Raw genomic sequence first — 288358 nt, 5'->3', positions numbered from 1 at the left:
TCAAAAAAGGAAAGATGACACATCTGTGGCTAACAGGAGAAGTCAAAGCCAATATAAAAGCCAAAGAGAGGGCCTATAATAGAGCAAAAATTAGTGGGAAGTTATAGGATTGGGAAGCTTTTAAAAATCAACAGAAAGCAACTAAAAAAGTCATTAATAAGGTAAATCAAATCAGGTTTAATTGTCATTCAAACCATACATGGATACAGCTGAATGAGACAGTGTTTCTCTAGGGCCAAGTGCAAAAACATACAGGTGCATTCAAAATAACGAGAAAGAAAAGAACATAGTCATGTAAGAAAACACATTTTCAGTCCAAGACCTTGAGCGACAAGTCCCGCAAATTGATGGTTCCCAGTAGTCCAGCCTGTAATTCCACTGACCCAACACTAGAGGGCAGCTCAGCTAGGAGAGACCACCCCAAATGAATACGAACACTACAATGGAAACCCAAGGATTGAAACCTAGTCCGCCCTACAACCGAGGCAACACTGCTGCCTTACTGTCTGCCTCACCACCAATTAAGGGAAGCATGCCTGCGACAATCAATGTCCAACAGGGTCTCGTGATTGTAAAAGAAAAAGCCAAGACAGTCACTCATGGTTTCACTACACACCACCTTCATGCTCACTTGAAAGAGCAATTCTGGTGCCTCCAGTAGCAGGCAGTAGCATGATCTCCACACAGGTCAGCTCTTCTGAACCCAATCCATCCGCTCCTGCAGCCCAACAACCTGAGATGAATCTCCTGGCATGATGGCCAGACTTGAATCCCCAGGCCTGATGGCCCTGCTCGAATCTCCAGGCCCACAGCCTGGCTCGAATTCCCCAGCTTGGCAGCTGAACTTGAATTCCCTGGCTCAACAACCTGACTCAAATCCCTTGGCCAGATGACCCACCTCGACCTCCCCAACCTGATAGGCTGACATGATTCTCTCAGCCCAGTGAGGTGACTCACCTTCTCTGAGCTGCTGGCTGGCTCCTTAGGCATCCCAGCTGACTACCCGAACAATGAACAGCTCACCGATGTGGTGGATGTGCGGTAGTTATTGGAGTCATGAATAGTCTAACTAAGTATAGAAACACATTTAACAACTTTTGGTTGGCTCTCAAGATGCCGCTGCACGTATATGTGCTGCTACCTTACCAGAAATAAAGATGGAATACGAAAGTAAGCTGGCCAATAATATTAAAGAGGATACCAAAAGCTTTTTCAGATACGTCGTGTAAAACAGAGGCAGGAGTAGATAGTGGAGAGTGGAAGATGATGCTGGAGTGGTAGTAATGGGGGACAATGAAATAGCAAATGAACTGAATAAGTATTTTACATCAGTCTTCATTGTGGAAGACATTAGCAGTATGGTGGAAGGTCCAGGCATCAAGGGTCATGAAGTGTGTGAAGTTACCATAACTAGAGAGAAGGTTCTAGAGAAACTGAAAGTCTGAAGGTAGATAAGTCACCTGGACTAGATGGTGTACGCCTCAGAGTTGTGAAAGAGGTGGTTGAAGAGATCGTGGAGGCATTAGTAATGATCTTTCAAGAATCGCTAGATTCTGGAATGGTTCTGGAAGACTGGAAAATTGAAAATGTCATTCCACTCTTCAAGAAGAGAGAGAGAGCCTAAAGGAAACTATAGGCCAGTTGGCCTGACCTCAGTGGTTGAGAAGATGTTGGAGTTGATTATTAAGGATGAGGTCTTAGGGTACTTGGAGGCACATGATAAAATAGGCCATAGTCAACATGGTCTCCTCAAGGGAAAATCTTGCCTGACAAATCTGTTGGAATTCTTTGAAGTAACAAGCAGGATAGACAAAGGAGAATCGATTGATGTTGTGTACTTGGATTTTCAGAAGGCCTTTGACAAGCTGCCACGCAAGAGGCTGCTTAACAAGCTATGAGCCCATGGTATTACAGGAAAGATTCTAGCATGGAGAAAGCAGTGTCTGATTGGCAGGAGGCAAAGACTGGGAATAAAGGGAGCCTTTTCTGACTGGCTGCCAGTGACTAATGATGTTTCACAGGGATCTGTTTGGGGACCGATTCTTTTTACATTATATGTCAATGATTTGGATGATGGAATAGATGGCTTTGTTGCAAAGTTTGTAGACAATATGGAGATAGGTGGAGGGGCAGGTAGTTTTGAGGAAGTAAAGAGGCTGCAGAAGGACGTAGACAGATTAAGAGAATGGCCAAAGAAATGGCAGATGGAATACAGTGTTAGGAATTGTGTGGTCATGCACTTTGGTAGAAGAAATGGAAGAGTTAACTATTTTCTAAATGGAAAGAAAATATGAAAAAGTGAAGTGCAGAGGGACTTCAGAGTGCTTGTGCAGAATTCCCTAAACGTTCATTTGTAGGTTGAGTCTGTGGTGAGGAAGGCAAATGCAATGTTAGCATTCATTTCAACATTTAAGAGAAATTTGGATAAGCCACAAGGATGGGGGAAGAATGGAGGGCTTTGGTCCATGTACAGATCAATGTGACGTGCAGCATAACAGTTTGGCATCGACTGGATGAGCTGAAGGGCCTGTTTCTGTGCTCTAGTGCTCTGTACCAAAGTTTCCAACAGGATAGGGGTTCTATTTTGCTCTCATCTCTACCTATCACTTGTCTTCATTGCCAGGGTCGATTTGGATTAATCATTCTAGGGACAAGGAGCACAGGACAAGTTGGAGGGTACAATAGCACAACTAATGGAGCTGCTGTTTCACCGCTCCAGTGATGAGGGCTCAGTCATGACTGCCGCAGTAGCTTGTGTGGAGCTTGCCCATTTCCCCTCTGACTGTGTGGGCTTCCTCCAGGTGCTCTGGTTTCCCCCTACATCCTAAAGATGATTGTTTTGGTATTTTAATTTAGGCCACACTCTCCTCCCACTACTACCAGACATGGGGTACAGGATCCTTAAGTGCTGCACCACCGATTCAGGAGCAATTATTACACTTCAACCATCAGGCTCCTGAACCAGCGTGGATAACTTCACTCACCTCAGATCTGAACTGATTCCACAAGACTCAGACTCACTTTCAAGGACTCTACACCTCATGTTGTCAGTATTATTTGCATGATTTGTCTTTTTTGCACATTGTTTTTTGTCAGTCTTTGTTTATGTATATTTTTTAAATAAATTCTATTGTATTTCTTTAACTTCCTCTCAAATGCCTGTAATAAAATTGACCTCAAGGAAGTAAATGGTGATGTATACGTACTTTGATAGCAAATTTACTTCGAGTTTGATTTAATCGGCCACTGACAATTGCCCTTTGTGTGCAGATGTGGAAGAATCTGGGAGAAGCTGATGGGAATATGGAAAGAATAAAAAGGATTAGCATAAATGGAAGTTTGATGGTTGGTGCAGACAGTATATTAAATCTTTCCATGTTAAGTGAATCTATATAACTCTTCCAATGGGGCTTAGCAGACTGGCTGGCAATAGTCTATACTGTGAATTGGTGAAGACAGCAAACATAATCAGCAGCAAATTGAATATATGTGTTCTACTCAACCTCGTTCATCCTTTTGTGCCAACACAACACACACCTGATTCAGTAACTAAAATGGGGCATGGAATATGCTCCATTTGTGTGGTGAATGTTTATGATTTTACAAAAGGACCTGGGCTTGCTTCTAAGTTTCCCTCAAGAAGGGGCCTCCAACTGTGAAGATAAAGAGATACCCCTGTAACAGCAGGCCTGTGGAACTGGTTATTCATTCTTTATAGTACTGCGTTGAATCAAAGTTTTAAGATTTCTGTCATTTGGAGAACTTCAATGTGGAATATCAGAAGTAATTCAGGTGCAGCTGGGAGCAGAATTAATCTGTGGGAGACCCTAAATTTTACATAGCAGTACAGGTAAACATAGTTTATCTTTATTGGTGTTAAATAAGCATCACTGTGCAAAAAGTACTAATAGATTAGTGGCTCTCTGTCCTTGATACATTCAGTTCTATTCCTAACTCTCAGTGGCATGAGCCCTCGGGTGTTGCTGTAATAAATGATCTTGTGAAATCAGTGAACCTGCGCTTGACAGAACCTTCAGCAAGTTGGTTTTATACGCATCTCATGCTGCTGTAGTGAGCAACAGATCGCTACTAAATTTGGCCTCAGTGCCATTACTGAGGATGAGGGTTTAAGGGAGAATAGTAAAGAGCAAATATTGCTGATCAAGCTCACGTGTGAAGAAATGCTAACTTGGTTAAATGACTGAGTTCTTGGTGTCTGACTAAGGGAAGCCAGCCAGTGAGGGTACAAAGGCTTGGCTATCAGTGTAACACACATACAAAATGCTGGAGGACCTCAGCAGATCAGGCAGCGTCTATAGAAAGGAATAAACCATCAACGCTTTGGGCTGAGACCCTTTTGAAGAGTGTCAGCCTGAAATAGAAACATAGAAACATAGAAAATAGGTGCAGGAGTAGGCCATTCGGCCCTTCGAGCCTGCACCGCCATTTATTATGATCATGGCTGATCATCCAACTCAGAACCCCGCCCCCACTTTCCCTCCATACCCCTGACCCCCGTAGCCACAAGGGCCATATCTAACTCCCTCTTAAATATAGCCAATGAACTGGCCTCAACTGTTTCCCGTGGCAGAGAATTCCACAGATTCACCACTCTCTGTGTGAAGAAGTTTTTCCTAATCTCGGTCCTAAAAGGCTTCCCCTCTATCCTCAAACTGTGGCCCCTCGTTCTGGACTTCCCCAACATCGGGAACAATCTTCCTTCATCTAGCCTGTCCAATCCCTTTAGGATCTTATACGTTTCAATCAGATCCCCCCTCAATCTTCTAAATTCCAACGAGTACAAGCCCAGTTCATCCAGTCTTTCTTCATATGAAAGTCCTGCCATCCCAGGAATCAATCTGGTGAACCTTCTTTGTACTCCCTCTATGGCAAGGATGTCTTTCCTCAGATTAGGGGACCAAAACTGCACACAATACTCCAGGTGTGGTCTCACCAAGGCCTTGTACAACTGCAGTAGTACCTCCCTGCTCCTGTACTCGAATCCTCTCGCTATAAATGCCAGCATACCATTCGCCTTTTTCACCGCCTGCTGTACCTGCATGCCCACTTTCAATGACTGGTGTATAATGACACCCAGGTCTCATTGCACCTCCCCTTTTCCGAATCAGCCACCATTCAGATAATAATCTGTTTTCCTATTTTTGCCACCAAAGTGGATAACTTCACATTTATCCACATTAAATTGCATCTGCCATGAATTTGCCCACTCACCCAACTTATCCAAGTCACCCTGCATCCTCTTAGCATCCTCCTCACTGCTAACACTGCCACCCAGCTTCGTGTCATCCGCAAACTTGGAGATGCTGCATTTAATTCCCTCATCCAAGTCATTAATATATATTGTAAACAACTGGGGTCCCAGCACTGAGCCTTGAGGTACCCCACTAGTCACCGCCCGCCATTCTGAAAAGGTCCCGTTTATTCCCACTCTTTGCTTCCTGTCTGCTAACCAATTCTCCACCCACACCAATACCTTACCCCCAATACCGTATGCTTTAAGTTTGCACACTAATCTCCTGTGTGGGACCTTGTCAAAAGCCTTTTGAAAATCCAAATATACCACATCCACTGGTTCTCCCCTATCCACTCTACTAGTTACATCCTCAAAAAATTCTATGAGATTCGTCAGACATGATTTTCCTTTCACAAATCCATGCTGACTTTGTCCGATCATTTCACCGCTTTCCAAATGTGCTGTTATCACATCCTTGATAACTGACTCCAGCAGTTTCCCCACCACCGACGTTAGGCTAACCAGTCTATAATTCCCCGGTTTCTCTCTCCCTCCTTTTTTAAAAAGTGGAGTTACATTAGCCACCCTCCAATCCTCAGGAACTAGTCCAGAATCTAACGAGTTTTGAAAAATTATCACTAATGCATCCACTATTTCTTGGGCTACTTCCTTAAGCACTCTAGGATGCAGACCATCTGGCCCTGGGGATTTATCTGCCTTCAATCCCTTCAATTTACCTAACACCACTTCCCTACTAACATGTATTTTGCTCAGTTCCTCCATCTCACTGGACCCTCTGTCCCCTACTATTTCTGGAAGATTATTTATGTCCTCCTTAGTGAAGACAGAACCAAAGTAATTATTCAATTGGTCTGCCATGTCCTTGCTCCCCATAATCAATTCACCTGTTTCTGTCTGCAGGGGACCTACATTTGTCTTTACCAGTCTTTTCCTTTTTACATATCTATAAAAGCTTTTACAGTCCGTTTTTATGTTCCCTGCCAGTTTTCTCTCATAATCTTTTTTCCCCTTCCTAATTAAGCCCTTTGTCCTCCTCTGCTGAACTCTGAATTTCTCCCAGTCCTCAGGTGAGCCACTTTCTCTGGCTAATTTGTATGCTTCTTCTTTGGAATTGATACTATCTCTAATTTCTCTTGTCAGCCACGGGTGCACTACCTTCCTTGATTTATTCTTTTGCCAAACTGGGATGAACAATTGTTGTAGTTCATCCATGCAACCTTTAAATGATTGCCATTGCATATCCACCGTCAATCTTTTAAGTGTCATTTGCCAGTCTATTTTAGCTAATTCACGTCTCATACCTTCAAAGTTACCCCTCTTTAAGTTCAGAACCTTTGTTTCTGAATTAACTATGTCACTCTCCATCTTAATGAAGAATTCCACCATATTATGGTCACTCTTACCCAAGGGGCCTCTCACGACAAGATCGCTAATTAACCCTTCCTCATTGCTCAAAACCCAGTCCAGAATAGCCTGCTCTCTAGTTGGTTCCTCGACATGTTGGTTCAAAAAACCATCCCGCATACATTCCAAGAAATCCTCTTCCTCAGCACCTTTACCAATTTGGTTCACCCAATCTACATGTAGATTGAAGTCACCCATTATAACTGCTCTGTCGACTCTTTATTCCTTTCTCTGTTGCTGCTTAAGTGGCGGGGTGGGGACACGTCCCTACCAAAGGAGGTGTAAGGCACTCCTTCCCTCCGCTAGTCTGCAGGTCATTCTTGGGCAAGGTGTTGTACCTGCGTAGACCACAATCAGGGTCTCATGAAGCTATGGGATCAGGTGGTGGATGTTCATATGTGCAGCTGGTACACATCACAAGTCCATGATCACCCATGTGAACATGACATGGCACATAATGATGATGATAGATGCTGACTTCCTCCAGCATCTTGTGTGGGTTACGGCATCTGCAGAATCTTGTGTTTATGGATGTCAGTGTGCCCAGTAAGTTCATTATCATTTTCAATCAGAAAAATATGCTTCCATTGAATAAACATTGCAAATTCATGAAGAGGCGGACAAACCATTGGTGTTAATTGCTCTCTCAGCACCACCCACACTATTTCAAGCCTATTTGTGCGTTAATGCCAGGTGGTGCATCTCAAGACAGTGTAGAATTATAAACAGTGAATAAAGTTACCCTGACAAGAAGAGTTGCTCCTGTCGCGAGAACTCTGCCTGCAGGATCAAGTTATACACTGAAGTAATGTAGGAAAGAGCTGTTCTGCTGCAGTTCAAGAATTTCTGTAGCTCCATGAGCCAAATCAGAAGTGGTGTCAGGCCTGTGGAGAATGCACGCTGGGACTGGATGGAAGTGTGGTAGTGCCCCCAGAAGAAGTGAGGATGTTGAGTGAGCATTGAAGCACAAGTTAAGGTTCAACTAGGACAATGAGTGCAGGATATGAAGGTCTTTCCAACCCCAGCTGCCCATGAGACCAATCTATTACAGATATAGTGGAATTCCAGGGGTTACACAATCTCACTGATACCCCTGGCTGCAGCCCAACACACAGATTCCAGCCATACTGTTGGCAGAGGAAACCAGTAATAAATCCTTATATTGAATATCTTCTTGGGAACCTAGTCCCAGAGGGTCTATTTGTATAGAATTCTATTTTCCTGTTGATGCAAAACATATAATTAACTCGTGATGTGGTAGCAATTTTCCATGTATATTGTTATAATATATATTTTCTACTGAATCATGCAGTATACTTCAGAATCCTTTATGTGCTGCCTTTTCTGGCACCATACAATCTTACGTATACTAAAAAAAAATCTGGTATACAGCAAGCAGGCTATTCTGCACCAAAACTGAAGCTAAGTGAACCTAATCAACTGGTATAAAAACATGCCTCTATTCCAATCATTTCTGTTCTGCTTCCTGCAGGAATCGCTCTCTACCTGACTCTCTTGTCCACTTGTTCCTCCCCATGGATCTCCCTCCTACCACTTCTCCCCGCAAGCAGCCCAAGTGCTACACCAGCTCCAACATCTCCTCCCTCACCCCCACCTAGAGCCCCAAAAAATCCCTACAGGTGAGGCAACACCACTTGCGAGTCTGTTGGGATCACCTCCTATATAGGTGTAGCTGCCTCTACACTAGGAGACCCAACCTAGCTTGGGGGACCATTTCCTCGAGTATCATTGCCCCGTCCACCACAGAAGGTAGCATTTCCCGGTGGCCACCCATACTTCCCATTCCCATTCCAACATGTCCTCTACGGACAAGATGAGGCCACACTCAGGTTGGAGGAGCAACACCTCATACTTTGTCTGGTTAGCCTCCAACTTAATGGCATGATCATCAATTTCTCAGGTGATTTCTACCCCCTCCTCATCTCACTTTAACCACTCCCCATTCTGGTTCCCCTCTTCACTTCTCTTCACCTGCCTACACCTACCTCTGGTGTCCCTTCTCATTCCCTCTCTCCCATGGTCCACTGTCCTCTCCTATCAGATTCCTTCTTCTTCAGCTCTTTGCCTCTTTCACCTATCACCTCCAAGATTCTTACTTCGTTCCTCCTCCCTCACCCACCCACCTTCCCCCTCACCTGGTTTCACTTATCACCTTCTAGCTTGTGACCTCCCTTCATTTTTTAAAAATTCTGGCTTCTTCCCCCTTCTTTTCAGTCCTAATGAAAGGTCTAAGTCTGAAACATCAGCTGTTTATACCTCTCCATAGACATTGCCTGACCTGCAGAGTTCCTCAGCAACGTGTGTGAGAGCTAGTCCTAATTCATTAACCAGTCACGTTTACCAGTGCTCTTGTGAATACTGGTCAACATTGACTCCTCGTTCAGCAACTTCTTTAAAATTCTTTTATGTGTTTCCTGTCCCCTCAATCAGCTCGGCCCTTCTTACCCCTGGAATATCACAAAGCACTAAAGGTACACTCAGTGGCCACTTTATTAGGTACACCCATACACCTATTCGTTAATGCAAATATCTAATCAGCCAATTATGTGGCAGCAACTCAATGCATAAAAGCATGCAGAAGTGGTCAAGTGGTTCGGTTGTTGTTCAGACTAAACATCAGAATGGAGAAGAAATGCGATCTAAGTGACTTTGCCTGTGGAAAGATTGTTTGTGCCATATGGGATGGTTTGCGTCTTAGAAACTGCTGATCTCCTGGGATTTTCATGCACAACATTTCTGAAATTTACAGAGAATGGTGCAAAAAAACCACCCAGTGAGCGGTGGTTCTGTGTGCGAAGATGCCTCGTTAATCAAAGGTCAGAGGAGAATGGCCAGAATGGTTCAAGTTGACAGGATGGTAATAGTAACTGATATTACAACAGAGGTGTGCAGAAGAGCATCTCTGAGGCTTAGCATGTTGAACCTTGAAGTGGATGGACTACAGCAGCAGAAGACAACAAACATACTCTCAGATGGCCTCCGAGTATATCTCCGTTTCTGGCCTTTTCATTTTCCTGGATGTTTTATTTTTTTTTTGGAGATACAGTGCAGAATAGGCCCTTCCATCCCTTCGAACCACACCACCCAGCAAGTCTTGACAACCCATTTAACACTAAGCTAATTGTGGAACAATTTACAATGATCAGTTAACCTACCAAGTACCCTTTGGACTGTGGGAGGAAACCAGAGGACCCAGAAAAACCCATGCACTCCACAGGGAGTATGTAAAGAGACTCCTTACAAAGGGTACTGGGGTAGAACTTCGAACTCTGATGCTCTGAACTGTAATAGTGTCATGCTGAACACTATGCTACTGAGGTGCCCAGAGTTATGTTCAAAGTTCAAAGTAAATTTATTATCGAAGTACATATATGTCACTATATCCAACCCTAAGATTCATTTTCTTGCGGGCAATCACAGTAAATACTAGAAACACAATAGATCAATGAAAAACCATACCCAACAAGACAGACAACAATCAATGAAATGAAAGCACAACCCAGAAAAATGAAGAAATTCTCACTATGTAAGGAAAACTAAGCAATAGAAGAGCATGACCCTCCATGGAAGACATCCCCATGATCAGAGCAGACTAGATGTTGACAATGGAATGTCAATGCTTGGCACAGAGTCGGAGACCTCTTTCCAGAAAGAGAGGGGCTCCTTGTGGCAATACCCCAGCACCGGGTGGTTAAGACAAAAAAATTATCAAAAATACATCATAAAAGGCCAACAAATGCAAGATGATAAACGCAGAAAGTGCCAAGAGAAGCCAGGAACAATCCAACACATAACAGGATCCTGTAGCAGTTTAACTCAATCTGATTACTTACACAGGCACAATCAAGTTGTAAACATCATTCACCAAAGTCTTGCTTTAAAATACAAAATCATAAGAGAAACCATTCCTCAATATGAGTACAAGGCTGATCCAGTTTTAGAGTCAAAGCCCACAAATTATATTATGACTGATCCGTTATTACAGATAGGACACCCCATAATGACTGTCCAGATATAATAATACAATATAAGCAAGCAGGAACAACTCACTTAATAGATATAGCCATTCCAAATACACAAAACATACAGAAATCAATAAATGAAAAACAGCAGAAATATAATTAATTAAAAGAGGGAATTGAAAGACTATGGAACATAAACAGGGTATACAATAGTAATATCTACAACATAGTCATAGTCATACTGTATTGATCCCGAGGGAAATTGGTTTTTGTTATAGTTGCACCATAAATAATTAAATAGTAATAAAACCATAAATAGTTAAATAGTAATATGTAAATTATGCCAGGAAATAAGTCCAGGACCAGCCTATTGGCTCAGGGTGTCTGACCCTCCAAGGGAGGAGTTGTAAAGTTTGATGGGCACAGGAAGGAATGACTTCCTATGACACTTTGTGTTGCATCTCGGTGGAATGAGTCTCTGGCTGAACGTACTCCTGTGCCCACCCAGTACATTATGTAGTGGATGGGAGACATTGTCCAAGATGGCCTGCAACTTAGACAGCATCCTCTTTTCAGACACCACCGTCAGAGAGTCCAGTTCCATCCCCACAGCATCACTGGCCTTACAAATGAGGCCAATACAACTGATATAATCCAAAGTCACTACACAATAGCATTAAACAATTAGGCCCACACAGCAATATTTATGTAAATCACCAGAAGACCACAATACTAAACACCACTAGAATAGTCCAAAGGTTCCTAGTTATTGAGAGATGAGTATATTTGTCTATGCCTATACCTCAGGTTCTACTATCTAGAGCGAGAGAAAGGACTTTAAAAATAAGGGTAATAATCTGAGCAGACTAGATGTCGACAACGAAATGTTGACTCTTGGCTCAGAGTTGGAGACCTCTTTCCGAAAACACAGGGGTTCCTTGTTGCAATACAGGACCAGGTAGTTAACACAAAAAATATCAAAAATACATCATGAAAGACCAACAAATTCAAGATCATAGATGCAGAAAATGCCAGGAGAAACCAGAAACAATCCAGAACATTACAGGATCCTATTGCAATTTAATTTAATCTGATTAGTTACACAGGCACAATCAAGCGGAAAACATCATTCACCAAGATCTGGCTTTAAAAATACAAAACTCATAAAAGAAACCATACCTTGCTGTAAATACAAGTCTTATCCAGTTTTAGAGTCAGAGTGCCTCAAATTAAATTAGGACCGACCCATTATTACAGATTGAAAAATCCATAATAACCATCTGGATATCATAATACAGAATAATCAAGAAAGAACAACTTGCTCAACAGATATAACCATTCCAAACACATGTAAGATCATAAGACATAGAAGCAGAATTAGGCCATTTGGCCCATCGCATCTGCGATGCCATTTCATCATGGCTGATCCAATTTTTCTCTCAGCCCCCATTTCCTGCCTTCTCCCCATATCCCTTCAGGCCCTGACCAATCAAGAATCAATCGACTTCTGCCTTAAATATAGCTAAAGACATGGACTCCATAGTTGCTTGTGGCAAAGAATTCCACAGACTCACCACTCTCTGGCTAAAGACTTTCCTCCTCATCTCTGTACAAAAAAGACACCCCTCTATTCTGAGGCTGTGTCGTCTGGTCTGAGACTCTCCTGCCATAAGAAGCATCCTCTCCACGTGCACTCTATCAAGGCCTTTCACCATTCAATAGGTTTCTATGAGGTTACTTCTCATTCATCTGAATTCCAGTGAATACGTACAGGCCCAGAGCCATCAAACGCTCTTCAAAGCTCCTTTGAACACTCTCCAGTTTCAGCACATCCTTTCTAAGATATGGGGCTCAAACCTGCTCAAAATACTACAAGTGAGGCCTCACCAGTGCTTATAAAGTTTCAGCATTACATCCTTGCTTTTATGTTCTAGTCTTCTTGAAATGAGTGCTAAAATTGCATTTGCCTTTCTCACCTCAGTCTCAACCTGTAAATTAACCTTTACGGAATCCTGCACAAGTACTCCCAAGTCCCTTTGCACCTAATTTTTTTGTATTTTGTCTCCATTTACGAAATAGTCAACCCTTCCATTTCTTCTACCAAAGTGTATAACCTTACATTTAGAACCATAGAAACTACAGCACTTTTCCCAACACTGTATTCCATCTGCCATTTCTTTGACCATTCTCCTAATCTGTCTAAGTCCTTTTGTAAGCCTCTCTACTTCCTCAAAACTACCTGCCCCTCCACCTATCTTCATATCGTCTGTAAACTTTGCATCAAAGCCATCAAAATCCATCTTCCAAATCATTGACATCTAATGTAAAAAGAATTGGTTCCAATACAGATCCTTGTGGAACACTACTAGTCACCAGCAGCCAGCCAGAAAAGGCTGCCTTTATTCCCAGTCTTTGACTCCTGCCAATCGGCCACTGCTTTATCCATGGTAGAATCTTCCTGTAATACCATGGGCTTGTAGCTTATTATGCAGCCTCATGTGTGGCACCTTGTCAAAGGCCTTCAGAAAATTCAAGTACACAACGTCAGCCAATTCTCCTTTGTCTATCCTGCTTTTTACTTCTTCAAAGAATTCCAACAGATGTGTCAGCAGATTTTCCCTTGAGGAAACCATGCTGGCTACAGCCTATTTTGTCATGTGCCTCCAAGTACCCTGAGATTTTATCCTTAACAATCAACTCCAACATCTCCCAACCACTGAAGTCAGACTAACTGGCCTATAGTTTCCTTTCTTCTGCCTCTCTCCCTTCCTGAAGATTGGAGCAACATTTGCAATTTTCCAGTCTTCACACACTTCAGCCCAACACCTGGAATGTCCACTATACCCCTAGTGTCTTCCACAGTGGACTGATGCAAAATTTTCAGTTCGTCCACTATGTCATAGTCTCCCATGACTACCTCTCCAGCATCATTTTCCAGTCGTCCGATATCCACTCTCGTCTTTCTTTTACACTGTATGTACATAGTAAACAGTAAGTGAAAAGCAGTAGAAATATAATGAATTAAAAGAAGAAATTGAAATACTATGGAACATGAACAGGGTATACATTGTCCCAATAGTAATACCTATAACTGGCATAATCCCAAAATCACTACGCAAGAGCATTAAACCATTAGGCCTTCTCAGCAATATTTATATAAATCTCTAGAAATCTAGCCATCTGATCAGCCCGGCTGGGTCACCTGGAGGAGGTTGTATGATGTTGAAAGACCCGAAACACCCGATGATTCCAGGAACGTCACTGAAGGTGTGTCCAGAAGCATTGATAGATGTATGTACACAGCATGAAAATCTCTAGAAAGCCACAATACTAAACACCACTGGAATAGCTTGAGCTGAGAAAAATAAAAATACAGCAATAATAATAATGAATAAATACACAATAAACATTGAGAACATGAGATGAAGAGTCATTGAAAGTGAGTTCATAGGTTATGGGAACATATCAGTAATGGGGTGAGTGTAGTTCCCCACTCTGGTTCAAGAGCCTGATGGTTGTGGGGTAATGACTGTTCCTGAACATGCTGGTGTGTGTCCTGAGGCCCCTGTACCTTCTTCCTGATGGCAACAGTAAGAAGAGAGCATGGGCTGGGTGGTGGGAGTCCTTGAATATGGACACTGCTTTCCTGTGACAGAACTCCGTGTAGATGTGCCCAGTGTGGGGAGGGCTTTTCCTGCGCTGGACTGGGTCATATGCTTTTCCGTGCAAGAACATTGGTGTTTCTTTACCAGACCATGATGCAACCAGTCAATATACTCTCCACCACACATGCTGAATCTTTGCAAAGATCTAAGAAAGTAGAGGCACAGTCATGCTTTCTTTGTAATGGCTCTTATGTGCTGGACCCAGGACAGATCCTCTGAAATGGTAACACTGAAGAATTTAAAGTTTTTGACCCTCTCCACCTCTGATCCTCAATGAGGCCTGGCTCGTAGACCTCTGGTTTCCTCCCCCTGAAGTCAATAATCACCTCCTTGGTCATATTGGCATTGAGTGAGAGATTGTTGTTGTGGCCCCAATAAACCAGATTTTTAATCTCCCTCCTATATGCTGATTCGTCACCAACTTTGATTCAGCCAAAGACAATGGTGCCATCAGCAAACTTAAATATGGCATTGGAGCTGTGCTTGGCCTCACGGTCGTAGGTGCAAAGCGAGTAGAGCAGGGGGCTAAGCACACAGTCTTCTGGTGCATCTGTGCTGATGGAAATTGTGGAGGAGATGTGTTGCCAACCTGAAATGACTGGGGTCTCAAGTGAGGAAATTGAGGATCCAGTTACATGAGGGGGTATTGAGGCCTAGGACTTGAAGCTCATGGATGAGATGTGAGAGGATGAATGCTGAGCTGTAGTCAATGAAGAATATCCTGATGTATGCATCTTCACCATCTAGTTGTTCCAGGACTGAGTGAAGAGCTGCCTGGCATCTGTATTTGACCTGTTGAAGTGCTTCCCAACGGCGCCTTCGTCTGCCAAGGGCTAAAGCTCTGGACTGTGAAGTGCGCAAAGCGTTTTGGTGATTTAATATGTGCTACATAAATAGAAACCGTTGTTTTAACATTTATTTTTCAACTTTCATTTCAGTTTGTTTCTTGCTCTGTTAGTGTATCTGGTTTTAATAGGAAATCAGTAATTGGGTGCCCCTCACCCATTCTGAGGCATGATTAATGCAGCACTTTGGTTGCAGTCGCATGTGGAACGAGCAGGAGGGACACACATTGGAAAAGAGAGATTCAGTGGTTTGCCAAGTGCCATTTCCAAGTTTGCGTAAATCATTTGGGCCTGTCTCTTAACAGACTGTTCTTGGTAGACTTGCCAGTTTTTTATACTGAGAGAGTAAAGCTGTGCCAATGGATCATTTTACATTTCCTAAACTCCGTGCCTTTTATGTGGGTGCCAATTTATCAGCAGGCTAGTGCCGTTGAACTCCAGTCACAACCAGTCGGACCCCAGTCTAAATTAGAACAAGTCTTGCCTTTCACATCCATCACATCCAAACGTATGTTCAGGCCAATAAAGTATACGCTAGCAATGAATGAACCATGCATCCAGAGGCTGCCACAAACCATGACCATAAAGTAAGTTCTAATGGTACATGGAACATAGAACAAACAGTACAGCACAGTAAAGGCCCTTTGACCCACAATGCGGTGCTGACCTTTCAACCTGCTCCAAGATCAATCTAACACTTCCCTCCCACATATGCCTCCGTTTTTCCTTCATCCTGTGGAGCCTAACTTATTGGGTGTATTTAAAGTGTAAATTGATATTAGTAAGGGCGTCAAAGATTATGGAGTGAAAGCAGGAGAATGGGATTGAGGGGATAATAAATCAGCCATGACAGAATAATGGAGCAGACTCGATGGGCCAAATGGTCTGATTCTGCTCCTATGCTTTATGGTCCTATGGCCTCATCCATGTGCCCATCTAAGAGTCTCTTAAATGAACCTAATATATTTGCATCTACCAGCACTCCTGTTCCATGCACCTAACACTGTGTAAAAAAAACTATCTCAAACATCCCCTTTATATTTCACTCATCCTTAAATTATGCACTCTCACATTAGTCATAACTGCTTTGGAAAAAGGTGTTGGTTATCCACATGATAAGCTGCCTCTTATCATCTTACATATCTCTAACCATGTCTCCTCTCAACCTCCTTCATTCCAAAGAGAAACACCCTAGCTTGCTCAATCTTCCCTCGTGATTTTGGTTCAAGGATAAATATTGGCATGGAATTGAGCATAACTTTCCAACTGTATTTTGAAGCAGCATCACTGGATGTTGTTCATGTTCATCTCAAAGAACAGCTGGGGCCTTAGTTTGACGTCTTATCTAAACGACGGCCCTCTGTCAATGCAGCACTCCCTCAGTAGGGAGCTTTTTTCTTTGCGTGATTCTCAGGGACTTTAATCTGTAACCTACTGAAACAAAGGTCGAGAGAGCATCCCACTGAACCATGGCTTATACTTTTTAAAATGAAGAGGAGCTCCACTCTCATGGCTAAGTTCCTGTACACTGTAGGGAAGAAAGATTATGTGTCATAACCCACGCTAATACCGATTCTTTCAAATACTTCTTCATCTTGTCAATACAAAGTGGCATCAGATGTGTCTTTGGAAGCATTGACAGCTAATGAGTGTACTGTAATTAACAGTTCCTGAACCTGCTATGTCTAGAGTGGGTTTATTAAGCAGATTAATTGTCATTCAACCATACATGAATACCTATGAATGTACCCAAACAAGATAGTGTTACTCTGGCGCCAAGAAGCAAAACACAGTACCAACAGTTACACACAGCACAAAGCACACATAAGGCACATACAAGTTAGCAAGCACATCAAGATATCGGTAAGATACAGCCATGTAAAAGACGTAGTCCAGACCCGAGCCATGAATGCCGCAGAAATCTGCAGTCGACTACAATACAACTTGTCGTCTGCACCAAAGAGCAGCACCGATTCTAGCCTGGATATCGCACCGTACCGCCCTCTGTGCAGTGCCCCGGTGCCAGTGCCTCTCTCCTGGCAACTGTAAACAGGCAACACCGTGGCTTGAGGCCCTGTTCTCACTAGGACCAAGGCTGCACAGCTCCCCGGCCAACCGTCCCTGCTCACCATCAATAAATCGGTGAATCGAAGTTGCAGCGTTCCGCATTAACAATGTCCAAAAGGGCCTTGCGATCACAAGAAAAGTGCCAAGACGGTCACTTGCCATTAAACTGTACGTCTCCTTCGAAATAAGCAGCAGCAAGGTGCACAGCTCCTGTGTTTGTTCACCAAGAACAACTCACTGATGGAGTAGACCTGCAGTAATAAGTTCTTAATATCTAACAGGATCTTGCAATCATAAAAAATACATTTGAAAAGGACAACAGTATCTTTTAAAATGCAAACAACAGGAATTCTGCAGATGCTGGAAATTCAAGCAACACACATCAAAGTTGCTGGTGAACGCAGCAGGCCAGGCAGCATCTCTGACTCAAGTCCTGACGAAAGGTCTCGGGCTGAAACGTCGACTGTACCTCTTCCTAGAGATGCTGCCTGGCCTGCTGCGTTCACCAGCAACTTTGATGTGTGTAACAGTATCTTTTGTTGACTCCGTAGAAGCCGCTGCGATAAGAGCCCAAGAACGTAAGAAATAGGAGCAGGAGTCAGCCATCTGGCCTCCTGAGCCGGCTTCACCATTCAATAAGATCATGGCTGATCTGACCATGGACTCATTACACCCATCTGCCTTTTCCCTATAACCCTTAATTCCCCTACTATACAAAAATCTATCCAACCTTGTCTTAAATATATTTACTGAGGTAGCCTCCACTGCTTCACTGGGCAGAGAATTCCACAGATTCGCCACCCTCTGGGAAAAGCAGTTCCTCCTCATCTCCATCCTAAATCTACTCCCCCGAATCCTGAGGCTATATCCCCTAGTTCTAGTCTCACCTACCAGTGGAAACAACTTTTCTGCCTCTATTTAATCTATCCCTTTCATGACTGTATATGTTTCTATAAGATCTCGTCTCATCCTTCTGAATTCCAGTGAGTACAGTCCCAGGCAACTCAATCTCTCCTCATAGTCTAACCCCTTCATCTCTGGAATCAATCTGCTGAACCTCTTCTGCACCATCTCCAAAACCTGTACATCCTTCCTCAAATTAAGAGACCAGGGCTGCACGCAGTACTCCATGCATTGCCTCACCAGTATCCTGTACAGTTGCAGCATAACCTCCCTGCTCTTAAATTCAATACTTTTAGCAATGAAGGCCAACACTCCATTTGCCTTCTTGATAGCCTTCTGCACCTACAAACTAACCTTTTGTGATTCATGCACAAGCACTCCCAAGTCCTTCTGCACAGCAGCATGCTACAATCTTTACCATTTAAATAATAATCTGATCTTCCATTTTTCCTTCCAAAGTGGATGAACTTGCATTCATGCTATTTCTTCTTTAATGCTAGCTTCAAGCATTTTCCCATTACAGATGTTAAACTAACTGGCCTATAGTTACGTGCCTTTTGCCTACATCCTTTTTTGAACAATGGCATGACATCTACCATCTTCCACTCTGCTGGGAACTGTCCAGAGTCCAGAGAATTTTGGCAAATTATCACCAAAGCCTCCGCTATAACTTCTGCCATTTCTTTCATTACCCTGGGACGCATTCCATCAGGACCAGGGGACTTGTCTATCTTTAGACCCACAAGTTTTCTCAGCACTACTTCTTCAGTGATAGCTATTGTATCGAGGACCTCACCTCCCATCGTATCCATATCATCTTGCTTTGGCATGTTAGATGCGTCCTTCACATGATGACCAACACAAAATAGTCATTCAAAGCCTCAGCCATTCCTCATTACCCAATATCAATTCCCCCTTCTCGTCCTCCAAGGGACCTATGTTCACTTTAGTTGAACATATGTTCACTATGTTGACCTTTTCCACTTTATGATTATGAAGACACGTAGTCCTCTTTTATTGTCATTTAGTAACGCATGCATTAAGAAATGGTACAATATTTCTTCCGGTGTGATATCACGAAACACAGGACAGACCAAGACTGAAAAAACTGACAAAACCACATAATTATAACATATAGTTACAACAGTGCAACAATACCATAACTTGATGAAGAAGTCCGTGAGCACAGTAAAGTTCAAATCAAATGTCCCACATCTCACGCAGACGGGAGAAGGAAGAAAAACTCTCCCTGCCATGCCGACCACAGTCCGACTCTGAGTCATCCGAAAACTTCGAGTTCTGATCAGCTCTCCAACACCGAGTACTGAGCGCCATCTCTGTCCGAACGATTCAACCTCCTTCTCGGTCACCAAAAGCAGGCAAGGCCGGGGATTTTGAGGCCTACCCTCCGAAAGATTCCTGACCACACAGTAACGACAGCAGCGGACGGGCATTTCAGAAATTTCTCCAGATGTTCCTCTGTGCTTTCACGTCCATTCTCCATCAAATCAGAATTGTCCACGGCCCCTATTTAACGGATACAATATCATTTTTCACCGGAGGGCTGCGCACACGCAGGCGCACCGCCATCTTCTCCTCCCGCCAAAAAAAAATTTATGATTATAAAAACTTTTACTATCTATTTAAACATTTTGTGTTAGTTTATTTTCATAACCTATCTTCTGTTTCAAATGTGCCACCATTTTACCAGAACTGCTCTTACACTAATCTTAACCAAGCAGAACAGAAGAGAAAAATAATTTGGGAGTAACACATACAAAATGCTGGAGGTACTCAACAGGTCAGGCAGCATCCATGAAAATGAACAAACAGTCTTCATCAGGACTTCGGCCTGAAATGTTGGCTGTTTGTTCATGCTCATGGATGCTGCCTGTCCTGCTGAGCTCCTCCAACATTTTGTAACCTGAAACCTGGTCATCTCTGAGGCTGAGGTATGCAGATGTTACCAAGTGGACAGTCGCTAGGCTGCAGGACTGGACGGCATCCCAGAGTGAGTACTTAGGATGTGCACAGCACAACTGGCAGGTGTGTTTGCAGACATTTTTAATCTCTCCCTCTCCCAGTGTAGGGTGCCCTCCTGTTTCAAATTATCCATCCTTGTCCCTGTACCAAAAAAGACCGAGGTAACATGCCTGAACGACTGGAGTCCTGTTGCACTCACCTCAATAATAAGCAAATGCTTTGAGAGGCTGGTCAAGGACAATTGTAGGGGGTCCAACCTGTTACCACCCAAACTGGACCCCCTACAATTCACCTACCGACCCAAACAGACAACGCAATGGCCACAGCTCTACGTACAGTCCTTACACATCTTGTGTGAGAATGCTGTTCTTGGACTACAGTTCAGCATTCAATACCATAGCTCCATTCAACACCATAGCTCCATTCAGCACCATAGCTCCATTCAGCACCATAGCTCCATTCAGCACCGTAGCTCCATTCAGCACCATAGCTCCATTCAGGCTCGACAAGAAGCTCAGAGACCTCGGCCTTAACCCTGCCTTGTGCAGCTGGATCCTGGACTTCCTGTCAGATTGCCAGCAGGTTGTAAGAGTGGGGTCCCTTAAGTCTGCCCCTCTGACACTCAATACAGGAGCCCCTGACAGCTCTGTACTGAGTCCCCTCCTTTACTCCCTGTATACCCATGACTGTATCACCACCCACAGCTCCAATCTGCTAATTAAATTCGCCAACGACCCTACATTGATTGGCCTTATCTCAAACAATAACGAGGTGGCCTACAGGGAAGAAGTCATCTCTCTGACACAGTGGTGTCAAGAAAACAACTTCTCCCTCAGTGTCGCAAAAACAAAGGAGCTGGTTGTGGATTACAGGAGGAATGGAGACAGACTAACCCCTATTGATATCAATGGATCTGGGGTTGAGAGGGTAGACAGCTTCAAGTTCCTCAGCATCCACATCACCAAGGACCTCACATGGTCTGTACACACCAGCTGAGTGGTGAAAAAGGCACAACAGAACCTCTTTTACCTTAGACAGTTGAGGAAGTTTGGTATGGGCCCCCAAATCCTAAGAACTTTCTACAAGGGCACAGTTGAGATCATCCTGACTGGGTGCATCACTGCCTGGTATGGGCACTGTACCTCCCTTAATCACAGGACTCTACAGACAGCCCAGCACAGGTTGTGAGTCCGGACATTTACAAGGACAGGTGTGTAAAAGGGGCCCGTCGGATCATTGGGGACCCAAGTCATCCCAACCACAATCTATTCCAGCTGCTGCTATCTGGGAAGTGGTATCGCAGCATAAAAGCCAGGAACAACAGACTCCGGGACAGCTTCTTCCACCAGGCCATCAGACTGATGAACTCGCGCTGATTTGAGTGTACTCTATATTACATTGACTGTGTATTTATTATAAATTATTATAAATTACTATGATTGCACGTTGCACATTTAGATAGAGACGTAACGTAAAGATTTTTATTCCTCGTGTACGTGAATGTTGTAAGAAATAAAGTCAATTCAATTCAATGTGTTACTCTGGATTTCCAGCATCTGCAGAATCTCTTGTGTTTAAGAATAACTTGGGACAAACAAGACTGTGGATGCAGGAATCTGCAGCAACTCACATACTCCTGGAGGAACTTAGTGGATCAGGCAGCAACGATGGAGGGAAATATACAGTCAATGTTTTGGGTCAGGACCCTTCATCAGAACTGGAATACTCCCCATCGTGTCCCTGGCGAGGAAGTCGTAGCCATGCAGAATAAACAAGCAGAGTATAAAGTGCTTCTTAAGAGATTCTATTCAAGTAACTTCTAGCAAATGTTAGAACTGTTAGATATTCCTGATCTTTAATCCATGACTTGGCACAGACATCCTGTTTGAGATGTTAAAGCACTTAGTTGATAAGCTTCTACAAGCTATTGGGTAACTAAGGATCACATTTATTGACATCCCATACAATACCTCTGAGGATGATGATCATGTTACTTCTGACCGGGCAGCAAAGCCATGAATCACTGAGCTCTTTCATGGTTATTTCTGTTCCAACTATATAATTTCAAACAAAGTGCTTATCAACTGATTTGTTTTAGATGTTTAATTTTGGGAGTGGGAGAAAGGTCAAACTGCCTCAAAGAGACTTTCAGTGTAACAGTAGAGATGCAGTTTATTCTTAATGTAGTCATTGTTCAAAGTTTTGAGAGAACTTAATAGACAAAACAAGGAGGAACTGTTTATATTGGCAGGAGGGTTGGTTACAAGAGGTCACAGTTTTAAGACTACTGGCAAGAGAGCTAAATGGGAGGAGGGATTTTTTTACGTAGCAAGTTGAAAGGACTGTGGAAATAAATAATACATTTCAAAATGAAAACACAATGAAGGTGAGGGCAATGAGAAAAGGACATAGCGACAAGGCTAATTGGCAAACTCTGTCAAAGAAGTTGTATGGACACAAAACGCTATATATTTTCTTTCTTTATTAGCGTACTTACTTAAGTTCATCACCCCTTCTGGGGCATAGGCTGCTGGTAGCAACTCATCAGAGGCTCTGTCCTAGGCTAGTCTTTCAAGCTGTCCCCAGGTGTAGCCTATCATCCATCTTCAAGATGAAGATCCTTCCTCTCCCAGAGATGCGGTCTTTGGAGCTTCCGTTGGCATTTCTGTAGCTCTGGGTTTTTACAGGACGGGGTTGCTAGCTCCATGCCCAACACTCCTCCTTTCCCAGCCAAGCTTGGGACAGTCCACGGCAGAGTTTTCCTTCTGTCCTTTATGATATTTTTGTACTTTTAACGAAGTTTTGACATTAGCAATGGATATTCTGATCATGTGCTGTTGGGTGCTACCATTACATGTCCTCGATCAGGGCAGGAAAGGAAGGAAAGAATAATAGAGATGGAAACTTGATGGTTGATATGTGGATGGTGGGCTATATTAAACTGAAATGGCTTAACGTTGACCAAACAAAACCTCAATGGTGGATTTGGCGGAAGATAATGCCACATCACAATGGCAGTGAAGACGGAGGAAGGCTGCAGCAGTAAAGGGTCCCCAGTCGTCTTGCATTCCATGTCACTGGACCCTGACCCTGATCTGCAAAAGACAGTGTGATGTCTGTTCATGCATCAGCCTCCCCGTATATTAAACAAAGTCACATAAAGAAGGCATCCTCCATTAAGGGAATAACTCTTTCGGGAGAACATCTTTCTAGACTTGAGTGATGGCACTGCTATTGTTGCCTCAAGTAATGAGGTAGAGTGAAAAGCTTTTCTTTGCACACTGTCTAGTCAGATTATCCCATTACTAAGTACATGAAGGCAGTAAAAAAAAATGCATAATATAGTGTTGCAACTACAGAGAAGGTGCAGTGCAGGTAGACAAATAAAGACCACCATGAGCTGGATTGGGAGAGGAAGAATTCACCATTAGCATCTAAGAGGCCTGTTCAAGAGTCTGCTAACAGCAGGATAGAAGCAGTCCTTGAGGTCGATGGCATATGCTCTCAAGCGTTGTAGCTTTTGACCTAATAGAGAAGAGAGATGGCCAGTGTTAGAGAGGGCCCTTGATTAAGTTGGCTGGTTTTTCTGAGGCAGTGGGAAGTGTAGATTGTGAAGGGGAGGCCGGTTTACGTGATGGACTGGGCTGCATTCACAAGTCTCTGCAATTTGTTGCAGTCTTGGGAAGAGAGAAAGCTTTTTCAGTGCAGTGTTCCTCTGTGAAAGGAATTTCATTTTGATAACAAGGCCATAAAACAGAGGAGCAGAATTAAGTCCACACCACCATTCCATCATGGCTGATTCATTATCTCACTCAACCCCACTCTCCTGCCTTCTCCCCATAACCATGGACATACTGACTAATTAAGAATCTATCAACCACTGCTTAAAATATACTTAATGACATGGCCTGCACAGCTGTCTGTGGCAATAAATTCCACAGATTCACCACCCTATAGTTAAGGAAATTCATCATCCCTGTTCTAAAGGATCATCCTTCTATTCTGAGACCGTGACCTCTGCTCCTAGACTCCCACACTATAGAAAACATCACCTCCATGTCCACTCTATCTAGGCCTTTCATTATTTGATAGATTTCAATGCGATTTCTCCTCTCATTCTTCTAAACTCCAACCTTATAACCAATGAAACATTTTTGAAACATGGTTGTAATATAGCAGAGACATAGCATCAATTTGCATGAGCTACCAAATGCAAGTGAAAATTAACAACTGATTTTCCTAGTTCAGAGATAACTATTGGGCTAAAATTTAAAGATGCTCCCGGGTACTTTTCTTCAAAGTATGTCCTTTGGATCTAATTAGATGATGGTGGCGCGACGCAGCGCGCAGGCCTTTCTGGTGAATGATATCGTATTTGTAAGTAGGACGCTGTGCACAATTCTGATTTGATGGAGACAGACATGAGAAGCATGGAGGAACATCTGGAGAAACTTCTGAAATGCCCGGTTCGCTGCCGCTGCTACTGTGCGATCGAGAATCTCCGGAGGGGAAGGCCCCAAATCCTCGCTTTGCCTGTTGCTGGTGGCCAGGGCTGGGGTCAAAGCGCTCGGCAGAGATGGTGCTCGGTGCTCGGTGTCGGAGGGCTGGTCGGAGGCTCGAAGTTTTCGGACAGACCGAGAATCGGACTGTGGTCGGGTGCTTCCAGGATGCTGCATCGGCAAGTTTGCGGCGCTGGAAGCTCATGGCAGGGAGGGTTTTCTTCCTTCTACCATCTATGTGAGATGATGGCACTTTTGAGAGACTTTGAGACTTTTTTTTGCCGTGCCCATGGTCTGTTCTTCTATCAAATTACGGTATTGCTTGCACTGTTGTAACTATATGTTATAATTATGTGGTTTTTGTCAGTTTTTCAGTCTTTTGTGTTTTTGTGATATCACACTGGAGGAACATTGTATCATTTCTTAATGCATGCATTACTAAATGACAATAAAAGAGGACTGCGTGTCCTCATAATCGAATCTAATCTAATCTTTCATTTCACTTGACAGTGCAGATAGGGCTTTAGTTTAAGAACTCACCTAAAAGACAGCACTTTGGCAGTGTATTGCTCCCTCGGTATTACGTAAAAAGTAACCAGTTCAGGTAACTCTCCCATGGATGGTCCCAAGCCTAGCTGCAAAAGAAGAAGGGCTGGGCATGAGGCTAGCAACCCCATCTGTAAATCCTCAGAGCTACGGAAATGCCACCAGAAGCTCCAGAGACCTCATCCCTGGGAGAGGAAGGATTTTTGCCGAGAAGATGTATGAAGTTGCGTAGTGACAGCAGAAAACACAGGCTGATTGAATATTGGCCGAAGACTCATGTGAGCTGCTTTCGGTGGCCATGCCCCAATAGGGTTGCTGGGCTTAAGAAGAAGAACCAGATGAGGTGATCTAATCAGTGGAATGGTAGGTGTGGGGGTTGTCACGATACACAGAATCAACAATGTCACCAAATCAGAGGTGTATTGGGAGAGGACTTTTTTTTTACTAGGCAGCAGCTGTGATCATTCAACCAAATTTAGTTGTTGCTTGCTGAGGAAGATATTCAAGGATTGAGGGCCTAACAGAATCATAGAAATTTATAACACAGAAGCTTTCTACTTCAACCTTTTGAGTTTTTCCCTTCTAAAGCAGAGCTATCCAAATGATTCCTACTGTTGGGTTCTTGAGCTCCAACCTCATTGCTTACAGCATGTCAACTACATTTTCAAGACTCTAAATGTGCTGAGCCTATCTGTCTCCATCACTTTGCAGGCAGAGTTTCAGATCTTCACCAATCCTCTGGGTGAAAAGAATTCTTGAAGTTCAGAAGTAGGAAGTAAATTTATTATCAAAGTACATACTGTATATGTCACCATATCCAACCCTAAGATTCACATTTTTGGGGATATCACAGTAAATTACAGAAACACAATGGACTGCAACCAACAGGAACGACAACCAATGTGCAAAAAACAACAAACTGTGCAAAAACAAAAAGAAAAAGCGGAAAAGAAATAATAATAATAATTAATAAGTAAGCAATAAATATTGAGAACATGAAATGAAGGGATATTGAAAGTGAGTCCATAGGGTATGGGAAAAGTTCAGTAATGGGATGAGTGAAGTTATCAGTTCTGGTTCAAGAGCCTCATGGTTGAGGCTAATAACTGTTCCTGAACCTGGTGGTGTGGGTCCTGCGGCTCCTGTATATTCTTCCTGATGGCAACAGCGAGAAGACAGCATGGTCTAGATGGTGGTGGCCCCTGATGATGGACGCTGCTTTCCTGTGACAGCATTCTGTGTAGATGTGTTCGGTGGGGAGGGAGGGCTTTATCCATGATGGACTGGGCCATATCCACTACTTCTTTTGTAGGCTTTTCCATACAAGGGCATTGTTGTTTCCATACTAGGCTGTGATGCAACCAGTCGATACAGTTTCCACCCCACATCTATAGTAGTTGGTCAAAGTTTTAGATGACATGCTAAACTTTTGCAACCTTCTAAGAAAGTAGAGGTGCTGCCGAACTTTATTGTAATGGCACTTAAGTGCTGGGTGCAGGACAGATCCTCTGAAATTATAACGCTGAGAAATTTAAAGTTACTGACCCTCTCCACCATTGATTCCCCCATGAGGACTGGCTCATGGGCCTCCAGTTTCCTCCTCCTGAAGTCAATAATCTTCTTGGTTTTGCCGACATTGAGTGAGAGGTTGTTGTTGTGGCACCACTCAGTCTGATTTCCAATCTCCCTCCTGTATGCTGATTCTTCACCACCATTGTTTCAGCCAATAACAGTGGTATCATCAACAATCAAAAATATGGCACTGGAGTTGTGCTTAGCCTCACAGTCATAAGTGTAAAGTGAGTAGAGCAGGGGGCTAGCTCATAGCCTTGTAAATGCACGTGTGCTGAGGGAGATGTTGTTGCCAATCCAATATGTAACTGAGGAACTCCCTAATCATTCTTTTAGTGACGTTATTTAAGATGGATATGGGCCAAATGCAGGTAAATAGGACTAGCTCAGGTAGGCAGCTTGGTTAACATGGATTAGTTAGATAAATCCAAAACTCTATGATTTATAACCTTTGATAGTTGACCTCACTGCCACCCTCCTTAAATTCTTATGCAGCTCAGGTATTGTATATCTGCTCTAAACTTACTTTGTTCCAAACAGCTCCCACAGTCAATCTACCCTCGTTTAAAAATCCACAATCATGGCATGATGTTGTAAATCTTTGCAGCCTCTCTGAACAATCACATTCTATCTACAATATTATGATTGGAACTTAACATAGTACTCTGTTCTTACAGTTCTTCTGATTTCACCAAAATCTTTAGCTATAGTAATTGGGAGGAATTATGGAACATCATCTTCATTCTGGACAACCCACAGAAATTTGGCTCTGTCTTATCCTTGCACTAAAGAAGGGTCAGAGCCATCTCTATTTCCTGAGGAGACTGAGGTCCTTTAATATCTGTCGAACGATGCTGAGGATGTTCTACAAGTCTGTGGTGGCCAGTGCTATCATGTTTGCTGTTGTGTGCTGGGGCAGCAGGCTGAGGGTAGCAGACACCAACAGAATCAACAAACTCATTTGTAAGGCCAGTGATGTTGTGGGGATGGAACTGGACTCTCTGACGGTGGTGTCTGAAATGAGGATGCTGTCTAAGTTGCATGCCATCTTGGACAATGTCTCCCATCCACTGCATAATGTACTGGTTGGGCACAGGAGTACATTCAGCCAGAGACTCATTCCACCGAGATGCAACACAGAGTGTCATAGGAAGTCATTCCTGCCTGTGGCCATCAAACTTTACAACTCCTCCCTTGGAGGGTCAGACCCTGAGCCAATAGGCTGGTCCTGGACTTATTTCCTGGCATAATTTACATATTATTATTTATGGTTTTATATTGCTATATTTATACTCTGTTCTTGTTTGGTGCAACTGTAATGGAACCAAATTTCCCTCGGGATCAATAAAGTATGACTACGACTATGACTATAACTAAAATAGTATGCAAGCCACGATATTAATCAAGAATAACCCAGTCTGCATGAGGGGTCTTAACCTGAAACATTGCTTGTCCATTTCCCACCATCATGACCCACTGAGTTCCTCCAGCTCCTCTATATGCTTCTGCAACTTTCCAGCATCTGCAGTCTTTCGTGTCTCTGAGATGTTAATCATTCTTATTGAAGGCTGATGTCAAACAAGCCTGCTTATTACAACATTTTTCTCAGTCCTTCTTGTCATAGTGTTGCATCTCACTTCCAACAAACTTCTCACAAAGATGACACTGATCTTCAGAACCACTGTGAATCTGTTTAACTAAGAACAAGTAAGATCAAGAATTAAAGTTACCCAATTCTCCACAGCCAAAGGCTGTGTGCAGAGGATGCGTGCGTATCTTCTTCTTATACAATCGTTTACCTCAGTACATAGTTCTTCTCTTCCTCCTCAACTAGTCAGTTTTCAAATTACTTACAAACTTTATAATCATTTACATCAACACAACTATCTGACGGTGGTGTCTGAAAAGAGGATGCTGTCCAAGTTGCATGCCATCTTGGACAATGTCTCCCATCCACTACATAATGTACTGGGTGGGCACAGGAGTACATTCAGCCAGAGACTCATTCCACTGAGATGCAACACAGAGCGTCATAGGAAGTAATTCCTGCCTGTGGCCATCAAACTTTACAACTCCTCCCTTGGAGGGTCAGACACCCTGAGCCAATAGGCTGGTCCTGGACTTATTTCCAGACACAATTTACATATTATTATTTAACTATTTATGGTTTTATTACTATTTAATTATTTATGGTGCTACTGTAACGAAAACCAATTTCCCCCGGGATCAATAAAGTATGAATATAACTATGAACTAGAAGAAAAGAACCCAGTGCTGCCCCCTGTAGGACATAATGGAAACATCTTTCCCTAGTCCAAAGCAATTTTGCCTCTGGCTTGCCATTTCCTTTGGATCCTAAAGCTTGACCAGTCTGCTGTGCAGAATCTTGTCAAAAAACTTGCTTTCATCCATGCAGACAAAAACAAAAATGTAATTTTCACCAGTGTTCTTTGTAACTATCTCTACAAATTAAATCATTAGACACGCTACTACCTTAACAAATTCATGCTGATTTTCTTTATTTATCTGTGCCTTTCCAAATTTTGAATTATATGACAACAGTACTATTTGATGGAATTGCCAATACTCACATTTAGATCAGTAGGATTGTACTTGCATAAACAAATCCTATCTCCCTTTTTAAACAAATGTGTAACTGTAATAAACCTCCAGTCCTCTAAAGTCATTCCTGGTACCACATTCCCACCTCTTACAATTTCTTATCTTTGTCTGGATTTAAACCTAATCTGAAAACTACTTCATTGATCTTTGTGCCAGGATGATTCATTCAGTGCGCCTTGAGCAAAAAATATTGAGACTAAACACAAGAGATTCTGCAGATGCTGGAAATCCAGAGCTTCACACACAAAATGATGGAGGAACTCAGCAACTCAGGCTGCTTGCTTCTTCTCCCTTCCTTACAGTTCCAGTGAAGGAGTTCAGCCCAAAACGTTGACTGTTTATTCATTTCCACAGATGCAGCCTGACTTACTGAGTTCTTGCAGCACTTTGTAGATATTTGATTCTGTTGCTCTGGTGCAGGAACGAGTGCAATAATTGGAGTGAGATATGAAATATCTCTGCCAATTATTTTAAAGATTCAAAATTAGATCATCAGACATAAGTCTTAGGCCATTCGGCCAATTGAGTCAGATTTATCATTACATCATGGTTGACTTATTATACCTCTCCACCCCATTTTCCTGCCTTCTGCCCATGATGTTTGACACCAGATTAGTATTTGTCACATGTGCATCAAAACATATAATGAAATGCGTCATTTGCAACAAATCAAATCAGTGAGAATTGTGCGCATGTAAAACATCTCTGTCAATCATTTTAAAAATTGAAAGATTAGCTTTATTTGGAAGGAAATGTGCACTTGTGGCCCCAACATAGCATGCCCACACTCATTAATGATAATGGTTCACGTTTATAACGTGGAAGGAAACTAGGACATGCTGAGCAAAACCACACATTCATAGAGCGAATGTACAAACTTCTTGTAAACAGTGGCTGGGAATTGAACCCCAATCAGTGATCACTGGCCCCGTAAAGCAATATGCTACCATGCATTTGCAAATTATCCCATGATATTACATCATTGCAGGAAAATGTATCCCCAGTGGGATGGTCTATTTTCATCCCACGATCAACATTATTAGTAATTACACTAATTGCTCACTGTCATTATAGGCAATCCCTTACAATTTAAGATAACTTGTTTCTACTCCAGTTTAAGTGGGTTACAAGATGCCTTTTGAGGCCAATGTGGAAACTAGAGAACAGACACCAAGCACAGGAAGAACTTGGTGGTTCAGGGAGCATCTCTGTAGTGGGAAAATGGTAAATTTGCATTTCAATACTCCTCCTCACTCCCTCACCATCCTGTCTGTCCTGTCTTCAGCACTGCAAACACAAATTGGAAGAGCAACATCTCATATTTCCTCTGTAAACACAAAATACTTTGCAGATGCTGGGGTCAAAGCAACACTCACAACACGCTGGAGGAACTCAGAAGGTCGGGCAGCATCCATGGAAGTGTTTTTCGGGCCGGAACCCTCCATCAGGACGAAGGGTTCCGGCCCGAAACATTGACTGATCGTTTCCACAGATGCTGCCCAACCTGCTGAGTTCCTCCAGCATGTTGTGAGTCATATTTCCTCTGGATGGCTGACAACCCAATGATATATTTATTGAGTTTTCCAATTTCAGGTAACCTTCCCTGTCGGTGCTCTGTTCCCTAATTTCATCCCTTACCTTCACTTCGTTTCATCAGCCCATCATCCCTTCCAGATCCACCCACCATCCTTTAGTTTGCCCCCACCACTCTCCCCCACCATGAATCTGTCAATTATCTCTGTACCCTCCCAGTCTTCATGTAGGGTCCAGACCCGAAGCATAGGCCTCCACCTTCTGCCTCCACAGATGCTGCTTGACCTGCTGAATTTTTCTAGAACTCTTGTTTTTTGCTGTTGTTGTGGATTCCATTATCTTCCATCTCTTTAAGAACGGAGAACAAAAGAACGTTATAGCACTATACAGGTCCTTTGGCCCACAATGTTGTGCCGATCTTTTAACCTGTTTGACAATCAATCTCAAACACAAAATACTCTGCAGATGCTGGGGTCAAAGCAACACTTACAACACGATGGAGGAACTCAGCAGGTCAGGCAACATCTGTGGAAACAATCAGTCAACATTTCGGGCCGGAACCCTTCGTCAGGACTGTAGAGGGAAGGGGCAGAGGCCCTATAAAGAAGGTGGGAAGGAGAAGGCTGGTAGGTTCCAGGTGAAAAACCAGTAAGGGGAAAGACAAAGGGGTGAGGGAGGGGAAGCGGGGAGGGGGTAGGCAGGAAAGGTGAAGAAGGAATAGGAGAAAGCACAATGGGTAGTAGAAGGAGGCGGAACCATGAGGGAGGTGCTAGGCAGCTGGGGGAGGGGGCAGAGTGAAATAGGGATAGAGGAAGGGAGGGGGAGGGAATTACCAGAAGTTGGAGAATTCAATGTTCATACCAAGGGGCTGGAGACTACCTAGACGGTATATGAGGTGTTGCTCCTCCAACCTGAGTTTAGCCTCATCATGGCAGTAGAGGAGGCCATGTATGGACATATCTGAATGGGAATGTGAAGCAGAGTTGAAGTGGGTAATCAATCTCACCCTTCACACATGGCCCTCCATTTTTATATCATCCATGTGCCTAACTAAGAGTATCTTATATGTCCCTAATGTGGTTGTAATGTGGTAACTACTTATGGGTCAGAAGGTGTTTGATGGTGCAGGCGGGGCAGTAGTTGGTGAATGGTTTGCTTTTTACTTTATTTGTGTGAAGCTTTTGTGCCCCAATCACATTGCTTTGTTTCCTACATTATAAAAGTGATCACAATAACCAACAAAACTTAATTGATTGTAAAGTGCTCTTACATTCTGATAGAGATTAGAACAGTGCAATCAACAAATTTCTCTTCTGATGGCAAAGAAGCTAAACCCACAAACCCAAAATAAAATGCTTTGGATCAGTTTCATGTAATAAGTAAGTCTAGTTGCAATTGCTTCATAAGTAAATATGCCTTACAACAGCAATGGGATGATCATGGATTTGCTCCAACAAACAAGCTACTGGAAGAACTCAAACAAGAGAAAATCTGCAGATGCTGGAAATCCAAGCAACACACACAAAATGCTGGAGGAACTCAGCAGGTCAGGCAGCATCTATGGGAAAGAGTACAGTTGATATTTCGGGCCTGATAGATAGCATCTGTGGAAGGAAATGGTGTTCTGGGTCAAGGCCTTTAACCTGGACTGAAATTTGCTCACTGTTTTCACTGGGATGTACAAAAGTACTCCAAAGTGGTGCTACTCAAGACATGATATGCAGTCTTATGGTTTGATTCCACAGTCAGTGAAGTTAAGCACAGATACATGAGACAAAAATAAACCTTGGATAATGAATTCCCCAAAGTACAGGGTAGTTTAGTGTATATTACATGGAAATGTGTTAATTTTGATCTATGACAAAAAGTGACTATTTTCTATAACATAACTGACTAGTTTCCACAAACGACAGTAAAACTGTATTCCATGTTACATCATACAAAAGTAGTGAAAGGTGCTACTTAAGTGCATACCCTGTCTTTAAAAAAGTGCCCATAATGCTCTGCTACTTAAAGGTTAAAGGTAAAGATGATAAAGATTGGTTATTTGTCACACGTACATTGACACATACACTGAAATGCATTGTTTGCAGCAACAACCAACAGAGTCCGAGGTTGTGCCAAAGGCAGCCGCAAGTGTTGCCACCCTTACGGTGCCAACATAGCATGCCCACAGCACACGAAACCTAACCTGGAATGCGGGAGGAAGCGCACGTGGACATGGGAAGAACATACAAACACCTTACAGAGAGCCGCAGGAATTGAATCCGGATCTTTCAATCGCCTTCTCTGTAAAATATTATGCTGACCGTTATGCTGCCATGCCTCCAAACTACTTATTTTCAATCCATCCGGCAGAAAATAAACTTAATTGGCTGTAAAATGCTCTTATATTCTGATAGAGATGAGATTAATGCAAAGAAACTTAACTAATCTTCCCCTCTCCATTTATGTTACAGATTCTGGGGAATCAGGCCAACTTTTAAGATGCTGATGGTGATCTGCTTTCTGGCACCACGACAGATGAAGTCATGAAGACGCTCTCACAATGCTGTTGGGCAGGGTTATGATGAAGGAATGGTGATAGATTTTCATGTTAGCTTCTATGGGACTTGGGAGGGGAACATATAGGTGTGGTGTTTCTATGAGTCTGCTGCTACTGTCCTCCTTGATGGGAGAGATAAGGGAAGAATTATCCTATATACTTTAAGTGGTATATTATTTTCACATTATCAGGTTGAAAATATGTCAATTGAATATATTAAGTAAACATCCTGTGGTCCATTTTTACACTCCTGAAGTCTCAGATCATGCATCATTATAAATAACAAAACATTAAAAGGGCAAACAAGCTCTTTAATTGATAGTACGCTACAAACAGAACTAAAATTACTATACACTTAAAAACACGATGCTTATTAAGATGACATGTGGTGTAACAATTAACTTGAATGCACCCATCACTAAAAAGATGCAATCCTTGCCTTATAAACTAAGCTTATCGTTGGGATAGAGATAATTACTTGTAGAGCTATTTTAAAATCATAATGTCAGGGATTTTGGAACTGGAGGATATAGAATATGGTTATTTTCAAAGGGTGTTCCAAACTGGACATCCGGATGTCAAGGACTTGGAGAGAATCCAGAGGAAATTTACTGGAATGATTCTAGGAATTAGTTGGATGAAAACACTGAAGAATCCAAGGTTTATCAAGCTGTAAAGAATAATGGTGCATTTAATATAGGTATTCAAAATCATGTGATGTTTTTAATAGAGAAAGCATGAAAGATCTACTTCCCCTGCAGGAGAATCAGATGGAAACTAAGTTCAAGGTTATTGACAAAAGATCAAAAGTAATTTATTTCAGTATTTTTACTACAATTTGTGTCAATGACTGACCTAAAATGAAGTGGAATCAATGGATAGTTTACGAAGGTCATTGGGCACCAGGGAACCTTGTCAGAGAAAGGGAACATGATAGAACATTCGCTGCATACTCATGGGCCAAATAGCTTCCTTCTGTGTTAAACCATTCACCTTTTAGGACGAAGGACTACATTTTTTTTTCACGGTACTTGTAGGTCAACTCAGAAGTGTGTAGCTGGGTGTAGATAGGGGTCTTACTGACCTGTGAAAGACTGAAGCCAAGTAAATGATGACAAAAATAAAAGGGTAAGGAACAGTCAGAGTTTAGGAATATTCTGAATACTGGTAATTGTAATGCAAAACATGGAAAATAAGCTGATTTTGACGAAAGACAAATTGCTGGGATTCCAATCATTTACACTCAGTGACCACATTATTAGATATAGGAGGTACCTAATAAAGTGGCCACTGAGTATATCTTTGTGGTCTTCTGCTGCGCTGTAGCCCATCACTTCAAGGTTTGACGTATTATGCATTCAGAGATGCTCTTCTGCATGCCATTGTTATAAGGTGTGGTTATTCAGGTTACTGTCACTTGAACCAGCCTGGCCCTTCTCCTCTGACCTCTCTCATTAACAAGGCACTTTCACTCATAGAACTGTCACTGATTGAATGTTTTATTTGTATTTTACATCATTCTCTGTAAACAACAGAAACTGTTGTGCATGAAAATTCCAGGAGATAATCAATGTCTGCGATACTCAAACCACTCCATTCATCACATTTCTTCCCCATTCTGATGTTCGGTCTGAACAACAACTGACTCTCTTGACCATGTCTGCATTCTTTTATGCACTGAGTTGCTGCCCCATGATTGGCTGTAGAAGATTAAAGATTGTAAATCCTTCAAATTGTTTGTATTTTGCTGTAGTGACCAGAATAAATCTTATCTTCTTTAATTAATAAGATGAATTTTGAGCTTGGTTATAATGCTTATTTTTCAAAGGATGATTGGAAGGCATAGGCATTGAAGTGAGCAATTAACTCAGAATAACAACAGGAATTCTGCAGATGCTGGAAATTCAAGCAACACACATCAAAGTTGCTGGTGAACGCAGCAGGCCAAGCAGCATCTATAGGAAGAGGCGCAGTCGACGTTTCAGGCCGAGACCCTTCGTCAGGTCCTGACGAAGGGTCTCGGCCTGAAACGTCGACTGCGCCTCTTCCTATAGATGCTGCTTGGACAATTAACTCAGAATGATGCAATTGGTCTTCCGAACAATGAAACTACAATGACTTACAGTATAAGAAATCAGCATTGAAATATTTCATTTTAAGTCTGTGAGCTAAATCACTCCTACTCCTTCAGGATATCGGAAATAAGTTCTGATGTGATATGTGCTTCTTTTTTGCTGTTGTTTTGGGGCTGTTGAAATCTGCATGGTGCAGTTTGCACCCAGTTCACATCTGAAACGACCATTAAGGTATCATTTTATAGGAGCACTCTGATTTTGCAATAAAAGTGAGAATTCAAGTCAAATTAGCATGGAATATCATGCTGCAGCCATCTTCAGAAATGAAAATCAACTCCCATGACATCTCTTACTTCACCATGATCACCAGAGTTCTTAGTTTTATTTTTTACTTATGTATTATTATTATTTGCTTCTTAAGCATTTGCACAGTTTCTCTTCATTTGCATATTGCTGCTTGTCAGTTTTTGTGTAGTTTTTCATTAATTCTATTGTATTTCTTTGTTCTACTGTGAATGCCTGCAAGGAAATGAATCTCAGTGTAATATATGCTGACATGCCACTCAGTGGCCACTTTATTAGGTACACTTGTTCAACTGCTCATTAATATAAGTATCTAATCATCCAATCATGTGGCAGGAGCTCAATGCATAAAAGTATGCAGACGTGGTCAAGAGGTTCAGTTATTGTAAAGACCAAACATCAGAATAAGGAAGAAATGTGATCAAAGTGACGTTGACTGTTGAATGATTGTTGTTGCTAGATAGGGTGGTTTGAGTATCTCTAAAATTGCTGATCTCCTGGGGTTTTCACACACAGAAGTCACTAGAATTTACAGAGAATGGTATAAAGAAGATAAAACATCCAGTGAGCAGCAGTTTTGTGGGTAAAAACACCGTGATAATGAGAGAGGTCAGAGGAGAATGCCCAGATTGGTTCAAGCTGACAGGAAGGTGACAGTAACTGAAGCAATCACAAATTAGAACAGTAGCATGGAGAAGAACATTTTTGAATGCACATGTCGAACCTTGAAATGGATGTGCTGCCTTAGCAAGCTCTTTGAGCATGTGTGGGGAGCTAGAGCTCATTGTGCTCCAAGGTTTTTAGATCACCTGAATTGGTTAATTGTTGTTTAACAAGGGTAGTTAATCGCTTAGAGTTCCTTGTGTTTGCCTTTGACTGACTTGCTCTTTGTATTGAGGTCTTCTGGTGCTTTCTGTATAAACCCGTTAAGTTTACTTTGATAGGTTTGGGAATTCTCTGTTACTTGTATTACTTAAGCAGACGCCTGATTGGAGCTAATCGCAGGGTCCTAGTTTTGAGAATGTTGTGTGTCAGCCACGCTGCCAATGTTCAGTTGGAATTCTTATGGTCACTGTCTCTACACTGGAGTCTGTCCTTCCTCCGCATTTGGGCTCCAACATTGCCAGAGCACACCGTGACAGGCTGCAGCAGCAAAAGTCCATGAACATGCACTCATTGGCCACTTTATTAGGTACAGGATGTATCTAATATGTGGCCACTGTATGTACATACTTTGATAACAATTTTACTTTGCTCTTTCAACTTTATCCTACTTGTATTTAAAATATCAATGTGTGGATCTTTCCTCTAAATTTTGAAATGTAATATCAAATTTCATCCCAACATGGATATGATCGATGAGATGTTCCACTATCATTTATCTGCCATCTAATTCCAGGTTACTCATCACTCTGACTCATATGACCAGCTTTCAGGGTCTGGAAGTTGTAATATAATCTGGTAAATTGTGAGACAGTGGTTTAACATTAACCATTTGTAATGCTGGTCTCTGCTTTAGTATTCTGGTGATAAATTTCACTCTCCCGATTCTACAAACATCTATTAAACATGTTCTAGAGATGAATTTTCTATACCTTTCACATGTGTGCTTCTCAAAGTCCAAGTCTAATGGTTTAATGAAAATTAAATTCCTTGTAAGTGGTATCACAGGTGGATAGGGTCATAAAGAGAGTTTCTGGCACATTCATCATCATATGACTTTGGTGATCATGAAAGCGTGACCATGATTGTTCTTGGCAAACTTTTCTACAGAAGTGGTTTGCCATTGCCTTCTTCTGGGCAGTGTCTTTACAAGATGGGTGAGCCCAGCCATTATCAATACTCCTCAGAGATTGTCTGCCTGGCGTCAGTGGTTTCATAATCAGGACTTGTGATATGCACCAGCTACTCATACGGCCATCCACCAGCTGGTCCCCTCGCTTTACGTGATCCTGCTCGGGTGGGGGGGGGGTGGATAAGCAAGTGCTCCATCTTGCCCAGGGGTGACCTGCAAGCTACCGGAGGGAAGGAGCACCTTACTCCTCCTTTGACAGAGACATGGCTCCACCTCACCATCCAATTTCGCATATTGGCCTTCGTAAGGTGGCACAGTAGCATAAAGGTTAGCCCAATGCTTTACAGTACAGGAGTTTTGGGTTCAATTACCACTGCTGCCTGTAAGGAGTTTGTATGTTCTCCCCATGACTGCGTGGGCTTCCCCCGGGTGCTCTGGTTTCCTCCTACAGTCCAAAGGCGTACTGGTTGGTAAGTTAATTAGTCACTGTAAATTGTCCCTGTTTCCATCCAGGGGCTCAGTGTGGACATGGTGGAGGATTACAAATACCTGGGGATACGAATTGACAATAAACTAGACTGGTTAAAGAACACTGAGGCTGTGTACAAGAAGGGTCAGAGCCGTCTCAATTTCCTGAGGAGACTGAGGTCCTTTAACATCTGCCAGACAATGCTGAGGATGTTCTACGAATCTGTGGTGGCCAGTGCTATCATGTTTGCTGTTGTGTGCTGGGGCAGCAGGCTGAGGGTAGCAGACACCAACAGAATCAACAAACTCATTCGTAAGGCCAGTGATGTTGTGGAGATGGAACTGGACTCTCTGACGATGGTGTCTGAAAAGAGGATGCTGTCTAAGTTGCATGCCATCTTGGACAATGTCTCCCATCCACTACATAATGTACTGGTTGGGCACAGGAGTACATTCAGCCAGAGACTCATTCCACCGAGATGCAACACAGAGCGTCATAGGAAGTCATTCCTGCCTGTGGCCATCAAACTTTACAACTCCTCCCTTGGAGGGTCAGACACCCTGAGCCAATAGGCTGGTCCTGGACATATTTCCTGGCATAATTTACATATTACTATTTAACTATTTATGATTTTATTACTATTTATTATTTATGGTGCAACTGTAACAAAAACCAATTTTCCCCAGGATCAATAAAGTATGGCTATGACTATTAGGCTAGGATTAAATTGGGGATTGCTGGGCAGTGTAGCCTGAAGGGCTGGAGGGCCTGTTCCATGCTATATCTCAATGAATATATAAATAGAAAGTATTGAGTACAAGAGTTGAGATACTACATTGGAGATAAGACATTCGTGAGGACAAACTTGGAACTTTGTGTGCAGTTCTGGTCACCACTCACAGGAATGATATCAATAGCATTGAAAGAGTACAGAGAAGGTTCACTGGGATGTTGCCAGAAGTTGAAGGGCACGAGCTGTAGGGAAAGGTTGAATGGATATGAACTTTATTCCCTAGAACATAGAAGAATGGGGGCAGATTTGGTAGAGGTATAAAAAATTGAGGGGTATAGATAGGGTAAATGCAAGCAGGCTTTTTGCATTGTGCTTGGGTGAGACTAGAACTAGGGGTCATAAGTTCAGATTGAAAAGTGAAATATTTATCGCCTCCTCTACTGTAAAGATGAAGCCACGCTCAGGTTGGAGGAACAACACCTTATATTCCGTCTGGGTAGCCTCCAACCTGATGGCATGAACATTGACTTCTCTAACTTCCGCTAATGCCCCACCTCCCCCTCGCACCTCATCCGTTATTTATTTATATACACACATTCTTTCTCTCTCTCTCCTTTTTCTTCCTCTGTCCCTCTGACTATACCCCTTGTCCATCCTCTGGACTTTCCCCCCTCCCCCTTTTCCTTCTCCCTGGACCTCCTGTCCCATGATCCTCTCATATCCCTTTTGCCAATCAACTGTCTAGCTCTTGGCTCCATCCCTCCCCCTCCTGTCTTCTCCTATCATTTTTGATCTCCCCTCCCCCTCCACATTCAAATCTCTTACTAGCTCTTCCTTCAGTTAGTCCTGACAAAGGGTCTCAGCCCGAAACGTCGACTGTACCTCTTCCTAGAGATGCTGCCTGGCCTGTTGTGTTCACCAGCAACTTTGATGTGTGTTGCTTGAATTTCCAGCTTCTGCAGAATTCCTTGTGTTTACATATTTAATGGGAACCTGGAGGCGGGAGAAGGGAGGGTGGGGACGTTTCTTTCCTCGGAGGGTTGTGAGACTGTGGAACGAGCTGCCAGCGATAGTGGGTTTGATTGCAACTTTTAGTAGAGATTTGGTTAAGTATATGGACGTGAGGGGTGTGGAAGACTACGTTCCAGGTGCGGTCGATGAGACTCAGCAGAATAACAGTTCTGAATGTCTCTGTTTCTGTGCCACTGTGCTCTATGACGACGACTCTCAACACCAGCATTTCTACAGTTAAGAAGGAAAAAGACTTGCATTTTATAATATGTCTTTCACAAATTCGTTAGGTGGCAGGGTGGAGATATGTCTCTATCAAAGGAGGTGTACGGCACTCCTTCCCGCCACTAGCCTGCAGGTCACCCTTGGGCAAGGAGTAGCAAGTGCTTAGCCCCCCATTCGGGGTTACGTGAAGCCAGGGAAGCAGGTGGCGGGTGGTTGTACGAGCAGCCGGTGCACATCACAAGTCCTGGTTATGTGACCACTGACGCCAGGCAGGTAATCTTGAAATGTCTAGGGTCACACTTCTTGTAAAATCACTGCCAAGAATGAGGTAATGGCAAACCACTTCTGTCGAAAAATTTGCCAAGAACAATCATGGTGAGAGAATGTGATCGTCCACATCACACAGACACGGTACATAATGATGATGATGATTCACAAAATCCAGGAAATTCCAGACTGCTTAAAGCATGTCGTTTTCAGGATGTCCCAATGTGCTTTATAGCCACTTTTAAAAGGTGGGCTATGCTGTGCTACAATAAAAGGGGCAGCCAACTAGGGAACAGCAAGCTCCCAAAATTAGCAAAGTTTCAGTGAAAGGATGATCAGTTTTGGATGCAGGATTTGCCCCCAAAATGTTGACAATTCCTTTACCCCCTCCTTCCACAACAGATGCTACTCAGCTTGCTGAGTTCCTGCAACAGGTTGTTTGTTGCTCCAGATTTCCACATCTATTGCATACCTCTACTCAATTTTAGTGATGTTGGTTGATGGATAAATACCTCCAAGCACTGGGACGACACCACCAGTGAGCAAGATGATTGCCACAAAATCTACCTGACAAGTCAGAATTTGACATGTCCCCTCGCACCATCCCAATAATGCATGGTCCAGATTTGGACTCCAAACTGCGATTAAACCGTTCTCCCCTGCATTCTTTTACAGAATTGCACGCAATATTTATAGTGATTTTTTCACTTTTTATGTAAATCTTTCAGGTTTTTTTTTGAAATAGTTACGACTTAAACTCGTGGGTTTATACTTTCCAAATACAAATATTTTGATTCTTAACCCGTTTAGCTGTAAAATGAAATTCCCCATTTTTTTGCACATTCAGTGCATACTTGTGTGTTCACAGAGGAATTAGTCCTGGAACGTTTCCATGTGTTAAACCCACACACACACACACACACACACACACACACACACACACACACACACACACACACACACACACACACACACACACACACACACACACACACACAGACAGATATGAAGGACATACTCTAGCATGCTTCACTGAATGACCGCGCTATGAGCAGTGGTGTAGTAAGACACAAAGGAATTATTGAGAGTTCGTGTGTAACGAGATCCAGAAATGGAGTAATTGTCCAGCCTGAACAATTGGCTATCGTGCAAAGGAGACAAAAAGCGGGGTTGCGTGCGAACGTGACTTGAGGGTACGTGAGATGCCAGGAATCTTATGGCAGGTACAGCAACTTGAACTATGCGCACTTAGTCACGCAACAGTCCAAAGCAAGCAGAACCGGAACACGCCTGTTCGCAGCACCCTTTCCTCGCCAGAGGCATCACTCACTCAGGGCACTTAACTCCTGAAACAAGCTGCTCGCTTTCAGTCTTGCGGCAGATTTAATCCAACCCGGCGCGGTCGCCATCTTCTCACCAACCCCCTCCCTCCCGTTTACAGGCAACCAACAGGTAGATGATAGTATCTGCCACATCCTGGTCTGTCAGACTGACGGGCTCCTTGCAGCCAAGCTTTCAGTGAGGTGTTTTATTGCACCGTTCTCGGTCGGGCATGTCTCCGTGCTCCCTGAACTCTGCTATGTACGGTCCTATTTACAGATTGCAGTTGGTCCAACACCCCTGTTCCACTTTCCAGATTCCTAAAGCAAAAAAAAACAAGTTATTGGAGGAGCTCTGAGGGTGAGGCAGCATCTGTAGTGGGAAATGTATGGTCAACATTCCTGGTTGAGTCCCTTCATCCAGACAGGAATTTTCTCACTGTTTTCAGTTGTATACAAAAGTACTCAAGAATAGTTCTACTAAGGGTCATCATATGGACAGTCCATATGACGGGCGAGGATTCAGAATGTCAACTGTCCATTTCCCTCCACAGATAGGCCTGGACTCCTTTCAATTCCTCCTGTGGTTTGTTGTTGCTCCAGATTCCAGCACCTGTAGTCTCTTGTGTCTCCCTTAGCCTGATCTTCAAACATCAGCACGCTCCTGCCTTGCCAAATGCTGATCGCCTTTGACTCCCCCAGCTCAGGGAGAAAGAGCTGTGCAGGCAAGCCCCTTGCTCAGCAAGCTGCTCTCTCTGACGTGGGGCAAAAGAGCAGTGGTCGACGGATTGGCACAGCTGGTGCAGCGGCTGTCTGACTCTTGGCCTGGGTTCAGCCCTGACCTGCCCTCGGCTGCTGTCTGTGTGGAGTTTGCATGTTCTCCCTGTGATCATGTGTGTTTCCTCAGGATTCTCCGGTTTGCTCCCACATCCCAAATACTTGTAAGTCGGTAGTTTAATTGGCCAGACCTTATGTGTAGGTGAACAGTAGAATCTGGAAGCAGCTGATGGGAATATGAGGGGAATAAAATGTTATTTATTGTTGTAAAACTGTGTTTGATGGCTGGCATGTGCTGAAAATCCTGATCCACACTCTGCAGCTCTACAACTCCTTGAGTTCTTCCTGCAGTCATGGACAATATTTATCCTCCTACTAAAACCTACATCACAACCTTTCCACATTTGCTGCCTGGTAGCCCACAGGGCACAAAATCACTTTTTCCTAAATTCAAGCAATTGCACTTCTTTATGAAGCACTTTGGGCAACCCCTTTTGGTTCTAGAAGACAATCAAAAAGTACAATCCACTTTTCAACATAGCTCAGATCCAACTAATTTGGTCTTTTAGACACACACTATTTTAATTTTGGTACCTTCAGCTGCCTAGACCCTCTGTAGTTCCTTTGCCAGACCTCGTGGTCTCTGCTTCTTGCCAACATTTCTTACCTTCTTGACCAAGCACTTGGGATATTTTCAGTTAAAAGAATCAAGTGCTGGAGGGCTTAGTGGTCGAGGCATGTTCTGTGGAGGACAATCGTTGTTTCAGATGATTTATTTGGAATTAAGTACGAAGTCTCTTGTGGCTCAATGAGCCCATGGCACTCAATTATGTCCTTGTGACCAATTAACCTACTAACCCGTATGCCTTTGGAGTGTGGAAGGAAACTGGACTTCCTGGACGAAACCTACATGGTGACAGGGAGAGTGTACAAACTCTGGAGACAGTGGCACAATTGAACAGAAGTTACTGACTCTGCCAACGATACACTACTACACCGCCATACAGATTCCAGTCCCGAGTATGGTTTTGTTGCTATGGCAAGAAACTAGCGGCTCCACCAGAAAATTATCAGCTATCAGCCATTTGTGGACTAGCTTATTTCAGATTTTGACAAACAAACTTCGAAGTCTGGAGCATCTCGAATATCTGGTGAGAAACCCAGTATACAGGTAAGGTTACCTTAATCTAAATGAGCTTATCTCAGTTGTAGAAAAAGGTTAAGTGTGGATGAATGTTTGACTTGGTTTGTTTTTTTTCTGTAGGTTGTGGTGCTTGTAAGTTTATTTTTATTACTTAGTTTATTAAAATGTATTTTTTAATTGCATTATTTAATCTCTAAGTGTAGTTTTTACATACCTTTGACTATTGGAGGCATCTTTCACTGTGGACAGTACCTCCCTGGATGCTCTGCAGGGGTAGCAGGTCAGCTGACCCCCTGCACTCAGACAACGTATATCCGGGCAGGAATTGTGAGCAAGGTATCTTAGCAGAAACCCAAACCACTTCCATCCACTCCACTAATGTTCTGATGCAGTTTCTGATTATGAGTGTATTATACACTCAGTGGTCACTTTATTAGGTACACCTGTACACCTGCTCGTTAATGCAAATGTCTAATCAGCCAACAATGTGGCAGCAAGTCAATGCATAAAAGCATGCAGACATGGTCACGAGGTTCAGTTGCTGTTCAGACCAAACATCAGAACGGGGAAGAAACGTGATCTAAGTGACTCTGACTGTGGAATAAATGGGAATAAATTTTCGACGCTTACGGGGTGGTTTGAGTGTCTCAGAAACTGCTGATCTCCGAGGATTTTCACGGATGACAGTCTCTAGAGTTTACAGAGAATGGTGCAAAAAATGAAAAACATCCAGTGGGTGGTGGTTCTGTGGGTGAAAATGCCTTGTTAATGATAGAGTTCGGAGGAGAACGGCCAGATTGGTTCAAGCTGACAGGAAGGCGACAGTAACTCAAGTAACCACTCGTTACAACAGTGGTTTGCAGAAGAGCGTCTCTGACCACACATCATGTTGAACCTTGAAATGGATAGGCTGCACGGGCAGAAGACCACTAATATACACTCAGTGACTACTTTGTTAGGTAGAGAAAGTTCCTAATCTTAAAAGTACCAAGTCTTAGAATATTTGATTGTGCTTTTGACAAACAGAAGTTGGAAAAAAAAATTACTGAAGAAGCAAGGCACATGATTGTTTGTAATTCTAGCACGGTGTTGAGCAGAGATGATCAGTTGGTGCTGTTATCCTTGTGTAAACCTACCCACTGTGAACTCTTGCACCTCGGATCATATTCACTACTTAGAAACAAATCATGAAACCTAACTCTTTCCTTTGAATCTGCACGTGCCAATCATTCTCCTTGACATGATTGTCCAACTTATACCGGTTGACATATGCTCAGGAAGCAACTGACCTACTCGTCCTCCTTTTTCTTGTCTGCTTCTACTACTTGATAATTACAAGTTCAAGTTTAATTATCATTCACACATGTATTCAGCTAAACAATAGATAATAGACAATAGGTGCAGGAGTAGGCCATTCGGCCCTTCGAGCCAGCGCCGCCATTCACTGTGATCATGGCTGATCATCCACAATCAGTATCCAGTTCCTGCATTATCCCCATAACCTTTGATTCCGCTATCTTTAAGAGCTCTATCCATCTCTTTTTTGAAAGCATCCAGAGACTTGGCCTCCACAGCTCTCTGGGGCAGAGCATTCCATATATCCACCACTCTCTGGGTGAAAAAGTTCCTCCTCAACTCCGTTCTAAATGGCCTACCCCAATTCTTAAACTGTGGCCTCTGGTTCTGGACTCACTCATCAGCGGGAACATGCTTCCTGCCTGCAGCGTGTCCAATCCCTTAATAATCTTATATGTTTCAATAAGATCCCCTCTCAGCCTTCTAAGTTCCAGAGTATACCAGGCCATTCTTTCGACATATGACAGTCCCGCCATCCCGGAAATTAACCTTGTGAACTTACGCTGCACTCCCTCAATAGCAAGAATGTCCTTCCTCAAATTTGGAGACCAAAACTGCACACAGTACTCCAGGTGTGGTCTCACCAGGGCCCTGTACAGCTGCAGAAGGACCTTTTTGTTCTTATACTCAATTCCCCTTGTTATGAAGGCCAGCATGCCATTAGCTTTTTTCACTGCCTGTTGTACCTGCATGCTTGCTTTCAGTGACTGATGTACAAGAACACCTAGATCTCGTTGTGCTCCCCCTTTTCCTAACTTGACTCCATTTAGATAATAATCTGCCTTCCTGTTCTTACCACCAAAGTGGATAACCTCACATTTATCCACATTAAACTGCATCTGCCATGCAGCTGCCCACTCACCCAGCCTGTCCAAGTCACCCTGCATTCTCATAACATCCTCCTCACATTTCACACTGCCACCCAGCTTTCTGTCATCGGCGAAACATCGTTCCTCTGGGCTAAGGTACAAAACACATTACATACAGTCACATACAGTTACACTAGAACATACAGTCACAAAATAATATCAGCACAAGTCTCTGAATGGCATGGTCTGAAGACTGATGGTGCATGGGATGTTGTCCCAGAGCCATGTTTCTGCAAGCACAAGCATGTAGCAGTTCCTCATCTCACGCAGGCTCAGCTGCAGATGAAGGCAATCCAGCTTGTTTTCCAAGGAGCAAATGCTGGAGAACAGCACTGACAGCACAGCCCGCTTGCAGGGGCCAGCCCCCAACCCAGTACAGATTCCAGCACACCTGCTGTGCTCTGTTCTCTACCACACTGCCTCTGGAGCCCCCTACCCTGGGTGGTTGCACAGGCGACACCGCAGCACGAGGGCCTGGTTTGCACAACAAACCGAGGCCGCTCAGATCCTCTGCTGTCTGCCTCGCCAATAAACTGGACCTGCAGTATTTAGTATTACCAATGCCCAAGGCGGTCTTGCAATCACAAGAAAAATATTTAAAGCAAACACGTGCTCTGTTTGTTGGACCTGGAGAGGCCACTGCAACTAAGCACACCGCAATCTTACCGGAAGATCGTAAACTGCCCCTGTGCTGTCTCCTCCACCCAGTTCCCAGTAAATACATTTGAAATCTGCAACTCAGTGGGAAGGAAGCAGACTTTATTGGAAGCTAAGCAGAAATGGGAAGAAAATCAGGGAAAAGAAAAACACTTTCCAAAGTACCTTTCAGCGTATAACATTTTTCAGGGGCTTGTTGACACGATAGGTGTTGAGTTGATGTCTTACCTGCTGGAGGTCTTAGAACCAGAGGTCATGGTCTTAAGGTAAAGCTGATCGCTTGTTTTAAAACTGTAACCATGGCTGATGAGTGTGAACTTTACAACTCAGGAGTCATGAACTTTTGGAATTCTTTACTCGAAATTTTGAGTGATTTCAGAGATTCAAGTTTATTTAGCACAGGTACATCGAAACGTACAGTGAAATGCATTGTATGTATTACAAACAGCACACCCAAGGGTGTGCTGGGCAGCCCACAAGTGTTGCCACACATTCCAGCACCAACATATCACACCCACAGTGGTTGGCAGAACAACATAGAACACAATAAGCAACAGCAGAACAAGCCCTGTTCCTCCCTTCCATCTATGCACATTGACCTAGGACAGGCCTCCAGCTTCGAGTGGATTCAGATTCTGGCCTGCAGACACTGGGCTTTGACCTGTCCAGCAGACTTGCAGAGAACTGCAGGCTTTGCTCCAGCCAATGGGTCTCGGCTTCTGGACTTCTGATTAAATCCTCAGGACTTGATCCTTGTCATTGGTCCCAGGGCACGCCAATCACTAAACATTAGGTCTTGAACTCCATACTCGATTATGACGGGATCCCGAATACTTGGCCTTGAACCCAGAAGGTTATGGAAGTGCAGGACAAAAGGGACGTAGAGTTTGGAAATTAAAGGGATGGGAAAGTGACACTAAGATCAACCATGATCTCACTGAATAGTCCACTCCTCCTATTTGTATGATTTATGTCTTAAAGGGCTTTACAGTTCTTTTCACATACCTTAGAGATGTTATATTATTATTATTAAGGCATCCGTTAGTCTTGCGAGACCTTGGATCTGCGCCTGGAAAGTCTTCACTCTCCAGGGCGCAGGCCTGGGCAAGGTGGTATGGAAGACCGGCAGTTGCCCATGCTGCATGTCTCCCCTCTCCACAACACCGATGTTGCCCAAGGGAAGGGCAAGGGCCGATACAGCTTGGCACCAGTGTCGTCACAGAGCAATGTGTGGTTATGTACCTTGCTCAAGGACACAACACGCTGCCTCGGCCAAGGCTCGAACTCACGGCCTTCAGGTCACTAGTCGAATGCCTTAATCACTTGGCCACGTGCCCACAGATGTACAGCATGGAATTTCTATCCTGTCCATGTCTGTGATAATAAACTTGAACTTGAGCAGACCCTTCATCTCAATTCAAAAAGGGAGCAGAGTCTCCAGAATGGGAAAGGAAATGGGCTCCATGGTAACACAGTGGTTAGTGCATCACTTTACAGCACCAGTGATCACCGATTGGGGCTCAATTCCTGCTGCTGTCTGTAAGGAGTTTGTACATTCTCCCTGGACTGCGTGAGTCTCCTCCCACATTCCGTCATCGAGGTCGAGGATGATGGTCTTCGTTCTGAAGAAGTGGCCCACAGAGCGAAGACACCTGTGTGTGTATTTGTTTAACGTGTACTTGATGTTACACTCCAAGAAGCACACGATACTTCACAAATCAACCAACTGATTCCAATGGCATTGAAACCACGACGACTGGGAGCTGATGGATTTGTCGCAGCCTTCATCCGCCTTCACAGCCGTTGAGTTCGAGGTAACTTCGTCCGCCTGTTCCACCGCTGAGGTCTTGGTTGGATTGTTCTTTGTCAGGGACCTCACCCTCGACCTTACCGCCATGGGTGACCCTACCAGGAGCATAGCACATTCCAATGGCATACGGCTAGGGTTAGTGAGTTGTGGGAATGCTATATTGACACTGGAAGAGTGGCGACCCTTGCGGGCTGCCCCCAGCACATCCTCGTTGATTTGATTCGATGCCAGCAGCACGTCTTACTGTATGTTTCGGTGTACATATGATAAATAAAGCTAATTCTTCTTTCTTGATTTTTTTTCTATTAAAAACAAAGAGCCAAGATATAAAGGTAAAAAATGAAAAAATCTTTATAATAAATTAACAAAAATATGCAGGATCAAGTACAAAGTGAAGTCAAAACACATTCTAATATTTCAAATACAACAATTCAACTGTTTAATGATCCAGCATTAATTTTATGTTTTAAAGCAAACTACACCTGCGTTATCAGAATCTCTTCATCTAATCTCCATGCTCCTGCCCCGATCTCCCCTGAACTAAGTAAAATAGTGAATTTATAGGGGAGGCTGGAAACCACTGCCAGCAGGTGAATGCCCTCATGTAGTACTTAATATGATGGTGCGGTTGACAGTGAAGAGTTGCTAAGGAATAAAAACACAGTAACATAGAGGTAATGGTCGGACTGAACCCATTCTCTCTGAACGCCCACTTATTTACAAAGTGGGTCTTTATATTGGTGAATACTACATGAAAATATCATTAAAACGGAATTGATTTTCTTTCTCTTGTTTCCTATTTTAAGAATCAGATTTAGGATAAGGTTTATTATCACGTGTTGTGAAATAGGTTGCTTTGCGGCACAGCACCTTCCACAAAAATTATAAATTACAATAAAAATATATACATTTGTGTGTGTGGCCCTCCGTTAGTTGGGGTCTACCATGGATGTTGTTGTGTCTGTGTAACGACATATCAATTAAATAAAAGCATGCACGCAGGAGATGGTTTTAACTGGTGAATTCACGTTGCAGCAAGAGAGAAAGACAGAACCATACACATGATCATACATAGTGCTAAGGGGAGTCATTGCTCTAACGGATCCATACATTACAGATGTTGTTCTAGATGTCGAAGCCAGTACACAAGCAGGGCAAAAAGGGAGCGAAAATAATGGGGTAGTGTTCATGGGATGCTTCACTGTCCGTTCAGTAACTTGATGGTGGAGGGGAAGAAGCTGTTCCTAAAATGTTGAGTGTGTGTCTCCAGGCTCCTGTACCTCCTCTCCGATGGTAGCAATGAGAAGAGGGCATGCCCTGGGTGATGGGGGTCCTTCATGATGGACGCTGCCCTTTTGAGGCACTGCCTTTTGAAGATGTCCTCAAGGCTGGGGGGGTTACTGCCCGCTTTGGAGCTGGCTGGGTCTGCAATCCTTTGTAGCTTTTACTGATCCTGTGCAGTGGCCCCTCCACAGCAGACGGTGATGCAACCAGGTAGAATGCTGTCCACACTAAGTCTATAGAAATGAAGTAACGTCTCACAGTGACACACAGATATGGTGGTAATCCTATTTCCTATCTCCTCCTGCTACTCAACAGTATCATTGACCTTGCGTCCCCAAACCACACTACCCAACCCCCTGCCATTGCTGCACCATAATTACACTTAAAATAGGCAACTCAATTGACCTAGTGTTTGTCTCCCTGTGGTTTTCTTCTGCATGCTTCCACATCTTAGACACTATAATGGGCCACTATAAATTGCCCCTCGTGTAGGGACAAGGTTAACCAGATGCAATGGGACTTGGGAGTCCTCGTGCAGGATACCCTTAAGGTTAACCTCTAGGTTGAGTCGGTGGTGAAGAAGGCGAATGCAATGTTGGCATTCATTTCTAGAGGAATAGAGTATAGCAGCAGGGATGTGATGTTGAGGCTCTGTAAGGCACTGGTAAGACCTCACCTGGAGTACTGTGGGCAGTTTTGGTCTCCTTATTTAAGAAAGGATGTGCTGATGTTGGAGAGGTTTTAGAGAAGATTCACTAGAATGATTCCGGGAATGAGAGGGTTAACATATGAGGAACGTTTGACCGCTCTTGGACTGTACTCCTTGGAGTTTAGAAGAATGAGGAGGGACCTCATAGAAACATTTTGAATGTTGAAAGGCATGGACAGAGTGGATGTGGCAAAGTTGTTCCCCATGGTGGGGGAGTCTAGTACGAGAGGGCATGACTTAAGGATTGAAGGGCACCCATTCAGAACAGAAATACGAAGAAATTTTTTTAGCCAGAGGGTGGTGAATCTGTGGAATTTGTTGCCACAGGTGACAGTGGAGGTCAAGTCATTGGGTGTATTTAAGGCAGAGATTGATAGGTATCTGAGTAGCCAGCGCATCAAAGGTTATGGTGGGAAGGCGGGGGAGTGGGACTAAATGGGAGAATGGATCAGCCCATGATAAAATGGCGGAGCAGACTCAATGGGCCGAATAGCCAACTTCTGCTCCTTTGCCTTATGGTCTTATGGATGTTTGATGGTCATAGACACAATGGGCCAAAAGGTCTGCTTCTATGTAATGTGTGGTCCCAGACATTTAATGTCGCTTTGAACATGAGAAAGGCAGACTTTGCCCTATCCTCAACACATTAATACCCTCTACTTTGTTTGTAGTGTTTCGGTGTGGAATCCTTAATGCCCTTTCAAGTTCAAATTCAAGTTAGTTGTCATTCAACTATACACATGTATACATTACATTGCTCCCCTGAGCCAAAGTACAAAGCATAGTTCACAACACGAGATTACAATCCAACACATACAGTCACAAGTCCCTAAGTGGCATGGTTTGAAGATTGACAAGTTGACAGAAAGTGTGAGGTAGGTGCATGTTTATGTGAGACAGTATTATGTTACTGGCACTGTTATAATAAAACAGGCAGTCATATAAATATTTGAAACAGCAGCAATAAAAGATGAAAAGTGACCTTTCATAGAGATCTATTCCTGGACTGCTGCTCTTTGTGACTTTTATAAATGACTTGGATGAGGAAGTGGATGGGCGGATTAGCAAGCTTGCAGAGGACACAAAGGTTGGTGGTGGTGTGGATAGTGTAGAGGGTGTCGAGAGTTATGGTGGGACTTTGTATGGATGCAGAGCTGGACTGAGAAGTGGCAGAGAGAGATCAACCCAAAAAAAAAGAGAAGCAATTCACTTTGGAAAAGAAAATTTGAAGTCAGAATGCAGGGTCAATGGCTGGATTTTTAGTAGTGTGGAGGAACAGGGGGATCTTGGGCTCCACGTCCATAGATTCTTCAAAGTTCTTGTGCAAGTTGATAGGGTGGTTAAGAAGGCATATGGTGTGTTGGCCGTTGTTAGTTGGGGAATTGAGTTCAAAAACCCTGAGGTAATGTTGCAGTTCTATAAAACCCTGATTAAATCACAATTGGAATATTGTGTTCATTTCTGGTTGCCTCATTATAGGAGGGATGTGGAAGCTTTAGAGAAGGTGCAGAGGAGATTTACCAGGATGCTGTCTGGATTAGAGAGCATGTCTCATGAGGACAAATTGAGCGAGATGGGGCGTTTTTTTCTTTGGAGTGAAGGAGGATAAGAGGTGACTTGATAAAGGTGTACAAAATGATGAGGCACAGATTGAGTGGACAGCCAGAGATTATTTTCATTGAGTGGAATGGTTATCATGATAGGAGGTGATTGGAGGACAGTGTAGGGGGATTTTTACCCAGACTGGTAGGTGCATGGAACGTGGTGGTAGAGACAGCTACAGTAGGGGCATTTAAGAGACTTAGATTAGCACATGGATGGTAGAAACCTGGAGAGCTATGTGGGAAGGAAGGATTAGATTGCTGAAAGGTCGGTGCAACATTGTGGGCCGAAGGATGCTGTAATGTTCTTTGTTCTTTGCTCCAAAACATCCAACTTCCTTACAGATGGCCTACTGATATAATTAAAGTCAGCCTCTCCGACTTGGAAGTTCTGTTGGCTTCAGTGAATATTTTAATCTTATTAACTTGACAACCTTTGACTTTTTGCTTGTCATCATTCATTATTTTGGGAAAAAAATATTAAATGGGTACTTGTAGGTAGGTAGGCGTGATTTGACCAGATTTGACATTGGGAGATAAAGTCTTTGTTCAGTGTAGTGCTGTAGTCAGCTTGCTGACTAAGGTTAATTTATTACAGTATTTCCAGGGCTACTATATTCTCTCTTTGCTTTTTCACTAATCACTCTGGTTACCAGGTCTTCAGATGTTGCTAAAAGGTGCAGGCAGGTCATTCTATCAACTCTGTTAAATGTCTGCTTCCAAGAATGGGATCAATGGGAGGGCTGAAGAAGAGCACCCCCCCCCCGCCCCCGTGAAAGGAAGTGTTGTTTCCTACTTTGGAACTGGGGAGAGTGGACAGGTGGATAATGTTGGCCAGCTATTCACAAAGAGTCCCCATTCACTTCTCTTAAACTCGAGATTCCGCAGATACTGCAGGTCAGTCAGCATTTATGGAAGGGAATAAGCAGTTGATGTTTTGGTCTGAGACCCTTCATAAGGGGAAAAGAAGGCGGTAGAAGCCAAAATAAGAAGATGGGGGAAGGGAAATGGGAAGGAGGAGAATTACCAGAAGTTACAGAAACCAATGTTCATGCCATGAGGCTGGAGGCATCCAAGAAGGAATATGAGGCATTGCTCCTCCAACCTAAGTTTAGCCTCGTTGTGGCAGTAGAGGAGGCTGTGGACAGACATGTCAGAATGGGAATGGGAAGTTGAACTGAAATGGGTAACCACCAGGAGATCCAGTGCCTGCGTCAGACAGAGCGAAGGTGCTCAACAAAACTGCTCCCAATCTTCTCCACTGGTATCTTGCAGCGTGACTTTCAGATTTCTGCTGTAGCCTCACCTTGCTGATTCAGGTTCCATCTGTGCTCCTTTTGGTTTCAGGTAGACCATGACTTCATTGTCTTCAATTCTGTATTAATGAAGAACAAGACACAGCAAAATGTCAGCATTGTGTTCTCTTTATTTTCCCCAGTGTACATGCTTCGCAAGGGGAGGGTGAGCAAGGTTGGGCCTGTGCACTGGAGTTCGGAAGAATGAAAATCGAAATAGAATAATGGTGAGCTACGTAGGAGGGAAGGGTTAGAATCATGTTAGAGTAGATTAAAAGGCTGGTGCAACATTGTGGGCCGAAGGGCCTGTACTGTGCTGCAATATTCTATGACACCACTAAAACTGATTATTTGGTCAGTTTTGCATTGCTGGTGGAGGGAGATGTATTCTTAGGTGCAAATATTACAACGTTTATGAAGTTTAGTTGCTTACCAGTTCTTGCCCCACTCCTTCTCATCACCTCTTTATCCCGTCTATCTCCCCCCTTCTCTTTCAGTCCAGCTGAAGAGTCTCAACTCGTAATGTTGACTGTCCATTTCCCTCTGCAGATGCTGCCTGTCCTGCTGAGTTTCTCCAGCAACACAGTTTTTGCTCCAGGTTCCAGCATTGACAGTCTCTTGTGTCTCCACTTGTAAAGTTCAGCACTGATTCTCTAGAACTTGGGTTGTCTTGAGGTTGTGGACACACCTTTATCATCCAGGCCATGCTACTAACATCGGACGGGAACCTGCGACCCCACACAACCAGGTTCAGGAACAGTTATTATCTTTCACCAATCAGGCTCCTGGACCAGCGTGGATAACTTCACTCACCTCACTGCAGAACTGACTCAATGACCTTTGGATTCACTTTCAAGGACTCCACAACTTAGTATTATTTGTTTACTTATTTATTATTTGCATAATTTGTCTTCTGTTGAGCATTAGATATTTGTCAGTCTTTGATAAAATTAGATTCAATTAGATTATGAGGACACTCAGTCCTCTTTTATTGTCATTTAGTAATGCATGCATTAAGAAATGATACAATGTTCCTCCAGAATGATATCACAGAAACACAAGACAAACCAAGACTGAAAAACTGACAAAAACCACATAATTATAACATATAGTTACAACAGTGCAAAGCAATATTGTAATTTGATAAAGAACAGACCATGGGCACGGTAAAAAAAAGTCTCAAAGTCTCTCGAAAGTCCCATCATCTCACGCAGACGGTTGAAAGAAGAAAAACTCTCCCTGCCATGAGCTTCCAGCGCTGCAAACTTGCCGGTGCAGCACCCTGGAAGCACCCGACCACAGCCAACTCTTGCGCCCGACGGAAAACTTCGAGCCTCTGACCAGCCCTCCGACACCGAGCACCACCTCACCCGAGCGCTTTGACCCCAGCCCCGGCAACAGGCAATAGGCAAAGCCAAGGATTTGAGGCCTTCCCCTCCGGAGATTCTCGATCGCACAGTAGCAGCGGCAGCAAATCGGTCATTCCAGAAGTTTCTCCAGATGTTCCTCCATGCTTCTCACGTCTGTCTCCCGCAAATCAGGATTGTGCACGGTCCCTACTTAACAGATACCGATACCATTTCAGAGCGGCTGCGCGCGCTGCATCGTGCCACCATCTTCTCCTCCCCTTCAAAGTAAATTTACTATCAAAGTATGTATATGTCACCCTCTACTACCTTGAGATTCATTTTCTTGCAGGCATTCACAGTAGAACAAAGAAGTACAACGGAATCAATGAAAAGCTGCACTCAAACAAAGATGGACAAAGAACCAATGTGCAAGAGGAGACAAACTGTGCAAATACTAAATAAATAAATACATACATACATAATCAATCAATCCTGAGAACATGAGTTGTAGAGTCCTTGAAAGTGAGTCCATAGGTTGTGGAATCAGTTAATTGAAGTTATCCATGCTGATTCAGGAGCCTGATCATTGAAGGATTACAACTGTTCCTGAATTGGGTGACATGGGCCCTAAAGCCCACAGTACCTCCTATCCAATGGCAGCAGCCAGAATGGTGGAGGTCCTTGATGATAGATGGATTTTCATAAATGGCTTTTTTTTATTTTCTTGTAAAAGATGTACTGGTTGGTAGGTTAATTTGTCTTCGAAAATGAATCTGGGGGTATTATATGGTGACTTTGATAATAAATTTACTTCGAACTGTGAGCCTTTTCCCCTCAACTATTTTATTCATACGAAGTATCCTGTGAGCGAATAACCTGACATTGGGGATTAGACAATTGAATGGTACGTCAATATACTTCATCGGAGTTTGTCGTTATTCTTTTGCACTGTTAATGATTACTAATCATGAAGAGGTTAAATGTGAGGTAATATATTGAACCTTCACTGTGAGGTTTTGTAATCGAATCATCCCATGTCTGCAGGTAATATTTTAGCATGAATGTCTTCAAAAAGAAGGTACCATTTATCTCTGTCTGGAACTCTGCCTGAAGGGTTGAAACATTTATGTGATAATTACCTGGTTGTAAGTGAGTAGGAACTAAAACAATTTTCTTAAAGGAAGTGCCATTTTACCATGACACATCTAAATACAGATGGAAGTAACATAATTGAAAGGGTGGTTATCATGCAGGTGCAGGATTTTGAGTTACTGAACAATGGTCTAAGTAGTTTTTGATAACTGGTTATAATTAATTGCCTATATAGTTTTTATGTATTGATACTACACCTTGTCAGTGTAGTCATTCAGAGCAATACTTCAAAGTGTCCACGATAAGACTGTCAACATGCAGCAGGACAACTAAAGTTTTAGAGATTAGCTTTATTTGCACTTTGAAACATTAAAGTGTACGGTGAAACCCGTCATTGGCATCAATGGCCTTCACAGTCTAAGGGTGTGCTGGGGCAGCCCGACAATGTTGCCATGTTCCCTGTGCCAATGTAGCGCGGCCACAACTTACTAACCATAACCTCTACTTTTGTTGGAATGTGGAAGGGAAATAGAGCACCTGGAGGAAACACATGCAGCGCAGGGAAAACGTACACAGTCTTTAGAGACAGCGGCGGGAACTGAACCCCGGCCTTCTGATTGTTGGCACTGTGAAGCATTGCGCATGTATCTACCGCGCCCGAAGTGATAATCCTCTTCTTATTTTCCCCCTACGTAGTAGCTATTGTCTCTTGTTGCAACCCCAGGAATCCTTTTGAAATAATGTTTCCAATAGAAACACATACCAATATGAGGATCTAACCTGGTCCCAACATATCGATGTAGTTATGAAGAAGGCAGGACAGTGGCTGTACTTTATTAGGAGTTTGAAGACATTTGGCATGTCAACAAATACACTCAAAAACTTCTATGGTTGTACCGTGGAGAGCATTCTGACAGGCTGCATCACTGTCTGGTATGGAGGGGCTACTGCACAGGACCGAAAGAAGCTGCAGAAGGTTGTAAATCTAGTCAGCTCCATCTTGGGCACTAGCCTACAAAGTACCCAGGACATCTTTAGGGAGCGGTGTCTCAGAAAGGCAGCGTCCATTATTAAAGACCTCCAGCACCCAGGGCATGCCCTTTTCTCACTGTTACCATCAGGTAGGAGGTACAGAAGCCTGAAGGCACACACTCAGCGATTCAGGAACAGCTTCTTCCCCTCTGCCATCCGATTCCTAAATGGATTTTGACGCTTTGGACACTACCTCACTTTTTAAATATACAGTATTTCTGTTTTTGCACATTTTTAAATAATCTATTCAATATATGTAATTGATTTATTTGTTTATTTATTATGTTTTATTTTATTTTATTTATTTTTTCTCTGTCTGCTAGATTATGTATTGCATTGAACTGCTGCTGCTAAGTTAACAAATTTCATGTCACATGCCAGTGATAATAAACCTGATTCTGATCTAAATCACTAACACCCTTCATCTGCTGCTTTTAGCCAGCTGAATCCTAAGTGGTTTGACTCTCTCACTTGATTAGTGGCAGCTAGACACCCAACAAACTCTCATTGTTCAGATAACTTGGCAGACCCAATGGATTATAAAGTGACAGCTGTAATGAATTCTCCTGGAAAAACATACTTGCAGCAACATCATAGGCTCTTAGCAGCATACAAGTCATATTCTCAGTAACATAGAGGTTAGCACTGGAGACCCAGGTTCAATTCTCACCATTGCCTGTAAGGGGTTTGTGTGTTCTCCCAGTGACCATGTGGGTGCTCTGGTTTCCTCCCACAGTCCAAAGACGTACCAGTTGGCAGGTTAATTGATCTTTGTAAATTGTCCCGTGAATAGGCTCGGGTTAACTCAGGGATTGCTGGGTAGCGTGGCTCAAAGGGCCGGAAGGGCCTACTCCGCTCTGTATCTAAATAAATAAATTCACAAGAGAAATATCAAGTAAACGAAAGTTACACACACTAACACTAACTCTTGTTGGATTCTGATTCATTTAATCAAAGGGTCTTTTGGAAGTCTGTTGGCGCGTGGCCAAGTGGTTAAGGTGTCAGTCTTGTGATCTGAAGGTCGCTAGTTCGAGCCTCAGCTGGGGCAGTGTGTTGTGTCCTTGAGCAAGGCACTTAACCACACATTGCTCTGCGACTGCACCAGTGCCAAGCTGTATCGGCCCTCGTGCCCTTCCCTTGGACAACATCGGTGGCATGGAGAGGGGAGACTTGCAGCATGGGCAACTGCTGGTCTTCCATACAACCTTGCCCAGGCCTGCGCCCTGGAAAGCTTCCAAGGCGCAAATCCATGGTCTCACGAGACTAACGGATGCCTATCTTTTGGAAGTCATGAAGGAACACAAAACTTGTGGCTTCACAATTGTTTTATTAAGCATTAATAGAAGAAAGAACATCTAAAACAGACAGTGATAGATGTCTAGTAAGTGAAGAGAGAAGAGCAACATGATGGTGCTTTTACATGGTAATACACTCAGTGGCCACTTTATTAGTTACACCTGCATATCATCTTGTTAATGCAAATATCTAACCAGCCAATTATGTGGCAGAAACTCAATGCATAAAAACAGGCAGACATGGCCAAGAGGTTCAGTTGTTCAGACCAAACATCAGAATGGGGACAAACTGTGATCTCAATGACATTGACCATGGAATGATTGTTGGTGCCAGATGGGCTGGTTTGAGTATCTCAGAAGCTACTCGTCTGGGATTTTCACACACAACAGTCTCTACCCAGCCTGGGGTCCACAGATCCCTCGGTTAATGGTAGGGGCCCATGGCACCAAAAAAGTTGGGAACCCCTGCTCTAGACTGTTTACAGAGAATGGTGTGAGAAACAAAAAAAAATCCAGTGAGTGACAGTTCTGTGGGCGAAAACACTTCGTTAATGAGAGAGGTCAGAGGAGAATGGGCAGACTGGTTCAGGCTGACAGGAAGGCGACAGGTACTGAAATATCTGTGTAATATGACAGTGGTATGGCAGTGGTGTGACAATGATATGACAGTGGTGTGACAGTGATATGACAGTGGTATGACAGTGGTGTGACAGTGATATGACAGTGGTATGACAGTGGTGTGACAGTGATATGACGGTAGTGTGCAGAAGTGCATCTCTGAATGTACAATACATTGAGCCTTGAAGTGGATGGGCTACAGCAGCAGAAGACCATGAACATACATTTGGTGGCCACATCATTAGTTACAGGAAGTACCTAAAAAAATGGTGCTGAGTATATGTTACTATATACTACTTAGCGATTCATTTTCTTGCAGACAATTACAGTTAAAAAGGAAGGCAATAGACTTTTACCAAACAAAGACTGACAAACAACCAATTGGCAACAGAGCACAAACTGTGCAATTAAAAATATACCGAGAACACGAGCTTTAAACAGTCTTTAAAATTGAGTCTGTAGGTTGTAGAATCAGTTCAGAGCATGGGGAATGAAGATATCCATGTCTGTTCAGAAGCCTGATGGTTTTAGGGTTATGACTGCTCCTGAACCTGATGGTGTGCAACCTAAGGCATACCTTCCGTCTGATGGTCGTAGTGAGAAGAGGGTGTGGCCTGGATGGTATAGTTGGAATCTGTAACACATTGCTTGAGAAGGCAGTGGAGGCAGGTACTTCCTTAGCATTTATGAGGTATCTAGAAGGATATTTGAATTACTGGGGCTTAGAAGGGTGTGGGCCAAACAATGATAAATAGGATTATTATAGATGAGTATGTGTTATCAGCATGGGCATAGTGGTCTGTCACTTCTATTGTCGACTGCGATTGTATTGAATGGTGGGGAAGGCTCGAAGGGCCAAATGAACTCATCCTGTTCTTTTTTTGATTGTTTCCACGAAGAAAGAAGAGATGTGATTGAGGTGCACAAGCAGACTAACTCCAAATGGGTAGGTAGAGGGAAACTGTTCCCATTAGCGACTGGTTCAGGAATCAGGAGCACAGATTTAAAGTTCTTGGGCTGGCTGAGCTGGTTTGCAGAGAACTTGAGTAGGCTTGATTGGCCAAAAGTCATGACTCAGCGATGCAGAGGAAGTTGAATGTCATTTATTTTTAAGAGAGATTTACGTGGATACACTTACGGTTGAGTGCTCTAACTAAGCACATTTACGTCCTTAACTGGTGTATTGATTTTGGTTGACAATTAGGATTGAGATTAGGATTGGCGCCGAACCTGACTAATTGAGGGATGGGTGGTAGGGATTCTCAACAATGCTTTGTCTACAACATTCCCAGTAAATGTCACAAATGGGGGTGGGGGGAGAGACCACGGTGACCTTTTTACCATCCTTTGTAGGGCCTTCCAGGTTCCATACCACAGAATGAAGCAGGCAGACAGGACATTCTCAGTTGTGCTCCTGTAGAAAGTTGTTAAAATGGGGGGGGGGGCTTGCAGGCTTCAATCGCCTGAGAAAGTGTAGATGCTACTGTGCCTTCTTGACTAATGAGGAGGTGTTGTGGGTCCAGGTTGGATTATCTGACATGTGCACACCAAGGAACTTTGTGCTATTCACTCTCATTCTCCCCCCACCCCCGGCTGCCCCATACATCAACCTTCCCTCTCACCTGGTCTCACCTATCACCTGCCAGATTGTACTCCTACCCCTCCCCCCACCACTTTGTTCTGGCTTCTTCCCCTTCTTTCCAGTCCTAATAAGGTCTCGGCCTGAAACGTCGACTGTTTATTCTTCTCCATGGATGCTGCTTGCCCTACTGAGTTCCTCAGGCATTTGGTGTGTAATGCTCTGGATTTCCTGTATCTGCAGAACCTCATGTGTTTATCAAGTGCCTATCAGTCTGGCGTGCATGCCTGATGCTCTTCACTAGCACCAGCAGAATTGTTCCTTGCTGCCCCCTATCGATTCACCTGGGCATTGCACACTGGAGAGCTGTCTAACTGAGGGACAAACTAGGCTGCAAACAATTGTGTTAATTTACATTACAGTAGTTAATTCTGGGAGGAGGGGTGTAAGGAAGTAGCTTAGGCCACAGAAATACTTTTTATATTTTAAAAAATAAAGCATATATACCATCAGTCATTTAATCTCTCTTGCTCTCACTTGATCATGCACCTTAATCATATGGCATAGGAAGAGAAAAAGGCCATTCAGCCCATTGAGATTTTGCTACCATTCAATCATGGCTGACTTATTATCCCTCTCAACCCCATTCTCATGCCCCATAACTGTTGACACCCTAATCACTAATAAAGAACCTATCAACCTCTGCTTTCAATATATCCAATGTCTTGGTCTCCACACCATCTTTGGCAATGAATTCCACAGGTTTACCATCTTCTGGTTAAAGAGGTTCCTTCTCATCGCTGTTCTAAAGGGACATCCTTCTATTCTGAGACCTCGCCCTCTGCTCCTAGACTATTGCCCTATTGGAAAGATGCTGTCCATAGTCGGTATATCTGGGCCTTTCAATATACTGTAGGTTTCTATGAGATTCCCCCCCATTCTTCTAAACTGCAGCAGTACAGCCTAGAGCCAGCAAACGCTCCTCATACATTAACCCTTTCATTCCTGTAATCATTATAATAAACCTATAATGGATACTCTCCTATGCATGGCTGCTCTATCTAGACTTTTCAATTTGTATCTTTGTATGTTTATGAATTGAGATTGACTTTACAAATTTCTCTCTCCACAGCATTTCCAACATTTTTCCTTTTTAAAAAATTATTCTTATGCATTCCCTTAGGGGTCCAGGATGACTTGTTTTTATTTTCATTTTGTTGGTCCCAAAGTGACTACTGCAGCCAATGTGGGATCTGCAGACACTCTCATGGAGCAGATGATGGCAGACAGTGTGGGCTGATGGGGAGTTTATGAGGTAGTGCACCCCTTCCTCTGCTAACGTAAGGCCTCTGTTCACTCCTGATGCACAAATTTCAAATTTTCCACTCCATTCCAAAAGCTGCTGCTTCAGTCTTGTGCAGGAATGGGTCAGAGCTGCCAAGGAGTTAGTGGAGATGTTGCACTTCTTCAAAGGGGCTTGGCATTTCAATACCCTTGTTTTGACTCTATTGTGAAGCCACTGGTTAATATTTTCTCTTTCCTTCTTCCTCTTTCCTTCTTCCTCTTTCCTTCTTTTCCTCTTCCTTCTTCTACCTTCCTCCTTCCTTCTCCTCTTTCCTTCATTCTTTCTTTCATATGAAGTATAAGTTGTTACTTGAAGGTGGGGGGAAAAGAGGGATGCCTTGGATTAGTGATAAACCTTGTGTTCAAAATGGCAGGCTTTCAGTGACATTTTTGAAAATGAAACATTGGTGAACAGTCTGCAGTTTCCTGCATAGATTTAATCTCCATGGATGATAATACAAAAGCAAAACATCATAGCAGTACTTAGCAATTCAGAAACATCTGTGGAGGAAAAAGAAAACTTAACGTTTCAAGTTAATCAAGCCTTAGTTGGACAATGCTAATTGTTTCTGATCATTAACTTGTTTTGAAAAAAGTTACTCTTAATTATTTTCTTTGATGTAGTGTAATTTACCTGGAAAATTTAGAGATCTATTACCTCATTCACACGGAAACTGTTACTTTAAGAACGTCATCACGGCTACTCAGAAACTGTTCCAAGAATTCTCTTCTATCCAGGCGGCTGGTTAGCAATCTGGTTCTCATCTGGGCACTGGCTCTGCGTCTTTGATATTTTGTGGAGTTGGTTTTGCATCGGAACCCTGATAAACCCTGCTCGGCTCTCCATTTGCAGAATAGAGCCTGGGTCTGCAAAGTTCAATAATTCAGGATAGATCAACTGGGCTGCCAGCTGCAGGTTGTTCTGTAGTGACCCCTTCTGGCTTGGATGTGTTTGAATCTGGATTGCTGGTCCTGGGCTGAGGGGAAAAAACACTTGGACTTTCTGTAGAGTTTTCCACAAATCTATCGAAGCATCCCAATGCATTTTACATGAAATGAAGAACTTTGGAATATGGTTACTGCTGCAATGAAGGAAAAATTGTTGCATATTTGAGTGAAGACATTTGATATTTGAGTCAGACATGTGACGGCACTCACAGGCTGCCCCTAACACATCCTTGGGTATTTTGGTTGTTAATGTAAAATGGTGTATTTCACTGTATGTTTTGATGTACATGTAATAAATAAATCTGAATCTGAAATCTAAAAAAGCTGCTATAAACAGCAATGTGATATTGACCACATAATCTGTCTTAGTCAAAAAGTTATGGAGTCGTAGACATGTAGCACTGTGCAAAAGTCTAAGACACATGTAAACATTTCTTGCAGTGAAGATGCTTTCAAAATAATGAAATGAAAGGTTTCTAAATTTTAGAAAATACTATAAAGAGCAGTGAACAGTAAACAGTAAATCAAATCAATATTTGGTGTGTCTACCCTTTGCCTTTAAAGCTGCATCAGTTCTCTTAGGTACACTATTGTGCAGTTTTATAAGAAAATTCGCTGGTAGGTTGTTCCAAGCATCTTGGAAAACTTGCCACAGTTCTTCTTCAGACTTTGGCTGTCTCACTTGCTTCTGTATCTCCAGGTAATCCCAGATGGCTTCAATGATGTTAAGATCAAGGCTCAGTGGAGGCCATACCTCCTGAAACCACACAATAAAAAATAATCAATTCAGGGTGCCTAAGACCTTTGCACAGTACTGTATATCACAGAAATGGGCTCTTCTGCCCACCACGTGCATCGCAAACATTTTGCTCATCTACACTAATCTTATTTGCCTGCACTCGGTGTATATCCTTCTGACCCTTGTCTCTTTATGTGCATGGCTAAATCTCTCTTAAACATTGACTATATCTGACTCCATCACCTCTCTGGCAGTGAATTCCAGCTAGCAATCACACTGTCAAGAGATTCTGCAGATGCTTGAAGTTCAGAGTAACGCACACCCTCTGTGAACAAATTCCCCCTCACATCCTCTAAAAGACTCCTTCCTCTCATGATCTCCCCACCCAGATTGATTTAACAGCAATCGTAAATACAAAATACTCTGCCGATGCTGGGGTCAAAGCAACACTCACAACACGCTGGAGGAACTCAGCAGGTTGGGCAGCATCCGTGGAAACGATGAGTCAATGTTTCCGGCCCGAAACATTGACTCATCGTTTCCACGGATGCTGCCCAACCTGCTGAGTTCCTCCAGCATGTTGTGAGTGTTGCTTTAACAGCATCTTGCTTTCGATACCCATTCCTTGGGGAAATAATTGAGACTATGTTCTTGCTCTGTTCCTTAATTTTATATACAGTACCTCTACCAGGTCATTCATAAGACTATCAATAAAAATCAATGATGTTGGAAATCTGACATAAAATCAGAAAATACTTGGCGGGCTGGTGGCGCAACGACGTTGGCGCCGGACCCGGGAGCGGAGGTTCCCGGGTTCGAAACTAGTCGGGTCCGCTCCCGAGTACGCTTTCCATCCGTGCCGGGTTGAGTGTCGAGATCGCAACTCGACCTCGTAACATAAAGGGAAAATACTGTGAAAATGTCTGTGTGAGGAGTGGTGTGTCATACAGACTTTCTCCCGCTCCGCGCCTCATAAAAGGCTCGAAAAAGACATCATGGTGGACGCACGCACGGACACGCAGATGCACAAGCACAGACTCGCACGCACGCAGGCAGGCACACGCCAGAAAAAAAAAATCAGAAAATACTGGAGAGACTCAGCAGCTCAGGCAGCATCTTCAGGGAGAGAACAGAGTTTATGCTTCGGGTCGAAGACCCTTTGTCAGAATTGGAAAAGAGCTTTTGGAAAGTCAAATTTAGTCAGATAAGTTAATATTTAGTTTAGTGGGTAAACCAGCAGATGAGCTAGGAACAAGAATTAAAGAGTAATAGTGGTGAGTGATACTTCAAAAAAGATTAATTTTATTTGTCACGTACATCAAAACATACAATGAAATGGGTCAGTTGCGTCAACAACCAATACAGTTCAAGGATGTGCTGGGGGCAGTCCACAAATGTCACCATGCTCCTGCCACCAACGTAACATGCACACAACTCACTAACTCTAACCCATACAACTGTGGAACCTGTGGAAAAAACAGTGCCTCTGGAGGAAACTCACACAGTCATAGGAACAACATACAAAATCCTTACAGACAGCAGAGGGAATTGAACCCCAGGTAGATCGCTGGTGCTTTAGAGAGTTATACTAACTGCAAAGCTGCTGTGCTGCTCCTAATATAGGCAGTCTTTGTAACAAATCAATCTCTGGTCTCTCTTGGCTTAAGGTTTACAATCTTGCTTTAGAATAATTAATTGAATCAGATTCTTGTGAGATAACTCTCCCATTCTATAAACTTTTGTTTGCGAACGTCTCACCTGAACAGCAGTTCTGTTTCCCACGTATATTAGGTACTGAAACTTGATAACAACCTTGTGTATATTCCATTATATAAATAGGTTGCCACTTAACCACCTTGAGATCAGACAGTCTGGTTTGTTTCTTTGTCTAGAATGTAAACCAGACACTAAAAGTCTTTGTTCATTTCAGTTTATTTTCTGCTTACAATTTAAGGTTTGCCAACTGGAGTTGGTTTCATCACATGATCTCTAACCCACTTCCTGGCTCCCATGATTGTTGAATAACATTTTCTGGTTATGGTCCACCCCTCATGCCAATTTAAATACTAAAATGACAAAAATAGTGTTTTAGAATTTATCAAAGGTTCTTGATCGCTGACCAAAGAGTGTGGAGGTGGCTTAGTGGTTCATTTCTTGGGCTACTCATTCAGAGATCCAAGCTAAAAACACACGTTGTAGCACAGAAGCTGGAGGACTCAAATTCGGTTAACTAAATAATCTGGGATTTAATTCTCCCACCATTTATTTAACTAAAAAGAAAAGCTAGCGTGAGAACTGGAGACAACTGCACTGTGGTAAAAACAAACCTTGTCCAGCAAGCTCGGCTTGGAAGGAAATCAGCTGATCTGATCTGGATGTTTCTCCAAACCTGACCCATGTGGTTGGTTCTCCTTGGTCATCTACACTACTTTTGCAATGTATTGGCATCCATCAACTTTGGATCTGCTGCTTGGAGTCTTCAATAGTATCTGGGCAACTTACCACCACAGAGACACTTAGAAATTAGCCATAAATTTGAATCAGAATCAGGCTGAATATCACTGGCATATGTTATGAAATCTGTTGTTTTGCAGAACACTACAGTAAAAAAACTATAGCTTAAAACAAGAGATGTATATACAGTATAAAATTAAATAAGTAGTGCAAGGAAAGAGGGAAAAAAATTACTGAGGTAGCATTCATGCATTCTTTATCCATTGGGAAATCTGATGGTGGAGGGGAAGAAGCTGTTCCTGAATGTTGAGAGTTTGTCTTCAGGCTCCGATACCTTCTACTTGACGGTAGCAGTGAGAAGAGGGCATATCCTGGGCAGTGAGAGTCCTTAATGGTGTATGCCACCTTCTTGAAGCATTGCCTTTTGAAGATGTTGGGGAGGTGAGTACCTGTGATGGAACTAGCTGAGTTTGCAACTTTCTGCAGCCTTTTTTCCGATCTTGTGCAGTGGCCCCTCCACACCAGACAGTGATGCAACCAGTTATAATGCTCTCCACGGTATATCTGCAGACATTTTGTGAGAATCTTTGGTGGCATACCAAGTCCCCTCAAACTTCTAATAAAATTGCATCAATATGTTGTGCCCAGAATAGATCTTCATAGATGTTGACACCCAAGAACCTGAAACTGCTCACCCTTTCCACTGCTCATCTCTCAATGAGGACTTGTGTGTGTTCCCTTGACTTCCCCTTCCTGAAGTCTACTATCAATTCCTTGGTCTTATTGACATTGAGTGCAAGGTTGTTGTTATGATCTATCTCACTCCTGTACGCCTCCTTGTCACCATCTTAAATTCTGCCAACAATAGTTGTTTCATCGGCAAATTTATAGATGGCATTTGAGCTGCGCCTAGCCACACTTCTCCATTTTTATGCTTGTGTCTCATTTTTTTTAAATAATTGAGGAGTTTAAAGAAACTGAGAATGAACTATTGGCCCAATAATTTTACTCCCAGCAGAGTTTTCAGTTGTGTGGTGCCTGAAGATTGCTCTTCAACTCTTGAAGACTCCAAAGTCAATTCCCAAGTACAGGCACCTCCCTTCCTTCTATAACTCTGAATATCAAGGTGCTGAAATTAAAGTTACTATCTATAAGCATGCAAAACTCATATCTCAAGTCACATGTATGTTCTGCAGAGCATTACCAATGTGCCAATTTTATTCCATTTTAAAAATACTTTTCAATGAATGTCATGCACTTTCTTGTTATTTAGTTATTATTTAGTTGTTATCTATTCAAACTCTCAATCAAAAGTTCCACCTCTGCTGCTCCCCTTGCTTTGGTATTATTTGCACATTTAGCATGTTTTTTCACCACCTTGACTGACAACAAAATACTATAGAATATAGAAATTTGTAATAAACAGGGCAAGTTTGGGAAGCTCAATGGACTGTGCTATATCTGTGGATACCGTAGAAACAGGGATAATACTTCTGGTCAGTGACTGTGCCCAGCAGGATTCTGATTGAAAATACTCTGTTTTTCTCCATTGATTTGATGTATTTCATTAAGTTTGGTTATTACACAGGCAGAGCTCTTTCCAACTCTAAATTGTACTTCAGAATCTTCAGGCAAGTGATACTTCGGTTTCATAGCTTAGTGTTAATTTCTTGGCCTGACTGCCATGTTAGGCTTCAAGTGTATGACAAAATGGTGAAGCAGGAGAGCTATCCACTGATCCTTGGTTGATCTCTTCCCCTCTCCCCCCTATCCTCTCCCCCTACCCCATCCTCCCTTCCTCCCCTGCTCTGTCTTTCCTCACCCTTTTTCCCCAATGATACTCTCCCTCTAGCCCATCCCCTTCCCCTGCCCTTCTTCTCTCCCCACCTTTCTCTGCTAATCCCTCCATTTCCCCCTCTCACCCTCACCCTCTCTCGTTATTCCTCACCCCCTTTCTTTCTCCTCTCCAACCCTTTTCCACCCTTCCAGTCTCCCTCTCTCCCCCTCTCCTTTTCCCCCATCTCACTCCTTCTCCCTCCTCTTCCCTCTCTCTCTTTCTTCCTCTTCCCTTCGCCCACACTCCTACTCTCTCTCTCACACGCGTCTTATTGTCACATATGTGGAAGTCAGTAAAAAACTTGTTTTGCATGTCATCCATATAGATCAGTTCACTACAACAGTGCATTGAATGAATACAAGGAAAAACAATAACAGAATGTGGGATAGCATTACAGTTACAGAGAAAGTGCAGGCAGACAAGAGGTGCGAAGGCCATATTGAGGACCAGAGTCTTCCTTGTTGTACTAGGAGACCATTCAGAAATTTATAACAATGGGATAGAAGCTGTCATTGAGCCTGGTGCTATGTGCTTTCAGGCTACCTTATCTTCTGCCCAATAGGCGGGGTGTGGATGGGTGGGGTCTCTGATTACGTTGGCTGCTTTACTGACACAGTGGCAAGTGTGGACAGGGTCGCTAGAGGGGAGGTTGGTTCCTGTGTTGAGCCGCGCTGTGTCCACAACTCTCTGCGGTTTCTTGCGTTCATGGCGGAGCAGTTGCCATACCAATGTTTTCTGTGGCGCATTGATAGAAATTTGTGGGGGTAAACAAGTATTATGACCATTCATTTAAAGGAAGTTACAGAATGTTGGCCTTTATGTGAACCTGCGGAGATGGTCGTTGTAAATTCCTGTGACAACTGATACAGGATAACATCAGAGCCGACATTCCAAGTGTGTCCCTCATGTCATTCTCACTGTGTTTGGATCTCAGTAATGTTCTTCAGTGGCCGACTAAAGGAGCAAAACCATCTCAGTGGGATTCTGTAGGAGGCCAGTAACCAATTTGCAGCTGGAATGCTCTCCCGTGTAGTGCCTAGCACTCGCCTTACAGCACCAGTGATCACTGATCGGGATTTAATTCCCAACGATGCCTGTAAGGAGCCTGTACATTCTCCCTGTGACTGCGTGGGCTTCCTCTGTGTGCTCTCATTTCCCCTCACGTTCCAAAGGCTTGTTAGGATTAGTGAGTTGTGAGTATGCTATAGTGGGACTTGCGGGCTGTCTCCAACGTAATCCTTGCTGATTTGATTTGTCACAAATGGCACATTTCACTGTACTTTGATGTACGCGTGACAAATTAAGCTTATCTTTATAAATTCACACATGACTACTTGGCCAAGTGTGGGTAAATCATGATGAAAAGGACACCAAGAGATGAGATCTAGACCCGTAAAATAAAAACAAATCTGAAGTTCAGATGGATATTCAGTGATAAGGCAGCAGGTCTGAAGCAAGAATTCACATTGGAAAATGAACCACCATTCGCACCATGGAGAAGAAGTAACAATAGATTGTTACATTTATTAATAACTTTAGGAAGAAGACAGAGAATTTTCTGGTGAAAAATGGATCGAGAGTTGCAATCAAATAGATAGATAAACCTCCTTTGAAAAATGTTCCATTTCCAAAATTTGTCAGCCATGGAATGTAACAACGGGGCTGAATAATACAGATTGTGAGGCAGATTGATCTGATGGTGTTTCTGCTTGAATGAACACTGACAGAGTTCTGTATCTCCATCCCACCAGACTAATTTTATTAATCTCTTTTCGCAAATCGAATGAACTGATCGGACTTCATTTCAGTATATTCAGAGGAGCAGACTGATGGGGTACCCCAACGATTCTCTTTTGGACAGCTTTTTCTATTGCTATTTCATGATTTCTCACTCTTACTGTGAGTGCACATGTAAAAACACATATGTATATGTGAGTTCACGGAATTGTAATCTACAGGTGTGTGTTTATATAGTGCTTGCATGTGTACACACACATATGTACTGTATAGAAAGGTAAAATACACTTGATTTTATATTATTTTAGAGCTTCCCAAAGTTCTGTGCAGATATTTATTTATTTTGGGAATATTGATATTGTGAAAGGTAAAAATGTGGGCACATGGCCAAGTGATTAAGGCATTGGACTGGTGACCTGAAGGTCGTGAGTTCGAGCCCCAGCCGAGGGAACGTGTTGTGTCCTTAAGCAAGGCACTTAATCACACAGTGCTCTGCGATGACACTGGTGCCAAGCTGTATGGGTCCTAATGCCCTTCCCTTGGACAACATCAGTGTCATGGAGAGGGGAGACTTGCAGCATGGGCAACTGCTGGTCTTCCATACAACCTTGACCAGGCCTGTGCCCTGAAGAGTGAAGACTTTCCAGGTGCAGATCCATGGTCTCGCAAGACTAACGGATGCCTTTAATTTAAAGGTAAAAATGCCACAATCAATTTGTAAATGGCAGGGTCCCACTACTGTACAGGAATTAAATTATGGCAAATCTAGTGTGGTTATGTTATTGAGAAATAAATTTTTCCAAAGACACCAGGGAGAACACTCCCCCTCCCCCTAGATTCAGCTCTTCAAATCAGTACCATAGGATCTGCTGGGGCCATGATTTCAACCTTTGTCTGGAAGATTGTTCTTATGACAATGTGAGACCCTCAACATGTGCCTGGACAGCTTGCCTAGATTCTTCGTACTCACGTGATTGGAATTAGACTTGCATCCCCGAGCTGCTTTCACTAACAACACAGCCACAACAAATACCTGGATATATTGCTATCATGGATTAGCATTAGACAAGAGTGAACACCAGTTAGACTTTCTGGGTGTGTCAGTATCAGAGAGCACATGATAGCTGGCCTTGGCATTTTTAAGTCATATTTTCTGACATTATTTATCTTACTTGTCAATTAATTGAAAAAGAAACTGAGCCAATTTGGGAAACCAATATTTCTTTGAGAAAATTTGATCTTGTGGATAGCCAGAGGCTTTTTTCTCCGGGCTGAAATGGCTAACATGAGGGGGCATAGTTTTAAGGTGCTTGGAAATAGGTACCGAGAGGATGTCGGGGGTAAGTTTTTCACACAGAGAGTAGTGGGTGCATGGAATGCACTGCTGGTGGCAATAGGGTCTTTTAAAAGCCTCTTAGGTACATGGAGCTTAGAAAAATAGAGGGCTATGTGCTCGGGAAATTCTAGGAAGTCTCTAGAGTAGGTTACATGGTCGGCACAAGATTGTGGGCTGAAGGGCCTGTAATGTGCTGCAAATTTCTATGTTCTATGTTAAAATAAGATGCTTCAGCCTCATAGGGGGTATAACAAAAGTGACTGCTTATATGGATATTTATCACAATAAGTGCACTCATTAGACTTAATGCTATATATTGTATCCAGACTTTTGAAAATGTTAACCAAATGGCACGTTGAACTATATTGGGGCTGTGCAAGATTTGTGATTTAGATTTGGCCTTGATTCTATCAGCTCTTATACCTAAACAGTTGGGTATCTTTTCACATCAAAGTACAATGTCAGACACTATTTCGTGCCTACGTAGTGAACTTTGGCAAAATCTCCTCGTTAACCCACAAGACTGCTAGGTCAGCAGGGGAATAGGAACACTATCACCTGTGGGTTCCCCTCCAAGTGAAATCACAAACCATACTGAATTGGACATATATTCTTGCTTCTCCATTGTCCCTGGATCTGAATCCTGCCACTACACACTTAACAATATCTTAACCATACAAAAGAATGTTTACCTAACAGTACTAAGCAGTTTTAAATGATAGGTCTTGCAAGGTGATGGCTGGTCCAATTTGTAATATGTGACTGGATTAACAATTTATACAGAAAATAACCTTTGGAAAATAATTCCTTAACATGCAATGAGATAGTGAAGCAGTGCGGCTCGGGTATCAATATGAATACAGGGTAACTGAGAAGATACTTTCATCGCCCAGAGTGGGGGGGGGGGGTCTAAAATTTGCTGCCTAAAAGAGTAGTGTGCCATTCAACCTTGTACCATTTATATAAAGAAAAATCAGTGAAAATTTAGTGAACTATCAATGCCAAAGCTGTCGACCAGGAAGTGGTAATAGTGTCACTAAAGGTTTCTCTTGAAACAGCATTGAGATGTTGCACCAAATGGTCTCTTTTTGTGCTGTCGACTTCATAGTTAACGATGGTAGTCAAATATTTTTACTTGTAGTTTTGGGTGATGCATTTGGTAGGAAACCCCCTTCCCTAGTTTTAACCACACTTAGGTGCAATGTTCTGCCCACTATTCAATGCAAAATTTGCCTGTTGAAGATCCTTGATCCAAAAAGCATATTGTCAGTGAGTTGAACCATGAGAGACATCACAGTCTGAGCTGGTCCCATTGGTCAGTGTGGACACTGAAGACATCACAGTCTGAGCTGGTCCCATTGGTCAGTGTGGACACTGAAGACATCACAGTCTGAGCTGGTCCCATTGGTCAGTGTGGACACTGAAGACATCACAGTATGAGCTGGTCCCATTGGTCAGTGTGGACACTGAAGCACTCCCACCCTCCCACGTTCTGATTTATGATGCTGAATTTATTGCAACATCTTGTTGCTGCCCAGTGTGGGACAACAACTATTTATTATTCAGTTTGGAAGCGATAGTGGAAGTTATAAAGAGTATAATTTCACCTCTGATGCTTTTCTGTTTCTCTTCCTACTTCTCTCAACTAGGAGTCTGAGGAAAATGATTGTAATTCAAGAAGGTTCAAATGAACTCAACAGGCACAAAAGAGGATGGTGCACAAATAATTTCTGAACAGATACATAGAACATTGAGTATCATGGCACAGCAGGGGCCTTCGACCCACGACGTTGTGGTGACCTTCTAACCTTCTATAAGATCAACCTAACCCTTTCCTCCCACAAGACCTTCCTTTTTTTTATCGAACACAGTGCAAAGATACAAAAATACCTGAGTATATTTTTCATTCTGTAAGTTCACAGATGCACATTCAAACATAAGGATCTCAGGAATACTATGAACCTGAGACACAAATACTCTTAAAGGCTTTCGTAAAGGACAAGGACAATCATCTGTATATTTTACAGGATAACAGTTACAAATTTGTGTCATAAACATAACATCCATTGCAAAATCTTTATAAGATATAGTACATTGTCAGTGATATCTCCTGCAATCATTTGATAATTATGAGATATTATTTACAGTATGTACAAGGTGAGATGCAGGTCTGAAACTAAAATTGCATAGTGGCAAAAAAAAGCTAAACAAATTGTTGGCATAGCAATTTTTATGCTAAATATTGACACAGAAGTCTGACCAGAAATCATGACAACAGAAATCAGGAGAGGATATTGGTCAAAAATAGAATGCAGGCTATATGCCTCTGCTATTGAAAAAAGCTGTGTGTATTAGTAGAAAATGGTTCACCTAGAAGATATAGCAAATAATGTTGTGGAGACATTTTGTTGTTGATCTGGTTGATGGAACTGATCAAGTCTGCAGAGGATAACCAATTTCCCCTGGGATCAATAAAGTATGACTATGACTATGACTATGGGGAGGAGCATGTATTGGGTGTTGAGGAAGCAGGGAGTCTGCAGAAGAACTTCAATAAATTAGGAAAATGGGCAAAGAAGTGGCAGATGGAATACAATGTAGGGAAATGAACTTTGGTGGAAGGAATAAAGGCATGGACTATTTTCAAAATGGTGTTCAAATTCAGAAATCAGAGAAGCAAAGGTACTCGAGAATCAGCAGTAATGAAGGCAAATGCAAAGTTAGTATTCATTTTGAGAGGAATGGAATATGATATATGCAAGGATGTAATGCCAAGGCTTTATGAAGCATTGGTTTGGCTGCAGTTGGAAGATGGTGAGCAGTTTTGAGCCCCTTATCTAATAAAGGATGTACTGGCAATGGACAGGGCCCAAGAGGAGGCAAATAAGAATTACCCTGGGATTAAAAGGGTTAACGTATGAGGAGCACTTGATGGCTGTGGGCCTGTACTTGCTGGAGTTTGGAAGAAAGAGGGGGAGTCTCACTGAAACCTGTTGAATATTGAAATGCCTAGACAGAGTGGATGTGGAGAGGATGTTTCCTATAGAGGGAAAGTGTGCGACCAGAGCACACAGCCCCAGAATACAAGGAAGTCCCTTTAGCACAGAGATGAGGAGGAATTTCTTTAGTCAGAGAGTAGTGAATTTGTGGAATTCATTGCTACAGATGGATGTGGAGGCCAAGTCATTCAATATATTTATAGCGGAGGCCGATAGGTTCTCGATTAGTAAGGATATCAAAGGTTTGGGGAGAAGGCAGGACAATGGGGTTGAGAGGGATAATAAATCTGTTGCGATGAAGCTATGGTGGAGCAGACTCGATTGGCCAGATGAACTAATTCTGCTTCTATGTCTTAAGGTCTTATGGGACGGTCTGCACAGTAGCTCAATGGACTGCAAGTGCTTTCCTTAGCCTTCAGCAGAACTGCAGGCAGCTGTGCGCAGTTTAATGAACACACACAGGTTTCCCTTTATATCTGCCTTATTAAATAGGCCAGCTTGTTTTGTTTAAAGCAGTATGCTGTCACTTGAGTGCATTGGCTACTGAAAAGCAAGAATCCACGCACAGCTTTTAAACTCAGTATCAGGTGCTCAGCAAACTGCCTTGTAATTTATCCGGGTAAATTTCATATAAATCCCTTTGCATTTACAGTGCCCTATAAAATGTTACAACGTGCCTGCACAACAAATTAAATGTGAAGTGCAGCTGCAATTGCAAATGTTGTAACGGAAGCGAAATTAAAAACTTCAAAAAGGAGGAAGGAAGACATTAGCAGTCCAGTGTTGACTTGGTGATTTGAAGGACCTTCTTTTGTAACAATTCTACATGTACTTTCCAAAGAAATATTCACACACAAATGTGAGAAAAAATTGCCTCTATGTACACAGTAAATAATCTCGTTAAAGTGGTTGTATAGTGTAAGTACTTTGTAGGCAGCATGACCCCAATACAACACACACAAAATGGTGGAAGAACTCAGCAGGCCAGGCAGCATCTATGGAAAAAAGTACAGTCGATGTTTTGGGCTGAGACCCTTCAGCAGGACTCCAATACCATGTCATTAGCAAGGGATAGTAGATATGAAATCAAAACCGACCAATGCATGGTGCAATTAATTCAGATAATAGTGCAAATCATGGGGATGATTTTTACCTGATGCACTCTAATTTTCACATTTAAACATTTAAAAAGCAAATATTGGAGATGCTGAAAATTTGGAAAAGAAACAGCAGGTCAGGCAGTATCTTGAGAGAGAAAAGCAAAGTCAATGTTTCTGGTCCAAAATTTCACTTGTGCTCAGTCGGATGCTGTTTCACGTTATTTAAGACATTTAAATTAACTTGGGGAAACAAAGCTAGCAGCGAAAAAGAAATTCTTTATGCTAAGTATTAGGATCAGGACTAAACCGTATTAAGAGGTTTCAGTCTTGGATTCTGTCGGGACGGGCACAGTTTTAAGGTGCTTGGAAGTAGGTACAGAGGAGATGTCGGGGTAAGTTTTTTACACAGAGAGTGGTGAGTGCGTGGAATGGGCTGCTGGCGGTGGTGGTGGAGGTGGAAATGATAGGGTCTTTTAAGAGACTCCTGGATAGTCACATGGAGCTCAGAAAAATAGAGGGCTATGGGTAAGCCTAGGTAGTTCTAAGGTAAGGACATGTTTGGTGCAGCTTTGTGGGCTGAAGGGCCTGTATTGTGCTGTAGGTTTTCTGTGTTTCTACATCTCACTGGAAATTCGAAATATAGCAGTGCTGCAGCCTGTAACATCGAAACAGTGAGCTGTTGCCCCCTCCCTTGCTGTGGAAGGAGTGATACCTCTCTCGCCCTCGTTAATGAGAAGGAGAGAGCCTGTGGGATGTCGAACTGTAGGGATGAAAGTGGTTTTTGATGGTCTGTAGCTCGTGACCTCTGGAGGCTTGCTAATGCTTGGAGGGTTGTGGTGGGGGCTGACGCTTTCTGCTGGAATAAGTGGGAGGAGGTGAATGGGGAGGATTGATGCTTTGCTGCTGCTCGTGTGTGGGAGGGGAGAGGGAGCATCTGGGGTTCTAACGTTTTACTGTCATTCATTCTTTAGGGTTTTTCTTCTGTTTCATGGATGTCTGTGAAGAGTAAGAATTTCAGGTTGTATACTGTATGCATTCTCTGATATTAAATGGAACCATTGGTCATATGCTTGAAGGGAAATATGGCTTTATGGGGGGGCAGTAGAGGTACTGAGACTTGGATCTAAGCTGGACAATTCATTCAACAACACAAACATGAGAGATTCTGCAGATGCTAGAAATTCAGAGGAACCAACAGAAAATGCTGGAGGAACTCAGCAAGTCAGGCAGCATCTATGGAGAGGAATGAACAGTGGGTGTTCTGGGCCAAGACCCTTCATTAGGGCTTACTTTGCAAGAGGTAGGAATGAGCAGTACTGAGTAAGGGAATTGCGAGGTTGGTGGGAGCTCTGTGGAGTTGATGAGGTCTGTGATGGTGCAGGAGACGATGGCCTGATGCTCCTGAGAGGGGTCTTTTTCAAGGATTATATAAGAGGATCAAGAAGGCAGTCTCTGCAAGCGTCGTGGAACGTGTAGAGCAGAACAAGACACAGAAGACTTCCTGGTCATCCACTGTGCCTAGTCCCATCTCCAGCCGTCTCAACTCTGTCTTGCCACTGGATCCAGATGGGAATTGGGAAGAGAGAGTGAGGCTGACGCTGCGCAAATCTCCCACACTTAAATCCAAATCATGCGCTAGCCTCGACACCATCATAATGGTGTTGAGGTCCTCATCGACGTCGATGATGGACGAACACACAAAGATATAAGAGGAGGTGTCTGAGAGTTGCCGCCTGGCCCCAGCAAGGTAAAAGCCAGTCCCCCCAGACCACAATAGCATCCCGCGTGTCTGCGGGTTTGATAGTGAGGTTGGGATTGGTGGAGAGAGAGTGGAGGGCAGTGGGTTTCGGTCTGAAGACCCGACTGTTTATTCCACTTCATGGGTGATGCCTAACATGCTGAGTTCTTCCAGCATTTTGTGTTTGTTCAGTTCATTCAGTAAAACCATGGACTCCTTTATGATTCCCTAAAACCACCGATAACTATAATCAGTGACTGTTCAGTCCTGAGATTATTTCAACCTAACTCTCTCTGCTCACCACAGGGAAAGTACTTTAAATGATTCCAAGATGTCTGTTTTAAAATAAAAGGACCATTCATTGTTCTGGCGCCATTTAAATGTAGGCCTACACTGCAAGTCACTTGAAAGAAGTCTCCTCATTCAAAAATTGCCACTTAGCCACGTAAGATAATGTTCAACTTCTGGCAATGATACAGGTTTTTTTAAAAATGGACTCTCTTAATGGAGGAAAGGGAGAGGAAATTCCAGAGGGCTAAGGCCTTGGCAGCTGCATTGAGTTGCTACTGGAAGGAAAGTTGGCAAAAAAAAATACAAGGGCAGCTTTTCCTCTTGTAGTAATGATTCATGAGCTCAGAATATCCTGAAGCTTTTTTCAGCCTGAGAAGCCCTTTCGAATACTTTGCCCTTGCTGCAGGAAGTGCAGCGTCCAACTGGCACTCAGAGAGACACCCATAAATAGCAGTGTGATAACGACCAGTAAATCTGTCAGCAAGGTGGAGGTATCAGCGTTGTGTCACGCAGCTTTTAAAACCATGAGAGGAATCAATTATTGATGGATGATGCAACAAACAATCTGCTGGAGGAGCTCAGCAGGTTCAGCAGTATCTGTGGGGAGGGCGGTCGGGAAAGGAACCGGCAGGGTTTCGACCTGAAACAGTGACAATTCCTTCTCTTTCCTCTTCCCCTCCCCACAGATGCTGCCTGAACCACTGAGTTTTTCCAGCTGACTGTTAGAGTTCAGCATCTGCGGTCTCTCATGTCTCCAGGGACAGACATCTTCTCTGAATATTGCTTTAAAATGTCCGCCTGTGAATGCCTGTTCAGGCCTTTGCACTACGAGCCTCCTAACGCAGAGGTGAGAGCGCCACCCACTCAGCTAAGACCAGTGTCAGCCAACGATCGGGGGCAGAGGTCAGCAGGAGTCACTTCCAACCAGCTTGTGGCAAAATAAAACTTCCAAGCGCTTCATTTGAACAGGATTAGGTATGTGGGCACGTGGCCAAGTGGTTAAGGCATTGGACTAGCTACCTGAAGGTCGTGAGTTCAAGCCCCAGCCGAGGGATCGTTGCCTTGAGCAAGGCACTTAATCACACATTGCTCTGCGACGACACTGGTGCCAAGCTGTATGGGTCCTAATGCCCTTCCCTTGGACAACATTGGTGTCGTGGAGAGGGGAGACTTGCAGCATGGGCAGTTGCTGGTCTTCCATACAACCTTGCCCGGGCCTGCATCCTGGAGAGTGAAGGCTTTCCAGGCGCAGATCCATGGTCTCAAAAGACTAACGGATGCCTTAATAATAGATGAGTGATGTGACCAAAGGCAGAGGATGTCGAGAAGGAATCAGATCCAGGCTATTGAGCCAAACATCAGCAGAAGAGAGAGGGTGGAAGGGAGATAGAGCTGGTCTTGCTAAAGAGGGGCAGCACAGTAGCGTAGTGGTTAGTGTAAGGCTTCACCACGCCAGTGATCTGGGTTCAATACCTGCCACTTGTACCTTCTCTCCTTGACCACAGGGGTTTCCTCCGAGTGCTCCAGTTTCCTCCTACATCCCATAGACGTATGAGTTAGTAGCTTCAATCACAAACAAGTCCTAATGAAGGGCCTCCGCCCAAAACGGTGACCATAGATGCTGCCTGGCCTGCTGAGTTCCTCCAGCATTCTGTGTGTGTTGCTTGGGTTAGTACATTAATTGATTACATGGGTGTAATTGGGCAGAGTGGGCTCGTTGGACCAGAAGGGGCTGTAACTATGCTGTATCCTTAAATAAAATAAAATAAAGAAGGACAAGGTAAGCAATGGAGGGCAGAGTGATTACAGACAGGATTGGCAGTGGGATTGGATGTGTAGCAGGAGAGTATAACTTTCCCCCTTGGAAACAACCAAACATCAGTTATATATCAAATACTGTAAGTAGTTCATGGCACAATCCGTGGAGATTGATTGATCTGACCAAGTCTTATAAGAATAGGAGACAAAGGCGTGTTCAATAGAGCAGGGAAGATCCAGTCACCTGTTGCTACTGCCAGACTCTGTGGGAAGCACTTCCTCCTGCCCTGATCCCATGTCTTGTGCGTCCAGGGGCAGAGTGTCAAGAGTGATGCCCCGTCGCTCGCCAAATACTTGTTCCTGCAGTTCGATTATATCATGTCTGATGTCAGCCATCATCAGTAGGAGGAAATCAAATGATCCAGGGGGGCCCTGAAAAATAGATTTATCCAATAACAATCAATGATCAGTTTTTACAGCAACACCCTGCTTTCCTGTTTACTGAAGTGAGTGGTTTATTCTTTCTATTTCAGATCTTAAAAGGGCAGGTTTGTTCTTTATGTGTGGCAGAAACCCCACACAGGAGAATGGATTTCTTCGTGCCTGTGAGTTGAGTGAGATATGGACCAGGGTTTGGAGCCAGCAAAGCAAATCAAGATGAGTAAAACCAAAATATCCCTCATGCAACATGAAAGCAGGTAGTTCTATTGTGCATTAAATTATAGTTGAATTAGCAGTGACAATGCTCAGGTCAATTGTTCAAATTTCAAAGTAAATTTATTATCAAAGTACATATATAACAAGTCACCATGAGATACATTTTACTAACAGTCATGGCCCTGGTCCTTGACTCTCCAATCTACAGAAATTGTTTCCCTTCCTATCTTATCAGATTCCCTTAAAGTGTTTAATTAAATTCAAGACTGCATATTGTCTTTCATCAGTGGGCCCTCCATTGGCCAGGGTCGACCATGCACGTTGCGTCCTAGTTGTGTATGTGAAACACAAGCCCGGGCTGTAAGATGTGGAGGGAAAGCTGTTGCACATGCAGCAAGCTCCCTCTCTCCACACAGCTGATGAATCCAAAGGAACGGCAGAGATCAACATAGTCTGGCACCAGCGGCATCGCAGGATTTGCCAGTCAGTGTTGAGTTCAATGTTGGACTGCCTTAGGGGCTCCAGCTCCAGATATTTCCTGGGAGATTGCTACCAAAGCCTTTCCCACGCAAGGCAGCAGAGGTTTGAGATCCGAGTTTTCCTTCTCCCGGATGAGCTGCCAACCACGGCTGGTGAGACCCATCTACCCGAAGTGACTGGTTCTAATGCGCCAGTAACCAGCCTTTGCCCTTTCCCCTGTCAGGCCAGGAGCTGGACTTAGTTGTCAGAGGCTATTTGAGATGCACGACATTGGGAGCATTTAATAGGTAGTGGGATCTTATCTCCACTACCTCCTTCCGCTATGACAACCTTAAATACACAATTGTCACACATTTGTCAGTATGCAAGTGTAAAAGAGAGTAAAGTGATAGTTACTCTGGATCTGATGCCGCATAAAAAAACACAATAAGCATAAAGAACACAATAAAACACATTAAGTATAAGTACATAAGATTAGTTTATAAAACGAGTGACACCAGATACGTAAGGTGACAGGACATGATAAAGTGGTAGTGGTGGGGTGGGTAAATGGTTGATCAACCCGATGACTAGGGGTAAGTAACTGGTTTTGTGTCTGGTGGTCTTGACGTGGATGCTGTGTGGCCTCTTTCCTGATGGGAGTGGGACCAACAGTCCACGTGCAGGGTGGACAGGACCCTTCATGATGTTGCTGGCCTTTTTCCGGCACCTTTCTATATGTATGTCCTTGGTGACGGGCAGGCTGGTGCCAGTGGGCTGTTTTAAATAATCACTGTAGAGCCCTCCTATCTACCGCAGTACAGTTTCCAAACCACATGGTGAAGCATGTTAGGATGCCGGACATCCGGGAATGATGCTAAATCATTCTAAATTTCCAGGAATATCTAGGTTTGTCCAGCAATGGTGGATTGTGCTCATTTATTTTATTTTCTAATCAGAAATGTATTTAACCACATTTGGATCCCTACTTAGCCATGCACTGTCAGCTGCAAATATTGGACAGCATCGGGTAATACTTCAGCTTACACTCAGTGGCCACTTTATTAGGTACACCCGTGCACCTGCTCGTGAATGCAAATCTTTAATCAGCCAATCACCTGGCAGCAACTCAATGCATAAAAGCATGCAGATGTGGTCATGAGGTTCAGTTGCTGTTCAGACCAAAGATCAGGATGGGGGAAGAAACGTGATCTAAGTGACTTTGACCGTGGAATGATGGAATGAAACACATCAGAGCAACTGCTGTCATTGATCATGTGATGCCACTGACACCAAAGGTAAAACCATAATTAAGATGTCATATTTAAAGCCTCTGTCTATGTGTATTGAGTACTTACTTTCACACATAGCTCATGCACAGAAGCCTGACCTTCCTTTGTGCTACTTGTTTCAAATTCCATTTCTGTTGTCGCTTTATCTCCATGCTTTTGTAGACTTCCTGTGTTGAAGTTAGAGGCACTTGTGCATGTCAATAATCTATGATGTGTAACATCAAAGTTGCATTAAACTGGAGAGAACACAAAGTATTTCCAGGTGCAGCAGCTGTCGCCTTTGTGTCAGTGTTGTTGAGACCGCAGAAAAGTCTTCTGCTTTCGGTATGGAATCACGCAACTCTGTACACGGGTATCATTTGCCATCTCTAGATAAAGTAAACCTTGTAAAATGCTGGAAGCTCTTAGTGGATCTCGTGACATTGCTGAGGTTCTTAAGGGTGGAATCTTCAGCAGAATGGAATTGCATGAAAGGTCTCTCTCTCACTCACACAACACAATGCAGTTATACTCATGTGCCGTATTGACAATATGCATTCGGCACACCACACACTTAACCCACATCATGCATGTGCATGCTCTATTAAAGCTAGAATGACAGGCACAGTGCTTAAATGAACAAGAGACGACAGTTAAAAGGCAGATTCTGGACAGCTCCGGATGCAGCTCAGCTAGGTGTGGGCAAGTGAGACTGTGGTAGGCCGATGAATAGAACTCTGTTCAACCCAACACTCTTCTGAGGCTGTTCACCTATTACTGATCTCTGCTTCCCACAAAAGCTCCATGATTCGGAGTCATCCTCTGGAGCAAAAAAACAACAGCAGCAACAGGCACTCACTCATCCTCTTTAACTTGTTCCAGCATTTGTATCTTTTATAACAGAATAATTTTTTAAAAGCTAATGCAAGATTAAAGATTCAAGATTCAATCGTTATTATTTAAAATAAAGAATTAATTGCTCTTTGTCCTTCTGCTTACCTCTACCGAGACCTAATTTGACCTCCTTGTGTAAGTTTGCTTAATAAATAGCTTCCCAATGACGAGTCACAATTTCCATTTAAAAAGGTTACAGGGAGAAGGCAGGAGAATGGGGGTGAGGGGGATAATAAATCAGCCATGATGGAATAGTGAGCAGACTTGGTGGGCTGAATGGCCTAATTCTGCTCCTATATCCTATGGACTAGTGGTCTTATGGTCAGGTAGCATCTGTGAAAAGAGAAACAGTTAACATGTTATGTCTGAGACTGTTCTTCAGATGCTGTCTGATCTATTGAGTGTTTCCAGTATTTTCGTTTGTATTTCAGATTTCCCGTATCCGCTTTTTTTTTTGATTTCCATTACGTACCATCCCTGATGTAGCAAAATGAATCAAACAACTTGATCAGGGTGTTATTAAAATAAAATATGATACTGAGAATTACATGGATCTATTAGGATTATGTCATTTGGTACCTTGTGGTTTGATGTTGGGAGCTATGTCATGAGAAAAAGATGGTAGTTCATTCTTACTCAAAGTATCTGGGATGAATTTAAATGCTTCATCTATTTCCTTCTTCTCTTCTTCGGCTGTCCATCGATTTGGATGTTGACTGTGCTGAGAGTTTAGTCTCTGCAGGCACGTCTACGGGCCACAAGGCCAGCACTGTCTCCCACATCGGTTGCATTTGTGATTTGACTGGTCTATCATTGAATGACTGCGTTCATGACCTGCTTCATATTTCTTCTGCCTTTTCTCCTCGATAGCTGGGATTGACTTCTTGACAATGCAGTGCCAACTTCTTCTGTCGAAAGCATCTTTCTCCCAGGTGTTGACATTCAGGTCGGTGTTCTTCATATGGCGCTTGAGCACATCTTTGTAGGGCAGCTTCTGAACACCATGCCTCCTCGTTCCTTCATGTAGCTCGCCGTTGAAAACAGCTTTGGGTAAACGATCATCACTCATTCTTGTGACATGACCAAACACAGCTGAGAAGCTGTAATGAGCGACTCTATGCTGACTGTCCCAGCACGTTTGAGCATCTCCACATCTGGTACCCTCCCTTGCCACTTGATGTGTAATATTTGGCGTAAATGCCTGTGACACAACACAATCAATTTCTCACAAGCATTTTATACGGTGGAAAGAGAAACACTCTGGGAAGTGCTGAAAACTTATGGCTGTCTGGATAGGCTGGTTACAATAATCAATCAAGTTGTTTCATGAGAACATGTCTGGCAAAGTATCTATCGGAGGAGATGTCAGTGAAGCCTTCACCATTAACCACGGGGTAAAACAGGGATGCGTTCTTGCTCCAGCTTTGTTCACACTATATCTTGCTGCAGTTTTGGAAATAATGACCATAATGGACCAGGGAGGAGGAGATGGTAGCGCGATGCAGTGCGCGCGGCCGTTCCGAATGATATCAATTATGTGTTAACTAGAGGGTCGTGCACAATCCGGATTTGATGGAGACAGCCGTGAGAAGCACGGAGGAGCACCTGGAGAAACTTCTGAAATGCCCGCTTCGCTGCCGCTGCTACTGCGCAATCGAGAATCTCTGGAGACGAAGACCCCTAGTCCTCGGCTTTGCCTATTGCCTGTTGCCAGGGCCGGGGTCGAAGCGCTCAGCAGAGATGGTGCTCGGTGTCGGAGAGCTGGTCAGAGGCTCAGAGTTTTCGGACGGACTCGGACCGTGGTCGGATGCTTCCAGTATGCTGCATCAGCAAATTGGCGGTGCAGGAGGTTTACCGTCTGTGTGAGATGATGGGACTTTCGAGAGACTTTGAGACTTTTACCATGCCATGGTCTGTTCTTATCAAATTACGGTATTGTTTTGCACTTGTAACTATATGTTATAATTATGTGGTTTTTGTTAGTTTTCAAGTTGGTTTGTCATGTGTTTCCGTGATATCATTCTGGAAAGACATTGTATCATTTCTTAATGCATGCATTACTAAATGACAATAAAAGGGGACTGCGTGTCCTCATGATCTAATCTAATCCAATAACTTGGACAAAAGTGTGTACATCAGGACTCACTCAGATGGAAAATTATCAAGACTCAAAGCCCCAACCAAATCAAGAGAGATATGCGTCAGAGAGCTTCTGTATGCGGACGACTCAGCCCTGGTTGCTACTGGTGTTAATGTGATTAATGCAGACCGCTTCTCGTTTGCTGCCACTCTTTTTGGCCTAAGAATCAATGTCTCCAAAACCAAACTTCTGTACCACCCTCCTCCTCTGTGTAGTCCCAGTGAGACCCAGCCACCAGTCATATCGGTCAATGTGGTCATCTATTTCCTTAGTGGCTCAACAGACACTAGAGAACAGAAATAAGCATAACCAACTTTGCAATAAATATAAGAAAAGCTCAAGGAGATACAGATCCTCCCCAGGTTCCAACAAGGTCCTGTTACCGAGACCACAGCAACAATTCACAAATCAGGAAAGTGTCTGCGTTCACTCCCACCTGGCAGAAGAGGCTTTGAGCAGTCAGCAAATGCATCCCGTTGGTGTACAAACACTTGATTGTACGTACAGGCTGTACATAAAATGGGTGTTCACAGACTGAAGAGGGCTTACATTAAGCTTAAGAACATAAATGAGACAGAATTAGACCTGTAGGTCTCTAGTGCCTACTTTACCATTCACACACATCAAGGATGAGCCTTTACCCTTACCATTTTCATGCACAAATCGTACATCCCTTGATACATATTTATTGTGACATAGGAGGCCATTCAGCCCATTGAGTGTATGCAGCACACTCAGAAAAGTCTGATCCATTCTCCTGTCAACTCCCTTCAGATTCTACCACAAATGCCAGGGATAATTTGAGGCTGTCAATTAACGTACCAGCCTGCGTGTCTTTGGGACGTGGGAGATACAGAAAAAAAACCCATGCTGCTGTGGGGAGAACATGCAAAGTCCTTACAGTCGCGGATGTTGGGATTGAACAATCCCAATTGGAGTTGTGAAGTAACTCCTCAGGAGATTGTGCTACTGAGCTACCCATTTATTCGTATCTAAAACTCTGATACCCAAAAGCTTGATCACAGAGGTGGAATCAAACAAATCTCCTAAAGGAAGAATACGAGATGGAGAGCTTTATTTAGAATAGATTTAGGCCCAGTAAATCTGCTTCGCTATCCCATCATGACTGATTTATTATCCATCTCAACCCCATTCTCCTGCTGTCTCCCTGTGATCTTCGCTGCCTTTACTAATCAAGAACCTGGCAACCTCTGCTTTAAATATACCCATTGGCTTGGCCTCCAAGGCTGTCTGTGGCAATGAATTCCACAGATTCACCACCCTCTGGCTAAATAAATTCCTCCTCATCTCCATCCTAAAGGGAAGCTGTGCTCTCTAGTTCCAGACTCCCCCACTATAGGAAACATTCTCTCTACAATCTAGGCCTTTCAATATTCGCTAGGTTCCAATGAGATTCCCCCATTATTCTTCTAAACTCCATCAGGTACAGGCCCGGAGCCATCAAACACTCCTCATATATTAACCCGTTCATTTACGGAATTATTTTTGTGAACCTCCTCAGGATACTCTCCTATGCCGAAACTGACCAATGCCTTATAAAATGCCTTGTAAAACCCAGCATTACATTTGTACTTTTATATTCTTGTCCACTTGAAATGAATGCTAACATTGCATTTGCCTTCCTTACCACCGACTCAGCCTACAAGTTAACCTTCAGGGAATCCTGCACAAGGACTCCCAAGTCCCTTTGCATCCGATTTCTGAATTTTCTCCCCGTTTAGAAAATATTCTATGCCTTTATTCCTCCTACCATGAAATATGGTAGATGCAAGGTCAACTGTGTGTGTTAGAGCAAATAAACTTGGGGATGAGTAGACGGCTGAAGTGAGAGGTCCACAGAGATATCAAAGATAACAAGCGACAAGATCATACAGGCATCAGTCAAAAGGGTAGAGTTTTTAAAATCAGGGCACTGATTCATCAGCAGACAACAGTGGTCATTTAGAAGGTATAGTGGACAAGCAGGAGGTGGTGTGGTGTCTTAGACAGCAAAGTTTTGGGTGATCTGTAGTTTGCAGATAGTAAAGAGAGTTGCAGAAAAAAAATATACCTTGGGATGACATCCAGGAAGGTGTTTCTAGAGGTAGTTAAGGCTTGAGCGAGGGTTTCAGCAGCCGGCAAGCTGAGACAGAGATGGGGCAGAGTCGAATGCTGCAGAGGTCGGAACAGATGGGCTTAGAGATGGTCTGGATATGTTCCCTGAAGCCAATCTGAAGGTGAAATATGACACCAAGGTTGCGAAGAGTTTAGTTTTATTTCAGAGCTTTGCCAGGGTGAGCACTGCTGGAGGTGTAGGAGAAGAACTCTCTTGTACTGGATTAAACCAGCAAAGGTTTTTGTTCTTACTGATATTGATACTTTTTATATTCTCACTGACAATGATGGTTATGCTTATTTATGCTCTTTAGTGTATGTTATGCCTCTTTAGAAATATATGGAGCATTTACATTCATTCCAGATACTATGAGTAAGAACCATACTCCATCTGTTTCTCATAGAATAGCTCCTGGAATATTCCAATTTCAGTTTATTCCATTCGATGTTCCTTTCCTCGCTTATTCCCAGACTGGGGTGTATGGGAGGGAGGGGTAGCAACTCTGGTGGGGGAACATGTCGCATCCTTTTCAAGGCAGTTAGTCCACCTTTGGTCCCCACCTGGCACTCAGCTCTCACCTGTGGCTCCCCGTAGCTGTTTGCATGCGACAGCGGCCACACCCCGGGCAACAGCTTCGACAAGCCGGCTAAACCAGGTGAGGGTAGCCGACGGGTCTCAAGCCCTCAGTGAGATAGGGAGTTGTCTATCCCAGCATGTGAAGACAGACTCCGGCGGATTGAGCGGACGAGACCAATGGAAGGTCCCACGTTCAAGAAGGCGGTCTCTGCAAGCATCGTGGAACATGTAGAGCACGACAAGACACAGAAGACGTCCTGGTTGTCCACTGCGCCTAGTCCCATCTCCAGCCGTCTCAACTCTTGTCTTGCCACTGGATCCAGATGGGAATTGGGAAGAGAGAGTGAGGCTGACGCTGCGCAACTCTCCCTCACTTAAATCCAAATCAAGCGCTAGTCTCGACACCATCATAAGCCGGCTGGTGGCGTAGTGGCATCAGCGCTGGATTTCAGGGCGAGATGTCTGGAGTTCATATCCAGCCAGCTCCCTTGCACGCTCTCCATCCGTGCTGGGTTGAGCGTCGAGCTAGCAACTCGACCTCGTAAAAAGTACTAATGGTGTCAAGGTCTTCATCGATGACGGTGGACGAACCTTATTCCCAGACTGACACTCAAAAGTTCCCCTGAAATCCGCTCCAAACTTAGGAAGCAAATTTTCGCACTTAGAGGGCAGTGAGAATCAGAGGAGATGTCAGCTTAAAAGGCCATAACTGAGATTATTAGGCAAGAGTTGAGACGGTTATATAACCATGAGGTGGAGTTAGAGAAATTAGGCACAATCCAGTTGAATGGCAGAATGGATCTTTCAATTCATCCATTTAGAGTCATAAAAAAGTACAGCACAGAAACAGGCCCTTCGGCCCATCTAGTCCATGCAAAACCATATAAACTGCCTATACCCATCGAAATGCACCAGGATAGCCCTCCATAACCCTACCATCTATGTACCAATCCAAACTTCGCTCATTCCACAATCTCACCACCCCCTGAGTGAAGAAGTTTCCCCTCCTGTTAAGCTTGTCACCTTTCACCCTTAACCCATGAACTCTGGTTGTAGCCTTAGCACATTTATCAGAATGCGTTGCCATGGGAACTGCCAACATTTATTGCCCAGCTCAATCTTCCATTGAAAAGATAATGGCAAGCTAGCTTCTTCAACTAAGGCAGTAATAGAAGAGTTATTAAACAATGGAATGGTCCACTAGGTCATTATAGTTACGAGCCACCCATACTGCAGCAGATGTGGAGTGCTACGAACAGTGGACTTTCTTGAAGGCCATTAGTGAGTAAGGTGGGTTTTACAACAGTCCTTAACATTAGTCACCATCAAGACAATATTTTCTTTAAGTATTCTTTTATTTCTATATTATTTTTAACTGAAATTAAATTCCATCTCTCCCACAATGGGATTTGAACTTGTTTCTGAAAATTGAAAAAAACTGTAGATGTTGAAAATCTTAAACAGAAACAGAAAATGCTGGAAATACTCAGCAAATGAAGGTTCTTCAACCTGAAACCTTGACATTATTTCTCTTCCCACCAATGGTATAGCCTGACCTGCTGTCTATTTCAATGGGTTCCATTTAATATCAGAGAATGTATACAGTATACAACCTGAAATTCTTACTCTTCCAGCATTTTCTGTTTTTTTTAAAGAAGATTCTCCAGGTTGTTAGTTCAAGTCTCTGGTTTGCTTGTTCATTAACTTAACCACTGCCCTGGGACTATACTATGCCCAGCTGTTTTTATATGCTGCAGAGCTAATTCATCTATCAAAGTCCACAACCCAAGAATGCTAATTCAAAGTCCAAATAGGATCGAAGCCATTCTGGCTAGTGCACCCTAGTCTGGACACTGAAACAGGGAGGTGTGATGGTTATTTTTCCACTGAGCGTATCTCTGTTCATTCATCAGTTCATGTCTGTCATGAGCCTATCCAAAATTAAAACTTGGGACTTACACAATTCATTTTACAAATGAATTCCATAAATTCTTCAAAAGGTTTTCATCAAATCAAGGATATACTGCTGAGGTTTATAGAGCATTGGTCAGACCGCATGTGGAATATTGCAAGCAATTTTAGGCTCTGTATCTAAAGGAAGATGCACTGGCCCTGGAGACTATCCAGAGGTTCACAAGCATGATCCCAGGAATGAAAGGCTTAATGTATGAGGAGTGTTTGGTGCTTCCGGTCCCATACTCACTGGAGTTCAGGAGGATAAGAGGGGTTCTCATTGAAACCTATTGGATACTTCAAGGCTTGGATACAGTGGACATGGAGAGGATGGTTCCATAAATAGGAGAGTTTATGATCCAAAGACTCAACCATAAAATAAAGGGATGTCCCTTTAAAACTGAGATGAGGAGGAATATCTTCAGCCAGAGAGTAGAGACCATCAGGAATTTGTTGCTACAGAGGGCTATGGAGGCAAAGTCACTGGGCATATTTAAGGCAAGGTGTGACAGGTTCTTGATTGCTAAGGGGGTTTAAGATTACAGGGAGAAGGCAGCAGAATGGGATTGGGGAAGAAAACAGCCATATTTGAATGATTAATTTTCCTTCTCTTCCAAGACAACTTGTCACTTTACAGCATTGGCTTGTCTGGATAATGGTGTTGACGTCTTATTCCTAATCTGGTCTGTATTTTGAAAGATACCTTGTGGTGACATTGCCTAAACTAACCGATTGCAAGTTAGTTAACTCTCAGTGTAAGAAGTCACGAGACAGGTAGTTCCTTCAAACTTTTTTTGAGCATCCCCAATGTGTAACAATGAACCTTAAATAGAATTCCATATGAAGTGACTGCTTTCCTTTCTGCATACTTCGCCATTAAAGAATGCATAGCTTTTGTCCTCCAAAGTACTAAGCTTTGGATACATAAGCCTTTAACGCACCTCAGGGATGTGTGCTTAGCCCACTGCTCTACTGTCTATATACACATGACTGTGTGGCTAGGCAGGGCTCAAACACCATCTATAAATTTGCTGACGATACAGCCATTGTTGGTAGACTCTCAGGTGGTGACAAGAGGGCGTACAGGAGTGAGATATGCCAACTGGTGAAGTGGAGTCGCAGCAACAACGTGGTACTCAATGTCAGTAAGACGAAAGAGCTGATTGTGGACTTCAGGAAGGGTAAGACAAAGGAACACATACCAATCTTTGGAGAGAGTGAGCAGCTTCAAGTTCCTGGGTGTCAAGATCTCTGAGGATCTAACCTGGTCCCAACATATTGATGTAGTTATAAAGAAGGCAAGACAGTGGCCATACTTTATTATGAGTTTGAAGAAATTTAGCATGTCAACAAATACACTCAAAAACTCCTTTAGTCGTACTGTGGAGAGCATTCTGACAGGCTGCATCACTGTTTGGTATGGAGGGGCTACTGCACAGGACCGAAAGAAGCTGCAGGAGGTTATAAATCTAGTCAGCTCCATCTTGGGCACTAGCCTACAAAGTACCAGACATCCCACCCTGCAAAAACTCATTTCAGGGAGGTAGCACCATCAATTTGCGGGAGACTCCTGGAACTTCCAGGATAAGTGAGATGTCTGCAATAGAGTAGCTCCTTAGCAGCTAGCCAGCTAGTTTAAATAACATTAGCTATGCTATTGAACGAATGAACCCACCATGGGCAATAGAAAAGTCACTGTTGCAAACAGTGCAGCGAGAAACACTGTCATTATTTTTGACCCCTATGAGGCAGGGGTACACTTTAGTGTAGTCTGGGGTGACGTACGTTTTATATTTTCTTTTTTTGGAACACTCTGCCATGTCTCACGCGCACTCTCTTGTGCGCTCTCTCTCTCTCTCTCACACACTCGCTCTCTCAAAAAAATTGATTTCCAGGACATTGTATATAATTTGCAGGCATCGGAGCCACTATGAATATGCGGGAGACTCCCAGAACTTCCGGGAAAGGTGGGATGTCTGAAGTACCCAGGACATCTTTAGGGAGCGGTGTCTTAGAAAGGCAGTGTCCATTATTAAGGACTCCAGCACCCAGGGCATGCCCTTTTCTTATTGTTACCATCAGGTAGGAGGTACAGAAGCCTGAAGGCACACACTCAGTGATTCAGGAACAGCTTCTTCCCCTCTGCCATCTGATTCCTAAATGGACATTGAAGCTCTGGACACTATCTCCCTTTTTTTGTAATATTTGTAATATTTCTGTTTTTGCATGTTTTTCTTTAATCTGTTCAATATACGTAATTGATTTACTTATTTATTATTGTTTTATTTTATTGATTATTATTATTTTTTTTCTCTGCTAGATTATGTATTGCATTGAACTGCTGCTGCTAAGTTAACAAATTTCACGTCACATGCCGGTGATAATAAACCTGGTTCTGATTCTGATTATTTTAAGGCAAACTAGGTTATCTTACCGGTAGGCCTCGTGGTCCAGGAAGTCCCCGCTCACCCTGGGAAAAAAAACCAGTAAAGTTTGTCAATTAAGGGCCAACTCTCAAGCCATCCATAAACAATTTCATCCTGCTCATGTTTGCCTCATGATCACTGAGAACAGAAATACATAATCCGTGCAATTCAGGTCATCCTGTTACAGGAAGGATGTGGAGTCCTTGTGAAGGGCACAGGAACGTTTTACCAGGATGCTGCCAAGATTAGAGGGGAGCTACAAGAAGAGGTTGGACAAACTTGAGATGTTTTCTCTGAAGTGTCGGACGCTGAGGGGATACCTGATAGAAGTTTATTAAAATGTGTGTGAGACAGGGTAAAAATGTCAAATGTGAGAGGGGGAAAGTTTAAAGGAGATATGCAGGGCAAGTTTTAGACAGAGTGGTAGGTGACTGGAACAGGCTCCTACTGGTGGAAGCAGATATGAAAGTAGCATTTAGGAGGCTTTTAGATAGACCATAAGACATAGGAGCAGAATTTTAGGCCTCTTAGCCCATTGAGTATTCTCCACCATTCCATCATAGCTGATTTATTAACCCTCTGAACCCCATTCTCCTCCCTTTTCCTTGTAACCTTTGACACCCTTATTAATCAAGAACCTATCAACCTCTGCTTTTAATATACCCAATGACTTGGTTTCCACGGCCATCTGTGGCAATGAATTTCATGGATAGGCAACGGAGTATGCAGGGAATGGAGGGATATGAATCATGTATAGGTTGAAGAGATTGATCTTCCTTTGGTACCACGTTCAGCATAGACATAATGGGCCGAAGGGCCTGTCCTTGAATTGTACTGTTCTACATTCTGTTTAGCTGTGCAATACCACCAAGGAACACATGCTGAATTGAAGATACTCCTTCCATGATAGCATTTACATGTTCAAAAGGAAACATTTTTGTAGAAAAGACAACAAATTGACCCTAAAAGGGGGTTGTGACTGGAGTCAGCAATTTCAGCTTCACTAAGGAACTCAAGTTCTTGCATAGTGGGTTAACTCCGAATAAAAATATCAACAAATATTGGTTGTAAAGGAGCAATGAACTTTAACAAGCATCTCATATATTAAAAATCGGTGAAGCTAAAAATAAATTGGATATTTAGCATTCATTTGGTAAGCAGAGTTATATTCAACACTTTGCATGGATGAATAATGACCTCCATAGCCTCCAGTCTGTTTAAATTCTCTATTGTTTGTTAAAGATAATTTAAGTCACTTTTTGAAGTACTTGGTATCAAGCATCTAGTTTTCATCTTGTTGGTTATCCAATGCCTGGATTAAGCAAAGTTGCGAAGATAGGCTACTAACCTTTGAGACAAGAATGGTCAGAAGAGGTGGATGATAAGATATGTGCTGGACGTGTTCAGGTGCAAGCTCTGGGAATGTGGTAAGGTGATTGAATTACTGGACAAGTAATCGAGAGTTCCACACTAAAGGTATATGTTCAATTTCTCTACTTTGAAGTTAGCTATTTTAATCTATCTTATTAATCATAAAGTGGGAATGGTTCAATAATGACCTTTAGGAGGAAAATATATTGTCCTTGCTTGGCCTACATAACCCCAGGTCCCCAATGACCACTCAAGGAGCTCTACAGCAACCAGGACATAGCAGCCTGCTTGATTTTCCTCTCGAACATGACCCTAAACATTAATTCCTTCCACCATAGGCGCACTGTGCCTGCAATGTGCATCAAAGAGCCAGAGTACGTCAGCACAGAAACAGGCCCTTTTGCCCATATAAGCCTTGTCAGCCTAGTTGTCTGCCTCCATCTACTAGCACCTGGACCATAGCCATCCATACCTTTCTCATCCATGTACCCATCCAAACTTCTCTTAAATGTTACAGTTGAAGCAGTATCCAATACTTTCGCTGGCAGCTCATCCCACATTTTCTGATTGAAGAAGCTCTCCCTCAGACTCACCATAAATATTTCACCTTTCACCCTAAACCTATGACCTCTAGTTCTAGTCTCACCCAGCCTGTGAGGAAATGGTTGGCAAGCATTCACCTGTCTGTACTCCACATAATTGTGTACACCTCCATAAGAATTCCCTCTTTCTCCTACACTCCAGTGAATAAAGTCCCAGCCTAAACAACTTTTCTCTATAACTCAGGCCAAGTCTCAGCACCATCCTTGTAAATTTTCTCTGAACTCGTTCAAGCTTATATCTTTCCTATAAAGTTCAAAGTAAGTTTTACTATCGGACTATATACAGTATATGTCACCATATACAACTTTGAGGTTCATTTTCCTGTGGGCATACTCAGCAAATCTATAACCAGATCAATGAAGATCAACTAGAGTGCAGAAGACGACAAACTGTACAAATGTAAATATAAATGCATAGCAATAAATAGCGAGAACATGAGATAATGAGATAAAGCATCCTTAAAGTGAAATCACTGGTTGTAGGAAGGTTTCAAAGATGGGGCATGTGAGTGTAGTTATCCCCTTTTATTCAAGAGCCTGATGGTTGAACGGTAGTAACTGTTCTCGAACCTGGTGGTGTGAGTCCTGGGGCTCTTGTACCTTCTGTCTGATGGCAGCCATGAGAAGAGAGCATGGCCTGGGTGGTGGGGATCTCTGATGATGGATGCTGCTTTCCTATGACAGCATTTCATGTAGATGTGCTCAGTGGTTGGGAGGGCTTTACCCATGATGTATTGGGCTGAATCCACTACCTTTTGTAGGATTTCCCATTGAAAGGCATTGGTGTTTCCATACCAGACTGTGATAGAGCCAGTCATTACACTCTGCACTACACATCTATAAAAGTTTGTCAAAGTTATAGATATCATGCCAAATCTCCACAGACTCCTAAGGAAGTAGAGGTGCTGTCAATCTTTAGGTGACCAGAAGTGCACATAATTCTCCAAATTCAGCTTCACCAACATCTTATACAACTTCAACATAACATCTCAACTCCTGTACTCAGTGCCCTGATTTATGAAGGCCAATGTGCCAAAAGCTCTCTTTATGACCTTGCCTACCTGTAATGCCATCTTCAAAATACATTTTCATAACCTAGTCCCCGAACTATACGTTCCAATACTATGAAGAATAAGAGCAGCAGGTACATGAGAACACCACCATATTCTGGGTTCCCTCCAGGTTGTACACCATCCTGAGGGAAATAAATTACTATTCCATCATTGCCTGAGTCTAAATTCCTCATCTCTATGCTGAATAACATAGTGGGAGCACCATCAGCAAGAGTGAAGCACCACCTTTTCAAAAACGATGGAATTATAGAGAGAGGTTGAGCAGAATAGGACTTTATTCACTGGAGCATAGGTTCTCCTATGAGGTGCATCTAGAGAGGTGACATAGAAGTGTATAAAGTCAAACTGAGTATACCTAGGCTGACTGCACATACTCTTATCCCCTGCTGCTCGTGGTATTAGAGGTTATGGTTCAGGACCTAAGGAAACAGCAGTTTGGAGATGGCACCACAGGCAGATAGGGTTGTAAAGAGAGATTTTGGCACATTGGCCTTCATAAATCAAAGCAACAAGTACAGGAGTTGGGATGTTATGTTGAAGTTGTATAAGACATTGGTAAGGACAAATTTGGACTATTGTGTGCAGTTCTGGTTGCCTTCCTACAGGAAAGATGTCTACAAGGTTGAAAAGTAGAGTGAGAATTTACAAAGATGTTGCCAGGACCTGAGGACCAGAGTTATAGGGAAACATTGAATAAGATAGGGGAATCAAGAACTACATAGATGGCACAGATTTAAAGTAAGAGGAGATAGTTTTAATAGAAACCTGAGGGGCATTTTTTTCACCCAGACTGGTCCATTTCTTGAATGAGCTGCCAGAGGAGGTGGTTGAGGCAGGTACATTAACTTTTAAAAGACACTTGGAAAAGTAGATGGATAAGAAAAGTTCAGAGGATATGGGCCAAATGTGGGAAAGTCTAGCTTAGACGGACATCTTGGTCAGCATGGACTAGTTGGACTCTATGACACATCAGGATGGTAAACAAAAATGCTGGCTTGGGCTCCATGCTGAAAAGAATAAATGAATAAAAGCAATGATTAACTCAGATGCTCTCTGAAACAGCCTAGCAAGTTATTCCAACTACCAAGCCACGTTAATAGTTTGAAAGATTACTTTACTTACTCCCTTTTGGAATAGACAATGAATGCTGATCTTCCCTGTAATACCTACCTCCCATGAGTAGATAAAATATAACCCACCCTCTGCGTCAGCAGGTCCTGGGTACAATCTCATATTTAGTCTGCACAAGTATTGTTATTTTCCCATTAGTAAGCAGACACGATGCCTAATGAAACCTGAGACAACTTTAAAGGACAACATATTGAAACCAACACGCCCAGAACAGGAATGGCATTGAAACAGATGGAGATGAAGGTAAATCACATCAGCATGGCCAAATCTAATAACAAAGCCAATAAAATACGAAGTTGCTGAACCAACCCAGTGCAATATAATACCCATAACTACACATTGCTCAAATGCCAGTCTTAAGCCCACACTGTTCTTGTGTAGGTGGCTGGGATTTAAATTTGTGATTGGAGCTGGGGCACTTAATCTAGGCTGCCAATGTGGTACTGATAATGATTTTTTGCCCTATAATTTTTCAGATGAGTCAGAGAAGCCTGCTTCCCAGTTTCTTGGCCAGCACTTCTACCCTAACCAACTTTGATCCTGTGAGTCTTGATGAAGGGTCTCAGCCCAAAATGTCAACTGTTTATTTCCCTGCATAAATGCCACCGGACTTGCTGAGAATCTCCAGCATTTTCTTTGTATTGCTCTGGATTGCTAGCACCTGTGGAATCTCTTGCATCTTGGTCCTATTGAGCTTTTAATATTTCATCAACTTTTACTGAATTGTCTACACCCAAGCACATCCCTGCTAAATAAAGGCATCCTCGTTTAGGAGCTGATTATTGACCCCCATCTATTAGTTAGGGTCCGATTCAATGAACATGGCTATCTATCTTATTTAGACAGAAGCCAAGAGAGGAACTTGGAGAGGGAGGGGGTGAAGAAAAACTGAATCACCTTGAAACACATCTTCAGAAGAAGCCACCAGCGTGTCTGTGTAACCTGCTAAAACATTTGCATTCTAAGCACTTGCAATAATGCTTCAAATTTACTCTTGATTCAGTAGACTCATCAACCAAATCTTAAACGCCTTCTCCAATGAACAGCAATGAACCACATGGGGTTGCATGCTAATCCATTAGTTTCGTAGCCACTATTAATGAGGCTAGCTTTTTCGTTCCAGATTTATTTAGTTCATTGAATTTAAATTATACAGTTCTTATAATAGGTTTTGAACTTGGTCCCAGAGCATTTAGAACATAGAAGACGACAGCACAGTACAGGCCCTTTGACCCACTATGTTGTGTCAACCTTTTAACCTACTCTAAGGCCAATCTAACCCTTCCTTCCTACACAGCCCTCCATTTTTCTAGCATCCACGTGTCTAGTGAAGAGTTTCTTAAATGCCTCTGCCACAACTCCTGGCACTCACCGCTCTGTGTGGAAAAATGTACTCTGACATTCCCCATCAATACTTTCTTCCAATCACGTTGAAATTATGCCACCTCATATTAGCCATTTCTGCCTTGTGAGAAAGCTTTTGGGGAATGTCCACTCAATCTAAGCCTCTTATTTCTACAGAGTTCTGGGTTACTAGTAACTGGCCTTTTCTGAATGGTGCTTTACCGAGGTATGCTTAAGTATAATTTGGAGTGTTAATTAATCTGCAATATTCAACTCAGAAGCAAAGACTATACCCTGAAACAGGTCACAAAGAGGATTCTTCACAAAAGAAGTGTTGCTCAAGAGAAGTAACTGAACAATGCTGTACCTTTATTCCATTCTTTCCTGGAGTGCCAGGTGCACCCTAGAAATGAAACAGATATATTTAATGTGCATAATATTTATAATTGAGAGTATACATTGTAGGGGCAGGTTGCTACATTAATTGGTAAGGAAGACTGAGCAAAACGCCCCTGCGATCAGCTGCTGGAATACTGCACAACCTGGTGAGCGACAACATTTGCCAGGTGCCCAGTGGCTCAACGGAAGTCAGTGTGGGGGAAGTTGACATAAGCGAATGCTCAAATGCGGCTGTAGTTCCAACTCACTCAGCAGGCTCTCAGTTTCAAAAAACTCAATATTGGGAGGACGTGTGACAGAAATGTGTGCAGTATAAAAGAGGGGAGTCATGGAATGAAACAGCACGAAAACAGGCCCTTCAACCCAAATGGCCCATGCCAACCAAAAAACCATGCCCCTCCAACCTATTTGCATATATTCTTCTAAAGCTCTCCAATCCATGTACCCATCCAACTGGCTTTCAAACCTCATTATTGTACCTGCCTCAACCACTTCCTCTGGCAGTTCATTCCATCTACACACCACTATCTGCCCCTCAGATGCCTTTTCCTTCTCACCTTAACATTATCCCCTCTAGTTCTTGATTACCCAACGCTGGGGGGAGAAAAAAGGCACGGTGAATGTACTCTTGATATACTCTCATGATTTTATACACCATCTATAAAATCATCTCTCAGTCTCCTGTGCTCCAAGAAATAAAGTCTCAGCCTGTCCAACCTCTTTGTAACTCAGACCTTAAAGTCCTGGCAACATCTTTAGAATTATTTTGTGTACTCATTCCAGTTTAATAATATCTTTTAGTGTAAGTTAGTTTTCAAAAATGATATATTTTTAGTAAAACTCCAATAAGCTGCATGCACTGTTCAGAGTTCCCAATGGTCACGGATCTGGCTCAACAGCTAAGTGTAATTTTCCAGCTCACCGGGGTCCTAATTCCACACTCTGTTCCAGCTCACCAGGGGCCTGGTTCCCAGGCTGTCTTCCCCCTCATCGAGAACACACTTCCTGAGCTCTCTATCCACTCAGCAGGGCCCCAGCTCCTGCATTTTCTTCCCCCCTCATCATGACCCTAGATCCTGTGCTCCCTTTTAAGCTTACCTGGTTGGCTAGAAAATTAAAGGTAATATTTAAAAAAAGGTGAACTAAGATCATGTTTGGAAGTGGCACTAATATCCGGAAAGTATGACTGTCCACCACTGCCAAAGACTGAAGTAGGCTGCATTTTACTATATGCTTAAATATTTAAATAATACATTAATAAAAACCAGGAAAAGTAAATGACTAATCTTCACTCATGTTTATTTAAGCTCTAAAACACTATTCAAATGACTGTGAAATTTGTGGTGGAAATTCAAGTCTTGGTTTTGAAGTGTCTTCCGAGATCAGTACCTTTGTCACGCAGTCCGGTGACACTCAGAATCTACTTACCACTGGACCTCGTCTTCCTCTCCTGATGGAGGACAGATCAGGAGTGGGACCCATGGGGCCCATGAAGCCTCTGGGCCCACGTGGACCAGGAGCTCCTAGAGCTCCCTCCGGTCCCATCATGCCTTGAGCTCCTGGACGTCCTGGAGAACCTGAAAACAGAAATTGAGAAAGGCAAGAAACAATTATTGAGCCCAATTCATCATCGTGTTTTGACCAAGATGCTTTTGTATAAGAACAGAAGGAAATAAGAGTAGAAATTGGCTACCAGGCATCTCAAGCCTTCCCTGCCATTTAAAATGATCATGGCTGATCTACACTTGCCTTACCTCCTCTTCTGTGCTGGTTCGCCATTGCCCTCAATTCCTCAATCTTCCATTAATGTACATACCTTAATCTTAAACATTTCTAGTGATCAAGACATCTAGAACCATCTGGGATAGAGAATTTGAAGTTCACCACCCTCTTTGAAAAGAAACCTCGATGCACCCCTGTGTTAAATGAACAGCTCCTTATCTTATCATTCAGTTTGCAAGATTATTACATCTCTCTTGTATTAACAATGACAAAAATCAAAGTACTATTATCAGTTTCATTTTTTTAATCTGTGGAAAAATTTACAAAACAGTTTGCAATTTTTCTGACCTCTACTATAATTAAAGCTGTTTTAAAACAAGCCACACTCACATATTAACATACACTCAGTGTCCACTTTATTAGATACACCTTTACACCTGCTCAGAAATGCAAATATCTAATCAGCCAATCATGTGGCAGAAATGCAAGGGACAAAAGCATGCAGACATGGCCAAGAGGTTCAGTTGTTCAGACCAAACACTAGACTGGGGAGGAAAAGTGATCTAAGTGACTTTGACCAATCGATGATTGTTGGTGCCAGATGGGGTGGTTGGAGTATCTCAGAAGCTGCGGATCTCCTGGGATTTTCATGCACAACAGTCTCTAGAGTTTACAGAGAATGGTGCGGAAAACAAAAAAAATCCAGTGAGTGGTAGTTCTGTGAGTGAAAATGCTTTGTTAATGAGAGAGATCAGCTGAGAATGGATAGCCAGGTTCAAGCGGACAAGAAGGTGCCGGTAACTCAAGTAACCATGCATCTCAACAGTGGTTTGCAGAAGAGCATCTCTGAACACACAACATGCTGAATCTAGAAATGGATGTGGTTCTACTTCTGTACCTAATAAAATGGCCATTAAAGCTCACATTGTTTAAATGTAAAGCAATGCTGTGTAGCCAGAGTTGCACAGAACTGAGAGGCCAATCAATCCAATGTTTCCATGCTGGTGTTTATATTCCACCCGATTTGTTCCAGTACTCTGACATTCTTTCCTTTGGCAACACTGAACCTCAAAGTCAATCCACACCCAGCCTGACATTTTATTGAGTTGTAGTATTCACTGTTACTGAAGCAATGAACTGCAGATCCTGGAATTCTGAAACAGAATGCAGGGAGCACGAAGCAGGTCAAGCATCACTCTCCAATGATACTGTCTGACATGCGAGTGCTTTCAAAGTGTTCACAGTTAAATGATTTGGTTGAATTCTCATAAACAGTTTAGACAATATGCTTTGGAATTATCTATATAATATCTAGAGGAAACGTCGACCTGAATGCAGCACTACCATGTTGTGTGGTGCAGTCTGAGGTCTTGCAAGGTCATATTTCACACATTCAGTTCTCAACATGCTTCACTCCACGTCTTTAGTTCCTGTCATGAGATGCAATGTACTGTTACATAACACTGTGCATGCTCAGAGCCCCCTCATGTTATGACATACCCTTTCGTCCTCCTACAAATCAATCAGCAGTTTGATTCTGTGTTCTATTTCAAACTCTGCATCGAATGAAAAAAAAATGTTGATCACTGAAACATGATCTGGGAAGTCATTCGATCAAAAGGAATTCTATTTCTCCTCTTCACATAGTTTCATCGAGCCATAGCGAGAGAGCGCATGGGAACAGGCCCCACGGCACACCAACTCCATGCTGACATTTAGATACCCGTTTGCACCAATCCTACAGTAATCTCACTTCTTATTCTCTCACTTTCCCATAAATTCCCCACTGATCCTTCCCCCGCCTTCATACTAGGGTAAATTCCAGTAGCCAGTTAATCCACAAGATGGCCTGACACTGAGATGTGAGAGGAAACCCGAGTACTCAGTGTGGGGCAGGGGGGAAGGGGTGGGGTGGGGGACTCAGATGGTCACACAGACAGTACCAGAGGTCAGGATTGAAATGAGTTTCTGATGCTGTGAGGCAGCAGTTCTTCTGTCTGCCCAACATTGTGCCCCTTCTTGTCACTTCTCTTGTTCTCAAATCATCTTTGGATTACAGGCTGACTTGCTGCTTGTCTTCCCAATTATTTCTTGATCCTGTACATCAACTTGTAGTGACTTCTGTTTGAGGACTCTTAGGTTCCTCTGAACACCAACAGTTTTTTTAAAAATTTAAACCAATACTCCACCTTATTATTTTCTCTGCCAAACTGGATGACTTTACATTTTTGCACCTTATATTCCACCTGCCATGTCCTTTCCAAATCATATAGTCTGTCTGTACGGTTCCCAAGCCTCTCTGCATCCTCCTCATTCTCCATTCAACATGAAGATTAGAACATACTTCAGCTTCTATACATGTATCTACCATAACTGTGAATCTGGAATTCATTGCCACAGGCATCTGTGGAGGACAAGGCATTGGGTATATGTAAAATGGAGGTCAATTGGTTCTTGATTCCTCTTGAAGATGTGCTTGATGGGGGGGGAGTTGTTCCTGTGATGGGGTAGGCTGAGACTACAGCCCTCTGCAACTTCTTAGTGATCCTGTTGTGCATTGGTTCTATGGACATGTAGGGAAATAAAGCACCAGTAAACTTATAAATTCATATTGTTGTGGTATTTTGAATGAGATTGCAGCTGCTGTAATCTGGACCAATAAACAAATTGCTGGAGGAGCTCAGTGGGTGGTTTAGCACCTGAGAGAAAGGAATTGTTAACATTTTGCGTGGGATCTCTGCATCAGGGCTGTTTCTATTTTTGACATCTGATTTCGTAAGAGAGTGTATTAATTTTGCTTCTGAAATAAGAGCCTAGGAATTAACGTGGAACAAATTATTCTTGACCTTCTTCTCATTTCTCTGTTTGAACCAGAAATATTGGCGATCACACTGCTTTCTTAAAGGTACAAATTCCTTACACCAACAAAGGTGTTTTTTTTCTCTTTGGGAGATGGCGTTTTCCTGATTCCATTACTTGCAAAACAGAAGATAGATAACACCAAGTTGACAACGAATCTCCTGATTGTTTAAGTTTGCATTGGATTGCAGCCACAAAAAAATCAGAAAGATTCAGGTTAGTCACGGAAGCATTCTTCAATGACATGTTGAAGGCACATTTTTGAAGAAATTGCTTTGACGGTATATCATGTGAAGTGTAACTATTCAATGGTGTTTCCAAGTTACAACGTTAATGTGATAAACACATTCTCACTTACTGCAGAATGATTCTTGCAAAATTCTCTTTCAAAACTCTTAACCCAAAGACACTGTGAAGAAGGTGTATACAAAAAGGTGCCAGAAGAAGGCCAGAAATATCATGAATCCCACCCACTCTGTTCATGGACCGTTTGTCCCACTCATATCAGGAAGAGCTTCAGTATTCAAGGACATCCCTTTAGAAGACAGATGAGAGAAGAGGGATTGGTGAATCTGTGGAATTCATTACCACAGACAGCTGTGGAGGTCAAGTCACTGGATATATTTAAAGCAGCTGTTCAAAGTTAAAAGTAAATTTATTATCAAAATATGTATATGTCACCATATACAACCCTGAGATTCATTTTCTTGTGGGCATACTCAACAAATTCAATAGCCATAATAGAATCAATGAAAGACCACACCAACAGGGCGGACAGCCATTGTGTGAAAAAGACAACAAAAAGCAAATACAAAAAAAGTAGAAAATTATAAATATCTATCTATCTATCTATCTATCTATCTATCAATCAAGAACCTGAGATGAAAAGTCATTGAATCCATAGATTGTGGGAACATTTCAATGATGGGACAAATGAAGTTATCCCCTTTGGTTCAAGAGCCTGATGGTTGAGGAGTAATAACTGTTCCTGAACCAGGTGGTATGAATCCTACACCTCCTGTACCCATTTCCTGATGACAGCAGTGAGAAGAGAGCATGACCTAGCTGGTAGGGATCCCAGATAATGGATGCTGCTTTCCTGTGACAACACTCTTGTGTAGATGTGCTCAATGGTGGGGAGGGCTTTACCCATGATGAACCGGGCCATATCCACTACTTCTTGAAGGATTTTCTATTCAAGGGCATTAGTGTTTCCATACCAGGCTGTGATGCAGCCAGTAAATATACTCATCAGTGTAAAGTGAGTAAAGCAGAGGGCTAAGCACACAGCCTTGTGGTGCACCTGTGTTGATGGAGATTGTGGAGGAGATGATTTTGCCAATCTGAACTGAGCAGGCCAGGCAGCATCTATGGAAAAGAGTACAGTCAATATTTCGGGCTGAGACCCTTCAGCAGGATTTAGAGAAACTGATTAGATTAGATTAGATTAGATTAGATTAGATTATGAGGACACACAGTCCTCTTTTATTGTCATTTAGTAATGCATGCATTAAGAAATGATACATTGTTTTTCCAGAATGATGTCACAGAAACACATGACAAACCGACTTAAAAACTAACAAAAACCACGTAATTATAACATATAGTTACAACAGTGCAAAGCAATATCGTAATTTGATAAGAACAGACCATGGCACGGTAAAAATCTCAAAGTCTCTCGAACGTCCCATCATCTCACGCAGATGGTAAACCTCCAGCGCCGCCAACTTGCCGATGCAGCATACTGGAAGCATCCGACCACAGTCCGACTCCAAGTCCGTCCGAAAACTCCGAGCCTCCGACCAGCCCTCCGACACCGAGCACCGAGCACCACCTCTGCCGAGCGCTTCGACCCCAGCCCCGGCAACAGGCAACAGGCAAAGACAAGGATTTGGGGCTTTCCCCTCCGGAGATTCTCGATCGCACAGTAGCAGCGGCAGCGAAGCAGGCATTTCAGAAGTTTCTCCAGGTGTCCTGCGTGCTTCTCATGGCTGTCCCCATCAAATCCGGATTGTGCACGGCCCCCTAGTTAATGCGAATCGATATCAATTCAGAACGGCTGCGCGCGCTGCATCGCGCCACCATCTTTTCCTCCCTCCCAGTATTCCGTTTGACTCCTGCTAGTAATCTTCAAGCACCAGCTTGACATCTTTGACCCAAATCAATAGAAATAGCTGAAAAGCCTCCTGCCATAACTTGTGATTCTAGGAAACGAGACTTGATTTTTTTGTTGTTGGTGCATGTTCCTAAACTCTCCCTCGGGCAGTATTTCAAAGTATCATGTGAAATATGCATCACTTCAAAATAATACCGATAGAAGTTCAAAAAATGAATGAAGTGTTTTTTCTCCCTACCTGCCTGTACTTGACTTGTATTCCCAATCCCCGACTTGTAAATCTTAATAATGTATCTAATTATCTTGCTTTTCACACTGCAAGTTGATTGTTCTGAAACAATTCTTTCATCTACTTGTCAAAAATATTAATTAAGATTGGTGAAATTGGAAATGAATATAAGTTTATTTGGCAGAGGAAGGGAGTCATATTTATATAGCACCTTTCTTGGTCTCAACGTGTTCTAAAAACCATTGACCATAAGACATAGGAGCAGAATTAGGCCATTCAGCCCATCGTTTTTTCTCTGCCATTACTTTATGGCTGATTTATTATCCCTCTTAACCCCATTCTCCTGCCTTCTACTCGCAATGAATTCCACAAATTCACCAGCCTCTGGCTAAAGAAATTCCTCCGCATCTCTATCCTTGTATTCTGAGGCTGTGTCTCTGATCCTAGACCCTCCCACTATAAGAAACGCCCTCTCCACACCCACTCTGTCTAGCTCTTTCAATATTTGATACGTTTCAATGGCATCCCCACTGACTCTTCTAAACTCCGGCGACAACAGGCCCATAACCACCAAATGCTCCTAAAATACTTCATAGACAATGTGGACATTTGATCGCTGGTACTGGTGGAGGAAGCACAGCAGTCAATTTACACATAGCAGGCTCCTACAAACACAATTCTGATCTGGGTGTCGGTTGAAGAGTAAGAAGACTGCCCTGCTCCTCTCTATGAAACAAAATGCAAACTCGTGGGACCTCCTAAGAAGTTTAATCTCTCAGTCAAATATTGGAACTGACAGCACCACACTGGTTGATCTAGTAACGTGCTTGGCCCTCTGGAGTGTGGCTTCAATCCACAACTTTCTCTTTCAGAGGTGAGTGTTCCTGTCATTGAGCTGATAGGTGAGAGGAGGTTTTCCAGTGGACTGAGATGGATATAGCAGAAAAGAAATGATATTCATCACGCAAACCGTTTACAAGTCAGAAATGCAGCTGTGAACCACGTTTCCATGTGGCAGAAGACTCATCCCCACGGCAGCTGGCAAATCCATCCAGACCTAATCAGTTCCCCTCTACCACCACTCTGCTCCATCTAGCGGAATTAGTCCTTACTCTTAATAATTTCTTCTTCTTTGGCTCCTCCCATTTCCTCCAAACTAAAGGTGTAGCTATGGGCACCCGTATGGGTCCTAGCTATGCCTGCCTTTTTGTTGGCTTTGTGGAACAATCTATGTTCCGTGCCTATTCTGGTATCTGTCCCCCACTTTTCCTTTGCTACATCGACGACTGCATTAGCGCTGCTTCCTGCACGCATGCAGAACTCGTTGACTTTATTAACTTTGCCTCCAACTTTCACCCTACCCTCAAGTTTACCTGGTCCATTTCCGACACCTCCCTCCCCTTTCTAGATCTTTCTATCTCTGTCTCTGGAGACAGCTTATCCACTGATGTCTACTATAAGCCTACTGACTCTCACAGCTATCTGGACTATTCCTCTTCTCACCCTGTCTCTTGCAAAAATGCCATCCCCTTCTCGCAATTCCTCCGTCTTCGCCGCATCTGCTCTCAGGATGAGGCTTTTCATTCTAGGACGAGGGAGATGTCTTCCTTTTTTAAAGAAAGGGGCTTCCCTTCCTCCACTATCAACTCTGCTCTTAAACGCATCTCCCCCATTTCATGTACATCTGCTCTCACTCCATCCTCCCGCCACCCCACTAGGAATAGGGTTCCCCTGGTCCTCACCTACCACCCCACCAGCCTCCGGGTCCAACATATTATTCTCCGTAACTTCCGCCACCTCCAACGCGATCCCACCACTAAGCACATCTTTCCCTCCCCACCTCTCTCTGCATTCTGCAGGGATCGCTCCCTACACAACTCCCTTGTCCATTTGTCCCCCCCATCCCTCCCCACTGATCTCCCTCCTGGCACTTATCCGTGTAAACGGAACAAGTGCTACACATGCCCTTACACTTCCTCCCTTACCACCATTCAGGGCCCCAAACAGTCCTTCCAGGTGAGGCAACACTTCACCTGTGAGTCGACTGGGTGATATACTGCGTCCGGTGCTCCCGATGTGGCCTTTTATATATTGGCGAGACCCGACGCAGACTGGGAGACCGCTTTGCTGAACATCTACGCTCTGTCCGCCAGAGAAAGCAGGATCTCCCAGTGGCCACACATTTTAATTCCACATCCCATTCCCATTCTGACATGTCTATCCACGGCCTCCTCTACTGTAAAGATGAAGCCACACTCAGGTTGGAGGAACAACACCTTATATTCCGTCTGGGTAGCCTCCAACCTGATGGCATGAACATCGACTTCTCTAACTTCCGCTAAGACCCCACCTCCCCCTCGTACCCCATCTGTTACTCATTTTTATGCACACATTCTTTCTCTCACTCTCCTTTGTCCCTCTGAATATACCTCTTGCCCATCCTCTGGGTCCCCCCCTCCCTTGTCTTTCTTCCCGGACCTCCTGTCCCATGATCCTCTCGTATCCCCTTTTGCCTATCACCTGTCCAGCTCTTGGCTCTATCCCTCCCCCTCCTGTCTTCTCCTATCATTTTGGATCTCCCCCTCCCCCTCCAACTTTCAAATCCCTTACTCACTCTTCCTTCAGTTAGTCCTGACGAAGGGTCTCGGCCTGAAACGTCGACTGCACCTCTTCCTACAGATGCTGCTTGGCCTGCTGCGTTCACCAGCAACTTTGATGTGTGTTGCTTGAATTTCCAGCATCTGCAGAATTCCTGTTGTTTGGAAAATCCATCCTGCTGGTCTCCCAAATGCCAATTCATCTGCTGTTCATATGTTAGGGAGGAACTTTACTGTTTTGTTGTCCTTTGGGCTCTTGGTTGTGCCTTTGCTTTTCCCAGGATATTACCCGGCAAGTCTTGAAGCCTTGAGGACAGTGGTCCAGGCTTGATGGCAGACTCCCGTGCTGGCATTTCCCCCATCAAGCTACCTTGGAAACCACATTATTGTGAAGCTCTGGAGTGATTGCATTGCACAGTATTTTTTATTATCTATCCTGACGAAGGGTCTCGGCCTGAAACGTCGACTGCGCCTCTTCCTATAGATGCTGCTTGGCCTGCTGCGTTCACCAGCAACTTTGATGTATGTTGCACAAATATATCCAAATTGCATTTCAGCAGTACATAAAAAATCTCAAAATCCTCTGAAATTAGATGCATATGCCTAAAAGCACAGAAATTAATTTTTAAAGTCTCCTTTAAGCCAGATGCATTTGGCAGGAACCAATCATGATGATCAGAGGCAAGGTCAACTTAGCAATAAGTGCCAGCTTTGTTTTAAACCAGGCCAAAGGATTGTGGGAACCTACTTTACACTAGACATTACTGCCCTTGAAATTGATTCCTAGTGAATTTTGAATAGAAAGTAACAGTTTAACTGAAGAGAAACCCAACACTTAGATTTTCATTTATTCATAGGAGTGAATTCTTGCTTTATACACTGTGGAACCTATCTACCACTTCAGCCAAGCTACCTAACAGAATATTTGTCCATTGTGGCTGTACTCTCCTCTTCAAAAGATTATGAAATTAATTCCATTTCTCGTTATATCAAAATTCAAAGTAAATTTGTTATCACAGTATACATACGTCACCATATACCACTGAGATTAATTTTCTTGTGGGCATTCATAGTAGATACAAAGAAACATAATAGAACAATGAAAAAAACTGCACAGAAATACAGATGGACTGACAACAAATTGTGCAAATACAAAAAGAATAAATAAATAGACAGATAGATAGAAAAGCAAACAAATAATTAATTAATATTGACAACATGAGTCCCCCAGTCCCAATTCTCTTTCTGAACACTCTACTGAGTCTATTTCCATCATCCTTTCAGGCAGTACATCCCAGACTGGTACAACTTGTATGGATACAAAAAACAGGAAAGCTTTCAATAAGATTGAAATTTACAAGGATGTTGCCAGGTTTTGATGACTTGAGTTGTAGGGAAAAGTTAAATAGGCTAGGGCTTTTCATTCCCAAGAATGGGGAGATTTGATCGAGGTTTACAAAATTATGAGGGTTATAGATAGGGTAAATGCGAGCAGGCTTTTTCCACTAAGGTGATGGGTTAAGGGTGAAAGGTGAAATACTTAAGGTGAACGTGAGGTTACTGCTTCACTCAGGTGATGATGTAAGTGTGGAACGAGTTGCCTTTGGAAGTTGTATATGTGGGTTTGTGTCAACATTTAAGAGATGTTTGGATAAGTACATGGATTGGAAGGGTATGGAGGGCTATGGTCCGGGGTGGGGGTCAATGAGACTAGGTAGAATAACAGTTCAGCATGGACTGAAGAGCTGAAGGGCCTGTTTCTGACTTTATACCTGTGACTCCTAGAGCATAAGAAATAGGGTCAAGGTCACTTAGTCCACAGAATTTGCTCCATTTTTTAATGTAACAGCCTATCTTCTATTTCAAGGAGGCTTTAGTACCCAATGTTCAATCCAGGAATGATCGAAATATCATACATGGCACTCATAGATCAGAGGTAGAGTACTTCAAAGACACTCAACACCAAGTGGCTTAAAAGGGAAAAAGGCAGAAGAAAGGTTTTGGGGGGGGAAAAAAAAGCAGTTTTACGATTTGAGGTCTTTCCGGGTCCTCCGGTTTCCTCCGACACTCCAAAGATGTACTGGTTAGTAGGTTAATTGGTCATTGTCAGTTGTGCTGTGATTAGGCTAGGGTTAAACCGATTGGTTGCTGGTGGTGCAGCTCAAAGGGCAGGAAGGGCCTATTTGGTGGTCTATCTCTAAATATATAAATCCTGCCATGCATTGTAGGGAGTTTGTACATTTTCCCCGTGACCACTGGGGTTTTCTTCCGATGCTGCAGCCTCCTCCCATTTTCCAAAGACGTACGGTTAGGGTTAGTGAGTTGTGAGCGTGCTAAGTTGGTGCTGGAAGCGTGGTGACACTTGCCCGGCACAATCATCGCTGATTTGATTTGATGTAAACAATGCATTTCACTGTACATTGATCAATAAAGCCAATGTTAATCTTATCTGAATCTCAAAGGAATGGTATGTAAATCATCTTCTTGAACCACTGCAGTCCTTCTGGTGAAAGTACAGCTACTGGGTAAGGAGTTCCAAGATTCGGAGGCAGCAGTGATGATTGAAAAGCAATATGTTTCCAGGTCTAGATGGTGAGAGAGACATGGAGGGGACCTTGTAGGCAGTGCTGTTTCCATGTACCTGCTGCCTTAGTCCTTCGTGCTAGGGGTAGTGCGGATGGATCAACCTATTCAAGGACCTGCCGTGTATTTTGTAGGTGGTGCACACTACATACATGTGATTTTTAGGGTCGTGGAGGGAGAGACTGTTAAAGGTAGTGAATAAGATGCCAATGATTCAGGCTGTTTTGTTCTGGATGAAGTTAAACTACCTGAGAGTCGTTGGAGCAGTGCTCATCAAGGCAAGTGGAGTGTGTTCCATCACCTTCCTGGCTTATGCTTTGTAAATTGTGGAAAGCCTCTGTGGTGTTGGAAGGCAAGAAATTTGCTGTAGAATCCATCATTAAAGCTATAATCTCCTATCTTGTATGGCCGATGGTTAGTTTGTTCTCCCAAGTTTGGAGCTGAAGTCTTTCTTGGTCTCAGCTGAGGTTTCCAGTATTGGGGTGCATGCACTGATGCCTAAAGGATGTTGGATATCTGCTAAAGTGAGCTGAAGGATCATAAGGCATTTTCAAATGCTACAGTGGTAGCCATTGGGATGCAGGAGCAACTCTTTGTTGACAGGAAGAGATTACAAGATGGGACAGTAGAAAGGTTTAAGGAAGTGCTCAAAGCCTCTTTGGAAAAAGTACAATATTTCCTCTGATTCTTGGGAAACACTGGCCTGTGGGTGCCTGAAGTGGAGAAGGAACATTCAAGATGGTACTTGGAACTTCCAATCCATTTATCTGCAGTCCAGTTGGAAGAGTGAACCACCTCACAAAGCACCTACCCACCATTCTCCCCTCCATCCTGCCTCATCTGTGGGTGTTTCTTCACTCTCACATTCATCTTTCAGCCACGCGCCCCCCCCCAGAACCCCACAAAACAAGGGTGGAAGCAAGTCTGTCTCAGAAGATAGTTGGTTACACAAAGCATCATACAGTCAGCATGAGCCATCATTAAAAACATTGTCAAGTCTTGCAAAGAATACGCATGCAATAAAAAAATAATAATTAGTGGTTCGTAAGCTGTCACGTGGTGCAGGGAACTCTTGCAAAAATTATTTTAATATTATGTTTGTGGTTTATGATAATAGTTTGAAATGAGACTACAATGACACAATCTTAAATAATGTTACCCGGAACATTCCATCAATTTAAAACCAGCCATGTATCAGCACAAAAATTGTAACCGCTTTACTAAAAGGACTTTTTTGCAAAATTGTATTAATGATGAAATCTTCCTTAAATTGTGTTGCAGAATATTTAAAGTGTATTTGTTCATGGGATGTGGATAATGCTGACATTTTGTCTACTCCCGTTGTCTCCAGACTGATGAGATTGGAGTCGTAAATAAAGCTGACTGAATAAGGCAGCAATTTCTTCCCTTAAATGACATCAGTGAGTTAATGGCAATGGTTATAGAACATAGGACACTACAGTGCAGTGCAGGCCCTTCGGCCAAGGATATTATGCCAAGCTTATAACCTTCTCTAAGATCAAACTAACCCTTCTCTCCAACACAATCTTCTGTTTTTCTGTCATTCACGCACCTAAGATTTTCTAAAGTGCCCCGAATCTATCTGCCTCTTCACCACCCCAGGCGGGGCATTCCATGCACTCACCACTTTCTGTGTAAAAAAAAAGCACCTACCTCTGATACCCTCCCCCTTATATTTTCCTCCAATCACCTTAAAATTATGCCCCTTTGTATTAGCCATTTCTTCCATGAGAAAAAGTCACTGGCTATCCACTCAATTTATGTCTCTTATCATCTTGTTCACATCTATCAAGTCACCTCTCACCCTTCTTCACTCCAAATAGAAAAATCCTAACTCACTCAACCTCTCATAAGACATGTTCGCTAATCTAGGTAGCATCCTGGTAAGTCTCCTCTGCTCTCTCTCTAAAGCCCTAAATCCTTCCTATAATGAAGCAACCAGAACTGGAGACATGTTCCAAGAGTGGTCTAACCAGGATTTTACAGGAGATATCAAATAAAGTGGCCACTGAGTGTATGCTTGTGATCTTCTGCGGCTGCAGTCCATCCACTGCAAGGTTTGACACATTGCATGCTTAGTGATGCTCGTCTACACACCACTGCGATAATGTGTGATTGCATAGAAACATAGAAAATCTACAGCACAATACAGGCCCTTCAGCCCACAAAGTTGTGCCAAACATGTCCCTACTTTAGAAATCACTAGGGATACCCATAGCCCACTACTTTTCTAAGCTCCATATACCTATCCAAAAGTCTCTTAAAAGACCCTATCGTTTCCGCCTCCACCACCATTGCCGGCAGCCCATTCCACACACTCACCACTCTCTGTGTAAAAAAACTTACCCCCGACATCTCCTCTGTACCTACTCCCCAGCACCTTAAACCTGTGTCTTCTTGTGGCAACCATTTCAGCCCTGAGAAAAAGCCTCTGACTATCCACACAATCAATGCCTCTCATCATCTTATACACCTATATCAGGGAACCTCCCATCCTCCGTCGCTCCAAGGAGAAAAGGCCAAGTACACTCAGAGGTAATTTGTTAGGTACACCTGTATACCTGCTCATTAATGCAAATATCTAATCAGCCCATCATGTGACAGCAACTCAATGCATAAAAGCATCCAAACATGGTCAAGAGTTGTTCAGACCAAACATCAGAATCAGAAAGAAATGTGATCTAAGTGATTTTTACCTTAAGATGGGGTGGTCTGAGTATCTGCTGATCTCCTGGGATTTTCACACACAACAGTTTCTAGAGTTTATAGAAAATGTTGTGGAAAAACAAAATCAAAACATCCAGTGAGCAGCAATTCTGAGGGTGAAAATGTCTTTTTAATGAGAAAGGTCAGAGGGGAATGGCCAGACTGACTGGAAGGCGCCAGTAGCTGAAATAACCACCCGTTACAACCGTGGTGTGCAGAAGAGCATCTCTGAACATACAACATGTCAAACATTGAAGTAGATGGGCTACAGCAGCAGACCATGGATATGCATTCAGTGGCCACTGTATTAGGTTCGGAAGGTACCTAATAACTGAGAATCCACAGGATTTTGGGTTAGGGAATTCACTGTGGCCATAAACCGCCATCAATTTATCCTAAGCTTCTACCCCAATGTGGGAAACAGCCTTCCAAAACCTACTCTGTTACGACAAGAATTTTTCATGGGATCATATTCATTATCCAAAACTCCAGAACATTCTACTCAATCTCTCCCTATAACTCAGCTTTCTCATCCCAAGAATCCTTCCACTGAATTCGAAGTTCGTTATGTCCTTCCTCAAGTAAGGAGATCAGAACTGTTCCCAGTATGGCAAGGATGGTCTGATAGATGTCTGTCATTTGGTGCATTATTTTAAAGTTGACAACACGACACCACTCTCGAAACAGGAGAGGGGCTAGGCTCAATAGTTGATAGATCTGGATTGACCCATACTAAACTTTCTTAAGAATCTCATTGGAAGCCTTACCAGGAGGTCCAGGGGCACCAGGTCGGCCTACTATATGTGGAGGGCACTTCCTTAACAGTTGTAACTTTTCACTGGAGTTGTCCAGGCTTGTTAGCAGCAGCTGGGAGAAAGAGGGATTCGGCCATTAGGTCACATGACAATAAACATTCTGCTATTACAGAAACAGATATCCTTAATTCCAATCACAGAAACTGATTCTCCAAAATGGTCAGGTAAAATCTTGCTTAGATTGAATGCTTGAAACTATTATGGAGTTTACAAAGTTATACTACATGGAAATAAGCCGTTCAGCCCACCATGTCTATGCTGATCAGAGGGATCCCTTCCATATAAGGCATAGGGGCAGATTAGGGGAATTTTTGATGAAGAAGCTGGGAGGTGATAGGTGGAAGAAGTAAAGGGCTGAGGAAGAAGGAATGTGATAGGACTGGGGACCATGGCAGAAAGGGAAGGAGGAGGAGAACAAGAGAGAGGTGATGAGAAGAGAAGGGGTAAGGGGGGAGCCAGAATGGGGAATGGGGATGAAGGAGGATTAGATTAGATTAGGTTAGATTATGAGGAAGCTCAGTCCTCATTTATTGTCATTTAGTAATGCATGCATTAAGAAATGATACAATGTTCCTCCAAGCAACACACATCAGAGTTGCTGGTGAACGCAGCAGGCCAGGCAGCATCTCTAGGAAGAGGTACAGTCGGCGTTTCGGGCCGAGACCCTTCGTTAGGACTAACTGAAAGAAGAGCTCGTAAGAGATTTGAAAGTGGGAGGGGGAGAGGGAGATCCAAAATGATAGGAGAAGACAGGAGGGGGAGGGATGGAGCCAAGAGCTGGACAGGTGATTGGCAGAAGGGATGTGAGAGGATCATGGGACAGGAGGCCCAGCGAGAAAGAAAAGGGGGAGGGGGGGAAAAACCCAGAGGATGGGCAAGGGGTATAGTCAGAGGGACAGAGGGAGAAAAAGGAGAGAGAGAGAAAGAATGTGTGTATATAAATAAATAACGGATGGGGTACGAGGGGGAGGTGGGGCATTAGTGGATGTTTGAGAAGTCAATGTTCATGCCATCAGGTTGGAGGCTACCCAGATGGAATATAAGGTGTTGTTCCTCCAAACTGAGTGTGGCTTCATCTTTACAGTAGAGGAGGCCGTGGATAGACATATCAGAATGGGAATGGGATGTGGAATTAAAATGTGTGGCCACTGGGAGAGCCTGCTTTCTTTGGCGGACAGAGAGTAGGTGTTCAGCGAAACAATCTTCCAGTCTGCATTGGGTCTCGCCAATATATAGAAGGCCACATCGGGAGCGCCAGACGCAGTATATCACCCCAGCCGACTCACAGGTGAAGTGTCGCCTCACCTGGAAGGACTGTCTGGGGCCCTGAATGGTGGTAAGGGAGGAAGTGTAAGGGCATGTGTAGCACTTGTTCCGCTTACAAGGATAAGTGCTAGGAGGGAGATCGGTGGGGAGGGATGGGGGGGACGAATAGACAAGGGAGTCGCATAGGGAGCGATCCCTGCAGAAAGCAGGGGGGCAGAGGGAAAGATGTGCTTAGTAGTGGGATCCCGTACCACCATTCAGGGCCCCAGACAGTCCTTCCAAGTGAGGCGACACTTCACCTGTGAGTCGGCTGGGGTGATATACTGCGTCCGGTGCTCCCAATGTGGCCTTCTATATATTGGCGAGACCCGACGCAGACTGAGAGATCGTTTCACTGAACACCTACGCTCTGTCCGCCAGAGAAAGCAGGATCTCCCAGTGGCCACACATTTTAGTTCCACGTCCCATTCCTATTCTGACATGTCTATCCACAGCCTCCTCTACTGTTAAGATGAAGCCACACTCAGGTTGGAGGAACAACACCTTATATTCCGTCTGGGTAGCCTCCAACCTGATGGCATGAACATTGACTTCTCAAACATCCGCTAATGCCCCACCTCCCCCTCGTACCCCATCCGTTATTTATTTATATACACACATTCTTTCTCTCTCTCTCCTTTTTCTCCCTCTGTCCCTCTGACTATACCCCTTGCCCATCCTCTTGGGTTCCCCCCTCCCTTTTCTTTCTCCCTGGGCCTCCTGTACCATGATCCTCTCATATCCCATCTGCCAATCAACTGTCCAGCTCTCGGCTCCATCCCTCCCCCTCCTGTCTTCTCCTATCATTTTGGATCTCCCCCTCCCCCTCCCACTTTCAAATCTCTTACTAGCTCTTCCTTCAGTTAGTCCTGACGAAGGGTCTCAGCCCGAAACGTCGACTGTACCTCTTCCTAGAGATGCTGCCTGGCCTGCTGCGTTCACCAGCAACGTGTGTTGCTTGAATTTCCAGCATCTGCAGAATTCCTTTTGTTTACAATGTTCCTCGAGTATGATATCACTGAAACACAAGACAGACCAAGACTAAAACTGACAAAAACCACATAATTATAACATATAGTTATAACAGTGCAAAGCAATACCATAATTTGATAAAGAACAGACCATGGGCACGGTAAAAAAAAGTCTCAAAGTCCCTATAGCCCCATCATCTCACGCAGACGGTAGAAGGAAGAAAAACTCTCCCTGCCATGAACCTCCAGCGCCACAAACTTGCCGATGCAGCACCCTGGAAGCACCCGACCACAGCCGACTCTGAGTCCGTCTGAGAACTTCGAGCCTCCGACTCGCCCTCCAACACCGAGCACCGATCACCATCTCTGCCGAGCGCTTCGACCCTTGCCCAGCCGCCAAGCAACAGGCAAAGCCGAGGATTCGGGGCCTTCCCCTCCGGAGATTCTGGATCACACAGTAGCAGTGGCAGCGAAACAGGCATTTCAGATGTTTTACCAGATGTTCCTCCATGCTTCTCACGTCCGTCTCCATCAAATCAGGATTGTGCATGGCTTCCTACTTAACAAATAACAGATATTCATTCCGGAGTGGCCACTGCGCACTGCGTCGCGCCGCCATCTTCTCTTCTCAAGAAAGAAATTTCCAGAAGTTAGAAAATTCAATGTTCATATCATCAGGTTGGAGGCTGCTCAGATGGAATATGAAGTTTGCTCCTCCAACCTGAGAGTGGCCTCATTGTGACCATAGAGGAGGCCGTGGACAGACTTGTCGGATTTGAGAAAAAGTGGTTAAGATTCGAGGAATTTCTCCTCTTGGAGAGTTGTGAATCTTAACAATTTTCTACCCTCAAGTGTTTTGGAGCCCAAATTGTTGAATATATTCAATGACAGAATAAACAGATTTTTGTTTTCTGGGGTTGAGAGGGTAAACAGCTTCAAGTTCCTCGGCATCTACATCACCAAGGGCCTCATGTGGTCTGTACACACCAGCTGTGTGGTGAAAAAGGCATAGCACCGCCTCTTTCACCTCAGGCGGTTGAGGAAGTTTGGTATGGGCCACCAAATCCTAAGAACTTTCTACAGGGGCACAAATGAGAGCATCCTGACTGGCTGCATCACTGCCTGACATGGGAACTGTACCTCCCTTAATTGCAGGGCTCTGCAGAGAGTGGTGCGGACAGCCCAGCACATCAGTAGTTGTGAACCTCCCATGATTCAGGACATTTACAAGGACAGGTGTGAAAAGAGGGCCCATAGAATCATTGGAGACCCAAGTCATCCCAACCAAATCTATTCCAGCTGCTACCATCCAGAAAGCGGTACCGCAGCATAAAAGCCAGGACCAACAGGCTCCAGGACAGCTTCTTCCACCAGGCTATCAGACTGAAGAACTCACTCTGATTTGAGTATACTCTACATTACATTGCCTGTTCTATTTATTATAAAATATTATAAATTACTATGATTGGACTTGGTACATTTAGATGGAGGCGTAACATAAAGATTTTTACTCCTCATGTATGTGAGGGATGTAAGAAATAAAGTCAATTCAATTCAAGTCAATAGTTATTGGAACAGGGAAGGGAGTGGAGTTGAGGTCAAAATCAAATCAGCTGTGATTCTACTGAATGACAGAGCAGATATGAAGAATTGTGTGCTTTTCTCGTGTTCCAGTGGGTCTTAAATGCAATCAGTCCCTTTGGAACATAAGAACACTTCAGATGATCTCACGTTTAGAGACAATGAAATATGGGAAACCGGCCAGGGCAGAATCAGAGCTGTTCAGTCAAGCGGGTAAGGCAAATTTTGGAACATCACTAGGAAATGTTACTAACATGAAGGTGTGGTACAATTACTTAAATATTTCCGCAGAACTATTTTTATCTTTGTATTGGAAATCAAGAGCTGTTTAGTGCATTGTCTGGTAACAATTTACATATACAGAAGACCTTCAATCTTCAACAGAATAACTTCAGAAATAACAAGAAAATCTTGAAGACATCCAACAACAAATAACCTTAATTTGATGCAGCTTCAATGATAAATCCTAAAATACACAGTACTAATTCACAATATACCCTCAGGTGTTGTTGGAAGAACACCTGCCCAATATCAACTCATGTTCTCAATAATTAATAGGACTTTTTTGAAGTGTTTAAACTTGTTTTAAAAGTTGAAGGCTCCAAAATTTTTTAATTTTATGTTTTGAAGTTCTCCATTTTGCACAATCTCACATACTTTCACGCTATAAGATAATAAACAGCAAAGTTTAATCTATCAAGAACCCATTGATATTCAAGGAGAGAGCTTTTAGTGTTAACACCCTTGAAGCTGATTCAGATCTAATATTAGGTTGCTGACTAATTTAAAAATAAAAATATCTTTATGTAGTATAACAAAAACTACTCTGAGGTCTTTTTATGAATTAACTGCAAGGCAGTTTCTGATTCTGTGGACTTGTCAGTTCCAAAATCTTGACCAGATCTTTGGAAAAACTGAAAAGAACCAATCTTCCTGATTGATCTTCTTTCTTCAGAAGAGTGTTTCAGTTTTTGCTTCAGAATTCCACCCTGCATGTTTTGCTTCAGTTGAACATTTTTTTTAGGGATTTAGTACAGTAACAGGACCTTCTGGACCAATGTACCCATGCCAACCAATTACACCCATGTGATCAATTAATCTACTAACCTGTACGTCTTTTGCATGTGGGAGGAAACCAGAGCATAGAAACCATAGAAAAACTACAGCACAGAAACAGGCCTTTTGGCCCTTCTTGGCTGTGCCGAACCATTTTCTGCCTAGTCCCACTGACCTGCACACGGACCATATCCCTCCACGCACCTCCCATCCATGTATCTGTCCAATTTATTCTTAAATGTTAAAAAAGAACCCGCATTTACCACCTCATCTGGCAGCATCAGGAGTAAACGCATGCGGACATGGCGAGAACATACAAACTTCTTACAGACAGCTGCGGGAATTGAAGCCAGGCCACTGATGCTGCCACTACATTACTGTGCTACGCTGATGTTCTCTGGTTTGATGCAATATGGCCATCTAATGCTTCCTAAACAGGGTTAGAAGCCGCACAGTTGACCTCAGTGGCTTGCAATCCATCAGGCAGAGTTGCATCTGTACTAAACTTGATGTAGCACAGGTCAAGATCAGATTATGACTCTCTGATTATCACATGACTCTCACTGTGATGCAAAGTTGCCACATGGACAAGGTATCAAAGTGGATCCAACAGAGGGTTCAAAGTTGCAATCCTTGGCTGTGGTTCTAGCCTAAATTCAGTTTGGCATAAAAGGTTACATGTTGAAGTACCACTCCAGGGTTTTAAGCATGGATTCGGGCCTTGCTCCGGGGCAACACCGAGGACATGCTACACTCTCAGGGTTGTAATCTCTCAGATGAATTACTACCCTAAGGTTCCAAATGCTCAGAAGTATGGACCTGGAAATTTCTTTGGGATTAAAAAAAAGCAAATGAACTATTCCAGCACCCAGGCCAATATTTACTCCCCAGCTAATGAAGCACATAGAATCATAGAAAAATACAGCACCAAAGGAAGCCTTTTTGTCCCTTCTAGGACCTTGTCAAGTGCTTTGCTAAAGTTCATATAGACAACATCCACTGACTTGCCTTCATCAACTTTCCCGATAACTTCCTCAAAAAACTCTAAGATTGGTTAGTTATGACCTACCACGCACAAAGCCATGCTGATTATCCCTAAGCAGTCACCTGCCTCTAAGGATGATTTAAATATCTCTGCTAGGGCCCCTGCAATTTCTGCTTCCCACAGGGTCCGGGGGAACACCTTGTCAGGCCCAGGGGATTTATCAACCCTAATTTGCCACAAGTCAGCAAACACCTTCTCCTCTGTAATCTGTATCGAGTCCATGAGGTCAATGCTGTTTTGCCTCACCTCTATAGAATTTGTGTCCACCTCCTGAGGAAATACAGATGCAAAAAATCCATTTAGGATCTACTCCATCTCTTTGGCCACCACACATAGATTAGCATTCTGAACTTCCAGAGGACCAATATTGTTCCTTGCAATCCTGTTACTTTTAACATATCTGCAGAATCCCTCAGGATTCTCCTTCATCTTAACTGCTGGGGCAACCTCATGCCTTCTCTTAGTCCTCCTGATTTCTTTCTCAAGTGTTTTCTTGCATTTCTTACTCCATAGGGACTGCTTTGTTCCTAGCTGCCTATACCTGCTATGCACTTTCATTTTTTTTTCTTAACCAGGGCCTCAATATCTCTTGAAAACATTTCTGATCTGCAACTACTGTTATGTAAGAATTGTGGTACGGCCAATAAAAAAGTGATCATTATCAAGGATCAAGGGTCACCCTCATTCATTATATACATTCGCATGTGTTAGGAATTTGCTGTTGTGTGTTGGTGCAACATTCAACAATTATAAAAGATAAAGAATTATATAAAAAATAAAGTTCGAGGAAAATGTACCTCTTAATGGAATAAATGCATAAACGCCTGCATGCATTTACAATGTAAACAGCATTATAAAAAGTGGTTTAAAGTGTTTGTCAGTGATGGGGTAGTAGAGGAGAGTGGGGTGGGGGGCTAACAAGAATGGTTGATCAGATTAACTGCCTGGGCAAAGAAACATTTGGCATGAAGTTTTTGTTTTAGTAACCCTGTGGTGCTTTTCAGAAGGCAGCTTTTGGAAAAGGCAGTTTGTAGGGCGGGGAGTGTCCTTGCTGATGTTTCCTGCCTGTTTCCTTGTCCTGGATACATACAAGTGCTGCAATACAGCCAGTGACCTTTTCCGCAGACCTGACAGGTCACTGCAGTCTTCTTATGTTGTGAGAAGATACTGCACCAAACCAGACAGGAATGGCTGATGTAAGGATGGTGGTGTAGAATTGCATTTCTTCCTTAAAGCCTAACTGTTAAGTATTGGCAGTACCATTAAAGTTAGTACATGAGCAACAGCGAGTAGGACGGGGTTTGCTGGTGTGAATGGCAGGGTTATAAGGATGGTGCAGTGAAAGACAACACTTATTACCTTCTGTTTGAGTTGCACCAGAGTCTGCTTCATGTGTAGAAATTCCTCGCAAGTGACTGAACAAGTGCCTGCGCTCATCGGGTGCTCAGCCTTCACTGCTCTGCTGTCTGAAAGAGGGAGGAACACTCCTCAGTTAACCAGTCACGATTCCAGTATTGAAACGCTGGTGACTTTACAGCAGGAGGAGTCCACTCAGCCCATCATCCCCTTGAGTCCGTTCCGTGACACACTAACAGCATGGCTGATCTGATTATGACCTCAACTCTGCACCCCCACCTAACCTTGATAACCTTTCACCCCCCCAATTCATCAAGAATCTATCACCCCCTACCATATGAAATATTCAAGCACACTACCTCCACTATCCTTTGCTGAAAGAAACCTTGAATGACCTACCACCCTCTGAGAGAAAGAAATTGGCTTTATCTCTTAAATTGGCAACCTTTTATTTTTAAACCGGGTGGCAGGGCAGTGTAGTGGCTAGCGTAAGACTTTACAGCACCAGCGATCGGAGTTCAATTCTCGCCGCCGCTGTCTATAAGGAGTTTGTACATTCTCCCTGTGACTGCACACGTTTCCTCCAGGTGCTCCGGTTTCCTCCCACATTCCAAAGGCATATGGTTAGTGAGTTGTAGGTATGCTAGGTTAGTGCCAGAAGCATTGTGTCATATCACGGACTGTGTCAGTTGTTGACACATTTCACTGTGGTTTGCGATGTATATGTGACAAAATAAAGCAAATCCTTAATCTTTTTCCAAGCTCTACATTCTCCTGCAAGAGGAAATGTCACCTCCTTATTCACCTCGTCAAGTTGCCTCAGGATTTTATGTTTTCCCTCCAAGTCTCTCAAGCTTCTCAATTCTAGTGGATACAAGCCTGCCCTGTCTAACTAAGAAAACACACATATTCCAAGTATCAGTCAAGTCAGCTTCCTCTGAACTGCTTCCAACACATTTATATCCTTCCTTGTATCAGGCTGCCAGTACTCTGCAAAGTCCTTCAGGTACAATCTCACAATATGTAACTGAAGCAAAACATTCAGCCTCACACAACTGATACTCTTTGAACTTTTTCTAATTATTTGCTGTTTCTGCAATCTAACCCTTTATAAATCACATACCATGTCACTCAGATCCCTCTGCAATCTCTCTTTATTTAGATAACATAACTTTTTTGTGCCAAATTGGACAGTTTCAGACTTCCCCACATTTTGATTTTATTTTTATTTACAGACACAGCACGCTAACAGGCCCATCCAGCACAAGCCACACCGCCAAATCGCAACCACATACAAACTCACCTACGAACCAATTATCATGTGACTAATTAACCTGTACGTCTTTGGAATCTGGGAGCATTCCCAGAGGAAGCCCACACAGTCATGGGAGAAAGTACAAATTACTTAAAGGCAGCGGCGGGTATTGAACCCGGGTTGCTGATGCTGTAATAGCGTTATGCTAATCTCTACGTGACCATTTGCCAGATCTTCACCCACTCACTACCTTGAGGCTACCTCAAGGTAGCCTCCATACATCCTTTTCACAACTTGTTTACCTACCTGTCTTTGCGTCATCAGGAAACTTAGCAACCACTTCTTTGGTGCATTCATTCAAGTCATGACTATAAATTGCAAGAATTTGAGACCCCATCACCATGGCCTGTGGCACACTACTCATTACATCCTGCCAAGCAAACCCATTTATGCCTACTCACTGCTACTTGTCAACCAGCCAGTTTCGCTCCTTGCCAAATGTTACCTTTGACGTCATGAGCTTTCATTTTCTGCAATTTCTTTATCAAATGCCTTCTGAAAATCTAAAACAGTACATCGACCAGTTCCCCTTTATTCTTGGTAGACGTTCTTCCAAGGACTTAAGCGAACTGGTCAAACATGATTTCCCTTTCAAACTCTCCTTTGACTTTTACTAAATGCTACGCTGTCATTAATCATAGCTTATCTACTCAGCCTGCACACTGATTAAGCAGTAAGCAGCGTACAATCCCAGCATCTTGAAGCAGTTCAGGAGAAAGACACTGACTCATTTTATTTTTCCAGTTCTCAGAATGCCTGCCTGCCTTCCATCACTGTTAGCCTTCTGTGGAATTGTGGAAACACTGCTGACATGGGGGCCATTTAGACCTACACATCAATCCTGTCCCTCGTGATCGATGGGGAACGACCTCCTAGGACACAGCTCAGGACTCTTATAACTAGCTGTTCCTTCTCCTCACTCCCCAGGGTCATCTATGGCTCAGTAAGTATTGTTTTTATCCCTGATTCAAGCCCCAATAGCATAGAGGTTAGCTTCATGGAAATCCAGACAACTGGACCTGGACCCAGAGATGTGTTCAAATCTCAACAAGGAAGCAGTGGTATATAAATAACCTGGGATAAAACAACAGAACTCAAAACTTTAAAAGTACTGAATGTTATAAAACTACACGGTTAATTAATGCACTTTAAGAAAGGTAATCCTATTACACACATGACTGTGTAAGTCATTGGTGACCACACTTGAATTGTTATGTGCACTTCTGGTCACCCAGCTATGAAAGAATGGTACTAAAATAGATTAGTGCAGTATAAAATTGATACTGGGACTGGAGGGCTTGAGCTATACAAAGACGCTGGATAAGCTTGGACATTTTCCTTGGAGGGTGAGGGGTTTAGGTGTCACCTTAAAGAGGTAGAAAAATCAAGAGAGGCATAGATGAGGTGGATAGTCATAGCCTTTTTATGCCAGGATTGTGGAGTTCAAAGCAGGAGGGTATAAATTTACAGTCATTTTAATCAATTACGTTTAAGTTAAATATCCTTAATTGTTTAAAAATGTTCTCTTAAATCTTTTGAAATTATTTTAAGTGTTTGCTTTTTTAAAAGTTTATGATTTTCCTTTATATTTCTGTATTTCATTAACATACAGAAAGATTTAATTGTTGCTGTTTTGACAGTTGGCTAAGCTTGGGTGGCAGTTGATGTTAGTAGTTGGCTTTGTTGTTTCATAGGTGGTTTTTGATCTGCCCCCCTCCACAACACACAAGGTCCTGACACAACGCAAGACCTCAGCACTGACGATCAGGCCCTGTTGGGAACACTGGTTGACAATAATGACCTGCAAAGGTTTTGAGTAGGTTTGATGGTTCACTGCAGGTAGGCAATTCAGAAACACCAAAGACAGTGTAAAAGTTACGCCAGGCCTTCAAAGATTAGACATTAGGTCTGAAATGGAGTCTTGCATTTAATTCTGGTAGTCACTCTTTTAAGAAAGATGTTTTGGAGAAAGGTGCAAAAGAGAGGTGGGGTGGGAGAGGGAGAAAGAAAGACAGGAAGAGAGAAAAAACAGATCTATTAAAATGACACTAAAGATTTGGGGTTTTAATTCTGCTGAGTGATTAGAAAAATATGTAGTATCCTCCTTAGGACAAAAAAAGTGAAGGGATGGTTTATTGAAAGTATGCAACATCATGAAGGGTTTTGAAAAAACTAACAGAAAGAGGTGGTTGATTGACTACCAGACATTTTAGCTACCTGGGAAATGAATCAGGGGGAGAGGCATGATTAATTTTTCTGGACTTTGTTGGTGTCAACTGGAATGCACTTAAAGAAACTAATTGCAGTCCCAGAAGAGGCATCATGAAGCAGATGTCATCTCCTACACTGGAACATTCAATGATTTTTACAGGATTACTCAATCCTATCAGTGGCCTCACTAACCAGATGATTAATATATATGGCAGCCAGATACAGTGTATTCATAAGTTTATTACAGCAGAGAAAGTTTGCAAAACTGACCATCATGATGGAACTCTTGAAGTGGTTAGCATAATGCTTTACAGTGCCAGCTATAAGACAGGGGTTCAATTCTCACCACTGTCTGTAAGGTTTTTGTATGTTCTCTCTGTGACCACATGGGTTTCCTCCAGGTGGTCTGGTTTACTTCACATTCCAAAGATGGTCAAGTTAGGGTTAGTAATTTGTGGGCATGCTACTGGCCCTTAGCACATCTGGGGCTGAGATGGTCACTGATGCAAACACACATTTCACTGTATGTTTTGATATACTTATGACAAATAAAGCTAATTTCTCTTCTTTCTTTATTAATGCTGAACTCAAAAGCTTTCCTGAAAACTGGAAGCTGAGGGAAACCTTTCAAAGGGCTGTTTTGTAGAATTCATCAGGTCAAACAAAAGCTTACCATTAAAATTTCTGAGACAGGACTTGCCATCGATGTGCAAATAAAATCCTTCTCGACACTCACAGCTGTAGCTTCCATGTGTGTTAATGCACTTGTGATCACAAAGTGTGCCATTGTGCACTGAGCACTCATCTATATCTGTAGAGGGCAGGGAGAGATATATTATGCATCTCAAAGAAGCACAAACTCATTGTTCCTGAGTCCTTGTGAAAGGTCTTAGCTCTAAAGGTCAACTGTTTATTCCCCTTCATAGATCCTGCCTATGTTCTAGTACTGCTCTGGACTTCCAGCATCTGCAGAACTCTTGTGTCTATTGATCCTAAGGCTATTATTCTCAGTGTAAAAATGGAAAACATGCTTTTCCTGTGAATCTGATCCAAACAGAGGAAAGGGTAAAGTTGTATCCAATGTCTTAACTTAGCTTGTCTGTGCTCGAATGATTTAGGTATCACATCACCATTAGTACACAGCCATAATATGGCCACTTCTGAATTTCATGGTTTTATTGATCTACTTTGTTAGTTAAGACTATAAAACTTTACAACACTTTACAAAACTTTACAATACTTAGGCCATTCAGTCAATCGAGTCTGCTCCACCATTCAACGATAGCTGATTTATTATCCCTCTCAACCCCATTCTCTTGCCTTCTCTTTGTAACCTATGACACCATTATTAATCGAGAACCTGTCAAACTCTCTTTAAATGTATCCAATTATTTGGCCTTCACAGCTGTCTGTGGCAGTGATTTCCACGGATTCACCACCCTCTGACTAAAGAAATTCTTCCTCATCTCAGTTCTAAGAGATGTCCTTCTATTTTGAGCCCTCTGGTCCTAGACTTCCCCACTATAAGAAGCATCTTTTCTGTGCCCACTATATCTAGGCTTTTCAATCTTCACTATTCACTAGGTTTCAATGAGAATCTCCACCCCCCATCTTCTAAACAAGCATTTCCCATAAGTAACTTTCAGAAGATTTATTCTTTGTATGTCTCCTGAGGTGTTTCTGAGAACTCTGTTCTAGGTCCAAACACCTCCAGCTGTTCTGCACCGATATTTTCTCTTTGACAATGTTGGAATTTGAGGCCTCTATTGATGCACTTAATTCCATTTGAAGCTACCCATGCTTTCACGCAGCTAAACCTAGGCATTCATTCAGGCATATGGTAAGAGGAAAATTGTATTTACCCCATAAAGCACCAGGCAATGATAATTTCCATTATCAAACAATCCAACCCTCTACTCTTGACATTCAATTGCAATACCATCACTGAAATGGCTAACTTGCAGTTCACCAATGATTTATGTTGGTCTTGTGAGTGTTGTGTATCTGATGCTACGTGCCTGCAATGCTGCTGCAGATGAGTTTTACCTTGCACCTTTGCAGGCACGTACTCGTGCAGATGACAGTAAACTTGGCTTTGACTTTGAGCCTCTGCAGTGATAAATGGAACTCAGTACTGCAGCACCAGTATCATCTTAACAAAATCAAAGATCTCACCAAGGCAGTAGGGTGTCTGATGATTTCTGTGGCGCTCTCGGTCAAAGCGAAATCCAGGATAGCAGGTACAGACAACACGTCCAAAGCTGTCAGTGCATTGTTGTTCACAGGGCGAGTCAGCACAGACATCGATATCTGGAGACACAGAAGGCACCTAGTGAGTAATGGGAGCTACCCATGAAAGTTCTTGCTATTAGGGTTTATTGGATCCCATAGCTTCTGCGTTGAGACACCTCATTGCATAGCAATGTAGATTCAAGCGATCAGGCGATACTGTCATCACTTTACAGAAAGAGCAAGACAGAGCCCAAGAATGTTCCAAAGGCAATAGTTCAAATCCACCCTGACAGCTGGGGCATTTAAATTCAGTGAACTGAGTATTCAGAAAGCTGGTCTTGAGGATCTGAGTTATAGGGAAGGTTGAATAGGTGAGGACTTTATTCCGCAGTGTAGGAGAATGAGGGGAGATTTGATAGAGGTACACAAAATTATGAGAGGTATAGATAGGCTTATCCCCCTGAGTCTGCGCAAGATTAGAACTAGAGATCATAGGTTAAGGGTGAAAGATGAAATATTTAAGAGGAAACTTTTTCACTCAGAGAGTGGTGTGAATGTGGAACGAGCTGCCAAAGGAAGTAATGGATGCAGGTTCAATTTCAACATTTAAGAGAAGTTTTGATAAGTACATGGATGGGAAGGGTACGGAGGGCTATGGGACAGGTGCCGATCTATGGGACCATGTAGAATAACATTTCGGCATAAACTAAATGGGCTGAAGGGTCTGTTTCTGTACTAGAGTGCTCTACGACTCTGTGGTGTCGGTGGTGACAAAACTACTCATAAACACCTAGAACAACAAGCAGCTGGGGGAACTCAGCGGATCGAGCAGCATCTCAAGGAAATTGCAATGTCTCGGGCTTAAACCCCACTGGGTTTCCCGATGCAGGATTTCGATCCAAAATGTCGACAATACCTTTCCTCCCAGAGGTGCTGCTAGATCCGCAGAGTTCCTCCAGCAGCTCGTGTGTTGCTCCAAATTCCAGCATCTGCAGTCTCTTCTGTCTCATAAACACCTACCTGGTGCGATCACGTCTCTCGGGGAAGGAAATACTTTACCTGTTCTGGTCCATTTGTGAGTTCAGAGGCATTACCCATTAATCATTTCAAGAACAATTAAAAATTAGCCACAAACACTACCTCACCAACAACACCCACGCCCTGTGGATGTTAGAAAACTGAGGTTGTCTAAAGGCTATTTATGTCTAGTGATGGGGAAATGTGAAGTTTGAGGTTTTCCATCTTCAGAAACTAAAATGAAATGGGGGGGGGGCGTGTATGGAGGTCCTGTGAATGGAGCTAAGCTACAGATTGGACTCATCTATTTGTGCAGCTCAGGCTGGGTCAGTCTGTTCCACACTGCCCGGCTCCAAGACACTACTTTCGTTCTAACGTTACTACATCCATCCTCTAATTCTTGATCAACATTTGGTGTTTCACCCTCAGACAAATCATCAGCACATTTGAGTTGACTGTGATTGCACTGTTGTAATGAAATGCAAAAAATAACATGCAAAAAAAACTTCATTGTATCTCAGTACATGTGAAAATAATAACCTAATTAACTAATTTACCAATTAGGCTGGCGGGCTGGAGATAGGCCTCAACCAAAGGTTACCCTTCCCTCAACTAGCCTGCAGGTCACCCTTAGGCAAGATGTATCACCTATTTAGCAACCCCCTCCCCACACACCAAGCAGGGCCAAGTTGAAGCCATGGGAGCAGATGGTGTATGGTTGTATGAGCAGCTGGTGCTTATCACAAGTCCTGGTTATGCGACCACTGACACCAGGCAGACAATCTCTGAAGAGTACTGATAATGGCCGGGGTGACCCATCTTATAAAGATACTGCTCAGAAGAAGGCAAAGGCAAACCATTTCTGCAGAAAGCTTTGCCAAGAACAATCACGGTCAAGACCATGATCACCCACATCATATGGCTCGGCACTTGATGAGTGAACAACCAACTGATAATGACAGTCAGATATGGCAAAATTTACACATTCTCAGGCCTTGTTGGGCTTGGATTGACTATAGTTGCACGGGATTTTAATTCTATACCTGAACAAATCTCTGTTTGTGAATTAATGGGCTACAGTAGGATGAGGTGTGTATTCATTTTTTGGAAGATTATTTTACTGATGGAATATACACATACTACATATCACAAAAGCCTGAGATCACATAACATGAAGCTCAAGGGCCACTCTATCCTGCTGTTACAAGGCAATTGAATAGTTTCCTAGTATGATAAAATGGACTTTTGACCTCACAGTCTACCCCATTTTGACCTTGCACTGTACCTAGGACATACCTTCTTCCCAGTGTTACGATTAGGTCGAAAGTATAGGAAGTTAAGACATACATTCAAAGTTTTAGGAACAACTTCTTCTTCTCCACCACCAGGTTTCTAAACGGACAATGTACCCGTGAACACGACCTCACTAAGTTTTCTCTCTTAATTTAAGGTTTTTATATATATTTCTTATTGTAATTTATGGTTGTTTTTATATTTGCAATGTACTGCTGCCACAAAACAACAAATTTCACAACGTACTGTATGTCAATGATAATAAACTTGACTCTGATTCTGATTCAGTTTCATTTGCATTCAGATAAGATTTGCTTCATTTGAACACGAACATCGAAACATATAGTGAAAAGCATTATTTACATCAAATCAAATCATCAAGGATTGCTCTCAGCAGCCCACAAGTGTCACCACATTTCCAGCATCAACATAGCATGCCCACAACTCAATAACACTAGCTGTACGTCTTTGGAACGTGGAAGGACACTGGAGCACCCATGCAGTCACGGGGAGAACATAAAAACTCCTTACAAACAGAGGCAGAAATCAGATTGAATTGACTTTATTTCTTACATCCTTCACATCCACGAGGAGTAAAAATCTTTACGTTACATCTCGGTCTAAGTGTGCAATGTGCAATCATAGTAATTTAAAATAATTTGTAAGAAATAGAACAGTCAATCTAACATAGAACTACACTCAAGTCAGTGTGAGTTCATCAGTCTGATGGCCCGGTGGAAGAAGCTGTCCTGGAGCCTGTTGGTCCTGGCTTTTATGCTGCGGTACCGTTTCCCGGATGGTAGCAGCTGGAATAGATTATGGTTGGGGTGACTTGGGTCCCCAGTGATCATTCGGGCCCTTTTTTCACACCTGTCTTTGTAAGTGTCCTGAATCATGGGAAGTTCACAACTACAGATGCTGTGGGCTGTCTGCACCACTCTCTGCAGAGTCCTGCGGTTACGGGAGGTACAGTTCCCATACCAGGCAGTGATGCAGCCAGTCAGGATGCTTTCAATTGTGCCCCTGCAGAAAGTTCTTAGGATTTGGGGGCTCGTACCAAACTTCCTCAACCGTCTGAGGTGAAAGAGGCGCTGGTGTGTACAGACCCCGTGAGATCCTCAGTGATGTGGATGCCGAGGAACTTAAAGCTGTTTACCCTCTCAACCCCAGATCCATTGATGTCAATAGGGGTTAGCCCGTCTCTATTCCTCCTGTAATCCACAGCCTGCTCCTTTGTTTTTGCGATAATGAGGGAGAGGTTGTTTTCTTGACACCACTGTGTCAGAGAGATGACTTCTTCCCCATAGGCCACCTCGTTATTGTTTGAGATTAGGCCAATCAATGTAGTGTCGTCTTGGAAACTGATTGCCGGTGTGGTAAACAATTGTGCTAACCACAGTGGTACCATGCCACCCCTACTGTTATTCTGTTATTGTTTTGTCTTGTACCCCCTCAATATTGGGTAGACAGGTCTCATAAGCTGTGGCTGGCAGCTATTCTAGTAGAAGGGAAACTCTGATCTCAAACCTCTCTTGCCTTGCAGCTATACCCACTCATGGGGAAGGCTTCTGGAATAAACCCCAAGGGAAAAGACTGGAGCTGCTGCCCCTCAGGCAGTCCCACATTGAGTTCAACGCTGACTGGCAACTCCTGCGACATTGCTGCTACCAAACTGTATCGGTTCTCTGCCATTCCTTTGGGTTCATCAGATGTGTGGAGAGGGGGAGCATGCTACATGGGCAACAGTGTGCTCTCCATATCGTCCTGCCCAGGCTTGTGTACCTCAATGGCTAGGATTCAGTATCCATGGTCAATCCTAACCAACCGAGGCCTCCGCCCTCGATGTAATGAATTAATCTGTATGAAAGCTATGCACTATGAGTTTTTGATTGTACCTCAGTACATACGACAATCGTAAATCAGTTTAGTAATTTACAATAGAGGGGGCTGGCCCAGATAGACTAGAAAGGCAAGGTGCTGAGAGCTGTGCGAGATTGGATCGCTTTAACTGCCGAGCCGATTTGGAGAGGTCGAGAACGGTTTCTTCAGCAGCAAAATCTAGGCCTGTAGCGAATAACTGGACAGCCCGTTCTAGGCCAGGAGCAATTTGCCATGGCAGAGCCTGGGGCCTAATACGACGTACAATCAGCTAAACAGACAATTTAAGCAGTGGCCCAGATAGACTGGAAAAGCAGGGTGTTGAGAGTCAGGCCAATTTCACTCGCTCTCCTGTGATGTTCACTCCCCTCTCCGTGACACCGAGGCTGTGAGACTGCCCCGGCTGCTGTGCTTCATGTCTGCAAACTTAGTGGGCGATTTGCCCTGCTAATATGATGAACTGAGACTGAGGCTTTGGGCCTTCTCCAGGCTGCTCTGGGGATTTGAATCTAAGGACTCAATTCGGTACAGAATACTGTTGTTGTTGCTCATTTCTATTATTTGCATGATTTGTGTTTTTTTTCCTCTTTCTCTGCACGCATTGGAGATTGGCCTTTTAAAAATTGCATTCTTTTGGAATCTTGCTTTGTGGCTGCCTATAAGCAATCAAATCTCAAGGTTGTATAATTTATACATTCTTTGATAATAAATATACTTTGAATTTGAACTTGAATTGAATGAGTGATGACTGGATCTCCAGGGAAACAGGAGCCACAAGTAGGAGTCGTTGAGTCTGTTCTTCTGTTCTCTAAAATGATCGATCCTTTACCTCACATAATCACTCCCTTGACCCTTGATGTACCCATGAAGATTGTGAAACAAGAAAATTATACAAAAGAATTCTATCAGAAAATAGATTAACATAGGGATGAGAAAGGTTTAAAAAAGATGGGCCTGGCACTTATATGCAGTATCACTGTTCGAACCTTTCGGATGCCCCAATGCAGCATGCAGACTATGAAACATAGATAAAAAAAGCTTCAAAGGACACAGGCATATTTGGGCAAATCGGACTAGTTTAGATGGGCGTCTTGGTCCGTATGGACAAGTCAGGCTGAAAGGCCTTTATACGTATTGTGCTTCTCTACGACTTTTAAGCACTTTTGATGTGTAGCCATTATTATATGATTGGCTCAAAGAAGCATGCAAGGAAATGAGTTGTAGGTCAAGCATAGATCCTTTGGCCTGAATAGCCTGTTTGTGTGTTGTAACAGCCACAGAAGAAAATCAAGGCTGTGGAAGTGTAATAACTTAAGTCACAAAAGAGAACTATGATTGGAATTCATGGAAGGAACTATAATCTAGCATTCAGCTATGATTGATGAATGTGGCCAGGCTGATTATTGATCATTTGTGTGGAAATTACTTGGGTGTATGTTTTTACCACAGAAGAATCTTGGAAACCTATGAGCAGATAACCACAGGCATCCTACATTCAAGTCATTACAAGCAGAAATGTATCTTATTGTATCTGGCAATGATACAACTATTCAGTGGAAATGAAATAATAGTAAATAAGTTTGGAACCACCAATTGAACATTTTACAAGTCAGTCGCTGAGTAGTTCATGCATTTGACATAATTTATGTCGGATATGCTCTTGCTCCAATCTCAAGATGTTGCTTCATAGAGACCTTCCATAACGAGCCACCACATGCTGAGAATTCCTATGTTTCATCCTTATGCTCCCATTATATTCACATGAATATTATTCATCCAGGGAATTTCCAGTCAGCGGCCAATTGGCTTGGAGATCTAATTGTACTTGGCCAAAGAACTTCTCTGCAGCCACTTCTTCAGCCAAAGTCCTACACAAAGAAAAGTTGCATTTGAAAATGATACTTCTCAGTCAACAAAATGCCTTGTGAAATGGACACTGTTTTATTATAAAATGTACGGCAGTCAATTTATACAGAGCAAAATCTTACAAGCACCACTCTGTTAAATATCCCACTGTGTTGGATGACCCATTGTACTGGATGTCCCATTGTGTTGGATGTCCCATTGTAATGGATGTTTCAGTGTTGTCAGTAGCCAGGTAAGTCTTGGTCAGAAGTAGTCTGAACTAATGTAATCTTAGACCGCCTCACGAGAAGGAAGATTTTAATTTAACTTCTCACTTAAGAGTCAACACCAGTGGTAGACCCAGTGCCTGACTGGGCCATCTATTGAATAGGGATTGAAGTACCTGGAGTTGAATTAGAACCCATGGCCTTATAACCTGGAAGGGAGAGTGCTTTCGTTGAAGCTGTCACTCAGCACAGTCAGGTCCAATTATTCTGAGACCAGAAGTACCAATTGAAGATTAGTTTTCAAATCCTGTCATAGTCATAGAACAATACCGCACAGATACAGGCCCTCTGACTGCACAAGTCCAGCCAACCATGGTGCCCACCTAGCCATTACTTCTTTCCTCTGTTTAGACCATATATCTCCCTAAGCCTTGTCCTTCCATGTACCTATTCAAGTGCTTCTTAAATAACACTATTGTACCTGTCTCAGACCCTTGTTCCACATATTCACTACCTTCTACATGAACAAATTGCTTCTCAGGTTCCTTTAAATCTTTCCCCTCCTACACTCGATCTAAACTCTTTCGTTTTGGTGTACCTTACACTGGGGAAAAGACTGATGAAGGGTCTCATTGAGTCATTAACAATCCATTTCCTTCCATAGGTGCTGCCTGACCTGCTGAGATCCCTCAGCGTTTTGTGTGTTTTGTTTAAGGTTTCCAGCACCTGCAGTTCTCTTGTGTGGAGCCCGCAACTGTTACCCCCTCATCACCCTAAAACATTCATTGCCTTCACCATTTGGTGCAGGGTGGCTGTAGTGTGTATTATCTGCAGAAATGCACTGCAGGTAGTTGAACAGGTTTCTCTGACAGCAGCTCCCTAAAGCTTGATCCCTCCCAGCAACGTGCAAAGGCACCAGCTGCGTTGAAACACTGCCTCCTGCAGTTCCCTCTATGACACCCAAAATCTTAACGTGAAAATACATCAACACACACAAAATGTCGGAGGAACTCAATACATCAGGTAGCATCTATGGAGAGAAATAAGTAGTTGACATTGTGGGCCAATTCTCTTCATCAACCTGATGGCATGAACATCGATTTTTCTAACTTGTGGTGCTTTCTCCCCTCCCCCTTCTCTCTTTTTCCATTCCCCATTCTGGCTCCCCTCTCAGCCCTTCCTTTCTTCTCAGCTGCTCACTGCCCGCCTCCGATGCCCCTCCTCCTGCCCTTTCTCCCATGTTCTGCTGTGCTCTCGTATCAAATTCCTTCTTCTTTGGCCCATTACCTCTTCCACCTTTCACCCCCCCCCCGGCTTCTCACTTCACCCCTCCCCCGCCTACCTGGTTTCACCTATCACCAGCCAGCTTGTCCTCCCACTTTCTTTTTCTGGCTTCTTCCCTCTTCCTTTCCAGTCCTCCCCGTAATGAAGGATCTTGGCCCGAAACGTCGACCGTTTATTCCTCTCCATGGATGCTACCTGACCTGCTGAGTTCCTATGGCACTTTATGTGTGTTGCTCTGGATTTCCAGCATCTGCAGATTCTCTTGTGCTGACAATACGTCACCAGTCTTTCACCATCGGTAGATATGTATAAATCCTGGGATTCTCTAACCCAGAGCTCCGTAAGGGTACATTCACCAAAAAGTCTGCAGCAGTTCAAGAAAGTGGCTTACCAAGGCCAATTCAAAGTTCAAAGTAAATTTATTATCAAAGCAGGTATATGTCACCTTGAGATTCGTTTTCTTCTAGGCATTCACAGTAGAACAGATAAATATATTAGAATCAATGAAAACTGAACACAAAGTCTGACAAACAACCAACGTGCAAAAGATGACAAACTGTGCAATTAATGCTGAGAACCTGAGTTACAGATTTCTTCAAAGTGAGTCCATAGGTTATGGATTCAGTTCAGAGTTGAGGTGAGTGAAGTTATTCGTGTTAGTTCAGGAGCCTGATGGATGAAGGGTGATAACTGTTCCTGAACCTGGAGGTGTGGGACCTAATGCTGCTGTACCTCCTTCCCGATAGGCATTGAACAGTGAACTGGCATTGTTGCCCAGATCGTGAATGAATAGAAAGGAAGTCCATCAGGCTTGCTAATGTCCTTCAAGAAGTAAATCTACTAACCTGGTCTAAGCATCGTTCCAGACCCATGGATGTGGTTGGGTCTAAAACTGAAATGGCTACAGTGCATGGCTCAGAAAATAGGCAACATCCAAATCCCAAGAGCAAGTCAATGGAAGGAAACAAATTGGGCAGTACACTGAAGACCATATAATAGTAAGAAATAGGAGCAGAATTAGGCCAATCGACCCATCAAGTCAGCTTCACCTTTCCATCATGACTGATTTATTATCTCTCTCTACTGCATTCTCCCCGCAATCTTTGACACGTTGCTAACCACGAACTTCTGAACCTCCGCTTTAAATATACTGTATCCAATGACTTGGACTCTGCATTTGTCTTTGGCAATGAATTCCACAAGTTCACCCAAGCTCTGGCTGAAGAAATTCCTCCTCTTCTCTGTTCTAAAGGTAAGTTCTTCTGTTCCTGCCTGTGCCCTCTGCTCCGAGTCTCCCCCACGATAAGAAACATTCTCTTCATGTCCATTCTATCTAGGCCTTTCAATATTCAATAGGTTACACAAGGAGGGACAGCAATTTCAGATGTTACCTAAAAGTTGCGATTTGCATTGCAAACTCCCTTTTGAAGTATTGTAGCCTTGTGGAAGTGAGACATTCCACCCGGCCACTCCCTCCCTCCCTCCCTATATCCTCCTTTCTGCCATAGGTAAAATGACTGGTCTTTGCCCTGTGATGCGATTCCAGTGATGCTTAGTATTAGCTCAAGGTGCAGCATCTCACCTCACCTGCCAACATTCAGGGTTCGCCTCTGAAGTCAACTCTTTTAGATAATCAACCATTCCAGTTTGCACTCTACATTATTTTTTCTCTATCTTCTTATAGTAATGTGGATTTCATTCATCACCTCTGCATGCACTCCAGACTCAACTTACCACGTGTCAGCCAGAATCAGTGCAATTTGTATCTGTCAGTTTCTCTTCACCTCCACCTAATAATAATCCCTCCTCTTTTTCTTTCTGCCTCTCCCCATACTTTTCAGTTTAACCTTTTAAAAGATAAAGATTTCCAACTTTAACTTTTCTAACTTTTTTCTCAGTTCTGACCGAAGGCCAACAGGCCGAAACATTACTTTGTAGTCACACTGAAGACACACACACTCAGCAATTCAGGAGCAGTTTCTTCCTCCCTGCCATCTGATTCCTAAATAGATATTGAACTTGTGAACACTACCTCACTTTTTAACATATATTATTTCTGTTTTTTGCACGATTTTGAATCTATTCAATATATGTATACTGTAATTGATTTACTTATTTATTTTTTATTATTATTTCATTATTTTTTCTTCTTCTTCTATATTACGTACTGCATTGAACTGCTGCTGCTAAGTTAACAAATTTCACGTCACATGCTGGTGATAATAAACCTGATTCTGATTCTGACAGTAGCACTTTGTTACTGCATTTTGCATTCTGCAGTATCTTACTTCTCTCTCCCCAGATACTGCCTGACCTGCTGAGAATTTCCAGCAGTAGTTGACTTTATTTCAAACTTCCAGCATGTGCAGTATTTTATTAGATTACTTTAATTCCTCCTGTCTTTCTTCTTAGTTGTTCTTCCCAGAATGCAGTAGCGTCCTAATTATGGAGCTTTGGTGGATTAGTAGGCTGGTTTAGGATTGGTCAATGCAAATTGCATTGTGTTAGAGATGATAAGTCAATCAACCATTCTATTCCAGTGGCAGCGAGCTACAGCAGCTCAGTCAAGAATAGATGGAATTCATCATGTACTAGCGGGTAGCAGTTTCGACCACTCCCATGGCTTAAATATGCAACCATCAAGGTGCTATGGGAGTCCGCACGCAAAGCAAGCTGCCAAGATGTTTAGATTTACTAAGATAAAGTTTATATCTGGCAATGAAACAACTGAGTGGAATTATATTTCATGCAATTGAGACAAAAATCCAGGAAGGAGGGGATTAATGAGATCAACAGGTGAAATAGAGTTCCGAACATGATAAATACTTGCCTTTACCTTTGAAAAACATAAACTTATGTTATGCAATAATGTAATTGCATGACAGAACTAGGAAGATGATGATGTTTCACATGTGAAAGAGCCTTCTGGCACAGCATGGATCAATGGAACATTTCCAACATTCTGTCTTAAAAGAGGACATCCAGTTTCCCAAACATTGTTTTCTCATCCGGCCTCTGCCACAGCTGGGTGCTTGGTTGCACAGTGTTTGCACAGTTCCCACTCCTGATCAGGCTCTTTTCCTCAACCTGTCCTTTCTTTAGACACAGTCTAATATGTCCTGTGATCTTCCACCCCCCCCCCATTAAACCTTTTCTTTGTCACATGACCCTCCCATGAAGGGAGGGGTGAGCCCATGACTGAGGCTTGGCTGGTGTTGCGGAAGTTGGAGGAATGCGGAGTTTTTTTTCCAGGTAGAGCTGATTAAAATCAGAATGAAGTTAAATGTAGTTTTAATTTACTCATTCACTGCTGGTGGCAAGTTATTGTCCTTCCTGAGCTACCCCTAATTTGAAGAGAGGGTCAAGAGCTGACCAGACTGGAGTTGAATTAATCAAGGATGCCAGATTGCTTCCCTGTAGGAAATTAAGTAATTACTGATAGATACTCCAGTTGCTTTATGATCAGCACATCTGATAGCATCTTTTTAATACCAGATCAAATGACTTTCAGTTCTCCAGTTGCTGTAATGGGGATTGAACTCATGTCCTAGGTCAGAGTTCCAGACCACATCGATATTAGTTCAGTACCTCAACCACTATGCTGCCAAACCCTTTGCGTTTATGGCTGCCTTCCTAGTGCCCTTGCATAGTCCAAAGTAAGGGTATGTGCAAGGGTTGTCAGGGTTATGGATATGATTATGGATGCTTCATCTAAGGCATCAAGAATATGCACGTCTGTATATGCATACAGAATATGTCTGTCTCAAGTGGCCCTGAGAGACTACACACTTTCTGAAGTGATGTGATGTGGGAAAGGTGACAACAATTTGCAAACCACTCGCTTCCATAAAGGTGACCTGATTCAGTTGTGCTGATTGAGGGATGTATATTGGGTGGAATAACAGAGTTAATTTCTTGCCCTTCTCCGGAAAAGTGCCTTGAGACCTTTCAGGTGATACTTGGTATTTAAAAAATGCGGTCCTCCCTCAGCGTCTCATTGGAATGTCTGTCTGCCCTCAGATTACTGGAAAGGGACTTGCTTGTAATGCAAGAGCAAATCAAGCTGCCAGAGGGCCTGCATCGGAATTGAGAACACAGAGGGGAGAGGGTGATAGATGGAATGAGGTGAGGTGATGTATAATGGAATTGGAATTGCTTTATTATTGTCACATGTACTGAGGTAAAATGAAAAGCTTGCTTTGAAAATCATATTATTACACAATCCATTGAGGTAGTACAAAATAGAGAATAAAGCCACAGAGAAGGTGCAGTGCAGGTAGACAATAAGTTGCAAAATCATATCAAGGAAGACCTTGAAGTCAAGCGTCCTTGTTATTATACTAGGGAGCCATTCAATAATCTTGTTACATCAGGATGGAAATTGGCGGTACGAGTTTTGGGGCTTTTTTAACTTCTGCCTGATAGGAGAGGGGAGAAGGGAGAATGCCCAGGGTATTTGGAGTCATTGATTCTGCTGGGCAGAATTAGGAGACAGGCTGGTAGGTAAGTAGAGGAAATGGATCTCTGTTTTATACCGGCCATCTTCGCTCGTAGGCCCAGTGCAGGGTTTCCACCCAAAGCATTGACAATTCCTTTCCCCACCACAGATGCTGCTCGACCTACTGAGTTCCTCCAGCAGACTGATGCTTCAGATTCCAGCAACTGCTGTTGCAGCCCCCCAGTTCAAGGTTCGACAGGCTCACTTAGAGATGCTCTGCCACACGCCACTGTTGTAACACATGGTTATTTGAGTTACTACTGCCTTCCTGTCAGCTTGAACCTTTCTGGTCATTCTCTTCTGACCTCTCTAATTCAGGGGTTCCCAACCTTTTTTGCACCGCGGACCGGCCAACTGGGGGGTGGGGGGGGTGGTGTTCAAATAGGGTTAAACTCACCTCAACATGTCTTTTACAGTTAGGGTTGCCAACTTTCTCAATCCCAAATAAGGGACAAAAGTAGCAGTCAAATCCTGGGACACTTTACCCCAGGGAAGACTACTATGACCATGAAGCCTTGCACGGGCACCTGTGTGCGCATATGTGACGTGCGCGTACGTGCCGAATTTTTTCCCACTAATCGGTTTTGCCTTCATCTTCCCGACTATACTGTACATACATTATTTCTACTTTATATAGGCTGTGTATTTATCATATCATTCCTGCTTTTACTATATGTTAGTGTTATTTAGTTTTGGTTTTATGTGTTATTTGGTATGATTTGTTAGGTTATTTTTTGGGTCTGGGAACGCTCAAAAAGTTTTCCCATATAAATTAATGGTAATTGCTTCATTGCTTCTTCGCTTCACGCCATTTTGGCACGAAAGGTTTCATAGGAACGCTCTACCTTAGCGGGGGAAATACGGGACAAACCAATTTAGCCCAGTATAAGGGATGTCCCAGCAAATACAGGACAGTTGGCAACCCTATTCAAGTTCAACAGTGTGTGACAGGGAATGAGGAAAGGTGCAGCTGACTCATATTGTTTCCTCACAGCCCGGTAGCACATGCTTTGCGATCCGGTACCGGTCCGCGGCCTGGTGGTTGGGGACCGCTGCTCTCATTAACAAGGAATTTTCACCCACAGAACTACTGCTCACTGGACGTTTGTTTTTGTTTTTGCACCCTTCTCTGTAAACTCTAGAACAGTGTCTCCCAACTTTTTTTTAGCCCAAAGTCCCCCTAAAGCATTTTCATACTTGCCAATGCAACCCAGACCACCTTCCTACTTGCCAACGCCTTTCTTAGGCACAATATATTTTCCAGCACCCCCAGAGCATAACAACATGTCTACCATATGCTAATATGAGAAAAATGATTCTACTTAAAATTTTTATGTCTTTAAACCTAGTTTATACAATACCTGTGCACCGTACAGCAGCTTTGATATCAATGTGGCCCTTGGGCGTGGTGGTTTTTAGCAAGAGTTGGAATATCTGGTTCAAGTTGTGACAGCAAAATCCTCAAGTCCCCAAGCGGTTTCTGTTTTTTGTGAGTCTGTCGTTCACTGCACTGAAGCCTCTTTCAATTAAGTGAGAGGATGGAAATGCAATGAAGAGCAGTTTGGCTCTTCTCCAACAACCAGGAAACTTCATATGACAGTGCAGCCACATACCACAAAAGCCGACATTTTAAAAAAGTATTTTTGCTTCTTCTTCATTCTGAATTTCACGTAATTTCTTCTTGCAAACTCTCTTCCTATTCTTCCACCTTGCAAAAGAAATGGGTTAATTACCCAGTCTGGAATTTCCAGGTTGTTCAAATCCTTGAATCAATTCCAAAAATCTTTCTTCATTGACTGCAACTGTAAGCAGTACTCTTGCAAATCAGCATCTGTGAAAGAGAGTGCCGTACTCTCAATGCAAGCAAACTGTGAGAACATTCTTCTCCCAATGTTTTGGTTATATATTTCCAATTTTCTGATAAAAGTGGACATTGCACTTTTTGCCTGGATAAAATTGAAATTCTCCCTGCAGTTTCATATCTAGAATGTTTATTTTGTCATACAGATCAGCTAGGTATGCCACATCTCTATGTAGAAGTTCAATCTTGTTTCTAAGTTCTTGTCAACTTTGAGCAAAAATTCAACCACAGTGTCAAAAGAATCAAAGAAACATTTTAAGCAGCAGCCTTTTGTCAGCTAATACACTTCAGTATGAAGAAGCAAGCATTCAAACTCTTCATTGTTATTTTGGCATCACTGGCAAAATATTCTGCTATTTAATAGATTAGCTTTAGTTTGGTTGATAGCAGATATAACACAAGTCATGCTCGAAAAAAGTTGCTGGCTGAGGTTTTCGGCTGTGAGATGTTGATGATGAATTACACAGTGGACTGCAAACAGACTTGGAATTTCTTTTTTCATAAATGCCACTAAACCTACATGGTGACCTGTCATGCTGCTTCATCTAGCATGAGGAATCGCATTTCCAATTTGAAAACTTTTATCCTCAATATACACTTTGAGCTCACCATAGATTGATTCTCTGTTGATATTTGTTTTTAACTCTTTACAAAAGAGAATCACTTTGAACACCTCGAGGGATCCTTGGGGTTGGCAGATTCACTGATTGGCTCTATTTCACCGTAAGGTTCCGGCCAGCAATGTATTGTTGCGCGACCTGTTTTCCATAGATCTGTACAGAAAGTTGAGAGGGTGTACTTAACTTACCAACTGTTAAATTGCATGAACTCGTTCCGCAAAACAGGGGGAACTGCTGAGCACTCCGGTTGCTAATTTACGCATCCCCAATAATGTCTGTTTGGTTGGTAAGGTTGGAAGAGATTGCCGAGTTTCAGACACATTGTGTCGTCGAGTGCTCACCACCTGCAGAGCTAAGGTTCTTCCTGTATTCTAGTGCTTCATCCTTTTTATTGGAAGTGCCTGCTCCACTAATAGTCGGTCAGGTCTCGTTCCTCATGTTAGGGTGAGCTTACCACACACCCCCAAGAATCTTGAACGCGCCCTGAGGACACATAACCACCCCCGTTGAGTGTCACTGCTCTAGAGATTGTTGTGCATGGAAATCCCAGGTGATCAGCCGTTTCTGAGATACCCAAACCACCCCATCTGACACCAACAATCATATCACGATCAGAGTCACTTAGATCACATTGCATGTCCATTCTGATGTTTGGTCTGAACAACAACTGTACCTCTTGCCATGTCTGCATATTTGTATGCATTGAGTTGCTGCCACATGATTGGCTGGTTAGATATTTGCATTAACAAGCCAATGTAATGAGGTGGCTACTGAGCTGTGCAGGACATGGTCCTCAAATTCCAGTCTGAACGTTGAATTATAAGCATAAATCAGAGCGGGGTGGGGGAAGAGAGAAAATTTTTTTAAGGGTCATCAGGGGCAAGTTCTTCATGTAGAGTGTAGGGTATATATAGAATAAGCTGCCAGAGAAAGTGTTTGAGGCAGTTACATACTGTGCAAAAAGTCTTAGAGACATACAGTATATATAGCTAAGGTGTCTAAGACTTTTGCACAGCGCTGCGGTAATTTTATGTATTCACTTTACTGCTGCCACAAATAAAAACAAATTTCCTGATATGTGAGTGCTGATAAACCTGATTCTGATATAGGTCTCTATTGTGAACTGAGAGTGGGAAGGGGGCAGGGAAAGAAGAATTATGGTTGGGAAAAAGGGAAGGGAGAGGGGAGAAAGTGGGAAGCACCAGAGAGCCATTCTGTAATGATCAATAAACCAATTGTTTAGAATCGAATTACCTTGCCTGGTGTCTCAGGGCTGGTTGTATCTGAATCGGTATCACACCCTGCTCCTGGCACTCCTTTTCCACCTATCCCACACCGCTCCCACCCTCCACCCTCGCCATTCCTGACATTCTTTCCTCCCGTTTTATTACGGGAGGAGAAGATGGCGGCGAGACACAGCTTACAGCAGCCACTCCGGTGTTGATGGCTGTAATCTGTCAAGTAAGGTGCTGTGCACAATCCTGATTTGATGGAGACGGACGTGAGAAGCACAGAGGAACATCTGCTGAAACTTCTGAAATGCCTGCTTTGCTGCTGCTGCTACTGTGTGGTCCAGAATCTCCGGAGGAGAAGGCCCCGAGTCCTCGGCTTTGCTTGTTGCTCGGCAGCCGAGGCGGGGTCGAAGCGCTCAGCAGAGGATGGTGCTCGGTGCTCGGTGTCAGAGGGCTGGTCGGAGGCTCAAAGTTTTCCCATGGACTCAGAGTTGGCTGCGGTCGGGTGCTTCCAATGGTGCTGCGTCGGCAAGTTTGCGGCACTTGGAGGTTCATGGCAGGAAGAGTTACTCCTTTCTACTGTCTGCATGAGATGATGAGGCTATCGGGACTTGAGACTTTTTTTTACCGTGCCCATGGTCTGCTCTTTATCAAATTATGGTAGTGCTTTGCACTGTTGTAACTATATGTTATAATTAAGTGGTTTTGTCAGTTTTAGTCTTGGTTTGTCCTGTGATTCTTGTGATATCATTCTGGAGGAACATTGTATCATTTTTTAAATGCCTGCATTTCTAAATGACAATAAATGAGGACTGAGTGCCTCATAATCTAATTATACTAGGGTTCTTCAAGGCTTGGCTACAGGACGAGACGAGGCTTGGGTATGGACTCCGAGCCAGAGACTGGACAAGGACCCAGAACTTGGGTCTTGACCTGGGCTCAGACTCCAGAACTAGGCAATGACGTGACGTGGCTACAGGACTGGACAAGGCTTGGATTCTTCGAGGCTTGGGTATGGACTCCGAGCCAGAGACTGGGCAAGGACCCAGAACCTGGGTTTTGACTTGGGCTCGGACTCCGGAACTAGGCGAAAACATGACATGGCTACAGGACTGGACAAAGCTTGGATTCTTCGAGGAACTCCTGGGCAGGACGAGGAACTCCTTCTTGAAACACAGGGCCAGGACCCTTTCTAGGACGCGGGACCAGGAAGACTGCCCAGGTAAACCACCGAGGACACTGTCAAGGATTCAGATGGAGAGGGAAAGGGAACAGACCAACCTCAGGATAACGGCAAAGATGGCCTGACTTACCCAACAGAGGCGAGGACTGGAAGGGACAGATCCAACTGCAGGGTAACAGCAAGGACGGCCTGACTTACCCCATGGAGGCAAGGACAGGAAGGGAGCTCAGTCTGGGATGGCTCCAAGTCTCGGGGCAGCCAGCAACCTTGGCTGGCTACAGAAACAGCCGAATCCATATCTAGCTCGGAATGGCAGACGGCCACTCAGCTGGCCCCGGAAACAGCCGAATCCAAACCATGATGACTACTCCAACTAAAGACAACAAGGTTTTGAGAAGCAGTGGTCCTCCAACCAGGCCTAGAGATCACAAATAGCTGCTCTAGCCTTTCACCAGCAGGTTGCTCCAAGGGGATACTGACAAGACAAACCAACACCCACACTCGATCCCAGGGCCACTTATATTCCCAGCCCCAAGACGAGCATCAGGTGCCTATGATTAAGCCCAACTGAAACAAGGGACAGCCAGAAGACTCAGAGTCCACCCAGGGATTGGATCGTGAACCAGAACGAGGACTTCACAGACCGGACCATGACAGTGCAATCATAAGATTCATTTGGAGGCTACATGGTGAGAGTCTGTGCTTGCATCGTGGTGCCAAGCAAGGGACATTTTTTTATTTGCTAATTAAGCTGTCAGTGAGTGCAGCAATTGTATCACTGCAGAACATTAGCATTTTGAACATTAACTCAATAGGAGTACAAGGGCGGCAGCCACAGAGTCTCAGTGTTGTACAACACAGATACAGGCATGTTGGCCATGCCCAATCCAACCATCAAGTGCTTATGTATACTAAAGGACATAGGATTAAAGTCAGAGGGAAGGATTTAACAGGAACATGAAAGACAACCTTTGCATACAGAGTGAGGTCAGTCCATGGAATGAGGTTTTCGAGGAAGTGGTTGAGACGGGTACATTACCAACATTTAAAAGATCCTTGGACAGGTAGGAGCAGTTTAGAGGGATATGGGCCAAACTTAGGCAATTGGGACTAGCTTTGATGGCCATGTAAGCAAGTCCCATTTGAACACCATTGAGTCATTGAATCATAGAGTAATATTACCCAACTGGAATGGACATAATAATTCAGTCTAGGATTGCACAAGTTAAAAAAGTCACATTGACTGCAGAAATTTGGATCACTGTGTGACGTAGCTAAAGATTAATAGACTTGGCGAGAAATAAGAAAGATTTAGTTAAGGCACTAACTCTTTATACACCAATAAATGACTGCATTAATTTTATTTCTAATTCTAAAGCAGGATTATTCATTAAGCAGTCATCAAAATTTCTGATTCGATCAGTGTCAACCTGCTACTCAACTTATTTTGTGTCTGTGGTTCTTTGAATTAATTTTATAACATAGGCTATGTCACGAAAGAAAGTAATGCTGTATAAGAAGTTTCAAAGGCTCACTGGCTCCACCCACCCCTCACACCTTATTTGCATATGTGCAGAGTAATTAGGTATTGCAAACATGAGGAAATCTGTAGATGCTGGAATTTCAGGCCGAGACCCTTCGTCAGGACTAACTGAAAGAAGAGCTAGCAAGAGATTGAAAGTGGGAGGGGGAAGGGGAGATCCGAAATGGTCGGCTCTTCAACTTTTCGACCACATTTTGACTCAGACTCGCTATCACAGCCATATATCCTTTCTTGGTACGTATCCTCTCATATCCCTTTTGCCAATCAACTGTCCAGCTCTTGGCTCCATCCCTCCCCCTCCTGTCTTCTCCTATCATTTTGGATCTCCCCCTCCCCCTCCCACTTTCAAATCTCTTACTAGCTCTTCCTTCAGTTAGTCCTGACGAAGGGTCTCGGCCTGAAACGTCGACTGTACCTCTTCCTAGAGATGCTGCCTGGCCTGCTGTGTTCACCAGCAACTTTTATGTGTGTTAATTAGGTATTGGCTCAGTTAAGAGCACACCTGCCTCTTAGTCACTGTTGTGGTTTCACGACCCGTGCCAGATATCTAAGCACAGATTTGAGGTAAGCTGCAGTACTGTAGGAGTGCAAACCACCATATCTATGAGAGGGACTGCCTCAAGAGGGCAACGTCCATCAAGGAAGATTCCCACCATCTGGGCTGTGCCATCTTGCAGCTACCTACCAGCTGCTAGCAAGTACAGAAGCCTGAAGTCCCACACCACTAGTTTCAAGAACAGCAAATTCCCTACAACCATTCGGTCCCTGAACCAACCTGCATAATCTTAAATCACTAGTTTAGGAGCACCGTAACCACTTTGATCACTTTACACCTTGTATTTTTTTTCTCTAATTGTGTTCTTTCTTGTAAAATTCCTGCAAGAAGGTGGCACACCCAGACACAGCAGCTTCTATGGGGCCAACCAAAGGTGCTATTGCCTTTTTAAAATGTATTTTTTACAATCGCAAGCCACTGCTGGACATTAAGAACTTAAAGTACTGCAAATCTACCCCATCAGTGATTTGCTCGTTGGCAGAGAAACTGAAGGAGTTGGACTTGGCATGTATCGTGCTGCCGCCTGTGACAGAGAGGAGTCGCTGGGCGAAAGTGGCGTGCAGTATAATAGCAAGTGATCGTCTTTGTCACTCTTCTTGTGATCGCAAAACCCAGCTGGACACTAGTAATGTGGAATGCTACAGGTCCGATTCACTGTTTCATTGGCAAACAGTGGGTGCAGATGGTGGGGGAGCTGCATGACCTCAGTTGTAGCAAGGACTGAGCCTCAAGCTGTGGTGTCACCTGTTTGCAGCCGCCCAGGAGAGAGGTTTCGGAGTCAGTGTGCTCCACCAGAGTGCTGAAGACAGCATGGCGTGGTGTCCATGCTGGAGTCAGTGCAGATCTCCAGTGTTCGCTCAGCAGAAGGCAAAATGTATTGTTTGCAGCAGACTGCTGCAACATTCATGGACTCAGGACCTTAGACTATTTTTTTTTGTGTGACTGTATTTTACTGCTGTTTTACATGTGCTATGTGTGTCTTGTGTTGTGTATGACTATTGTTACAGTGTTTTGTACCTTAGCCCCAGAGTAATGCTGTTTCGTTTGACAGCATTCATGAGCATTCATATATGGTTGATTAACAATTAAACTTGAACTTAAACAATTTGTGTTTAATTTATGTTTTTTCTTATCTGATCCTATATGCCTGTGATGCTGCTGCAAGTAAGCTTTTAATTGTATCTGTGCGTGTGTGTATGCAGAGGTGTGTATATGCTGTGTATACCAACGGTGGTGTGCACTTGACAATAAACTTGACTTTGACTTTGACCACATCTCAAAAGTATGGCTTTGGAACATGGTATATGATCATCCATAAATGCAAGCCTGTTTTCCTTTTCATCATGTTGTAGCCAGTTAGGGTCTCTAAACGTAGAGTAGGGTGTCATGATAGTGTAGCAATTAATACAACACTATTACATTTTGGACCATCAGAGTTCAGAGTTCAGTTCTGGCATCCTCTGTAAGGAATTTGTATGTCCTCCCTGTGAAAGGCTTGGGTTTTCTCCGGGTGCTCCGGTTTCCTCCCACAGTTCAAAGACATACAGGTTAGTAGGTTAATTGGTCATTGTAAATTGTCCTGTGATTAGGCTAGGGTTCAATTGGGGGTTGCTGGGCAGCAAAGCTTGAAGGGCCTGTTCTATGCTATATAAATAAATAAACCTCCTAGGCAGTGATGAGTTAAACTTGCTGATTTCACAAGTAGGTCATGGTGTTCTGCACTTCGGTGAAAACTTTGGATAAGTATTATTTTGACCCAATGACAATGTTCCATGGACTCAACAAGGTTCCATGGACTAAACAAGGTTGTATGGACTTATAATCATCATTCCCATATGCCGTACTTGATGAAGTTGCTACAGGAAACTCTGAATAGTATTAAGTTTGAACTTTTCTGTACCTCATGAAAATGATCTAGGGACTAACACATACAAAATGCTGGAGGAGCTCAGCATGTCAGGAAGCATTTATAGAGGGGAATAAACAGTTGACGTTTCATGATGACACCCTTCATCACTTTATCCTATACAGAGTCATAACCAATTATAGAAACTGGAAGTTGACATATTTATCCAACTTTTTTTACCAGCTAGTAAAACTAGTAAATGTTAAAAGTACCAAATTTTAGAACACTTGTCATAACAAAACAACACCACATTAAGACACCATCCAAGACATAAATTGAAAAACTGAAAGCATTTTTCTTTTACCAATCCTCACTCATGGTTATTGTTAGCTGAATGTGGCTGCTAGCCCATATAATTCTTTGAGTTTGTTGCAATAACTCCAGGAATTAAATCAAAATCTCTTGGATCGATGTGCTTGTAATTCTCTTGAGAAGTCATTGGTTGGATTTTTTAAAATAATTGTGTGCTTAATTTTTGTGTCATGGGTATTAGTTTGGTGGAAAAGGCTGTTTGACTGGTTGGAGGTATGTCATATAATGAAACCTCTGGGATTATACTTAAGTGGAGTTGGCAACACCAGCCCATTCTTGAAGTGCCATAGCTCTAACATCACTTTCCATGCACGAATATGAGTTTGGAGCAAACGAACTTAATCCAGAATCAGGTTTAATATCACCGGCGTGTGTCATGAAATTTGTTAACTTAGCAGCAGCAGTACAATGTAATACATGATAATTCAGGAGAAAAATAACTAAGTAAATCAATTACATTACGCGTATATATATGTGTATTAAATAGTTAAGTTAAAAATAGTGCAAAAACAGAAATAATAAAAGTGAGGTAGTGTTCATGGGTTCAATGTCTATTTAGGAATGAGATGGCAGAGGGAAAGAAACTGTTCCTGAATCACTGAGTGTCTCCCTTTAGGCTTCTGTGCCTCCTTCCCGATAGAAGAGGGCATGTCCTGGGTGATGGGGTCCTTAATGATGGACACTGCCTTTCTGAGACACCACTCCTTGAAGACGTTTTGGATGCTACAGAGGTTGGTGTCCATGATGGAGCTGACTAAAGGTGGTGAGAAAACCCAATGTCCCAACGTTGTGTGTTAATACTAAAAACTGTACAGGGGTCATCGACATGGCACAGATTGTTCCTGGTGTAAATAATGTTTCATAAATATGCATTTCTCTTTACAGCCTCTGTTTACTAATGGTCCAGATGAAGCATCTCGGCCTAGAATGCAACTGTTTATTCCTCTCCATAGATGCTGCCTGACTTGCTGAGTTCCTCCTGCATTTTAAGACCATAGACTACAAGACATAGGAGCAGAATTGAATCTGCACTGCCATTCCATGATGGCTGATTTATTATCCCTCTCAACCCCACTGTCCCGTCTTCTGTATGCGTTACTCTGTTTATAATAGTTGCCTATACATCCATTTATGGCGCAGGAACAGGCTCTTTGACACATGATATCATGTCAAACTAATTAAGCTAATGATACCTCACCCCTGCTGCCATATCTCCCATTCTCTCTTATAATTCGTAATTCATAATTTCTCCATTTGTAAACACCTCTATGGTATTTTCCTCCACCGCAATCCCTGGCAGTGCATTCAGGTACCTGCCTCTGTAGTCCTCTGTGTAAAAATCCTGCCGTGCACATCTCCTTTGAACATTTTCCCTTTCACCTTAAATGCCCTCTAGTATTTGGCATTTCTTTCTTGGGAAAAAGAGTTTGCCACTGAATTGAACACACCATTGCCACTCCTTGGTGACGTAACTATGCAGTGCAACCTTGCCTTTGATCTGAGGCCTGGATTACCCACACACCAAACTCAGGGCATGGGAAAAATACTACCAATTCTGTCGCTGCAAAAATCCTCTAAAGTTACTGAAAGGTTTAATGCACCACTGTCAATCTCCTGTTTGTGTTGTGAGTGTGCTCCAAACTGCTGCCGTGCATAAAATGCTGGAGGAACTCAGTAGGTCAGGCAGCATCTATTGAGAGGCATAAGCAGTCCACGTTTCGGGCTGAGACGCTTTATAGGGATTGGAAAGGAAGGGGTCAGAAGTCGGAATAAGAAGATGGCAGCACGACACAGTGCGCACAGCTCTCCGGTGAAACGATATCGTATCTGTTAAATAGGGGCCGTGGACAATTCTGATTTGATGGAGACAGATGTGAAAGCACAGAGGAACATCTGGAGAAATTTCTGAAATGCCAGTTCGCTGCCGCTGTTACTGTGCGATCGAGAATCTTCCAGAGGGAAGGCCCCAAAATCCCTGGCGTTGCCTGCTGCTGGCGACCAAGGCTGAGGTCGAAGCGTTCGGATAGAGATGGTGCTCGGTACTCGGTGTCAGAGAGCTGATTGGAGCTCGAAGTTTTCGGACAACTCAGAGTCGGACTGTGGTCGGGCATGGCAGGGAGGGTTTTCTTCCTTCTCCCGTCTGCATGAGATGTGGGACTTTCGAGAGACTTTGAACTTTTTTACTGTGCCATGGCCTGTTCTTCATCAAGTTATGGTATTGTTGCACTGCTGTAACTATATGTTATAATTATGTGGTTTTTGTTAGTTTTTCAGTCTTGGTCTGTCCTGCATTTCTGTGATATCATACCGGAGGAATATTGTATCAGTTCTTAATGCATGCATTACTAAATGACAATAAAAGAGGACTGCGTGTTCTCATAATCTTATCTAAAGAAGATTGGGGCATGGGGAAGGAGTACAAGCTGGCAGGTGATAGGTGAGATCAGATGAGGGAAAAGGTGGGTGAGGAAGGATGGATGAAGTGAAAAGCTGGGGGGTGATAGGTGGAAGAGGTAAAGGAGAAATCTGATAGAAGAAGAGAGTGGGCCACGGGAGCGAGGAAAGGAGGAGATGAAAGGCAGGTGAGGAGAAAAGAAAGGAAAAGAGGGGAGCCAGAATGGGGAATTGAAAAAGAGAGAAGGGAAACAAAGGAGAAATTACTGGAAGGTAGAAAAACTGATATTCATGCCGTCATGTTGGAAGCTGTCCAGACAGAAAATGAGGTGATTCTCCTCCAACCTGAGAACAGCCTCATCTTGGCAGTAGAGGAGGCCATGGACCAATATGTCAGAATGGGAATAGGGAGTTGAATTAAAATGGTTGGCGGCAAGCAAATACTGCCTGTTGCAGAAGGGGCTTAGATGGGTGGGGATATGATGGAGAACTTCCCACCGCAGCTGAAATCATAATGTTGCCAGTGGTACTTTTCACTTAAGGCCAAAGAGGCCCATATCAGCTCATACCTGCCAGGGAGATGCCCCTCCATCCCTACAACACAACTTCTGCCACACTCCCGTCCAAGTGATGCCAGGAAATACTGATCTGAAACAGTCTTTGAAGGGTTCAAGTCAGTTATGTGTCTTGGCTGAATTGAATGCTACAGTCCATGGGGAAGAGCTTTGTAACTAACACACCACTGACTTTGTCCATTATGACATCTAAGGCCCCACCTATCCTCAACGGAAGGTTTACAGGATCCCTAGGCTCTGTTCAATGGAATTCTTCATGGTGTCCTGGTCAATATTTCCTTAACCAACTTCACAAGGCTGATTGTCTGCCCCTTACCTTATGATATACACAAATTAGCTGCCGTGTGTACTATTTTACAACAGTAACAGCATTGCAAAATTTCTGAAGAATCATGGTGTCATAGGGTAAAGCAGCAGGGAAACAGGCCCTTCAGCCCATCTCATCCATGCTGTACACAGTGGCCACCTAAAATAATCCCATTTGCCCACATTCGGCACATATTTCTCTGAACCCCTCCTATCCACATACTTACCCAAATGCCTTTTAAAGATTATCATTGTGCCTGCCACCACCACTTCCTCTGGCAGCTTATTCAACACATACACCACCCTCTGCATTAAGAAGTTGCCTCTCTGGTCCCTTTTATATCATTCACCTCTCACCTTAAGCCTGTGCCTTCTAGTCCCCCCTCCTCCCCCCTCCCAAAGATTGGGAAAGCAAGAACGAGAGGACATAGATTTAAGATGGGGGGAGTGATTTAATAGGAACCTAAGGGGGCAACAGTTTCATCCAGAGGGCTGTCAGTTGATGCTGGAGGATGTGGTTGAGCCAGGCACATTAACACCACTTGGACAGGTACGTGGATAGGAAATGTTTAGATAGATATGGGCCAAGTGAAGGGATTTCAGATTAAATGGTAATCTTGGTTGGCATAGACCCATCAGGCTGAAGAGTCTGTTTCTATGCTCTATGACTCCATGACTCCAGATATCTTCTTAGTTTGCTTCAACTTGCTGGTGGGATGTCACAGACTAACTTAGACCATAAGACTATAAGAAACAGGAGCAGAATTAGGCCATTTGTCCCATCACATCTGCTCCGCCATTTCATCGTGGATGATCCAATTTTCCTCTCAGCCCCAATCTCCAGTCTTCTTCCCCCTGACCAATCAAGAATCTATCAACCTCTGCCTTAAATATACATAAAGACTTGGCCTCCACAGTTGCCTGTGGAAAAGAATTCCACAGATTCACCACTCTCTAGCTAAAGAAATTCCTCCTCATCTCCATTCTAAAAGGATGTCCCTCTATTTTGAGACTGTATGCTCTGGTCTTAGACACTCCCACCATACAAAACATCCTCTCCACATCTACTATATCAAGGTCTTTCACCATTCAAAAGGTTTCATTTAGATCACCCTCATACTTCTAAATTCCAGTGAATACAGGCCCAGAACCATCAAACGCTCTTCATGTGACAAGCTGGAATAAAGGGATTTACCCATTATTGCCTGGGAGAGAGGGGCCAGGTGTGTGAGTAGTCAAGGCTGCCAGGGGAAGGGGCTGCTCCCTAACCAGAGGAAGGGTATGGTCATTCCAGCATTGATAGAGACAGCGATAGACCCCGTTGAAGTAGATCTGTTGTTGCATTAGGTTTTATGTTACTGCGGGAGTTACCTGGATCGCCAGCTGCCTGATAAGTGCTCACAGCGTACAAAATGATTAGCTTTATTCACCATGTGTATGTCAAAACATGGAAGCATACAGTGAAATGCGTTGTTTGCGTCAAGGGTGTGCTGGGGGCAGCCTGCAAGTGTCGCCATGCTTCTGGCACGAACACAGCATGTCCAGAGCTCACTAAACGTAACCCATACACCTTTGGCAAGTCAGAGGAAACTGGAGCACCCAGAGGAAACCCACGTGGTCATGAGGAGAAGGTACAAAAAGCACACAGGCAGTGGCAGGAATTGAACCCCGATCTTACAGCTGGTGCTGTAGAGTTACGCTACGCTACCACGCTGCCACCCCTAAAGCTTGCAAGGCAGCAAATCCCGCACTCATCTCTTCCACACTAAGAATCCCAAGAGCAAACATAGCATTATAACCTTGCCTGAAAACTTGTGTTAACAAGCTGTAATTCTTTAATTTGCGGCATCAGTTTTATGAAAAATGTCCTGCCATCTCATTTAACTATTATGTTTCCCTTGAGAGGTAGGAAGGAATTTTGGGAGAACTGTTTTTTATGAAAGGTTGTAGATATTAAATCTCAGCTCAAATGGCTTTGTCTCGTGTCCAACACAAAAATCTGGCATTTCCACTGAAAGACGACCATGAGCTTTCTTTGGCAGCAAAGACGTTCTGCATTCAAATCTCCTAAAGACCATCCAAAGTTCAAGAAATATGACAATGCTTCAAGTCCTGAACCTAAAATGTTAGCCCTAAATATTTTTCCAGAGACTGACTAGCTGACCATTAACCAGAGTTCCAGGTTTATCATCACTCTCTGTTTAAAAGATAATTTCCCTCACATTCTATTGCATTCTTGTGTCCATCAGAGTAAGCCTGAGTCCAGTTGACCTTAAACTTCTGGCTAACGCAACTTGTCTCCTTTTACCCTATTTAACCCAGTCACAACTGCACAACTCTACTGCACCTTCTTGATGTGCTGAACTTTCCCGGCCTTTTCTGATTTATTTCAGCTTTCCATCATCTGCGATAAATGGCAATCAAAGACCTACCGAGCGCTAACCAAGGATCCCAGACCCGACGTGGTAACTATTTTTCTCTCTCTACTGATTCTGTCTGACCTACTGAATATTTCCAGCATTTTAGATTTCCAGCATCTGTAGTTTTTGACATTTAACTCTGTGCTTAGCCATTCAACACAGTAGCACTTGCCACTGTGAGACAAGAACAGTGAGCAGCCCCATCTAGTGGCATATAAGCAGGTGGCAACTAGATAGTATGAACTTAAATTTTCTTATTAACTCGAGAAGGTCACTCACCCCCTTAGGCCTCAGCCACCGTTAAAGTTAACCTTCCCTGATTAGTATCTCAGCTCTATGTACACATCATGGTTCTATCAACCTAAATACACTTATCTAAATAAAATTCATCAGTGCCAATTTTGAGTTAGAAAAATCAGCCCATGCTTTTTATAGGAGCAGCTTCTGTAAGTAGCAATGGTTCCTGAGCTTACATTTGAACAGTCTAATCAGAAAATTGCAGCCTTGTTGTGATCTTGACCTTCATTTACTCTTAGAGACATGAGACACTACATATACTGGAAGCTGACGCAAAACAAAAGCAAAGTGCTGGAGGACCTCTGCTGGTCAGGCAGCATCTGTGGAGGGAAATGGGCAGCTGACTGAATGAAAGGTCCATATCCTCCATTCCCTGCATTTGCCTCTTAAATGTTACTATCATATTTGTTTCAGACACGGTAGCGTAGCGGTCAGCACAATGCTTTCCAGTACAGGTGACCTGGCTTCAACTCCCACCGCTGCCTGTAAGGAGTTTGTATGTTCTTCACATGACCACATGCATTTCCTTTGGGTGTGCCAGTTCCCTCCCAAGGTCCAAAGACGTACCGGTTGGTAGGTCAATTGGCCATTGTAAATTGTCCCATGATTAGACTAGGATTAAGTCGGGGGATTGCTGGGTCGGCTGGGTCAAAGGGCTTGGAGGGCTTATTCTGTGCTGCATCTCAATCAATCAATCAATAAATAATTAAATAAATAACCAAACAAACACTACCCCTAGCAGCCCATTCCAGACACCTTGTATCAAAAAACACCCAGCAAGTCTCCTTTAAATTGTTTCCCTCTCACCTTAAGTGCATGTCCTCTGGTATTTGACATTTCTACTTTGGGAAGGAAAAATGATTCTGACTGTCTACCCTATCTATATCTCTCGTAATTGTATAAACTTCTGTCAGGTCTCCCCTCAGTCTCTGCTGCTCCTGAGAAAACCAAAGTTTGTCCAATCTCTCTTAATAGCTCATACCAGGTAGCCTCTTGGAGAACCACATTAACACCTTTTCCAAAGCCTCCACATCCTCCCTGTAATGAGATGTGCAGAAATGCAGAAATGATGGCTTTGCCAGCAATATCCAGATCAAGAAAAGATGAATAAGTTTAAAAAATGTTAGCAGATGGGTAAATGGGAAAGATTCTATTACCTGCCAGCTTGTTCTCCTCTGCCTCCCTGCCACTTTCTTATTCTAGTCTGTTCCCCTTTCTTTCCAGCCCTGATAAGAAATGTCGACTGTTTATTCCTCTCCATAGATGTTGCCTGACTTGCTGAGTTCCTCCAGCAGTTTGTGTGGGATGACTAGTGTCTTCATATGGAATGTATTTCAGACTCTTATTTATTTTGGTTGCCAATATGATATTGTTGGACAATGGTCTGGCTGCAGCACAAAGGACGAGATCCAATGCAGCGGAACATATGAGCCAGACTGAAAATATAAGCTGTTTAGCTGAACAGGATGACCAGATCCTTTGGTTTGTTCCAGCAGTGTCACATTATCACTGCTCTGTACTGCAACTCAATTTGCATTTAGCCTCCCCACCCTGTCTTCCCAAAGTTTAACGGGTTGCAGCCTCAGCATCTCTTTGAGCGAGAGGATGATCTTCAATCTCGCCAACCCCTGGGTGGCAGACTGTCCCCTGGTGCTGGCCTAAAGCCATCTCTTTTTCTCAACAGGGAAACGGCCCATAATTTGTGGATATTGACAGGATGCAGGACTGGGCTGAAAAGTGGCGGAAGGAGTCTTAAGTGGAATTTGTGAAGTGATTCACTTTAGAAGGTCAAAGCTGAAAACAATACATGGTTAATGGCAGGATTATCAGCGGTGTGGAGCAACAGAGGGATCTTGAAGTCCACTTCCATAGATCTTTCCAAGTTGCCTTACAAGTTGATAGGGTTGTTAAGAAAGGCATATGGTGTGTCGGGCTTCATCAGTCAGGGGACTGAGTTCAAGTGCCATGTATGTAATTCTATGAAATCCTGGTTTGACCACATTTGGAATATTGTGTTCGGTTCTGGTTGCCTCATTTTGGGAAGGATGTGGAAACTTTAGTTGAGGGCCCAGAGGAGATTTACGAGGATGCTGGATGGTTTAGAAAGCACATCTTATGAGAAAAGCTTGAGCGAGCTAGGGCTTTTCTCTTTGGAGTGAAGGAAGATGAGAGGTGACTTGATAGAGCTATATCAGATGATTAGAGGTTTAGATTGCATGGATAGCCAGAGACATTTTCCCACAGTGGCAATGGCTAATAGTTTCAATGCAATTCGAGGAAAGTATGGGGGGTGTGGGTGTCGGAGGTAAACAGAATGGTTAGCAGCAGTGGTGGTGGTAGAGGTACTGTAGATAAATTAATACACTAAGAAACTCTTAGATAGGCACATGAATGATAGAAGAATGGAGGGCCATGTAGCAGGGAAGGGTTAGATTGATCTTGGAGTTGATTAAAAGGTCAGCACAAAATCATGGGCCGAAGGGCCTGTACTGTACTGCAGAGTTCCGTGTTCCCTACTGGACCATGATGTTGCAGTTCTGTAAGTTTCTGTGGAGGGCCACACTTGAAGTACTGTGTACTAGCTTGCTCAGCATATTATAGGAAAGACATGGTTAAACTGGGAAGAGTGCAGAAATGTTTGCCAGGATTAGAGGTTCAGAGTTAAAAGGAGACATTGTTCCATGGAATGCAGGAGAGTGAAGGGGCAACCTTAGATAGGTGCTTAAAATTATGAGAGGCAAAGATAAAATGGACGGGAACAGTCTTTTCCCCAGGGTTGGGGAGACAAAAACCATGGTGTATAGGTTTAGAGTGAGAAGGGAAAGATTTAAAAGGGACCGGATGGGCAAATTTTTCACCCAGAGTGGTGAGTGGCCGGAGGAAGCACTTGGATAGGTACATGGAGGGCAGGCTTGGAGGGATATGGGCCCAGATGCAGGGAATCAAGTTCAAGTTTATTGTTATTCAGCCATATACATGTACACCACCAAATGAAACCACCTTTGCCCTCTGCCATCCGATTCCTAAATGGACATTGAAGCTTTGGACACTACCTCACTTTTTTTAAATATATAGTACTTCCGTTTTCGCACATTTAAAAAAATCTATTCAATATACATAATTGATTTACTTGTTTATTTTTTTTTATTTATTATTCTTTTTTTCTCTCCTGCTAGATTATGTATTGCATTGAACTGCTGCTGCTAAGTTAACAAATTTCACATCACATGCCGGTGATAATAAACCTGATTCTGATTTCTTTCTCCGGATCAAGGTGCACAACACAGCACACAACATAACTCACACACAACGCACAAGGCAATATTACCACAAATAATAAAATGCACTTACAATACAAATTAAAATGTAAATAATACTGGCGATTCGTATGTGATAAGACCTGGGTGGTGGCAGCACGTTCAGTAGTCTCACGCCCTGGGGAAGAAGCTGTTTCCCACTCTAACAGTCCTTGTCCTAATGGTCCAGGAGCCATGGTTAGCATGGACTGGTTGAGCTGAAGGGTCTGTGTCCATGCTTTATTGCTCTATGACTCTATGACGGAAGAACAAGCTCTTCAACCCATGATGTCTGCACTGAAAGTGACACCAAACTAAACAAATCTCTTCTGTCTGCACATCATCCGGTAAGGCAGCATAGCGGTAAGCGCAAACACTTTACAGAGCAAGCTGTAAGATCAGGGTTCGATTCCCGTCGCTGCCTCTCAGCAGTTAGTACATTCTCCCTGTGACTGCGTTGGTTTCCTCCAGTTTCTTCCCATGTTCCAAGGATGTACAGTTCGGCTTCATGAGTTGTGGGAATACTATGATGGCGCCAGAAGTGTGACGACTCTTGCAGGCTGCCCTGCACAATCCTTGCTGACTTGATTTGACACAAACAAAGCATTTCACTGTATGCACATATGTACATGTGACAAATATAAGATTATCTTTATCTTTAATCTTTTACCGTTCCCAGCATATTCATGGACCTATCTAAAAGCCTCTTGAACCCCACTACCCCATCTCCGTCCACTGCCAACCCTGTAGAAAATGCCTGGGTGGAAAGTAGTTGTTTTGTTCGAGGCTCCAAAGCAACTTGGCAAAATCTCACTCAAACTACTGTGAGACCTAACAAAGCCAGAACAAATCTCCCAATATTTAGGATCGTACGCTACCAGATGTTTCTCTTCCATCTTCAGCTTGATTTATAATTGAAGATGGATGAACGGGGCAATTTTCTTGTAAAGGATGTGTCATTAATTTTGAGTAAAACTTGTAAAAAAAATGATTTTTGAAAAGTGTTTCATTGAACTGGCAATCCTCCACAAGGATTGCAGCTGATAACGGGCAGCCAGGAATTTCAAAATTCCGGTCACAACCCAGAAAACTAAATTTGGATCCCAATTACTGTTGACAACTGCAAGCTGGCTTCTTTATGGGGCTGATCACTGGTTCATTCAGCCCCTGATTTCAAGCAATGCCGAGCCTGCAGCTAGTAAATACATTCAGCTTGGTATAACAGAATCACTGGGGTTGGAAGGTACGTTTTTCAGAGATTGATGAGAATCAGAGAAAAAGGCCATTTGGCCTATCATGTCTTTGTAGGGCAAATCTCAAGAGGTTAATCCCACTTCTCAGCTCTCAGTTCACAGCCCTGCAGATCATGATTCTTCTCGTTGTACTTCCTGTGGAAGGGGATTGTGCCTCCCTTACTCTTCCAGACAGGGAGTTCACCAGCTAAGTGCATTGAAACAGACCTGAATTGATAGTAAAATGGTTCTGGGCCTATATTGGAGCCTTGCTTTCACTTGACACCATATCCACCCACCACATAACACATCAAGGGGTGGAGCTACCAGCACACTGTCAGGAAGGTGCTGGTTGCCACCAGCCATAGCCACTGAGGTCACCATTGTGTTGTGGCCTGTTTTCAAAGGCAATGAAACTTGTCCTTCTGAGCAGATGTGGCAACATCTCTGCTTACATAAGCTCGCTAAGGAAACTGAGAACACAGAAAGTGCAGAAGCAATATTAATGCAATTCAAAGGTAAAATGAAGAGATGGCCGCGCGACGCAGTGCGCAGCAGCCACTCCAGTGAGAAATATCTGTTATTTGTCAAGTAGGACGCCATGCACAATCCTGATTTGATGGAGAAGCACGGAGGGACATCTGGAGAAACTTCTGAAATGCCTGTTTCGCTGCCGCTGCTACTGTGCAATCCAGAATCTCCAGAGGGGAAGGCCCCGAATCCTCGGCTTTGCCTGTTGCTGGCGGCCGGGGCCGGGGTCGAAGTGCTCAGCAGAGATGGTGCTCGGTGCTCGGTGTCAGAGGGCTAGTTGGAGGCTCAAAGTTTTCCGATGGACTCAGATTCGGCTGTGGTCGGGTGCTTCCAGGGTGCTGCATCGGCAAGTTTGCAGCGCTGGAGGCTCATGGCAGGGAGAGTTTCTTCCTACTACCGTCTGCGTGAGATGATGGGGCTATCAGGACTTTGAGACTTTTTTTTTACCGTGCCCATGGTCTGTTCTTTATTAAATTACGGTATTGCTTTGCACTGTTGTAACTATATGTTATAATTATGTGGTTTTTGTCAGTTTTGGTCTTGGTCTGTCTTGCATTTCTGTGATATACTGGCGGGACATTGTATCATTTCTTAATGCATGCATTACTAAATGACAATAAATGAGGACTGAGTGTGCTCATAATCTAAAAAAAATGGATGTTTAAGATGAGTAGATAATTCCTCTAGGGATTTTACTCAATATTATTGGATTGCTGAAGTAACTCTTAGAATGGATAGATGCATGGTGATTGAATCCGAGATTCCCAGCAAGTAATCCAAGTGGGAACTTTCAAGGGTCTGTCGGGGTAATCGACTGTACACCTGCAAGTCTATCGGCTCATCGGCTGCATCCTGTGCTCCAGGTGTGGCCTCCTCTACATCAGCGAGATCCGATGTAGATTGGGAGAGCACTTTGTCAAGCATCTTCAGTTTATCTGTCACAAAAGGTGAGATTTCCCTGGTAACTATACATTTAAATTTGACTTTCCTTTCTGAAGTGTGGGTCCATGGCCTCCTCTACTGCCCTGATGAGGCCCTACTCAGGTTGGAGGAGCATAGTCTGGGTAACCTCTGCCCTAAGGCATGAACACCAATTTCTCTAACCTGCTAATTTCTCCCTCCTTTTTTTTGACCTTTTTCCATTCCTCATTCTGCTTCTCCTCTCACTCCTTCTCGTCATCCACCCATCACCTCCTTCTGGTGCCCTTTCTCCCATGGTCAAATGTCCTTTCCTATCAGATTCCTTCTTCAGCCCTTCACAGTACCTCTTCCTCCTTTCACCTCCCAGTTTCTCACCTCATCACCCCTCCCCCACCTCCCCCCTCACCTGCTGGTTTGTACTGCTTCCCCTCCTGCCTTCTCAGTCTGGCTTCTTTCCCCTTTCTTTCCAGCCGCCATGGAAGGTCTCCACCTAAAATATCAATTTGTTTATTCCCCTCCATAGATGCTGTCTGACTTGCTGAGTTCCTCCAGCATCTTGTGTGTGGTGCTCCAAATTTCCAGCATCTGCTGAATCTCTTGGGTTTATGATTTTAAAGAAGCATCTGTTGTGCAGTAAGAATGTGTAACTTGGTATCACATGGACAAGGGACCTACTATTGGTGCTCCTGAGGGAAAGGTGAATGCGTACATGCGGGAGAGAGGAATGGAAGGAAATGTTGAAGGGAGGCTGGAAGGAACTGAGGCGAGCTGAAGCACTGCCAATGACCAGAGAGACTGAACAGCCTGTCCCTGTGGTGCCACACCAAACATAAGCTTTTGAAAGTACAGTCATACGAAGCTCAGACCTGAACCTTGCCAGAAAAGGGTGGTGATCCTTTGGAATTCATTGCCACAGATGGCTGTGGATGTTGTTAGGATCTTGATCAGAAAGGACATCAAAGGTTATGGGGTGGAACTGGGAGAATGGTGTTGAGAGGGATAATATATCAGCCGGAACTGAATGGCAAATCAGAGTCAATGGGCCAAATGGCCTAATTTGGCTCCAATGTCTTATGGTTCTCTAGTCTTAAAAGATACTTAAAAATGACCTTAGATTTGTTTTTTTTTCCCCCCCCTTTTTTTCTCTCTCTTGAACAGGTTGACTGTAAGAAGCTATGGTGAGGCTGGTAGTAACCACAGTCAGGTACTGCTCACCTTGGATCTTGCTGACAGAAGAAATAGAACTGTAACTCTGATTCCTGAGATGATGTGAAAGGAAATACTCACTGCCTTGTCCAAAGCTCTCAATATTGACCAACACCTACAGAAGAACCTACCACTTCGTAGACTGTAAATTTGTCTTTAGTTTTCTCAGGGTAACATTACAACACCGATTAAACCGGTTGGTTTGAGTTGTTCTCCAATATTGGCGGTTTACTTGGAAATGCTTCATCTCCATGCGAGGAGACATCATCAGTGCGCTGTTGATTGTGGTGTGTCCCCCAAATGCTTGGCCATTATATACCTTCCAATCAGCTCATTTGTCGTCATTTCAGAAACATCACAACTGAGTTTCCAAAATGATGACAAATCAGCTGATTGAAAGATATATTAAGGCCAAGCATTCGGGGGGAACACCACAATCAACAGCGCTCTGACGATGTCTCCTCACGTGGGGATGAATTGTTTGCAAGTAAATTGCCAAGGTCGGAGAACAACTCAGCCCAACCATCAACCACTCGAGCTACACATCTTCTGAATTATTTCCAGCTGATCAAACTTCAAGGGATTTCAAGAGCCATAAAGGGGATTGATAAATTTTGAGATACAAGATTCAAGTTTGGCACATGTACATCGAAACATACAGTAAAATGTGTCATTTGCATTAATAGCCAGCACAACCGTGCTGGTGGCAGCCCACAAGTGTTGCCATAAATTCTGTCACCAACATAGCATGCCCACAATGTTTGGCAGAACAACACAGAAGACAACAAGCAACAAAACAACAATCACAAAGCAAGCCCCGTTCCTCCCTCCCAGCCACGCACATACACAGCCCTCTAACTCAAGGCAGTCCGTTATATAATCTTGAGGTATAATAGATGTCACATTAAGGCAAATGTTTAGTTTTCTCATCAACTACACAATATTTAAACTGCCTGAAAATGTCTGCTGGGGCTCACTGGGCTTGCAGACTTACTTATGGATCTTTGTTCCTATGCACACAAAAAAACAGGCAACGTACTCCACTCAAGTCCCAGAGAAGTGCTACGTTCTTGTAGGCGCCATCACCTCACGCTAAGATCTGATCATTTCAGGGGCCTGAGGTCTCCGCAATGTCTAGACCAAATTTTTATTCCCTAGTCTTCATCACTAAAACATATTTTTTGATGATGATTGAGAGTTTCCTGTGTCTGAACTGTCAGCGGTACCCTTCACACTGCCCGTGTTTACACATCAGTGCATTTTATCAGCTGATATCCCAGCATGTTGGAGGGTGGTATACAAATGCAAATCTTCCATTCCCTTTTCTCTCACCAGGTCAGGACCCACTGATTCCCTCTGGTAGCACCTGCTTGTGTTGGCTTCAGACAATGGAGATCAGGAAGGTACAATTTCAGATTTGGTTGTAGCCCCTGGGATGAGTAGGAATGAGGGAGCTGGGTTTACATGCATGTATATCCTTAAAATATCATTGTGGACACTACCCTCCCTGCAAGCTGCCTTTTCCATCAGCTCACTTCTGGAAAGCACTGCAAGGCATTTAAAACACAAACTTCATGCCATCTTAAAAGTTTTGTCCCCCAGGCAGCTAATCTGATCAATCGTGATGGTTCGCCAACGCCTTCTCAATAAGCACAATGCGGCCTTGTCAGCAACCCCTAATGCGGAAAATGAATATCACAGATCCTTGTCAAAGAGAAGATTTAAACTTCTTCAGTGTAAGCAACACAGATCCTTGTGCTGTTTTAACCACAGTCTCAACAGGCCCTGCAAATTTCAATGATCAACTTTACTTGCCCCATATCTGTACATTTACATGTACCTGTATTAGGAATTTGCCATGATGTAGATATATGGAATAAATTGTGCATAAATACAGAAACACTAGCAAGTAAGTACAAAATAAAATGAGTAATAAAAATGGTTTAGAGAGCTTACAGTACAGTGCAGTGATGGTTATAGATAGAGGGGATAACTAGGATGGATGCTACATAACCTCCTCCCTGATAGGACTAGGACAAACAATCCACAAGCAGGGTGGACTTTTTCTGGCATCACGACATCCATTCCATAGTGATGATGTCTGCACGTTCATGTTCTTCTTGGCTTGGGTGGTGCCCTCAGTGTAAACCAAGCAAGAAACTGCAGTACATTTCATAGACATCTCAAAGTCCTTCTACCATCACAAGTCAAGAGTGTGATGGAGCACCCTCCATTTGTCTGAATGAGTACAACACATGAATTCACCTGAGATGATCTCTCCTGGGCCCAATATATTAATGCAATCACGAACAAGGCACAGTAGCAACTATACTTTCTTAGGAGTTTAAGGAGTTTTGGTTTGTCACCAAAGACTCTAGCAAATTTCTACAGATGCACTTGGCAATCATCCTGATTGGTTGCATCTCTGCCTGCTATGGAGGCTCCAATGCACAGGATCAAAAGAAGCTGCAGAGGGCTGCAGGCTCGGGCTCCTCCATCACGGTGTGTTGGGAGTGGAGGGGAAGAATGTTTAGCTCTGTTGGTGAGCTGCCCTTCCAGAGGCCTGCTTCGTCCCTGATGGTGTTCAGCATCAGAATCAGGTACATTATCACCGACATACGTCGTGAAATCTGTTGTTTTGCGGCAGCAGTACAGTGCAAGACATAAACATTACTCTAAGTTACGATAAAAATTAAAATTATAAATTGTGTAAGGAGGCATACCGAGACTGTGTTCGTGGATCAGTCAGAAATATGATACCGGAGAGAAAGAAGCTGTCCCCTTTGAGGCTAGTGCCCATGATGCAGCTGGCTTCGTTTACAACCCTCTGCAGATTTTTCTTTTTTTTTGTAATTTATTTTTTATTGAATTTCATCATCAAACAAACATTTCCATAAGATGTATTTCAGATACTGTACATATATATCATATAATCATATTTGTCACAAATCTCCACATAATATTTATCTGAGGTATACACTTATAGAAAGGAGAGGAAAGAAAGAACGATCGAAAGAAGAAAACTATGTACAGAGTAGGGAGTGATCTTTTTTTACAACATATTCATTGACTTGTGAGAATAAAATCAGGCCTATGAGGTGTTATGTAGTTAAACCATTTTTTCCAGTATGAATAAAATTGTTCCAACTTATGATTAACAGATGCTATTATTTTCTCCATTTTGTAAATGTCCATTATAATTTCCATCCATGCATTTAAAGTTGGGCTCTCCTGTGACAACCATTTCCTGGTAAGTGTCTTTTTACCAGCCACCAGCAGTACATTCATTAAATATTTATCTCTTTTTAACCATTCTTGAGGTATATACCCAAAATATATGGTCTTACTCTCTAAGGGTATTTCACATTTAGAGATGTCTCTGCAGATTTTTCTGATCCCATGCTGTGACCCCTCCATACCAGACAGTGCTGCAACCAGTTAGAATGTTCTTCACGGTACATCTGCAGAAATTGCTTGAGTCGTTGGTGACGTACTAAATCTCCTCAAAATCCAAGTGAAATATAGTGAGGGGCGTTCTTTCTTTGTAATTGCATCAATATGTTGCTCGGGATAGATCCGCAGAGATAGTGGCTCCCAGCAATGTTAAAGGGGTGGAAAGGAGGAAATTCTGTTGCAATTATGTAGAAATTCACCAGAACATTACCAGATCTCCATCATAGGAGAGGTTAATACAGACAAGCGAAAATTTGCAAATGCTGGAAATCTGAGCAACAACACACAAAATGCTGGAGGAACTCAGCAGGCCAGGCAGCATCTCTGGAAAAGAGTACAGTTGACGTTTTGGGACTTCCTCCTACACTGTGTGTTTGTGTGTGTGTGTGTTGCAGAGGTTAGTACAGACTGGCATTGTAAAATGTTTATATAAAAGAATTGAAAGGGTGTGCTCCTCCAGCCTGAGTTTGGCCTTATATTGGCAACAGAGGAGGCTTGGGGAGTTGAACTGAAATGGGGGGCCACCAGGAGATCCTGCCTCTTGTGGAGGAAGAGCAAAATTGCTTGACAAGGTGGACCCCAAATCTGCATCAGGTCTAACCAACGCAGAAGAGGATGCACCCTAAAGCACCGGATACAGTAGATCGACAGATTTGCAGGTGAATTGTTGCCTTTGATGTTTCTTAAACCATGCAAACAATGAGTAATACAACAGGAGGATAAATAAGTCCCAACTTACCCTCAGGGATACACTGTCCTAGTACATATCTGTAACCCTTGCAACATCTCTTCCTGCAAATGAAACACAAGAATTAGCATCATGGCAAGTGAAATCCTTTCTTCTTGATACAGTAAGCGGTGAACTGAGACTTGTGGACAACTTAAGACCGAACACTGGCTCACCCTATTTATCTCAATGATTCAGCTGCTCTCCTCCAAGTCAAAGGGTTGTTGGCTCAGGTGTAAATGGGTGTTTGACGGACAGTGTAGGATATGTGAAGCAAGTGTAAATGGGTGTTTGATGGACAGTGTAGGCTACATGGGATGAGGAAAGGCCTGTTTCTATGACTCTGTCCTGAGTTGGCAGGCTGTGGGCTGTGTTCCCGAATGAGAACGGGGAAGGAGATTTTTCTCAACTCATGATCAGTTCCCAGTGATCTTGCTGGATGCACCTATTGGGTCAACGCCGGAATGATAACGGCCAGCACTATCAGACGGAAAGCTCTTTTCCTGGGCTTTAGAGTGATAAACAATTATCAAGTCACAGGGTCAAAGAAAAAGGCTCTTCGGCCCAACAGGTCCATGCTGATCACAATACCCATAAAAGCTAGTCTAATTTGTTTGCATTTGGTTCATATTTCTCTAAACCAGGGGTTCCCAACCTGAGGTCCACGGACCTCTTGGTTAATGGTAGGGGTCCATGGCATAAAAAAGGTTGGGAACCCCTCCCCTAAAACGTTCCTATCAATTTTTCTGCCCAAGTACCTATTAAATGTTGTTAATGTACCTACCTCAATCACTTCCTTTGAACCTCAGATCATCATTTAGGTGAAAAGGTTGTTCCCCAGGTTCCAATTAAATCTCAACCCTCTCATCTTAAACCTGTGCCCCCTAGGCCGGCTGATGGCGCAATGACATTGGCGCTGGACCTGGGAGCGGCGCTTCCCGGGTTCGAAACCAGTCGGGTCCGCTCCCGAGTATGCTTTCCATCCGTGCCGGGTTGAGTGTCGAGATCGCAACTCAACCTCGTAAACTAAAGGGAAAATACTGCGAAATGTCTGTGTGAGGAGTGGCCACACAGTCTCTCTCTCTCGCTCCACGCCTCGTAAAAAGCCAAGAAAAAGACATCATCATAGATGCACGCGCACAGACTCGCACGCACGCAGGCACACACCAGAAAAAAACCTGTGCCCTCTAGTTCCTGATAGACTGTGCACATTGACCCTACCTATGCCCCACATGGTTTAAAACACCTTTACAAGAACACTCCTCTTTCTCCTGCATCGATGAAGTGATAGATGCCATTCACCACACTGTGCCATCAGCTTGCATGTAGATGATTGAGACAGAAATTGATTGACAATTTGGATCATGCAGTTTTGCTATTACTTCACCTGATTGACAAATGAGTGTTCTAGTCGGACTTGTCCTCTTAACTCCCCCCACAGCTCCAAGAAACCTGTCTTCTTCCAACTTTGATGACTTTAGTATTTTTTTTTCATTGCATTACAATTTCAGCAGTGCTGTCAGCTATCCAGGTCCTAACTCTTACAGGCTTGCCCTTAAACTCTTAGCTGAGTTCTTCCTCTGTAAAACACTCCTTCAACAAAGCATTTGTCCCAATATTTCTGTATAGGATGCTGTGCATCCTGTAGATATGTGCTTCTTGTCACGTTGAACATGCTATTTTAATACAGGTTAACACTGGTGACAATGGCAGAAACTGATATATACACTACTATGAAAAAAATCTTAGGCACGTATATATATATATAGCTAAGGTGCTTTTCTCACTGTACTATAGTAATTTGATGTATTGCACTGTACTGCTGCGGCAAAAAAGAAACAAATTTCACGATATATGTGAGTGATGATAAGTCTGATTCTGATATTGGTCTCTGTTGTGGACTGTGAGTGGGAAGGGGGCAGAGAGAGAGGAATCATGGCTGGGAAAAGGGGAAGGGAGAGAGGAGGAAGTGAGAAACACCAGAGAGATGTTCTATAATGATCAATAAACTAATTGTCTGGAATCAAGTGAGCTTGCCTGGTGTCTCAGGGCCGGGTGTGTCTGCACCCACACCCCTGGCACTCCTCCTCTGCCATCTGTCCACACCCTTCCCGAAGTGCTCTACCCGCCCTTCCTAACATCCTCTCCTCCCACCAGATTTACAAACTTGCTCTCCGCTCCACATTGACAAATACAGTACTGTGCTAAAGTTTTAGGCACCCTAGCTATCTATCTATCTATCTATATATATATACACACACACATGTTTTTAAATGCACTGTACTTTTCTTAAAATGTGGACCAGTGTTTATGAGCGTTCTTGGGAAGTACATTAGAGGTATTTTACTATCTTAAGCATGTTAATCTTGAACCTAGTCCAGACATTTAGGATAAATTTCTCCTCTACCTTAAAATGGAACATGAAATGGTCATATTTATCTTTACAAGACAGCGCCAGTGACCCAGGTTCAATTCCTGTTGCTGTCTGTAAGGAGTTTGTACATTCTCCCTGCGACCACGGGAGTTTCCTGTGGGTGCTCCAGTTTCCTCCCATAATCCAAAATGTACAGGTTAATTTGTCACACGGATGTCATTGCTGGCGCGTGCTCATGCTGTATCTCTAAGTATAACATAAAGATTATTTGACCAAAGAGCTGTTTGTTGCCTTCAGAAAAGGTAAGGGATGGGAACACAAACCAATCTTCACGGAGGGATCAGAAGAGGAGAGAGTAAGGAATTTCAAAGTCCTGGGTGTCAATATCTCTGAGATCTATCCCGGACCCAATATATTGATACAGCTATAAAGAAAGCAAGGCAGTGGCAATATCTTATTAGGAGTTTGAGGAGATTTGCTTTATCACCCAAAACACTCAAGAGCATCTACAGATGTACTGTGGAGAGCACTCGGACTGGCTCCATCACCGTCTGGTATGGTGGGCAGTGAGGGGAAGGGGTGCTACTGCACAGGATCAGAGTAAAGTGCAGAGAGTTGTAAAATTAGTCAGCTCCATCATGGGTACTAGCCTCCATAGTATCCAAGACAGCGTCAAGGAGTGGTGCCTCAGAAAGGTGGCATCCATCATTAAGGACTCCCATCACCCAGGACGTGCCATCCTCACATCGGGAAGGAGGTACAGAAGCCTGAAGACACACACTCGGTGATTCAGAAACAGCTTCTTCCCCTCTGCCATCCGCTTTCTAAATGGACATTGAACGCATGAACACTCCCTCACTACTTATTTTAACTATTTAATATACATATATATGCTTACTGTAATTCAGTTTTTTCTATGTTTATCATGTATTGTGTTGTACTGCTGCCATAAAGTTAACAAGTTTTTCGACATATGCCGGTGATAATAAAACCTGATTCTGATTTGAAGATTACCTGAAACAGGGTAATTCAAGCATAAAATAATGGACAGGGTATATTACATAGCAATGGGGACGCTGCCTGAAGGAGTTTTGATCACTGAATAAACTGCAAACACTCACAAGGTTCAGTAACTTAATTACACATTGTAAGCATTAGTTACAGCAGACAGGCCATCAAGCAGTACGTGGCTAGTTTTCGGTCTCTGGTGTTGATCGAGCTGGCTGCAGAGCTGAGGGTTGTCCACAAGGTGCTGCACAGATTCCACCCTGACCTGCAGGATCCACCAGTGTCACTGAGTCAGGGCCTCTCTGCAAACCCTCAGTGGGCAATGTGATCCGAGTTAGTTTACACTGGCATGTCTCTGTTTAGATTAGATTAGATAACCACAGGCACATTGAAATATACAGTGAAACGAGACATCTGTGATAACAGCCGACACAATCTGAGGACGTGCTGGGCTAAGCCCGCAAGTGTCTCCACACACTCCAGCACCAGCAAAGCACGCCCACCATGTTCAGCAGAACATAAAGAATACACATACACATGATGGCATCCAGCATCTGCGAAGACTAGGGCCTTAATCCAGCACCATAGACCACTCAGCCACAATACAACATAATTTATAACAGGCAGCTAACTTGATAGACTTTTGAAAGAACTGCAAGATTTGGAGTTGCTTCTGTTATGCGGGGTAGGGAAAAGGCTGGGAAAGAGAGGGGACAGGAGAAACAGATTCAAAAATAACTTCAGTGTGGGAATTAAGTACATGCTTGGACTGAGAAAGGTCTGCTTTCTGAGCAGAGAGAATTGCCTTTCCTTTATCACTGGGACTAAACGCTTTCTCACAGTGCTTCAATGATTGCTGAGAGTGTAGAATAACAGAAACTTACTTGACTCAACCCAAATTATTGGTCCTTTAATAGTCATGGAGAAGTACAGCTCAGAAACAGGCCCTTGGGCCCTTCTAGTCCATGCCAAAACTATTTAAACTGCCTACTCTTATTGCCCTGCACCGGGACCATAGCCCTCTCTACCCCTTCTATCTATGTATCGATCCAAATTTCTCTTAAACGTTGAAATCGAGCTGGATCGGAGATCAGTAACACCACTTCACTTGGGTTTTGGCGCCTGCAATTTATTACTGGTTGGGTCTTTGTTAAAGGTAAGATACTTACTTAAATTCATCTCAGCTGGTTGAGTCCAGGTGCGATTAACAATGGGGAAAAGCGTCAAGGTCATTGAGAACGGTTCTGCGGAACGATGAAGCCTAAAGACTGTGGGGCAGTGAAGGCAAAGAGAGGGGAGATGTGGAGTTTCCCCATTTTGGATGTCCTGGAAATACATTACAATTCTATTCCTGGAATGGGAGAATTTAGTCGCATTTACAGACAATAGGATTGCCATCTCTACACTCTCTGTGCTTGTCTTGGACAGCTAGCACTTATAGGAGAGTGAGAGATTTGGAAGTTTGCACTGCAGGTTTCTATAGCAACAGTGGTAGCCACATGCATCATCATCATGGTTCACCACTGAATGGAGAGATGCTTCAAGCCTTTTGTTATCTAAATATTCTGGTACTTCAACTTCATTTTCCCTTCTTTCACAACAGAAAGCCCACTTGAGAGTGTGCTCCTCAGTACTGTATCAATATTTTATATGGTGTGAAATTTGTTGTTATAATTATAAAATTATAATAGAACATAAAACATTACAGCACAATACAGGCCATTCAGCCCACAATGTTGTGCCAACCTTTTAACCTACTCTAAGAGCAATCTAACCCTTCCCCACATCATAGCCCTCCATTTTTCTATCATCCACGTACCTATCTAAGAGTGTCTCTCAAATGTCCCCAATGTATCCATCCCGGCAGTGAATTCCACACGCTCACCACTCTTTTAGTCAAAAAAATTACCTCTGATATTTCCCCCTATTCTTTCCTCCAATCACCTTAAAATCATGCCTTCTCATAATTTTTTGTAATTAGAAATTACAAAATAAATGCAGTATATAATGCAGAAAAAAGAAGTAATGATGGGTTCATGGATTCATGGACCATTCAGAAATCTGATGACAAAGACCTTTAGTGCTTCAATGTACACCCACAACTGTGTCGCCACCCACAGCTCCAATCTGCTAATTAAATTTGCAGATGATACTACGTTGATTGTCCTAATCTCAAATAATAATGAGGCAGCCTACAGAGAAGAAGTCATCATCCTGACACAGTGATGTCAAGAAAACAATCTCTCCCTCAATGTCGCAAAAACAAAGGAGCTGGTTATGGATTACAGGAGGAATGGAGACAGGCTAACCCCTACAGACATCAATGGATCTGGGGTTGAGAGGGTGAACAGCTTTAAGTTCCTGGGCATCCACATCACCGAGGATCTCACTTGGTATGAACATACCGGCTGTGTGGTGAAAAAAGCACAACAGCGCCTCTTTCACGTCAGACAGTTGAAGAAGATTGGCATGAATCCCCAAATCCTAAGGACTTTATACAGGGGCATAATTGAGAGCATCCTGACTGGCTGCATCACTGCCTGGTATGGGAACCGTACTTCAATCAATTGCAGGTCTCTGCAGAGAGTGGTGCGGACAGCCCAGCGCATCTGTAGATGTGAACTTCCCACTATTCAGGACACTTACAGTGACAGGTGTGTAAAAAGGGCCTGAAGGATCATTGGGGACCCGAGTCACCCCAACCACAAACTGTTCCTGCTGCTAACATCTGGGAAATGGTACCGCAGTATAAAAGCCAGGACCAACAGGCTCTGGAACAGCTTCTTCCACCAGGCCATCAGACTGATTAATTCATGCTGATACAATTGTATTTCTAGGCTATATTGGCTGTTCTGTTGTATATCTTACTGTACACACTCTTTATTAAAAGTTACCATAATTTGCACATTGCACATTCAGATGGAGACGTAACATAAAGAATTTTACTCCTCACATATGTGAAGGATGTAAGAAATAAAGTCAATTTAATGCATTTCAATCCTATTACTTCTTCACAGTTTGACCTTTGCCACATCATGGAGCTGCTGAGTCACACAGGCAGAAACAAGACCCTTGTCCAAATTAACCATCAAGAACCACAAGACAACTAAGGCGGATGCACTCTCACTGGCTCTCCACTCGGCCTAGGATCACCTGGACAATAACAACACCTATGTCAGGTTGCTATTTATTGACTACAGTTCAGTGTTCAGCACCATCATACCCTCAGTACTAATCAACTCGCATCAAAACCTGGGCCTCTGTAACTCCCTCTGCATCTGTCAGTGTGGATCAGAAATAACATCTCCTCCTTGCTGGCAACCAACACTGGCACACCTCACAGATGAGTGCTTAGCCCACTGATCTACTCTCTCAACACCCATGACTGTGTGGCTAGGCACAGCTCAAATGCCATCCATAAACTGCTAATGACATAACGATTGATGGCAGAATTTGAGATGGTGATGAGGAGGCAGACAGGAGTGAGCTAGATCAGCTGGGTGAGTGGTGTTGCAATAACAACCTCACCCTCAACATCGGTAAGACCACGGAATTGATTGTGGACTTCAGGAAGATGAAGTCGAAGAAACACACACCAGTCCTTATCGAGGGATCAGCAGTGGAAAGGGTGAGCAGTTTCAAGTTCCAGGGTGTCAACATCTTTGAAGATCTATCCTGGGCCCAACATATCGATGCAATTACAAAAAAGGCACAACAGTAACTATATTTCATTAGGCATTTGAGGAGATTTGATATGTCGCCAATGATTCTTGCAGATTTCTAGAGCTGTGCTATGATGTAACTGGTTACATCACCATCTGGTATGGAGGAGGGTCAGAAAGAGCTGCAGAAAGTTGAGAAGTCAGCCACCTCCATCATGGGCCATAGCCTTCCCAGCTTTGAGGACATCCTCAAAAGGAGATGTCTCAAAAGTTGACATTCCTCATTAAGGACCCCACCACCCCATCAACCTGGACATGCCCTCTTCTCATTGCTACCATCAAAGAGGAGGTGCAGGAACCTGAAAGCACACACTCAGCATTTCAGGAACAGCTTCTTCCCCTCCGCCATCAGATTTCCAAATGGATAATGAACCCACGGACATTACCTCATTTTTTTACTCTCTCTTTGTATTACTTATTTTATTTAAGTTTTAAATATGTTTCTTATTGTAATTTATAGTTTTTGATTACGTTTGCAACATACTGCTGCTACAAAACAACAAATTTCACAAATTTCATACAAATTAGCCAGAGAAAGTGGCTCACCTGAGGACTGGGAGAAATTCAGAGTTCAGCAGAGGAGGACAAAGGGCTTAATTAGGAAGGGAAAAAAAGATTATGACAGAAAACTGGCAGGGAACATAAAAACTGACTGTAAAAGCTTTTATAGATATGTAAAAAGGAAAAGACTGGTAAAGACAAATGTAGGTCCCCTACAGACAGAAACAGGTGAATTGATTATGGGGAGCAGGGACATGGCAGACCAATTGAATAATTACTTTGGTTCTGTCTTCACTAAGGAGGACATAAATAATCTTCCAGAAATAGTAGGGGACAGAGGGTCCAGTGAGATGGAGGAACTGAGCGAAATACATGTTAGTAGGGAAGTGGTGTTAGGTAAATTGAAGGGATTGAAGGCAGATAAATCCCCAGGGCCAGATGGTCTGCATCCTAGAGTGCTTAAGGAAGTAGCCCAAGAAATAGTGGATGCATTAGTGATAATTTTTCAAAACTCGTGAGATTCTGGACTAGTTCCTGAGGATTGGAGGGTGGCTAATGTAACTCCACTTTTTAAAAAAGGAGGGAGAGAGAAACCGGGGAATTATAGACCGGTTAGCCTAACGTCGGTGGTGGGGAAACTGCTGGAGTCAGTTATCAAAGATGTGATAACAGCACATTTGGAAAGCGGTGAAATCATCGGACAAAGTCAGCATGGATTTATGAAAGGAAAATCATGTCTGACGAATCTCATAGAATTTTTTGAGGATGTAACTAGTAGAGTGGATAGGGGAGAACCAGTGGATGTGGTATATTTGGATTTTCAAAAGGCTTTTGACAAGGTCCCACACAGGAGATTAGTGTGCAAACTTAAAGCACATGGTATTGGGGGTAAGGTATTGATGTGGATGGAGAATTGGTTAGCAGACAGGAAGCAAAGAGTGGGAATAAACGGGACCTTTTCAGAATGGCAGGCAGTGACTAGTGGGGTACCGCAAGGCTCAGTGCTGGGACCCCAGTTGTTTACAATATATATTAATGATTTGGATGAGGGAATTAAATGCAGCATCTCCAAGTTTGCAGATGACACGAAGCTGGGTGGCAGTGTTAGCAGTGAGGAGGATGCTGAGAGGATGCAGGGTGACTTGGATAGGTTGGGTGAGTGGGCAAATTCATGGCAGATGCAATTTAATGTGGATAAATGTGAAGTTATCCACTTTGGTGGCAAAATAGGAAAACAGATTATTATCTGAATGGTGGCCGATTAGGAAAAGGGGAGGTGCAACGAGACCTGGGTGTCATTATACACCAGTCATTGAAAGTGGGCATGCAGGTACAGCAGGCGGTGAAAAAGGCGAATGGTATGCTGGCATTTATAGCGAGAGGATTCGAGTACAGGAGCAGGGAGGTACTACTGCAGTTGTACAAGGCCTTGGTGAGACCACACCTGGAGTATTGTGTGCAGTTTTGGTCCCCTAATCTGAGGAAAGACATCCTTGCCATAGAGGGAGTACAAAGAACGTTCACCAGATCGATTTCTGGGATGGCAGGACTTTCATATGAAGAAAGACTGGATGAACTGGGCTTGTACTCATTGGAATTTAGAAGATTGAGGGGGGATCTGATTGAAACGTATAAAATCCTAAAGGGATTGGACAGGCTAGATGCAGGAAGATTGTTCCCGATGTTGGGGAAGTCCAGAACAAGGGGCCACAGTTTGAGGATAAAGGGGAAGCCTTTTAGGACCGAGATTAGGAAAAACTTCTTCACATGGAGAGTGGTGAATCTGTGGAATTCTCTGCCACAGGAAACAGTTGAGGCCAGTTCTATATTTAAGAGAGAGTTAGATATGGCCCTTGTGGCTACGGGGATCAGGGGGTATGGAGGGACGGCTGGGGCGGGGTTCTGAGTTGGATCATCAGCCATGATCATAATAAATGGCGGTGCAGGCTCGAAGGGCCGAATGGCCTACTCCTGCACCTATTTTCTATGTTTCTATGTTTCACGATATACACCAGTGATATTAAACCTGAAGAACCCATTTACACCACTTGTCTATTATTTTCCCCATATTTCTATTAAACAATCAAGCAACCAACCTGTACATCTTTAGTAACACCCACAAAATGCTGGTGGAACTCAGCAAGTCAGGCAGCAGCAGTGGAGGGGAATAAACAGTTGAGATTTTGCATTGGAAAAGAATCTGTGATAAGAAAGTGGGGAGGGTAAGAGAAGTACAAACTGGCACGTGACATGTAGGACCTGGTGAGGGGGAAGCTAGGTGGGTGGGGGAGAGGGCAGAAGTAAGAAGCTGGGAGGGGGATAGGTGGAAAAGGTAATGGGCTGAAGAAACACCAGCATGGGGAAGAAATATGATCTAAATGGCTGACTGTGGAATGATTGTTGGTGCCAGACGAGGTGGTTTGAGTATCTCAGGAAATGCTGATCTCCCGGGATTTTCACACACGACAGTCTCTAGAGTTTACAGAGAATGGTGTGAAAAACAAAAACCATCCAGTGAGCAGCAGTTCTGTGGACGAAAACACCTTGTTAATGAGAGAGGTCAGAGGAGAATGGCCAGACTGGTTCAAGCTGACAGGAAGGTGCAGCAGTGGTGTGTAAAAGAGCATCTCTGAACGCACAATACAGGGAATTTTGAAGCAGATAATCCACAGCAGCAGAAGAACACAAATATACACTCCGTGGCCACTTTCTTAGCTATAGGAGGCATCAAAAAAGTGGCCAGTGAGTGTATTATCATCCTTTTAATAGGAGAAGTTGTTTTGGTCAACTGCCTCTGCAAATTAGACTACTGTACTGAACAAGTTGACTACTTCCCGGACAATGCACTGTTAGCTCTGTACCTGCACAGCACCATCTCCTTTACACTGTGCAATATTTATTCCCTTTATGTGTTTTAGCTAATGAAAATGTTTGTTAATGGAAACAGATTGCTCTCCTATAAGTGGTTCCTCTGAATCAGAATCAGGTTTATTATCATTGACAAATGTCTTGAAATGTATTGCTTTGTGGCAGCAGTACAGTACAATACTTAAGATATACTAATTACAATAATAACTATACATACATTAAATAGGTAGTGCAAAAGGAGAACAAAAAGACTGGGGTAGTGCTCAAGAGCTCATTGTCCATTCAGAAATGTGATGGCAACAAGGAAAGAGCTATTCCTAAAATGATGAGTGTGTGTTGGGCGTTGAGTGTGTCCCAGTGTCGTGTTTTTTTTCTGGTTAAATTTTCAGTGTTCGTCTAGCTGTGATAGAACAACCCAAAATAACAATGTTTTGCACATTACTCCAATAACCTCACTTCAAGAAACACTTCATGAGCTAACGAAAGCATTGAAGGCCTCCTGAGGTCAGAGAGATGCTGTGGAATTTATGTCTTTGGAAATAGTTAGGCTCACAATTCACTGTTAGACACACAGAAAGACACTTGGACACCACTCACAAAACTTTAGGAGTACTCTCTCTGTCAATGTCCAACAGTGTATGAAGTCACTGGAACAGATCCAGTCATCACTGATAAAATTATTAGCAAGAATCTGGGAATCTTAACAATAGTTTATGATGTGCTGCACTGTCACCCCATTTACTAAGAATATGTTTTCATTCCTGGATGCACTACAGTCCAAGGAGATGCGGAACGAAGTCTCAGTAGTGCCTGAATCCCCACTTTCTGGCCCCTATGACATAGATAGGTTGGCCTTCAAGACCTCAGCAGGCCCCTGAACTTGCTGCTCCCTTTGAGGCCAATTGTTTACCGGAATACAAGAGCCCCAAACTGCACCTTAACCTACAGAAGGCAGCACACACAAAATGCTGGAGGAACTCAGCATGCCAGGGAGCATTTAAGGAAATGAATAAACAGTCAATGCTTTAGATTGAAGGGTCCTGGTGGAGGATCTCAGCCCAAAATGGTGACTATTTATTTATTTCCATAGATGCTGCCTGACCGGCTGAGCTCCTCCAGCAATTTTGTGTCCGTGTTGCCTTGGATTTCCAGCGTCTGCAGATTTCCAAGAAGTCTTGCATGATGTTCTTCCTGCAAAAACACATTGAAGTGCCCACACTGAACTCCCTATTGTGTCAAAGGTTAATAATTAAAAGAAAGGAATTGTATTTACATAGTACCCTTCATGGCTTCAGGCCATTCCAAGACATTTAACAAGCAATTAACACCCATCAAAGTTGCTGGTGAACGCAGCAGGCCAGACAGCATCTATAGGAAGAGGCGCAGTCGACGTTTCAGGCCGAGACCCTTCGTCAGGACTGATGCTGCCTGGCCTGCTGCGTTCACCAGCAACTTTGATGTGTGTTGCTTGAATTTCCAGCATCTTCAGAATTCCTGTTGTTAACAAGCAATTAAGTAGTATTTGAAGAAAACTATAGCACAGTACAGGCCCTTTAGCCCATTATGTTGTGCCAACCATATAAACTACTGTAAGATCTATCTAACCTTTCTCTCCGTTTTTCTATCATCCATCTGCCTATCTGAGCGTTTCTTAAATGCCCTAATATATCTGCCACTGCAAGCACCCTTGCAGGGCATTCCATGTGGCCAACACTTTCTGTGTAAAAAAAACTTACCTCTCTCATCTGCCCTCGTACTTTCCTCCAATCATCTTAAAATTATTTAATTATTCCCCTCTGGTATTAACCATTTTCACCCTGGAAGAAAGTCTCTGGCTGTATACCCGATCTATACCTCTTACCATCTTTTACACCTCTGCCAAGTCACCTCTCACCTTCCTTCACCCAGCTCTTGCAATATAAGATGCCACCCCCAGCAATGCAATGAGAACAGATCATTTCCTCTCTATGATCTGGACAGAAGGTTAAATATTAGCCTGGACTGATGTGAAAGAGTCTAAACCCGAAATGCCAACTGTCCTTCTACCTCCTGGCATGCTGTGTTCCTCCAGCCAACTGTTTTTTTTTAACTGAGGAGAATGATTATTCGAATAGTGACAGGTCTCCTTTTACATTCACGTGTGAGCGCAAATGTCAGTATTCCCAATGGCAGCTCCTCAACATCGATGGTACCAAGACTGTGAGAGGAGTAGGTTAATTTAGTGCTGGTGATCAGGGATTGCATAGACAGCTGAGGCAGTGGAACGGAGAAGGCTTTGCTGGATAGACCTGGAGTTCGGGGTTCTATCATCAGCGAGTCTGGAGTTCAGGGTCCTGTCATTGGTGAGTCCAGAGTTCGAGGCCTGGAGTTCAGGGTCCTGCCATTGGTGAGTTCAGAGTTCGATGCCTGGAGTTCAGGGTCCTATCATTGATGGGTTCAGAGTTCGAACTCTGGAGCTCAGGGTCCTGTCATTGGTGAGTTCAGAGTTTGAGGCCTGGAGTTCAGGGTCCTGCCATTGGTGAGTTCAGAGTTCGATGCCTGGAGTTCAGGGTCCTATCATTGATGGGTTCAGAGTTTGAAGTCTGGAGCTCAGGGTCCTGTCATTGGTGAGTTCAGAGTTCGAAGTCTGGAGCTCAGGGTCCTGTTATTGGTGAGTTCAGAGTTCGAGGCCTAGAGTTCAGGGTCCTGTCATTGATGGGTTCAGAGTTCGAAGTCTGGAGTTCAGGGTCCTGTCATTAGTGAGTTCAGAGTTCAAAGTCTGGAGTTCAGGGTCCTGTCATTGGTGAGTTCAGAGTTCAGAGTCCTGTCATTGGTGGGTTCAGAGTTCGAGGCTGGGAGTTCGGGGTCCTGTCATTGGCGAGTCAAAGGGTTGATACCAAAGATCGAATCCCGAAAGTCGATCAGAAGTCGAGGCCCGATTGCTGAAGCCCTGGGTCCGCAAGCCTACGCGTCCATTGGGGAAGTCGTGGATCCAATGTCAGCAAGTCAATGAGTCATATGGAGGCTGGAGGCCCGGAGACTGCCTGTTCCAGGGCTGGAGGACTATCTGTGTGTGAGTGGCTGGGTGGATGGGTGGGAGGGATGAAAGAGGCTTGTTTTGTTGTTGTGTTGTTTTGTTGCTGTTGCTTGTGTTATCCTGCTGAACATTGTGGCCATGCTATTCTGGGCACTGGAATGCATGTGTGAGCGGGCTGCCCCCAGCACAGCCTTAGGTTGTGTTGGTTATTAACACAAATGTATATTTTGACGTATATGTGATAAATAAATAAATCTGAAACAGAATCCTTCCTACTGTTGTAAGAACCTGCTTTACAGAGGAAGACAGAGATATGTACTGGTTGATCTGTCTGCAGCTACTGGTATTTATAACTCCCAGTAGTGATCAATTACACAACTCAAAATACTACAAAAGTTATAACTGATTTTATTTGTGTTTGAGCCTCTGTCATTTACAGACATTTCACAACTATTACATTGAAATGAACAATATTAAGAAAATAATATTAGGCATTAACGATGATCTTTCAAGAATTGATAGATTCTGGCAAATTGCAAAATTGGAAAATTGCAAATGTTATTCTGCTAGTTAAGAATGGTGGGAGGCAGCAGAAAGGAAACTATAGACCTGTTGGCCTGACATCAGTAGTTGGGAAATTGTTGGAATTGTTTGTTAGGGATGAGATTACGGAGTACCTGGAGGCACATGACAAGACGGGCCAGAGCCAGCATGGTTTCCTGAAAGGAAAATCCTGCCTGACTAACCTACTGCAATTCTTTGAGGAAATTACAAGCAGTGTACACAAAGGAGATGCAATAGACGTGGTGTACTTGGATTTTCAGAAGGCCTTTGACAAGGTAAGCTAGATAAGAGCACGATAAGAGTCCGAGGAATTACAGGGGAGTTACTAGCATGGGTGGAGCAGTGGCTAGTCAGCAGAAAACAGAGAGTGGGAATAAAGGGATGCCATTCTGGCTGGATGCTGGTTACCAGTGGGGTTCCACAGGGGTCGGTGTTGGGACCGCCGCTTTTCACAATGTATGTCAATGATTTGGACTATGATATTAATGGATTTGTGGCTAAATTTGTCGATGATACAAAAATAGGTGGGGAAGTGGGTGGTGTTGAGGAAACAGAGAGTTGCAGAGAGACTTAGATAGTTTAGGGGAACGGGCAAAGAAGTGGCAAATGAAATACAATGTTGGAAAGTGTATGGTCATGCACTTTGGTGGAAGAAATAAACAGGCAGACTATTATTTATATGGGAGAGAATTCAAAATGCAGAGATGCAAAGGGACTTGGGAGACCTTGTGCAGGATACCCTAAAGATTAATCTCCAGGTTGAGTCAGTTGTGAAGATGGTGAATGCAATGTTGGCATTCATTTCTAGAGGTACAGAATATAAGAGCACGGATATGATGTTTAGGCTCTATAAGGTACTCGTGAGACCACACTTGGAGTATTGTGTGCAGTTTTGGGCTCCTTATTTGAGAAAGGATATACTGACATTGGAGAGGGTCCACAGAAGAGTCACGAGAATGATTCCAGGAATGAGAGGTTTACCATATGAAGAATATCTGGCAGCTCTTGGACTGTATTCCCTGGAATTCAGGAGAATGAGGGGGGATCTCATAGAAACATTCCAAATGTTAAAAGGCCTGAACAGATTAGATATGGCAAAATTATTTCCCATGGTAAGGAATTCTAGGACTAGAGGGTATGACTTCAGATTTGAAGGACGTCCTTTTAGAACTGAAATGTGGAGAAATTACTTTAGTCAGAGGGGGGTAAATCTGTGGAATCTGTTGCCACAAGCGGCTGTGGAGGGCAAGTCATTGGGTGCATTTAAGGCAGAGATTGATAGATTCTTGATTAGCCAGAGCATTGAAGGGTATGGGGAGAAGGCAGCAGAGTGGGGATGACTGGGAGAATTGGATCAGCCCATGATTGAATGGCAGAACAGACTCGATGGGCCAAATGGCCTACTTCTGCTCCTATATCTTATGGTCTCATGGTCTAATTCTTCTTAAACTTGTTAACTAAAATTAAAATTGCTGTTAGAAGTTCATAGAATTATGAGAGATGTTGGTAGAGAGAGAGATCAGCCAGTATCTTTTTGCCAGTGTTGAAATGTCCAGTGCTAGAGGGCATGCATTTAAGGTTTTAAGGTGGGGGGGGGTGAAAGTTCAAAGCAGACGTTTATGCAGAGACTGGCTGGTGCCTGGAATGTGCCGCCAAGCATAGTGGTGGAGGCAGATGTGATAGACATATTCAAAAGGCTCTTAGGCAGATGAATGGAATGATGTGAGCCATGTGCAGTCAGAAGGGATTAGAAGTCAGTTGCTTAATTAGTTCAGCACAATACTGAGGGCCAAAGGGCCTGTTCCTGTGCTGTACTGTTCTGTGTTCTGTATTAAAAATCTATAAAAATGCCTGGAAAGTAAAAAAAAGACTCAAGCAAAATAATTGGTCAAAAAGAAATTATTTCCTATCTTTTTACCTCGATTAAAATTGATGGGGTCTCAGATCATGTGCGGACTCTGACTTGGCGCAGTGCTGAGGGGCTCCTGAGAGACCGGGGCTTATAGCTAAACTCCACATGGAGTGTAACAGCAGAGTTTAGTGACAGGTGCACCTCTCCTCCCTTGATTGTACAAGCGTACAAGTTCCAAAACGAGTTCAGGGTTATAACCAGAGGTGCAACTATACCTCAACTATACCTCTTCCCACCCCGCCACATGCAAAAATGCCGTTCCCTATTCCCAGTTCCTCCGTCTCCGCCGCATCTGCTCCCAGGATGAGGCTTTCCGTTCCAGGACATCTCAAATGTCCTCTTTCTTTAAGGATCGTGGTTTCCCTTCTGCTGTCATCAATGATGCCCTCACCCGCATCTCCTCCATTTCCCGCACTTCGGCTCTCACCCCATCTTCCCGCCACCACAACAGGGACAGAGTTCCCCTTGTCCTCACCTACCACCCCACTAGCCTCCGGATCCAACACAATATCCTCCGCAACTTCTGCCACCTTCAACAGGACCCCACCATTAAGCACATCTTTCCCTCTCCACTCCTCTCCGCCTTCCACAGGGATCGGTCCCTCCCCACAGATCTCCCACCTGGCACTTATCCCTGTAAGCGCAAGTGCTACACCTGCCCCTACACCTCCTCTCTTGCCACCATTCAGGGCCCCAAACAGTCCTTCCAAGTGAGGCAACACTTCACTTCTGAGTCTGTTGGGGTCATCTATTGCATCCGGTGCTCCCGGTATGGCCTCCTCTACATCGGTGAAACCCGACACAGATTGGGGGACCGCTTCGTCGAGCACTTCCACTCCGTCCGCCACAACAGACAGGATCTCCTGGTAGCCACCCACCTCAATACTGCTTCCCACTCCCATTCAGATATGTCCATACATGGCCTCCTCTACTGCCATGATGAGGCTAAACTCAGGTTGGAGGAGCAACACCTCATATACCATCTAGGTAGTCTCCAGCCCTTTGGGGTAATTCCCTCCCCCTCCCTTCCCCTATCCCTATGTCACTGCCCCTCCCCCAGCTGCCTACCACCTCCCTCTTGGTTCCACCTCCTACTACCGATTGCGTTTTCCCCTATTCCTTCTTCACCTTTCCTGCCTATCATCTCCCTACTTCCCTTCCCCCACCCCTTTATCTTCCCTCTTACTGGTTTTTCACCTGGAACCTACCAGCCTTCCCCTTCCCACCCTCCCCCCACCTTCTTTATAGGGCTTCTGCCCCTTCCCTCTTCAGTCCTGACAAAGGGTTCCAGCCCGAAACATCGACCGATCTTTTCCGCGGATGCTGCCCGACCTGCTGAGTTCCTCCAGCTTGTTGTGAGTGAACCAGAGGTGCAGTCTCTGTTTTGTGGATGACTGTTCTGCTCAAGGTTCAAAGTATATTTATTATCAAAGTACGTCTGTCACCATATACTTCCCTGAGTTTCATTTTCTTGAAGACGTTCACGGTAGAACAAAGGATTGCAATATAATCAATGAAAAACAACACAAAGACTACCAAACAACTGATGTGAAAAAGAAGACAAACTGTGCAAGTTTAATAAATAATGAGAATATGAAAGGCATTGATCGTGTGGATAGTCAGAGGCTCTTTCCCAGGGCTGAAATGGCTAGCACGAGAGGGCATGGTTTTAAGGTGCTTGGAAGCAGGTACAGAGGAGACAGCAGGGGTAAGTTTTTTACGCAGAGGGTGGTGAGTGTGTGGAATGGGCTGCCGGCGACGGTGGTGGAGGCAGATACGATAGGGTCTTTTAAGAGCCTCCTGGATGGATACATGGAGCTTAGAAAAGTAGAGGGCTATGGGTAATCCTAGGTAATTTCTAAGGTAAGGACATGTTTGGCACAGCTTTGTAGGCCAAAGGGTTTTCTATGTTTCTATGTTTCTATGAGTTGTAGAATTCTTGAAAGTGAATCCATAGGCTGTGAAATCAGTTCAGTGTTGAGATGAGTGAAGTTATCCACACTGGTTCAGGAGCCTGATGGTTGATAGTTAATAATTGTTCCTGAACCTGGTCATGTGAGACCTAAGACTCCTGTACCATCTCTCCGATGGCAGCAGCGAGAAGAGAGCATAGAGTGGATGGTGGGCCTCCTTGATGGTGGATTGTGCTTTTTACGGTGACACTCCTTGTAGACGTGCTCAATGATAGGGAGGACTTTGTCTGACTGGACTGTGTCCACTAATTTCTGTAGGTTAGTATATTCCTGAACTTCAGCATCTCCATACCAGGCCGTGAGGCAACCAGTCTGGATTCTCTCCATTGTACATCTATAGAAGTTTGCCAAGGTTTTAGATCACATGCCGAGTCTGCGCAAACTTCTAAGACAGTAAAAGTTAGCAGCAGTCTCCCGGAGCATCCTGTATAGAGTCAATCCATAGTTGATTTGTTGGTGGGGGAATGCCTGGGCACCAAGGAGCTCCTTGCCGTCCTTTGAAAAACCCCAGAAAGAAGTGGAATTTCAAACAACTGCGCTGATCACCTAGTGTTTTTGTGTTGAGGCAGAGCATTTAGAGCTGTATTTGGGCGGATGCCTTATAACAAGTTGGAGTGCTTCACTCGCTGATGAGTATTTAATTACTTAAGTAGAGATACAGCACAGCAACAGACTCTTCTGTCCTAATAAGCCATATGATCACCTAACCTATTAACCCGTACATCTTTGGAATGTGGGAGGAAACCAGAGCACCCAGAGGACACCCGTGAGGTCACGAGGAGAACATATAAACTCCTTACAGACAGCAGTGGGAAATGAACACAGGTCACTGGCACTGTAATAGCTGTAATTGAGAAGGTTGGATATTTTTTAATGATCTAGGTAGTAAATGGAGTTCCAGACTTTTTAACCCTTTCTGTTCTGTTATCAAACACTGTCTTTTCAACTTTATAGGCAATGTTCAAACTGCTCCACAGAGGTGAGGAGTTCAAACCCTCCACCCCCCTCCCTCTGCAACTTGATATACACTTGTAGTCTCACTTTTCCAGTTTTGATGAAGGGCCTTTAAACCAAGTCATCTGCTCTTTTCCTTTTCCCACGAGCGCTGCCTGATCTGCTGAGTGATTCCAGTATTCCCTGCTTTTGTTTCAGATCTCCAGTACCTTTGTTCCTGCCAAGTGATGTTTCACTGAACTATGTTCATAATAAACTAACCTTTGTTGAGCTGCACTCTCATTTAATGAGAGGTGAAGCACCCTTAGGAGTTTTGTTTTTTGTACCTGTTTGCTCGAGAGGATCATAGAATCTTCCAGTTATACAGCATGAAAACAGACCTTAAATCATAAGATCATTGGACATAAAAAAAAATTAGCCCATTTGGCCCATTGAGTCTGCTCCACCATTAGATCGCGGCTGATTTATTTTCCCTCCCAACTCCATTCTCCTGTTTTCTCCCATAAATTTTTGGCACCCTTTAGAATAGACATAAGGAGAAATTTCTTCAGCCAGAGAGCAGTAAATCATTGCCACAGACAGCAGTGGAGGCCAAGACATTGGGTATATTTAAAGTGGAGTTGATAGGTTCTTGATTAGTAAGGGAGTCAAAGGTTACAGGGAGAAGGCAGGAGAATGGGGTTGAGAGGGTTAATACAACAGTAGTTCAGTAACTTTGTCACAGTGATACCATTCCCTGTGTTGTACTTCATGTCTTCCTATTTCTTTCATAAACGACTCAGAGGCAAGTTTTTGTTCAGGGGAGGCACTGGTGAAAGGCAAGTGTTGTCCACTAGGTTCTGGGTGAATTTATCCCTCCATCGCAGTTCTCCTTGATCTAAGTCCATACAGCTGTTACTGCCAGCAACCGTCACCAAAAGAGTCGGAATCAGGTTCGTTATCACTGACGTATGTGGTAAAGTTTGTAGTTTCGCAACAGCAGGAGGGTACAATACATCAAATATACTATAAATTACAATAAGAAATAAATACATAAGATTAAATAAGTTGCACAAAAAGGGAGTTAAAATAGTGAGGTAGTGTTCATAGGTTCATTGTCCATCCTGAACTCTGAAGGTGGAGGGGAAGAAGCTGTTCCTAAGATGTTGAGTGTGTGTTTTCAGACTCCTCCACCTCCACTATGATGGTAGCTATGAGAAGAGGTCGTGTCCTGGGTGGTGGGGTGGGAGACGGCATCCTTAATGATAGATGTTAACTTTTTGAGGTATCGCCTTTTGAAAATGTCCTGGATGGAAAGGTTACTAGTGCTCATGATAGAGAGGCCGCAGCTTCTGCATCCCTCTGCAGCTTTTTCCAGTCACGTGCAGTGTCTCCTCCATACCAGAGACTGATGCAACCACTTAGAATGCTCTCCATGGTGAAGAAGAAAGCCCTTATCTCTGAGTGGAGTCATCGGGATGCCATTATGACAGTGGTTTTTTAGCAGGCTTCTTTTTTACGAGGCCGAGTTGCTAGCTGGACGCTCAACCCAGCACGGAAGGAAAGCGTGCAAGGCAGCCGGCTGGATTCGAACTCGGAAACCTTCGCTCCGAAGTCCAGTACTGATGCCACTATGCCACCAGCCGGCGCTCTCCATGGTACCTCTGTAGAAATTTGCGATAGACTTTAGTGACATATCAAATCTCCTCAAACTCCTAATGAAATATAGCCAGTGTTGTGCCTTTTTCCTAATTGCCTCAATAGATTGAGCCCAGGATAGTGATGTTGACATTCAGGAACTTGAGACTGCTGACCCTTTCCATGGCTGAACCCTGGAGAGGACTGGTGTGTGTTCCATCGTCATCCCCTTCCTGAAGTCCACATTCACTTCTTTGGTCTCACTGACATTGAGTGCAAGGTTGTTGTTGTGATACCATTGAACCAGCCAATAATCTCACCCCTGTACGCCTCCTGGTCACCATCTGAGGTTCTTCCGACAACAGTTATGATAAGGAAACCTGGTCACCTCTCCCTATCCTAGAGGCACTGATAAATTGTAACAATCTGACTCTCCGAGGCACTTTCCAGCATCCATATTTCATCAGGAGTTTGAGGAATTCGGTATATCATCAAAGACTCCACCAAATTTCTACAGATGTACTGTGGAGAGCATTGTAACTGGTTGCATCACTGTCGGTGTGGAGGGGCCCCTACACAAGATCATAAAAAGCTGCAGAAAGTTGCAAACTCAGCCAATTCCATCATGGGCACTATCTTCCCCAGCACTGAGTATACCTTAAAAGGTGATGCCTCAAAAAGGCATCATCTATCATTAAGGACCCCCATCACTCAGAACATGGCAAGTTCTCATTGCTACTATCAAGGAGGAGGGACAGGAAGCTGGAAAAACACGCTCAACAGCTTCGGAACAGCTCTTGCTCTCTGCCATCGGATTTCTGAATGGAAAATGTACCTCACTTATTTCTTTTTTGTTTTGCATGACTTTTTGCCAGTAATACTAAATCTGATTCTGATTCTGGGAATAGTTTTTCTCTGCTCTGTAGAGAATAAAGACCACCCAACCAAAAGCAACTGGTGTCATAACTATCGAGGGAGACAGATAACAGATGTATCTGCAAAAACGCTACAGCTGTTCATGAGATGGGTTTACTGTGGCCCACAAGATGTACAAACCAAACAAAGAACAAATGCTGAAGATAAATCAAACTGCAGAAATTTTACCTCAGGAAAAAAAAGTTTTAATCAACTTCTCAGCAGAAAATGGAGAAGAGGAAGTTCTAGATTCAGAATATTTGATGTTTCCTTTTCGAATTACTGTGTATATTTGTTAAACCATTTGTGAGTCAGTTTTCATCAACATTAACTGTCTCTAAAATTTTAAATAATGTGACAAGAACATAGGTTACCAATGTATAGTGTGTGTTAGTAGAGTCCTCATCCTTATGATGTTTTCTCGATAAATGCACGTGAATATGGAATGGATTGTTGTTTACACCTTTAGCCCAAATAGCCTTGTTTAGACAAGTGTCAATGCGAACACTAGGAGCCTATTTCCTTCACAGCACACCTCGTCAAATCAATTCTGCGGATATGCATTTGCATATATACTCAGTGGTCACTTTATTGGGTACCTCTTATACCTAATAAAATGACAACTGAGTGTATGTTTGTGGTCTTCTACTGCCTTAGCCCATCCACATCAAGGTTCAAAGAGTTATGCATTCAAAGATGCCATTCTGCACTCTGCTATTGTAACGTGTTGTTCATGGTTATTTGAGTTACTGTCACTATCGTGGCAGGAACCAGTCTGTACTAACAAGGTGTTTTCACCCACAGAGCTGCCACTGACAGTATGTTTTCTTATTTACTGTACCATTCTCTGTTATCTCTAGAGCAGGGTTTCTCAACTGGGGTTCCGCAAGAGATCATGATAAAAAAAAGTTTTTTGAACTTTGCATGATGCGCTTGCGGTTTTCAAAATATATGAAAGGGAAAGAAAGAAGTTCATTTCAAGAAAGATAAACTAAACTTAACTACCTGTTTTTTAAAAAGAAAGGTTGGCTAAAAATTCATTCTCTACTCAAAAGAGCATTGACAATTATTTTTGATCATGCTAACATTCTGTGAGCTGTAGATATAATGATTTTTATGCTGGGGTTCCCTGAGACCTGAAAATTATTTCAAGGGTTCCTCCCAGACAAAAAGGTTGAGAAAGGCTGCTCTAGAGATTGTTGTGCATGAAAATCTCAGGAGATCAGCAGCTTCTGAGATACTCAAACCACCCAGTCTGGCACCAACAATCATTCCACTGTCAAAGTCACTTAGATCACATTTCTTCCCCAGTCTGATGTTTGGTACAACAACTGAACATCTTGACCATATCTGCATGACTTTATGGATGGAGTTGCTGCTACATGATTGGCTGATTAGATATTTGCATTAATGAGCAGGTGTACCTAATAATGTGGCCACTGAGTGTACATTGCATATTTCTTGGTAACCACCTTGTTAGTTGCAGAATAGCCTTTCTTTTACTCACCACCTTTCTTTGCCAGAGCTACCACTAACCTGCTTAGTTATTCTATCAAGCAGTAAGAACAATAATGAAGTGATGGAAGAGTTAAGCCTGCAATGTACATTTAAAATAATTAACCTTAAAATAAAACAGAAAATGCTGGGAGTAACCAGCAGACAAGCAGCATTTGAGGCTGTGTTGTTTCAATCTTTGCAAAAGATTCTGTTCAGATTTCCAACATTTTCTGGTTTTCAAACAGTTCCATTGCTACAGACAGTATCTTTCCAAAGGATCATTCCCTTGAGTACGTCTGGACTTTTGATGCTGTCAAACTATTGAAATATGGCAGTGTGTATAAATATAAAGATGAGCTTTATTTGTGAAATGTACTTTGAAGCATTGAAACATACAGCGAAATACATTGTTTGCATCGACCAACACAGTCCAAGGGTTGTGCTGTGGGCAGCCTGCAATCGATGCCATGTTTATGGCATGCCCACAACTAACTAACTAACCCTTACCCATGCATCTTTGGAATGTGGAAGGAAACCAGAGCATGTGGAGGAATCACACACGGTCACAAGGAGAACAGGTGGGTGGGAAAGGTCAAGGGCTGAAGAAGAAAGAATCTGATAGGAGAGGAGAGTGGACAATAGGAGAAAGTGAAGGGAGGGGGAGTCCGGGGGAAGTAATAGGCAGGTGAGAGGAAGTAAAAGGTCAGAGTGGGGAATGGGGGAAGGAAGAATTTGTTCACTGGAAAGAGAAATCGATATTCATACTATCAGGCTGCAGAGCACCCAGACGGAAGAGCCACCCACCTGGCTTCACCTGTCATCACCTATCCAGCTGGCCTCCTTCCTCTCCCCCCATCTTTTAGTCCAGGCACCTCCCCCTTCCCTCTCAGTCCTGAAGAGTGGTCTTGTCCTGAAACGTCAACTGTTTACTCTTTTCCATGGATCCTCTCGAACCTGCTGAATTCCTCCAGCATTCTGTGTGTGTTGAGTGGATTTGAATACAATGCTCCAGATGAGGCCTAACCAGAGTTTCATAAACTCTGACTTTTGCACTCAGTGCCTCAACAAATAAGGGCACGCATGCCATATACCTTCTTTACCATGCTATAAACCTGTGCAGCCACTCCAGGGAGCAAGTCATGGACATTCAGTCACAAGCAAGAGGCAGGAATGCTGGGCTGAGCAAAGACCAGATCACATTTACTCCAACTCATAATCTGCAGTTCTTTAGCCTGATAATCTTGAACACCCTTGGCTACCTCACCATCTTAGATGAGGTTAAGTCAGATCAACAAAGATTGACCCAAAGGCTGGCTGTCAACCATCTAAAGAAGACTGGAACAGCTAAGGGTTAAGAGAAATGCATATACAATTGGAGCAATTACTGTCAGTGATATTGAATGAGTGATCAGCAAATTTATATTGCATTCTTTGGTTTATAGTTTCAGTGGAGACATTAATGCACATTAAACAGGTTGCTATCTGGTTTAGAAGGCAATCAGAGCGATATTAAAGTGAGTTCATTGAATATTTACTGATATGCCCAACAGCACATGAGAGAATGATGTTTGGTATTTTGGCTAGACACCACATGAATCCCTCAAATCCAGCTCAAGGTGTTTCTAAATAATAAAGCATTGTGAGAGTTCTTGGAACGAGAGTAAGAGTGAGAGTTCTTGGAAGGAGAGTACGAGTTTGTTTCTTCTCCCCATGACTGTGTGGGTTTCCTCCAGGTGCTCCAGTTCTTCCCACGGTTCAGACTCCACTGGCCATTATAAATTGTCCTGAGATAAGGCTAGGATTAAATCAGGGTGGTGTGGTTCAAAGGGCCAGGAAGGCCAAATCCGCACTGTATCTCAATAAACTAAAAATCTTGGTATAAATGCGCTGGAGTTCTTGTCAAACACTTAGGCCCAAGATCATAATGGTGTAGACTGTGAGGTCAGATTCAGGTATATCATCATTGAGATATGTCATAAAATTTGTTTTGTGGCAGCAGTGCAGCGCCAGACGTAAAAAAATCACTACAAATTACAATAGATAAATAAATAGCACAAAAGTGAAATAGTGAGGTAGTGTTCTTAGGTTCATGGACCGTTCCGAAATCTGATGGCAGAGGGAAAGAAGCTGTTCTTAAAGTGTTGAATGTGGCTCCTCAGTCTCCTGTACCTCCCAGTGGTAGTAATGAGAAGAGGATGTGTCCCAGATGGTGAGAGTCATTACTGGTGGATGCCACCTTCCTGAGGCACCATCTTGTGAAGGTGTCCTCAGTGGAGGGGAGGTTTTCTCAGCAGAGGGGGGTGTCCTCAATGGAGGGGGGTGTCATCAATGGAGGGGAGGCGTCCTCAATGGAGGGGAGGTTTCCTCAATGGAGGGGAGGTGTCCTCAATGGAAGGGGGGTGTCATCAATGGAGGGGGGGTGTCCTCAGTGGAGGGGGGCTTGTGCCTGTAATGTAGCTGGATGAACCTGCAGCTCTCTGCAGCCTTTTGCAATCCTGCTCATCGGAACCTCCATACCAGGAGGTGACAAAACCAGTCAGAACGTTCGCCACCGGCTACAGCCGAGCAAGGGTTGGTTTTAAACAGGACAAAAAGAATGTACTTGGGGTATGGACAGGTGAAGCTGGAGGAGAGGGACCCTGCTCTGAGCCTGTTTACAGAACATCATCAAACCAACTTCAATGCTGACTTACAAAATGAAATGTTGGGGTCTGTGATTAGCCAACAGACAAGGAGGTAGAATTTGAAGTGTACCTTAAAGGAGGAAAGAAAGTTACAAAGTTTAGGGAGAGAATTCTGAAGCTTGGGTCCTTGGTGAAGGAAGACAAGGGCGCCACTTATGGAATTGGGCTAAATTTGGGGATAAGTAAGACATCAGAATTAGAGGTATTTTGCACCATGGAAGAGCAGGAGATTACCAGAGAAGGGAAGGATCTGAGATTATGGATTTTAAAACTGAGCCATGCTTACAACTGGTTAATTTGGATTAGCCAGCTCTGGGGTGACTGAGTCTTAGTGCTGGTAGTGGAGGCAGCAGAGTTTTCAATGGGCAGAGCAAGGATGGCTGAAAGAGTCACATTAATATAGTTGTCCATGTGGTACCAGTGGCATAGATGAAGGTTCCAGGAGCCGGGGCCAGGAAGAAGAAACTCAATGAAGCACAAAGTTCTTGACTAAACACATGAAAAATAACAACAAAATAAACTACATACTGAAAGAGAAACAGACAGTCGCTGAAAGGAGAAAACTTTGTTATTTCTTTTATTCCAGGAAGTGACATAATAGCCAAAACTGAGAAGAGGGTAGGTTACAGGATGCACAAGACTATAATATCATAAGATTTAGGAGCAGAGTTAGGCTATTTGGACTACTGAATCTGTTCCACCATTCCATCAAGGCTGATTTATTATCCATCTTAACCCCATCCTCATGCTTTCTCTCCGTAACCTTTGACACCCTTGCTAATCGAACCCATCAACCTCTATTTTAAATATATCCAATGACTTGCACTCCACAGGCATCTGTGGCAATGAATTCCAAGTTCAAGTTTAAGTTTAATTGTCGTTCAACCATACACATATATACAGCTAAACAAAACAGCATTCCTCCAGGGCCAAAACGCAGGAATTCACAGATTTACCATGGTCCGGTTAAATAAATCCTTCCTCATCAAAATTCAAAGCTCAAAGTACAGATATGTCACTATATACAACCCTGAGATTCATTTTCCTGTGGGCGTACTTAGCAAATCCAATAGAGGATCTAGCAGGATCAATGAACGATCGAACAGAGTGCAGAGGACAACAAACTGTGCAAATGCAAATTTAAATAAATAGTAATAAATAACAAGAACATGAAATAACAAGGTAAAGAGTTCTTAAAATGAGATTTTTGGTTGATCACTCTTCTAAAGGGATGTCTTTCTATTCTGAGGCTATGCCTCTGGTCCTAGACTCTGTTGCTGTTGGAAACATCCTCTCCACATCCACTCTATCAAAGCTTATCAACACAGTACCAATTCTAAACAGTCCACATATAAGGCTGGGGATTTGTCATGTAGAACAATTCAGATTCATTAATGTTGAGGATAAAACCAGGTGTATAGCCTCAGGACAAGAGCTTTTGTAACCAAGCAACATATCAGCTGTGGCATTTTGTAATTGTACATAATTACTTGTAAAGCATAATATGTTATTCAGTACTTGCCCACCAGCAAGGGGACAGTTAATGAATTACCAGTTATAATGTTATGAAACTTTTCCTCACAAGGGAATTAATTTTGGGTTTACGGAATCTTAATAGAGCCAGCTTTTGATTTACGTTAGATGTAACATATAGGGCCCTTTGTGCACTGTGTGTAATTAATGGCTAAATTTTCCAGAGGATTCAGAGTTCAAGATTCCCTCCTGAAGGTTTAGGCCCATAATCCAGACTAGCAGCTCATTTTTGCTCTCAGGGAGGGAATTATTCACTGACACTCTCAGGCCAGGCGTCGTCTGCTCTCCCAAGTGGATATAAAAATATTCCACGACATTATTTTGAAGAAAAGCAGGGGAGTTCTCCCTAGGGCCCTGGCCAATATTTATCCCTCAAACTCCTCTTGAAAAGTTATCATCCAGTCATTATTGTTTGTGTCAACTTGCTATATTGTATGATTACTGACTGCCTGAACCCAAGTGCTTTTCTGTGTGTGTGTTTGTGTGTGCGTGTGTGGACGTGCGTGTGTGTGAGTCAATCTATGTGTGTTTATATGTGCATGTGTATATTCATGTGTGTCTCTCTATATGTCTGTCTGTGTCTATCTGGGTACATTGCATGTGTATGTACGTGTGCACACTTGTTTTTGTATTTTGTGTCTATCTGTGTGTGTATATGTGTGTATGTGTGTGCATGTGCACATGCAAGTTTGTGTTTGTAAATGTGTGTGTGAGAGAAAGAGTGAGTGAGTGAGTTATACCTGCCACATGTCACCTACATTTGTGCTCACCAATATATGGATGTTAATATCCGTGCTTGGTCCCCTTTCCATTGGATCTGGATCAGGCTCTGTGATGTGTATGCACGAGCTGCTGTACAATGACAACCACATACAAAAAGAGGCAACTTTAAGGCCCTAGTTACATTAGTTGGTCATGTGAGGCAGATAAGACATCCAAATGTCTCATGCTAGATTCCTAGAATAGACAGTTTATCCTGAGCTCAGTCATGGGAGGAGATTACCAGGTGGACAGAGGGGAAGGTTCAAGGATTTATTTCATTAAACTTAAAACACATTGAGACATTCTTAGTTTATGGCTTCTTAAAGAACGTTGCCACAATCGCAGAATGCGATCATTAAGGTTCCTGTGCACAGCTCTCCGGTGAAAAATGATGTTGTATCTGTTAAATAGGGGCCGTGGACAATTCTGATTTGATGGAGACAGACGTGAAAGCACAGAGGAACATCTGGAGAAATTTCTGAAACACCCGTCCGCTGCTGTCGTTACTGTGTGGTCAGGAATCTTTCGGAGGGTAGGCCTCAAAATCCCCGGCCTTGCCTGCTTTTGGCGACCAAGAAGGAGGTCGAATCGTTCGGCAGAGATGGCGCTCAGTACTCGGTGTTGGAGAGCTGATCAGAGCTCGAAGTTTTCGGATGACTCAGAGTCGGATTGTGGTCGGCATGGCAGGGAGAGTTTTTCTTCCTTCCCTCCGTCTGCGTGAGATGTGGGACATTTGAGAAACTTTGAACTTTACTGTGCTCATGGACTTCTTCATCAAGTTATGGTATTGTTACACTGTTTGTAACTATATGTATAATTATGTGGTTTTGTCAGTTTTTTCAGTCTTGGTTTGTCCTGTGTTTTGCGATATCACACCAGAGGAAATAATATATCATTTCTTAATGCATGCATTACTAAATGACAGTAAAATGGGACTACGCGTCTTCATAATCTAAATATCTTCAACTTCTATTGTGTAATGGCAATATATAATGCATTCAGCCTCCAATCTAATGGTCATAATTATAATTGGACAAACTATTCCAGTAGAATCCCTTCGTAAGCATTTGCAATTATGTACACGAGAAAGTCTGCTGATGCTGGAAATCCAAAGCAACACACACAAAATGCTGGAGGAACTCAGCAAGTCTGGCAGTATCTATGGAAGAGAATTAACAGTCAATGACTAGAGCCCAGAAGGAAGGGGGAAGATGCCAGAATAAAAAGGTGGGGGGCATAATGTAGTGTTCGTAATTGAATGTTCTGACTTGCACAAGAGGCCTTGTGGGTCATGGGAAGAACCCTTTTGTTTGCTTAAGAATATGTTATGCTGCTTGTTCACACACGTCCTGTATGGGCAACTGGCTCCTATGGGATTTCCAACTAAGGTAATTTGATGTGCAGGTGTAGGTGTCCCTTCACACTGGCAACAAAATGTGAATTGTTATGCTTAGACCCTGCGATACCTGTTAGGTCTGTATATTGTTTTATCAGCAGCGTCAGTCAGAATGAGAGCCCAAAATCCACTCTTCATCATCAGGTTGTCACTGACATACAGTACGTCGTGAAATGCCTTGTTTTAGAGCAGCAGTACAACGCAAGATAAAAAAATTTGCAATAAGCTACAAAAAATATATATATATAGTGCAAAATACGAATAACAAATTAGCGTTCATGGACCGTTCAGAAATCTGATCGCGGAGGGGAAGAAGCTGTTCCTAACACATTAAGTGTGGGTCTTCAGGGTCCTGTACCTCCTCCCTGATGGTAGTAGTGAGAAGAGGGCGTGTCCTGAATGGTGGGGGTACCTAATGATAGATGCTGCCTTCTTGACGCACCGACCTTTGAAGATGTGCTCGATGGTGGGGAGGGTTGTACCTGTGATGGAGATGTCTGAGTCTACGACCCTGTGGAACCTCTTTCAATCCCATGCACTGAACCCTTCACACTGATGATGCAGCCAATTGGAATGACTGCCCCCATACATCTGTAAAAATTTGCATGAGTCTTTGGTGACTCTTACTAACATTCTCACTCCGAAAAGGTCCTCACTGTTCTCATTCTAGCAGGTAGGGGTGTGTACGCTTATAACATTTAATAAGCGTTTGGACAGATATGTGGATAGGAAAGGTGTTGTGGTATATGGGTCAATAAAGGGAGATGGTGTTAGATTGGTTAGGCAACCTGGTTGACATAGGTGAGTTGGGCGCCACAGTATCATTGTGGTTAGTGTAACGTTATTGCAGCTCGGGGCATTGGAGTTCAGAGCTCAATTCTGGCACTATCTGCAAGGAGTTTGTAGGTTTTCCCCGTAACTGCGTGGGTTTCCTCCCACAGGCCAAAGACTTGCTGGTTAGTAGGTTAATTAGTTATTGTAAAGGCTAGGAGTAAATAAGCAGGGTGGCTGGGCGGCACGGTTCGTTGGGCTGGGAGGGCCTTTTCTGCACTGTATCTCTAAGTAAAGAAATAAACGGAGTTGGATCGAAGGGCCTGTCTCCCATGCTGTATCTAATTCCATGACTCGATGCACTTCTCAGCTGGATTCTTTATGGAGTCCAATTAAGCACGAACAGCTTCTTCCCCTCCATTAGATTTCCGAACAGTCAATGAACCCATGAACACTACCTCACTACTCTCGCTCTCTTTTTGCACGACCTGTTTAATTTTAAAACATATAACATAGAACATCAGCGCACCATACAGGCCCTTCAGAGTTATGTCGACCTTTTAACCTACTCTAAGATCAATCTAACCCTTCGCTCCTATATAACCCTCCATTTTTCTATCATCCTCCTGCCTCTTAAAGATTCTTAAATAACAATCGGTGGGGGGCTGATATGTTAGTTTTTGTGATAGAGAAGGGTTGGGGACTTGGGGTCTGATTTTCTTGATGGCGTTTAGTTTTTTTTTGTATGTGAGAGAAGGGGTGGGGGGTGGGGTTGATGCTACTGTCACTCTTCTTTTCTGTGAGTGAAGGGTTTGGGGATTTGATGCCCTTATCGCTGTCTTTTTTCTGAGTAGGAGGGGGTTGGGGATTTTGACGTTATAGTCGCTATTATTTTCTCTGGGGGGGGTTGTGGTTTTGGGGTTTGTGAGTATTTTTTTCATGTCCGGGGGAGTTGATGTCTTTTCTTTCAACAATCCCTATAGTTTTTTTCTGTATCTTATGGCTATCAGGAGAAGACGAATATCAGAGTTGTATTGTACCTGCATACTTTGACAATAAAATGAACCTTTGAACTCTAATGGATCTATCTCTACTACCACCCCCAACAGGGCGTTCCACATACCCACCACACTCTGTGCAAGGTACTTAACTCTGACATCACCCCTATACTTTCCTGCAATCAATTTAAAATTATTCGATTAGATTAGATTAGATTATGCCCCTCATATTAGCCAGTTCCACCCTGGCAATACGATATATATAGCTCTTATTGTAATTTAGAGTATATTTTATGAATTGCACTGTACTACTGTTGCAGAACAACAAATTTCACAACATAGTCAGTGAACCTGATAATCAACATGATTCTGATTCTGAAATACTTCAGATTGTTCATCCAGTTTAATTGAACTAGATTCAACAGGCAGTCTTTAGAGAATGTATGAAAGTCAATAAGCAAGAAAGGAACAATTGTTTGTTTATTTATTTTTTAATTAGAAATACCGTGCAGAGCAGACCCTCCCAGCCTTTTGAGCCACGCTGCCCTAGCAACTCCAAACAAACCTGATTAACCCTACCTTGATCATGGAACAATTTACAGTGACTAATTAACCACCACATGTCTTTGGACCATGGGAGGAAACCAGAGCACCCAGAGAAAACCCATGCATTTCACAGGGAGGATGTACAGAGACTCCTTATAGAATGGCACCAGAATTGAACTCCAAACTCCCGAACGTCCGGAGCTGTAATAGCGTTGTGCCAACCGCTAAGCTACTGTGGCATCCAAACTGACTAATTGTGGGATTAATCACTTACTTTGTCTAAAGTATTCCATGAAATTTATCCTCTCCTGATTTGCCACATTTCAAAGATAAGGAATGTAAAGAGCATCAACTTGCAAATTACCTTAGCTGCATTCTCAGCAAAGTCCTCAGTTCAGGAAATGAAGCGGAACAGATTCGATGGGCTGAATGGCCTAAATCTGCTCCAATGTCTTGTGGTCTAACACTAGGTATGTTATGTAGGACTAGGTGTTAATATCCCTTATTTGCACTCCTGAGACATGCTGTCTAGACTCTGTGGGGTGGCCAAGTGAGAGGTGGCATCTTCTGGGTTATCAAGTGGGCTCCCTCTTTCCTCAGTGTTTCGCTGATAGGCCCACGACACCTCTGGAGGGTTCAGCAGTGAATCCCGGTGTCCCGGGCTCACCCCCTAGATGCCTTTCACTCACTTGGGGCCCAGATGGAATCCTTTCTCTTCATCAGGAGCCACTGACTACCCTTTTCAGCAGCTCTGGAGAGGTCTTTGACTGCTTGTCGGTGTGTCTTCCCTCGCACTCCCAACTCCCGGAGTAGCCTTGATGTTGATGTGGCTACAAATCCTCTGCAGCCTCCTTCGACCGGTCGGACCCTTGCTTTCCAGCCACGTTGTAAGCTCAGCATACCTCAGCTTCTTGCGCTCATAGGCCTCCTCCATTGCATCCTCCCAGGGCACTGTAAGCTCAATAATGTAAACGAGATGGAGTGAGGCCAACAATAGCACAAAGTCTGGTCTGAGGTTGGTTTCCGCGATTTCATTTGGGAAGCAGAGCCTTTAGCCTAAGTCTGCCTCCATCTTCCAATCACACTGCATTATTCCTCTCTTCATTTCTGCATCTTTCTACTGGAAAGTCTCCCGGATTTTCTGCATGAGCGGTAATTGGCAGTGAAGTATAGATTCCGATAGGGCAAGATGGATAAATTACCATGCTCAGATAGTGCTTCTGTGTATGTATGTCCGGGAAATGGGGAAGCAGGAATCAAAGTGCTCGCAATAGCCAGACTGAGCATATTTTGACAGGCGGAGTGAGGAAAATGGTGTCAGACCTCAACAGAGTTTCTACATTCCAACTGAGCAACAATTTTCAAGGTGATTGGAGGAAAGTAAGGGGCATAATTTGAAGGTGATTGGAGGATAGTATTGGGAGATGTCGGAAGTCAGATTTTTAGGCAGAGAGTGGTGGGTGCGTGAAACACACTGACGGGGAGGTGGTAGCGGAAGATACATTAGGGACATTTAGCAACTCTTAATCATGGATGATAGAAAGGATTATGTAGGAGGGAAGGATTAAACTGATCTTCGAGTAGGTTAAAAGGTCAACACAACATCAAGGGCCAAAGGGCCTGTTTTGTGCTGTAATGTTCTCTGTTCTACATTCAAATCTTCTTAACCAACAAACTGAAGGGCTGTATCTGAGCCAGAAATGTAAGTAAGCTCGATGTCAAATCAGATAAAGAAAGGAAGAATGTAATAAAAGAGGAAAAGATGTATATTTTATAAAGTTCTAGTTATTAAAAACTGATGGAATCAAATCCCATGTTTTATTTGCCTGAGATGTTGTCTGGCTGTCGCGAAGATGAATTATGCTTTTAGAAATCGCATTTTTATTGGAATAGATTAGTTGAGCTTTCTGTGATGAGTCCAGGTCTGGAATGTCATTAGTGGAAGGGAAAGGTCAGCCGGTGAGGAAGAAGGTGCCAGTTTCCCTACCCCTCAGACCAGACTAGTCCATAGTTCTCTGACAGTGGCAACACAGGCTGATAGAATGGAGAATTGGATTTGGTTTAACTTGGAGGTGTTGCTCCTCCAACCTGAGTTTGGCCTCACCATGGCAGTAGACGAGGCCGTGGTCAGACATGTCAGAAAGGGTATAGGAAGCCAATCTGAAATGGGTGGCCACCAGGGGACTCTGCCTTCTGCGGCAGAAAGAGCCACTGTGACTTTCTCTACATTGCTGAGGTTGACCAAAATGCAGTCATTTGTCAGGGTCGTTCTCAAGGTCAAAAGAATCCAGGGTAATACTATGACTTTTCACAACATATATGAATCTCAGAGGAAGTACACGAACTTTATTATACACGCAGTTATTACGTATCTCCTGTACCTAATGTAGTGTCCACTGATTATATGATTGTGGTCTTCTGCTGCCGCAGCCCTTCCACTTTCAAGGTTCAAGGTGTCGTTCATTCAGATTTGGTCTTCTGCACACCAGCTCTGGTTAATTGAGTTACTGTCACCTTTCTGTCAGCTTGAACCAGTCTGACCATTCTCCCCTGTCCTCTCTGATTAATAAAGTGTTTTACTCCACAGAACTGCCACTCACTGGATTTTTTTTGTTGTTTTTGAGCCATTCTCTGTAAACTCTAGACACTGTGATGTGTGAAAATCCCAGAAAATCAGCAGTTTCTGAGATACTCAAACCACCCCGTCTGGCACCAACAATCATTCCACGTTTAAAGTCACTTAGATCATACTTGTTCTCTGTTCTGACGTTTAGTCTGAACAACAACTGAACCTCTCGACCGTGTCTGCTTAACCATGTCTTAATGTATTAAGTCGCTGCCACATGATTGGCTGATTTAGATATTTGCATTGATGAACAGCTGTACCTATAAAGTGGCCATTGAGTGTATTATTTTGAAGCAGGAAGGCAAATGTCATCTCAAATAATTAACCATCTCCCCTAGTCCTTGTTTGACTCAGGCACGGAGCATGTTGCAAAAAGATTTGAGTTTGTAAATAGCAATATGACTTGTTTTATATCATATTATGTCAATTCAGAGATTTATATTTCTTCTCCGTTTTCTCCAAACTTCATAAATGCTTATCATCCTATCCTATTCCTGTCCCACATGTATTTATTTTGCCTCTTCTTTAGCACAACAAAATATAGTGTTGAAATTTGAGGCCATACATTCCTGTGTGCGGATGTACCCACCAGAAACAATCACAAACACACACACGCACACTCTCTAGCCCCAGTTACACAGAGTCCTTTATAGTCTGCTTTCTCTTCCCCTGAACATGAAAGCAACACGAGGGAGCAGTCACTGAGAAAACAGAGCCTTCAATGGGTCACAGTTCACCACAAAGAGACTTGACCCCCAACTAACTTGCGAAACAGCTGAATTCCTTTAAATATTGGTTCAAAGCAGTAACTAATTACAGGCATTCACTGACAAAGGGGAGTGCTTTGCCCACACTTCAGTGGTAAGCAGAATGATGTACGAATACCAGACTGCTTATTCAATGTTTGTGTAAATGTACCTGCTTGTTATACAGAAGCCTAAAGCAGACCTAAAGTAACAAAGGCTCAGAGAACTTATTTATTCTGAATCAGTGACCTCAAGCACGCCATTGACCATATAAGTACACATTTAAATACTTTGCAACATACACAATATGCTGGAAGTACTCAGCAAGTCAGGCAGTATCTACGGAGGGGAACAAATAGATGGTTACCATGTCCTTCTTAAACAGATGAGCTACCTTGCTCGTCAATAGTTCAGGGTCTTGGCCCAAAACATCAACTGTTTATTCTTTTCCATAGATGCTGCATGACCTGCTGAGTTCCTCCAGCATTTTGTGTGTGTTGCTGGTGGTGTATGCAGTGGGATTCAGACTGATAGGGTCCAGTAATTTAGCCACGGTGCTCCTATAGCCCAATTTGTACCAGATTATGCTATCCTTTACCTCACTGAGAGGATGTGTACCCATGCACAAACCGAGTTTCTACTCCGATGAGAAAACCTGCAGATGCTGGAAATCCAAGAAACACACACAAAGTGGGTCTTGGCCAAAAACGTTGACAGTTTACTCTTTTCCATAGATGCTGCCTGACCTGCTGAGTTCCTCCAGCATTTTGTGTGTGTTTTTTTCCCTCTGGATTTCCAGCATCTGCAGAATCTCTTGCACGTAATCATTTATCTGTTCCAGAATTTTTGTGTATCAATGTACAGCATAAACATTATCTGCAATTTCTCACAGTTTGCATGCACACTGTGTTACAGAGGCAGTTCTGGTCCATAGTGATAAATCAAAGTTATTCAGGCCACTTTGCACTAAACAACTGGTTAGCACAACAAACCAGGTTTATCATTGATAACTACCTACCCTTGATGTTTAATGGCAATACCACCTCCATGTTCTTCATCACCAACATCCTGGCCATTCAGACTAAGGTAGGACCTGTACAGTAAATGTCAGGGTGCTCATGAGTGTTCTGGAGCAGACTGATCTTGGAGTATACTGTACAGTTCATTGGAATAGGCTGCGCAAGTCATCAGGGTTGGTGACGAAGGTGGGAAGTGTGCTGGCCTTCATCAGCCAGGGCACTGAGTTCATCAAAGTTTATAAAATCATGGACGGTCATAGTCTTTTCCTCCAGGCTGCGGACTCCAAAGCTAGACAGCACAGGTATGAGAGGGGAGTGATTTAAAAGAGACCTGACAGTTAAGTTCTTTACACAGAGCTTAGTGAGCACCTGGAATGAGCTGCCAGATGAAGTGGTTGGGTCGAAGCGAGTACAATTTGGCAAATATGGGAGGCAGCTACCTTGTAGGATTTGCCTAGCAAGTACCACTTCATAACAGAGAAACAGAAAACCACAGCACATTACAGGCCCTTCGGCTCACAATGTTGTACCGACCATGTAACCTACTCTAGAAGCTGCCTAGAATTTCCCTACTGCATAGTACCCTATTTTTTTAAGCTCCATGTACCTCTCTAAGAGTCTCTTAAAAGACCCTATTGTATCTGCCTCTACCACCTTCACAGACAGTGCATTCCACACACCCACCATTCTCTATCTGATAAACTTACCTTTGACATCCCCCTTGTACCTACTTCCAAGCACCTTAAAACTATTTCCCCTTATGTTAGCCATTTCAGCCCTGGGAAAAAGCTTCTGGCTATCCACACGATCAATGCCTGGACAATGAGTAGCCTTTCCTTTCAGCTTAACCTACAGCTCATGTATACACATGGCTACATGAGAGAGGTATGTTTCCAACAGTGTGTTCCATCATAACCATCCTCCACTCCCCTGAATCAGCAAATTTCAGTTCCGTGAGGCAAGGAGGTACCACTGATGCTGATCTCAGCAAATCAGGCAGCATCTATGGAGGCAAATAATCAGTTGACCTTTCGGGCCAAGACCTAAGGAAGTATCTTAGTCCAAAATGTGGACTGTTTATCCCCCACTTCACAGATGTCAACTGACCTGCTGAATCCCTCCAGCACTTTATGTGTTGCTAAAGATTTCCAGCATTGGCAGAATCTCTTGTGATGCTGATGTTGATCTCACTCAGTGGAGCCAGTAAAGATGACAGTATGTTGCACCAGGCTCTCTCCCTCAGTACCAGACCTGCTTCAGATGGGCGTAACTCTAGGAGTGTCGACGAAGCTATAAGCATGACAACTTGCAGGAGGAAGAGACCTTCACACCACTCATTAAAATCGTAGCTGATTTTCTTTTTACCTCAGCACCAGCTTCCCATGCTGACTCTCTGTCCTCTGACTCCCTCGATATCAAATGGTTTGTTGACCGTTTATTGAATATACTCTGTGTTCCAGCCTCCCATAAACTTCCAAAGTAGAGAATTCCAAAGATTCATTATCCTCTGGGTGCAGAAATGTCTTCTCATTTCTGACATGAATAATCTGACACAGTAGCATCTGGTTCCTGACATTCCCAGGAAACATAGAACATAGAATTTAGACCAGTACAGGCCCTTGAGCCCACAATGTTGTGCTGATCTTTTAACCTACTACAATATCAATCTATCCTTCTCTCCGCATAGCCCTTCATTTTTATGCCTATCTAAGAATCTCTCAAATGTCCGTAATGTATCTGCCTCTATCACTGTCCCTAGCAGTGTGATCCATGCACTCACGACACACCATGTAAAAAACTTACTTTGACATCGTCCCTATACTTTCATCCAATCAACTTAAAATTATTAGCCATTGCCACCCTAGCAAAACAGTCTCTGGCTGTCCACTCTATCAATGCCTCTTATCAACTTATACACCTCTATCAAGTCATCTCTCATCCTCCTGTGCTCCAGAGAGAGAAGTTCTAGCTTACTCAACCTTTCCTCATAAGTCATGCTCTCTAATCCAGGCAGCATCCTGGCAAATCTTCTCCAAAGCTTCCACATCCTTCCTATCCTGAGGCAACCAGAACTGAACAGAATAGTATTGTCTAACCAGAGTTTCATAGAGTTGCGAAATTGCCTCACAGAACTTAATGTCAGTCCCCCGGGTAATGAAGGCCAACACACCATACGCTTTCTTAACCTCCCTATCAACTCACACGGCAACATTGAGAGATCTATGGACATAGGCCCCCATATATTTCTGTTCCTCCACACTACTAAGAATCCCCTAAAAGAAATCTATGTCTTTCAATGAGATCTTATCTTGTATTGAGTTTATAATGAGGCAGAATGAGGTTACTCAACATATCAGGTCAGAGCCAACTTCTAAGGAAGCAATCCCATCAGTCTCATTGTCCCCTTCTTATTTCCCTTTAGTTCTAATCATTCATGCCTATCAACTACCACTTCATTTATTTTGCAAATTGAAAACAATACACAATAGCCAATTAACTGACCAGGACAACACTGGGTTGCAGAAGGAAGCAGTGAGAGAATGTGCGAACTTGACATAGGTAGCACCCAAGGTCAGAATCCACCTGGGTCTCTGGGGCAGCATGAAATGTTGAGTGTAAAGGCCCATACTGCCCAATCTTCCATGAAACACCCATCTCAGAGATCAAACTATGATTCACTATCTTGACCTCCGTCGTCCAGAGGCAACGGATACACAGGAACATCATAATTAGGTTGAAAGATACTGCATACTGAAAGGCCTGGGTCGATGGAAATGGGGAGGATGTTAACATTAGTAGGAGAGTCTAGGATACGGGGCACAGCTTTAGAATAAAGGGATGTCCCCTTAGAATTGCAATGAGAAGCAATGTTTTTTCAGCCAGAGTGTGGCGAACTGTGGAATTCATCGCCACAGAAGGCTGTGGATATTAAGCCACTGGGAGTATTTCAAGCAGAGATTGGTAGGTTATTGACTGGTAAGAGGGTTAAGAGTTATGGGGCGAAGATGGAGAATGGGGTTGAGGAAAATAATCAGCCATGATTCTGTGGCAGCACAGAGGGCCAAGTGGCCTAATTCTGCTACTATTTCTCATGGTCACATGGCTAAACTCTGACAACTCATTCCCATTAACAATTATTCATGGGACAGGCTGGGAGATGTGAAGGGAATGATCCATTTGGATTGCCAGAAGGGAAGGGGATAGGAAGCTTGGATTGCTCGAAGGGAAGGGAATGGGAGGCTTGGATTGCTGGAAGGGAAGGAGATGGGAGGCTTGGGTTACTGTAAGGGAAGGAGATGGGAGGCTTGTATTGCCAGAAGGGAAGGAGATTGGAGGCTTGGATTGCTGGAAGGGAAGGAGATGGGATGCTTGGATTGCTGGAAGGGAAGGGGATGGGAGGCTTGGATTGCTGGAAGGGAAGGGAATGGGAGGCTTGGATTGCCGGAAGGGAAGGAGATGGGAGGCTTGGATTGCTGAAAGGGAAGGAGATGGGAGGCTTGGATTGCTGGAAGGGAAGGAGATGGGAGGCTTGGATTTCTGGAAGGGAAGGAGATGGGAGGTTTGTGAAATCGGATTGAAGGCGGCAGAAATTAAGAAGGTTAATGCATTGAATGAGAATCATTGGAGGACCCCTTCAACCACACAGATTATTGCAGTTCAACAAAGTGCTCCTCAAGGGCTTTTGGGAGCAGGTAGTAAACAGTGCCCTCATGGTCCACAAATGAATTCAGCACGGAAATAGAGTTATGAATGCATATGATGTGTTAGTTCAAAAAACTTGACTCACAGAGCAGACTTGATGGGCCAAACAGCCCAATTCTACTCCTATATCTTCTGGTCTTATCAGTCTTGCATTTCTACATTAGGATGAATCAGACTGATTGGCCGCTGTGCATCAGCAGGAAATCCTGACTGTCAGCCTTTGGCAGGTCCATTCATCTCAGGGTCTTGTACACTGTTGTCCAAACACAATCAAGGACCCATCTGGCCTCCAGCTCACTGCTAGACTTCCCACTGAGCCTAGCAGCAGAGCAGGGACAATCTGTTCCACAGCACAATGCCAAGAGGTTTGGTGCGCAGACTGTCGCCAAGCTGAGCCTGCAGCAAAAGTGCCCAATAATTTTAATGTTTTGTCTGTATTTTAATATGTTTTTGATTATGTTCTTTCAAAGTGTTTTCAATTAGGTAAATCTATTTGAGCTGTTTTCAACTATCTCTGACTCTCAGAGGTGTTTAAAAGCATTCAAATCCCTTTGTCAGTCAATAAGCATTCTGGGGATGGGGTCAGAGGTGCGGTCACCGCTTGGACCCTGCTACACTTTGTGGCCCGTTGGTCACGCGAGGAGGGTCAGTTCACTGTCTGGAGAGCATTAGTCCTCCAGATGGGACTGTGTGCACAGGACGACGAAGGTGGTCCATTTTATCAACTTTCAAAGCTTTGCGTTCTTACAAAGTAAATAAATAGGCATCCGTTAGTCTCATGAGACCATGGATTTGTGCCTTGGTAAGTTTCCAGGGCGCAGGCCTGGGCAAGGTTGTATGGAAGACCAGCAGTTGCCCATGCTGCAAGTTTCCCCTCTCTACGCCACCAATGTTGTCCAAGGGAAGGGCATTAGGACCCATACAGCTTGGCACCAGTGTCGTCGCAGAGTAATGTGTGGTTAAGTGCCTTGCTCAAGGACACACACACTGCCTCAACCAAGGCTTGAACTAGCGACCTTCAGATCACTAGACAAACGCCTTAACCATTGGCCACGCGTCAACGCTCTTACAAAGTGCCTTATAGCTAAAGAAGGACCTTTGCAAGGTGGAGGAAGATTTTGAAAAACAGTCAGAGGGAGACCTTTGGACTGTAATCAGAGAAGGATCTTTGCAAGATAGTCAGAGGAGGGACTGTGCAAGATAAGAAAGGCCGCATACACATCCAGCAGTGTAATTAAGAGCAGATCATCTGTGAAGCAGATGTGTTCATGAAGCAAACAGTATCACGTGTACTTCACATTTGCTCCCAGAAAAAGATGGTATGGTGTGAAAGTTGCAGTGCTGTTGTGAATAAATGAAAAGGCTTTGAACCCAACACTGGTTAGTTGGAGTCAATCGCACAGCAGATCCAAGCATTCCTGTCTGTTTGTTCACCCGTCCATGGTGTGCCAAAGGAATATTTCCAAATTGTAATCCAATGTTTCTTCAAATCACAAATATATAAGTGCCCATGTGTTGACATTTAACCCCAAAGTGTACTGATTCTTATGATTTCACCCTCTTTGAACAGCTCATTAAAGAGCACAATTTTAAAAACTCGAGGATTTGCATAGCTTTGCAAACTGACGCCAAGATTCCTATGACCTCTGATAAAGTACTTAAGGTCTTAAAATTATTAGCCAAAGGAACACTATAAAAATAATGAGGATTAAGTCAGTACTAGACAGGGATTTAAGGTCTGCTGTTTCTGAACACTTGCCATGGGATGTTCTGAAAAATATATCCATTCCCAGTCATGCCCACAACGTATCCCTCCACCTACTGGTGCCACTGTACAGATCTTAAACAAAATAAATATTCAGAGACCAACAGTTCAGGATCTGCAGTGATATTTTGGCTCTGAGCAGATCCCAGCTTCACAGTGTCATTTGGGTGCTGTCCAAGTGTAATTAGAACAATACTGGGATGCCCATGTTCCAGGAATGTCCTGGTGTCCGAAACAAAGGACTCTGGGAAAATCCCAGCTGGTCAAGCAGCACCCGTGGAAAGAGAAACCAATCAATATTTGGTTCTCAGAGATCAAAGGTGCAGCCTACTCACATTTGGTCCCCACCATACACTCAGCTCCCACCCATGGCTCCAAGTACCTGTTTGCATGCGGAAGTGGCCACACCCCAGTAAACCTCATTGACACTTTGGTGAGTGTAGCCAGTGGGGTAGGGACAGACATGGCTCCTGGACTTCATCTGTCTATCTTTATTGCACCCTCTATGCAGCTTCAATACTATATTCTGAATTCTGCTTTCTCTTTAGTTCTCAATGTACTTATGTATGAAATGATCTGCTCAGATGGCACGCATGTAAAAGCTTTTCACTGTATCTCAGTACATGTGACAATAATAAACCTATAACCAATGCCAATCCTGACGAGCATAATCTTGAATCAGCCATCAATAAAGTTAAAGAGCTTCTTTAGAATATTGACACTACCCAGTACCGTGTTCTGAGGAAAACAGTAATTTTACTCATAGGTCAGGCTAAAGCTGTTCACATTTCATTTCACTTTCTGAGTTTCTTCGGTTGGGAAACAATTCTCAGATTCGTGAACTAGTTTACTGTTTCTATGTAATACAGCAACATAACTTCACCACAACACAAGCCTCTATTTCCCCTGCTTGAACATCACCCCGAGTCTGTTTGTCATTAACTAATTACTGCACAAAATAAGTCTTCCAAGATTCTTTTGATTGCTACAAGCTTGACTAACTTGTTGCATATTGCCATTTTTAACTGTTGCAATCATTGTTAAAGTGAACATGTTGTCGTTATTGATAAACGGCCAGATGTTTTATATCTGTGTTTCTCCAGCAATGATAGCCTCCTGTGTATCCCCCATTTTCATCACTTCTGCTGCCATGGCCTGAAGCTCCCGAGTTCCCTCCCTAAACCTCTCCATCTCCCTTTTGTCCTTTTAAGATCCACTGACATGAGGGTGATAGATCATGTTTGGATAGCACTCCCTCAGAAGCATCATGGGACCTTTCCCTCTGCTGAGTCAGCTCATCTTACTTCTAAGCCCCATCCCTCCTACTGTGGCATAGGCCGCCGACAGTGACTCACCAGTCCTTCAGGTTGTCCCCATACGTATTATTCCTCTCCCAGAGATGAGGCATTTCAAGCCTCTGTTGGAGTCCCTGTAGCACTGGGTTTTTAAAGGATAAGATTGCTAGGCCCAAGCCGCCTTCTTTCACAGCCAGGCTTGGGACCATCCATGGTGGAATTGAAGCAACTCAGTTGTTCTGCAGTTCTTTTGGTTCTAGTTGTTTGCTGGTGATTGTCTCTCATATCAGATCGGATAAGGATAAACAGGCCGATGTTACTGTGTCAGTGACCAGTAAGACTTTCCCTTGGCATTGTATATCAATCCAAGTGTAAGTGATACTAATATCACTACTAGTTATTAATGATTTTTCTGTCAGTTTTTTCATTGGGTTGAAGACCTTTAATCAGAAATCACAAAACAGACTGGTTTTAAGGTAAACAGGAGGAATTCTGCAGATGCTGGAAATTCAAGCAACACACATCAAAGTAGCTGGTGAGCGCAGCAGGCCAGGCAGCATCTCTAGGAAGAGGTGCAGTCGATATTCGGCCCTCCCCCTCCTGTCTTCTCCTATCATTTTGGATCTCCCCCTCCCCCTCCCCCTTTCAAATCTCTTACTGGCTCTTCCTTCAGTTAGTCCTGACGAAGGGTCTCGGTCTAAAACGTCGACTGTACCTCTTCCTAGAGATGCCGCCTGGCCTGCTGCGTTCACCGGCAACTTTGATGTGTGTTGCTGGGTTTAAGGTGCTGAGATGGGTGAGGGAGGGATGCAGAAGAGTCTTTGCCTTGAAACATTAATTTAGTTTCCCTCTCCACAGATACAACCTGGCCTGCCGAGGGTTTTCATTATTTCCGGTTTTTATTTGAGATCATGATCATGAGGAAACATGCCCATTGATTATTGAATGAAGAGGGCAGGATGAGAAACTGGTTTAAAAAACATACAAGGTCCTAGGCTTTACTGGTACTGGTTTACTGTTGTCACGTGTACCAAACTGCAGTGAAGAAGGTAGTGATACAAACACGAAGAAGTCATACCAGCAGCCATACTTCATTTGGAGCCTGAGGAGATTTGGTATGTCACCAAAGACTAGCAAATTTCTACAGATGTGTGGTGGGGAGCATTCTGACTGATATGGAGGCTCCAATGCACAGGATTGAAAGACATTTTGGAGGATTGTAGACTAAGCCAGCTCCATCGTGGGTACAAGACTCCCCATCAACAAGGACATCTTCACAAATCAATGCCTCAAGAAGGCAGCATTCATCATTAAGAAACCTCATCACCTGGGACATGCCCTCTTCTCATACCTTCATTAGGGAGGAGGAACAGGAGCCTGAAGATGTTTTATGAACAGCTTCTTCCCCTCTGCCATCAGATTTCTGAATGGACACGACCACATTATCCTTCTATTACACAATTAATTTTGTGTTGTAAATTATAGTAATTTGTATGGCTTCCATTGTACTGCTGCAACAAAACAACAAATTTCATGACATACATTCAGTGGCCACTTTATTAGGTGCAGGAGGTTAGCGCTAGTATTGGATTATCGTGTCTGTTTCTGGATGCCATGGTAGAAAGAATTTAATGGCTTTGGAACAGCTTCAGGAGAAGGATGACGGACTTTGGTTATGTGGCTGTCCTTTTTGGAACAAAGGACAGATGAGGGAAGATTTGGCTGAGGTGTTTCAAATTCTGAAAGTTATGACCAAAATACTAAGGAGACCAACAACAAACAACCCATCATTTTTCACAAAGCAATCATCTCTTATACATGAACATGACAACAGTATCTGAGCCTGCAAGACCAGAGTGGAGATAAAACAGTATTTAGCCCAGTTAGCAACTTCATTTGCCATCACTGCTACAAGGTGGAATAGCAGGGAAGACATGATAGGCCGAATGGCTTAATTCTGCTCCAGTGTCTTATGGTATAATTGTTTGTTGTCATATCAATCCATTAAAGATGCCTTTTACCCCACTTTACAGTTTTAACCTCAAAGAAATTGGAAGCAATTTACTGTATATTCCAAAAGATATAGTATTGGTAGAGGGGTCAAAGGCTAGGAGAGGTGGGATGGTACAGGAGCCTTAGGTCCAAAACAATAAGTTCAGGAGCATTTATTACCCTTCAACCATCAGGCTCCTGAACCAGTATGGAAAAATTCACCTACCTCAGCAATGAACTGATACCACAACCTATGGACTCAATTTCAAGGACTCTACACTCTTGTTCTCAATATTGTTTATTGTTGTTATTATTATTATTTGCTTTTTTTATTTGAGCAGTTTGCCTTCTTTTGCATATTGGTTATATATCAGTCTTTGTGTTTCATCTTTCTTTAATTCTATTGTATTTTTTGTTTGATTGTAAATGCCTGCATGAAAATGAATCTCAAGATAGTATATTGTGACATATACGTAATTTGATAATAAATTTACTTAGAAATTTTAAAGTAATTGGGATAGAGGCAAGTCTTTTTACACGTGTTGGGAACAGGAAGGCAGTGCCTGGGACAGCAGCAGAAGCGGATTCAGCTATGGGGTTCAAAGGGGAGCTGGTGATATTTTGAAAAGGAAAGAATTTGTGGGGCTGCAGGGTCAAGACCTAGAGTGGGACTTGCTGGCTTGCTCTTACCTGGAGCCAGTACAGACTCAAGAGGCTGAATGGCCTCCTTCCCTGGGGTATCTATTTTGTGATTTTGTGCTTTGCTCACATCTTGTGAGTAAACTTCTTATGATCTCTAAGCTCGGAGCCCCTTGTGAAGTCCTTGGACTGCTCCAGCCCTGCCTTGTAGCCCACCCACTCCGCAGCCCCCACCATAGATCCAGCTTTGCTGGAATCTACCACCTCTCACATAGAGGCCCCCCACACCAGCTGTCCAAGAATCATTCCCACGGATTGCTGCCACTAAATTCCTTCTCCTGTTGGGCTAGAGTCCCCTGATATTTTAATTAAACACGAAGGGCCTCCACATCTCCAGCTGTGTTTGTGCCAGTTCTTCACTATAGATGGGGTTCACATCCGCTCCCAACACCCTCTTTACAAACACGGACTCATTTTTTGAATTCAGTACAAAATCATTTGGTTTGCCAACAGATAGACTGATTAAGTCCGACTTTCATTCTCTCTGAAAGACCATCCTGAGTGTTGGTGTTACAAAATTTACAAGCTTTTCTGATCTTGACTGCTCTCCAGGGAAGCTATATCATCTGTAAATATTTACACTAGCTATTAAACTGTTAAAGCAATTCCTTCTCCAAGGGTTGCCCTCCCCTAAGGAGACGGTCTTGGCTGACAGTCTGGGGAAAATGAGTATGTTTCCTTCTCCATAAACTAAGATGGTCTTGTGTTGCTGCTTTTTCCAAATGAATTCTTCCACATTTTGCAAAATTATTTCAACAAACTGACAAATTCACCCACCTTTGACACTCTGCTCAAATGTTTATGACTTAAGGAGGTGACATAGATGCAATCTTAAGGAAAGCGCGGCAGCATCTTTGTTTTTTTAGGAGATTAAGGAGGGTCCGTTGTCACTGAACATTCCAACAAAACTTCTACAGTTGTGCACTGAAAGTATCCTGAATGTTCTTAAGGTAGTATATGGTGACAAATCTCCAGGTGATTCTCAATATATGTCGCATATATTGTGATATTTGCGTACTTTGATAATAAATTTACTTCAAACTTGGACAGGTTGCATCATGGCCTGGAATGGCAATTTGAATGCACAGGAACATAAATAGCAGCAGAGCATGGTGGACTCTGTCTAATACATCCTGGGCATATCCCTCCCCACTTTCAGTATCATTAGTATCTACAGGAGGCCCTGCCTCAAGAGGATAATATCTATGCATCACCAGAGATCCTCACCATCTGGGCCATGCCATCTTCTCACAATTACAATCAGGCAGGTGGTCAGAAGCCTGAAGTCCCAAACCACCAGGTTCCAGAACAATTACTTCCCTTCAATGATTCTGCTGTTGAACCAATCAGCAAAACCCTAATCACTGCAGTTTAGCAACACTATGACCACTTGGATCACTTTGCACTAAAATTGACATTTTTAGTTCTAATTCCTTTGTTGTATCAATTATGGTTAATTTATGTTTTTGTTCTTGTGAGTGCTGCTTATATGAAGGTAGGTCCCTTTGATGCCACTGTAAGTAAGTTTTTCAATACATCTGTGCATACATGGACTTGTGCAGATGACAATGAACTTGAATATAATGAACCGCATGAGTTGAAGAGATGAAGACTCAAAGGCAGTCTTCAAGCTCTATCAGATAGATGTAAGATAAAGTTCAAAGAACAGGGGAGTTCTCGCTGATTGCTGTGGCCAGGTCTTATCTCTCAACCAACATCACAAAAACCACTTAATTCTCATAATCACTTTATTTTTAGTCCAATGATGGGATGCGTGCAAGCAAAATTTTTATTGCTCGCCCCCAATTGCCATCAGACTGAAGAGTTCATTAAGAGTCAACTACATTGGATTGAGACTGAAGTCACATAAAGGACAGACCAGTGAAACATGTAGGATGTTTCATTGAAGTACATCAGTAAACCAAAAGGCACACATGGATAGGAAGGATTTTGAGGGATATGGGCCGAACATGAGCAGTGGGACTAGCTTAGTTGGATACCTGAGTTAGCAAGGGCCAGTTGGGCTGGAGGGCCTATTTCTGTTCTCTATGATTCTAAAACTCCAATATCAGTTCCTACAAAAAGAAAATTGAAAAAAAAATTTAGTTACTCCAACATCCATAAATGCACACAGGATGTTGGACAGAGCATTAACAGGAATCAAATAACCTCTGGGAGCAATGGACAAAATTCTCACTCTGTGCTACCAGCAGACAAGAGTGTCCATAGGGGTGGGGGGGGACAGAGTCAGAACATCATCCTGAATCAAAGTCAAAATCAGGACTAATATCACTGACATATGTCATGAAATTTGTTGCTTTGTGACAGCAGTACAAAGCAATACATAAAATAATATGAATTACAATATATATATGTAAATTAAATTAAGTAAGTAGTGCAAAAAGAAAACAAAAATATTGAGTAGAGTTCATGGTCCATTCAAAAATCTGGTGACAGTGGGAAAGAAGCTGTTCCTAAAATTTTACATCTGTGTCTTCAAGCTCATGTACCAAACCTCATAGAGGGACTAGAAATGGAGAGAGTGAGCAGCTTCATGTTCCTGGGTGTCAAGATATTTGAAGGCAAGACAGCGGCTACCCTTTATCGGGAGTTTGAAGAGATTTGGCATGTCAACAAATACACTCAAAAACTTCTATAGATGTACCGTGAAGAGTATTCTGACAGGCTGCATCACTGTCTGGTATGGAGGGGCTACTGCACAGGACCGAACGAAGCTGCAGAAGGTTGTAAATCTAGACAGCTCCATCTTGGAACCAGGACTTCTTTAGGAAGCGGTGCCTCAGAAAGGCAGAGTCCATTATTAAGGACCTCCAGCACCCAGGGCATGCTGTTTTCTCACTGTTTCCATCAGATAGGAGGTACAGAAGCCTGAAGGCACACACTCAGTGATTCAGGAACAGCTTCTTCCCTTCTGCCATCCAATTTCTAAATGAATATTGAATCTTTGGACACTACCTCACTTTTTTTTAAATATCGAGTATTTCTGTTTTTGCACTTTTTAAAAATCTATTCAATATATGTAATTGATGTCCTTGTTTATTTATTATTATTATTATTTTATTTTCTCTGCTAGACTCTGTATTGCATTGAACTGCTGCTGCTAAGTTAACAAATTTCACGTCACACGCCGGTGATAATAAACCTGATTCTGATTCTGATCCTGATCCTGTACCTCCTCTCTGATGGTTGTAAGAAGAAGAGAGCATATCCTGGGTAATGGTGGTGCCTTAATGACGCCTTTTTGAGGCATCACCATTTGAAGGTGTCCTCAGAGCTGGGCAGGCTAATGTCCAAGAGGGAGCTGGCTGAGCTAGCTACTTTCTGCAGCTTTTTCTGATCCTGTTCAATGGCCTCTTCATACCAAACAGTGATGCAACCCTAGAATGCTCTCCACAATACGTCTGTAGAAATTTGCTCGAGTCTTTGGTTGCGTAACAAATCCCCTCAAACTCTTAATGAAACATAGCTGCTGAATTTCAGCATCTTGCTTCCTCTATCCCTTGTGCCCAAGGGCATTGGCACGCATGTAATTCAGTGGTGCCACCTAGGATTAGTTTTCAGCGAGGAAAGTGCTTGCAAGGAAATGACTGTTGTCAAGGACTGCTTTCAATCTTACTAAACACACATTGGTAGAAATAATTGCAGGCTTCCCCTCCCCCCGACCACCCGATGCAGGCTTCTTAATTTTATTGCTTAAAATGGGAAACGAGTCCTGATCTGGGTTCTTCCCTAAATCATGAAGCAGTATCTTCATGAATGAAGCACTCTCTCCACAGTATCACATTATTCCCTTCCATGCTTTTTGCTGCCTATTGCTTTTATAAACTTGCTTCTTGGAACAGCTAATGTTATAAAGAACAGAAACTTTTTTTTTTAATCTGACCTCAACATATTTCGCGGAACTGAAATTGTATTCAATCCCAATCATCTCTTTGGAATCTTTGTTATTATTTTTGAGGTTTTATGTTCTTTCAAATTGCTTCCTCGGGATTTTTCCAGCCTCATCGTTGGTGGGCTTACACATGATGAATTTATTGAAACTTGGTGGATTCATAGTCACAGATCATACAGCATGGAAATACGCCCTTCGGCCCAAATGGTCCATGCCAACCAAGATTCCCATCTAAGCTAGTCCTATTTGCCTGCATTTGGCCCGTATCCCTCTAAACCTTTCCTATCCGTATATCCTTCCAAATACCTTTTATATATTATGAAACTTATCTCTCTCATCCACTTCCTCGGGCAGCTCATTCCATACATAGACCACCCTCTGGGTGAAGAAGTTGCCCTCTGGTTCCTATTAAGTCTCTCCCCTAGCACCTTAAACCTATGATCTCTAGTTCTTGATTCTCCAATCATGGTAAAAGGATCATGTACACTCACATGTTCTATGTCCCTCATGATTTTATATACCTCTATAAGACCACCCCTCATTTTCTGCCACTCCAATAAAAAAAATCCCAATCTACACAACCTCTCTCCATAACTCATTCCTTCATGTCCCAGCAACATCTCTATTGATCTCTGCAGTCTCTCCAATTTCTTGGTCACTTTCACCAATGCCTTGTACAACTCCAACAGAACATTCCAACTTCTATTCTCGGTGCCCCATAGGGGAGAAGGGGAGAAGGTGAGAGGATGTTTGCAGGGAAATTTATTTAATTGGAGGTTCAGTGCTGCTATAGGCCCTTCTGGCCCAATGAGCCTACGCCACACAATTATACCCATGTGCCCACTTAACCTGGCATTGTGTGAACGAAGCCATCGGAGACAAGAACTGGTAGATACAAAGCAGCTTCTTTATTTGACAAAACAAGGTACAGCAGGCATCATATAGAGATATTTTCAATCAAAAGGTCTCCTGGTCCAATGTGGGGCTCGGTATTTTATGTGCCAATTCCATATTTACAACATATGAACTATGTTTTCTTTGAAACTACATACAACCTTCACACCTCCTCATTCACATCCACATCACAGACATCCAAAAGAATTTTAATCAGCATTGTCTGGTCTAGGATTCACTGCGTTTAGGAACCCATTGCCCATGAAGGAGAAGGAGGAGCTTAGGAGAACGATAGTGCCTAACGGCGTCTCCTTTGCTTGCATCTTCGGAAACAGCCCTATTTCTATTTTTAATATCTCTATTTTTCCCTTTTGAAGACCCTGACCTGGAGTTACCCGCTGACTTCGGTTCTTTGCGGAAATGGGACCCGCTTTTGGGGTCTCACGACTGGCCGCTATTCGCTATGCCAAGGACATGGCCTAGAAGACTAGCGCGCCTTCAGGGTTCCGGGATTTCATGGCTCTGGAGGCAGGCGGATTCGAGCTCAGTGTCGCTGCCACCTGATGTGTCATGGGAATACATGGAATATCAAAAGCTGTGGGCTGGCTGCTGGCTGTGTGCCCGGTGACCCAACTTCTTTGGGCACAGAGCTCGGAAAAAGCGACGCAACAGACTTTTAGCGTCATAAATCAGCAAGTTGTTGTTATGTCTCCCCTCTCACTGTGAAACTGGGACATCTCTTATTCCTTTATTAGAGAGAGAGAGAGCCTGTGGTATGTCGAATTACTGGGTGAACAAGTAGTCTTTGGGGTACTGCAAGTCTGTGTCTTTATTGATGCTTTGCTGCACACTTGAGTGCTTGGTGGAGGGTGGCAATGCTTTTTTGCTGATGGAGGGAGGGTCGTTGATCTGCTGCTGCTTATGCATGGGTGGGGGACCTGGGGGGGACTTTGGATTCTAATATTTAACTGTCATTCATTCTTTGCGGCACTCCTCTGTTTTCGTGTATGTTTGCAAAGAAAAAGAATTTCAGGATGTATATTGTATACATTTCTCTGACATTAAATGTACCTTTGAAACCATTGTTTAAAGCTGCACTCCAAATTAAATGCACAGGGCACATTTTCAGGTGTAAAGACTGGTAGCCAAAGTCAATTCCTAAACATATATATCCTAAACCCAAAAATTGCTCTAATAAACCTACTAATCATACACCTTTGGACTCTAGGCAAAACTAGAGCACCCGGAGGAAACCCACGCGGTCACAGGGAGACTGCTTACAGACAGTGGCAGGATTGAACCCGGGTTGCTGGTGCTGTAATAGTGCTACACTACCGTACCACCTCAAATTAGCAGGTTTAACTTCACATTAAGCAATCACTCATTTAAACTGAATGTGAGAAGATACTTCTTCCTTCATGAGTGTTTGAAACTTGTACCCCTCCCTTCCCCCAGAGTACAATGGCAGCTGAGTCATGTAATACAGTCACTGCGGAAATGGATTTTTGGCAGACAAGAGAGTCAAGGATAACAAAGAACAGGCAAAAGCTGAGGCCAAATCACATCAGCCCAGATCTTATTGATCTTCCTATTCTTGAACTTGATTGTGAAATGGCATCTACATGAAAGGGTCCTAGAAGGGTGACCTGTGATGCATAGGTAGTGACCTCGTCTCTGAGTGAAAAGGCAGAATAAGTTCCCACTTTGGAGACTAATGCTGCCAATTTCAGTAGGTGTTGGAGTGCCAGAGGTTCCATCTTTCTGAGGAGCTTGAGGAGACTTGGTACGTCGCCAAAGACTTTCACAAATTTCTATGGATGATTCAAAGGGGAACATTCTGACCAGCCGGTACAGAGGTTCCAGTGCACAGGATTGAATGAGACTGCAGAGGGAGTGTAGATTCAGCCAACTCCACAAACGTCCCCACTATCGAGGATATCTTCAGAAGGTGGTGCCTCAACAAGGCAGCATCCATCGTTAAGGACTGTCACCACTGGAGACATGTCCTCTTCTCGTTTCCACCATCAAGGAGAAGGTGCAGGGGCCTGAAAACCCACACTCAACATTTTAGGAACAAATTCTTCCCTGCTGCCACCAGATTTCTGAACAGCCCATCAACCCATGAGCATCACCTCACTATTCCTCTTTTGCACTATTGATTTGTAATTTATAGTCATTTTTTATGCCTTGCACTGTAGTGCTGCTGCAAAACAACAAAATGCATGACCTACAGTACGTCAATAATAATAATAATAAGTCAGGTTCTGATTCTGAAACCTTGAGTGTCAGGTTCTTCCAAGTTCTTCCAGGTATCCTGTTGACATTTATCCCTCAGTCAATATTACCTACTAAGTAATATATTATTCATCCCATTTTCTAATTGTGAGAAAATGTTACATGAAGGGATGTTCTTTTCATAACAATAGAGTTTGCACTTCCAATATATTTATTTATTGAGCATAGTATAGGCCCTTCCAATCCTTCAAGCCACACCACCCAGAAATCTTCTGATTTAATCCTCGCCTAACCATGGGACCAATTAACCTACCAATGTATGTCTTTGGATTGTGGGAGGAAACCAGGGCACCCGGAGGAAACCACCGCAGTCACAGGGAGAACATACAAACTCCTTATAGACTGCGGCAGGAACTGAACCCAGCTCACCTGTACTCTGAAGCGTTGTGCTAACCTGTGCCGCCCCAGTACATAATTTGCGCTACCCAACAAGAAAGGATCTAACCATTGACATTCAATGGCAGTTCCATTCCTCAGTTCTTCAGCAGCTGTATTCCCGAAACCAGCAACACAAATGTTAGGGTGAAGAAGGCAAGTGGCATGGTTGTTTTCATTGGTTGGGGCACCAAGTATAAAAGTTAGGATGCTATTTGACAACCTTACAAAGTACTGGTGAGCCTATACTTTGAGTATCTTGTGCAGTTCTGGTCACTGACCTTTAGGAAGAATATAATTGTGTCAGAGAGAGTGCAAAGGACATTCACCAGGATGTGAATTGCATTAGAGGTCTTTATTTCTGAAGAGAGATTAGGCTTGTCTTCCCCAAAGCGAAAAATGCTGAAGGGTGACCTAAATATATAAAATTATATGATGCATAGATAGGGTGCACAGACAAAATATTTTTCCACTGGTAGTGGTACCAAAAGCAAGAAGACAGACGCTTAAGGTGAGAGCCATCATCGTCATCATTATGTGCCCTGTTGTATGACGTGGGCAATCATGGTCTATCCATGACCAGGATTGTTCTTGGCAAATTTTTCTACAGAAGTGGTTTGCCATTGCCTTCTTCTGGGCAGTGGTTTTACAAGATGGGTGACCACAGCCATCCTCTATACTCTTCAGGGATTATCCGCCTGGCACCAGCGGTTGCATAACCAGGACTTCTGATATTCACCAGCTACCTATACGACCGGCCACCACCTACTCCTATGGCTTTATGTGACCCTGATCATTGGGGGGGGGGGGGTGGTAAGCAGGGGCTACACCTTGTCCAAGGGAGGCCTACAGTCTAGCAGAGGGAAGAAGTGCCTTATACCTCCTTTGCTATAGATGGATCTCCTTACTCTCGCCGAGGTGAGAGAGAGAGAAGTTTTAAAGAGGTTAATATTGGAAGGTTATACAGTATATCAGAAGGTAATGGAGTCAGATACAATCACTAATTTTCAGAGAGATTTAGGCAGACATTAAATAGGCAGGATAGAAGGATGTGGATGTAATGGAGGCGTGGGATTAGTGTACTGTAGATGGAGAAAAAAGGGTCAGCATGTGGGCATTGGGCCAAAGGGCCTTTTTGTGTGTTGTACAACAACTTCAGAATCATATTTAATATTACTGGTATATGCTGTGAAGTTGAATAAGCAGTGCAAAGAAAGACCAAAAAATAGGGAGATAGTATTCATGGTTTGATTCATTGTCCATTCAGAAATCTGATGGGAGAGGGGAAAAGCTGTTCCTAAAATGTTGAGTGTGTGTCTTCAGCCTCCTCTACCTCCTCCATGCCCTGGGTGATGGGGGTCCTTAATGCTGGATGCCGTCTTTTGAAGATGTCCTCAATGTTGGGGGAGTCTAGTAACCAAGACGGAGCTGAGTTTGACAAAATGTCACTCTTTACGGAGGCTGATTTCCACAGTAGGTGCTCCCTGAGTAAACAAGTTTATCCTGATGCAGTTTTTGGATTTAATGACTGGCTCATATTTGTGTTCTTTGGTGTTAGATAACAGCTCTCCCCTCCACCTCCAATAGGAAGCCTATGCCTGTCCTATCCTGTGGCCACACCATCAAGTTTTCTATCAAGGGGACTGTTGTGAATTAGTGTCAACTTCACAATCTGCAAATCATGTGAACACACACGTTTGTTCAAACCATTTGGATAAATGAGTAGCAGGATGTGGAGATGAATCACAATGCCTTTGCCATTAGAGAATTAAATACTGAGTTTTAAAGAAAGCAAAGTCGCTAAGACTTCGATGAGGCTAAAGTTGCTCCTCATGGTAAATTAAAAACCTTATTCAGTTTCATTCAGGACTTTCACAGTCCATACATTATCTTTATAATGTCCCTACAAAATATTAATATTATAATGTGTAATGTTATTGCTATTTCCAAAAAAAAATTATTAATGTACTTAGTTCTCAATTCACATTTACATCAAATTAAAATTTTGCAATTGCATTGCTAAAACATTGCATTTTAGAGATTAGCAGGTTTGGTTTTATGGGCATCACTGAGTCATGGCTGAAAGAAGATCAGAGTTAACTCCAAGGATACATATTGTATCGAAAGGACAGGCAGGTAGGTAGAGAGATGTCGTGGCTCTACTGATAAAAATGAAATCAAATCCTTAGGAAGAGATGAGATAGGATCGGAAGATGTAGAATCCTTGTGGGTAGAGTTAAAAAACTGCAAGGGTAAAAAGACCCTGTGGAAGTTATATACAGGCCCCCAAACAGTAGCCAAGATGTGGGATATAAATTACAATGGGAGATAGAAAAGGAATGAATTAAGGGCATTGTTACGACAGTCATGAGGAATTTCAATATCCCAGTAGATTGGGAAAATCACGTTGGTGCTGCATCCCAAAAGAAAGAAAGTTGTAGAATGCCTACAGGATGGCTTTATCGAGTAGTTTATGGTTAAGCCCACTAAGGGAAAGGCAATTCTGCAATGGGTGGTGTGCAATGAACCAGACTTAATTAGGAAGTTTAAGGTTAAGGAACCCTCAGAAGGTAGTGGTCATAATATGATAGAATTCACCCTGCAGCTTGAGAGGAAGAAGATAAAATCAAATGTATCAGTATTACATTGGAGTAAAGGGAATTACAGAGGCATGAGAGAGGAATGGGCCAAAGTTGATTTGAAGGGGACATCTGCAAGGGTGACAACAGAACAGCAATGACTGGAGTTTCTTGGAACAATTCAAGAGGCACAGAGTAGATATATCCCAAAGATGAAGTAGTATTCTAAAGTGAGAATGAGGCAACCGTTGCTGAAAAGGGAAGTCAAAGACAGCAGAAAAAGCAACATAGAGTGCATATAATATTGCAAAAATTAGTGGGAAGTTAGAAGATTGGGAAGCTTTTAAAAACCAACAGAAGGCAACTAAAAAAGCCATAAAGAGAAAAAAGATTAAATAAGCTAGCCAATAATATAAATAAAAGGATAGCAAAAGATTTTTCAGGTACTTAAAGAGCGAAAGTGAAGTGAGAGTGGATAGCGGACTGTTAGAAAATAATACTGGAGAGGTAGTAATGGGGAACAAAGAAATGGTGAACAAACTTAATAAGTATTTTGCATTAGTCTTCACTGTGGAAGACACTAGCAGTATGCCAGAAATTCGAGAGTGTCGGGGGGCAGAAGTGAGTCTAGCTGCAATTACTAAAGAGAAGGTGCTTGGAAAGCTGAAAGGTCTGAAGGTAGATTAGTCACCTGGACCAAATGAGCTATACCCCAGGGTTCTGAAAGAGGTACTGTAGCTGAAGAGATTGTGGAGAATTAGTAATGATCTTTCAAGATCACTAGATTCTGGAATAGTTCCCAAGGACTGGAAAATTACAAATGTCACTCCACACTTTAAGAAGGGAGACGGACAAAAGAAAGGAAATTATTGCCAATTAGCCTGACTTCAGTGGTTGGGAAGATGTTGGAGTCCATTACTAAGGATGAGGTTTTGGGGTAATTGGAGGCACATGATAAAATAGGCTAAAGTCAAGGTGGTTTCCTCAAGGGGAAATCTTACCTGACAAATCTGTTGGAATTCCTTGAGGGAATAACAGGTAGGATAGACAAAGGAGAGTAAGTGGATATCATTTACTTGGATTTTCAGAAGCCCTTTGACAATGTGTCGCACATGAGGCTGCTTAACAGGATAAGAGCCCATGGTATTAGATTATGAAGACACACAGTCCTCTTTTATTGTCATTTAGTAATGCATGCATTAAGAAATGATACATTATTTCCTCCGGTGTGATATCACAAAAACACAGGACAAACCAAGACTAAAAAAAACTGACAAAACCACATAATTATAACATATAGTTACAACAGTGCACAATACCATAACTTGATGAAGAAGTCCGTGAGCACAGTAAAGTTCAAAGTTTCTCAAATGTCCCACATCTCCCGCAGACGGGAGAAGGAAGAAAAACTCTCCCTGCCATGCCGACCACAATCCGACTCTGAGTCATCCGAAAACTTCGGGCTCTGATCAGCTCTCCAACACTGAGTACTGAGCGGCATCTCTGCCTGAGCGATTCGACCTCTTTCTCGGTCGCCAAAAGCAGGCAAGGCCGGGGATCTTGAGGCCTACCCTCCGAAAGATTCCCGACCGCGCAGTAACAACAGCAGCAAATGAGCATTTCAGAAATTTCTCCAGATGTTCCTCTGTGCTTTCACGTCCATTCTCCATCAAATCAGAATTGCCCACGACCCCTATTTAACAGATACGACATCATTTTTCACCGGAGAGCTGCGCACACGCGACACGCTGCCATCTTCTCCTCCCACCATATTAGTGGAAGGATACTAGCATGGATAGAAGATTGGCTGACTGGGAGTAGGCAAAGAATGGAAATAAAGGGAACCTTTGCTGGTGACTAGTGGTGTGTCGCAGCAGTTAGTGTAGAGACCGCTTCTTTTCTCATTTTATGTTAATGATTTAGATGAAGGAATTGACACCTTTGTGCCCAAGTTCGTGGATGAAACGAAGATATGTGAAAGGCAGGTAGTGTTGAGGAAGCAAGAAGGACTTGAAGAGATTGGGAGAATGGGCAAAGAAGTAGCTGATGGAATACAGTGTAGGGAAGTGTATGGTCATGCACTTTGATAGAAGGAATAAAAGCAGAGACTATTTTTTAAACATGGAGAAAATCCAAAGATCAGAGGTGCAAAGGGTCTTGGGAGTCCTTGTGCAAGATTCCCTACAGGTTAACTTGCAGGTTGAGTCAGTGGAAAGGAAGGCAAATGCAATGTTAACATTCATTTCAAGAGGACTGGAATATAAGAGCAAGAGTATGATGCTGAGGCTTCATAAGGCATTGGTCAGATTGTACTCGGAGTATTGTAAGCAATTTTGGACCCTTTATCTAAGAAGAGATGTGCTGACATTGAAGCTGGTCCACACGAGGTTCACAAGAATGATTCTGGGAATGAAAGGGTTAACGCACAAGGAGCATTTGATGGCTCTGGGCCTGTACTGACTAAAATTTTGAAGAATGAGGGCGATCTCACTGAAACCTATCAAATATTGAAAGGCCTTGATAGAGTGGATATGGAGAGGATGTTTCCTATAGTGGGTGAGTTTAGGATCAGAGGGCAGAGACTCAGAATAGAGGGACATCCATTTATAACAGATATAAGGAGGAATTTCTGTAGCCAGAGGATAGTGAATCTGTGGAATTCATTGCCACAGGCAGCTGTGTAATCCAAGTCATTGAATATTTTTAAAGTGGAGCTTGATAGGTCCTTGAGCCTCAAGAGTTAAGGGGAGACTGCAGAAGAATGGGGTTCAGAGGGATAAAAAATCAGCCATGATGGAATGGCAGAGCAGACTCAATGGACTGAATGGCTTAATTCTGCTCTGATGTCTTATGGTTTTATGGTCTCATGGTGTTCATTATGACCAGACAGCAGTGTAATCAAATCTACTCCCCTCAAGCTTTCCTATTGTTTTCTCACCATGCAGAAATATAGATAATTAAACACATGGACACTTATGTGCCTGAAGAAGGGTCTCGGCCCAAATCATTGACTGTTTACTCTTTTCCTTCAGCATTTTGTGTGTGTTGCTCTGGATTTCCAGCATCTGCAGACTTTCTCACATTTGTGGGCATTTATATGCCTGATGCCCGCACCATCCAGACCTTGGTCTCTTCTCGCTGCTGCCATCAGGAAGGAGGTACAGGAGTCTTAGGTCCCACACCACCAGGTTCAGGAACAGTTATTACCCCTCAACCATCAGGTCCCACACCACCAGGTAGGGGTGTGTGTGTGTGTGTGTGTGTGTGTGTGTGTGAAAAGCTGTTGGTGATGAAAAGATGTCAGTAGTGCCATCTTTCAAATATCTGGGGAGCATTCTCTCTGAGGATAGCGGCATTGACAACGACAACCAGAGCCACATTAAACAGGCATCAGCTGCCTCTGGGAGACTTCGGCGTAGAGTGTCTCAGAACGAGAGCCTTCACCCCTCCACAAAGGTCGCCATATACCAAGCAGTCTTTGTCACCACCCTCCTTTATAGCTGTGAAGCTTGGGTAAGCTACAGCCATCACATCAAGTCCTTGGAGCGCCTTCACATAAGCTGCCTCCAGTGCATCCTGGGAATTACCTGGCGTGAGCGGGTGCCTCACACTGAAATACTTGTAAAGGCCAACTGCAGAAGTATTGAGGCCATGATCACCCAGCGTCAGCTACAGTGGCTGGGGCACGTGAAAAGGATGCCCCCATGTCGGCTACCCCGCAGAGTGTTATACGGCCAGCTACATCATGGTTGACGCTAAGCTGGAGGGCCGAAGAAGCGCTACAAGGATCAGATGAAGAATGCTTTAAGGAAATGCAAGATCAGACCAGAGGACCTGGAGGAGGTTGCTGCTGACCATACCACTTGGCGACAGCTGTGTAGGGATGGGTTTCGTATTCTGGAGATGGAAAGAACAACCAGAAGAGAGCCAGGAGAAATGCAACCATGGTTGCCACCACTACCACATATACATATCCCACCTGCAATAGAGCCTGTGGGTCCAGGATAGGACTGTATAGTCATCAAAGATCTCACCGTTAAAGGAGTGGACGTTGTCATCAGATTTCGATGGACAACCAAAGAAGAAGAGAAGTGTCTGTGAGACTGTGTGTCGGGGTGTCTATGTGTGTGGGGTGTATAATTTGAGAAGTCACCCACTTTCATGAGGAGAGGGTCAGTGTGTGTCTATACATGAGATCCATGCTCCAGATCCTGGTTCCCTTGCCATTGAACCAAGATGATTGTGAGTGGGTCAGCTAGTTTAAGACAACCACAAACAATCTTCTACCATGATCTTCAAACTCAGGGACTCCTGTGACCTGAGTTTCTTTGCTTAAAAATTCATTGCCTTTCAGCAGACCTCAGGGTACTTCAAAATTCATTCCACTGAGGTCATTCAACCAAAATTCAGAAGCATTTATACCATGCTGACACTTCTATACAACACACCACGGCAAGCCTTGTGTGGAAATGGATATAAAAAATAATGCAACCAGGAAATTTGTTGCCGGCAATCTGGAATACGGAGGCTAGCTTGTATTTTGTGCGTGTGTCTGTTTGTTTTTCAGAAGTGTTGAGCATTAGCTGGTCTCCCACAGGAAGTTTAACAAAATAATCTGCTGCATTCATAAGGGTACAGGAAATAATTCTGATTTCTGGAACTAATTCAGACCATTTACGAACCAATAATTCATGCACTCTATTGTTGTAAAGTCATTTTGTCCACATTGTGTTAATGTGAAAGGAAGCCAGTTGAGTGTGAATGACATCCCTGATTTCTGATTCATTCTGAGTGTGCACACGAGAAAATACAAACATCCAGAATTATTGTCGAACAAATCAGTGTCGGTGTTCCCAAAGCGCCATTGCACTCCCCTACTGGCTTTATTCTTATGACTTGAGGTGTCATTCCGAGTTGCAGGAGTTAGAGGGGGGATACAATACTAAAATATAGGCCATATGCTTCTGTCCCTTCATCACTAACCACCTCATGTTTAAGCATCACATCAACATGAAGATTTTCACCCAGTTTTCAAATCTCCATGACGTCACACCTCTTCATCTCTGCAATCTCGTCCATTCCAAAATGTCTCACCAAAGTGTCCCTACACTTCAATTCTAGCTCCTTGATCTTCCCGAGCTTAATCCCTTTTCTACTGGTGACTGTACGTTCAGATGCCAGGACCCTAACCTCTGAAATTCCATCCTGAAGTTCCTCCCTCTTTCCTCCGTTAAGTTGCTACCTCTTACCTGTCTCCCCACCATTAAAGACACCTTCATAAGGCGGTACCTCGAGAAGACAGCATTCACCATTATGGACCCTCACCATCCGGGACACGTTCTCATCGGGGAGGATGTACAGAAGCCCGAAGACACACACTCAACATTTTAGGAACAGCTACTTCCTCTCTGCCATCAGATTCCTGAATGGTCCATGAACACACCTCACTATTCCTCTTTACACCGTTCTATTTATTTATTTACTTGCTTATTGAGATACAGTGCAGAACAGGTCCCTCCAGCCTTTTGAGCCATGCCACCCAGCAACCCCCCCCCCCATTTTAATCCTAGCCTAATCATGAGACAATTTACAAAGGCCAATTAACCTAGCAACTGGTATGACTTTGAACTGCAGGATGAAACTGGAGCACATAGCACAGGGGAGAATGTACAATCCCCTTACAGGCAGTGGCACAAACTGAAACCTGGTCCCTCATTCTCCGCCACCTCCAACGGGATCCCACCACTAAGCACATCTTTCCCTCCCCACCTCTCTCTGCATTCCGCAGGGATCGCTCCCTACGCAACTCCCTTGTCCATTCGTCCCCCCCATCCCTCCCCACTGATCTTCCTCCTGGCACTTATCCGTGTAAGCGGAACAAGTGCTACACATGCCCTTACACTTCCTCCCTCACCACCATTCAGGGCCCCAAACAGTCCTTCCAGATGAGGCAACACTTCACCTGTGAGTCGGCTGGGGTGATATACTGCGTCCGGTGCTCCCGATGTGGTCTTTTATATATTGGCGAGACCCGACGCAGACTGGGAGACCGCTTTGCTGAACATCTACGCTCTGTCCGCCAGAGAAAGCAGGATCTCCCAGTGGCCACACATTTTAATTCCACATCCAATTCCCATTCTGACATGTCTATCCACGGCCTCCTCTACTGTAAAGATGAAGCCACACTCAAGTTGGAGGAACAACACCTTATATTCCGTCTGGGTAGCCTCCAACCTGATGGCATGAACATCGACTTCTCTAACTTCCGCTAATGCCCCACCTCCCCCTTGTACCCCATCTGTTACTTATTTTTATACACACATTCTTTCTCTCACTCTCCTTTTTCTCCCTCTGTCCCTCTGAATATACCCCTTGCCCATCCTCTGGGTCCCCCCCCCGTCTTTCTTCCCGGACCTCCTGTCCCATGATCCTCTCGTATCCCCTTTTGCCTATCACCTGTCCAGCTCTCGGCTCTATCCCTCCCCCTCCTGTCTTCTCCTATCGTTTTGGATCTCCCCCTCCCCCTCCAACTTTCAAATCCCTTACTCACTCTTCCTTCAGTTAGTCCTGACGAAGGGTCTCAGCCTGAAACGTCGACTGCACCTCTTCCTAGAGATGCTGCCTGGCCTGCTGCGTTCACCAGCAACTTTTATGTGTGTCCCTCGTTCTATAAAGCTTTGTGTCGACCACTACGCTACCGTGGCATCCAATATGTTTTATTGTGTCTTGCAGTGCTCCCCAAAAGACACAACAAATTTCACAACATATGTCAGTAATAATAATTCTGATTCTGATACCTTCAGTACCAGGCATGGAATTTCTCTTTTGTACACTACTTAGGACTGCCTGCAACATTAGAGCTCCTATAAAGTGCAAGTTGTTATTAAGGCTGCAGATATAAATATATGAATTCCCACTTTGGGAGGTGGCAGTTACTGACATAGCCATATTTATTGCCTATTCCTAACTACTGGTGTTGGTGATTTCCCACCTTACATACCTGGTGGTGTTTTATACAACATAGAACAGTACAGCACAGTACGGGCTCTTCAGTCCACAACATTGTGCCAACATTTTAAGCTACTCTGTTATCACTTGAACCCTTCCCTTCCATATAGCCCTCCATTTTTCTTTCATCCCTCTCTTAAATGTCCCTAACGTACCTGGCTCTACCATCACCCCTGGCAGTGTGTTCCACGCACCCACCACTCTCTGCATTAAAAACCTACCTCTGAAATTCCCATATCCACTTAAACTATTCTCCTCAGAAGGAGAAGATAGCGGCACAACGCAGCGCGCGTAGCCTCTCTGGTGAAATGATATCGTATTTGTTAAATAGGGGCCATGCACAATTCTGTTTTGATGAAGACAGCCATGAGAAGCACAGAGGAACATCTAGAGAAACTTCTGAACTGCCTGGTTCGCTGCCGCTGCGCGATGGAGAATCTCCGGAGGGAAGGCCCCAAATCCTCGGCTTTGCCTGCTGCTGGCGGCTGGGGCTGGAGTCGAAGAGCTCGGCAGAGATGGTGCTCAGTGCCCGTTGTTGGAGGGCTGGTCGGAGGCTCGAAGTTTTCAGACAACTCAGAGTTGAACTGTGGTCGGGCGTGGCAGGGAGAGTTTCCTCCCTTCTCCCGTCTGCGTGAGATGTGGGACTTTCAAGAGTCTTTGAACTTTTTTTTACTGTGCCCATGGCCTGTTCTTCATCAAGTTACGGTATTGCTTGCACTGTTGTAACTATATGTTATAATTACGTGGTTTTTGTCAGTTTTTCAGTCTTGGTCTGTCTTGTGTTTCTGTAATATCACACCGGAGGAATATTGTATCATTTCTTAATGCATGCATTACTAAATGACAATAAAAGAGGACTGCGTGTCCTCATAATCTAAACTATGCCCCTCATATTAGACATCCCCATCCTGGGAAAAAAGTGCTGGCTGTCTGCTCTATGCCTCTTACTACTTTATACATCTCTATCATTTCCTCTCATCCTCCTTTGCTGCAAAGAGAAAGAACTAGCCCATTCAACCTATTCTCATAGGACATGCTGTCAGCCAAACAGCACCCTGGCACATCTCCTCTGTATCCTCCCTCAAGCTTCCACGTCCTTCCTCTAATGAGAGGACCCAAAATGAACATAGTACTCTATCTAGCTGAGAGGTGCCATAACAACAACCTCTCACTCAATATCAGTAAGACCAAGGAAATGATTATAGATTTCAGGAGAGGGAAACCAGAGGTCCATGAGCCAGTCCACATTGGAGGGTCAGAGGTGGAGAGGGTCAGCAACTTTAAATTCCTGAGTGTTACTGTTTCAGTGGATCTGTCCTGGGCCAAGCATGTAGATACAATTATGAAGAAAGCACAGCAGTGCCTCTACTTCCTTAGGAGTTTGCAGAGATTTGGCATGACATCTAAAACTTTGACAAACTTCTATAGATGTGTGCTGGAGAGTGTATTGACTGGATGCATCACAGCCTAGGATGCCAACACCAATGCCTTTGAACAGAAAATCCTACAAAAAGTAGTGGATTAGGCCAAGATCATCGTGGGTAAACCATTGAGCACATCTACAAGAAACACTGTTGTAGAGAAGCAGCATCCATCATCAAGCATCCCCAGGTCATGCGTTCTTCTCACTGCTGCCAAGAGGAAGAACGTACAAGAACCTTAGGACCCGCACAGCTGGGTTCAAGAACAGTTATTACCCCTCAGCCATGGCTCTTGAACAAAATAGGACAACCACACAACTGCACTTGCCCCATCATTGAAAAGTTTCCACAACCAACGGACTTCCTTTCAAGGACTCTTCACCTCATGTGCTCATTATTTATTGCTATTCATTTATATTTTCATTTGCACAGTTTGTCTTCTGCACCGAGTAGGGCAGTCTTTCATTGATTCTGTTATTGTTACCATTCTATAGATTTGTTGAGTATGCCCACAAGAAAATGAATCTCAGGGTAGTATATGATGACATATATGTACTTTGATAATAAATTTACTCTGAACTTTGAACTAGAGTTTAACAGAGGTGCAACATTGTCCCGCGGCTCCTGAACTCAATCCCCTGATTAATAAAGGCCAACACGCATGATGCCTTCTTAACCACCCTTTCATCTTGCACGGCATGTTTAAGGGATCTATGATTTATGTTGTATCATGGTCTATTCGCAGCACAGAAACACGCCTTTGTTCCAATTAGACTCTGGCAGAGTTGATACTCTGCACAAGCCTCCTCTTATCTCTCTCAAGCAACACACAGAAAATGCTAGGGGAACTCAGCAGGCCAGGCAGCATCTATGGAAAAGAGTACAGCCGACGTTTCAAGCCAAGACCCTTCAGTGGGATTCTTTTCCACAGATGCCGCCTGGCCTGCTGAGTTCCTCCTGCATTTTGTGTGTGTTGCCTGGATTTCCAGCATCTCCAGATTTTCCCTTGTCTGTCATATCTCTCTCATCCAGTTCTGGTACCTTCCATTCCCTTTTCCCTGTGTGGTTATTGAATTGACTTTATTACTTACATCCTTCATATACATGAAGAGTAAAAATCTTTACGTTACGTCTCCGTCTAAATGTGCAATTTACAGTAATTTATAATAAATAGTATGTACAACAGGACAGTCAATACAACATAAAAATACAATTGTATCAGCATGAATTAATCAGTCTGACAGCCTGGTGGAAGAAGCTGTCCTGGAGCCTGTTGGTCCTGGCTTTAATGCTGTGGTACTGTTTCCCAGATGGTAGCAGCTGGAGCAGTTTGTAGTTGGGGTGACTAGGGTCCCCAATGATCCTTCGGGCCCTTTTTACGCACCTGTCTTTGCAGATGTCCTAAATAATGGGAAGTTCACATCTACAGATGCGCTGGGCTGTCCACGCCACTCTCTGCAGAGTCCTGCGTTTGAGGGAAGTACAGTTCCCATACCAGGCAGTGATGCAGCCAGTCAGGATGCTCTGAATCATGCTGCTATAGAAAGTTCTTAGAATTTGGGGGGCCATACCGAACTTCTTCAACCATCTGAGGTGAAAGAGGTGCTGTTGTGCCTTTTTCACCACACAGCCGGTGTGTACAGACCACGTGAGATCCTCAGTGATGTTTATGCCAAGGAACTTGAAGGTGTTCATCCTCCCAACCCCAGATCCACCTTCCCCTTCAATTTATCAACGTTATTCATAAAGACACAGAAAGTTCACTTTCTAATCGGCAAAGACAGTGGCGTTCCCAGTGGCCAGGACTATGATTTGGTGGAGTACTGACACCCAACAACAATACAAAGGGGTGATCACGGAGTTGGAGACGGCAGGGAACGTGCACTAGGTATTGCTTCTTCTTCATGCACTGCCACTTTACACTTACACCCCACACCTCATGCCTCCACTGAAACAGTCACTGTCCTGCTGTGTCTTCATGTACCCTACTGCTACCTAGAAGAGTTTCTCTTGCCCAGAGTCACTTTGACACTTCATCATTTCATGTCAGAGTCACCTTCTGTTCAGGTACTCCTGCAACTAGTGTCACTTTCCGTACATACAATCATTGCATGCATGCAAGCTAATCTTGTGTTTATACAGTGATGTTCAGTAGTCATTTGTTCATTGTGTTTTATGGGATTGCTTTTATATTTATACCTGTATTTATAACATTTTGTTATGCTTATTGTGTTTTTTATGCTGCATCGGATCGGGAGTAACAATCATTTCATTCTCCATTACACTCGTGCGCTGAAGAATGATAATAAACGATCTTGAATCCTGTGAACAATCAAAACTACATTGCTTGTTCTTTGTCACCTCAGTCCTGGGACTCCCAATCTGACGATCCTCTGGGATCACCTTCACTACTTCAAGCAGGCAGCTAGGTATCAGATAACATCTGCAGCCCCCATCACCTTCCTGCCTCAGTCACTAACCCCATTCTTTCCTCCTCTATCTGCCTATCACCTTGATCCATCTGTGACCTTCCAGCTCTTGCTTCTCCCCTTCCCTCTTCCTTCTGGCTGTCTCCCCTCTATCTTTAAGTCCCCTGTCCATCCCCTCACAGGTATAAACCCCAACAGACTTATTGACACTCTCGCATGGCTGTAATTCCCCTTATATTCTTTTCCCCACAGAGGGGATCTTTATAGGAGCCCTGTTAACCTACCAGCCTGTCACATCAGATGCTGGAAACCCAGAGCAACACACACAAAATGCTGGATGAACTCAGCAGGCCAGGCAGCATCTATGGCAATGAATGAAGTCGACATTTTGGTCTGAGACCCTTCTTCAGGACTGAGGAGGAAAGGGGAAGATGCCAGAATAAAAAGGTGGGTTGAGGAGAAGGATACTAGATAGGTAGTGATTGGTGAAGCCAGGTGGGTGGGAAAGGTCAACGGCTGGAGAACAAGGAATCTGGTAGGACGGGAGAGAGGGAAGGAGGAGGGGACCCACGGGGAAGTACTAAGCAATTGAAAGGAGGTAGAAGATCAACATGGGGGAATATAGGAGGGGGATATTTGTTTATAGGAAGGAGAAATCGAAATTCATACCATCAGGTTGGAGGCTACCCAGACGGAATACAAGGCATTGCTCCTCCACCCTCAGGGTGGCCTCATGTTGGTCATTGGAAGAACATTGCTAAATTGGTCAATTGGTAAATTGGTTTATTATTGGTGACGTGTACCAAGGCACAGTGAAAATCTTTGCTTAGCGTGCTATCTGTATAAATCATTTCATTACAACAGTGCATTCAGGTAGTAGAGGAGAAAACAATAACGGAATGCAGAATGAAGTGTTCCAGGCAATAAAAGTGCAGTACAGGCAGGCAATAAGGTGCAAGGTCATCATGGATGATAGAAGATCAGAGGTGGAGAGGATCAGTAATTTTAAATTCCTGGGTGTAACTATCTCGGAGGACCTGTCCTGGACCCATAATATAAATACTATAGTGAAGAAAGCATGACAGCACCACTACTTCCTCAGGAGTCTGCGGAGGTTCGGCATGTCATCAAAACCCTTGGTAAACTTCTAGAGATGTGTGGTAGAAAATGTGCTGACTGGCTGCATTACAGCCTATTATGGGAACACCAACGTCACTGAGTGGAAAATCCTACAAAAAGTAGTGGTTTCGGCCCAGTACATCATGTGTAAAAGTCTCCCAACCACTGAGAACATCTACATGAAACGTCGCCATAGAAAAGTAGCATCCATCATCAAAGATCCTCACCATCCAGGCCATGCTCTTTTCTTGCTGCTCCATCAGGTAGAAGGCACAGGAGCCTCAGGACTCGCACCACCAGCTTCAAGAACAGTTACTACCCCTCAACCATCAGGCTCTTGAACAAAAGGGGATAGCTACACTTATTAAGGACTCTGTTATATTGTTATTTCATGTGCATTATTTATTGCTATTTATTTACATCTGTATTTGCTCAGTTTAATTATAGTTTGTAATTCCTGATGTTTACAGTTACTGTTCTATGGAATTACTAATTATACCCACAGAAAAAGAATCCCAGGATTGTATGTGGTGACATGTATGTACTCTTGATCATAAATCTTACTTTGAACTTTTGAACTTTGAATTTTAATGAGGTAGACTTTGAGGTCAAGAGCCAATCTTATTGTACTAGAGAACTGTTCAATAGTCTTATAATAGTGGGAATGAAGCTGTCCTTGAGCCTGGTGGTACAAGCTTTCGGACTTTTGTGTCTTCTGCCCGAGGGGAGAGGAAATGTCTGAGGCGGGTGAAGTGTTTGATTATACTGGCTGCTTTACTGAGGCAACAAGAAGTTTGGACAGAGTCCATGGAAGAGAGCTTACTCTCTGTGACGTGCTGTGCTGAGTCACACCGAGCAGTATGACACAGCTCAGTACATTGCAGACAGAGCAATTGACATACCGAGCCATGATGCATCTGGATAGGATTCTTTCTGTGGTGCCGTTATTAAAATTGGTGACAAGACATGTCAAGACAGCATCATGGATCAGGACTGAACCCAGGTCAGAGAAGCTGTGAGGCGGGAGCACAAACTGCGGCATCTTCTTGCCACTTTAAGAGTGAGGCAAGATGATGTTATTCTTTGATTCCGTGCCTCTGAATCCTGTTGCCTTGGCTGGTCACAGGATTGAGACTGTATGGAAAATTAGTAAAATGGGAGTCTATTACAAACTAATGGCCAATGTCCAAGTCAGCAGACACACATGGTCTCAATACACAATTATACAATGTGTTAAAAAATAGTATTTTCAAATACAGTGGATTCCAGTTAATTGGGCAGCCGTTCATTTGGGACATCTCTTCAAGAACAAAATCTAATCAAGAAAATAGCTGGGATTTCCTTCACTTATTTGGGACACTATGCCACTTAATTGGGACAAGGGACTGCTGCTGAACAGTTTCAGTGTTGCATGGCTGTTAGACACAACACAGTGCTTGAGTGAACAGTTTTTAATTAGTGTCCATTGCATGTGTTTGTGTTCAAAAAGCAGTGATTTCGGTCACTGACAGCTGGTGAGAAATAATCAGCAAGACAATTCAGAACTGTTTTGCTCACTGCACTTTCAAGCATTGGTGATGCAAAAATTGGCCAGGAGTGAAAATGAAATGATTTCACTACTTCAGCAAGTTAGCAATAATTAAAAGATACAGTATCAACAATCATCTTGATTGTTATAATAAAAATGAAGATTTGGATGATACAACAGTTTCTAACTAGTGTCAGTAACGTGTACTCGTGTGGCTGTTAGACACAACACCGTGCTTCGAGCAAGCTATTTTTAATTAGTGTCAGCTACACGTACTTGTGTTATGCTATCCACTTAGGCCGATCGACACTGATTCTAAAAGTAGTGATTTTTGATACTACTTCACATAGGAAGACAATGAAGGCAGTCAATTATCTTCACAAAGTGTCTGCGCAGATTTTGTTCATATATAGTCAATCAAATGAACCCGGCAGCTGAAACTGTATGAATTCCTCTGTTGATAACTATTAGGAACTAATACAGAGTTTTATAGCACTGTAGTAATATTAGTAGTTTTCTAATATCCATAAAAGTTGCTGGTGTACGAGGACTTCTCAAACTTCCGTTAATGCCCCACCTCCCCCTCGTACCCCATGCATTATTTATTTATATACACACACATTCTTTTTCTCTTTCTCTTTTTTCTCCCTCTGTCCCTCTCACTATACCTCTTGCCCATCCTCTGGGTTTCCCCCCCCTCCCCCTTTTCTTTCTCCCTAGGTCTCCTGTCCCATGATCCTCTCATATCCCTTTTGCCAATCAACTGTCCAGCTCTTGGCTCCATCCCTCCACCTCCTGTCTTCTCCTATCATTTTGGATCTCCCCCTCCCCCTCTCAAATCTCTTACTAGCTCTTCTTTCAGTTAGTCCTGACGAAGAGTCTTGGCCCAAAACATCGACTGTACCTCTTCCTAGAGATGCTGCCTGGCCTGCTGCCTTCACTAGCAACTTTTATGTATGTTGTTTGAAATTCCAGCATCTGTAGATTTCCTCATGTTTGAGTTTTCTAATATGTCTGTAGTTCTTTTAAATACATAATTTGTTACTCAGTTAAACATAGCTTGTCTTTTTTAAACTATTTCCATGAAACTTCGGCTAATTGGGGCAGCCACCTATTTGAGTCAGAACATACTGATCCCAATGTACCCCAATGAATTGGAATCCACTGTAACTTCTATTTAAACAAGTATACAATGAGTCAATAAGCAAAAACTGACATGGAAAAGTGGCTTCCTAAAACATTTTCATCCTATTTACAGTATGGGGCACTTGTGGAGTTTTGGAAGCCACAGAAAGGTCAGCTTTCAGATAATGGCTCTCCCTACAACACGTCTTTATTGAAGAAGTTAAAACAGAGAGAGGGAGGCAGTCTTTGTGTGGCAATTTTCATTAACATAGCATGGTCCAAACTTTTTTGCAGCCCCTGTTGACCTTTTGAATCGAAATCACTTGCAGTGGGAGGAAATTGCGGCCATTTTGTGCAAAAGTAAGAACCCATAAGCACCTCATTAGATACACGGCCATACTATATTTAGTGGTGTGGGACTTCTGAGACAATGGATGTCCAGTTCGTGTGCTTTCCGATCTCTCCTGTTGCCGGCACTTGAGGGCCATAGTACCTGAGAGATGTCAGGCACACTAGAACCTTATTCACTAGACTGTATTAGTCTGAGAGGTGATCTCAGAGAAGTGTATAAGATCATCAGGGGCATAGATAGAGTGAATGCACACAATCTTTTTCCCAAGGAGAGGGAGTGGAACCAAAAATTAGAAGGCAAAGGTTTAAGGTGAGAAGGGTATAAATATCCATATTTTCTATTCTCTGGTTATCTTCTTACCCTTCTCTTTTCCTTAGCTGCATATTACCTCCCTCTGGTGTCCTTCCTCCCTCCCTTTTTCCACGGTCCACAGCCTTCTCCTATTAAATTTTTCTTCATCAGCCCTTCACCTCTTCCACCTATCCCCTCCCAGCTTCCTATTTCATCCCCCTACCCCCACCCACCCACCTTCCCCTCATCTGTTTTCACCTATCGCCTGGTAGTTTCACTCCTTCTTCCCATCCACCCTTCTCCCCCACCCCCCAAACCAACTTCTAATTCTGGCTTCTGATGCCTTAATTTCCAGTCCTGACAAAGGATCTCAACCCAAAACATCAACTTTTTTTTTTGCCTTCCATAGGTACTGCCTGACCTGATGAGTTCTTCCACCATTTTGTGTGTGATGCTCCAGATCTGGGGTGTGATAGTAACTTAGCGACTTTGGAGCATCTGAGTTTGGAGCGCAATTCTGCTGCTTGCCGTGAGAAGAATGTACATCCTTCCCGTGAGGGCATGGATTTCTTCCAGGGGCTCTGGTTTCCTCCCACAGTCCAAACGTGTACCAGTCAGTAGGTTAATTGGCCATTGTAAATTGTCCTGTGATTAGGCTAGGGTTAAATAAGTGGATTGCTGGGTGGTGCACCATGTTGGGCAGGAAGGGCCTGTTCTACACCATCTCTAAATAAATAAATTTTCAGCATCTCAGAACGCATTGTGTTGCATTGTGTGTTGTGTTCGGTTGTGTTGTGCTCGGTTGTGTTGTGCTGCATTGGAGGTGGTTATTGACTTCAGGAAAACTCACACCACTCTTTACCTCAGCAGCACAGCGGTGGAAACTGTGAGCGGTTTCACACTCCTGCAAATGCACATCTCACACAACCTCTCGTAGTCCCAGAACACGGCTACACAATTAGGAAAGCTCACCAACATCTACCTTCTGATGAGGCTGAAGAGAGCTGGACTGTGCATGTCTGTACTCATGCTATTCGACAGATGCGCATCCTAACACGCTGCGTTACTGCATGGTACAGAAACTGCACAGCGGCAGACAGGAAGGCCCCACAGCTGGTAGTGAAAACTGCTCAGCGCATCACCGGCATCAGCCTACCCACCATCAAGGATATACAGTATATACAGAGAAGTCCTGGAAAAGGTCACATACCATTGATGGTATGTGATTCCATCAATGATCATTGATGTTACTGATGTTACATTCAGTAACATCAAGAAGGAGGGTACTACCCTGCTCACAGACTGTCTGTCCCACTTTCATCAGGGAGAAGGTTACATAGCATCCACGTCTGAACCACCAGGCCCAAGCAGTAAGGCTGATCAACACCTCCACCCACTAATCCACCACCACTACTTCAGCATTTCCTGTCAGTCACCTTACGTATAATCACTTCTGTGCCTAGCATCACTTTATGGACATACAATCAATGTGTGTAAGTTATATTATATATTCATATTTATTTTGTTTTTTATTATCTTTATCTTAATGTGTTTTATTTTGTGCTGCATCGGATCTGAAGTAACAATTATTTTGTTCTCCTTTATGCGTGTACTGGAAATGACATTAAACAATCCTGAATCATGTTTGGAAACATTCACATTGTTAATCCGCAAATCAGAAACTGTGACTTCCTGTCACGGACTGCTTTCTCTTGTACATTAATTAATAGATTGTGCCCTTAAAGTGTCGTAGGTTCCATTCTGTATTATTGGCTGCTGCAGAATCCTCAGAAAACCCTCTCATGGTATGTATAAGCATATCTACTTCAATACATCAATGCAATACTTTCATCTGCTACTGTGCCTTATTGGTTGAGTTTTTCCACATGCTCAAGATAATACGCGCTGGCATTTTATATCTGATTGGAATGCATCAACTTTATACATTATCCAGAGACACTACTCTAAATCTGATAAAGGATGATTGGAACGTAATCCATAATACGTCCATCTGAACTGAGATGTACACCACTGTTAACAAGTGTTCTCACAGCTGATAAAAGAATAGTTTGGTATCTCTATTTCATTTAATTTCTGATCTCAGAACATTCACTTCTGCACTGAAAGCACGTAATGTGGACAAAGAGTACAACATGGAAACCAGCCTTCCCACCGTGCACTCTGTCTGTACTTCTCACTGCCTCAGTAAAGCAGCCAGCATAATCAAAAACCACGCCCATGCCAGACATTCGCTCTTATCCCTCCTCCCATCAGGAAGAAGATACAAAAGCCTGAAAGCACGTACCACCAGGCTCAAGGGCAGCTTCTATCCAACTGTTATCAGACTATTGAATGACTTCCTCGTACTACAAAATGGATTTTTGACTTCACAATTTACCTCGTCATGGTCTTCTGTCCTAATGTCAACCCGCACTGCACTTTCTCCTTAGCTGTAACACTTTATGCTGCATTCTGTTATTGTCTACCCTTGTACTATCTCGATGCCCTGTTATAATGAAACAATCTGTATGGGTGGCATGCAAAGCAAAGTTTTCACTGTACCTTGGTACATGTGACAATAATAAACCAACCAGCCAATAGGTAACATTGATATTCTTAGTGCAAACTCAGACTGACCCAGTCAAGGAAGCATTTTCTTAACTAATATTTCTTCTTGTGAAGCTCCCACACCACCAGGTTCACAAAAAAAGTTATGAACACAAGAGATTCTGCAGATGGTGAAAACCCAGTGGTACACACACAAAATGCTGGCAGAATATGAGGAGAGATTGAGTTGCCGGGACTGTACTCTCTGGAATTCAGAAGAATGAGAGGGGATCTTATAGAAACATACAAAATTTTGAAAGGGATAGTTAAGATAGAAGTAGGAAAGTTATTTCCATTGGTAGGTGAGACTAGAACTAGGGGACATTGCCTCAAGATTCAGGGGAGAAGATTTAGGACGGAGATGAGGAGAAACTGTTCTTCCAAGAGTGGTGAATCTGTGGAATTCTCTGCCCAGGGAAGCAGTTGAGTCTTCTTCACTAAATATATTTAAGATACAGTTAGATAGATTTTTACATAGTAAGGGAATTAAGGGTTATGGGGAAAAGGCAGGTAGGTGGAGCTGAGTTTACGGACAGATCAGCCATAATCTTATTGAATGGTGGGGTAGGCTCGATGGGCCGGATGGCCTACTCCTGCTCCTATTTCTTATGTTCTTATGTTCTTAGAACTCAGCAGGTCAGGTAGTATCTAAGGAGAGAAACAAACAGTCACTGTTTCAGACCCAAGGTAGTCCTGATGAAGAATCTCTGCCCAAAACATTGACTGTTTATCCCCCTCCTCATCTTTTTATCTCCAGTCCTGCCGAAGGGTCTCGGCCCAAAACATCGACTGTCCCCTTTTCCATTGATGCTGCCTGATCTACTGAGTTCCTCCAGCATTTTGTGTGTGTTGCTCAGATTTCCAGCATCTACAGGGCTTCTCTTGTTTGTGATTACCCTACAATCGTCAGGTTCCTGAACCAGCATGGATACCTTCATTCACCACTACTCTTTACTGATACTATGACCCAAGGGTCACTTTCAATGTCTCTTTACAACACATGTTCTCAGTGTTAGTCCTTTATTTGCAGAGTTTGTATTCTTTTGCACTTTGGTTCTCCATCAGTCTTTGTTTACCAGAAATTCTTTTGTATTTCTATTTTCCTGGAAATGCCTGAAAGGAAATTAATTTCATGGTAACATATCTGTACTTTGATCTTTGAATGCAATACATTCCACATTTTTTTATTTTAATTTCAGTTTATTTGTGAGATGCGGACGTAATTGGTAACAGAAGCTTCTGCTCTCCACCCTTAATTGTCCTGTATTGAGTCATTTGATGGGTTATTTCAGAGTCAAAGTATTATTTATTATAAAAGTACTTAGTGTTACCATATACAGTATAACCCTGAGATTCATTTTCTTGCAGGTATTTATAGGAGAATAAAGAAGTACAAAAGAATTTACGAAAAACTAATCATAAACAATGACGAACAAGCAACAAAAGTGCCACAAAAAACAAAGAAGGTCAGCTTCTTTGCTTGGGTTCTGAAGTCACACACCGAGCAGACTAGGGGTTCTGACTGGGCTGGCTGCCTGGCAATGGTTAGGGGTACATACGTGCCCGGGTAGTTGTTGAAAAAGAACACGTGGTATGCATGGGTAACCTGGAAGTGTTTCGGAACCGTTGGGCACCAGGAGGCTTAAATGCCATCCTTAATGAAGATGGGAATTTGTTAGTTTAATGTACTGTATATCAGTTATGATTTTTTTTCTGGTCTTTTGTTTTGTGATATGATTGCACGTTAGTACAGTGGTTTGAACTTGTAATAAAAGTAGTTTTGTAAAACAGACAGAGCGGACAGGTGAGGATGACATGAATTGCATCAGTGAATTGGTCAGGTTTCTATGACCCTGCTAGCGTTGTCACCATTGCTGACATGATTTTTTTTCACTTCAGGACTGTGAGAATGCCTGAGAGGGTAATGGGGATCTCCCTGCCATCCATCAGGGACATTTATCAGGAGCACTGTGTACTCAGGGCCTTTAGTATCGTTAAGGATCCCAACCGTCCATCCAGCATCCTCTTTGACTTTCCGCCATCAGGCAGGAGACTCCAATGCATAAAGACAAGAACAGTCAGGACAGGAAAAAGCTTCTTCCCGCAGGCCATTAGGCTTGTGAACTTCTTGCTTTATCGTATTCGAAGTGTCAGTAGTTAATCTCCTTTACTCCACTGCCTCCACCCCCCCCGCCAGCATCCTGACTTTGTGTCAAAACTACTTCCTAACATCACCTCAGAATTCCCCCGGGTTCCAGGTTTTATGGTTGCACCTTCATTCTCCACCAGTGGAACTGAGTAATAACTGTCCACCCAATTGATTGTTTCGATCATATAGCACATCTCATTTACAGCAATAGGATAGCAAAATAAGACCATAATACATCATCATCATCATCATCATCATCAGGTGCCATGCCCAGATTGAGCTTTGACTGCCACGGCCCACACACTCCTGTTTCGGGTCAAGTTGATCAATTCATTGATATTCATTTCCAGTTCTCTGGCTGCTGTTTCCAACATCAATTGTCTTTGCCTTCCTCTTGCTTTCTTCCCTTCGATCTTTCCCATAATTACTGTGCATTCTAACTCCTCTTTCCTAATCACATGTCCAATGAAGTTACATAATACATAGGACCAGAATTAGGCCATTCAGCCCTTCAAGTCTTCTCCATCATCCTATCATGGCTGATTGTTATCCTGCTTAATGGTATTCTCCTGCCTTCTCCCCCATAAGCACTCTAAATATACCGAATGTCTTGGCCCCGATACCCATCTGAGGCAATGAGTTCCACAGATTCACCAACCTCTGGCTAAAGGTATTCCACCTCACCTCTGTTCTAAAGTGATGTCCTTGTATTCTAAGGTTGCACCCTCCAGTCATAGACTCCCCCGCGATAGGAAACATCCTCCCCACGTTCACTCTGTCTAGGCTTCAATGCGTTCCACCCACATTCTTCTAAACTCCATCAAGTACAGGCTGAGGGCAATCAAATGCTATCCAAAAATTATCCCTTTCATTCCCAGGATAACTCTTGTGAACCTTGTCTGGACGCTTTCCAATACCAGCACATCCTTTCTTAGGTAAGGGGCTCGCCATATTCCAAATGCGGTCTGACCAACACCTTATAAAGCCTCAGCATTACATCTTTAAAGGGATAGATGCATCCTTAAAAGTAGAGTCAAGGGGTGTTGTCAGGGAGCATGAACAGAACACTGAAGCTGAATTTGTTCAGCCATGAGGGGTCAAAGAGTTCTATTCCTGTTACTTATATCTATGTGGAACAGAAGATGACCTGTTGGCTCATCAAGTGCACATTCATCCTCTGCCAGAGCAATCTAATCTGTCCCATTGTCCACCTCTCCCTCTGTGGTCACACAATACTATCTCCCCATGTAACCTCTTTCTGAAAGTGGCAAATGAATCACCACTCTTCAAGTCAATGAAATCTAGATCATTAATCTCTTTACAAGGGAGAGATCTTTCCATTTCTTCTCAATATGATAGATCTGTATCCTCTCTATCTTGACTCTATTTTGCTTGATATCATCCAGATTGTCAATGATCGTCAACCATTCTGTTCAGTCCATCCATGTAATTCCTACGTTATGTTTATTTGCTGTCTCCTAATTAAATTATAAGTCCTTAAAATGAAAATCTGAATATTCTATATAATATTAAATGTGCAAGTGCAACGGCTACAGGGTTGACTTTGATGGCACAAAACTACTGTTCTGCGCCACTGGCTTTTGGGACTGCATGGTGAAGGAAGCCATTGAAATAAGACTAAAGAATAAGAATTTTAATAAAGATGAAGGTCTCGCTCCAAGTAAGAACTGGAAATCAATTGTAAACAAGGTAGGACAGCAGAAACCTGATTGGTTGATGACTAACCAATCGGTGGGACAGACTATGAGGGAGTATAAATACTACTGGGCCAGACATACTTAGGCATCATCCCTGATGAAGATGGCAGGGTTTGTCATTGAAATGTCGGTTAAAATCGACACTGGTTAGAAGCCCAAGAAGAGGTTATTCGATACTAAGGAAGTCTTCAATCACAAACACAAGAAAGTCTGCAGATGCTGGAAATCCAAAGTAATACACACAAAATGGTGGAGGAACTCAGCAGGTCAGGCAGCATCAATGGAAAAGAGTAAACAGTTGATGTTTCGGGCTGAGGCCCTTCTTCAGGACTGAGAAGGAAGGGGGAAGATGCCAGAATAAAAAGGAGTGGGGAGAGGAAAGGTGATAGGTGAAGCCAGATGGGTGGGAAAGGTCAAGGGCTGAGAAGGAAGAATCTGATAGGAGCGGAGAGTGGACAATAGGAGAAAGGACAAGAGGGACACAGGCAGAAGTATAGGCTGTTGAGAAGAAGTGAAAGGTCAGAGTAGGGAATAGAGGGGGGGTGGAATTTGTTCACAGGGAGGAGAAATTGATATTCATGCCATCAGGCTTAAGGGTACCCATATGGAATATAAGGTGTTGCTCCTCCACCCTGAGAGTGGCCTCATCCTGGCACAAGAGGAGGCCACAGATTGACACATCGGAATGGAAAAGGGAATTAGAATTAAAATGTTTGCCCACCAGGAAGTCACACTTGTAGTGGATGGTGTGGATTTTGAGTAATCAAAACAAGGGAATTAACTAAACCTGCCTGCCATCCAAACAAATAGTTTAACTGAGAAGTTGGACAGGGTGATGTTCTATTAACTCCTGCTGCATTGGGATTGTGTCCATACTCTGTGAATCTGTTTGGTATTGAAGAATGAATCAGTGCAGAAGAGAGAATTATTTTATGGATATTTAAATTACATTTTATTTCCTCTCCACATCCACTCTATCTGGGCCTTTCATTTGATGGGTTTCCTATTCAGTTATTTATTTATCTTTGGATTTTTAACTACAATGACATCCAAAAATCAAGAACTCTGGTTCCAGAATGATTTGAATATAAGATTCATCCTTATAATACTGTTTGGAAGCTGCAGACATTGGGAATGGCTCCAAAAGGGAGTAGCAGGAACTAATCCTTGCTCAAGTAACAGTGAGAATGAAGTCAGTGATTGATTGCATTAAGAGAGAACAAATCCTTGGCCAATGCAGGGAAACTCATCATGAAATCTGCTGGCAGCACAGTAGGAAGGCTAGTACAGCCGCTGCTTCGCAGTTCCTGTGACGCAGATTCAAACCTGACGTTGGGCACTGTCTGTGTGGAGTGTCCCTGTTCTCCCTGCGACTCCATGGATTTCCTGAGTTCTCCAGCTTCCTCCCGCTTCCCAAAGATGTGTAGGCTGGTGAGTCATGTGGCTAAAAGCACACCCATTGATGTGACGTTGATATTGATTTAATATTGTCATTACAACACAGTGGAAAGCTCGTCCTGCATACTGTTCGTACAGATCAAATCATTACACAGTGCGCCAAGCTAGAATAAGGGAAACAATAGCAATGCAGAATAAAATGTAAAAGCTACTGAAAGAGAGCAGAGCAGGTGAATAATAAAATTCAAGATCATAATTTTAGATTAGATTAGATTATGAGGACATGCAGTCCTCTTTTATTGTCATTTAGTAATGCATGCATTAAGAAATGATACAATGTTCCTCCAGAATGATATCACAGAAACACAAGACAAATCAAGACTGAAAAACTGACAAAAACCACATAATTATAACATATAGTTACAACAGTGCAAAGCAGTACCGTAATATGATAAAGAACAGACCATGGGCACGGTAAAAAAAGTCTCTAAGTCTCTCGAAAGTCCCATCATCTCACGCAGATGGTAGAAGGAAGAAAAAAAACTCTCCCGGCCATGAACCTCCAGCGCCACAAACTTGCCGATGCAGCACCCTGGAAGCACCTAACTGCAGCCGACTTTCGAGTCCGTCCGAAAACTTCAAGCCTCCAACCAGCCCTCCAACGCTGAGCACCGAGCACCATCTCTGCCAAACACTTCAACCCCGGTCCCGGCAACAGGCAATAGGCAAAGCCAAGGATTTGGGGCCTTCCCCTCCGGAGATTCTCGATCGCACAGTAGCAGCGGCAGCGAAGCAGGCATTTCAGAAGTTTCACCAGGTGTTCCTCTGTGCTTCTCATGGCTATCTCCATCAAATCAGGGTAGTGCATGGCCCCTACTTAACAAATATGATATCATTTCGGAGTAGCCGTGCGCACTGCATTGCGCCGCCATCTTCTCTTCCCCTCCTCAGATTGTGAAGCAGATTGTGAGGACAAGAGTCCATCTGGTCGTACAGGAGGTTCATAGAAAGGGTCTAATAAAGGTGCAATGCAAGCTGCCCTTGAGACTGGTGATACCTGCTTTCAGGTTCTGCCTGACGGGAAAGCGGAGGAAAGAGAATGTTTGGGGTAGGTGGGGTCTTACCGAGACAGTAAAAAGTGGACAGTGTCCATACAGAGGAGGGCGTTTCCACAAATCTCTGCAGTGTCACGCTGTCAAATTGAGGATTGTTGAGTAGAAATACTGATAGGTCTGTTGAAAGGAAGTCCACAAGACATAGGAGCAGAATTAGGCCGCTTGCCCCATCGAGTCTCTTCCACCATTCATTCCACCATGGCTGAATTATTAACTCTCTCAACCCCATCCTCTTGACTTCTGCCTGCAACCTTTGATGCCCTGCCTAATCAACAACCTATCAACCTCCGCTTTAAATGTTCTCAATGACTTGGCCTCCACAACTGTCTGTGGCAATGAATCCCACAGATTCACTATCCTCTGGCTAAAGAAATTCTCCTAATCTGTATAAATCCTTCTGCAGATTCCCTGCTTCCTCAACACTACCAGCTTCTCCAACTACCTCTATCATCTGCAAACGTGGCCACAAAGCCATCAATTCTGTCATCCAAATCACTGACATATAACTTGAAGAGAAGTAGTCCGAACACCCTCCCCTGCAGAACAGCACTAGTCACTGGCTGCCCACTGCAATCTTCTATCCATGTGAGTACCTTTCCTGTAATACCATGGACTCTTATCTTATTAAGCTGCCTTGTGTGTGGCACCCTTGTGTCAAAAGCCTTCTGAAATTCCAAGTAAACAACACCCACTCACTTTCCTTTGTCTATCCTGATTGTTATTTCCACAAAGAATTTCAACAGGTTTATCAGGCAAGATTTTCCCTCAAGGAAACAATGCTGACTTTGGCCCATTTTATAATGTGCCTCCAAGTACTCCAAAACCGCATCCTTAATAATGGACTGCAACATCTTCCCAACTACTGAAGTCGGGCTAACTGTCCTATAATTTTGCTTCTTTTGTGTTCCTCCCTTCTTAAAGAGTATAGTGACATTTGCAATTTTCCAGTCCTCTGGAACCATTCCAGAGTCTAGTGATTCTTGAAAGATCATTAACAATGCCTCCGTTGTGTGTTCAGAGATGCTCTTCTGCACACCACGGTTGGTTATTTAGTTATACTTGCCTTCCAGTCAACTTGAACCAGTCCAGCCTTTCAAGACATTCCCCTCTGATCTCTCCGACGAACAAGGCATTTTTGCCCACAGAACTGCCACTCACTGGATACTTTTGTTTTTTTTTGCACCATTTTCAGTAATCTCTAGAGGCTGTTATGCATGAAAATCCCAGGAGATCAGCAGTTTCTGAGATATTCAAATCACCCCATCTGGCACCAACAAGCATTCCATGGTCAAAGTCACTTAGATCACATTTCTTCCTCATTCTGATGTTTGATCTGATTAATAACTGAGCCTCTTGATCATGTCTGCATGTGGTTGCTGCCACATGATTGGCTGACTAGATATTTGCATTAACAAGTGGGTGTACAGTTGTACCTAATAAAGAGGCCACTGGGTGTATGCCTCTTCCAAACTTATAAGCTTCTCTCAGGCCCCTCTTTCACTCTCCACCACTCCAGAGAAAACAAGTTGAGTTTATCCAGCACATACTTACAGCTTAATGCTCGCAGTTTTTGTTTTAGTATTATGTGAATTGGCCACATGCTCACATCCAGGTGCACAAGCAAAGAAGCTGAAAAGGGTTGCTTCCTGACATATCACTTCCAGTAATGCTCACCAAAGCACATCTATACAACTTGATTAGATCTGGATTGAATTACTTTAAATCAAAACATGATTCATACTCTGTATAAACTCGTGTTCTAAATGCTGTTAAGGGAACTCTCTGGGAACAGACTACTGGGTCATGGCTATTATTGAATTAAACAAACTCTTATGGCTTATTATTCCTTCTAATTGTCTCAATGGTTTTGTACCACTGTCTCATGTAACCCCTGCCACCCCACCAGATGTCTATGCTCTTTCAGAGTCAGAATCAAATTTAATATCATCACGTAGGTCATGAAATTTGTTAACTTTACAGCAGCAGTACAATTAAATACATAATAAGTAAATATAGAAAAAAATGAGTTACATTATATATAGTGGGCATGTGGCCAAGTGGTTAGGGCATTGGACTAGTGACCTGAAGGTCGTGAGTTCGAGCCCCGGCCGAGGGAACGTGTTGTGTCCTTGAGCAAGGCACCTAATCACACATTGCTCTGTGATGACACTGGTGCCAAGCTGTATGGGTCCTAATGCCCTTCCCTTGGACAACATCGGTGTCGTGGAGAGGGGAGACTTGCAGCATGGGCAACTGCTGGTCTTCCATACAACCTTGCCCAGGCCTGCGCCCTGGAGAGAGAAGACTTTCCAGGCGCAGATCCATGATCTCGCAAGACTAACGGATGCCTTTACTTTACTTACATTATATATATCTATTAAATAGTTAAGGTAAGATAAGTAATGCGAAATAACAGAAATAAAAAAGTAGTGAGGTAGTGTTCATGGTTCAATGTCCATTAAGAGATTGGATGGCAGAGGGGAAGAAGCTGATCGATGAATGTGTGCCTTCAGGCTTCTGTATCTCCTTCCCGACAATAACAGTGTGAAGATGGCATGCCCTGGGTGGTGGGGATCCTACATGATGGATGCTGCCTTCCTAAGGCACCGCTCCTTGAAGATGTCTCAGATACTACGCAGGCTGATACCCATGATAGAGCTGACTAATTTTACAAGATTCTGCAGCTTATTTTCATCCTGCGCAGTAGACTGCCCCGCCCTTCGCCCCCATACCAGACAGTGATATAGCCACCAAGCTCTTCAAGGTACATGTGTAGAAATTTTTGAGAGTTTTTGGTGACATACCAAGATTTCAGTTCCAGGCTCCTGCACCTCCCTGAATTAGGTCACTCATTTGGCAAGTTCTTTGATTGTAATCACTCTATATCCTTCTCCCTAAATTTCAACTTCCATCCCACTCTTCCTGCAGCATAAAACGCTTCTTTCCTCTCTTTCCCTGTCCCAAACTTAAATGTTAAAGCTGTTTCTTTTCACCCAGGTCCAACGGTATTTGCAATACTTTCTGCTCTTATTTCTGCAAGGAAGTATCCCCCCACCGCCACCTCATCCACACCCCAAAACATACTGGATACAGAGATCAGTGTAGCTATTCCAAGGTAGGATCTCCTGACCCAGTGGTAGTTCTGAGGAACCAACCAAAGGAGCTACAAGACTTCATTATCCACGTCTTTGTGAGGGAGGAGCAAACACATGCCAAACTCTCATTGGGGTGGAGGACCAATTTCTAGAGAACATCAGTCAATCCAAACCACCACCTGCCTGACAGTGCTGACATAGTGTTGAAAAAGTAGACTCTATTACAGTACTTGCACTCCGCATTCCAAGGCCTTTTACTCATCTGAAAGTATTGTGGCCACTTTACACTCAACAGTTATTTCCTTCAGCTCAACTAGTCCATGCTGATCAAGGCGCTTACCTGAGCAAACCCCATTTGCCTGCTCCAAACCCTCCCTATCCATGTACCTGCCCAAAAATCTTTTAAACATTGTAAATGTACCCAGCCCTACAGCTTCTACTGGCAGCTTGTTCCATACACCCACCACCCTCGGTGTGAAAAAGTTGCCAACTCGGTTCAGACAATTTATCCAGGCAATTCATTAATCAAATCGGCCTGGGTTATTCATTAACTACCTTAGCTTGGACAATTCATTAATCAACTCAGCTAGGAAAATTTGTTAATTAATGCAGTTTGGAGAATTTGTTAACCATTTCAGCTCAGACAATTCATTAACCAATTATTTTAAATTATTCCCTTCTCATTTTATGCCTATGCCTTCTAGTTTTAGACTCTATGCTGGGAAAATGGCAGTGATGCATAAACCTTATCTAAACCTTTCATGATTCTATATACTTGGTTAAGGTCACCCCACAGCATCCTACACTTCACTGACAAAAATCCCAGCCTATTCAGCAGCTCCTTGAAACCCAAGCCCTCCAGTCCCAGTAAAATCTTCTTGAGTATTTTCTGTCCACTTTCCAGCTTAATTACATCTTTCCTGTAGCAGAGTGGCTAGAACTGCATACAATAATCAGGGTTAATCAAATATTACTTCAAACATATGGTAACTACCCTGAATTATTCCAAGGGGCTTCAAATCTCTGGCAGTATAGATGATGACGTGTTGTCAAAACATCCTGTGTATTAGACACTAAGCCAAGTTTGAGGAACACACATTGAACACAGTTGTCTGCTCTGGCTCTAACCGTTCTTGAAGGAGGCAGCAGATGACCCATTACCCCTTTCCCACTCTACAGCAATTGGTTGGTGAGCCGGCCCAGCTCAGGAACTGCCGCTTCTTCCACCAAATGGATAAATACCTGACAATTCCAATGAGTTAAAATTCGTAAGCATCAGCCTTTTCTCTCACACTCAGTTTGTAAATATGATTAAATAGAAGGGACTAGATCACTGCCTTTGAATTGAGCTTGTGACTTACTGTCAGTTTTCCTCAGAATCCCAAAGAAATAGCAATTCTGAATGTCAACAATGGCTTGGTTGATACAGTTCTCACTTCTCAAGTCCAAAGCTTGTGGGTTCAAGTCCTCATTCTGAAATAAGTACATCAACGTAGGCTGCCCTTCCACTGAGATTTGGAAGGGTTTAGGGGTTCTTGTATTCAGATAAGATATTAAGAATAACTCTTAATACCTCTTCATAATATCTCTGTGTAATATCTCTGCTTAATCAAGGTAAGTGTTAAAGATTCCATCACATAATGTCAGAAGAGCAGAGGAGAACTTTCTAGTGTCCAGTCAGGGACCACAATTTGAAAGGCCTTCACTGATTTTTATCTAAATTGTGGAATAAACTTAAAAAAAAAAGTTGTGACTAAAGGACAAGAAAGGCATAATTCCAGTGGTAATTCTTAAAGTTACAGAGCCTTAGAGAGATATAGCACTGAAACAGGTCCTTCGACCCATCAAATCCATGCCCTCCATGACACAATCCTACAGTTGAGAGGGGATATGAAAATTGCGGTTTCTCAGTAGGATGTTTGCAAAACTGTAGATGTAATTATAGCTGTCAACATTGCCTGTACAACTACTTTCAAATCATGAAGAAAAATCAGCATTTTGGTATCTTCTTTCACATCCTTTCTCTGCAAGGTCACAGTTTTAAAATCACTGTCCTTGTTGTCACATCCTCTCCCAGCCTCTCAATAATATCAAATGGAGTTGATTGCCACATGCACAAGCACAGTGAGATACAACTTGTTTTGCAGCAGGATCATAGATGTTTGGATTCAGACACACCTGTACACCTCCTCGTTAATGCAAATATCTAATCAGCCAATCATGGGGCAGCAACTCAATGCATAAAATCATACAGACATGGTCAAGAGGTTCAGTTGTTGTTCGGACCAAACATCAGAATGGGGAAGAAATGTGATCGAAGTGACTTTGACTATGGAATGATTGTTGGTGCCAGACAGGATGGTTCGAGTATCTCAATGACTGCTGATCTATTAGGATTTTCATGCACAACAGTCTCTGGAGTTTACAGAGAATGGTGCAAAAAACAAAAAGTGTCCAGTGACCAGCAGTCCTGGGACTAAAATATATTGGTTCAACCCTGAACACTCTCTTATAAGTTGCTTGGAGAATTTTTAAATTTTTAAAGATGTACTGTATTTACATTTCAACTTTCTTAGTAGCATCTCAAAGCATTTTATAAATATTTTACAATGTGACTCTCTGTATGCCATGGCATTTGCAACAGCAGTGGGAGATGTAATCATTACCGAGTTATTTCATGTGAAGTTCATTGAGGAATACCTTTGTATCACATCATTTCACCTTGCCTGTCCCACCAGATCAGATTAACTTGCAACGTTTTAGCCCTAGATTACTAACCCAGATTTTGCACTCAGTCTCTAAATTACGACTTTCTGACTCTAAGAATACAAACTTTGCATAGGGCCTAAAACTGTGAACTGTACAAGAAACACCGTGTCAAATTTAGAGTGCAGTGACTCAAGTTTCAAAGAACATTGATTAAGTAGACTGATTAATTCATGCTGACACAACTGTATTTCTATGTTGTATTGACTATTCTGTTGTACATACTATTTATTATAAATTACTATAAATCGCACATTGTACAGTTAGATGGAGACGTAACGTAAAGATCTTTACTCCTCTTGTATGTGAAGGATGTAAGTAATAAAGTCAAATTCAACCAAAGTAAATATCTGTCAACTCTGCCATGGACGGTCCCAAGCCCAGGGAGAAAGGAGGAGGGTTGGCATGGGACGAGCAACCCATCTTGTAAAACTCCAGTGCCATGGAGACTCCAACAGAAGCTCCAGAGGCCTCAGCCCTGGGCGAGGCATGATCTGAGAAGATGGGCTCCACCTATTTGAAAGACTGGCCCAGGACAGAGGACTCTGGTGAGCTGCTGTCAGCAGCCTATGCCCCAGAGGGGGTGAGGGGCTTAAGTAAGTAAAGTAGGTATGTATACATCACCATATACTACCCTGAGATTCACTTTCTTGCAGGCATGCACAATACAAAAAAGAAATACAATAGAATCAATGACAATCTGCACACAAACACTAACAAGCAACCAATGTGCAAGGGAAACTAACTGTGCAAACACAAAAACTAAATAATAATAAGTAAATAATTAATACCGGAAACATAAGTTGTAGAGTCCCTGCAAGTGAGTCCGTAGGTTGCATTCAGTGTTGATCCATCACTTTTTGCAGGTTTTTACATTCTTGGGCATTGAATTCAGACTGTAACTACTTAAAGTGGTCATCTGTTCCAGAAAAAAATAACTTTCTGATGCAGCGTACTGATAAAGGCAGCACTGCATGTCCAGATTTTTAGGTCTTCATGACTTTGGGGACATGTTTCCAGACATCAGGAATTGGAGACCCATTTCACTGTTGAATGCCTTCGGCAAAGGGTTCTACACAGCACACAGACAAGGCAGGGGAGAGTGGGCAACCCTGCCTGACTTCATCACCCGATTCATAATCCTCCTTCCTAATCCTCAGTTGAGCTCTTGATTCTGTTTAACTAATTAGTTCCTCCATTGCCCAGCAACATCACGCCCCTTACGCTCTCACCCTTCCTGACGGCCTCAGCAAAGGGTTCTATAGAGAACACACAAGCAAGACAGAGCAGAGAGTTTAACCCTGCCTACTTCATCCCCAGTACCATAATCTTCCTCCAAAATACTCAGTCCAGCTCTTGATTTTGTGTAACTAATTGGTCTGATTGTTACCAACCTGACATCCTGATGCTAAAATAATTTCCGCACATTAACTGATTTAAATCAATTTCCTAGATGATTATATTTTTCAAACCCGCTCTCAAATTAAGCACGCAAACACGAGAAAATCTGCAGATGCTGGAAATTCAAGCAACACATACAAAAAGCTGACCCGAAACGTCGACTGTACTTCTTCCTATAGATGCTACCTGGCCTGCTGCGTTCCACCAGCATTTTGTGTGTGTTGCTCAAACTAAGCATACTGGGGATTGACTTTTCATTATTTCTCAGTGTAGTGTTAGTAATATCTGAGATGCAATTGTTCCTGTGGTAAATACTTCCAAGCCAGCACACACAAAATGCTGGAGGAACTCAGCAGGTCAGGCAGCATCCACGAAGATGAATAAACAGTTGACATTTTGGGCCGAGACTCTTCTTCAGGACTGGAAAGGAAGGGGGAGGATGCCAGAATGAAAAGGTGGGGTTGGGTGAAGGAAGATAGCTAGAAGGTAATAGGTGAAGCCAGGGGGTAGGGCTAGAGAGGAAGAAATCTGATAGGAGAGGAGAATGAACCATAGGAGAAAGAGAATGAGGAGGGAACCCAGGGGGAGATGACAGGCAGGTGTGAAGAGGTAAGAGGCCAGAGTGGGGAAAAGAAGAAGAGGGGTGGAGAAGGGAATTTTTTTTTTTTAATCAGAATGAGAAATCGATATTCATGCCCTCAGGTTGAAGACTACCTAAATAAGGTGTTGCTTCTCCACCCTGAGGATGGGCTCATCATGGCACAAGAGTGCTATTACGAAGAGTAATTTCTCTTTATACATCTCCTTTCATACTAAGTCCTCACTGATCCACTTTGCTCCCTCTTCTGCAAGGTAACAGTTTTAAAATATCCATCTTTATTATAGTCAACTCTTCCATGGCCCAATTCTTCCATGTCAACCAGGTGCCCATCAATGATGAGACAAAGCTTTTCATTGATTCTATTGTATTTCTTTGTTCTACTCTGAATGCCTGCAAGAAAATGAATCCCAGGATTGTATATTGTGACATATATGTAGTTTGATAATAAATTTATTTGAACTTTGAACGTATCATTTCTTCATTGTTATTGGGTTCAGGTCCTGGGGCTCCCTCCCCAAACAACTATTGGGGAAACAGTGGTTCAATAAGATGGCTCATCACCATATCTCAAGGGCAACTGGGGAATAAAAACTGGAAAATTCAGGAAAGCATTCTATATTGCCTTTCATTTCCCTTCAGAATGCTCCAGAACAAGTTACAACCAAACCACCAACCATTTGTCCCGATCCGGCCACGTAAACAAAATGGCCAAGAAAGCACCATGATGATCTAGGTCCTCCAAAGGCCAGGAAATTTGGCCTGTCTCAGTGAAACCTGCCAATTCTTACAGATCCAATATAGAAATCATGCTATCCATGTTCCCCACAGCTTGGTATGGCAAGAGCCTACCAATGGACTCACTTTCAAGGACTCTACAACCTATATGCTCAGCATTATTTATTTATTTATTGTTTGTTCTTTGTACTTACACATTGGTTGGTTGCCAGCCATTTTCGTGTATAGTTTTTCATTAATTCTATTATATTTCTTTGGCCTACTGTGACTGTAGCATGACCCCATTACAGCTCAGGGAATTCTCATGTTCGGAGTTCAGTTCTGGTGCTATCAGTAAGGAGTCTGTACGTCCTCCCTGTGGAATGTGTGGCTTTTCCCAGGTGCTCCAATTTCTTCGAAGGGTAATAAGGGCCTACTCTGCACTGTATCTCTAAAATAAATATGAAAAAGAATCTCGGGATAGTATATGGCAACGCATATATGTACTTTGAAAATAAATAAACTTTCAGCTTTGTTCTGCCCAAGACCACAGGAGATTTGTGAATGCAGCTCAGCACATCTGGAAACCAACCACTCCACTGCTGACTTCATGTACAGTTCCATTTGCCTTGGTAAAGCAGCCAACATACGAGGGGTGATTGATAAGTTCATGGCCTAAGGTAGACAGAGTCAATTTTAGAAAACCTAGCACATTTATTTTTCAACATAGACCCCTCCTACATTTACACACTTAGTCCAGCGGTCGTGAAGCATACGGATCCCTTCTTTATAGAAGTCGGCATCTTGGACCTCCAGAAAGTGGTCCACAGCAGGGGTGATTGATAAGTTCGTGGCCTAAGGTAGAAGATGAGTTATTAACTTCAAACTTTCTGCATTATCACTCAAAGAGTTAAATTGCACGTGTATGTAACGAGAGCTGTATAACTCATCTTCTTCTACCTTAGGTCACAAACTTATCAGTCACACGTGCTGTGGACCACCTTCTGGAGGTCCAAGACGTCAACTTCTACAAAGAAGGGATACCTATGCTCCACGACCGCTGGGCTAACTGTGTAAATGTAGGAGGGGACTATGTTGAAAAATAAATGAGCTAGGTTTTCTAAAATTGACTCCTTCTACCTTAGGCCACGAGCTTATCAATCACCCCTCGTAATTAAGGACACATCACACTCCCGCCATTCTCTCTGCTCCCCTCGCCTGACAGGCAGAAGCCACAGTAGCTTGAAAGCACATACCAGCAGACTCAAGGACAGCTTCTATCCCACTGTTATCAAACTGTTGAGCAGACCTCTCATTCTCCAAAAGATAAACTCTTGATCTCAAAGTTCAAAGTAAATACATTATCAAATTACATATACCATACTTCATCATATATCAACTTGAGATTCATTTTCTTACAGACATTTACAGGGTAAAAAAAACCAGAATTTACCAAAACAAAAACCAAAGACAGACAAAGACTAATGAGCAAACAATGTGCAAAAGAAGACAACTGTGCAAATAAAAAATATTGAGCACGAGTTGTAAAGAGTCCATGAGAGTGAATCAGCAGGTTGTAGAACAAGTTCAGAGTAGTGACGAGAGAAGTGGTCCACACTGGTTCAGAAGCCTCCTCGCTTTGGGCCTTGCACGTTATATGTGAATCTGCATTCCACAATCTCTATAGCTACATCATTATATTCAATATTCTGATTTTCTTTTTACTACCTCAGTGTACTTATGTAAAGCATGATCTGATTCGATGGCACACCAACAGGATTTTCTCTGTATCTCAGTACATGGGGCAAAAATAAACCAATATTAATATCAGTATTTTTGAGAAGTCATCCCTTCTGCAATAGGGATTAAAATATCCGCTCAAAGGTTCCTTCAAGAAGTGAAACACCCCCACTGACTGCCCCACTAGCACTCATAGTGGATAACCTTAAGATCACACCGTGTAGGTGAGGGAAGGAGGCTACCACTTCATAAATTACTCACCTACCCACCTCTTCCACCACGCCTGCCCCACCTGTGAAAGGGTGTTTCCCAAACTGGCATCATTGGCTGCTTTGGAACCCACAGGAGAAGCTTGTCCTCAAACCAAGGGTGTTACCTGAAAGGAACTTCCACAATGCAGGACAGAGATCAGCCAAACTGCACACAGTTTGTTCCATGAAAACATAATGTGAGGACTGATCAGATCATCTACTCTAAGAACATTCAGGGAGTGTTTAATGTTACTCAGAGTAATGCATTGTTGAGGTAGTGGCCAAGAACAGTATGAAGGATATACAGGATCAGTGTAAATTCAAATGCAACTTCAATTTTATTCTCATTCAACCATATACAATACACGTATGCCACCAAATGAAACAAGCTTCCTCCAAACCAAGGTGCACAATACAGCACCTATAACTCACACACAATACATTAAGTAATATTACCACAAACAAACCAGCAAAAATGAAATATATTCCAGAAAATTTACATTTAGCATAAAGTGCATTTACAACACAAGTTAAAAAATCAACAGACTAGCGATGCAAGTTGAAACGTAATAGTATTACACTGTTGGCACCTCATAAGTGATGAGACCTGGGTGAGGGCAGGGAGTTCAGCTGCCACATGGCCATAAGATTAACTTTATTTGTCACAGGTACATCAAAACGTAAAAACGTACAGTGAAATGTGTTGATTGCGTCAACGACTAGCAAAGTCAGAGGATTGTGCTGGGGCAGTCTGCAAGTGTCACCAGTGCTACATCAATATAGCACGTCCGCAAAATTACTAACACCCCTACCCTAACTGCATGCCTTTGGAAGATGGGAGGAAACCAGAGCACCCAGAGGTGACCCACATAGTCACAGGGAGAACGTACAAAGTCCTTACAGAGAGCAGTAGGAATTGAAACTCAATCGGTGATTGTTGGCACTGGAAGGCATTTTGCTAATCGTTATGCCCTGCGGGCTGATGGTGAGCACGGAGATGATGGGCCAAATGGCCTGTTTCTGTACTATATAACTCCATGATCCCCTGAACTACACAGACAGAGCCTCAGCAAAATCTTACTCAGAGGTTGCTAATAATGACTCTACAGCAAGATCTCAGGCAAAGCCCGGTTTGACTTGTGTGTTCATCTCTAGTTCAGAATTTGAACACACAGCCTCCTGATGTGGAGGTGAGAGTCACCCATTCAACCTCTCTAACCGGACTTGTAACTGCCAGCCATTTACAACAATACAATCTCAATACAAGCACAGTGTGAGAGGAAAACTTTAGATAGGCAGTTTAGTTTGAGGTTTAAGATTTCATCAGATAAGCACCAATTTACCCTTCAAGCCCTCATACTTACACCTACACAGTCCCTGTTTTACTGTGCTTTCATATGTTCTCATCCTACCTAGAAGAGTTCCTCTCACCATGAATCATTTTATCATTTCCTGTCAGTCACTTTATGGTCAGATACTGCTGCACCTAGTGTTACTTTATGTACATACAATCAATCTATGTACGTCAGCTAATCTTATGTACATATGACCAAACTCAACATTTTCTTGTACATTTTGTTTATAAGAGTGCTCTTATAACCATATAACAATTACAGCACAGAAACAGGCCATCTCGGCCCTTCTAGTCCGTGCCAAACTCTTACTCTCACCTAGTCCCACCGAGCTGCACTCAGCCCATAACCCTCCATTCCTTTCCTGTCCATATAGCTGTCCAATTTAACTTTAAATGACAACATCAAACCTGCCTCAACAGTTTACTTATTCTGTTTATTACGCTTCGAGTGTCCTTTTATGGTGTATTGGATTCTGAGTAGCAATCATTTTACTCTCCTTTATCCTTGTGCACTGAAATATGACAACTTGAATCTTGAAAGGTGAAATTACCTGCATTAAATCTCTTTCAGGATGAGTTTAGCTGAGCAAGTTAGTTGGTACGTGTAGTTACCAAACCAGTGCATCGCGGATAAAGCCCTCCCAACCACTGAGCACATGAAACACCGTTGTAGGAAAGCAGCATCCATCATCAGAGATTCCTCCCACCCAGACCGTGCTCTTCTCTCACTGCTGCCATCAGGTAGAAGGTACAAGAGGCTCAGCAGCAGCAGGTCCAAGAACAGTTACTACCCCACAACCATCAGGCTCTTGAATAAAGGGGATTAACTACACTCACTTGCCCATCCATTGAGATGTTCCCACAACCAATGGTCTCACTTTAAGGACTCTTTATCTTGTTATCAGATGTTCACGTTATTTATTGCTATTTATTTATATTTGCATTTGCACGGTTTGTTGAATTCTGCACTCTAGTTGATCTTTAATTGATCCCATTATCGTTGCTATTCCATAGATTTTCTGAGTAGGACTGCAGGAAAATGAATCTCAGGGTGCTTATGGTGACATACATGTACTTTGATAATAAATTTATTTTGAACTTTGAACTTTTGACTTATTTGGTGTAAAGTTGTTCTGCATTTTTCACTCTAAGTTATTCCAATGCACTCTGACTAATCTCATTTCTAATGAAGCATGCTAGCACCTACATTAGAACATGCACAAACTGGTCCATTATAAATAGACTGCAGTGTACTGAAAAGAAGAATTGACAGACACTATATTCTGTGGAGAACAGTGAATATGTACAAATCAGATAAAGGGCAGTAAATAAATTAAAGAATATTAGAAGTTATCATATGTCACAAAAACAAGTGGCAAAGTGTTTACAAACCTTAGTGCACCAGTTAATTACATAAATTCACCATCACTTATTTGTTTGGACTTAGCCACATATAAAAGAGTGAATTGCTTTCAAAGGAATTTCCTTATGGTCCAGTGCGGTTGGATCCAGTTCTTTGATCTGATGATTATCCGATACTGCTCGGCATTGTTACTAGGATCTCCTCAAAGCCCAGAAACATGCCTTTGAAATTCTCGTGACGCTGCAGGAGATTCACATCAGCGTTTCAGAGAGGTGAGTTGTTAAGACTTTCATTGCAAAGTTATTACAGTTTACATCCTTCCTAAGCACAAAACCAGATAAAGCAGTGATCAGAAAAATGAAATGGTGAATTGCGAAGGAGCAGGCACATGACTGCACAATACTGAACTACTTGATTTTGTTCTCTGGAATATGCAAATAAAGGTAGGAATGTATTGTACTGGACAAGGCAACTGTTACTCCTCTAGTTGGTCACGGAGTCAGAGAATTAATTTCAAAGTTCAAAGTACATTCATTATCAAAGTATGTACACTATATACAACCTTCAGATTTGTCTCCTTATAGGCAGCCACAAAACAAAGAAACCTAATGGAACCCATTAAAAGAGGAGACCGTCAAACACTCAATGTGCAGAAAAAAAAGAACGTATCTTGGAAACAATAAAAGTAAATAAATAACACCCAGAACTGAAATTCACAAAAGTGAGTCCACAGCCACGAAACCAGTCGTCACTGTGCCCGATTCAGGAGCCCATTAGGTGCAGGCCACGGCCTCACTTCAGCAGAGAGACGAGTAAACTTGGCGGAGTAGAAAGCTGCATTAGCCAGTCCCTCACCTCCATCTACTACCTTTTCTATTTGGCCCAGTGCTTAAATCATCCAAACCTCGAGTCGTTCCTCACTCTCTGACCTTGCTCTTGCCACACTGATATGCTGGGAACCACAGGAAAGAACCTTTGGCTCACCTCTTCCATGTAGATCAAGTTGTCTACCTCAGCTAGTCCCATTTGCCTGCATTTATCCAGTATCCCTCTAAATATTTCCTGTCCATGTACTTGCCTAAATATTTTTCAAACATTGTAATTGCACCTGTCTCTACTACTTCTTCTTGCAGCTCATTCTAGGCACCCATCTCAATCTGTGTAGAAAAGTTGCCCCTCAAGTTCTCATTAAAACTTTCCCCTTTTACTGTAAACCTCTGCCCTCCAGTTTTAAACTCCCCCTACTTTGGGAAAACGACTGTGGCTATCCACTCTATCCTGCCCGTTATGATTTTATATAAGTTTTGTAAGATATTTCATTGACCTCCTACATTCCAAAGTAAAGTAAAAGCCACAGCTTATCCAGTCTCTGCTCATAACTGAAGTCCTCCATCCTGGAAAAGAAGCTACTTGTACACCATTCTACCTCCATCCCAGAGGTACTACCATACTGCCATTCCACTGTCAAGACTCAAAACATCTCGTGGTCTCACTTTCTTTTACCCACCTGAAGTTGTGAGTAGCTCATTGCTATCCTGTCTCAGCATCTCCTCTAACACATGATGGATTTCACTGACTTCTCAAACTTCCGCTAATGCCCCACCTCCCCCTTGTAGCCCATCCGTTATTTATTTATTTATTTATTTACACACATTCTTTTTCTCTCTCTCCTTTTTCTCCCCCTGTCCCTCTCACTATACCCCTTGCCCATCCTCTGGGTTCCCCCCTCCCCCTTTTCCTTCTCCCTGGACCTCCTGTCCCATGATCCTCTCATATCCCTTCTGCCTATCACCTGTCCAGCTCTCGGCTCCATCCCTCCCCCTCCTGTCTTCTCCTATCATTTCGGATCTCCCCCTCCCCATCCCACTTTCAAATCTCTTACTCACTCTTCCTTCAGTTAGTCCTGACGAAGGGTCTCGGCCCGAAACGTCAACTGTACCTCTTCCTAGAGATGCTGCCCTGACCTGCTGCGTTCACCAGCAACTTTTGTGTGTGTTGCTTGAATTTTAAATGCCAAGATTGGGACCACTGCTAAAAATAGTCATAGAGTCAGAGGTCTAACAGATTTGCCTCGATTCCTTTCTTCTGATCTCAACTTACCCGACATCCACAAACTTCACCGTGGCAAGGAAAATTACATTTAATACAGCCTTAGATAAGGCCAAAGAGAGAAACAACATAGACGTAGGCCCTTTCACTCACCAAATCTACACTGACCTTCACTGAATTTTGAAGTAAATTTATTGTCAAAGTAAGTATGACAACTGACAATAAACTGGACTGGTCAAAGAACACTGAGGCTGTCTACAAGAAGGGTCAGAGCCGTCTCTATTTCCTGAGACTGAGGTCCTTTAACATCTGCCGGACGATGCTGAGGATGTTCTACGAGTCTGTGGTGGCCAGTGTGATCATGTTTGCTGTTGTGTGCTGGGGCAGCAGGCTGAGGGTAGCAGACACCAACAGAATCAACAAACTCATTCATAAGGCCAGTGATGTTGTGGGGATGGAACTGGACTCTCTGACGGTGGTGTCTGAAAAGAGGATGCTGTCCAAGTTGCATGCCATCTTGGACAATGTCTCCCATCCACTACATAATGTACTGGGTGGGCACAGGAGTACATTCAGCCAGAGACTCATTCCACCGAGATGCAACACTGAGCGTCATAGGAAGTCATTCCTGCCTGAGGCCATCAAACTTTACAACTCCTCCCTTGGAGGGTCAGACACCCTGAGCCAATAGGCTGGTCCTGGACTTATTTCCTGGCATAATTTACATATTACTATTTAACTATTCATGGTTTTATTACTATTTAATTATTATGGTGCAACTGTAACAAAAACTAATTTCCCCCGGATCAATAAAGTATGATTATGACTATGACTATGTACTACCCTGAGATTCATTTCCTTGCAGGCATTCACAGCAGAACAAAGAAATACAACAGAACCACACAAAGCTAATAACCGATCAATGGGCAGATGAAGATAATCTGTGCAAATACAAAAAATGAACAAATAATAAATAAATAGCTAGATAATTAAATGAGAAATTGAGCTGTAGAATCCTTGACTGTGAGTCCATAGGTTGTGCAACCAGTTCAATGCTGAGGTGAGTAAATTTATCCCACATTGGTTAAACCACTCACTTGTAGAAAAACCCTATAATAATCCCTCGCAATGGTAGTCGGCAAATTACAATACAAATCAGTCTAATCAAGAAATTCAGAGTTCAGGTAGATTATTGGCACTGAGACTGGGTAAATGACTGGCTGAAGTTATAAGAAGAAGAATATAAAAAACAGAAGGAAAGCACAGCCTGCTGGAGGAACTCAGCGGGTCAAGCATCATCAGCGAGAGGAAAGAAATTGTTGATGTCTCAGGTTGAAAAACTTCATCAAAACTTCTTGATGTAGGACTGCCTGATGCAGGGTTTCATCCCGAAATGTCGACTTTTTCTTTCTTCCCATTGATGCTGCCCAGCCCGCTGAGTTCCTCCAGCAGATTGTGTGCTGCTCCAGATTCCACAATCTGAAGTTTCAAGTCTCCATAAGAGAGAGAAGCAAGAGTGGATCATCAGAACTATTCCATTGTTCAGCAAGACCAGGTTAATCTCATACCTTAGCAACACTTTTCTGCATTAACCTCACATCTCTCGATAGAATTACAGAGTCACAGAGGACCAAAACAGCCCATCTAGTCCATGCTGAACTGTTATTCGGTCCAGGGCATTGGAGCTGTGCTTAGCTTCACTGTTGTAAGTATAAAGCAAGTAGGGTAGGTGGTTAAGCTCACAACCTTGTGGTGATGGAGATTATGGTGAAGTTGTTGTTGCCAATCAAAACTGACTGAGGTGTACACGTGAGCAAATCGAGAATCCAGTTGCACAAGGAGCTGTTGAGGCCTAGGACTGGAAGATTATCGATGAGTTTTGATGGGGTGATAGTACTGAATTCCAAGCTGTAGTCAATGAAGAGCATCCTGATGCATGCATGTTTGCTGTCCAGATGTTCCAGAATTGAGTGAAGACCCAGTGAGATGGCATCTGCTGTTCACCTGTTGAGACGATAGGCAAATTGGAGTGGATCCAAGTCGCTTTGCTGGCAGGACTTGATGTTTCATCACCAACCTCCCAAAGCACTTCACCGCAGCAGATGTGAGTGCTACTGGATGATAGTCGTTGAGGCAAGTTATTACATTCTTCTTAAGCATTGGTACAATTGAAGCCAACTTGAAACAGGTGGGGTACCTCAGACTGTCGAAGCAAGAGGTTAATGATCTCAGTGAACACTCCAACCAGTTGACCAGAACAGGTCTTTAATACTCAGTCAGGTACCTTGTCTGGGCCGAATGCTTTCCCTGGGTTCATTCTCCTGAAGGATGGTCTCACATTGACCTCAGAGACTGAAATCACAGTGTCACTGGGCGTTGTGGGAGTCCATGAAGGTTCATGAATGTTTTGACAGTCAAAGTGAGCATAAAAGGCATTAAACACATTTACCAGCAAAGCCCTGTTGTCACTTATGTTGCTTGGTTTCATTTTGTAGGAAGTAATAGCATTCAAGCCCTGCCACAGTTGTCGAGCATCCTTCAGTGATTCACGTTTAGTTCAGAATTGCCATGTCATACATGAAGTGGCTTTCTGGAGATCGTACCTAGACTTCTTGTACCTTGCTTGACTGCCAGCCTTGAACGCCACTGATCTGACCTTCAGCAGCTTGTGAATCTCATGGTTCACCCAAGACTTCTGAATAATTTTGTGAGGGGCACAGCGCTTATGGCTGTTTTTACAAAGTCCATACAACCATGATGTATTCGTTCGCAGATCCCCGCCTTTTGCTTCCTCTGAATCAGCAGTTTGGTCCATCCCATGTATCGGGAAGCCCTCAGTCCGGTCCATCCCATGGTTCGAGAAGCCCTCAGAACCAGTCCATCCCATGTATCGAGAAGCCCTCAGTCCAGTCCATCCCATGGTTCCAGAAGCCCTCATTCCGGTCCATCCCATGTATCAGGAAGCCCTCAGTCCGGTCCATCCCATGGTTCGAGAAGCTCTCAGTCCAGTCCATCCCATGTATTGAGAAGCCCTCAGTTCTTACTAACATATCCCCTGTATTGCAAGTGAGCCATATCTCTGTGAAACACGGAAGACAACAGTTCTTCATTTTCCACCAATACAGCAATCTTGCCCTTATGTTCTCAAACTTGTTCTCCAGCGTCTACATTTGCTAATAAGATGCTGGATAGAGGAACTTCCATTCCTCAGCATTTCGGTTTGGCTTGGAGTCCTCCCCTCCTCCCTCTCTTTCGGCCTTGGTGATGTACCTTTGCCCGCTTAAAGGTGCCATACATGCACGCTTGAGAATTAAATCTGCTGAGTCTGTAAGAAGATCATGAAATCGCTTGCTCATTAAGACTGTCAATGTACATGGCTTATAGCTAATTACAGGCTGCAGATTGCAGTGAAAGTAATTCAGAAGAAGCATATTTAGAAATTTTGTAAGCAGCTCACAACACACTGCCCTGGTTCACTAGCGCCATCTTGGAGTTGTAATTCTTTGTAATTGCATCAATATGTTGGGCCCAGGATTGATCTTCAGAGATGCTGACACCCAAGAACTTGAAACTGCTCATCCATTCCACCTCTGATCTGGTGTGCGTCCACAATCCACAATCAATTCTTTGGTCTTACTGACATTGAGTGCACAGTTATTGTTGTGACACCACTTAACTAGCTGGTCTATTTTACTCCCGTGTGCCTCCCATCACCATTTGAAATTCTGCCAACAATAATTGTGTCATTGGCAATTTTGTAGGTGGGGCTTAAGCTGTGCCTAGCCACTCAGTCAAGGAAAGAGAGTAGAACAGTGGGCGAAGCGTACATCCTTGAGGTGCACCAGTATTGATTATCAGCAAGGAGGAGATGTTATTTCCAATCCACACAGACTATGGTCTCCTAGTGAGGAAGTCAAGGATCCAGTTTCAGAGGGAGGTACAGGGGACCAGGTTTTGGAGCTAGTTGACAAGAACTGAAGGTATGATTTTGTTGAGCACTGAGCTGTAATCAACAAACAGCGGCCTGACAAAGGTATTACTATTATCCAGAATATCCAAGGCTGAGTGGAAAGCCAGTGAGATTGCTTCCACTGTAGATCTATTGTGGCAACTGGCAAATTACGGCAGGTCCAGGTCCCTGTTTGGCAGGAGTTGATTCTCGCCTTGACCAACTTCTCAAAGCACTTCATGACAGTAGATGTGAGTGCCACTGAGAGATAGTCATTCAGGCAGCTCACACTGCTCCTCTTGGCCGTTGGTATGATTGTTGCCCTTTTGAAGCAGGTGGGAACCATCGACAGCAGCAGTGAGACATTCAGGATGCCCTTGAACACAGCCTCCTCAGATGGTTTTCAGAGTCCTACCAGGTAGACAATCAGGGCCCGATGCCTTGCAGGAGTTCACTCTCTTGGAAGATGTTCTGATGTCAGCTTCTGAGACAGAGATCACAGGGTCACCAAATACATCAAGTATTTGCACAGGTGTAGTTTTACTCTCCCTTACAAAGCGTGCATAAAAGGCATTGAGCTCGTCTGGGAGTGGAGCACCACAGCCACTCATGATGTTAGGTTTCCACTTGTAGGAAGAAATAGCTTGCAAACTTAGTCAGAGCTGACATGCATTCGATTCTGTTTCTAACCTAAGTTGGAGGTAAGTTTTTTTCTCTCTTTAAAAAGCCTTTCATAAGTCATGCCTGGACTTCTTGCATAGTTCTAGACCACTGGCCTTGAATGCCGCAGATCTCAGCAGACTATGAATCTCCTGGTTCATCCATAGCTTTTAGTTTGGGTATGTCCGGTACGTTCTCAAAGTCATGCACACTTGATGAAGTCGATGACAAATGTGGTGAATTCATTCAGATTTGAAAACGGATCCCTGAATATTGTCCAGTCCACTGACTCAATGCCGTCCTGGAAGCACTCCTCCACCTTCTTGATCCTCACCACTAGTGCTGCTATTTAGTCTCTGCCTATACGCTAGGAGTAAAAGTACAGCCATGTGATTGGACTTTCCAAAGTGTGGGTGTGGGATGGCACAGTAAGTGAGCTTGATGGTGGTCAAGCGTGTTGGCTCCCCGGTTCCATAGGTGATAAGTTGGTGGCAGTTGTTCAGACACCTCTTCAAGCTGTCCTGGCCTGTGATCCCCCGCAATGATAGGGAAGGCATCAGGATGCACTGTTTCGTGCTTGTTGCTTACAGAACTTAGCTCCTCCACTGCCTGCCTGAGGTGAAATGCACACCACTACCAGGATGATGGCAGAAAACTCCCTTGGCAGATAAAAAGGACAACATTTAACGTCAGGTCAGGTGAGCAGAACTGAGACAGAACCACCCATGTCCGTGCACCACAATGAGTTAGTCATAAAGCATACTCCATCTCCTTGCCTTTAAAAGATTGAGCTATTCTGTCTTTGCAGAGAATGATGAAGTCATCGAGCTGCTGTGCTGTATCTGAAATAGCAGGGGCATCCAAGTTTCTGGGAAACAAAGCACACAGCAGTCCCTGATATCCCTCTGATACAGCAACAAGATGTTTCCCCTCAGGTTCCCCTTAACTATTTCACCCTTAACCCATGACCTCTAATCCTAGTCTCTCCCAACCTCAATGGAAAATCCTCCTTCCATTTATCCTGTTTACTCTGCTTATAATGTGTATACCACTGTCAAATCTCCCTTCATTCTCCTATGAATAAAGTCCTAACCTACTCAACCTTTCCCACAACTCAGGTCCTCAAATGCAGCAAACATCCTTGTAAATTTTCTCAACAATCTTTCAAACTTTTTGATATCTTTCCTGTAGGTGGGTAACCAAAACAGCACACATTAGGACTCACCAATGTCTAATACAACTTCAGCCATTTGGCCCCTCAATTTTAGCCCTTTGTTCATTCTCAAAATATGTCTCACATATTTTACCACTCAATCTCCATCTCCACTTTGCAGCTACTTAATAATTTGTCAATCCCAGTGAATGTGCTTCATGCTGAGCGTACAAACTTGTGAGGTAGAGGATTGCAAAGATTAACATTCCTCTGCATAAAGACTTTTCTCCACACCTCTATCCTAAATAGTTGACCCTTATCAAAACACAATGATCCCTACTTCCAGACTCCATGGTCAGAATGAACGACCTATCTCCCTTCCAGTCATAATCTTAACAGTTTTAATGAGCTCCATAAGATACAAGATATAGGAGTAGAATTAGGTCATTCGGCCCATCAAGTCTTCTCCACCATTCTATCATTGCTAACAAGTTTTTTTTATTTCAACCACAACCTTTAACTCCCTTACCCATCAGGAATTCATCAATCTCTGCCTTAAATGCAGCCAATGACTTGGCCTTCACAGCCCTCTGTGCAATAAGTTCCACAGATTCACCACACTCTGAAGAAATCCCTCCTTGACTCAGTTCTAAAGGGACATTCCTTTATTCTGAGGCTGTGCCCTTGGATCCTACAGTAGAAAATTTCCACCATGAGAATACTTGCAGGAGCTGATACCTCATAGAACATACAACATACAACATCACAGTCATTACAGGCCCTTCAGTCCACGATGTTCAGCCAACATTTTAGCCTACTCTGATATCAATCTAATCCTTCCCTCATGCATAGCCTTCTATTTTCAATCTTCCATGTGCCTTTCTAAGAGTTCCTTAAATATCTCTACTGTATCTGTCTCTAACACCATCCCTGGCAAGACATTCCCTGTTCCCAACACTCACTGTTTCAAAAAAAGACCTTACCTGTGACATCCCCCTCTCTCTCATTATGCCCCCTTATATCAGCCATTTCTGCCCTGGGAAAAAGTCTCTGGCTGCCCACTCAGTTCATGCCACTTATTGTACATCACTATCAAGTCACCGTTCATATTCCTTTGCTCAATAGAGAAAAGCCCAGGCTTGCTCAACCTTTCCACATAAGGCACGCTCTCTAATCTAGGCAGCATCCTGGTAAATCTCCTCTGCACCCTCCCTAAACTTTCCACATCCTTTCCATGATGAGGTGACCAGAAATGAACACAATGCTCCAAATGTGTTTTAAGTTTAGAGAAATTGTCTTCAATCTGAGACATTAACTCTGTTTCTCACCTTACAGATGCTGCCTGACCCGCTGAGTGATTCCTGCAGTTTCTGTTTTTTTTTATCCTGACATGAAATGCTTACTGGTTTCTCTCTCCAAGGACACTGCTTGACTGTTTGCATTCTTCCAGAATATTAGAGGCTGAGGTTTGGCCTTGTAAAGTCATGGGAGGATTACAAGATTAATGGTCACAGTCTTTTCCCCAAGGCTGGGGAGTCTTAGCTAGAGGGCATAGGTTTAGGGAGAGAGGGGAAAGATTTAAGAAGGTCCCGAGGGCAACTTTTTTCTTACAGAGGATGGTGGAGGAAGCTCTCGAGGTGGATACAATTACAAATATATTTGAACGGGTACATGTATGGAAAAGCTTTGGAGGGATATGATAGCTAGTGGGTGGCATAGCTGGCACAATCACATTATAGTGCCACCAGTCATCAGTCAGGGTTCGATTCCCGATGCTGTTTTAAAGGAGTTTGTATGCTCTCCACAACCGATGGGACAGAAGGTGTCCTCCCACATTCCAAATACATATTAGGTCAAGGTTAGTAAGATGCTGGCATTCTATGTTGGTGCCAGAAGCCTGACGACACTTGTGAGCTGACCCCAATGCCAAGGATTGTGTTGGTCGTTGAGGCATTTCACTGTGTGTTTCAATGTTTTCATGTACATGTGACAAATAAAGCTAATCTGTATCTTTAACTGAGACCAGCTGATGAGGGTAAATTAATCAGCATCAACAAGATGGGCTGAAGATTTGTTTCCATGCTGTATAATTCTATAGGTCCAGCTGTCTGTTCTCTCTCTGTCCCTTGGCCTCTTTAACCCTAACTATACACTGAGCATAACAAAACACAGGTGTCCAGTCTTATCATGCCTCAAATCCACTCCCAACCTCAGTTCCTTGCAGCTGTGGTTCAAAGGGTACAGGAACTTGACCCTCTTGTCACCATATTAACCCCGCTGGGAGAATCCTTGTTAACCCCAAAACCTTACCTTAAACACGTGGATACCTCCCCAGACGCCTTGGTGCAGCGATATTCCAACGTGGCCACATGATTCGCAGAGCAAGCTTCGCTGATTAAAACAATATGAAACCTTTAGCCATTATGCGTTGGTTGTCACGAAGGAATTACAGAGTGCTCTCACACTGTTGTGTATTGAGTGGTTCGGACGAAACCCTCCGAGTTAAAGGGGAGGATGTCAGCAATTTTATTTTGAGATCCTTTTTAGCAATCGAATCTAAACCAGCTCACTTTCACTAACTCCCCGAGTGCATGGCAACTATTTTTTTTGTTTCGCCCTGAAGAATATTTTAGAAACGTTCAAAGTTCCGCTGCCCCAGCACGGAGAATTAACAGAGCGTGGAGAAGTAATTGGCAACCTGGTGCAGAATTTCCCGCATCTTTGCTGGTTGTTTTGGGGGTTTCTAGAGTTCACTCGGATCCCTGTGAAGTAATTTGGAGAAGAATCGCGATTCACAGTTAACTCCCGAATTTATGGGACAAATTGGATGCCCGTTCTTTTAATAAAACTGCTTCCCAGCGGAGTTCTTAACTTCTGGGGTGCGAGTGCGGATTTCAGTAACAGACGCTAACGCGCTGTAAGGGACGCCTCGGGTTATAAAGCGCGTTTAGCCCCCATCTCCTGTTATATTAACGCGTTAACACTGGGGGAGATTAATTAACTCTTACCTCTCCAGCTGGGCTCGCACGATAGAATAGAGGCGAACGGATGACACCAGGACGAAGGCGAAAATCATCGCCACTTTATCCCCGCAGTTCACGTCCTTGGCGACCTATGAAGATTCCCCTCCCATGCCGGAGATGACACAGCGCTCGTTGGCCGTAATTTCTGATTTCCTCGTGGGTTTGGTTCAGTGGGGGGAGGGGGCAGACCCGGAGGTGTGGAAGAGTTGTTCTGTTAAGCACACGATGCGCAACTCCCCCGTCCCAGAGCGGAGAGCGGGGCAATGTGGGACAGGCAAGAGGAGGGTGGAGAATTTGGCTCTGTCCCAGCCGACGGGTCTCCCCAATCTTTTCCCTCCAGTAATAAAAACGGGAACTGTCTCCACTGCTCTTGGGAAGCAGTTTGACCTGGTGTTACCTGTAACTGACAAGGTGAAATTGACGCTCCCTCCACCTGGTGTTACCGTGTCCTGTAACTGACAAGGTGAAATTGACGCTCCCTCCACCCCGTATACCTACCGCGCACATCCCTCCCACTACCTCACTCTAACCTAGCAGCTCCGGATCGTCAGAGACTTGATGAAAGGTCTCAGCCTGAAACGTCGACTGTTTATTCCTCTCCATAGATGCTGCCTGACTCGTTGAGCTTCTACATTTTCCGTGTTTTGCTCAAGATTTCCAGCATCTACTGAATTTCTCGTGTTTATGATTTGCCTCCTTAAGATTACCATAGCCGGGGGGGGGTGGTAGTGGGGATAAATTCTCGTTATCTATTAAACACTCTCAATGTCGTGCCTCTCAAATGGCCTCTGACAAACAAGTCCAGATCCTGACCTTAATTGCTAAACCCGGCGGAACCGTTTCTACTGACAGCAAAGGCGGGTTACTGGCGCCTTAAATCCTGTCGCTTCGGGCAGTCGGGGCTAGTCAGCCGTGGAGAAGGAAAACTCTGATCTCAAACCTCCGCTGCCTTGCGGCTATACTCACTCGTGGCGAAGGCTTCGGGAGTTAAACCCTGAGGAAAAATCCAGAGCTGGGGTCCCTCAGGCAGTCTTAATTTGAGATGACTGGCAACTCTGGTGTCAAACTGTTTCGGTCTCTGCCGTTCCTTTCGATTCATCAGCTGTGTGGAGAGGGGTGGGGGGCTGCATGGTCATCAGCTGTGTGGAGAGGGGTGGGGGGGCTGCATGGTCATCAGCTGTGTGGAGAGGGGTGGGGGGGCTGCATGGTCATCAGCTGTGTGGAGAGGGGTGGGGGGGCTGCATGGTCATCAGCTGTGTGGAGGGGGGGGCGCTGCATGGGCTATAGCTTGCTCTCCGGATCGTACTGTCCTGGTTAGCGTGCTGACTTGTGCATCAACTTCAACAGCTAGGACGCCACGCCCATGGTCGACCCAGACCAACGGAGGCCATCAAGCATGACTTATAGCTCCCGGATTTGTGTTCAGTTTTGGCCATCGCGTTACAAGAAAATTATAGAAACGTAGAAAACCTACAGCACAATACAGGCCCTTCGGCCGGCAGAGCTGTGCCAAACATGCCCCTACCTTAGAAATTACTAGGCTTACCCATAGCCCTCTATTTTACTTAGCTCCATGTACCTATCTAATAGTCTCTTAAAAGACCCTATCGTATCGGCCTCCACCACCGTTGCCGGCAGCCCATTCCACGCACTCACCACTCTCTGAGTAAAAAACTTACCCCTGACATCTCCTCTGTACCTACTCCCCAGCACCTTAAACCTGTATCCTCTTGTGGCAACCATTTCAGCCCTGGGAAAAAGCCCCTGACATCCACATGATCAATGCCTCTCATCATCTTATACACCTCTATCAGGTTACCTCTCATCCTCCTGTTCTCATATGGCATACTCCCCAATCCAGGCAACAACAATTAAGCTGGAAAGAGTACAGAGGAGATTTTCCAGGCTGTTGCTGGGACTTGAGGGGCTGAGTTACGGGAAGAGGTTGAGCAGCTTGGGACTGTTTTCATTGGAGTATAGGAGAAGGAGGGGTGATCTTACAGAGGTGCATAAAATTGTGAAGGGAATAAATAGGGTAAATGAATGCATGCAATCTTCTCCCCTGGGCTGGAAAAACCAAGGACTAGAGGGCATGGGTTTAAGGTAAGAGGGGAGAGATTTAAACCAGTTGCAGATGTGGAGGAAATTAGTGTCTCCCTGGACCAAAAAAGAGTGGGTTGTGGGCTACTGGTCAACTAGGTTTAATCCAAGAGAATTCATATTTGAAACTGCAGGTGGAACTCAATGAGTCAGGCAGCATCCCTGGAGGGAAACGGACAGTCAAAGTTTTGGGTTGAGACTCTCCATCCGAATTCAGAGCAAGAGGGTTTCACAGAATTCCGGTGGAAGAGAGGTGAGTAATTTCCTCAGAGTGGGCAGACCTTGAGGCAACCTTGCAGGGATACCAGGTTAACCACAGACAGTTGAAATATTCATCCAAGGAAAAACACTGCAGGTCATAGACATGAGATTCTGCAGATACTAGAGATCCACAGCAACACACACAAAATACTGGAGGAACTCAGCAGGTCAGGCAGCACCTATGGAGAGGAATAAACAGTCGACGTTTTGGACTTCAGGACTGGAAAGGAAGGCCAGAATAAGAAGAAGGGGTTTGGGATGGAATACAATCTGGCCTGTGATAGGTGAGACCAAGTGAAACCACTGCAGATGCTGGACCTCTGAATTAAAAACAGAGAACGCTGAAAAGACTTGGCAGGTCAGGTAGCACCTGTGGAGAGAGAAACAGATTTCTGGTTTCTGGTCAGGACTGGGAATAGTGCTGGAAAAGTTTTGAACAAGTATAGAAATTCCAGCAGGAGAATTTGGCAGGGTGGGGAAAAATGTTGTTATAAAACCCTGTGATAACATGAAGTATAGGAGAAAACAAATGCAAAAGGAGAGGACAGTGTGTGGAGAAAAGAACTTCTAACCGGTATGTGAAGAAACCAAAGATGAGCCATCCAAGTGAAATCATTATTATTCTCGCAGTGCAGGGGTTCAACTCAAAACATTGGCAATTCCTTTCCTCCCACAGGTGCTGCTCGACTTACTGAGTTCCTCCAGTTTGTCAAATTGTTACAAAGGAGGCCACTTGGGAAAAGGGTGCAGTGTTCCAATATGAAATTGTTTGGATCCTGAAGGCCGAATGCAAAAGTGTTTGCTCAAGAGTTGAGGTGTTTTCTATTGAGCACCAGTGGAAGAGTGTGACAGCCCAAGGGTGGAAAGTGCTTGAGTCAAACAGAAAGCTAATAGGGTTTGAGAGCTGGTTCCTAGTTCTCTACTTTGAGACAGAACCCTGCTTCTAGGCCCCTCGGTCAGTGGCAACATCCTCCCTGCATCCTGTCTGTAGAGCCCTGTAAGAATTTTGCGGGTTTCAATAAAATCTCTTCTTATCTCCCCCACAAAATAATAAACTTGCATGCATTATCATTTCAACACTAGCAGTACCTTATGGTCTTATAGCAGAGTTTGATAGGTTCTTGATTAGTAAGGGCATCAAAGGTTACAGAGAGTAGGCAGGAGATGCATAATAAATCAGCCATGATGGAATGGCAGAGCAGTCTCAATGGGAAGAATAGCCTAATTCTGATCCTGTGTCGTATGGTTTTTACCAACTAAACAACCCTGATCTGGTTAATTTTGCTCAGTGCATTACAACACCAGATGTAAGCTAGTTTATAAATCTCCTTTTTATCTTCAGAGGAGATGGAAAGACGACTCATCATTTCCACAAGAGTCAGAACAATCTGTTCTCATGAACTTGCTCCACCAATTGATGAGATTATACCTGATCTTAACCAAGTCCACTTTCCTAACTCATTTCCATTCCCTTTGCCTCTATACATCCAAATATCTATAATTTCTGACTGCTAATGTAACATTCCCTTCGTATCCATCTTGTCAAACCCTTTTGGAATAAATATTTCATTGAGATTATTTTAAACTCTGTCCCTTAACCTCACAATCAATCCAGGCAACTGATAAGACATATAACAATATTCTTACATAATTACTTCATTTTAATGAAGTATGTGTGCACATTTTACACTACCGATTTACTGTAATTTTACGTGTCTAAAAGCGGCTGGAGAATTCAAATTCTTCAGATCATCAACGCAATTACTCTTTGCTTACTTCTCTCTGAATTTACTTCCCTATAACGACTGATTGAGTTAATGTATTTATTCTGCTGTCTGCAAATTCATGGTATATTTGGCGTCATTACACGCGCCATAAATGATACATTTGTGTCTACACTTGCTCTGTGGCTGCAGGTTTTTCAGTAGTAAATTGCATATGGTTTCAACTAAAGACAGGTCTGTCTGCTCAATCTCCTCCAGGGCTTTTATAACGTTCTGTAAAGCAAATCAGAAACAAACCATCCCTAATAAAACAAAGGACTGAGAGAACTTCCATTTACAGAGGATTTTTCATCACTTGTCCCTCCATCCAACCCTCCCTATCGCACTTCACAGCCAATATATTTCTGAAGTTTAATTATTGTTATAAAACACAACATTTACACTCATCAAGATCCCACAAACTTCAAAGCTCCATTTATATAAAGGTATTAACAAGTAAGCATATAGTAGCTAGAGATTCTTTTTCTGCAGGCATTCACAGTAAAGCAGAGAAATACGATAGAATCAATTGAAATCTGACAAACCAAGACTGACAAACAACCAATGTGCAAAAGAAGACAAAGTGTGCAAATACAAAAAAAACTACTAATAATAATTATTAATAACAAATAAGTAAATAAGTAATATTGAGAACATGAGTTATAGAGTCAACACCTCATATACCATCTGGGTAGTCTCCAGCCCCTTGGTATGAACATAGAATTCTCCAACTTCCCGTAATTCCCTCCCCCTCCCTTCCCCTATGTCAGTTTCACTCTGCTCCCTCCCCCAGCTGCTTACTACCTCCCTCATGGTTCTGCCTCCTTCAACTACCCATTGTGCTTCCCCCTACTCCTTCTTCACCTCTCCTGCCTATCACCTCCCTCACCCCTTTATCTTTCCCCTTACTGGTTTTTCACCTGGAACCTACCAGCCTTCTCCTTCCCACCCTCCCCCCACCTTCCTTATAGGGCCTCTGCCCTTTCCCTCTCCAGTCCTGACGAAGTGTTCCGGCCCGAAACGTTGACTCTTCGTTTTCATGGATGCTGCCCGACCTGCTGAGCTCCTCCAGGGTGTTGTGAGTGATGTGTTGTAGAGTTCTTGGAAGTGAGTCCATTAGTTGTGAAATCAGTTCAGAGTTGAGGTGAGTCAAGCTATCCAAGCTGGTTTAAGAGCCTGATTGGTTGAATTTCAGCAAAGCAAACATCAGAATATCTGATTTCAAGTCTGATTAACTGAATAATCAATATTTGTTAAGATACCAAGGAAAAGTCCCTTGTCTTTGAACTAACACTGGGTAATCCTATCATATCCGGGATGGCAGGAGGAGTCACAAGAGCTGCATATGCAGGAACCTGGAACAACACACACACATACTGGGGAACTCAGCAGAACAGGCAGCAACTATGGAGGCAAATGTCATGAAATATGTGGTTTTGTGTCAGCAGTATAGTGCAATACATAAAAGTTTACAATAAGTTGCAATATTTTTTAAAATAAACAGGTAGCGCAAAAAGACATCAAGAATAGTAAGGTAGCGTTCATGGACTTTCAGAAAAATGATGGTGCAGGGGAAGAAGCTGTTCCTAAAATGCAGTACTGGGTTTATTTTAACCTACCTCTTTACTCCCCACCCTAAGTATGAGAGAGATGGAGATCAGGTCAGTTGTATAATTCATTCTTTCCTTCATTCATGGACATGGATGTTGCTAGCAGAGTCAGCATTTATTGTCTGCAGAAAGAAAGAAAAAAAAGGGAAGTAGGAAAGAAAGAAGGTAGGAAGGAAAAAAGAAGGTAAGAAAGAAAGGAAGAAAGTAAAGGAAAATAGAAGGAAGGAATGAAAGAGGGAATGAAGGAAAGAAAAAAGAAAATAAAGAAAGAAGGACATAAAAAGGAAGGAAAGAAGGATGGAAAGAAAGAAAGGAAAAAAAAGAAAAAAAAAACAGCAATGATGTTCTGGAGTTTCACTAGCTCCAACCCAGGTAATGGCTGAAGAATTCTCTTGCTGAAAAGCCTTTTGTTTGTTTCTTGGTTACTGTGACCAACTTTAATTCCAGATGTTTTAATGACTTCATTTTAAATTCCCCAGTTCCAAGGTGGGATTCAACCTCATATTTCTGATCCAGGAACGCTGGCTGTTAATTCAGTAACTTCACTACACTACCAACTTACACAATTTCACATCTGCATGTTTAAGATCAAACTGGGCTGTAAAGTCATATAAAACAGGCTTACAAATTAATTCCGCTCTGTTAAAAGTAAAGAAAATGTTGGAAGTAGCAGGTCAGGGCAACAGCTGTAGAGAGAAAGGCAGAATTAGTGATGTTTCATGTTGATGAATTTTCATCAGAACCTGATGTTGAACTTGGAGTGTTTTTCTCTCTCCACCACTGCTTCTGATGTCTTGAGTGTTTCCAGCATTTTCTGTTTTTATGTAGGATTTTCCAGTATCCCGGAATTTTTACATTCTAAAACTCATTCAAAGTCAAAGTTGAGTTGATTGCCATTTTTACAGGTGCAATGAAAAACTTACTTGCAGCAGCATCACAGATGTGTAGCATTAGTGACAAAACATTCACAAGAAAAACAAATTAAATATACTTTATACAAAATTATACACATAATTGGAACAAACAAAAGAGTCCATTGTATTGCAAAGTGATCAAAGTGGTCATAGTGTTGCTATATGAGGGAAAGATTAGGGATAAACAGGTTGGTTCAAGAACCAAATGGTTGTAGGGAAGTAACTGCTGATTCTTACATTGCAGGCTGAGTTAAAGTAATGACCAGATCTTGAGTTGTGATCCAACTTAGTTGGATATCAAAAGTGAGGCAGCATTATTAAAGAAAATTGAGTAGGGAGACTTCCTCAGAAGTTGTCCTGGGCTTGAAGTTGCATGATGTCAATTTGCAATGCGATCTGAACACAAGAAAGAGCAGATGTTGGAATCTACAGCAATACACAATCTGCCAGAAGAACTCAGCATCTGAGGATTGGAAGAGGCTGCAGTGGGTTGTAGACTCATTCAGTTCTATCACAGGCACAACCTTCTCCACCATCAAGGACATCTTCAAAAAGGCAGTGACTCATGAAGGCAGCATCCATCACTAAAGGCCATCACCATGCAACACATCCTGACTCAAAATCAAAATCAGAATCACATTTATTATCAGCAATGTACGCTGTGAAATTTGTTGTCTTTGCAGCAGCAGTACAATGCAATATATAATAATGATAGAAAATAGTTAACTTAAATAAGTAGTGCAAAAATCAAAATAAAAGAATGGAGAGGTAGTGTTCATGGGTTCAATGTTCATTCAAAAATCTGATGACAGAGGGGAAGAAGGTGTTCCTGGAATAGTTGAGTGTGTGCCTTCAGGCTTCCGTACCTTCTTCCTGATGGTAGTAATGGGAACAAGGCATGACCTGGGTGATGGGGGTCCTTAATGATGAATGTCACCTTTTTGAAGATGCCCTCCTCTTGTTACTATCATTGGGAAGGAGGTACAAGAAAATAAAGAGCCACACTCTATGATTCAGCAGCAGCTCTTCCCCTCCGCCGACAACTTTTGAATGGTCCATGAATCATAAGCCTCATTTATTCCCTTTTTTAAACACTATTTATTTATTTTTTCTTTTTTATGGTACCTTTATGACTTTGCACTGTACTACTACTGCGAAACAAATTTCACGTCATCTAAGTCACAGGTTCTGATTCTGATTCTGGATTTTGTAAATGGACGCTTGAAAGTTGGCTCTAACTTGGTGAGTTAAAGGTTCTGCTTCCTTGCTGTATCTCCCTTTGACTCTATATGCATTTCAGCAAATGCTGAGTTTGTGTCCGTGGGAAATGTAATGCTAGGTGGAGGAGATACAGTAGGGATTTTCTTGTCACTTTGAAGATAGACAGTACAAACACATTCCACGAAGCAGGCACATTTAGAAACAAAATGCAAGCAAAGGAAATTACAGGACATTGTGGATTCTGATCTTCATCTATTAGGACTGATAACAACTGTGCTGGAAGTAATTTTTATCCAGTGAGCCCTCCACAAGGGTGAGCCTATTAACACCTGAAACTTAATCCCTTGAGCTGAGACATTCCAAGTGAAGGCAGCTGTGAGATAAAGCTGTAGGAATAAAACTGCAAAGGAAAATGTTGTCCGGCCAGCAGACCACCCACATACCAAATAAAGTCAATGCCCACCATAAACAAACAGATGGGCAAATCTTTGTTAACGTTGCCCAGGTTGGAATTCGACAACAACATCTAGATTTGCAAAGCATCCTCACTGTTGTAAAGTGTCCAAGATCACGCTGGAGTGTGGTCAAACAAAATTTGGCACAGACCCTTGGGTGGAGTTATTTGTCCGACGGACAAAAGCTTGGTAGAAGGGAAAATTTTAAGAATTATCTCTGAGTCTGCAGAAGGCAGAATTAGAAGGGCTGGGAGGGGGGAAGGTTATGTAGATGGACTGGTGGGGGTGAAATGGGGGAGTGTAGCCAGAAAATTATGATGATGGCAAATAGTTAGCTCCAATGAAAATGTTGAAAAAACTTGTTTTATTTTCTTTGCCCAATCTGACAATCTAGACATTGGAATATCCTGAACTAGAATGGGAATAAAGTGCCATATCTCTGGTATAACTATTTCTGATTAATTTGCCAAGGGAGGTGTCAATGCATGAACCAAGTAATGTAAAAAGTAATGACTATGCTTTATAAACAAATAATTGAGAGTTTGCCATTGTATGGTGACACTTGCAGGCTGCCTTCAGCACTTCCTTGGGTGTGCTGGTTATTAATGCAAATGACACATTTAGATCTAAACCTGAATCCGAAAAAGATAGTTTAGTAGAATTAGGAATTGGCCATATAATCTTCAAACCTAATTTTCCATCATAGTCAATCCTTCACCTTTATGCCTATGGTTCCCTTAATATTCCACTCTGGAATACTTCTCCTGCTTTCTAGGCATTCTCTCCGGATTGATGCTAACTTACTTCGATTCCTTTCTTTGGGGGCGTTCTGAGGTAATGCTGAGTAAATGAGCATTGTTTGCCCTCCACTGATTTACAATCTCTTATTACTGGTGCACTATGAACAAAGTCCTATCTATGCTATGCGTTGAGAAGGTAGGACCTGCATTTACATGGCACCTTCTGAAGCCCTATGCCCTTTTTCAAGAGGCTCCTGCAGTGATTGGTAGATTGCTGGAGATCCTATCAAGGAGTGGAGGGTGCAGTCAGCTCAGTGAAACGCCTGGCTGTAACACCGAGATGCTGAAAGCTCCAAGCATGAAACAGAACTGTGTTGTTTGAGTTAGTTGGACTTCCCATCAGATGCTCCAACTGAGACAGAAGGTTGAGAGATTTAAATCTTGATCCAGGATTTGGCTTAATGGTGGATTTTGTATCGTAATATTGTCTCCACTGAGATGAAGCGTTTAGTACTGCGGACACATAGTTTCTGGGGTGTAGTTTTCATCTTGATCTCTGGTGCTGCCTGTGTGGAGTTTGCATGTTCTAGTTTCTTCTGCCATCCCAAGTCACGTAGGTAGGATAATTAGCCACTGTAAGTTAGGCTGTAGTGTGGGTAAGTGGCATAAGAGTCAAAAAGGGTTGAAGTACTGTACATGCGAGAGAGACGTAAGTTGCAGGGGAGCATGTGATGGGAATGGTCTGCGAGGAGACAGCTTCAACTTTATTCATCTCATTTACATGGGTTGGAGCACAACATGCAACAAAGAAACAAGTTAGGGGTGGAAGTACTGACGTGGAATAAAATACATAAATACATATATACCAACATGTATTTACAGTGTAAGCGGCATTATAAAAAGTGCTTATAGTGCACTGAGGTAATGCATAGAGGGAGGTGGGATCTGGTTCAGCATATAGCATGCACCCAATGGGCCAAATGGCTTCCTTCTGGCTTACTTTATTACTTCCTGTCAGAGTCACCTGACGTGCATATCCTCCTGCACCTCGTGTCACTTCATGTACATATATTCCGTCTATGTCTATAAGCTAATCTCATGTGTATACAGCCACACTCAGTTACTTGTACATTGTGTTTCATAGGATTGTTTTTATATTTATTGTTTCTATGTATATTGTGTTTTTTTCATCCAGTACATGCCCTCTGCCATTCGATTTCTGAATGGACCCTAAACCCATGAGCGCTACTTTTTTTATTTCTGATTTTTTGCACTACTTTTTAAATTTAACTATTTAGTATATATACTTACTGTAATTCACAGTTTTATTTTTCTCTCAATTATCATGTATTGCATTGTACTGCTGCCGGAAAGTTAACAAATTTCACGACATATGCCAGTGATATTAAACCTGATTCTGATTCTGATTCTTCCCATTGCTATCATCAGGGAGGAGGTACAGCAGCCTGAAGTCACACACTTACCATTTTAGGAATAACTTCTTCTCTTCCACCTTCAGATTGCCGAATAGACAATGAACCCATGAACATGACCTCATTATTTCTTGGCTCGCTTTTTGCACTACTTTATCTTATATTAACATAAATTATACATAGCTTAGAATTTAAGATAAACATAACGATACAAGTAAAAGTTGAGAGAGAAAAAGAAGTATAATCTGAATTTTAAGTCAAGGTAATTTATGTATATTCATTTAGTTTTCCTTTACACTTGCCTGCTGAAGAACGGCAATAAACAATCTTGAATGTTGAATCTTGAGAAGGAGCCCATTTACCAAAGGAAAATGTTATTGTTGCTCGAGGAGTATCATTCTCTGGCTCTTTCTCCGGAGCAGCACTAATAGTTCCATTTCCCTCTTTATAATTGGATCGGCATGCCCCACACTTTCAGGCAATTCATTCCTGTTCATCAACATTCACAGTCAGATCCTCGGGGAGATTGGAGAGTGGGGTTAGTTTCAGGATTTCGGCTCAAGGTTTGGCTTGTGTTGTTTTGAAGTATAGGTTTAGAATCAAGTTTTAGTCTGAGCTGAAGTCACAGATTTTAAATTACATGTTTGAGTCACACTTAAGATTAGATATACAGCAAATTAATTTGGTAGAGAAAGCTTCTTTGATTGAATGCATGTATTGAGTATGATGAATTTCCAGTAAGTTGTATATAATTCATGGTCTAATATAATCCTGAAAATTAATGGCAGTACATGAACCAACTATTCACACACTCATGAATAAAAACACTCCATTTTCACTGATTGCTTGGCTGGTGAGCATGGCAAGACCCAGGAATTTTAACAGATCACCAAGCACCCTTCCAAAGAAGTAAGAATTTAATTTGCTGAAGCATTTTAAATTATACAAGGAGCAATATTTATGGGTCAGGCTAGCCATAGCTGGTCCCAAGTGGACTGTTAACTGGAGATTTCTTTTAAAAATTTTCATGAAACTCTTGACTAAATTTGCATGTGGTGATTGACTGAACACAAGCTGATCCATTAGCAAAATGTGATTACTTAGCTCAGTAAAAAGTGATGAATTCTCACGGCAAAAATACACGGGGTTTATTGTCCAAACTTTAATTGGATCCATTCAAGTTTAAATTTATTGTCACGAGCATACATATACTGGGGATAAATGTCATAAAAATTAGTTTTTTGCTGCAGAAGCAGCACAGTACATTACAACCACAAAAAAACATAAGTTAATATAAATGCACAGTAATGTAGTGATTGGTGCAATCACTTTACACCAATTGGGGTTCATTTCCACTGCTGCCAGTAAGGAGTTTAAACGTCCTCCCCATGACAATGGACATGGGATGGGTTTCCCCCTGTGCTCCAGTTTTATCCCACATTCTAAAGACGTACATTAAGGTTTGTAAACTGTGGGCATGCTACATCAGCACTGAAACGGTGGCGACACTTGCAGGCTGCCTTCCCAGCGCAATCTTCAGACTGTGTAGGTCACTGATTCAAACAATGTACATATGACAAATGAAGCTAGTTATTTATCTTATCTTAGAATCCAAGCTATGTATAATTTACATTGGTGGTGCGCAAGTGGAACAGGTCAAAAGCTTTAAGTTCCTCGGGGTCAATATCACAAATGACCTGACTTGGTCCAACCAAGCAGAGTCCACTGCCAAGAAGGCCCACCAGCGCCTTTACTTCCTGAGAAAACTAAAGAAATTTGGCCTGTCCCCTAAAACCCTCACTAATTTTTATAGATGCACCGTAGAAAGCATCACAACCTGGTATGGAAGTTGTCCTGTCCAAGACCGGAAGAAGCTGCAGAAGATCGTGAAAACGGTGCAGCGCATCACACAAACCAATCTCCCATCCTTGGACTCACTTTACACCGCACGCTGTTGGAGCAGTGCTGTCAGGATAATCAAGGACATGACCCACCGAGCCAACACACTTTTCGTCCCTCTTCCCTCGGGGAGAAGGCTCAGGTGCTTGAAGACTACGGCCAGATTTGGGAACAGCTCCTTTCCAACTGTGATAAGACTGCTGAACGGATCCTGTCCCGGATCTGGGCCATACCCTCCAAATATCCGGACCTGCTTCTCGTTTTTTTGCACTACCTTACTTTCCATTTTTCTATTTTCTATTTATGATTTATAATTTAAATTTTTACTATTTACTATCAATTTGTAATCCAGGGAGCGGGAAGCGCAGAATCAAATATCGCTGTGATGATTGTATGTTCTAGTATCAATTGTTTGGCGACAATAAAGTATAAAGTATAAAGATAAACATAACGACACCTGTAAAAGTTGAGAGAGAAAAAGAAATATAATCAGAGTTTTGTGTCAATTCAAGAAGCTGTTTTTAAACTTTGAGGTGTGGCTCTTTTGGATCCTATAGGTTCTGCTTGATGGTAGTCTCAAGAAGAGGGCATGGTCTGGATTATGGTGGTCCCTGATGATGAATATTACCTTCCTAAGACATTGTAGATATTCTTGATTATGGAGAGAGATGGAGAGAGCCATGATGGAACAGCTGAGTCCACCCCTCTCTGTAGCCCCCTGTTTTCCCGTGCATTTAAGTTTCCATACCAGACCCTGATGCAGCAAGTTAGAATGCTTTTCACTATCTCAAGAAGGCAGCATCAATCATCAACGATCCCACCATCCTGGCCATCGCAGCTACCGTTGGGCAAGAGCTATGGAAGCCTGAAGTCCCACACCACCAGTTTCAAGAACAGCTTTAACCATTCAGTTTTTGAACTCACTGACACAACTGTCTCACCTTAACAACACCGTGAGCACTTTGTGCTACATTGGACTCTTTCTTTGTTCTAATTGTGTTTATTCTTGTATGAGTTTGTACAATTCATGCTTTTTATTGTGAATGTTGTGTCTCTGATGCTATGTGTCTAGTATCTATGTATGTTTATGCACGTTATTCCATATCTATACTTCTAACATCTTTTTTGTATAATTCTTTATCTTTATAAATGTTGATTTTTTTGTTGTTGAATGTTGCGCCAACAAACCACAGCAAATTCCTAATACACGTAAACATACAAAAGTTTGTACAAAGCAAGCAATGTTGTTCCTTGATCCTTTCCCCTAAGCTGCTCTGTGGAGAGTCTTTTGAGTTCCTGAGATCCCTAGAATGATCCCATCTGGAGTTTAGTCATCTTAGCTCGTGGTGGGACCACCCACAATGGTAAGGTCATGGGGGAGTTCCAGACGAAGAGCAATCCGACCAAGATCTCAACAGAGGAGCTGGTGGAAGTTGATGACACATCATAACGGCAGTGAAAGCGGAACAAGACTGCAGCAGCGCGGGGTCCCTAGTCATCTTGCAATACAAGCCGCAGGGCCCTGACCTCGATCCGTCAAGGATCATGTGGTGGTTACCCATGCATCAGTCACCCCATATTAAACAAAATCATGCACAGGCGTTCTCCATTAAGGAAATCCATCCTAATATCTTTGATATCTGGATCAGGGATTGGCCTCTACAGCTACCTGAGGACCTACCAAAAGACAACCCCTTAGGAGAGCATCATACTCGACTCAAGTGATCACTATAATAATACTCAAACAACAGGAATTCTGCAGATGCTGGAAATTCAAGCAACACACATCAAAGTTGCTGGTAAACGCAGCAGGCCAGGCAGCATCTCTAGGAAGAGGTACAGTCGACGTTTCAGGCCAAGACTCTTCGTCAGGACTAACTGAAGGAAGAGTTAGTAAGAGATTTGAAAGTGGGAGGGGGAGGGGGAGATCCAAAATGATAGGAGAAGACAGGAGGGGGAGGGATAGAGCCAAGAGCTGGACAGGTGATTGGCAAAGGGTACGCAAGACTACAACAGTACACCCCTTATTGGTGGGTTTAATAGTAAGGTTAGGATTAGTGCGGAGGGAGTGGAGATACACCAGACTACAACAGCACCCCCCCCTTATCGGCTACGCCAGACTACAACAGCATCCCCCTTATCAGCTACGCCAGACTACAACACCTGTCCAGCTCTTGGCTCCATCCCTCCCCCTCCTGTCTTCTCCTATCATTTTGGATCTCCCCCTCCCCCTCCCACTTTCAAATCTCTTACTAACTCTTCCTTCACTTAGTCCTGACGAAGGGTCTTGGCCTGAAACGTCGACTGTACCTCTTCCTAGAGATGCTGCCTGGCCTGCTATGTTCACCAGCAACTTTGATGTGTGTTACTATAATAATACTACTGTGAGGTAGCTGTTCATAGATTTTGACCGACTGAAGATGAATGTAGAAACTGTGGGCCTACATCAGTGATGACTGATCCACCTTTACCACACCTTTTGGTAGGCTCATTTTAAAGTTCAAAGTTTAAAGTAAATTTATTATCTAAGTATATATACGTCACCATATACAACCCTGCAATTTGTTTCCTTCCAGGCATACACAGTAAATCCAAGAACCATAATAGAATCGATAAAAGACAGCACTCAACAGGGCAGACAAACAACCAATGTGCAAAAGACAACAAACTGTGCAAATAGAAAAGAAAAAAAGAAATAATAATAATAAATAGATAAGCAATTAATATTGAGAACATGAGATGAAGAGTCCCTGAAAGTGTGTCATGTGTTGTGGGAAAAGTTCAGTGATGGGGAAGTGAAGTTGAGTGAAATTTTCCCTACTGATTAAAGACCCTGATGGTTGAGGGGTAATAACTTTATCTGAACCTGGCGGTGTGAGTCCTGAGGCTCCTGTACCTTTTTCCTGATGGCAGCAGTAAGAAAAGAGCATGACCTGGGTGGTAGGGATCCTTGCTTTTCTGCGACAGGACTTCTTGTAAATGTGCTCGATGGTGGGGAAGGCTTTACCTGTGACAGACTGGGCTGTATACACTACTTACTGTAGGATATTTCATTCAAGGGCATTGGTGTTTCCGTACCAGGCTGTGATGCAGCCAGTCAAGATACTCTCCACCTCACATCTATAGAAATTTGTCAAAGTTTTAGATTCCATACAAAATCTATGCAAACTTATAAAGAACCAGAGGTGCTGCCCTGCTTTCTTCGTACAAGCTGGGCCCAGAACAGGTCCTCTGAAATGGTAAGACAGAGGAATTTAAATTGCCTATCCTGTCCACCTCTGATCCCCTGATGAGCACTGGCTCATGGACCGCCAATTTTCTCCTGAAGTCAATAACCAACTCCTTGGTCGTGCTGATATTGCGTGAGAGGTTGTTGTGTGGCACCACTCAGCCAGATTTTCAATCTCCCTCCTATATGCTGATTCGTCACCACCTTTGATCTGGCCCGCAACAGTGGTGTCATCAGCAAACTTAAATATGGCGTTGGAGCTGTGCTTAGCCTCACAGTCATAAGGGTCAAGCGTAATTTGGCATAACTGGTTAGCTCACTGTCGGTTTCAAAATTAATCAGTCATAGTTCTGTGGGTCTGAGGTCACATATAGGCAAGAGCAGGTGAAGAATGTAAACTTCATTCCCAGGGAAGGTAGATGTAGAATCAGAATCAGGTTTACTATCACTGATATGGGTCATGACATTGCAGCAGTAGAATGCAATACAAAAATATGCCATTGTAGCGGTGTGCTACACACAGCGCCAGAATAACTACACGTAGTCGGTGAGTCGTAGTTGTGAACAAAGAGGTTTATTCAAACTTCGCGGCCTCCTTTAAAGCATTCCCGTTCCCGCCCTTCCCGGGCGGGACTGCTGTGGGGAATGCATATTCGCAGACCCTTCCCGCGCGCGGGTTTTTCCCCCGCTGGTGAAAATGGCCTGGCGTTCTTTTTTGGGGCCGGCCTCTCTGCCAGCGCGCGCCATTTTGTGAGCCGGTTCAAGTGCGCTGGAAAGTGGGTCACCACACCATCAAAATTCAAAGTTCAGAATAAATATTTTTATCATAATACGTACTGTATATGCCACCATATATTATGTGCGTGTGTGTGTGTGTGTGTGTGTGTGTGTAGTGTGTATGTATGTGTATATATAAAATTACACTCTCTCTCCAGGAGAGGTGAGTCGGAGTCAGGTGTGCTCCACCGGGCCACCGGGGGCAGTGTGGCACGGCGTCCGGGCTCGAGTCGGTGCTGCTCCCAGTGTCCGCTCAGCAGTAGCCATACCGTATTGTAATCGATTGCAAATTTCTGTGGCTCAGGTCTGGATTTTTTTATTGGGTGGCTGGATCTGACTGATGTCTGTATATGTTTGCTATTTTGGACATGCTATGTGTGCTTTGTGCTGAGTGACTGTTAATACTGTGCTTTGCACCTTGGCCCTGGAGTAATACTGTCTCCTTTGGCTGTATTCATGGATATTCATGTATGGCTGAATGACAATTAAAGTTGAATTGAATTTTATATGTAAGTAGTGCAAAATGAGACAAGAATAAATTAAGGTAGTGTCCATGGGTTCATTATCCGTAAAGAAATCTGACAACAATCAGATTTCTGTACAGACAATAAACTGTATTTTCAACAGCAGCACTATAGTTTCTCAGTCACCATAACTAACACTGGTATTCGGTCTCAAGTTTATTTAATTAACTGAAGTTGAATTTCCTCTAGTTGTTGAGGTAAGATCTGAAATATTTAAAATGTCACTGTCTACAGGTGAGGTGCCGGAGGATTGGAGAGTGGCTCATGTTGTTCCGTTGTTTAAAAAAGGATCGAAAAGTAATCTGGGAAATTATAGGCCAGTAAATTTAACGTCGGTAGTAGGTAAGTTATTAGAGGGAGTACTAAGAGACAGAATCTGCAAGCATTTGGATAGACAGGGACTTATTAGGGAGAGTCAACATGGCTTTGTGCGTGGTAGGTCATGTTTGACCAATCTATTGGAGTTTTTCGAGGAGGTTACCAGGAAAGTGGATGAAGGGAAGGCAGTGGATATTGTCTACATGGACTTCAGTAAGGCCTTTGACAAGGTCCCGCATGGGAGGTTAGTTAGAAAAATTCAGTCGCTAGGTATACATGGAGAGGTGGTAAATTGGATTAGACATTGGCTCGATGGAAGAAGCCAAAGAGTGGTAGTAGAGAATTGCTTCTCCGAGTGGAAGGTTCTCGGCCTGAAACATCGACTGCGCCTCTTCCTATAGATGCTGCCTGGCCTGCTGCGTTCACCAGCAACTTTGATGTGTGTTGCTTGAATTTCCAGCATCTGCAGAATTCCTGGTGCCTGTGACTAGTGGTGTGCCACAGGGATCAGTGCTGGGTCCATTGTTATTCGTCATCTATATCAATGATCTGGATGATATTGTGGTAAATTGGATCAGCAAGTTTGCTGATGATACAAAGACTGGAGGTGTAGCAGACAGTGAGGAAGGTTTTCAGAGCCTGCAGAGGGACTTGGACCAGCTGGAAAAATGGGCTGAAAAATGGCAGATGGAGTTTAATACTGACGTATTAAATACGTGAGGTATTGCACGTTGGAAGGACAAACCAACATAGAACATACAGGGTTAATGGTAAGGCACTGAGGAGTGCAGTGGAACAGAGGGATCTGGGAATACAGATAGAAAATTCCCTAAAAGTGTCGTCACAGGTAGATAGGGTCGTAAAGAGAGCTTTTGGTACATTGGCCTTTATTAATCAAAGTATTGAGTATAAGAGCTGGAATGTTATGATGAGGTTGTATAAGGTATTGGTGAGGCCGAATCTAGAGTATTGTGTTCAGTTTTGGTCACCAAATTACAGGAAGGATATAAATAAGGTTGAAAGAGTGCAGAGAAGGTTTACAAGGATGTTGCCGGGACTTGAGAAACTCAGTTACAGAGAAAGGTTGAATAGGTTGGGACTTTATTCCCTGGAGCGTAGACGAATGAGGGGAGATTTGATAGAGGTATATAAAATTATGATGGGTATAGATAGAGCAAATGCAAGCAGGCTTTTTCCACTGAGGCAAGGGGAGAAAAAAACCAGAGGACATGGGTTAAGGGTGAGGGGGGAAAGTTTAAAGGGAACATTAAGGGGGGCTTCTTCACACAGAGAGTGGTGGGAGTATGGAATGAGCTGCCAGACGAGGTGGTAAATGTGGGTTCTTTTTTAACATTTAAGAATAAATTGGACGGATACATGGATGGGAGGTGTATGGAGGGATATGGTCCGTGTGTAGGTCAGTGGGACTAGGCAGAAAATGGTTCGGCACAGCCAAGAAGGGCCAAAAGGCCTGTTTCTGTGCTGTAGTTTCTATGGTTTCTATGGTATGGTTTCTATGATCTCCTGCTTTCAGATTTTTAGTCCAGTGCTCATAATTACTTGGCCTCCAGTTTGCTCATTGTGTAGGTGGTTTACAGTATTCTAACACCACCATCACTGACAAAGGGCCCGTAGAATGGTATGAACCAGCAACCTCATTTAGAAGCTCCCCTCCCCTATCCTTACAATGCTCTGGGATCTCAGTCTTTGGGGACATCCTCAAAAGGCCGAGCCTGAGGAAGGTGGCTTCCATCCCTAAGGACCCACACCATCTGGGACATGCCCTGTTCTCGTTACTACTAAGGGTACAGGAGCCAAAAGATCCACACCCAGTGATTCAGAAACAGCTTCTTCTCCTCCATCATTAGATTTCTGAATGGTCCATGAACCCATGACATGACTTCTTGTTCCTTTTTCTGAAATTATTCACTTATTGTCATGGTCCAGATTGGGGTCCCTTTCAATTTACTTTGTTTATGTTACGATCCGGACCGTTGACTTCCTGTTTCCCTTTGGTTCCCTGTTTTCCCGTGTCCCTCGGCCCTGGTGATTGAAGGCAATTTACTCCTGGCTGAACCGGTAGTTTATAGTCTCCGGCTTTCAGCCGTTCGGGGCGGGAGCATTTGCAAAGTCACCAAGGTACGGCGTGCCAATGTCATCTGGCCGGAGCAAGCCTAGTCTCTGCCCAAAGCGAGTGCCGGTAATTCACCTTTCCTCACCGGAGCAACCCTGTCAAGTTACCCCGCCAAAGCGAGCCTGCAAAGTTTCCTCACTGAGGTGGGTCCATCAGTTAACCCACTGGAGGGAATCAAGAACCGCTGTCTACTGTTCCCGGGCTGAGTTGAGAGCTCGCCACTACCTAGCGGCATCCACGTACCGAGTCAAGTCCTGGCCCTGGTGGCATCCACATATCGAGTCAAGCCCCGGCCCTGGTGGCATCCAAGTACCAAGTCAAGTCCCGGCCCTGGTGGCATCCAAGTTCCGAGTCAAGTCCTGACCCTGGTTGCATCCAAGTATTGAGTCAAGTCCCGCCTGGCGGCATCCAAGTACTAAATCAAGTCCCGGTCCTGGCTGCATCCAAGTATCGAGTCAAGTCCCGGCCCTGGCGGCATCCAAGTTCTGAGTCAAGTCCTGGTCCTGGCAGCATCCAAGTACCAAATCAAGTCCTGGCCCTGGTGGCATCCAAGTTCTGAGTCAAGTCCCGACCCTGGCAGCATCCAAGTTCCGAGTCAAGTCCTGGCCCTGGCGGTCTGTGATTCCTGTCCTACCCCCTGTCTGAATCCCTTCTCTGCCCCTCTCGCCTCTAGCCCTCGTCTGCAGCCCTCCCCTGCACCTCGGTCTAGTTCTATCGCCGGAGCTAGATAGGTACTGTCTGGTGTTCTTTCATGTTGGTCTTGTCTTGTCCTCACCTCCGTGGGGTAAGTCAGGCCATCTTGCCATTGCCCCGCGGGGGGGGGGGGTCATGTCTTGTCTTGTCCTCGCCTCCATGGGGTAAGTCTAGTTGTCTTGCTGTTGCCCTGCGGGGGGTCATGTCTTGTCTTGTTTTGTCCTCGCCTCCATGGGGTAAGTCAGGCCGTCTTGCCATTGCCCTG

At 43.3% G+C, this 288358-nt stretch overlaps 1 protein-coding gene across 2 annotated transcripts; it reads right to left on the bottom strand.

The window, feature by feature from the left end:
• Positions 1–46849: 46849 nt before the first annotated feature.
• Positions 46850–268580, bottom strand: LOC134358358 (collagen and calcium-binding EGF domain-containing protein 1-like). Of its 2 annotated transcripts, XR_010020867.1 has the most exons (14): positions 268008–268580; positions 267310–267390; positions 164145–164197; positions 125463–125597; positions 123961–124098; positions 119765–119871; positions 112400–112499; positions 98228–98376; positions 96768–96803; positions 90888–90923; positions 78632–78819; positions 62109–63155; positions 53153–53221; positions 46850–48554 (listed from the first exon to the last, which is right to left on the bottom strand). XR_010020867.1 is itself a non-coding variant. In XM_063070488.1 (12 exons), exons 1-12 carry the CDS (start codon positions 268073–268075, stop codon positions 63137–63139), a joined length of 1110 nt encoding a protein of 369 aa, XP_062926558.1. In that variant the 5' UTR covers positions 268076–268580; the 3' UTR covers positions 57934–63136. The 2 variants fall into 2 exon arrangements, 1 of the variants encoding a protein (XP_062926558.1); XM_063070488.1 differs by lacking the exons at positions 46850–48554; positions 53153–53221 and having other exon boundaries at positions 57934–63155.
• Positions 268581–288358: the final 19778 nt, after the last annotated feature.

This window comes from Mobula hypostoma, chromosome 18, assembly GCF_963921235.1.
Source record: "Mobula hypostoma chromosome 18, sMobHyp1.1, whole genome shotgun sequence".
NCBI lineage: Eukaryota > Metazoa > Chordata > Chondrichthyes > Myliobatiformes > Myliobatidae > Mobula > Mobula hypostoma.
This window is presented reverse-complemented; position numbering and strand designations above follow the sequence as displayed.

Bases quoted from the DNA above. Each gene is read 5' to 3' on its own strand.
- LOC134358358 (XM_063070488.1), bottom strand. From the start codon at position 268,075: ATGATTTTCGCCTTCGTCCTGGTGTCATCCGTTCGCCTCTATTCTATC. The intron at 267,391-268,007 runs GTAAGAGTTAAT...TGTTTTAATCAG, and splicing joins GTGCGAGCCCAGCTGGAGAG to CGAAGCTTGCTCTGCGAATC. The intron at 119,872-123,960 runs GTAAGCTTTTGT...TCCCTCTTTCAG, and splicing joins CTGTCTCAGAAATTTTAATG to ACAGCAGAGCAGTGAAGGCT.